The following is a 288,358-nucleotide window of genomic DNA, read 5'->3' as shown; positions in this document are numbered from 1 at the left end:
CTGTGGGAGGTCGAGGTCGGCATGGTCAGCCGAGTCTTGCCTGTATTATAATCTCATTAAATAAGGGCATGTGATACTTCGAAAAAAGACAGAGGTGTGTCCTAAGTGTGGCTACAAGATACGTTTTTCAATATCTCAGATCAGCTCACTTAAATTATTTTGTAATAAAAAATAAAGCGCGGGACCATTCGACATCTTTTCAATAATCGAACGAAATACTTTGAAACCACAGCGGCAACTGAGCTTGCCTAACTAGGATTTTGTTAAATTGGAGGTTAGGCTTCTAAGTTCTATCTCTATCAAACAAAGGAAGATAATAATTGACCATTTCATTATTCTGTTTTGCATAATTATACTGTGAGGATCGAAATATTATACTCTATACATCTATTAAGCCTGATATAAATTTTCTTCTTTTATATAGTCTGCATGACTCAATAGGGATCGAAATTAGCCTGAAGTTCTTGGGAATTTCAAGCTGAAAAAATATGCTGGAGGAGCAAGAAACCCTATTAACTGTGATTATGGATCGTGATATACCGCCCCCTACGGTGGCTGCAACATCGATACAGGATGGCGATAAAACGGGAGAAACAGATACGGAAACGAGGGATGAAAATATGCTCAATAAGAAATCCTCTGCAGCAGTTATAGAAGGTAAGAAAACAAGCATTCTCAATTTGTCCTGGGAGCGTTTCATCAACATTTTTTGTCTGACAAGTTGTCAGATCTGACATCTTTTCTTGCTTCTGATTGGCTGAGAGGCACTGTTACTATAGTAACTGTCGGATAAAACGTCCGACAAGTCCTTTCATGAAACACTCCCCAGTTTATGTTTGTGATGTGTGAAAAAAAAATAGAAAAGGAAAGAAAGGGAAATAGAGAAGGGTGAAATATATCATTCTCTGAATATGTCAAAATCTATCACAAAATTTAATTTTTGTAATAAAAAAATTGATTTTTTGCTCGCTCGCAACTTTTAATAAGTTTTGCCCGATACGCCCTATCTGGCTCCTCAACATTTTTGGCTCTGGATTCTATTCGTTCAAACTTTCTGCTTACGATAGCTGACCACTGCATTCAAATTATTTCTACTTGTCTATGAATTATGTCGTATCTATTTACATTATTATGTAAATATCATCATAGTCATATTTTTCATTTGATCAGTAATTGTGTATGTTAACTTTCCGATATTACTTATCAATTCAGAAACACCAGCTTAAAATCAGGTATTTACTCACAATTACGGGTGTTTTGTCAAACCCTTCCCCGAGGGTATGTGATATAAGACGTTAATATCTTCTGTAGATCGTAAAGGCCTAGATACAAATAGCACGATAAAATGAAGGGTGAGCAGTTGTTCCGATGGATTATATATTTATTCCTAATAGCCCATCTTAACTGCTTTCCATGTGTGGCAAGTTCCCCCAACTCTGCTCAGTCCCCCTTGTCTGCGCACACGCGGATCTGCGCGATTCTAGTACAAGAAGATACCCAACGAGCACAAATTTTACACATGCAATACATAGACAGGTATTCATAAAAAAAATCAGACTCAGAATGGTGGAAAAATAATGATTTTAGGGCATTTCATGTGACGGCCTCAAAATGCAGCATTTCTCATCAAAATCCCCGAATCGTGTGCAAAGTGAATGAGTGCGCAGACATGGGGTACCATTTTTTTTTTCAACCTGCAAATGACTGCCCGAGGTATTTTCAAGAAAATCCTATATTTTTTAATGAGAAATTTGGTACACTTACTCTTAATAATATAAGGAACATTATTAATTGAAAGATTTTGTGAAATAAAAAGAAATTCATGTAAAATCTGAACTCAAATTGTTAGGTGCGCAGACTTGGGGGCCCACAAAAATTGTAATGTTGAAACAAGGCAACCAAAACTGTAGCCTATGTAATTTACAAACATTAAAAAAGGGTAATTTTATGTGCATGAATATAATCTACGTTTCGATTATCGATGAGTTGGGTTGCCTACAGACCTATCCTTAATATCTGTAAAACTGTTTGAAGTGGACAATTAAGTTTAGTGAAACAAATCAGAACAAATTACATGTTACTATCTACTTTAGATCGTGTGATTATAATACGAGGAGTGAGTTCGTATTATGTATAAATGAAAATCATCGATTAATTTTTATCAATCTAAATTGAGATTCCTATCATAATACATGTACAATACATTTTCAGAAATAATATTCATGATTAACTATTTTTTAAACGAATCAAACCAAAGTCCATGTTCCCATCTACTGTAGATAGCACACTGAAAGTAGGGATGTGTATTTATCAACATTACTGTGAATTAAAATGATCTGAATCCTAATAACCTATTTGAACTGAGTTGCCTATCATAATAAAGAATGATTATCAGCAAATTTCGTGTTTGTATATTATAATAATAATATGTTTTTCATAAAACCAATCAAAACAAATTGTATGTTACCATCTACTCTAGATCGTAGGGGTGAGTTGCTATGGCAATATGGGTGATTGTCTTCATTCTTTATCATAATAATTCGCTTTTGTATAGCGCTATACATCGGAACGTGTCTAAGCGCTTTACGGATTATTATTACCCCGGTCATCAGATTCAATCAGTCATTCCCGCACACAATGTGTGCACATCTTCAACTCCCTGGGGAGTATTCCAAACTGTTGCAGGTGAGGCGAACACAGTACTGGTCAAGCTACAGTGACTCACATCCTACCGGGCACCCATGTAGCACCTGGGTCGATAGTGCATGGCAAAGTGTGGATTAATGCCTTGCTAAAAGACGCCAGACTGTGGTGGGATTTGAACACACGACTCTCTGTAAGGCGAGAGTCAGAACCACTACACCACGGCTCCTCCACTTTCTTTATCATCGATTTGAATTGATTTGCCTGTATTTCGATACCTGTAACACTTTACAAATAAATGATTAGATTTTTATTGAAACTAATCCAAACCAAATTGCAAACTATGTATGTTTACAAATGATATTAATAATAAAGTTGTGGACAATGGAAATAAAATTAATTTGATAGAATACAGAACAATAACCCTATATTTCTGGAAGAAGTCCGGTTGCTGTTTTATATACCAACAGGCAACAGAACATCAAGTTGTGGACAATGGAAATAATAATAATAATAATAATAATAAATAACAATAATAGGCATTTATATAGCGCCATCTATCTATTCCAAGGCGCAAAAGAATGAGAAAGTTTGGATGAGGTGTCAAAGTGCAAATAAATAATACTGTTAGAAAAGATAAGACTTCGGCTTAGATTTGAAGGTCTCCAGTGATGGCATAATTCTTAAATTTTTCGGCAAATTATTCCAGAGAGAAGGTGCTGAGGCAGAGAAAGCTCGCGCACCATAAACGTGTCTTGTGAGTCTTAAGAGGTTGCTGGTGTGATGATCTCAGGCTACGAGCTAGTGCATAAGGCGTGACAAAGTCATAGATATTTCGGTGCCAAACCATATAGCACTTTCCAAGTATTTTAAATTCTATACACTTCCTGATTGGCAACCAATATAACTTTTGGAGAATTGGTGAGATGTGTTGATATTTTGACGTACCAGTTAAAACCCTTGTAGCTGTATTCTGAGCATACTGAAATTTATTAACATTGCATGAGGTTATATTAAAAAGAAGAGTACAAATGAGTGTATGAGCATAGCAGCAGACATTTTGGTCAAGAACTTTCATAATGCTGTTAACATACTATGATCGGGGTGATCTACATTTGTTCAATAAGGGGAAAATTGAATTGCAGAATGCAGGTAATTGCAGATGAACAGATATAATGAGCGAAAATTCCGAGATAGAGGTGCTGCGATACCCATGCCCCCACATACACCACACCTCACACATGGTCCCATAGTGTAATCACAGTGTGGAACGCAATGTGAACACACTAACTATTCACACTGCACTGTAGAGATGTCCACAGTGTAACCATATCTTCACACGGTTAAATTTGAGCATCTTAACAGTGTGAATAACAAGTTCACATACCCATTTATGCGGATACACTGGGGATGTTCACACTATGGAGGTATCCACACTGCTAAATTTTAGCAGTTTAACACTGTGAATTGCATTTTTTTACATAGTCTGCTATCTCACTGTAAATACTGTCGAGGTGTTCACAGTGTGAACGTATCTTCTTACTTTTAAATTTGAGCATTTTACCAGCGTGAATCACATCTTACCATTATGCGAACACATCGTAATCACTGACAATGTGGAGGGGTCCACAGTGTGAAATCACTTTCACATTGTTAAATCTAAGCACGTTGACACCACATCTTTACACAGTGCACTATGGGAAAACTCTGTGCACACACTGAAACTGGATTTATTCACAGTGTTGAATTCTCTTCTATCAAATTTGACCATTTTTAAAACTTTTAATTATACATAGTGCATCATCTTACTGTAAATTACTTACAATGTCGAGGTGTTTACATTGTGAATGCATCTTCTATTGAATTTGAAAATTTGAACAGTGCAAAGCACATATTGACATAGACCAGTATGTGTAAACACTGACAATGTTGAGTTGTCAACAAAGTGAAATCACTTTCACACTGTTAAACTTGAGTAGTTTTACAGTGTGAATCACATCTTTACTCTGTGGACACTCACAATGGAAATGTGTCCACAGTGTGAAAGAGATTTCTAATGCACTGTTAAAGTTGAGCATTTGAACACTGTGGATCACACTGTCGAGGTGTTCACAGCGTGAAAATTTCTTTAAAGTGTTAAATGTCAGCGATTTGAACCACATCCTGACATATACCACTATTAATTGTGAACACACTGGGTGATTTCAAGTTCGGTGTTGGCTTTGGTGTTGGTGTTAGTGTTGAAATTTCGGTTGCTTCCCCTAGCTCCAAAACTTATTCAGAGCTTGTAAAACTGATCCTGATCACATTATTGACATCTCAACAACTAGTGAGTGACTTTTCGGGACCATCCTCATTTGATGTTTGGTGTTATAAAATCATGTAAAAATTGACCCAACACCAACACCAAAAGGTCAACACTGAACTTGAAATCACCCACCGTGTTAGACTATGTTCTTTCCAACAGTAGACACACCAGGGTCCCGTCTTACAAAGAGTTACGATTGATCCAATCAGTTGTAACTCTATGGACATCCTTCAGTGTCATATTTTTTTCTACAGGAATTTTGGCAAAATGTCCTCTGTAAACAAAGGAGAACACACCAAATTGTCAAGAAATCAATGAATTCAATCGCAACTATTTGTAAGACGAGCCCATGCAGGGGCTCGTCTTAAAAAGAGTTGCGATGCTGATCCGATCAATCACAACTATGGACAGCCAGCAACGCTAACATCTGCAAATTCGTTCAAAATATTCTCTAGATATGATGCATATTTATAAATTCATCGTTCTCTTGAAAATTCAGTGTAATTCTCTTTGCTAAGTAAATCAATCGTAACTCTTTGTAAGACGGGGCCCAGCCATTTCAACTAGCTCAGTCATATCCAGAGGGAAATATTAAGTGATTTTCTCTTCAAAAAGATTACTCTATTTTATCCTTTTTCTGAGGAAATGCTTGGAGGTATATCGTTATTTTATTTTCTTTCCGAAATTAATACAGTGTTGACGTTATAAAGAGTAACAGTGAATCATGATAATAGTGGGCATGGAAATCTAAACTAAATAATTAAAAAAAATGGCACCATGGATAAAAAGGAAATGTTGTGCAGTTAAAGACTTAAACTGCTACTGACTGTTGTGGAATATTGGCATTTAGATAGTAAGGTTACTACGTTTTAGCCATATGTATTTTTTCCTGTATTTTATCATACTTTAAAAATATTTTTCTGGCTCCATCTTTTTTAGTGATACCAATGCCAACTTTGCTAAAAGTAATCCTTGAACTTTACTTTTCTCCTCTATCTTCATACGCGTGCTACATTAAAATAATCATCTCTTGGGTTAACTGAGATATCAAAACAAGTGCCAAACTGCTAAAAGAAAAGCAGAATATAAAGTAAATGTCAATAAGATCAATCATTACCTCATATTAATTCAACGCACAGAAAAGAAGTTTGTAAACAAATTTCTTTTATACTCTGAGATTTTTATTTAACCATTTTCAGTGTACATTTACGACTTTAATATACAGAGATCAAAATCATTTTGAATTTTTTGAAGGGAGATATTAAACCGGATAAAACGTATGAACATAATTATGAGATGCGAGCCGTTTGATAAAGTGTCTGATTGTCAAAAACATGGAGTTTTATAAGAGGCAAAGAGGTAATGCATTGTTATAATTTCAACAGTTTATTTCCAAGTCCGAATTTTCGGTGCCGGGTAAAAATGGCAGAGGTAAAAATGGCAGGAGTAAAAACAGCAGAGATAATGGCAGAGGTAAAAATGGCAGGGGTAAAAATGGCAGACGTAAAGATCATGACATGCTACATCAACAAGGAAGACAGAGCCTTTTCGGTTAATTAAGTATAATACTTGGGATCCAAAGTGTGCTTCAAATTTGAATATTAGAAGTGCGATTTGACATGACTTGTGAAGGCCGTGCATGTAAGTCCAGGAAAAAAATTGAAATACCAGCTCAAGTGTTATCAATTTGGTGCAGAAGATCTACACTATTATTTTAAAATGTTACCCTTTCCATTAGTCAAACATTTTAATTCAAATTTTCTTCTCAGAACCTTTTTTATTCCATCTACTGTATGGATGGAGGGTATTTTGGATTTTTTTGGCATGGGGGTTTAAGACTGACTATTTATACCTCTGTCATTTTTACCTCTGACATTATTACCGCTGTCATTTATACCTCTGCCATAATTTACCTTTGCCATTATTACCTTTGCAATTTTCACCTCTGCCATTTTTACCTCTGCCATTTTTACCTTCGCAATTTAATTCTGCCATTTTTACCTTTGCCATTTTTTACCTCTGCCATTTTTACACTGAGCCGAATTTTCGACGTAAACCCGCGTCATCTTCAGGGATACAATAAAGCTCACAGCCATATATATATATATATATATATATATATTTATGGAGTGTATTTTGCACTTTGATGCATCAGCGCCAAGAGTAATTTTCGCAAATTGGAGAAATAAACCTTCTTGTAACATAATGCCTAACTCTAAAAAAGTGTACACCAGCGGGTTGTACACCAACGGGCAGTTAAAAACTTTAATTTGCTGCACCCATATAGCTGCATCATTAGTTGTCCAGGCTGGATGTAATGGTGACAATACGTCAATTGGAGGTCTTTCTCTGAATGGCAGTTCTTAAAGATTTGGACAGGATATCATTCGTACCAAATTATTCTTTTTCTTTTTTTATTTTCGACTAAATACCATCTTAGCAGCCTACATGTATATTCTACAAATGCAATCACACTCTTCTCAGAGATATGAGTGACCAGTCCTGATGGACTAAGATTTCAATCTTTCAAGAGTGATTTTTACCTTGTTTTGAATAAAAGAGTGCAAATTTTGTGTACTTTCACTCCAAAAAGTAAGAATTCACTCTTGAAAGATTGAAATCTCATTCCATCAGGACTGGTCCCTCTTATCACTCTGAGAGTAGTGTGATTAGGGAACAGATTAGACCCTTTGCATTAAGAGAGTATAGATATGAGATTTGCGTGTTTCTGAATAATGTACCTAGGAATGATGATTGTCTAGATGAAGAGCGCACAACACCCCACTCCGAATATCTCCCAACTAGCATGACCAGCCCAATATGTGATTTGAAAATTATAATCATTTATGATAGAATTATGACTCATTCTAATTTCATTTCATTATCATTATTGATAAAATTTATTCATCTATCTTGGGAGTGTGATTATTGCGATATTCTCTGATTAGATTTAAATCTACAAGAGTGGTTTTAATCGAGGTAGGCGAGTAGATTGGGAGATCCGTTGGGGTTCGCCACCACGCCAAAGGTTGCAGAACTGGTGACCTTATCGTAAACCTCTTGAGGAGAATATCCCTGACCTAGCAGCACTGCGGCAATACCTAGTGGTGTGGAAAATACAATCAATATTGAAAATTAAATGCATATATTCTTAAAATATTTGGCCAAAAATTTCAACCCAAGAACGTTGTGATTTACGGTACACCATGTATTCTTTCGTAGGCATAATGGCGGTCTTGAAAAGGACCACCCACTCTCGACGTTTCTTAAATATTTTACCTAACATTTGGCCAAACATTCAAACACAAGAACGCCGTGATTTCACGGTACACCATGTATTCTTTCGTGGGCATAATGGCGGTCTTGAAAAGGACCACCCACTCTCGACGTTTCTTAAATATTTTACCTAACATTTGGCCAAACATTCAAACACAAGAACGCCGTGATTTCACGGTACACCATGTACTCTTTCGTGGGCAATAATTTTGGTCTTCAAAAGGACCACCCAAACTCGACGCTTTGACAAGTGAGTTCTTGTCGTCTTCCATAAAATGTCGATTTCAAGACAAACACCATACAGGGGTCCCTCGCTTTTCTGTCCATTAAAGCTAATTGATAGTAGTTGCAGTAAAACACTACGTGAGAAAGTCTGTAAAACCAAGGTTAAGTATGAATATATCATCATGTATCTAGATCTGGTAAAGTTACATAAACTGGTGAGATTACAGGTGTTTTCGAGACTCTGCTGCAGGAACTTCTTTTATTTTAAGGATAAATTTTCTAATAGTGTATTGTCCTTAGGACCTTAACATGTAGGTCGATAACATGCAGAATAGCTCCATGACATGTCAACAGTGTGCAGTGCAAATACAAATTGATTATGATTCTATTGGTGGGTGTTTATAACCTGTGCCCCTTGATACAGGTTTACTGTAACAAACACTGTGATATCATTGCCTCGGTACTCAAGAATATCAATTTTGTTAAGCAAGAAATAAAGAGGGGGAATGCCCAGCTTACCGGCTACGTGTGGGCAAGCCATACTAGTTCCACTGTAAGTCGCAACACCGTCATTAGAGTCGTAGGTGAGGCTTGTGATGCTGGAGCCTGGAGCGAACAGATCGACGCATCGCCCGTAATTGGAGTAGCTTGAACGAGCATCGCTGCTTGTGGTTGCACCGACAGTGATCACCTGTAAGGGGAGTGTGTCATGAAGAAGCTCGACGGTAAATTTCACTGGCAAACGTGCTCTGAGCCAATCAGATGCAAGGATTTCAGTAGCTTGTCTAAATACTCAGAGACAATCACCGACTTTTGGTTTCATGGAATATACTTCCCTACTTAGGTAAATGATTGATCAATGCTTCTTATTAAGAGGTCCAAACCACACATCAAAAACTTTGGTGTTAACCGGCGTACACAGATGACCACACCAGTTACTTTACACCGTTGTTAAAGTGACAGTGTTTGTTTAACACCTATAGGTTTTGTATAACAATAATAGGCTATAGGTGTTATACAAAACCATTGGTTGTTACAATTACACTCTTTGGTGTTATGTTCAATCTCTACACTGCAAAACCCCGGTGAAGTTGATCTAACACCAGCCCGGAATCCATTTATGTCCACACCAGAGAAGTATTGAAACAACACCAGTTTGGAATCAAACCGATGCTGTTTTGATAATAGTTGGTATTGTATAAACACCTGTCTGGTGTCAGACCAGAACGAAACTGGTGTTGTTGAACACTTCTCTGGTGTGGACATATATAGATTCCGGGCTGGTGTTCATTCAACACCAGAGCTTTTGCAGTGTAGGGTGTAATTTCAACACCTCAGGTGTGGTCCTCCATTAACAGCAACTGGTGTCAGTTTTAACATCACATTTTTTACAGTGCATTACAATGGGGGAAGTGGACAGTAGCTGGAACAGACATCGTCAGGTTGCCTGCAGTTAGAGCAAAAGTGATCACCTAATGAGAATGCGATAAAGTAATTGTTCCATTGATTGATTGATATTTTCATTTGTATAACATGTATAAGGATTTAGAGGCACACTGATTTCCGGGGGGGGGGGGGGGGGACGTGAACACTGCCAAACACCAATAGCATGATGCATTGCACTGGGAACTTCGTCCTCTCTTCGGAAGTTCCCCCAAGGAAGTTTAATGTAAAGCCTCTAAAGGAACGATCTATCCATCCCAAACCACCTTACGGGGGAGCAGTCACACTCAACCCCCACATGAAAAAAAAACAACGAACAAACCATTGTCATATTAAAAAAAAAACTATGTGGTGGGTGTTTCATAAAGCTGTTCGTAAGATAAGAACGACTGGTGATCCTTTCTTTTGGTAAATGGTATACACCATAGGCGATGGTTTAGCGCGTGAGAAAGGATCACCAGTTGTTCTTAACTTACGAACAGCTTTATGAAACGGCCCCCCTGATTACTCGTGTATAGGACTATCCTAATTGGATAATACCTTGGTCACATTTGATCTACGGCGGCCGTACGGCTAGTCGAAAACAGTCGTCGTTTTATTCATTTTTATTAAAACCACCTATGTTTAGCTGGTACGAAAATGTTAAAACGGCTGTTTTCGACTCGCCGTACGGCCGCCGTAGAACAAAATAATGTGACCATGGTATAAGCAAAATAGTGGACGTGCTGTTTATAATAAACCCCCATTTCAGAAATGATTTGCTGTATAATGGTAATAGTCATTAACTACCATGCTAATAGGTCTCAGCAGCCAGTCAACTTCAAAGTTTTCAAACCGTCTTGGAAATAGTTCAAATAAAAAACGGAAATGGAATTCAAAGCCTTACATCAGGGCTTCCAGCTGGTGATGAAAGGCAGGCATCCATGTTGCTATTACCGGCGGCCGCCACCAAGACAATGCCCGCTTGCTTAGCCCTCTCGGCAGCCTGAAACTCGGTCGGAGAATAGAACCCTCCGTAAGACATCGACGCCACTGTCGGCCTTTCACCATCTGTGACTAACCAGTCCATAGCTTTTGGGGATTTCGCAAGAAAGGAAAAGAAACATTATCAGAATTAGAAACTCACATCGGGACTCCCGGCGGGAGATTGCAAACACGCATCTGCATTGCTGTTTCCGGCTGACGTCACAAGGACCACGCCCATTTCCTTGGCGCCCTTTGCCGCCCTCATCTCTGTAGGTGAATAGAACCCTCCGTATGACATGGACGCTACGGTCGGTCTTTTGCCTTCCGATGCCAGCCAGTCCATTGCTGGGTACGAGAAATAATAATGCATACTATTGACCGATACAGTTTGTAATATAACATTTTTTGACCACCCTTGTTATATTTTCCCGAGGGGAAACAGGAAAAATGCCGTTAAGTTTCCCTCAGAATGATGTGCCTATAGCAGTCAATATAATACAGATATTCAATGAGGGATATTTTTTGACGCGAAGCGCGAAACGTTAAATGAAAATATGTTAATGAGTGAAATTGATGTTAATTCCATTAGGTGGTCGACAAAATGTTGCACTTCTGAATCACAACCTCTAAGTCAGTATTAGGCAGCTTTCGTTGCATCTATTATGACGAGCGATTTGATATTTTAGATGAAAGCTAAAGACTGCCGTATATTCGTTAAGTAATCAGGTAAAATAATTAGTTACCCTCAACCATTAAAGCTTCTTTTCAACTTACTCCAGGCCTTTAGGTACACGTATTCCTATTTTGGCCTACCGTTAGGTCTACTTATTAAATATAATATTCTAAATCTATTATATGGAAAGCCTGTCACGCAATAATTCGTTATCATCTAGAAGATGTATCTACCATGCTCTATAGAGACGTACGGTCGTGTATATACGTCCACAGAGAACAAGACCTCTGAAAGACTGTTGTAAGACCATGAAACTTGCTTGACCTTTTAAAGGGTTTTACACGAAATTTAAAAGATCTCCGAAGTCTTTTACGATTTCTGATGGATCTTTCAGTGGTCTTCATGGTCTCCATGATCTCCAAAGCCTTTTGAAACGGTTCAAAACATTCCTAGCGGTCTTACAGGGAAAAAAAGACCATTGAAAGATCTCTATAAGACTAGTCTAAGCCCAGTAAGACAAGAAGCACCAATTACTTTTTTTAAATAGTTATTTGAGATGTCTTTGTGAGCCATTCCACAGAGATGAAAAATTTCAGTGATCTTGGAGACTGCTGTAAGACCTTCAAAGATCTCCCCTCTCTGTGCATTAACTCTTTATAAGGCCCACATTCCATAGAGGTGACACCTTTGAAGGACCTTTCAAAGACCAAAAATTGGCAAGGTCTTACAGCAGTCTCTAAGATAAGATCACTGAAATTTGTCATCTCTGTGGAATGGCTCAGAAAGACCCCTCGAAGAACTCTGAAAGACTGATGGATATTTCTTGTCTTACTGGTCTTAGACTTGTCCTATAGAGATCTTTTAATGGTCTTTCAGAGATCTTCTATGCAACAAGTGATCTTTCAGATTTCTTTCCATGGACTTTGCCTGGTCTTTCAATTATCTTTTAGTGATCTCTCTTGAGTCTTACAGTGATCTCCCCAAATATCTTAGACTGCCGAAAGATCATGAAAAGACAGTTTTTCTGTAACGGACCGCTGAAAGACAGTTTTGAACCATTTCAAAAAGTTCTGGGACTCACGAGGATCACGGAGACCATTGAAAGATCCATCAAGAATCGTGAAAGACCTCGGAGATCTTTGAAAGTTTGTTCAAAGACCCTTGAAAGATCAAGCAAGTTTTATGGTCTTACAGCAGTCTTTCAGAGGTCTTGCTCTATGTTGAATGGGTTTGTGTAATTCAACGTAAAGTCCCTGTATTATCCTTAGAGAGTGTTCGCATTACGACGCAGAATCAATCCTAGCACGCAGCAAATGAATTGACAAATGACCGTCAAATCACAATGATTTGGCTACTCTGGGCCAAAACTTTGGAACAGTTTACCAGCCCGCTTACAAAACTCTCGTTCTTTGCAATCTTTCTCTTATAAAATGAAACTTTATTTAAATGCAGATCATTGACATGTTGACATGCTTGAACTACCTTCCACTTCTATTGTTAATTAATGCACATGCCTTACCTGTTGCTATGCTAGACAAATGTCAGTCAAGCTCTTTATACATGTACCAATGTTACGTAATTGCGACCAGTTTACTCTTTTATTCAAATGAACTTATCTTCTAATGCCTACTTTTCTTCTCCCTCTTCTCCATCTACTGTATGTTTCTTTTTTACTCTTAACTTTCTTATTTATATGCAATTACATATTTATTTGTATCTGGCGACCCCAACTCAAGCTCTGCTTTTCGGGTTTTCGCCTCCTTCAAAATTGTGTCGAAATATATACTGTATTCGTTACTATGTCAAATATTATTTTGTATCTGTTTGAAGGAAATAAATGTGATTTTCAATTCAATTTCAATTAAAAAAACCTTGGAGGTCTTTGTTAAACATTGGTGAACCGGAACAGCAGTTTCGTAGAACGTTTCGGAGCTGACGTCAAATTGCAAATATGCCATTTGTCCAGAATCACTGCCGAAACTGCTGTTTCATCGATCCACGAACGCCGACAGAGGCTTCGTTGTCATGAAGAGCATTTGACAATAGAAGGATTCTCTACGTTCCGAAAAGCGTCTGCGTAGCGTTGTGAAAACTTCCTTTTACCTGCTACTGAAGAACTGATGAACCCAGAACCATCGCAATCAAGGATTCTGATACCGTAGAGACTGGCCTCGCGTGCAATGCCGTAAGTGTTGCTTCCCACCGTTCCTGCGCAATGGGTTCCATGTCCATTGCAGTCAATCGCATCCTGTAATACAATAAAGACATCCCTTTTAAATGCTATGGTCACATGGCAAAACCGATTCAAACCGACCGATGACATTACTTTATTACAAATGATAATAAAATTCTTATTTCACATAGCGATCTGGATGTAACTTAGGCATAAACTTTCTTACTTTGGTTTCAATTGTGACTAAAAATGAGCGAAAAATATCTCGAGTTTGATTGATTCAATTTGGGGAAACGCAAAGTCGGTTTTTATCATCGAAAAATTCTTCGGGAAAGCCTGCTTAGCTTCGGGCAACTGCCGGGCTAGGGAAACGTGAAGACAACATGACTGCCATAAGAGAATCTCCAGTTGCATTACAGAACGTCCACTGATCATTAAACTCTTTCTACTCTGGATGATTTATATCCAAATGGTGTCAAATCCACTATAAAAATACGCGATAGTTTGCCAACTCACCCCGTTCTCTACATCAACAAAGTCCTTGCTGGGTGTTGCCCGACCTCCAAAGTCCTCGTGGTTCGGGTTTATACCAGTATCAATGATGTACACATGGACTCCACTTCCATATCCTAATGATCACGAAACAAGAACGGAAAAGTTTTACAATAAGTTAGCTTTGCTATCGCTATTCCAAGAGGTATTCGGTGAAACGAAATATAGAATAATCATGGAATAGGCCTATGTTTTACTGCTTTGCTTTCGCTATTCTAAGTCGTGTTTGGTGAATTGGAATATAGAAAAATCCTGAAATCGGCTAAGAATTTACTGCGGCATCCTGAGCACTCCGCGGCGGTCGACGTCCTCATGGTTAGCCTAGATTTTGTAAGAAGCACTTGTACCAAGTCACACCAACGAAATGGACTCCAAACCGATCAAAGCTATTCCGATGGCACACCACCGGCCGGTTTGGAGTCCGTGTGACTGCGACCAAATGGTGCTAACAGCATCATAATTTTATAGCGCCCTCCGTCAGAGGATATAGGAGTACGCGTAAACGGAATTGTCCGAGATGCGCCATGCAATTAAGGCAATGGCTTCAGCCTTTGAGATGGCGTCGCGATGACGTCATTGCTTTAGGCTAATGTGTACAACTGAAATCTTCACACGTACCATTAACATCCATGTCGTTATTCAGCGGTAAGTTCCTTTGATCAATCCTGTCAATCCCCCACGATCCAGCGACAGCATTGGATCGAATAATCTTGTCTTGTTCAATGTAGTCAACACCGGGTAGGGCCATCAACTAAAGAGTCGGGGAAGAACATGAATATATATGTAAATTCAATTCACTTTCATTCCAATTATTTCAGCCATTGTAAAATACAAGATTACATAACAATGCATATTCAAGGACAAGCCCACCCCAATAAAACATTGATTTGCATAAAAAGAGAAAACTCAAACATACACAACACTAAAAATGAAATAAAAAATAAATGTAAAATAAGAAAGTTATGGGACTTTTAAGTTTCGCTTTATTTCACAAAACAGTTATGCACATCATGTTTGGTATACAAATGAGGAGAATGATGATTAATGACGGCATCCACTTCTTCTGTATTTTGTTATATGAATTATGAAATATTATAATTTCTCCTCATCGTCAAGTCAAAAAAACGATTAATTCCTCCCTTCACATGTGGAATTAGCATGGTTCAGTCAACTTGGTCCTGTAAGAACATCATCGACTGTCTTTTTGCCTGTCACTTAGTTGTGCATATCACTGTTTTGTGAAAAATAAGCGAACAATAAGTTTCTTATTTTACATCCGATTTTGATGAATTTTTCAGCGTTATGCAAGTTTGATTTCCTTTACTTATTCGAATCAACAGTTTTCTAGGGTGGACTTGACCCGCACAGCAAAACTTGTGTACAGTGGTGGACCGTGACACGGAGGAGACAAAGCATTGGAGGGGCACTGTGTTGTTTGTGAACGATGCTGTGCCCCTCCAATGCTTTGTCTCCTCCGGGTCACGGTCCGCCACTGCTTGTTTAGTTAGCCGTGTAGGACCACATCAGTCATTTTACATCGGTGCTAATCTTACATTTAGTTCAACACCTGACCATGTTATTAAGACAAAGAGGTATAATATAACAGCTGATTGACAAAGAGGAATGTGTCAGTATTCGTATACTATGAGTTAACGTATAAGAGGACATAGGTCCTGCATTTTCTTTGGTTAGCAATTTTGAGGAACTTAAGGAATTATGTAATTGAACAAAATTAATTTTTTAATTGATTTTCAAATGGATTCATGCATGAGCAGATTTGTGGGAAAAATACAAGTACTTGTATGCGGTAACTGCAAACCTATATAAATGTACATAAATTTGCGATTTCAAATACACGTTTATGCATACATTATTTTTTTTCACCTTTCGTAACACATTAAACATTCTGATATACGCATAGTGCATCTCACATTCATATTGAAACCGTACACACACACGCACATCCCATCCACACAAAATTTTGTATAGTGTCAATTGGGGACTTATCTTTTACCGCTTAAATGAGGGACGCGTTTTTGCGATGTTATACGCTCGATTAAGAAATAGTAAAAATACACAACTATGATAAACGCAAAGAGAGAGAGAGAGAGAAAGGGGGAAGGGGGGGGGCTGAGAGTTAACATGAAAAAATGTAATAAATTAAATGATGACAAATTTTCATCTTACCAGTTGTAATGCACGACTGCCATCCGTAACCTTGGCAACGAACCCAGTCAGGAGATTGCTGTAGCGGAGTCGAATGGATGCCCGGATACCTTCTGATTGACTGTCGGTTAGAAACCGGTTAATAACCGGTTCTATGTCGATCCCATCCTGGTTAGGTTTTTTCATGAAGAAAAAAAGTTTAGAATAGACATGTTTTTATACTTTCAACATAGTTCTATTGTGTATGCCTAGCTCATCTTTTGATTATGCATTAATAGTTTATGCTTAGTTTATGTATACTTAGAGTTGTTTATCAATTATTCTTTCTTATGTAACACTATATTGTTGCCAGTGTGAATATCATTTCACAGAGTGGAAACAAACAAACAACTGCAGCACTTTACAAGTATCTAAGATTCTTCGTTTTGTTTGAAAACACACATTGGCTTATCTCCATCATACTTATCCAACCATACTGAACGATTATCCATCCCGTAACCTTCGATCGAGCGAAAATAGCATTGCTTCCCAAAACTCACACATACTCTAATGGAGGCAGATCATTTGCTGCAGATAGATCGACCAACCGTCCGGAACAAACAACCTCTAAACATCAGAAAGGTATCCACTTACAAGTCTTTACTTGTAATCCATCTTTTTCGTAATTCTTACATAGTTGTAATCTAGTATTCGTAATTATTTCATTGGGAACCAACTTACAAGGTTCATTGCATAATCAAACAATACATAGGCTTATTATAGGGACATTCTTTCTTATAATGTATTTTTCCTATTTGTAGACAAACGAAACTATATGAATAATGTATTATTCTTTTAATTGTTTTTTTTTTCAGGGCAAAATATCTACATGTATGTTTACTAAGGTTTTGACAACTGTAATACTTTTCGACCTGTTAGGATGCAATACTCGGCAAATCACAAATGCACTATTAACATTGTGAGTTAATGATTGATGCCAATGTATGTATATTAACGTTGAATTGTGTGATAAAATGAGAGACAAAAATCACTGAAGTTGTGCGTAGATTTACGAACAGCTTTTATAAAGATCGACATGTATTTTATTGCGTTTTGGTGGCATTGGTTCATTTTTACTTTAATAGTGAATGAGTTCACAAATGGCACTTCATAAGAATATAGGTTGACTAAACCATGGCTAGGAGAACATCACACGTGGTGTTCCATTAATTATTAAAAACTACACATCATAAACTTTTGTGTAACATTTTATGTAATAGCGATTTTTTTTTTTGGGGGGGGGGGTGTATGGTCATTTGTGATGCAATTTGCACTCCATAACTATATGGCGCTCTACAATCATGAACGATTGTAATCATTACTAACTCTGCATCATGAACCTGTGTGTGTTATTTCATAAGCGATTTTCTTTTTGATCTTTTTGTTCAATAAATGATTTCATAATTGACAATTGTAACAGCGAACTCCGCCCTAGATAGGCTTTAGAAGGTCCATTTGTTTAAGGAATGGCTAATGATGATAACTTTGTTTTGCTAACAGCTGAGTTTAACTAAGGGTGATAATAATATAATTGATATAAGTGGTATATTAACTATTAAGAGACGAAAACCTACACGTTTCGCATTATTGCAGTCATATGGTAAGCGTTCTTTTCTCCCACCAACGATAAGGAATAACGACCCTGGGAACTTTTTTTAATATGAAGGGTACTGGCTTGAAAGAAGAAGAAGAAAAAAAAGTTTTTGAAATTGAATAAAGCAGATTTTTGTTAGTATTCCCACTTTTTAGCATACCTACCCGATTTCCACGGGGTGCAGCTGCTTAAGGTGAATTACACAAGCAGCACTCCCATGTAAAGGGGGTGAGGCCGGGGCGGTGCGTCAACGGTTCCGTGACAATTGCTCCGCCGACAACTGATTCGATTGTACGATAATTGCTGTGTGTCAATTTCACCGCCGACATTTATTCCACTGACCATTGCTCCGTTGACATTTATTCCGCAAAATGTGACACAATTGCTCCGCCGACGTTTGCTCCGCAAACATTTGCTCCGATGATATTTGCTCCGTATAAAATGCGACAAATGCTCCGCAGACTGATGCAATTTGGAGGTGGGAACATCTTTGTTATTTATTAAGGCCTGTTTTTATTCTTATTTATTCATTTGTAGTTTTATGGAAACTGTCAATAGGTATATCATTATTATTACAATACAGTAAACAATACACAGAAAAGACGAAGGGCTATAAAAAAAATTTTGTCAGTAACATAATATAACTGCACAGTAGATTTACATAATACTAGACGAATTCGAATGCAATAACCCATTGATTTTTTTTCTAACCCAACTAAACAAACAAAATTAATTTTTCCAATCTAAACAATGAAAAGTTACAATTTGGTTTGGATTCAATGTAATTTCAAAGACAAACACAGATAAATTAATATGTTGTTTAAAAATTTATACACCCCCGTTTATATGTATTTTACATGTTAAACAACCATGCTTGATTTATTGATTTATTAATTTATCACATGAAATTCATGTACACTGTAAAAAATGAAGTGCTAATTCAGCTCTTAAAGAGCGTGTATAGTGACTGTACTTCGGAGTGCTGATTTTTCTCGTTCAAATTTGAACTAGACAAATCAGCACTCCGAAGTGCTGTCACTATACACGCTCTTTAAGAGCTGAATTAGCACTTCATTTTTAAAGTGTATCCTCCTTTATCTCTGAATATGCTTGCTCATCTTTGTGTAATTTAAACATTATTATATATACGTTTCGAAACATTTTGTAACTGTTATATCCATCGATTTTCAAGGAAACAGCACATCGAAAATGTCCGCTTTGTCAAAGCCACTCACAATTATGTTTTAGACCCTATTACAACAAAAAGAAAGAACTAGAAGACTGCTATAAAAAACAATTATTCATCCTCATCTCGAATATTGCACAATCAATCGGATGAAACAATTGCCCACATAAAACAATATCCGATACATCCTCGAAAAAGCTTCAAATAAAAACAGAGTATTAATAACTATTCACTGTTTCGATCGATTCCCCCCCCCCGACTTTTTAAGATGTAAAGATGAATGAAAACCGGTTTATTAAGATATTTAGATCAATAAAATGACATCATATCCCCTGACGTTTTAAGCCAAAGAAAAGATAGAACAAATTCTGTAACAAATCATCCTTTCATCGGGGGAGGGGGTGATCCTGGGGACAGGGTTCAACGCTCCCACTTTCTGAAGCATTAAAATGCATCCCTAATTTCTACCCAAGAAAAATACCCTCCTTCAAACATGTTCAGTGCCCCTTTCCATCTTAGAAGGATCCGTTTTATGAGTTAACAAGTGCCCCCTTTCTTTTAATAAGTGCCCATTCTCGTATGAGATAAGCTGCCCTTCTTATCTCGCCCTTTTCATGTCCGATCGGCACCCGTCCCGGTTTCCTTTGTAGCGTTCTGTTTTTTTCTGAAAGGGCATCTATCCGTTGGAGCGATTGTGGCATTATGTTGAGCAAAATGTCGGCGGAGCACAGTTTGTCGCATTTTGCAGAGCAAATGTCCGCGGAGCAAAAGTCAGTGGAGTAAATATCGGCGGAGCCAAAAAAAAAAATGTTCCAGATCCAAAGCCCACTGGTCATGTCTGTTGATCCTTTATTGTATTTTACGGAGGAAATATCGTCGGAGCAAATGTCGGTGGAGCAAAAACCGCATTTTGAGCAGCAAATATAATGTCGGCGGAGCAATTATTGTCGTATTATGTGGAGCAAAATGCCGGCCGCGACAGTCCACGGAGAAAATGTCTGCGGAGTAATTTTTGTGGCATTATGTTGAGCAAAAATGTCGGCGGAGCACTTGTCGAATTTCCAAAGCAAATGTCCCTGGAGCAAATGTCCGCGCGGAGCAAAAGTCGGCGGAGTAAATGTCGGTGGAGCAAATATCAGCGGAGCAATTATCTGCGGAGCAGTTTTCGCATTTAGCATAACCAAGGAGGTTTCAAATGAGATGGAGTAACAGCAAATAAAATCTATTTGAACAAGATTAAAAGCCGCCAGCAGAAAGTATGTCAGGCATGCACTTTGCTCAACATCTCGTGCAATTGTGTAGACAAAATTAATGATTTCCGCATGATCCTGCAGCTACAGGTCATATATAAAGGGAAACATGCAATTGTGATGATAATTTCCTCGACTGGGCATGTGCGGGCACTCATCTGGCATATACAATAATGAATAGCAATATTCCATCGACCACATTTGAAATTTTCATTTGCCGCAAACGATCGGAAAAGTGTTAAAATCTGGTTTCAGCGAAGGTCAAATACTTACTTTTTCCACTAATTAAAGGTAAATTGATATAATCTGGGCAAATATCTTAGCGTAATAGTGCTTGGTTATTGATGTCTTGTCATGCGTACAAATTTCAGTTTGTTTATTAATATAAAAGATGGAAAATTGATCCAAATGGATATTCGTAAAATTTCACTCGTCGGATTTCTTCACTGAAACTGGCGGCTTCGAAGGCTAACATCAAAAAGGTCTTAACCTTCGTTCTTTCTTTGTGCTTCTTTAGAAATGAACAGCTGCTTGAATAAATTTGTTGCCTGTTGGAACTCCAGTCATAGAAACTTCTTGGCGTAACAATTATCTGGTCACCGTTTCAATGCCCCCTCTGCAACCCCGCCTCCCAGGGCCATGCAGAAATGGTACCCATTTTGATATATTTAGTCAACCAACCTAGGTGTAATATTATTACGCCAAGATTTGCTGATATTCATTGAAATGAAAAATTTTGCAAAAGAGAACATTACATTTATCTTAAATGCCAATTTAAAGTTTATTTGAAAAGTGCCTTATTGTTAAGTGCGACTATTTACAGAGTGTAATTGCTTCAAAAGTTTGCCTCTTATTATTCCGTTCCCTAAATCGGTTCTTAGTACTACTATGTGATATAAACACAAAGCCCGTATTCTGATAGCAGGTTTAACCTAAACTCAGGTTTAAAGTTGTGGTTAAAGTATGGATAGCAGATTGTTACATACATCACTAACAGTAGAGATATCATTCTTCAGCTCACTTGGCTCTCAAATCATTCATAATTGTCTAGGAAGTATAAATAAATGATAGTCTTCACCATCGATAAAACAGTAAAGAATACAGTAAACACAAGAAACATACAACTTTATAAAAAAAAAATGATACTTTTGGCTTCCCCTACTTAAACTACAACTGTAAACCTGAGTTTAAGTTAAAACTGACTTCAGGATACGGGCCAAAATATTTATGAGTGACTACTATAAACAGCTATTTCTTTCTTTGTTCATGTAACATTACAAAAAAAGCAACATTCAATGGTGCTCGTAAATAAATGCATCACAATTTAGTGTATGCATAATAATTCCATCCAGGAAATTCCGGACAATTGTTGCAAAATTCGCATTTATGTTTGCCGGACACTGATCTTTACGACCATTCATCTTTTAATTTCAACGTCCTTCATTCTTGCATTTTCTTCAAGTCACACTTTACTTGTTGTTATTTTGTTTGTATGTTTACGCTATGTTAGTGCAGTCGTTGATTGCATTAATGGTTCAATTCCTTCTTACAAGCTTTTCGTCTTTGCTTTTTTTCTATTTCCACCATTCATTCAATTAAGTCTTCTACCTTCGATTTACTATTTTAAATGGTAATTCTAATTGTTATGTTTTGAGTGATATTTGATTCTTCCAATGAATCTTTTGTTTACTTCTTAATAATCGATTTAATAAAAATAATAATGGTGGCTACCTATACATCGTAAAGGCCAACCGTTCAGTGCTCATGGCACCTTAAGAAAAAAAAGGAATATACAAAAAAGCGATAGGCATTATTTAAATGAAATAGAAAAAGAAAAATAATAGAAATTTGAATTCTGATGAATAAAACACACTGGTTTTGGATATTGGAAAATTGAACATAAAAAGGAATTGAATACATGAACTCCTGAAGACGGACAGTCAACCTGCCCGAAACGTCGAGTCTCTCTACTGCTTCTACTTATCATCTCTACTCGCCGACTCAGGCCAGCATCTCCTCATCAGCTGTACTACTCAAGCTGTTTTCAACTCATCAATCTCTTCTGGCTTACAGTCCTTTTCAGGACTACATTCAAGAAAGATTACTCTCAAATCTCAACTTTCTCGTCTATTCATTTCTTTTCTTCTATCCACTGTTTCTATAACCCTCCACATGGTGTACCGTAAACCACATCAGCGATTGTACATGCCACCATGCAAACCTTTAAACAAAATATGAATTCGAATATTTCAATTCTGACGTGCGATCTTCATTAAACATGCCCTTATGGATACCCTGCCACACCAACGAAAACGATCCCTGACCGATCAACACTCAATGGATACGCGCCAATAAACTATCTCTTAATTTAAACAAAACCAAATATATGATATTTAGTAATTCTATTGAATCTTTACCTTCTGACATTATCTTTGATGATACACCTTTACAATGTGTTTCCCAAATTAAATTTTTAGGAATTATAGTTGATAATAAACTTTCTTGGAAACCCCACGTTCTTCATGTGAGCAAAATATTATCTCGTAATATCGGTATAATTAATAAGTTAAAACACTATTTTCCTCCGGTCACATTACTCATGTTATATTCCTCCTTAATTTTACCGTACCTTAATTATGGAATATTAGCATGGGGAAATACCCATAATTCTTTATTGGACAAAATATTAATTTTACAAAAGAAAACACTCCGAATTATATGTAATGCACCAGTTCGTTCTCATACAGATCAATTGTTCCTGGAACATAAAATCATGAAAATAAAAAATTTATATTTATTTCAATTAGGTCAATTCATGTATAGATACAAAAATAATTCGTTGCCACGCATATTTGACTCTATGTTTCACCAAAACCAATCCCTCCATAACTATCCCACCAGGCAGTCAAATGAATATCACTTGCCCCTCCTCAGAACGCATCTAGCACAAAATACTTATTTATATACAGGTCCAAGATTTTGGAACTCCCTTGGCGATGAGATTAAAGATGCCCGTTCTTTACTGTCCTTTAAAAACAAATTAAAATTTATGCTCCTTATTTCCTAATGAATTAAATTCACTGTTTAAACTAAAATTTTGTATCATTTTTTGCTAATCTATGTTTATACAGAACATAAAGCCTTATTATTATTTTTTTTTTATTTTTTTTCCAGTTAGACATAAAATTTGAAATATAAAAGTTATAGCTTGTCTATACATTATATTGTACCTTTTATATTGTATGTGTGTGTGTATGTGTGCGTGTGTAATAGTGTATTTGTATATGTGTGTATGTATGTGTATATATGTATATATATATGTGTGTGTGTGTGCGTGTATTGATGTGTATGTATGTGTAGACATAATATAATTATATGCAGCAAATTAGCTTTGCATCCCTCTCCCTATGTCTATTTTCTTTCTATGTTCTAGGCAGTTGTTATCGTACTATTGTCCACCTCATGTTCATGTGTTGTGTTGTTTCGTGTTATTTACTATTATTACTTGCCTTTTCGTTATCTTCATGTATTACTTTACGTATATTTCTATATTCCTTTTATCTATTTTTTGAGGGGTCCACATTATACAAGCTTTGCTTTTCAGTGGACCCCTCCATTCTTCTTATGATATATTCTTCTTATGATATATAATTGCATTGATTCAATTATATCTAATATTGATTATATTGATTTAATTTGACATGTATGTTAATTTATATTTAGATTACTTTCAAATATGTATTTTTTCTTCCAATATTGAATTTTGTTCATGCTATTGTTTATTTAAATTGAATCAATCTATCTTGTACTTATTTGTATCATTTTGAAGAATGAAAATAAATTTGAATTGAATTATATTGTTTCGAATGACATATCACCGGCCGGTTATAGGGATCGGTTAGTGGGTGTGACCGTAACAGGCGACAATTACTCAACCTTTAAGACGACGATGAATTGGCCATCAACCCCGTCCTTTTCAGCTTTGTAATACTGCGTTGCCATGGTAACACCAATGGTCACAGCGAAGAATATCAACGTGATGGTCTTCATGACGATAGAACGCAGCAGGACCCTTAAGATATGATAATTTCTGTCAGGGAAAAGAGAAATGGTTTGAAATAAAAACTGAGAAATTCGATGGACACGATTTACAAGTTTAGTGATGGAAAGATTAATAAAATGACAATCTTTTCGCAGTCGTCTAAATTTATTAGTCCCCGTATTAAACTTTTTACACAATTTTTCATTGCGATGTAAAAAAAAGAAGATTGATATGATGAATATAAAAATATTAGTGATAGCATGGCGGATAAATGAAGAGATACACCATTTATTTTAACAGTTAGTGAACCAAGAAGAATATTAATAGAAATTCACATATGTATATAACTATTCTCAAATATATAGGTTTCCTTGAATTTGAAAATTATGAAACCATTAATCAAGCGTACTATTGTGGACAGTGTTTATTGATTGTACACGCGGAGGTAAACCCACTCACAAGCATTTTCTTTTTCAAATGTAGTTCTAAATGTCTTACAAAGTAATCTAATGACGCAGTTGTAGTTTTCTTACCTCCTTCTATACAACTGTGCACGGGAATACGTCCAGCTTGCCAAAGACAAAATACCTACGCAAGTATAATCATGAGAAGTGCTTGTCACGATTTTGCCCCGTAAATTGTGAAACAGGTGTAATTAGTTCACACCGAAATGATTACTAAGTTTACAATCTAAAGGTCAATTGCTGGCAAAGAGAAATAATGGTTTATCTAAAGATTACATCTGATTACGATTGTTTGGGTGTTTTTTTGCAATGTATCTGGTACGAAGGGTCAGTCAGCGATGGCAGTGAACAACAACGAGTGTTCCCCCTTCCCATTAATTATGCTACGAAAATGACCACAGGCCTATTCACTTCTGGTATTGCATGCCCTTTCCTATTTCATGTTCAGCCACGGGCTTATGGATGTAGCCTAATAGCGGGTGCGTTTAGATTTCATGTTTTTAAATCTGGATAAAACAAATAATGCACATGTTTAAATTCGTGATGCTAGGGGTGATACAGTCATCTCCGGTATTTGCAATACCATGTAAAGGCACTAGGCAAAAGCGCCCCGTTCTCGGTGCAACGTTGCGAATGAAGTTGAGCACGCGTATCACCATTTAACGCACTTATATATAATTTTGTATAAAGGTACCCATACGTAGCTATTTAATTCACTAATCAGATATTTTTCGATGTAAACTTTTTTAAACGTTGCCCTTTAGTCTTTGACATGAATATTAAACATAGCATAATCCATTTCATCCATCCTTATTCTTTCAAAAGATTCTCTTTCTGTACAAACTATAATTATGAGCCTGTTCTATATTGGTATCTAAAGCAGCCAAACATCCTGCCACTTTATTAGCAAAGTGTATTCGGCTTTTTTACTTCTTTTAATTTATAAAGTTGATCAGATAACCAGTCTTGATGCCGAAATCAGAAAAGCAGCCGACAGCGCCCTCTCCCCAAGTAGCCTTCAAACCAATCCGCAAGACGAAAAGCAATTGCAAACAGGAAGTATCGTTCCCGACGGTGGTCCACCGACATCAAAACCAGGCGAAAAGACGACGAATGAAGACAGTACTACCTCACGACATCTTGATCAGGGGTGGGCATGGGTTGTCATGGCGGCGGCCATGATGACTCATATCTTGACCTTCGGTTTGACCTACGCCATGGTCGGGATATTCCATGTTGAATTGCTCGAGGAGTTTGAGAGAGGTGATTCCGATACAGCATGGACAGGAAGCATCCTTCTTGGAACGATGTTATGCTCAGGTAAAACATTCAATATCGTCCAACTTTAACTACATGGTAACAGTTGTTTATCTTGGAAATTTGCGTCAATTCAAATAATACCTTGTTGATATTATAGGACAAAAAAAAAGTTCAATGACATTCGCTCCGCTGCAAAGTCGACACACTAACGGAATGACCAAATTAAACCCTGGAATTGTACCCTATCATAAACCTGACCCTAAAGCCCGGATCAATTGTCGCCGGAGCAAACTTCATGTCACCGAAAACAGACGTTGTACGACGAAGAAAGAAAAAATAGAATAAAATGAAAATTATGCACATAGTCTAGACGAATAGAAAACGTTGGCTATTCTATCTGCATGTTTAGATTTATCTGTTTGCCGAATAACAGTCACACCAATCAAATTGAAACCAGATCGATCAAATCTATTAGGTTATTTCGAATGGCATATCATCGATTGGTTAGGATCCATGTTGGTTGATGTTACTGTGGTATAATATACCTTTCTTGTCAGGTCCCATCACCAGTGTCTTGGTTGGTCGGTTTGGTGCCCAGGTTATTGCAATCGTCGGTGGTTTGCTGTCATCAGCTGGACTCTGCCTTAGTGCCGCAGCGCCCTCTCTGGACTATCTGTTCTTTACATATGGTGCTCTGACAGGTTCGTTTCGCCATGATATTACTTTAGGCTTCAGAGGAGTTTAAACATGAATAATTGAGAAATAAAGAAAGGGGAAACTAAAGAATATAATATCCGAGGAATAAACAAAGGAAATTAGAATAGATGGCCTGTTTTGATAGTAATGTTCCTGCTTTTTCGAAACTTCGGTAAATCTCTCCGCATTTTCACGTGAGTGAATCCTTTGTTATTGATGTATAGAAGTCTATATTACGTCAAGTATGTTTTTCATAATTTTTTTTTCTTCTCAGGTTTTGGATTCGGTCTCTGTTATCTACCCTGTATCGTCATGGTAGGTCGATTCTTCGAGAAGCGTCGATCTATTGCTACAGGGTTCGTGGTCGCTGGTTCAGGTATGGGCACATTCATGTTCGCTCCAATCGTTCAGATCATTGTTGAAGAGGTTGGCTGGAGACACGCCTTTCTCATCCTGGGTGCCCTAGAACTTATTCTATGTCTTTGTGGCGCTACATACATCCCCAAGCTTATCCCAGAACGTCCATCCCCTGAAGATTACCAGAAGCATCTCAGAGACCTTGAGAGACAGGAACTAGAGATGAGTTTGATGGAAGGGGACCACACTGAGCTGGACTCTATTTTCTCGTTGAGCAGCTACCTTCCTGTTGGGAGCGTGAGTCAAGGTGTGAGTCGAAATGTCAGCAAGAACGTATCTGTGACATCACTGTCGGGTCCATCGAAACCATCAGCCGATTCCTCAGGAGAAAACAAGGAATCTGATACACTGAATATTCTAAGAGCGGGAACAGTCACCCCGTTGGGTATCGCGGAGGACGCACGCACTTTGTCAAGCATAATACCTTACACGGCAGCAATGGATATCTACTCTAATAGAATACCGTCAGCATCTACCATTGTAGTAGTGCCAGAGACCATTCAGTCAGACAGACGTTGTGGGCGCTGTTTATCACCATTTTACAAAGTCTTGAGGCTACTCGATAACCGTTTCCTGGTGGTGTTCGCCATCTCCAACTTCATCCTCTGTATAGGTTACCAGTTACCATACGTCTACTTTAAAGCGTACGCAATCCGGATTGGTGTCGGCGAGGACGAGTGGTCCTTCATTCTGTCCGTCATGGGGATCATGGATACTCTCGGAAGGATCCTCGTTGGCTTCGTGTTTGATCGCATCATCGGAAAACATCGGAGGATGTTCGGTTACGTATCGAGCTGCACACTAGCAGGCACCCTCCTGCTCTTGGTGCCATTGGCTTCAGGATACCTTAGCCTTGCTGTTCTTGCTTCTCTATTTGCACTGATTGCCGGTTCCACTGATTCATTGACTCCTGCCCTGCTTGTAGCCTTTGTAGGTTTAGACACTCTTGGATATTCCTTCGGGTTCGTCATCGAGATGCAGGGGCTGGGATTCCTTCTAGGACCACCGATGGCAGGTAATGATAAATGAAAAAAAATCTAAATTGAAATTCACATCGCTCTTTAGACACGTCAAGTAGAAAATCTCGATGATGCTAAGCCAAATTATGTTTATCTGTCATATTTTTTAATCATAACGCAAATATCCGTCAACACAGTAATTAGCATACATTCAAGGCAAACTGTTACAAGGAGAGTTACTTTGGGAAAATAATCTTCTTTATCCAGGAATATTTCAAATAAAACTTCCTTACCATCTTTTGCCCTTGTGTCTATAAGACGTGGAGCTTTTGTGAAATTTGTAAATCAGTGCCCCAGTTTGTACAATTAAAACCATTTTTATTCACTCCATCACTGCTTACCCTTCGATACAAAAAATGGACATAGCACGTGCTCGTTTGAGTCCACCAGATTAACTCAAATCTACTCCAATAGGTCAAGTGCGCATGTGATGATATGACCCAATAAGCCGTTAATTTTATGACGGGGTACTTTTCCTGTACCTTCAACGTCTTGAGCTCTGCACATTAAACAAAAATATCGACGTTGTTACCAATTATACCAAAACTTAAAAATCCTAACAAGCGCCCTCTACGGCTTTGTCATGGACTATGCTGTCGTCTTCTATGCTGGGGGATCTGCTTTTGTACTTGCTGGAATCATCATGGTGCTCGAACCGGTGCTTGGTGGACAATTCCGATGCCGATCAAGACCTTAATTTGCTTTAATTTAAGTATTGCCATTCTTGGTTTTAAGTTAGATACCTATATATTAGAAAAATTAGCTGAGTTCGTGGAGTAATATTTTTGCAGAAATAGAAGTCGTAATTAGGGTATGGTATGATAAATATTACAGTTCGAAAAATATGAACCACTTGTCTGGAAATAAAGAAAGAAAATGAAGTAGAAATTACAGGCTCATAGGCCTCCGAGACAATTATTATTTTTTAAATATGCTGTATAAAAATAAAGAATAATACGGTGCCTAAATTTTGGGGAGGTAATTTCGGCCCCCAAATAAGACGAAATAAAAGATGATACGGATCAAAAGTTGAATTGCTCTGAATTCAAATTGAAAGTTGCGGTGTTTTATATATACATTGGTCTATAAGCTTGAGATTTGTCGGAGAATTTGATCTGACATTTTTGTAGATTATACGATTTTCGGAGCGATCTAGGAGCGGTCGATTGACTAAACCATACGGGGGTATGGAAGGTGAATCATCCCGAAGTCTTCCTAGGAGTCAAAATAGCCAAGGGCGCCGGAAGCGGGGGGGGGGGGGCACTTGCCCCCCCAAAGAAAATTTTTTTTTGGGGGGGGGCAAAACGAGATTTTGCCCCCCCAATGTGCCCACCTAAAAGTAGAAAAATTATATTATTTAAGGACAAAAGTAAACGATGAAGGCACTTTTCTGCCTAAGAATCGTTATTTCTTTTGTCAAAAATGAAAAAATTTCGCCCCTGACGGGGCAATTACACATCTTAGTAAGCCTTGCGTCTTTTGACGAACATGTCCCTCTGTGAAACATACCTTTGATAAGCCCCTTTTCCATCTTATTACAGTGTGATAACGTATAACCTTTTAAACCCCCAATCCACAGAGAACAAGACCGCTGGTAGACCTTTGAAAGACCATGAATTTTGGTTGATCTTTCAGAGGTCTCTCAATGGTCTTTGAGGTCTTACACGAGTCCTGACCAATCTTTCAGTGGTCTTCGTGGTCTCTAAAACTTGTTGAAACGGTTCAAAACAGTCTTACAACGGTCTTTCAGGAAAATTGTCTTTCAGTGGTCTTTCAGCAGTCTTTCAGCGGTCTTTCGATGAACTTTCAAAGGTCTTCATAGTCTTTCATTGGTCTTTCGGCAGTCTCTCTCAAGATTTTTGCGGAGATCACTGAAAAACTCATGAGAGATCATTGAAAGACCATTGAAGGACCAGGCAAAGTCCATGGAAAGAATTCTGAAAGACCACTTATTGCATAAAAGATCTCTGAAAGACCATTGAAAGATCTCGAGAGGACTAGTCTAAGACAGTACGACAAGAAATATCCATCAGTCTTTCAGAGTTCTTTGAGGGGTCTTTCTGAGCCATTCCAGAGAGATGACAAATTTCATTGATCTTGAAGACCGCTGTAAGACCTCACTAATTTTAAGTTATCAGTGGTCTTTCAATGGTCTCCGTTCTGTGGAATGGGGGCCTATTAAGAAATACATTTCAGACTAAAAACCGAATGGCAAATTTGCGTGCTGGCTGTGTCCGCTAACAAACGCGCGGTCGCCCAGAAACGCTCAGACCGGGGTGGTGTTTCATCAATATTTTCGTCCGACAAGTTGTAAGATCTGACAACTTTCCTGTATTCTGATTGGTTGAGAAGCATTGTTACCATAGTAACTGTCGGATAAAACAGGACTTGTCGGATAAAACGTCCTACAAGTCCTTTCATGAAACGCTCCCCAGACCCGATATCACCAACGCGCGTGAACGCTAGTTACTCGAGCAACATATGGAATCTGAAAATAGCTGTAAAACCGAAAAGTTTAAAGAGTTTTATTGAGTAGTTGCTTATTGGATAAATGAGAAGATGCTAGCTTGAGTCGGCGAATGGAGTGCAGAGCAGGAGTACTCATCTATCAAGTAATCAAGCCTCTTCTTCAACCTTTTCTGGTTTACTGTCTTTATCAGGACTACGCCCATTTGAACAAAAAATTACTCGACTATTACTTCCTCCTATCAATTTCACTTCATCCTCTATCCACTTTTTCGAAAACTCCACATGGTGTACCGTCAACCACATCCGCTGTTGGAATGTAATTGTTTTCTTCTAAATAATATATGTTACATAATGTACATTATGAACTGCCGTAGTTTGTTAGGTCATGATTATTTACAAATGAATATTTCCTGGAATTTGATATTCATCATTTCCTAGTTATGGTCACATTTTCCCCAGAAAATATGTAAAGAAAAAAGAAGATTTTGAAGGGGTCATCCAAAAGTGCTTCCCAGCCATACAAAACATGCCAAAGGAAACACATAAATCGAGTAATGTTTTAAATTTTCAGAAAAGTTTTAAATTGTTAGACAATAATTAAGCAGGTCATATTTCTTTTTTTTCCTCCAGTTACAAAATATGAAACGTTTTGCCTATGCATGGATAATCACGGACTCTCTCCAATGCTGAGATCAGAAATGATTTAAATAGAATGGGGATTTAAGCGCTTATCGCAAAATGTCATACTGTTCTGCAGTATGACATTTTGAATTTAAAAAGACATTCATTAGAATGTATTTTGTTTCTGTTGTTACGCTTCTTCTGCTTAATACAATCCTTGAAACTTATGATAATTGTAATCCAGCTCGCATCGTCCGTGTATGTAAATGTACATAAATAAATATTTCTGAAAGGATATTGCATGAAAAATGTAATTTCTGGTATTTTGAGTAAATATAAGCGTATTACGTAATTTAATTGATCAGACACGAAAACCACATTCCGAATTAAGCGATCGTTTTGCGCGTAGATTTCATAGGTTCTCATAAACTCTGAGTATAGTCTTTCGTAGTGAATTCTATGTTTAATTCTCAAGAAATTGATTTTTGAATTCTCTTAGAAACTTAATTTTAAACTCCATTTTTACACAAAGTCCTTAGGGTGGGGGGGGGGGGGTCCCACGCCTTCTCCCGCTCGATCGCTTCGGTATCTCACGCTGTCAAAAATATTGTGCCCCCTTCGGGATTTTGCCCCCCCCAAAACTGAAAGTGTTCCGGCGCGCCTGAAAATAGCCTAGTCTTCTTAGCAATGCTTAGTGGTGATAATTATATTCAGTTTAATTGTTTATATTTATCATTGTCAAAAGAACAGTTATATGTCACAACTTAACCATAATGACAAAGAGAAATTCAGAAGGATTGATGAATTAAATCGGCATAACATCCTAGATACGAAATCTATTGCTTCATTACCATGATGTAGGAAAAATGAGAAATGAGGCACTAAAAATAGAGCAGAGCTTGTAAAATACTTAGTACAGAGCAATATGGGCGTACACGTGGGGGCTTGGGGTGGGCTCTTGTCCCCCCCCCAAAAAAAAAAGAAAATCACGACGAAGAAATAAAAAGAAAAAAGGAAAGGAATATATGGGAGAAATTTGATATTATCTGCCAATATTTGTCAAAATCTATCACAAACTTGTATTTTTGTAATATTTATGTCGACAATTTGGCTCTCTCGCTTCGCTCGCAACGTCTTATCAATTTTACGCGACACGCCATATCAAGCCCCCTCAAAATTTTTGGCTAATTACACCACTGTTCGCCGGGACCCCGCTTTTGCAGGGAACCCTCCTGTATCAGAAGGGTAGGAGAAGGAATAGAACACATTAACTGTCCAATGACTATGTTTAATAATAGCTCCATGGTGTAATGATAGATAATGAGTTTACTTTGGCATCTTTCGCAGGAGGTAGGCCGAGTCGTCGATGTGAAACAAATGGGCAGAGCTGCATAAACGCGCTTTTTTGAGGCCACCAGAAACACTAACTTGAAAGTATTCCAAAACGCATTTTAAGCGCGCTCTAAGTTCCACACTTTTTATATCGATGGAGGTACTTATCATGCATTAATTGGTACCGCAAAAGCTTTAGTGTGTCCGTCTCAATGTCATTATATTGTCCGATGTAATGTACTTGTCTTTGATGACCTAATAGATGTGGAAAATAAATTATGCCTCGTTTGATTTTTTTGTTTCAATTTACACACTGTCCAATAAAAGGTAAAAGTTTTGCCATCACGAGGGTAATTATGTGTCCAACCAATTTTGGCCAGTATTATGCGGAAAGCATATTCCCCAGTAAAATTTAAAAACAAGCAATTACTTTAGAATGGGGACAATTTTCATCACACTGGCCACTGGATAAAAAGAAAAATGCCCAATGTTGGTTGAACACGTAATTACCCTAATGGAGCACTTTTACCCAATATTTTTGCTGAGAGTGCAGGGGCAGATGAAGGCCACCCTGTCATGCCTGTGACAAAGAAACCAAAAAATTGAAATAAAGAATTCAATCATGAGAGTTTATTCGTCTTCGCTGTAAGAGATTTAACATGTTTAACACTGCTTGACGTCCAATCCCGACTACCAAAAGCATAACAAAAAAGAGAAAAAATTGACATCCTCCCCGAACATTGAAATAGACATAATAGTTGTAGTAAGCATATTCTCAAAATAACTTTAAAGTCATCAGCAGATTAACCCTCGCTGTAGGATAGTTAACACCGCTTGAGGTCTCACTTCGCCAGCCAAAAAACCCACTGAGTTAAATGGGCGTTCCCCGGGGTCTTTCCCAATCATAGAAAATAGGCATGATCTACCTGTTGCATATTCTGAAAATGAATTTTAGGTCGTCAGCATTTTAGGATTAAGTTCATTTTGTTCTTTGTAGAGGTGGAGAGAAAAGCTACAGTTCTTGATCAGTAACGTGATATTCGGTATTGTCACACTTCTTATCCAGTCAGAGACATTTACAACGCTTTTTGAACTCAACTCCCCCCAAAACTTAATTATTGACAGCATAGTGTTTCATAGAGCCGTTCTCAGAGATTGAAGAGAGTTAACTGTCTTGTCCAAGTTTATGACAATCTTGTGTTTTAATTCAGTTCCACCAGAAGCGCCATTTGGCAAGTAGCACTCTTCAAATTCCCAGATTAGATCAGGTGAAATCGAAAATCCACTTATTAGAAAGTTGATATGGATGGAAACACGAATTCGACAAATTTGACATCAGGATATGTGGCATCGGTTCATCCGTCTTGGTATATCATCACAGCATCCTTCTTCATCTTGATAATACTTATCGGTCTGGTGGGTAACTGCTTGATCATTATGTCCGTATTCTTATCAACTAAACTACGAACAAAAACAAATGTCTTTGTGGTCAATCTAGCCGTCTGCGATTTGATCAATTGCCTATGTATTCCCAATAAGATCGTGACCCTTTTGTCATCGAACGTGCCCTTCATACCGGGTAGTTTTGCAGTTATATCCGGGATAGGCGTTAAAGTTTCTGTTCACACAACTATACAAAACTTGACCTTCCTTGCAATAATGAGGTTCATTAAGGTCACACGGCCAGCGAATGTTTTTAACAAAGTGTTCACGACGAAAAAACTCAAACTGATGGTCGTGGGTACGTGGTGTTTAGCCCTTACCCAGGAAGTATTTTTCTATCTGGTTGGATTACGACCTGTGTATGATTCAACGATGAAATTGTACAGAGTCCCCGAAGTGGAGATCCTTTCTAGTTTCTTAAAAGTATACGTCGCAATCTCTGTCAGTGTGTATTTTTCTCTCATATTCGTGAGTTATTTGAAAATCATTCTTTATGTTCGAGCTCACATGAGGAGAGTTGCGCCTGGTGCAGCTCGTGAGGAAGCAAATCGAAACGAACCCGCACCTCGACCTCAGCCACCAGTTCACCAAGCCCAGAATCAACAGAATCCGGCGAGAGCCATGAATGGACTTGCGGCTCGCGATATTGCAATTACCAAGAACCTGGCATTGGTTACCATAGTATTTCTATTTTGCTTTATAACACCACTCACCGTATTTAACAGTTCTAATCCAATCCTAAGTCATTCGGGACTTTGTGTCATCATCAGTAACTGTGCAATAAACCCATTTATTTACGCCTTCACACACTCTGATTTTCGGAAAGTAATTCGATGTATTTTGACGGGGTCTTTTCGTGATATCCCGTTTCCATCTCGGCAATTAAGATCCTTTTTGCAAAACGTTTAATGAACGAATTAGACTACGAAGGATTATTTTAAGCCACTTCGGTACACAAACCAATGAATTTCCTGTATAGCCGCAAGATATTTGTCGGATTGTCAAGAAATTTATGTCCCGGGTAGAAGAACTTGATCTCTGAAAACAAATCCAAATAAACGAAAACAGGCTGGAGATAACACTTTCACTGCTTTATCTTCAATGGAATTGAATAAACCCCTTTCACATCATTCAAAAGTCCTTCAGTGTAAATTTTTTGTTTTTTTTTAGGCAGCTCCTTCATTTCATACATTTGTTATTGTCTATTTATTGTTCTTGTATATTATATTGGGAAATCTAAAATTTCGAATTCTTTGACAACTTGACAACAGGGAAAAGCGGGTTATAAACATTGGGTATTATTATTATCATTACACTCATCATTATTATTACTATCATAATTATGATTTTGATGATTATTATTATTGATAACAGTCAAAATGTTTTTTTCCCTGAAAGGAAGCGTTTTGCATTATAGGAGTCGACCAATGAAACCGGCTAAAAAAACCGGACCCTGTGATTACAAAGAGTAATGATTGATCCGATCAGCCTCAAGTATTTATCCATCAATGGCATAATTTTTTCTTTAAGAACTTTGCACATTTTCCATTGAAAAAAAAGCATACTGAAAAAGAAAGAAAACAATGAATGTATAAATATATACATCATATTCAGAAAATATTTTGAACATGTATTTTAGATGTTGACGTTGTTGGCTTTCCATAGATGTGGTTGATTGGATCAATTGTAACTCTTTGTGAAACGGGTCCCTGATCTCATGTAAAAGGAAATACCGTTATATAAATATGATGTACGCTGTGTTTCATGGTTGTGGCGGTGCATCATAAACCTTTTAAATAGGAACCTCCTTTTCTCTTTCATATAAGGAAGGTAAGAGTAGTTCTTTTGACACATGGTAACAAGTAAACCTGTGAAGTCGTTTGTTAGTCCGAATATCAATACATTAACATGTATTGATTAAAAGTAAATGATAACCAATCATGTTAATAGCTATTCACTTACAACGATTGTCAATTAATGTATTGAATATAGAAATTATTAAAAGTAATCAAAAGATGAAATGAGATGAATTTTATCTATATCTTCAGTTGTAATGATGTTAATGAGCATTGTGTGATCTTGTATTTTATGGTAGTTTCATGAATCTTTAGTATATCTATACACATATGAACAAATATACATACGCTTTTTGTTTTACATTTTGTGCAATTTCACTATTTGTATTGCTGTTTGTGATAGATAAAGAAGTGAAATTTGAAGTTTTGCAAGCACATGTGATAAAAACGTCTACTTCAATGAATTCGTAAATATCGGAAGCCCTTGACAAGTACGTGAATTTACAAAAAAGGTAGAAAGTGTAAATTAAAGTCTTGTACAGAAAGTAGTAAAATATGATGTTTGTATATACATATTACATGGATAATCATATATATTATAATTTCACACAACGTGCATAATGCTTTTCTCATATCAGGTGTTTGGCAATCGTCAAATCTCTTACTGATTAAAATGGAAGTGTCTCAACAAAGTATATCTTCGTTCCTTTTTCCTTTAGAGTACTTCTTATATGATATAGTCGTACTTATGGATTGTAAACTTTTATCTTCATACTTCGGTGTCCAGCAGTATTATAGCGTGGATAGCACACGAAACAAATTTCCTCATATTTTATTTTGTGTTTTTTTTCTTCATATATTGATTTATTAAAGTCCATGAGAATACATTTAGCATAAAAAATATAAAAACACAATAAAGTAAAGAAAAAAAGAAAGAAAAGAGGACCCCATGGAAGAACAGTGGTATCTTATTGATACCAATGGGCCATCCTCCATCTGTATGTTATGTTAAATAGATCATGTATATATTTTATCCTTTTTCTATGGAAATAAATACAAACAATACAAACAAGCAAAAGAAACAAAGATACGTAGTTAGATGCAAGTAAGATAAGAGGGCTAAGATTGTACAAAGGCTATTTACATCACATGCATAAAAATGAACATAGTGTTTTCTTTTATCAAGATTTTTGTCTACTTCATTTGAAGATTTCAGGCTTAGCCTATTCTTTCAATGTGAAATATAACCTAGACCATCTAAACTAGTTGCGGTTAATAAATAATTATGAATACAAATGAATATGAGAGAAATCGGCCTATTAGGGCATCGACCTTGTGGGAAGATCCCTTGAGTTCTTTTCTTCTCTGGCACGAAGCCTTTTCCAATGGTGTGTGTGAGAGTGGTGGGAGTGTTTGCCAGGAATATGTGTATATAGGTGATTACCGTCAACCGTGGACATACGTATCACAGACACTATCAAACCATTTAGTCTAATTCACAGCTGGTCTAGCACCACTTGGTCTAATTTCCACTTCGGCTAATTTCCACTTGGTGTAATTTTCATTTCCTCTTATTGCCACATGGTCTAATGGCCGTTTGGTCTAATTTCCACCTGGTCCAATTTCCATTTAGTCTAATTTCCACTTGGTCTAATATCCAATTGGTCTAATGATCACCACTTGGTCTAATAGGCAAATGGTCTAATGACCACTTGGTCTAATCGCCAATTGGTCTAACTCCCAGTTGGGCTAATCATCACTTGGTCTATTTTTGTCTCACCTGCATAGCAGAGTGAGACTATATGCGCCGCTTTTCCGACGGCGGCGTCAACATCAAATCTTAACCTGAGGTTAAGTTTTTGAAATGACATCATAACTTAGGAAGTATATGAACCTAGTTCATGAAACTTGGCCATTAGGATAATCAAGTATTACTGAACATCCTATTAGAGTTTCATGTCACATGACCAAGGTCAAAGGTAATTTAGGGTCAATGAACTTAGACCATGTTGGAGGAATCAACATCCAAATCTTAACCTGAGGTTAAGTTTTTGAAATGTCATCATAACTTAGAAAATGTATGGACCTAGTTCATGAAACTTGAACATAAGGTTTATCAATTATCACTGAACATCCTGCGTGAGTTTTATATCACATGTGTAAGGTCAAAGGTCATTTAGGATCAATGAACTTTGGCCGAATCGGGGGTATCTGTTGAATTCCCATCATAACTTTGAAAGTTTATGGATCTGATTCATGAAACATGGACATAATAGTAATCAAGCATCACTGAACATTTTGTGCAAGTTTCAGGTCTCATGTTTAAGGTCAAAGGTAATTTAGGGTCAATGAACTTTGGCCGAATTGGGGGTATCTGTTGAATTACCATCATAACTTTGAAAGTTTATTGGTCTAGTTCGTTAAACTTGGACATTAGAGTAATCAAGTATCAGTGAACATCCTGTGCGCATTTCAGGTCACATGACCAAGATCAAAGTTCAATGAACTTAGGCCGAATTGGGTGTATCTGTTGAATTACCATCATAACTTTGAAAGTTTATTGGTCTAGTTCGTTAAACTTGGACATTAGAGTAATCAAGTATCACTGAACATCCTGTGTGCATTTCAGGTCACATGACCAAGGTCGAAGGTCAATGAACTTTGGCCGAATTGGGTGTATCTGTTGAATTACCATCATAACTTTGACAGTTTATGGATCTGATTCATGAATCTTGGACATAAGAGTAATCAAGTATCACTGAATATCCTGTGCGAGTTTCAAGTCACACGATCAAGGTCAAAGGTCCTGTAATGTCAATAAACTTTGGCCATGTTGGGTTTCTTTGTTGAATAACCATCATATCTCTGTAAGTTTATGGGTCTAGTTCATAAAAAGTGGACATAAGAGTAACCATGTATCACTGAACATCTTGTGCGAGTTAGAGTAGTTTTCAAAGTCAGCACTGCTGCTATATTGAACTGCGTGATGCAGGTGAGACGGCCAGAGGCATTCCACTTGTTATTTGGTACAATTCATACTTGGTCGAATGTCCATTTATTCTAATATTACATGATTCAATATTTTTTATTTTATGTAGAATTAACAAACATGGTACGTAAAGGATAAATACCATACATCAGTTAATACATGTCGCCAGAATCCGGAGGGATAGAGCCAGGTTAGGACTGGTGGGCGCAAAAACCTCACCGTGAAGGACTTTCGATGACGAGATAGTCAAATCACCAAATGAATTATTCTAATCAAATATAATTCTTATAATTAGGTCTTTATATCGATTATATGGATGATGATGAAAATTATTTCATACTCATAATCTACAATTCTACATTACCGCATGCACATTTAAAGAACAATAAGTTGGGGACCTTAGTAGTAGTAGTAGTAGTATTTATTTCCGTATTAAAAGCACAATTATATACAATAAAATACGGTGGATAGCCCACATTTAGCGTGACTGGCACGGTGACGCTGGTCTTCCGTGGGGTCCAAAACATTTAACATTAACATATAAGTTGTAGACACAGTATAACAAGATTAAAATAAGAGATGTACAGAAGATAAAAGAAAATAGTGACGAACATAAATGGTTAAAAATACAAATATTAACAGTAAACATATTTAGATAAAACACCGAAAAGAAGAAGAAAAAAAAGTATAGGGTGCAAACCTAATAGGATGATGGGGGGGGGGGTATATCGGAGTCCATGTGGCTATAGATCAACAATCTTAGATTTGAAGATATTAATACTAGGGGATGATTTAATGTGAGGAGGAAGGGAATTATAAGCCATGGCGCTTTTATACTTGAAGGATCTTTTGAGGTAATTTGTTCTTGGTTTGGGTAATTTAAATTTGGTTCCGAAACGTGAGTGATACGTATGTGATACTAACTCAAATTCATTTCTTAAATATTTTGGAGATAGATTATTCATGATCTTATACATGAGAATAAGGGAATGATCGCTTCTTCTTTTGTCCAACAATTGCCAATTTAGTGTATTGTGCATTTCCAAAGTAGATATATGAGATTCGGGTTTAATCTGAAGTATAATACGACCTGCTCTGTTTTGTAGTTTTTGGAGGCGGTCTGTGTATTTCTTAAAGGATGCATCGTAAACAACATCGCCATAATCAAAGTAGGGTAGGATCAGTGAACTATATATTAATTTCAGAATCGATTCATTTAGGGATCGCCGCAGTCTTCTCAGAAAGCCGACTGATTGACCTATTTTTTGCAACATGAAGTCTATATGCAGATTAAAATTCAAATAATCATCAACTATGATGCCTAGGTATTTGACATGATGAACTTGTTCTAATTTAAGGAAACATAAAGGGCGTTTTGTTTGGAAATCATATTCTTGCTTCCAATGAGCATACAGACCGTTTTTTGACAGTTAACACTTAACTTGTTCTGGCACATCCATTGGTACATATTTTCTAAATCTGAGTTGAGAGCCTCATTGATTCTATCAATGGAGGGGTGTGAAAAATACAAAACGGTGTCATCCGCATACAATTGGATATGACATGTATGAATACATTTCACTAAATCGTTGACATATAAAATAAAGAGCAGTGGCCCCAGGAGTGATCCCTGGGGCACACCGCAGTTAATAACTGATTCATAAGAGAGTTCCGAATAAATAAGAGTCCTACAAACCCGGTTTGACATGTAACTTCGAAACCATAAGGATGCACATTAGACCGACTGCAATATAGACCAAATGAATAATGGACCAAGTGATGAGTAGACCAACTGGTAATAGACTAACAAGTATTAGACCAACCGACTATTAGACGAACTGGTATTAGACCAAATATAATTAGACCAAGTGACAAAAAATACATAAGACGAAGTGGCAATTAGACCAAGTGACGATTAGCCCAACTGATCATTAGACCAAGTGGCTATTAGACCAAGTGGTTATTAGACCAATTGGCTGCAAGACCAAGTGGTCATTAGACTAATTGGCTATTAGACTAAATGGTCATTAGACCAAAAGTGAATTTGACTAAGTGGGTTTAGCCCGAATGCTGTTACCCCATCTGATGATTAGACCAAGTGATATTAGACCAACCGTCAGTCAACCCTGTCACTTGCGTAAAGATGGAGAGGGGGCTGGGGCCAATGACCCCCGAAATTTTCATTACGAAGAAAAAGGGAGAAGAAAAGGGACGGAAGAGGGTGGAAATATGATATCTTCTGAATATCATGCTAAAATCCATCAAAAATTCGATTTTTGTATTAAAAAGGTCCAAAATTTTGCACATTGCGCTACTGTAGCCTACAATCATGATTATGCACTAAGCAATGACGTCATATGAAATATGCATACACTCGCTATCAATTAACGTTTGAAAAATGTCTTCTTTTGGTATTGAGATTTTTGTTATTGTTCAACAACGTCAATTCTTGACATATACAAAATGAAATCCAGATAGGAAAAATAATATCTCTTTTCAAACTAATCGACGGCTCATGCAGTTAACACTACATTTTTTCTGTTCTTTCTCCTTTGTAGTAGAAACATATTTGTTTTTCTTTAACTTCCTCATATCTCTTTGTATGTATGTAAACTCCTCATATCTCTTTGTATGTATGTAAACTCCTCATATCTCTTTGTATGTATGTAAACTCCTCATAACTCTTTGTAAGTATGTAAACTATATATTAAAACATCATCATTATCATTAAGTGTCAAAATGAAACGTAATATCACACTTTCTTCCATACATAATTATAAATGATATTGACAGTAATATGCAAATATATTAAGACTTTTGAAGATTTGGTAAAAGCTATTCACATCGAAGGAACATTAAATGTACCCTTCTCTCTAGAGCCAACGAGCCTAGGGAGAATGGTACGACTGTATTGATGTTCCTGAGTGTGAATAGTTTTAGCCCGTTCCGAGAATGAGTCATATATTGTACATTTTTGTTTTCATATCCCTTATCATTTCTCATCACATCAAATAAGAAATAAAGAAATAAAGAAAACCTGTTAAATAACTTATGATAAATTCATCAAACCCTTCGGATATGTTGATTACTTATCAAGCATCCCCTGCCCCCGTGCTTTCCAGTATATTAAGGTCGTGTGTGATTCCTCATACAACTAACTCTTTAAATTTTTAATAGCGATGGAGGTACGTATAGTGTGCTGTGTGATATACCTTACTAAGATGATCTGAAGATTGTTGAAAATACGTTTTCTCTCATTTCCTTTTTCAATTTTTGAAGGACTTCTCGTGGCAGAGAAAACATTTGTTCGTCCTCGCTGTAGGATATTTAATACGACGTGAGGTCTAGTCTCGACGACCCCCAAAATAAAATAATAAATACATGAGCAAGTAAATAGGCATGAAAGTTATCTGTTGCGTATTCTGAAAATTACATTTAAGTCATCAGCGGATCAGTCCTTGCTGTATTATATTTCACACTGCTTGAGCTCTTACCTAACCAACCCCCAAAATGATAAATATATAAATGGATCGATGTCTTCCCGAATATAAAAACAAAGAGGCGTGAAATTTATCTGTTACATATTCAGAAATTTACTTCTTGGTCAGCATTTTAAGATTGAGTTCATTATTTGTGGAGGTGGAGGGAAAATCTACAGTTCTTAATCAGTAACGTGATATTCGGTATTGTCACACTTATCCAGTCAGAGACATTTACAACGCCTTTTGAACTAAAAAAACTACATTTTTGACAACATAGTGTTTCATAGAACCGTTTTTTTTAGATTGAAGCATAGAGCTATTATTACCTCTATGATTGAAGAGAGTTAACTGTCTTTCCAAGTTTATGACAATTTTTGGTTTTAATTCAGTTCCACCAGAAGCGCCATTTTGCAGCTAGAATATAGGCACTCTTCAAATTCCAAGATTAGATCAGTTAAAACCGCAATACACTTATTAAAAAATTGATATGGATGGAAACACGAATTCGACAAATTTGACATCAAGAGATGTGGCATCGGTTCATCCGTCTTGGTATATCATCACAGCATCCTTCTTCATCTTGATAATACTTATCGGTCTTGTGGGTAACTGCTTGATCATTATGTCCGTATTCTTATCAACTAAACTACGAACAAAAACAAATGTCTTTGTGGTCAATCTAGCCGTCTGCGATTTGATCAATTGCCTGTGTATTCCCAGTGAGGTCGTGACCCTTTTGTCATCGAACGTGCCCTTCATACCGGGTAGTTTTGCAGTTATATCCGGGATAGGCGTTAAAGTTTCTGTTCACACAACTATACAAAACTTGACCTTCCTTGCAATAATTAGGTTCATTAAGATCACACGGCCAACGAATGTTTTCAATCTCCTATATAGCCGCAAAAATATTTGTCGCATTGTTATGAAATTTATGTCCCAGGTAGAAGAACTAGATCTTCTGAAAACAAATCCAACTAAACGAAAACACTTTCACTGTTTTATCCTCAATGGAATTGAACGAACATCCTTTCACATCATTTAAAAGTCCTTCAGTATTAACTTTCGTTTTTTTTTAGACAACTACCTTCATCTTATACATTTGTTATTGTCTTTTTTGTATTCTATATTAGAAAAAAACTTACTGCAAAACGTTTGATCACATTCAAAGGGTTCCTTCAACCTGAAAAAGAAGTGTTTTGCATTATAGGAGTCGACCAATGAAACCGGCTCCATACAGCCGGGCCCCGTCTTACAAGGAGATACGACTGGTCCGATCGAGTATATGAAAATCCACCAGTGACATAAATTTTTCCTTTATATTTTCAAAATGTTCTTTGAAAACAAAGAAAAGAATAATGAAATATAAAGAAAACATTGAATGTATAAATATACAGTGCGTCCCAGAAAAAACGAAACCGAGATTTAGCGATGATTTATCATGACTTAATCATAAATAAAATAGACAAATGACCTATCAATGTAAAGCTTAGAATCTCCTCTTTCATCTGGTATTACTAACATTATTTCTCATTCACGCATGAGTGAGCAAAAACAATTTGAAAAGGGGGTACCAAAAAGTCACTTGGCGGGCCGTATCTGTGTTTTAAAAAGAAAATCTCATTCTGAAAAAGTTCAATATCTGCTCTTTAATTTGATACCTCAATTACTGAAAATGGTCAAGAAACGACAAAGTTCTGGTTATTTGAAATAAGGCTTGAATTTCAATAATTTCAGAAAATTAAGAGGTTTTACAGGCTAGCGTTCAAACTAACTCGACACTCCGTTTTGTTGACGATCAGCCATGCATGAAGTCTTTTGTTACCGTGCGATAGCTTCTGTGGGAAACCGGTGAAAACAAGTTTATTTAATGAAATTAGGGAAATACAACCATTATTTCGAGGGATCATAACTTTTTTAATTTTTGTCCATTTTCTGTGATTGAGGTATCAAAGAAAAGAGCAGATATTGAACTTTTTAGTCATGTGATTTTCTTTTTGAAATTCAGATGCCCCCCGCCAAGTGAGTTTTTGGCATCCTCTCTTCGAATTGTCTTTACTCACTCATGCGTGAATGAGGAATAATCTAAGTAATACCAGATGAAAGAGGAGACTCTAAGCTTTTCATTGATAGGTCATTTGTCTATATTATGATAAATCATCGCTAAATCTCGGTTTCGTTTTTTCTGGGACGCACTGTATACGTCATATCCAGAAATATTTTGAACTAACATGTATTTTAGATGTTGACGTTGTTGGCTTTCCATAGACGTGGTTGATTGGATCAATTGTAACTCTTTGTAAAACGGGTCCCTGGTAAAAGGAAATACCGTTATGTACTTTGGTTGGTCTGGTATAGGGTTCACGGTTGTGGCAGTGGCATTATAAACTCTGTTTATAGACACCTCCTCTTCTCTTTCATATAAGGAAGGTAAGAGTAGTTCTTTTGACACATGGTAACAAGTAAACCTGTGAAGTCGTTTGTTAGTCGGAATATCAATACATTAACATGTATTGATTAAAAGTAAATGAAAACCAATCATGTTAATAGCTGTTCACGGACAACGATTGTCAATTAATGTATTGAATATAGAAATTATTACAAGTAATCAAAAGATGAAATGAGATTAATTTCATCTATATCTTCAGTTGTAATGATGTTAATGAGCATTGTGTGATCTTGTATTTTATGGTAGTTTCATGAATCTTTAGTATATCTATATACATTTGAACAAATATACATACGCTTCTTGTTTTATATTTTGTGCAATTTCGCTATTTGTATTGCTGTTTGTGATAGATAAAGCTCGTGAAGTGAAATTGGAAGTCTTACAAGCACATGTGATATAAACATCTACTTCAGTGCATTAGTAAATATTGTACAACGCCTACTTAGCTAGTTGTACGCGATCAAATGGGAGGCTGAACGTCACACATTCGTACCGTTGCACACAAGACGTACCATCCAAAATGTACCATTGCACGGCTTTAGGAGGTGACGTCACAATGCGATTTAATTGAATAAGGTGACAATGCGCGTACAGCTCGCTGGCTAAATGCGCAACGCTGTCCAAGGTCATGTGCGCTTGTGGGCCCGGCTTGTGGGATTTTGCTTTTCGCTTTCAATATTTTTGCTCCTTTTTCATAGATTACTGGAGGGAAAAACTCTTGTTTTTTCATATTTTCGCTAGATTCCGAGGCGTTGTACAACACAAATAGCGAATATTCTTATTCGTGCAATGGTGCGAGATTTCGCATTCGGTGAAAGAAAGCTCTATTCAACTCGGCTAACGCCTCGTTGAATAGAGCATCTTTCTTTCACCTCATGCGAAATCTCGCACCATCGCACTCATGCCTATTCGCTATTTGTATATTCAAGCCCTTGACAAGAACGAGAAATTACAAAAAGGTAGTAACCTTTCATTACAGTCTTTAATGGAAAGAAGTAAAATATGTTGTTTGTATATATATTACATGGATAATCATATATATTATAATCTCACCCAACGGGCATAATGCTTTTCTCATATCAGGTGTTTGGCAATCGTCAAATCTCTTACTGATTAAAATGGAAATGTATCAACAAAGTATATCTTCGCTCTTTTTTTCCTTTAGAGTACGTCTTATATAATAAACTTTTATCTTCATACTTCGGTGTCCAGCAGCATTATAGCGTGGATAGCACACGAGACAAAGTCTCTCATATTTTATTTTCGTTTTTTTTTCATATATTGATTTATTAAAGTCCATGAGAATACATTAAGCATAACAAAAATATAAAAACACAAAAAAGTAAAGAAAAAAAGAAACAAAGATACGTAGTAAGATGGAAGTAAGATAAGAAGGCTGAGATTGTACAAAGGCTATTTACAACACATGCATAAAAATGAACATAGTGTTTCCTTTTATCAAGATTTTTGTCTACGTCATGTGAAGAGTTCAGGCTTAGCCTATTCTTTCAATGTGAAATATAACCTAGACCATCTAAACTAGTTGCGGTTAATAAATAATTATGAATACAAAAGAATATGAGAGAAATCGGCCTATTAGGGCATCGACCTTGTGGGAAGATCCCTTGAGTTCTTTTCTTCTCTGGCACGATGCCTTTTCCAATGGTGTGAGAGTGATATGTCCAGTGGGAGTGTTTGCCAGGAATATGTGTATATAGTAAATAGTGGTAGTAAAATACGAGCTGTGATTGGCTGGATTTGTACCACGTGACCTCCCTTCAAAAAGTTATATTGTACATATGTACAATATAACTTTCGATTTTTGGATGGCAAAATCCATGATGGGGGGCTTAGATTAAGTGATCTATTTACTATAATAAATAGTGAACGTTCTATCATACAATATTACTGGACTATATGAACTCCAAATATAAAATTATCCCTCGTGCAAGCCTATTTCACCTCGGCCTTCGGCCTCGGTGAAATAAACCTGCACTCGGGATAATTTTATATTTGTCGTACATATAATCCAGTATATTGTACAATAGATTGTACACTATTTATATAATAGGTGATTACCGTCAACCGCGGACGTAAGTATCACAGACACTATTAAACCGGGAACGTCTGGTAAATGTGTACAACCCTCATTCAGCATCTCAAAATGGCTGCAAAAACATAGAATGTACACTGCAAAAACTCCGGTGTTGATTTAACACCAGTCCGGAATCTATGTCCACACCAGAGAAGTGTTAAACAACACCAGTTTCGTTTTGTTCTAACACCAGAAAGGTGTTTATACAACACCAATTAGTATTAAAACAGCATCGGCCTGATTCAACACTGGTGTTTTTTCAATACTTCTCTGGTGTGGACATAGATTCCGGGCTGGTGTTAAATCAACACCAGAGTAAAATGCAGAGTAGATAGCTGTAAAATAACCCTATCTCATTTATGGACATAGTAGGTACGTGAGTGTAGATCACTAGTAACCGAGGACTTTTCCTCTAGCCCGATAGTCAGTTCCAGGTTTTTAAAAAATGTGCTCAGAAAAAGTGCTTTAGGCATTTTGTGTTAATGCTCATATTGTTTTACAGTAATTCAGGGGTGCTGAACCCAAAAATGCTGTTAGCCAAACTTGATTCTGACGTTTTCATTCTCAAATTGGCAAAAAACAAAATGGCGGCATTTTTAATGCAGTTTCCCATATCAAACGATTTTTATGGGTGATTATATTTAACAAATTGGGATCTATGCGTTATTTTTTATACCCAGGGTTGCAAACATAATAAGTCCGATTGATTCGTCAGCCATCTTAAATTCCAAGATGGCTGCCATGATTCACAGCTGCTTATTTGATAAATAATTTGGCAAAATGTTTGATAATTTGGGGGCGATGCTGGCATATTCACATTGGATATCTTTAACGTGTCTGCCATTTTTTTTACTCGCCTGCATAGCAGAAGCAAGACATGGACGTCGTTTTTCCGACGGCGGCGGCGAAGTCAACATCAAATCTTAACCGAGGTTAAGTTTTTGAAATTTCATAACTTTTAGGGTTTAGATGTCTATTTCATGAAACTTAGGCATGTTAGGATTAAACTATTGACACAGGTTATAGTCACAAAACGTTGTCAAGGTTACCTGGAAATCCAACATAGCGTCCACAACGGCAGTCGTTGTACTATCAACTCCAAAAATAAAGTAAATCCTCAAAATCAAAAATCTTTCAAGGCAAATAATGAATCAGGACATTTTTACAAGATAGTCAGTGTGTCAGAGAATCCAAGATTACCTTCCAAAATGGCGTCTATAATGGACGTTGTAACTTTGAAATGGTCCAAATTCATATGATATCCACCTGATAGAAATAAGTTTGGGGACTACCGAGAATAAAATAAAACATATAAAAATCATGATTCCAAAGGGAAAAATTACATTGGAAAAATTTCAAGGTTTATCAGTGGTGCAGTTTTGCCCCCCCCCAAAAAAAAAAATAATGACTTAAAAAATAGTTGCTATTTCTTAAAAATCTGGCTGCAAAGTTCATATACTATCTACCTACAATGTAAGAACATTTTTGTGCCTTTCTCATGATTTAAGGGTCATATGATATAGGTGAAGACAGATTACAGGGAACCACTGTTGTCCATTTTTTCCAAAAATTGAAGAACGCTCCAAAAATTACATTCAAATTGGCCACTATTGTTACAAAAATGACAATACTTCATATCCCATCTAGTGCCACTATTTTGGTGTCTCTGTTTCTAAGACTCATGAAAATATGCTTTACAAGAATTAGTGACATAATTAGGTGGTGGTGCACCAATAAGTAAACATCCAAAAACAAACTTTAAAAAATAAGGTACACTTTCACCTAAAAAAATCCATAATTCAGTGATAAGTATTTCAAGACACGTCATTTTTGTGCTCAGGACTGTCCTATGGTTTCATGATGAGGGGACAGCAGACATTTTCACGCAATTTTAGAAGTCGCTTTGGACTTTTTACGACGAAAAGGAAACTGACCATGTTTTTTTATTTGTCCCGATTTATTATTTCAGCCTTCAAACCACAATACATGTAGTGTAGATTTTGTTCACCTAATTATGAATATGTTTAGCTGATGGAAGTCTTTTAAGACTCACTTTGAAAGCCAACTTTAAATAATAGGCAAAATGGACCGCTTCATACCATTGTAACTAATCCAAAAGTATTATTCAACCCTTGAAACCATAGTGTAGACACCAACATCATATTTCCCAAATGGATTTTAAATAGATTATGTCAATTTTGGAGTATCAGCAACCATTTTAGACTCCTTAATTGGAAGCCATCTTGGATTTTTAGACATACAGGACCATTGATTGCCCTTGTAACTTATCCTAATGTATTACTTGACCATTTAAACCAAGGTTTCAATAGACAACATAATCATATACCCCAGGTGGATATTAAACAAACTACAATAGGTAACAATAGCCATTTTAGACCTATTTTTGAAGCCTTTTTGGATTCTTGGACATGCTGGACCTCTGACTGTCCTTGTAACTTGTCCTTATTTATTACTTGACCCTTTAAACCATGGGTTAAACACCAAAATCATATACCCCGTGCTGACACTAAACAAACTATGTCAGTTTTTCGGTGAGAACGGCCTATATAGACTCCATTTTTGGAAGCCATTATGGATTTTTGGACATAATGGAACCACTAACTGTCCTTGTAACTTGTCCCAATCTAATACTTGACCTTTTAAACCATGCGTTATACTAAAAAATCATATTCTCCAGGCGGTTATTAAACAAACTGTTTGTAATTAACGACAGACATTTTATACTCCATTTTTGCAAACCATCCTGGATTTTTGGACATGGAGGACCATAGACTGTCTTTTTACTTGTCCCAACGTATTTCCTGACCCATTAAACCATGGGTTAGACACCAACATCATATGCCCAAGGCAGGTATTAAACAAACTATGTCGGGTTTGGGTTTTTTTTTTAGATAACAACAGCTATTTTAGACTCCAATTTGAAAGCCATCTTGGATTTTTGGACATAGTGGACTGCTGACTGTCCTTGTAAGTTGTGCCGGTTTACTTCTTGACCCTTGAAATCACCAATGAATACAACCCAAATAAAAGACACTGAAATACGTAAAAGATGAATTATGAATTTTTTAGGCCATGGCAGCCATTTTTACGCAATCTTGGATTTTCAGGTACCCTGGAGTGCTTATGTTCACTCTTTCCTTTTTCGCCTTCCACCATTGAATACATGTATGCACCGGAAAATGTGTCTAGGGTAGATAAAGTGCCGGTCATTTTAATTTTCAGTTAATGGCGGCCATCTTAGACGCCATCTTGAAAATAACCACTTTCCCAGATACGGATTTTGGTGGATTTTTAGTATGTTATTTTTGAGATCAAATAGTACCAAAAACCGTTGACAAACATTTTTGTTACAAGTTTTGGGGGTCAGAATAGAGTAAAAATGGGTGTAGAATGGCGGCCATTTTGTTTTTGCCAATTTGAGGATTTTAACATCAAAATCAAGGTTGGCAAACCTCAAAATATTTTAAAGCACTTCTCAATTCAGCATTAATACGATTTGCCTATAAAAGGCAGTCTACTTTTCTCAAATCTGGACCTGACTACGAGATATAGTCTTAAAACTTGGGTTTATAATCATACACAATCGTATGTGTGTGAGAGAGATAGAAGAAGACATAGGGAGAGGGAGGACATACAGAGACTGTGGGTATGGGTGTGTGTTCGAGAGAGAGAGAGAGAGATTGATGGAGAGAGTGGAGAGAGAGATGGAGAGAGAGAAATTGTGTGTGTATGTGTGAATTTTTAAGTGGGAGAAAGATAGATGGAGAGAGAATGACGGAAAAATGGAGAGAGGGGACGAGGGAGAGAGAGATATATGGAGATAGAGGGGGAGCGATTGTGTAAAAGAGTGTGCGAGGGTCGATGTTCGTTGTAAATGCCATGATTGGAAAGCGTAATAAACATGAGAACACCGGAAAAGCCACATAACCATTTGTAGATGCACCTTGGGTCCATGGACCGAAATTTTCACTACCAAAAAAAAGGAGAACAAGAAAGAAATGGAATTGAATGAAAAGGGATGCAATATGATATCTTCTGAATATTATGTTAAAATCTATCATAAAATTCGTTTTTTTGCATGGAAAAGGATTCCCCCATTGAGCTACTGTAGCCTATAATCATGATCACGCACAAATCAAACAATGACGCCATATTGAATATGTAAACTATCTTTTAATTAACGTTTGAAAACGTTTACATTTCGTATTAAGGACAGTTGATATTTTCTCGAGTGTAAACGAGTAAGTTTACATTCAGCATGTCCAGTGAGAGCAAGGACTTCATTGGTGACAGTAGACGGTTACAGTGCGTCTATTGGTTTGGACCACCAATTTGAATTTCTGGAAGATCATTACTGTTATCATCACGATCACCATGATCGTCACCATTACTATCATGGTTGCTGTTGCTATTAATATCACTACTGTTACCATGATAGTGTTATCATTGTTTACATAATTACACCTTATTATTATCATGATCCTTCACCTCTTCTATTTCTTGTTCTTCGTCTTGTCTTTGCTCTTCTTCTTCTCCTACTTCTTCTTCTCGTTCTTCTTTTTCTATCTATATTTCTTTCTTTCTTCTTCTTCTTCTTCTTCTTCTCCTCCTTGCCCCATTCATCTTCCACCTCCATCTCCTCCTACTCTCCCTTCTTTTCTTTCTTCGTTTCTTTTTCTTTTACTTCTTCTCTTTCCTCTTCTTCTTCCGTTCCCTCTCATGCCTCTTTTTCTTTTCTTCTTTTTATTGTCTCCTTCTCTTTTATTTTGGATAAGACATGTAAGAAGGGGAGGAGCCCCTTATTCTTTCAAAAAAAATGACGAGCAGAAATTAATAGTAATTCCCATGACGCCATGGAGGTGAAGGTGTTTTACAAACTGTTTTACAAATTGTCTTTAAAAAACAGCATGGAATGGGTCCCTTGCTCCCAACTTAGATCCGCCCCTGCCTTCACATCAACATTGATTAAAATGAAAAAGAGCAGCTTTCGTCAATATAAGTCTATACCGTTGCCATGGTGACGTCGCATCATCGCTCAAGCTATGTCGTCTGTCGATACGGGACGATCGCTCAAGACGGACGCTCCGCTCCAGCGCCGTTATCTGCAGTAGATCAACGACAGCAACCCTCACTACGTCACAGTCACACCCAATGAAATCAACTCCGATTCGATCAAAACTAATACGTTATCCATCATGGCCCATCTTTAGTTGGTTGGAGTCGATCTAATCGGTCTGACTGGAATGATGTACTCAACTGACGATCGCTTCGATCGGTGTGTCGGCTGAGCAGAAAAAATATATTTGTTTCGGAGATCTAAGCAACAATGGATTCAACACATATTGTAGCATATTTCATCGTAAGTTGAAAATTTACATTTATCTTAATCTATTTTACCTGTTTTATTCTTGCAAATTGCATTTTGTGGCCCAGGTGATTAAACTCCGGACTTTGAAATAGTGGGTCGGAGGTTCGAATCCAAGCCATGGGCTATGGCGTAAATTCGTTCAGCAATAATTGATCCACAATGTGGTGCACTCAAGCCATGTGAGGTAAATGGGTACCGACAGGGAGTGATTACTAAAAAGATGTATATAATCTGAGAAAAATACAAAGGAAGCTTTATCTAATGGATTACAAAAAAAATCCACTTTCCTCCTTATTTTCTTTTTATAAAAAAAGCAACATTTTTTTCTCTATTGGTCGTGATGGTTGTATAAAATCAATTCCTATGTTCATGAAATATTGGGAACTTGTGTTTGACTACTTGTATCAAGATGCATAATCAAAATGGTAGCTTTTCCACTGAGTAAAAAGTACCAAAGTCATACGTTATACATGTACAATAATGCGGTATACAACACGTTAAAATTTGTATTGTGATAAGTAGTGTACATAATGATTTTAAGGCAAAATATTTGCTTATTGCAAAATAATTGCGTTTTGATTATGTCTTGTTTCTTGTCCCTTTTTTATCATATTTTATTACTTCAGTTCATCCTCGTTTCGCGACGTGTTTGCATAGTGTTTTCGGGTAAGTTATCCAATAACATTAGTCAAGATTTTCTGTATAAAAAGGGAAGATAAAACATAATATTGGGATGCTCAAAGAAATGTCTTTTTTATTAGGCCTATGTCTCTTTATCTAGCCCATAAACTGATGTGCTTGCTCTCTCACCAAGATTTGGACGGAGGTGCAGCAGCTAAAAGGGAATCTTATTTTTTCATAAGAGAAAATTCCTAGCAAAGCTGTGATATCATAGTTTTTTTTTTTGTTCACTTTAGGCCTATATTCATCCATTATTGATTCATGTCAAGAGATATCGGGTTGAAGCAAAATTATTTTCTTCTATCGCAACACAATTCGTAGACGGAATGTTTCCGGATAAAGAAATATTCTTAGTGATATAAAATTATAGAACGTCATCGTTACTTCTTATTGTCCCCTCCCCTACATACCGTTCCCATCAAAATACTTTAGGGTTGCTCCAAGCTGAACACACACAAACATCTCGAATTATACAGTGCGTCCCAGAAAAAACGAAACCGAGATTTAGCGATCATTTATCATAACTTAATCATAAATAAAATAGACAAATGACCTACCAATTTAAAGCTTAGAATCCCCTCTTTCATCTGATATTACTTAGATTATTTCTTATTCACGCATGAGTGAGCAAAAACAATTTAAAGAAAGGATACCAAAAACTCATTTGGCGGGGGGTATCTGGGTTTCAAAAAGAAAACCACATTTCTGAAAAGTTCAATATCTGCTCTTTAATTTGGTACCTAAATTACAGAAAATGGTCAAGAAATAACAAAGTTCTGGTCATTTGAAATAAGGCTTTAATTTCAATAATTTCATAAAATGAAGAGGTTCTCCAGGCTGGCTTTCTAACTCACTCGACACTCCGTTTTGTTGACGATCAGCCATGCATTAAATCTTTTGTTCACCATGCGAAAGCTTATGTGGGAAACCGGTGAAAACACGTTTATCTCATGAAATTATGGAAATACAAGCCTTATTTCAAATGACCAGAACTTTTTTATTTCTTGACCAAATTCAGTAATTGAGGTACCAAATTAAAGAGCAGATATTGAACTTTTGAGAAATGAGGTTTTCCTTTTGAAACCCAGATACCCCCCGCAAAATGAGTTTTTGGTATCCTTTCTTCAAATTGTTTTTGCTCACTCATGCGTGAATAAGAAATAACCTAAGTAATGTTAGATGAAAGAGGAGATTCTAAGTTTTAAATTGGTAGGTCATTTGTATATTCTATTTATGATTAAGTTATGATAAATGATCGCTAAATCTCGGTTTCGTTTATTCTGGGACGCACTGTATACAAATAGACGCTGTTGGCTAATTACTATTTAATAACAAAATCCCTGTTTGATTCTGCAGGGGCGTGCCCGACTCATTTTGTCTTTATTTCATCACGATGCTATTACGTAAGCAGCATGGCCGTCGAAGGGTTCGAGGCCTACACGTTATGTAATGGTCTTTATTCCGGGGCAACGCTGGCCGTTTTTCAGACGGATGCTGAGAAAAAGAACGTAGCAGCGGGTTTGAGGTGAGATGCTTTATTTCCCTCCTCCAGGGACGATACTTCACGGTAAAAAAAATTATACAAATTTATCTGTTCAAATAATATTATTTTCAGCCTGGAGTACCCCTTTAATAAGAGACGAATGATGATGACGAGATAGCGATAGACCGGGACCAAAATGCTAATAAGAAAATTGATAAAAATTATGTAATTAATGATTTCTGACCTAGCTTTTAACATTATGACGAACAAAAATTACGATGGATGATATTTGTCAAGCATGATAATGAAATTCGATCGCCCTTGCCCCGGGAACAGTATCTTGCAAGGACAAGAACGATATTATCGATCATAGTTCTATGTCGAACGATGTCAAACAAATATGCATTCATCGTTAATTAGCTGTTTCTATTAGCAGCACAGTGGCGACACTTTTCTTTTAATTTATGAGGACGTCCACATTCTTGCGCGTTAAATCGCTTTTGTTTTTAAGTTATCCCTATTGAAAAGTTATTTCAATCTCGGAAAGGCATGAAAAGAATTCATGGGCTTGCCAAAGGAGGTGGTGGATGGTTGCCCCCGTGAAATTTAAAACTTCAACGTTTTACTGACAATTTTCACAAAATTTACCAAACGTGTGTTCGAAATCCCTCCATATTTCTTAAGGCGACCGCACACCTTACGATTGGTCTGCGACCCGATTTCATATTAAATGTTGTAGAATTTGATGCTAATATTGAGACTTGGAATCTCTTACTGTGTAATGTTCGAAATCATCGTTCGAATACCTATGTTCAAATCTGTGACTATGCTCTCATCCTTCTTAGAATAAAAGCGAATTTAATATCTAGTCGTAATGACGTCATAGCAGTCGTACGATTGGCTACGATTTGAAACTAATTTGGCATTTAATCCAAAGTAAAGGTTCGCAATCTTTCAAAATGGTTGTATTAGTATTCTTTCAATTAATTTTAACCTCGAATAAAATGATATGTTCCATTCACATTTTCAGAAAATGAGCTCAGTGCGATTTGTTTAAAAATCGGATCATGAACAGTCGTAGTGTGTGCGGTGGCCTGTATAAAGATGCAAAAGAGCCCTGACGACAAGCTCGCCCGCTTCGCCCCTCCCTCTCGATCTTCATCATAAGTTTAAATGTCTTAATTATTATTTCATCGATATCTCATGGGCTTCATCCCCATTGATTCTTTTAATGTTATATAGTTTTATTCTTAGCTATGGATTCGTGGAGGGTTAACACCTTTTATTCGCTACCTTAATGAAATAATCTTTGAATAAATACGTGAGTGGACTCAAATAAAGAACAGCGTATTATTCAAAAATGTTTTTCTTATTCGTTGACAAATAGGAATTAATGAATCAGGCGTCAGAGTGCTAAACGGGTCCCTAATGTGCCAAATTGTAATAAGCACTTTATTTTGGAGGGCCTTCCTATAGCAATACATTCATAATGCACATTGAAATTATACACTGTAAAACCTGTGGTGTTAAAACTGACACCAGTTGATGTATAGAGGACCACACCTTGAGGTGTTAACATTACACTCTAGAGACTGAATACAACACCAAAGAGTGTAAATGTAACAACAAATGGGGCTGCAGTAACACCTATAGGTGTTAAACTAACACTGTCAATATAACACCGATGTAAAATAACCGGTGTGGTCCTCTATGTACACCGGTTAACACCACAGTTTTTGCTATGTATTAACACGTTGTTGGCAAGGCTGCATGACACCTGCTCGGGCGACAATTGCTCGACTGTAAATTTTATAAACTAATGGAATGGCCGACTTCAACATTTGATTTATCATTATATCCCTTTTCTAAACCTATAACCCTAAACGTAACATAAAACCCTATTGCAACCCCAACCTTAACTCGTTACATCTTAGACGAAATAAAGCCCGGAGCGATTGTTGAAGGAGCAGGTATCGTGTCACCGGCTGGCCAAGCATTATCGTACCAGGGGTCGTTTCATAAAGCTGTTCGTAAGATAAGAGCGACTTTAAGAACGACTGGTGAACCTTTCTTACGCGCTTAACCATCGCCAATGTATATACCATTTACCACAAGAAAGGATCACCAGTCGTTCTTAAAGTCGCTCTTAACTTACGAACAGCTTTATGAAACACCCACCAGGGGTCCGTTGCAGAAAGAGTTGCGTTTAAACGCAAGTAAAAAAAATCAATCACAAGTCCCAAATGCGCGCTGTTGATTGGTTGAAAAACAAGTTGCGCGTGATTTTTAGAGTTGCGATTGATTGCAACTCTTTCTGCAACGGGCCCCAGGACAAATTCTCAATCAATATGCGAACACTGTCATTGTCGCGTAAGAAAATTTTTTCAAGTTTTCAAATCATTTTTCCTGCTTCGCTAATTTCATCTTTGTGGGAACCTCTCCATATAATTATGTCGATATCGAGATTTTCCAGAGGAACTAAATTGGATGCCACAATGTCCATTATGAAATTACTCATGGAAGTACATAGAATGTTTTTCTTAATTGGGGAGGGGGGGAGGGCAAGACGCATAAAACTGTTAGAAGAAACTCTCCAATACAGTACTAGCTTGATATCAAGTAATACACTGAAATTCGATTACGATATCTAAGGAAACAGAGGAGAGCAAAAAGTGTGAAATCAAGAGCATCAATATTTTGGTTTAACGATCTCCCATTTTCAGCTTAACGAATGGAACACGTTATCTGATTGGCCCACATCCTGCATGTGAAAGCGGCTGCTATACGATTCGACCAATGGCAACCCTGGAAACACCACTCATCGGGCTAATCTCATGTGAAACCTTTCTTCAGTTTATCTGTGAAGCACCTATCATCTATGACGGTAAGAATGGCATCATGATACCTTATACATTATAAGAAAATAATGATGCGTGGATGCATGTTAGTGCTTAACGAAAGTAAATAACGTTCTTTGCGAATTCACAGCATTTTCAGTATTTTTATCATGATTTATTGCACTTACATCCAAACACTCAAGTCTCATATTAATAGTCTTGTTTTTCTCCATACTTCTGAATTATCTATTTTCCTCCTATAATTTTCTCCACATTCCATGTTAACCCCTATCATTTCCTTCCTTGAATACCTACTAGTAGTTGAATACTAGAATGGTAAATTTACCAAAATGGCTTTAATAATAATATTACGAATTCCACTCCCCATTGATATCGACATTAATAATATACATTACATTTGTAGAGATCTAGGAAGTAGATCCTAATTTAAATTCACGTTTTGGCTGGTTGTGTTTGACGTAAAAAACGTTATGTATGTAACGACATGATATCAAAGCGCCCTCCCTTTGTAGATATAGGAATACGCGAAAACGGAGTTGTCATAAATGTGCCAGATGACCAACGTGTGCAAGGCAATGACACTGACCTTAAGATAGGGGCGCGATGACGTCAATACATAATACATATTTCTGTTTTATATCACAACCATTCCAGTTCCTGATGACGTGACCATTTTCACAACAACCAGCGACTCCACATCCATCACTGCACAATGGTCCTACTCTTCTTCATCCACATCCTACACGGGTTTCAGAGTAACTGCGACGCCCTCTACGGGTGCCCAACAATCTACCGTGAATGTTAATTCTTCCGAGTTATCCGCAACGTTGAGCGACCTTTATTCCGGGACGGTGTACAATGTGACTGTTTATGTTCTTAATGAAGATCAGATTAGCACAGGAGTGTCAATGGATTCATTCACATGTAAGTATTCTCTCGATCATCTAAAAGTGTTGACCTGGGGCCCGTAACACAACACATAGCAATCATCTTAGAAGAATATATTTACGATAGATTGCATTAACCAAAATATACATGTACAAGCAATCCTGAAAATCAAGCGTACGATCTATAACTAACCTTTGTGTTATAGCAATCTAATAGGGCATTGCTACAATGTCAATGGTGTTTAAATTGCCTATCAAAACCATTATTGTCTCCTCGCCCAATTCCAGATGGCCAAGCAAAAGTGTAATCTATAGAAAATTTGAGAGCACAATAATAGGCCTACTCTCACACGAAAAAAGTCTGATGGACTGCAAATTCCGTCTTCTGAAAAGAAGATTAAAGTAAATAATTTGAACCCTTGCACGTGGTTTTGATAAGTTGATTGGATACTACATGGTTCTTGCTACTCTGGTAGACTGGAAGGTTTAATGAAATGACATCTTGGTCCAAATGCTTTTAATTTTCATGTCAATAAATTGATAGAAAACAGTAAAAAAATATAATTCCTAAAAATTACCTTTTTAAAAATCGAATCCAACAAGATCATAAGCTCACCATTCTGTTGGTGACGAACAAGTTACAGGGAAGTGAAAATTAACGCTCACAGCGCAGCAAGTAGATATTTTCATTATCATAAAAATTACCATGACTACTTCTATATATCAATCTCACGAATAGATCCCGGATATGTGCCCTGCCTCTTGGCGACCAATGTCGGAAAGGATATAACGATATCGTGGTCAAGTGCCGCTGGCGAGGTCCATGGTTACCGCGTCTGGGCTTACGTCACAGAGAAGACCCAGGAGGACCAAGAGACAGGTGACCCGACCACCCTATCGCATACCTTTACCGGAAAGGACAAGAAGACCTATGCCATTGACATCTACAGTTACGTCTGGGTCAACGGTGTACAGTACTGGAGCTTTCCCATAGAAGTAGATTTTTATCTAGGTACGATTCAGTATAGCTACACACTAAGAAATAAAGGTTCAAAAATTGAAAGGTTGATGCAAAATCAGCACCATATGGGTTCAAGAATTGAACCCCTGGTTTGGGGTTCAAAAACTGAACCCTGCGGTTGGGGTTCATTTTTGCACCCTGCGGGTTCAAAACTGCACCCCTAAATTTTAAATTGAACCCCTAGGGGTGCAGTTTTGAAACCGCAGGGTGCAAAAATAAAAAATGAACCCCCAACCGCAGGGTTCAGTTTTTGAACCCCAAATCAGGGGTTCAATTTTTGAACCCATAGGGTGCTGATTTTGCATCAACCTTTCGGGGTTCAATTTTGAACCTTTATTTCTTAGTGTGTATCGTCATAGTTCTATCTAGACATTAGGGAGTTTTTACTTCATGAAGCACCACGGATTTAGGAACATAGGACATAATATTGCCAAATGCCCTTCATGGCAATGAACAACCAAGACGTCTTTGTCGAAATTTGGTGAATCAAACTGCAGTTTCGTCCTGGACTCTGGACAATCAACGTATTTGCAATTTTTCGTTTGCTCCGTAACTGAGGACGAAACTGCCAATCCAGTTCACCAACTTTCGACAAAGACCTCCCGCGGCTCATTATCAATTGACATGTAATGTCAATACATTTACATTGTACTTGCATCCGTCGTGCGCCACGGAGCGAAAACTATTATTGGTATGTCTCTCCCCCTTCGGGAGAAAGATGAGTGGATGTATTTCATTGATACCGAGGTTATAGTTACGTCTGGTGGGTGTTTCATAGAGCTGTTCGTACGATAAGAGTGACTTTAAGAACGACTGGTGATCCTTTCTTGTGGTAAATGGTATACACCATTGGAGATGGTTAAGCGGGTAAGAAAGGATCACCAGTCGTTCTTAAAGTCGCTCTTAACTTACGAACAGCTTTATAAAACGGCTCCCTGGATCTATGCGATGTGCAGTCTTGAGTGATGCTTCCCCAGAGCAGTACTATCTTTACACATAACCTTACGACTAGTGACAGCTATACAGTCTTACAAAGAGTTGTAGTTGATCCAATCAACCCAAATATATGCAAATCCATCGATGCCATAATTTTTTTCCTACAGAATTTTTTTTTAAACAAAGAGAAGCACACCGAATTGTCAAGATAATGATAAATGCGTGAATATTCGTCATATCTAGATTTTTTTAAAAACAAACATGCATTTTAGATGTTGACGTTGCTTGCTTTTCCATAGATCTGGTTGATTGGATCGACCGCACCTCTTTGTAAGACGGGACCCTGTACTCGTGCTCAGTGAAATATACATGCATCTTTTTTCTTTTTGAATTATAAAATCAGAAGTGCATTTTCACCATCCCGAAAATAATAACAAATAAAGAGCTTTGCATTCAGAAGCTGATTACTACAAAAAATTACAGCAAAGATAACATTGAAATTTAGATGACTGGACTAAAAATTATCGGCATCCTATAACCGGCATTAATCACGGGTAAAGTGATGTCAAAGACCATGCGTAAGACAATGTCAATCTATGCCTTTGCCACTGTCTTAAACTTATATTTCTGTTTTATGATAGACGATTTAAGTTTCCTGAAGTATTGTGTTTCCTGTTGGTTAGTAGAATGTCAAGGGTCAAAATATGTTGATTTGGCATTTCATGGTCATCTGTTTTTTTTTAAGATAAGAATGAACAAAACGAAGTGAACGAAGGGTCGTATCCGTGTACGGCTGTAACTCCTGCACCGATCACAACGACTTCCTCGCCTGCCACAAACACGACGACATACTGCCCAGTTGTAGATATCTACACTACAACTTTGCCAACAACAACTGGTGCCCCGTCAACTCTGCAAACTACAAGAGAAGTAACAACAACGATGACTACCACTTATCCTACGACTACAGCCTTTCATACAACAGCAAACCCAACATCAACCGCAGTGATGACTACCTCCCCTACAACAGTTGCTCAAACAACTACAAAACCAGCAACGACCTTACTCGTTACCACAGACCTTACAACTCTACAGACGACCCATCCTCCCCTAACTACCCCTAAAACTACTAGTGTCTCTACAACAGATATGCAGACAACCACAAATCCTACGACAAGTACACCTCCTACAACGACTTTTCACAGTTCGACTGACCCTACAACATACCCTTCAACAACCCTTCAGACAACAACTAATCCTACGACGAGCATTCCGACAACGCTTGGATTTACCACAACGGTTGAGACATCACATGCCCTTACCTCAGCTCCACAGACTTCTTCTGACAGTTCTGATCCCCAAACAGCCACTCAATCAAGCGCAGCGCCCTCTACAGTAGAAACTATGACACCATTAGTGGAAACTGGCATCTTCACTGACATCTTGGAGTCTACGCAAGAAACATCATCCACCGAAACAAACGTCAATACATGCAACTCATCTGAAGGGGTTTTGAATTCGGAAGGTTAGATAATACAACCACCTATTATGCATATTCCTGTGACTCTAATCCGATATCGTAAATCAGTCTCTAAATTGTTCGGTTACCTGATAGATACATAAAACAGTCTTTGCTAATCCTTCGGAACATTCACGGCAATGGAACCGACTGATGTCATTGGAAATAACTTTTTATAAATAGTCGGCCGGAAGTCGGTTTCGTTGGTGTCAGCTTGATATTTGTCTTTTGTTTCCCAATGATCTGATAAAACATCACACATCCTTAGTTGATATGCCTCCGAAAATCTGAAAATATCTAGATCTTAATATGCAATTATGACACTCCTTTTCTCAACACTTGCCCGCCCCTTGAAATAAGGATGTGGGCCTGTGGAACATTTTTTTTTTTTGGGGGGGGGAGGTGACCATAACCCCCAGAAAATCACATTCAGTTTGTAATTTTTGCGTTTTTGCCCACGTTTATTAAAAAAAGGATGTGTGTGTTTTGGGGGGGGAGTGGGCTCAGCCGCCAGCCCCTGTGTAATATCAAGAGGGAATTAAGAAATAATATAGTAAAATAGATGAGACCACGAATAGGCCTGCATAATTCATAAGTAGTATTCGGTTTGGGATAGTTTCACTGTGAAATCTCAGCAATTGAAAATAATAATTTGTCCATGTGTGTGTACGTGTGTTTTAATCATTATTGCAGATTATATTGCTCTTATACCTAACGAAAAGGCAAACTTCACTCAGGGTGTGATCTCCGATTTGATTTACTTCATGAACGAGGTAACCCTACTACATAAATCTTTAATTGAAGTAAGGTATGACGCATTTAGCAGACGACATTTGTCTCGATTTAAATAGCTATGTTTAAATGATTTTTATTCAAAGTCTTTAAGGTTTGATCTAAGCCGTTAATATGTATTAGATTTAAATAATTATGATAACAATAATAATAATTGATATGATTTTATATGAAATCCGCTGAGATCCAGTACTGATATAGGGATCAGTCATATCCAGTGCACTCCATTTTTTATCAACAATTTCTATTAAATAAGACGTAGATGACGTCGTCCAGCATTAACGAAATCTCACACTACCTTTAAAAAATGATCTTCTTTGCAAAGACCCGGGACGAGGAGACAGTCTACTCTTACATGGAGACGGTCTGGCCTTCCCTGTTTGGTCCAAATTGCCAGCCCATCGCACCAATCAGGTCCAGGTCTACTCCTTTCATGATCGAAGTAATGGGCGCCACCTTAATGGAGCATCTTCTCAACGTTACGAACGAGACTCTAAATCTTGCGTTCTACGATGTCGGCATTGTCAAAGGTATGCAATTATTTTTTTAAGTCAAATAATTGACTCAATTCTTACTGCTTTCTAACATCCCAATATAATTGTCCGTTACCGCTTATCAATCCGTGGTGAATAACGTGGTTAAGGCCTATGTTGATTGAGATAAACATAATAATAATGATAAACATACTAATAATAATAATGATGTTGATGATAATAATAAACATGACAGTGATGATGATTACGAAGGTGATAAAGATGGTGATAGAGTAACAAATATAATGATAAAACAATGATGATCAATGTAAATGGTAAGAATATTAGGCCTACCAATAAGCCTAATATTAACAGTTCTTATAATTATCGTAATACAAATAGTCAAGGTGAGACTACACCTTTGGAGTTCAGTGTTAATATCAAAAGGATTTGTGGAGCTACATCCGAGTATTTTTACCGTATCAATTTAGAATAGAATAAAAAATAACAAATGCAATAAAATAGAATATAAATATATGAAATACGGATAGATTGCGGCTAGAAGGCAGAATTGCAAGTATCCTTCCGGGAAAAAAATCGCATCGAAATTACAAGCCAGTTCAAGCTAAAATATTGGTATTAACCACCTTTTGATGAACATGGTAAAGGAACATCTTAATCTCATGTCTCCTGTCAAATTGATGCGTGTGTTTTTTGCCAGAAGCGTGTTTATCATGTTGTTTGCCTAAACATTGTTGAACTATGTCCTCATGAAACTTTTTAACCAGAATTTCGAATGATTGTCAACCTTGCTGTTAATGACAGTGACGTCAACATGATGTTTGGCGAAATAAGTGATACCTTTGTGGAGATTCCTACGGCTGCCCTAAGAAATGGTGAGAATTGTCAATAAAACTGTGCAAAAATTGTTTACTACTTGTTTAAAAAAAGATGGTTTCAAATTACGCTTCGTAAATGACTAAATGACATGTTACTCTAGTAAAGTGTGATGGCGAAGAAGAATTCAATATAAGGACACAAAAGAGGAATGGGAGGAAGGGTAGGAAGAGCGCGAAGGAGGAGAGGAGAAGAAAAAGAAGAAGACGACGACGAGGAAGAAGAATTAAAGAAAAGAGAAAAAACACTATTGAGTGTTGAAATATGAAACTCCTCACAACATCTTCGTTAGATATGAACTTCTCCTCGGTCTTTTTTCAACGTATATATATATATATATATATATATATATATATATATATATATATATATATGAGAATGTGTAAAGTTATACATGTACAACAGCTTTTGACAACTCTTTTTTATTCAAATATTGTAAAGAAATGGATGAAGAGAACAATGGTAGGCGTAGCTTAAATCAAGGTTCCCCAGAGCTATCTACCCTTTGGAAAAATTGGTGATGCCGAAAAAATGTCTCCGCCGGGAATCGAACCCGGGCCCCCAGCTCTGAATATATACATGTATATATATATAATCACAAATGGTTTAGTAAATGCTGTATACAGTCTAAAAAATGAAGTGCTAATTTAGCTCTTAAAGAGCGTGTATAGTGACTGCACTTCGGAGTGCTGATTTGTCTAGTTCAAATTTTAACTAGACAAATCAGCACTCCGAAGTGCAGTCACTATACACGCTCTTTAAGAGCTAAATTAGCACTTCATTTTTTAGAGTGTAGATGTGACAAAAAAGAGAGAATTCTAAATCCGTTTCTGAAACAGCCGTGAAAATCACGTCTGTTTATATATATATATATATATCCTCGTGAATGTCACAGATATTTTATTCATATTAATCTATGAATGACTCTCGTCTCTATCCACTGCATGTGCGCGATCTTGTAATATTCACAATCACCCCGCAGTCACACAGACAAATCCGAAACCTGACCGATCAAATATATTACGTTATATTCAGTGGCATTAACTCGGCCGATTTGGTATCATATTTTCTAAATGCGAAAGAGCTCAGTAATCTAGTCCCCAATCAGATTCCTCTTCAAGGCTCTGGGAACGATCTTGTTTTATTTGGGGTGCTGATGTAAATTTGAAAAAAAAACAGATTTCATAGCATAATGGAGCTCAAATGGGTCCCGAGAAATAATTTGAAAAGAAAGGAAAACAAGGTTTGCATTAAGAGAGTAAGTGTGACTGTATTACTGTAGCAAAAAGGCTACCTTCACACCAACCACGCGAACGACACGGAATCTATATCGATCACACCCATTACGTCATTTCGAATGGCATAGAATCAATAGGTGTGTCGTTTCGGTTTCGTTGGTGTGGCTGTACAATAAGGCAGACACAGTTGAATTCCAAACTTAAATATCTTACAGGCGATTGCTGTAAAGCTTTGATGTTCATCCTATACAATGAACCACCGTTAGATGAGAGGAAAGATCAGTGTGCGGACCTGTAAGTCTTTTCTTTTATCTGTAGCTATATGATAAATCGATAAATTGAACTTCTTTTAACCGTTTAAAGTTACACTGCGAATTTCGGCATCTGTTCGTCTCCGAAGGCGATGGTGTAGCACTAGAGGTGTTACATGTAATAACACATATAGGTGTTGAACTAAAAACTGAACACCGTAGGGAAAAGACTTGTGTGGTCCTCTACACTGTAAAAAAAATATTGGGTGAAATTTTAATCAACACGAAGGTAATTATGTGTCAAACCAATCTGGGGCAGTATTTTTTCCCCAATGCGGGAAGCATATTGTCAAGAAAGGTTAAGAAAAAATAAGCAGCAATTACTTTAAAATTGGCAAAATTTTCATCACACTGGATTAATAAAAATGCCCAAAAGAAATGCCCAATGTTGTTTGGACACATAATTACCCTCATGGAGCATTTTTACCCTATAATTTCTAGAGTGTACACCATTCAAGACATTTTTTTGTGAAATTACCAAACGATTATTAATATAAAATTTAGATAGCAGAGTCTATAGCGTATACCATTTGATATTTCTTAGTAAACTAATCACATTCTTACTTCAGTATTGAATTCAATCACGATTCCATCACTTTTATAAATAAATATAACTTTCATTTTAGGTTTGTACATTGCTTTATATGCTCATTTTCATTGATATTATTGAATGAAATCAGACAAGAACATGATGACGTATTTTTTCTTCTGGAAATAAAATGAAATTGAATTTGAAATTAGGCATGTAATTATTGTTCGATTTATCCCTCCTCCACATTCCTTCTCCTCTACTCCCCTTTCTCCCTCTCTCCTTTTCTACCTCTCTTCCCCCTCTCCTATCTCTCTCTCTTTCTATCACGTGTTATCCCCAGTGATCAACAGGGTCAATGCGAGGGATATGATATTCTGATCGGCAATTTTATCACTCTGGAGATTTTCCCGCCCAATCCCGACCCATTTCCCGCTCCTGTCGTGTTTCATTTCACACCGGAACGAGTAGTTGTGAGTACACGTGGATTTTCTGCTCTTTATTAACATCGATAATTTTTGGTTTATTATTCTCGTTAGCACACTAAAATTCTTTTTCCGCGATATTCCTTTTTAAAATGATGAAAATAAAGCAATCACCAAACCTTTAGTACTGTTTTGTTATTTTAAATAATTATTACAATTTAAAGGTACATTCCCAGGTTTTGTTACGTGCTGTACTCGCCGCCATCTTCATTACGAAGATCATTTACAAAATTTGCATACGGCTGTCAATCATTAGCCAGTCGCACAGCACATACACGCACATGCACGGTAAGTTATAACGTCTTTGCACGGTACACACAGGTTGCTGTGCTTTTGCCTGCATCAGCGTTGCCCCAAACATTCGCTGACGTCACCATTACGTCAAACCCCCGTTTGGAGAAAGACCGCAGTTCAGACTGCAAACTGCGGTATTAGAACCCAAATTGTATTTGAGATCCCTGGGGGCCGTTTCATAAAGCTGTTCGTAAGTTAAGAGCGACTTTAAAAACGACTGGTGATCATTGCCAATGGTGTGTACCATCACCAGTCGCTCTTAAAGGACAAGTCCACCCGAACAAAAAGTTGATTTGAAAAAAAGGAGAACAATCCAAATCAAACGGAGGTTTTCGTCATGACTTCAACAAGCAGAAGTGGCAGAGTCAACCTGCGAACGGCAGCCGCGCCGAAGCATACGCGAACTGAGAGTTTTCAGAGTTCGGGCTGGTTCGGGCAATCAGTCTACAAAAGTAACATACAAAGTAACATACGTTCGTCTCAATTGGAAGTAGATGCCTTCTGCAGCTCTTACGTATTCCAACAGCGCCCTCCCGAATCACCGGAACGTCTACCTTTAAGTAGCCACGGCCACTTTGGATAGTGTTGGCTCAATTCATGGACTAAAGCAGTCAATGATTCATCATCTTGGGTTCATGATATGAACAACAGATTAATTGAATTTGAACTATTTAGATCACACGTTGAGCTTGCTATTGGTTAACACGAATAACTGATTCGTGATTTAATGTCTTTTCTGTTCTCTCCCTCTTCCAAAATCTTTTTTCAGACATTCCCAAACGAGACAGTGTGTGTATGGCTAGACGAGGAAGCGATGTAAGTTGTTTGACAATTACATTAAATTTAATTGACATTGCGTCCATTATAAGGGCTACACATATGTTCCAAGTAATTTTGAATCATTATTTTGCATATTGAAATATTTCACATAGTTTGTAACGCGTTACTTTATCTTGGAAGTTTAAGAAGAAGTGTTAGAAATGTATTCGCTGTAAAGTAAGATAATTGACATGGAAATTGTTTCGCGGTACAGGCCTACCATCATCGTGATCATGACCCTCATGGTCGTCATCGTAGTTGTCATCAGTCATCATTATCATTATCACTATCATGATCATCACCATCACAACGTCGTCATTATCATCAATATCAGCATCATCATCAACATTAATATCACTGTAATCATCATCGCCATCAACATCACTATCATTATGATGATCTTGATCATCATCAAATGTGGAGCGTTGTGGCCCAGTGGATTAGTCTTCGGACGTAGAAAAAGAGGGTCGTGGGTTCGAATCCCAGCCATGGCGTAATTTCCTTCGGCAAGAAATTCATCCACATTGTGTGCCGCACTCGACCCAGGTGAGGTAAATAGGTACCTGGCAGGAATTTATTGCTTGAAATGCCATCGCGCTGTATAAAGCTGCGATGCTAAAGCCAGGGTAATAATTAGTTAATCCAATTAAGCGCATAGGGACGCATTTGGCAGTGATATGCGCTACATAAACATGTTGGTATTATTATTATCATGATGATGATGATGATGATTCATCATCACTACCACTGCCATCATTGTCATCATCATCATCATCATAATCATCACCATAATCACCACTATCATCATTATCATCATCATCATCATCATTATCACCACCATTATCATCACCATTATCCTTCCTCTCATATTTTTTTCATACGTAATAGTAACCATGACAACAACATCTGGAGAACGAGTGGGTGTGTCACCATCAATGGAACGGAATCCGGAACCAGATGCGAATGTGACCATCTGACTAGCTTTAGTATTCTTATGAAAGTCACCGAATATGAGGTAGGAACTTCAAACAAATGGGTTCAATTAAATAAGAAACTGAAGACCTACGGTTATTAATGAACACGAATAAAGCCAACGATGAATAATAGAAACCTGTCTCAATTTAGAAAACGAATTAGCATACTTAATTATGATCAGGAAAGGTTTACTGTCCACTCCTGAAGACGGACAGTCAACCTGTCCGAAACGTCGAATCTCTCTACTAATCATCTCTACTCGCCGACTCAAGCCAGCATCTCCTCATCAGCTCTACTACTCAAGCTGTTCTCATTCAACATTCCTTCTGGTTTACAGTCGTTTTCAGGACTACTTTCAAGAAAGATTACTCTACTCTCAAATCTCCACTTTCTCGCCTATCCATTTCTTCTCTTCTATCCACCGTTTCCATAACACTCCACATGGTGTACCGTAAACCACATAAGCAATCATCTTTTCTAAGGATCCGTTTGTCAAGTTTATTTTATCTATCTCGTAACCTGTTTTTTATTAATTCGTGACATTATTCCGTGATGTATTGAATTATTCATAGGCCGATGCATTCGTTGATTTTATTTTCAGATACCAGAGATTCATGGAAAAGCCTTGTCTATCATCACCTTCATTGGCTGTGGTGTATCGATTGTGTGCGCAGTCCTCATTATTATTCTATTTCTTTGTTTTGGGTACGTAGACTAAATTTTATATTTCCAAACTTTTTTAGATTTTGTTTATATATCTAGTGAGATTTTAGTTTGTCACAATTCAAGCGAGCCGACACTGATTTTGGGGATGAAAATATTTTCATCGCGGTAAAACATCGCATGTGAAATTACTGAAATGTAGGCTATTTGTCATCATTTGATTGTTGGTAGGATTTAAAGGCGTCTTGTCTCCGGGAAAGATCGAGCCTTTACTGATGTTGATGTTCACATCAACGGGACAGACGTATCCCCATACTCCGGTACGGGTGTAGGATTGGAGCTGTGATTTTCCTTATTTCTTTCTCTGTCATCTCCACCCTGCTGGCATACTAGTAGCCCTATATAACATACTTTTAGTAATAGCCCTGGTTTTAATTTGTGAGACACACCTACTCGACTTTAAATCCTTGTAGATATCCTAATAATAAAAAAGAAGAAAAGATAGAAAAAACATGGAAAAGAAAAAGAAAAAAGGAAGGAACTAAAAATAAATATTTGAATTTTACTTTTTCAATTTCAAGAAAACAAATGTTAATAATATACTATATATTATGGCGAAAATAGTCAAATTGACTGGTTGCCAAATAAAAATAAGAACCCCCCCCCCCATTGATGAATTCATAGCAACCAAAACAATTTTATGTGTGGTCTGACTTTAGAGACGGCACTGCGTCGAAGGCTTGTCCACATGTCACACAATGAAGAAGTCTTTGTCAGAAATCGGTGAAACAAAACAGCAATTTCGCACAGGATTCTTGACAAACGACATATTTGCAGTTTTTCGTCAGACCCGAAACCTGGGACGAAATTGCTGTTCCGGTTGGCCCGTTTTCGACAAATACTTCCCAGCTGTCCATTGTAACATGACAGATATTTTCAATACATTTGCTGAGTTCTTAAATTCGTTCTGCGTAAAAAAGTCCTTATTCCCGACCTTTCGTTCGAGGACGCGCACGCTTATTTAGAACGGTAGTTTATTTTTGAAGAGACTTTTTGGGCCCGTCGTAAAACTCTGGCCTGCAATGCAAATTGTGTGACATGAGATTTTTTTTTCGTTTCGCATCTGCGACGGAAACATTCAATATGCGTTTCGTGTGCAAAATTCTAGTTGCTACTATGGTAACAGGGGGTAACAGCGATATATCCGATTGAGGACGACTTTCAAAAGCCACATTTGACTCCTAGAGCTCGAGAGGCCGCCCCGGGGGGGGGGGCACTTCCATTGATTAGTGGATACCAAGAGCGACCACGCGTAAAAGGGGACAGAGTGGGCAAGTACATTACGTATAGGCCTATGTAACGTTATAAGGGTGTCAAAACGATGTTTAAAATGCTGAAAAGGGGATACATATCCAATACTTGTAGGGTTTCACACTTGTTAAGAGATGCATTTTCATAATCTGGAAAATAATTAATTGCTTCCCTTGTTTAGCGGGGTACTGTTCGAAACCCCATGGTCGTGCCTGGTATCCACTCATCAATGGAAGTGGTCCCCCCGGAATTTGAATCTAATCCACATTTCTGCGGAAAGTAAAACATAATGCCCATAACATCGTGTGCTAGAGGCATATCGTTTTTGTAGAAGGAGTTAAACAAAAGAAACAAAAGAAACCCGCGAGGTCAACACGTCCCTGGTCAAACGTATTGCATGCTGTGTACATACGTGTATCAACGCATGCGAAATGAAATGTTCGGCTGGAGAGGTTGATCTAACCCATGAAATCAATTGCCAGTGATTCACCAATAATCCACATTAATGCAATATCGATTCGATGGAATGTAATGATCTATATCTAAGCCTTCATTCAGTAAGTTTTTCATCTTTCAATATGTAGTCGATTTTTTTGAACAACCACTTTCTTATCCATGTCATAATTTATTTTAGGTCCTGCATTTCGAATATCTCCAGCCATCAGTCGTAATATGCATGCATGTATTTGGCGGGTGTCGCGGGAAAGGATTTTGCACACGAAAGGCAGATCTGTAGGGCCGGTAATTCCCCGGTAACACAAAGTTTGATTCTATTGACTATAATGTACAATCAATCTTAAAAATCAAGTGTATGATTAAGCGTTAACTTTTGTGTAAGGAACCCTAATATTAGCGTCGGTGAGGATTGCGAAAGGTTGTCTCAAGGCTCAGGACGCACGTGCTAGATTTTTATATATTTGACGAAGTGACATCTTTGCATCTAGCGTTCTGATATGACGGATGCGCAGACTATTTCTGTCGCATTGTCTATTCAAAATGCAAACGTAATAACATGACTGCCTATCCAACATGAACTTTAACAATATGTTCTCCTTCTTTTCTTTGGATTTAACAGATTGATGAAAGAGGAGAGGATTCTCCATACCATGTTACTTGTTGCTATTGCAGCGGGCCAGCTCACGTTTCTTGTTGGAATAGATCGAACAGAAAATAAGGTAAAAAAGAACACAACAATAAAGATAAAGCTTATAATGATATATCTGACACTAAGAATAATGTTTTCTGATGATGAAGATAGTTGGCAATGACGTTCAGGTTTTCTGCAATTAAATACATTCTTTTAATGATTAGGGACTACTGCTCAGCTGTGAATACACTGCAAATACACAGTGGGACACATTGAACACACTGTGAATACACTGTGAAATACTTTGAATAAACGGTAAAAACACAATAAACACACTGTGACTACTCTGTGAATACACTGTGAACACACTGTAAACACTGTGAATACAGTGTGAACACTGTGTATGCACTGTGACCACTCTGTGAATACACTGTGAGCACATTGTGTATACACTGTGAACACTCTGTGAATGCACTGTGAACACTGTGTGAATGCACTATGAACACACGGTGAACACTGTGAACATACTGTGAACACACTGTAAATATATTGTGAACACACTGTGAACACTGTAAATACACTGTGAATACTCTGTGAACACTGTAAATACACTGTGAATACTCTGTGAACACTGTAAATGCACTGTGAATACTCTGTAAACACTGTAAATACACTGTGAATACTCTGTAAACACTGTAAATACACTGTGAATACTCTGTAAACACTGTAAATACACTGTGAATACTCTGTAAACACTGTAAATGCACTGTGAATACTCGTTAAACACTGTAAATGCACTGTGAATACTCTGTAAACACTGTAAATACACTGTGAATACTCTGTAAACACTGTAAATGCACTGTGAATACTCGTTAAACACTGTAAATGCACTGTGAATACTCTGTGAACACTGTAAATACACTGTGAATACTCTGTGAACACTGTAAATGCACTGTGAATACTCTGTAAACACTGTAAATACACCGTGAATACTCTGTGAACACTGTAAATTCACTGTGAATACTCTGTAAATACACTGTGAATACTCTTTAAACACTGTAAATACACTGTGAATACTCTTTAAACACTGTAAATACACTGTGAATACTCTGTAAACACTGTAAATACACTGTGAATACTCTGTAAACACTGTAAATACACTGTAAATACTCTGTAAACACTGTAAATTCACTGTGAATACTCTGTAAACACTGTAAATGCACTGTGAATACTCTTTAAACAGTGTAAATACACTGTGAATACTCTGTAAACACTGTAAATACACTGTGAATACTCTGTAAACACTGTAAATACACTGTGAATACTCTGTAAACACTGTAAATACACTGTGAATACTCTGTAAACACTGTAAATGCACTGTGAATACTCTGTAAACACTGTAAATACACTGTGAATACTCTGTAAACACTGTAAATGCACTGTGAATACTCTTTAAACACTGTAAATGCACTGTGAACACACTGTGAATACACTGTAAATATATTGTGAACACTCTGTAAACACTGTAAATACACTGTGAATACTCTGTAAACACTGTAAATACACTGTGAATACTCTGTAAACACTGTAAATGCACTGTGAATACTCTTTAAACACTGTAAATACACTGTGAATACTCTGTAAACACTGTAAATACACTGTGAATACTCTGTAAACACTGTAAATGCACTGTGAATACTCTGTAAACACTGTAAATACACTGTGAATACTCTGTGAACACTGTAAATGCACTGTGAATACTCTTTAAACACTGTAAATGCACTGTGAATACTCTTTAAACACTGTAAATACACTGTGAATACTCTGTAAACACTGTAAATACACTGTGAATACTCTGTAAACACTGTAAATACACTGTGAATACTCTGTAAACACTGTAAATACACTGTGAATACTCTGTAAACACTGTAAATGCACTGTGAATACTCTTTAAACACTGTAAATACACTGTGAATACTCTGTAAACACTGTAAATACACTGTGAATACTCTGTAAACACTGTAAATGCACTGTGAATACTCTGTAAACACTGTAAATACACTGTGAATACTCTGTAAACACTGTAAATGCACTGTGAATACTCTGTAAACACTGTAAATACACTGTGAATACTCTGTAAACACTGTAAATACACTGTGAATACTCTTTAAACACTGTAAATACACTGTGAATACTCTGTAAACACTGTAAATTCACTGTGAATACTCTGTAAACACTGTAAATGCACTGTGAATACTCTTTAAACACTGTAAATACACTGTGAATACTCTGTAAACACTGTAAATACACTGTGAATACTCTGTAAACACTGTAAATGCACTGTGAATACTCTGTAAACACTGTAAATACACTGTGAATACTCTGTAAACACTGTAAATACACTGTGAATACTCTGTAAACACTGTAAATACACTGTGAATACTCTGTAAACACTGTAAATACACTGTGAATACTCTGTAAACACTGTAAATACACTGTGAATACTCTGTGAACACTGTAAATACACTGTGAATACTCTTTAAACACTGTAAATACACTGTGAATACTCTGTAAACACTGTAAATACACTGTGAATACTCTGTAAACACTGTAAATGCACTGTGAATACTCTGTAAACACTGTAAATACACTGTGAATACTCTGTAAACACTGTAAATACACTGTGAATACTCTGTAAACACTGTAAATACACTGTGAATACTCTGTAAACACTGTAAATACACTGTGAATACTCTGTAAACACTGTGAATACTCTGTAAACACTGTAAATACACTGTGAATACTCTGTAAACACTGTAAATGCACTGTGAATACTCTGTAAACACTGTAAATACACTGTGAATACTCTGTAAACACTGTAAATACACTGTGAACACTCTGTGAACACTGTAAATGCACTGTGAATACTCTGTGAACACTGTAAATGCACTGTGAATACTCTTTAAACACTGTAAATACACTGTGAATACTCTGTAAACACTGTAAATACACTGTGAATACTCTGTAAACACTGTAAATGCACTGTGAATACTCTGTAAACACTGTAAATACACTGTAAATACTCTATAAACACTGTAAATACACTGTGGATACTCTTTAAACACTGTAAATACACTGTGAATACTCTGTAAACACTGTAAATGCACTGTGAATACTCTTTAAACACTGTAAATACACTGTGAATACTCTGTAAACACTGTAAATACACTGTGAATACTCTGTAAACACTGTAAATGCACTGTGAATACTCTATAAACACTGTAAATACACTGTGAATACTCTGTAAACACTGTAAATACACTGTGAATACTCTGTAAACACTGTAAATACACTGTGAATACTCTGTAAACACTGTAAATACACTGTGAATACTCTGTAAACACTGTAAATACACTGTGAATACTCTGTGAACACTGTAAATACACTGTGAATACTCTGTAAACACTGTAAATACACTGTGAATACTCTGTAAACACTGTAAATGCACTGTGAATACTCTGTAAACACTGTAAATACACTGTGAATACTCTGTAAACACTGTAAATACACTGTGAATACTCTGTAAACACTGTAAATGCACTGTGAACACTGTAAATGCACTGTGAACACTCTGTAAACACTGTAAATACGCTGTGAATACTCTGTAAACACTGTAAATGCACTGTGAATACTCTATAAACACTGTAAATACACTGTGAATACTCTGTAAACACTGTAAATGCACTGTGAATACTCTGTAAACACTGTAAATACACTGTGAATACTCTGTAAACACTGTAAATACACTGTGAATACTCTGTAAACACTGTAAATACACTGTGAATACTCTGTAAACACTGTAAATACACTGTGAATACTCTGTAAACACTGTAAATACACTGTGAATACTCTGTAAACACTGTAAATACACTGTGAATACTCTGTGAACACTGTAAATACACTGTGAATACTCTGTAAACACTGTAAATACACTGTGAATACTCTGTAAACACTGTAAATGCACTGTGAATACTCTGTAAACACTGTAAATACACTGTGAATACTCTGTAAACACTGTAAATACACTGTGAATACTCTGTAAACACTGTAAATACACTGTGAATACTCTGTAAACACTGTAAATACACTGTGAATACTCTGTAAACACTGTAAATACACTGTGAATACTCTGTAAACACTGTAAATACACTGTGAATACTCTGTAAACACTGTAAATGCACTGTGAACACTGTAAATGCACTGTGAATACTCTGTGAACACTGTAAATACACTGTGAATACTCTGTGAACACTGTAAATACACTGTGAATACTCTGTGAACACTGTAAATACACTGTGAATACTCTGTGAACACACTGTAAATATATTGTGAACACACTGTGAACACTGTAAATACACTGTGAATACTCTGTGAACACTGTAAATACACTGTGAATACTCTGTGAACACTGTAAATACACTGTGAATACTCTGTGAACACTGTAAATACACTGTGAATACTCTGTGAACACTGTAAATACACTGTGAATACTCTTTAAACACTGTAAATACACTGTGAATACTCTGTAAACACTGTAAATACACTGTAAATGCACTGTGAATACTCTGTAAACACTGTAAATACACTGTGAATACTCTGTACACACTGTAAATACACTGTGAATATTCTGTAAACACTGTGAATACTCTGAAACACTGTTAATACACTGTGAATACTCTATAAACACTGTAAATACACTGTGAATACTCTGTAAACACTGTAAATACACTGTGAATACTCTATAAACACTGTAAATACACTGTGAATACTCTGTAAACACTGTAAATACACTGTGAATACTCTGTAAACACTGTAAATGCACTGTGAATACTCTGTAAACACTGTAAATACACTGTGAATACACTGTAAATACACTGTAAATACACTGTGAATACTCTTTAAACACTGTAAATACACTGTGAATACTCTGTAAACACTGTAAATGCACTGTGAATACTCTGTAAACACTGTAAATACACTGTGAATACTCTGTAAACACTGTAAATACACTGTGAATACTCTATAAACACTGTAAATACACTGTGAATACTCTGTAAACACTGTAAATACACTTTGAATACTCTGTAAACACTGTAAATACACTGTGAATACTCTGTAAACACTGTGAATACACTGTAAATACACTGTAAATACACTGTGAATACTCTTTAAACACTGTAAATACACTGTGAACACACTGTGAACACTGTAAATGCACTGTGAATACTCTGTAAACACTGTAAATACACTGTGAATACTCTGTAAACACTGTAAATACACTGTGAATACTCTATAAACACTGTAAATACACTGTGAATACTCTATAAACACTGTAAATACACTGTGAATACTCTGTAAACACTGTAAATACACTGTGAATACTCTGTAAACACTGTAAATACACTGTGAATACTCTGTAAACACTGTAAATACACTGTGAATACTCTGTAAACACTGTGAATACACTGTAAATACACTGTAAATACACTGTGAATACTCTGTAAACACTGTAAATACACTGTGAATACTCTGTGAACACTGTAAATGCACTGTGAATACTCTGTAAACACTGTAAATACACTGTGAATACTCTGTAAACACTGTAAATACACTGTGAATACTCTATAAACACTGTAAATACACTGTGAATACTCTGTAAACACTGTAAATGCACTGTGAACACACTGTGAATACACTGTGAACACTGTGAACACTCTATGAACACACTATTCACTGAGGGACACTGACCTTTTTTTATGTAGGTTTCCTTCCTTTTTTTTAAATATTTCTCTAAGATATGCCGAATCTCTCGAGTCATATATTTCCTTTTATCTATCCAAATTATCCAAATCCTCACACCATTACATTTTCTCAATTTTCATTGATTTGCCCTCAGGTCGGATGCAAAGTGGTTGCCATAGTAATTCAATATTTCATGACAGCGAGCTTCTCATGGATGTTGATCGAATCAGTCTATCTTTACCGTCACGTGGTACTTGTCTTTTCATCACGTGTTAATATTAGCTATTACGTCATTGCTGGATGGGGTAAGTCAAAGCAAAAAAACAAACAAGGAAGAAATGTCCTTATCCATGTTCCACCTATTTATTTTTTGTTCAGTTTATTTGTTTATTCCTTTATTCGCTCATTTATCAATTCGTTCATTTATGAATTCACTTATTTATGAAATGATATATTAATGGTTTAAAATTTATCCATTTATTCATTAATATACTTATTCATTTATTGTTCATTCATTCATTCGATCATAAATACATTCTCACATTTTCATTGACGGAAGCAGTCATTTTTACTCATTGATGTTTGGCTATATGCGAGTGCTCTAAATTGATGTTCATTATACATACATGTGTAGGCCCTATATTGTGGGCAATGGGAATTGTGCGATAGTATATGAGGGTGTATGTGTGTGTGTGTGTGCGTGCGCACCAATTTATGATAGGTTCTTTTAATTTGCCTTTTAAAGATGAAAAGTAGTAAATCTTTACGAAATAATTTATTGTATAAACCTAAATTTATATTTTCAAATGATTAAATGCTAATCTTCTGTCGTTCCCTTTCTCACACATATCAACAGGTGTGCCGGTTGTTCTTGTAGTCATTTCGCTCGGCATTTCTTTTGACCACATACCGAGTGAAAACTTGTGAGTACAGTTACGTTTCCCAGCCTTTCGAGCTGACCAACATTCTAATTGCGTTATGAATTGCTGGTCTTAGAATATAAATTAGCCTATAATTTTCATTTTGGTATGATAATTAAGGCTGCTGATTCGTATGACCTTCAAAACGTATATATTAAAACTTTCGAAAAGACAACAGAAGTGCCAGAAATTCGATGAAAATGTGTGTTCTACTTCTCCTTTGTGTATCTTGTGGGATGATGTTGAATTCAAGTGCAATGAAAATTCACTTGAGCATGGCGGAATACCAACTCCTAACATTCACTAATAATTTCGACACGGGAAATGTTTCTGAAATAAGAGGTACATACCAAGGAACGTAGAGGGCATCAACAAAGTGTTAACGCCCCCGAGTTCGTTAGAATACACCTCGGCTGTCTGAATAATGTCAAGAAAAACAGGAGGGCAGAGTGCCGTAGCGTTCCCACATGCAAAATTTAATGTTCAGTTAGGTGTATATATTTCTCCTAAATACCTGCTACCTTGAAATCAGCTCTCGAATTGTGCATTTTACAAGGGTTGATTCACATACCACGATACGCATTGGTACGCACAAGTGGAGAGAAATTTAGTGTCGGGTTGGGATTTGATCCCCGAAACTGCAATTTTTAGACACTCTATCACACCACACGTCCTTTACACTTAAACACTACATCATGTCCCATTCTTATTTGCAGTTGTTGGCTATCGACGGCGGGAGGGGCCATCTATGCATTCGTTGGACCTGCATTGGCCGTTATTGTTGTAAGTACTGATCACAAGTCTGTTGAATGATTAGTAACATTGGCGGCGGAAGCCAAAAAAATTAGGGGGGTATACCTGAAATTTTGTGATGGACACATGTAAAAAAAATTGACAAGCAAAAAAAAAAAAGTTATCAACTAAATTTTTTTTTTGGGGGGGGGACCGTCCCCCACCTCAAATTCTGGGGCGACCTGTCCGCTTCCGCCGCCTATGATTATTAATGGTATGAAATAACCTTTTTTTTCTTCAAAATGTACTTATATTCATCTTTTGTAAGATACATGTATTCCATTGACCATCAATGTAAATTACTGCTGTGTTTCACTTTTCTGATATGAAACAGATCAACACCATTCTGTTGGGCATCGTTCTTCGAGAAATCAGAAGAATCATCGATCGAGATATAACAAAAATCGAGGTGTCTAAAGCAAAGTAAGTACAGATTTATGTCGGTTTATCAATAAAATTGTCGTCGTCGTCCTCGTTATCATCACCATCGAGACCCTTGATCAACTGAAGTAAATAATTGTTCTACACAATATTCGTTAATATAATCATCACCACAATCACCTTCACTATCGCCATCATTATTATCATCATTGTCACCATCTTCATCATCACCATCGACAACCTCGATCAACTGCAGTATAATAAACCTACTTATTATTTGTAAATAATCATCATCACCGTCATCATCATCATCATCATAATTATCGTCATCATCACAATCATCGTCATTATCACCACCATAACCACCACTACCATCATTATCATCATCATCATCCTCACATCATAATCACTCATCAACATTCATCATGTTCATCCTATTTTCATCCAACCGGAAGTAACATATCTTTTTGATTTCAACCATGCGTTCTAGAACTACTGCGAAAACCCTCCTTGTCTTCATTCCTATCATGGGGGCGCCCTGGGTGTTTGGAGTTCTGGCTATCAACGGAGACACCCTCGTATTCGACTATCTCTTCACAGCATTGACGAGTTTCCAGGTGAGCAATCAGAAAGAGCTGTAAGCAACTACAACTCTTAAAAAAATCATTCGTAATTTCATCTTGTTTCATTTTTTGTTTAATTTTGATTCTTTCTACGATGGGACTTATGCTCACAAGAATTCACCGTTGACCCAAATTGTACTTCTCGTTCCTTTAAAACTAAAAGGCCTTATAATTGTTGTTTAAATATTTCGTAACAACTTAGTGATGAAAATAAGAAAATTGAACCTCATTGTGTATCTAAGGTCTTATACCCTTAATCTTTCCATAGTCAGCCATGCACAAGTTTAAACCGAATATAAATGCCGTGGTTCGCAATACGGGGCCAACTTCTTTTTGCAACAAACACTACATAATATTCTGTTGTCGTTTTACTATTTTCGGTAGATTTTGAAACTTTCATATGAATTTATATATATCAAATATCTTTCCAGGGCCTGATGATATTCTTGATCCACACTGTTGGAAATAAAGAGGTAAGGATCAATATTTATTATTTTCAAATCAATTTTCATCTTTACCGGATTTGTTTTTTAATAGAAAGTAACTGCGGTAACATTTAACGATATTTTTTTTTATTCAAACCGCCTCTCATTTAATTACACCTATAACGAAACATTAAATTTTCTTCCATTTTCTTCTGAATTTAGTTTCGCTCCAAGGTTTCCAAGAGACGGAAAGTTGATCCATTCTCAAACAGCAGAGGGCGCACTAATCCTTCAAGCAGCGGTGCCACCTCAACAACCGTGATTCCCATGAAATAAGAGAGCTACAAATCCAGTTCAATGCTACAGTTACGCCCCCGGGGGGGGGGGCACTTACATTGACGAGTGGATACCATGCGCGACCAAAAAACACGTAAAAAGGATGTCTTTTTCACGATAGGGCACATTACGTACGTAACGTGATAAGGGTGTCAAAAACACAAAAATAATGAAAAAAGGGTATCTATTTCGCTAGGAAAATTACGTGTTTAGGGTAGAATTTGAGGGGATGATAAAACAAAATTAAAATGTTTTATAAAGGATGTCCTTTTTGCCCCAACACTTCGTGTTTAGAGTCCGATTTGAGCGGCGCGAGGTGTAGAAGGTGGGGTCGTACTAAACCAAATAAGGTAAAGCCGACGACCAGAGGACCCGTAACAATAATTGAATTGTTTAGGGGTTCATTTCATGGAATATTTGCCAAGAGTATCGTTTTGTTTCCAATACTTGTTAAGGGTAGGGTTTCACACGCCAATACTTGTTAAGGGGTGCATTTTCAGAATATGGAAATTACGTGTTTAGGGTGCTTTTTGAGACCCCATGGTCGCGCATGGTATCCACTCGTGAATGGAAGTGCCCCCCCCCCCCCCGGGGTTACGCCAACGATACCGACTCCAAACCGACCGATGGTATGTCATTGGTAATAACGTCATAGCTTTGATCGGTCTGGAGTCAGTTTCGTTGGTGTGACTGTAACCGAAACCGACTCCAAACCGACCGATGGTATGTCATTGGTAATAACGTAATAGCTTTGATCGGTCTGGAGTCAGTTTCGTTGGTGTGACTGTAACCGAAACCGACTCCAAACCGACCGATGGTATGTCATTGGTAATAACGTAATATAGCTTTGAACGGTCTGGAATCAGTTTCGTTGGTGTGACTGTAACCGAACCCGACTCCAAATCGACCGATGGTATGTCATTGGAAATAACGTAATAGATTTGAACGGTCTGGAGTCGGTTTCTTTGCTGTGACTGTAACCGAACCCGACTCCAAATCGACCGATGGTATGTCATTGGAAATAACGTAATAGCTTTGATCGGTCTGGAGTCGGTTTTGTTGGTGTGACTGTAACCGAAACCGACTCCAAACCGACCGATGGTAAGTCATTGGTATTAACGTAATAGCTTTGATCGGTCAGGAGTCTGTTCCGTTGGTGTGACTGTCACTGAAATCGACTCCAAACCTACCGATGGTATCTCATTCAAAGTATTATAATAGCTTTGATCGGTCTGGAGTCTGTTTCACCAACTTGACTGCAACATTGTATATACTTAAACCCCCGCCAAACGAAGTTCCAATTATGAATGAGCGTACGTTTTGGGCGGTCGGTCGACCCGTTGCAAATAGGCACCTTTCGCAAATCTCTACAACGCGAGATTAGAGTCGGGTAACTCAAAAGTTAACGATTAATCATAGACTCGAATTTCTAGATTGATTATACATTACTGTCAATACAATCAAACGTAGAAAACTGTTTTACAATCATTGCCAAGCTTTGTGTTACAGGCCCTATAGATCTTGCTTTTCGTGTGCAAAGCTCTTTCATACGATACCAGCATGCCATGCCATTTGCCTGCCTAAGCTCGCGGCGGGACTGTACCTGTATCATGGCTATGACTCCAGCTAGCTGGCTGGAGACATGCGAAATGTAGATTATGACATGGATAAGAAAGTGGTTTTTCAAACAAATCGAGTACATATTGAGTAAGGAAAAACTTACCGAATTAAGGCTTAGATATAGATCATTACAGTCCATCGAATCGATATTGCATTTAATGTGCATTATTTGTGGATCACTGGCAATTGATTCCATGGGTCAGATCACCTCTCAAGCCGAATCATTTCCCATGCGTTGACATGTACACAGCATGCAACAGGCCATAAACCGTCTAAATTTGCGGAGTTTTTTTCTTTTGCCAGCACCTTCTACATAAACGATATGCCTCTAGCACACAATGTAATGGGCAGTATGTTTTACTTTTCCGCAGAAATGGGGGGGTTTGCCAAGGGGTACACTTCCATTGATGAGTGGATACCAGGCGCGACCATGGGGGTTCGAAAAGCACCCTAAACAAGGGAAGGTCTTTTCCAGATTATGAAAATGCATCTCTCAACAGGTATTTGGGTTGTGACACCCTACAAGTAGTGGAAATATATCCCTTTTCAGTATTTTAATCATTGTTTCTCACACCCTCATAACGCTACATAGGCCTATACGTATACCCACTCTTTCCCTTTTTACGTGTGGTCGCGTCTGGTATCCACCATTCGATGGAAGTGGGTCCCCCGGGCGGCCTCTCGAGCTCTGGGAGGAAGCAAATTTGGATTTGGAAAGTCGTCCTAAATCAGATATATCGCTGTTACCATAGTAGCAACCAGAATTTTGCACACGAAACGCAAATTGAATGTTCCGTTCCAGATGCGAAACGAAAAAAAATCTCATGTCACACAATTTGCATTACAGGACGGAGTTTTACGACCATGACGACGGGCTCAAAAGTCTCTCTCAAAATGAACTACCGTTCTAAATAAGCGTACGCGTCCTCGAACGAAAGGTCGGGATTATTGCGCTTCGAACTACGATTTCCAATTTGTAAGCTATTATGAAATTTAGAACACACTTTGGTCTGGGGGGGGGGGAGGTGTGTGTTGAGATCTTTGTTGCCATGGTTACGGTATATTACGGCAAAACTTAGGAAAAATCTTGTGGTTCGAATCATTTCAGTTTTCAACTACTTCTCATGAAATTTGGCCACACATTGGTCATGAGGTAAAAGATGTATAATAACGCATTTTTTTTGCTTAAAGGTATTGTTTAACTTTGTAAGCAGCCGATTTAAAAAATTCTCAAACCAAGATGAAACATGTGTACAAGTGCATGTATTAGAACTAAACCCTGAAAACAACCATTATTGGGAATGAAAAGCTAAAACTTCAAGGCAAACCCCGATTTTGTAAATAGGCGTCTTATAGACGCCTAAATAGTACACATAAGTGTAAAGGCTGAAATTAAGATGGTGTTTCCGGTCACTTTATATTTCAATTTTTGAAGCACTAAATAATTATTTTCGAACGCAATTTTTTCTGCGCTTCATTTTTGTAACATATTATAGACACAGGTGACAAGTGTGACCTTCTAGCTCAGATTTTTTTTTAAAGTCAAACTAATGTTAACCAATCACTTTAACCCTATCTAGGCCGGGGGGGGGGGGGCCTCGGAGGCCCCCCCCCCTCAACGAGTCGCGAGGTATTTTCGCCGCGCAAAATTTTTTGACCGCGCCGCTCGCTGACATTTTACTTTCAAGTCTTGCGCAACTTTTTTAGACCAATTATACGTCACCCGGGTACGTGGTTCCCAAGTTACGCAACGTTATGTAACTGCATGTCAGAAAAAAATTGCTCAAAAACGTGATTTCGTGCATGTACAAAGTCAATGTAAATTGTATTTTCAACCAAAAATCATAAATGTATGATTATTTTTAGTTTGCTTGCCTAAATGGATGTAATTCATGCTGTTTATGATCTTAGAAGAGTCCCCAACGAATTTCATTGAAAAAAACAATGAAAAGCAAAAGGTCAAAAAACAAAGAAATACATAAGAAATTTATCTGATATCCAATTTTTTATGTACACTTGCTATGATCATAACGAAGAGTTTCTATGCCAAAAATAGAATATTTGGAGCTTTATTTATGGAGTTAGAGGAAAAAGCATGATTTCACATATTAACTATGCATTAATTCGCATAATTACGTAATAACGATTCGCATGAAATAAATTACTATACCATTTTGTAGATTATATACCAGACAACCTGTGTTGATCGCGCGATCAACGGCCGAGATCTCAAGGGGGGCCTGGGAGGCCCGCCCCCGGCCATATGAACTCCCAAAATACCCCGGCCTAGATAGGGATAAGTCGGAAATCGTGTTGCCGTGGTAACAACATACGTGGCGAATATCAAAAATTAGCTTGAAATATTGTTGGTCAAACTTAATTACTTTTTAGCCAATTTTCCTGAAATTGACCACACACATATAGGTCTTGAGCTAAAACTATACACACATTTTTTTCCGCATCTGTCAGAAATCGCGTTGCCATGTTATGACCAAAACCCAGGAAAACTTATTGAGGATCAAAACTACTTCCCCAGGTTTTGGCCAGTGCTCATGGTAACCGCACTAGGAGATATTTCTAGTTTGAATTTTTTTTTTATGCAGAACCCATTTTTTCATCAATTGGCAAGGTCTACAGGATTGTCAATGACGCAGGCCTATGTCATGTATGTAGTGAAAAATATCAAATTGTCATTTGGTCTCCACCCACTTTGTCTACTTTCCATGCAGTGAAATCCCATTTATCTACAACCATAGGGTTTGGTCTAATTTCCACCTAAACCATTTACCATTTCGCCCAATTCCAATTTAATCTAAGCCCATTTTCTTTGTAACCCACTTGGTCCATGCATAAACCTACTACAATTGCCCATTCGATAGATGCACTGTTAATGAAATAAAGTCTCTTTTTTATAAATTGTGAATTAAAATGGAAGAAGACCAAGCACAAATTAGACCATCTGGGAATGAGAAATAACCCAAGTGCATATCATTAGATCAAGTGTTGTTTGGCTAATACCTCGGTGACATTTGCTCTACGGCGGCCGTACGGCGACTCGAAAACAGCCGTTTTAACATTTTTGTACCAGCTACATATAGGTGGTTTGAATAATAATGAATAAAACGGCTGTTTTCGACTCGCCGTGGAGCAAATGTGACCGAGGTATAAGTGGTATTTCAACTAAGTTGATAGAATTCGGTTTACCTGTTCTAGATGATATAATGATAGTTATTTCCTTGACTCGAAGTTCAATATACAATGTATTTTTGAATGTTATTCAATCATTATAAATCAAACTATTATTCATTGTATTGGTATGCGCCTATGCGTAGGCTAGGTTAATACACTTCGTAATTCCGAAGATTCGTAATTTCGAAGCATGTAAATTGCTTATACCTCGATGTTCGTTAATCTGAAAACGTAAAAGGGTTCGTTAATCCGAACATTTGTGGCGTTATTCCGAAGGTTCGTTATTCCTAAGGTTCGATAATCCGAAAACAAAGAAGGTTCGATTATCCAATGGTTCGTTAGTCCGAAAACGAAATAAAGTTTGTTGTTCCGAAGGTTCGTTAGTCCGAAAACGAAATAAGGTTTGTTAATCATTGCAATTTCGGACTAACGAACCTTCGGAATTACGAACTTCATTTCGTTTTCGGATTAGCGAACCTTCGAAATAACGAACCTCACTTTGTTTTCGGACTAACGAGCCTTCGGATTTACGAACCTCATTTCGTTTTCGGATTTACGAGCCTTCGGAAATACGAAACTTCGGAATATCAAACCTACGGAATATCCGAACCTTTAACGAAGCTTCGGAATTACGAATGTATGTGCGTAGGCTTAGCCGTAATGTGAGTCGCAATATGATTTGAAGAGTTTGTTGGCAAAAGGGGTTAGATCCACTTTAGACCATTCCGAGAAAATCATTTTTTTTATTATTATCCCGTATTGCAATATTCTTAGGAGAAACTAAATTGTCATGATACCCCACCATGTGAACATAAAATTGGGTTTAAAAGAAAATTGCGTGTCTCCATATTTTTGTTGATGTTTCCCCCCCAAAAAATGTGCATCTAGCCCACTTTGCAAAAAAAAAATGTTTTTTTTTTTTTTTTTTTTTTTTTTTTTTTTTTGGGGGGGGGGGGGGGGTGAGGTGGGATGTAGATGTTGGGGAAACACATGTGTGTTTGGGTTGTAGGGGTGAGGGTGCTTATGTGGTAGGGTGTGTTTGGGTGTGTGTGTGAAGTGTATGTGTGGGGGATGCGTGTGCATGAGTATGTGATGGGTCTGTGTGCGGGGGCATGCAGGATCTATATCGAACTTTCATTTTCTTCGAGAAGTCATCTGTGTTAAAAAATCTTCCTAATTACATTCCATAATGTCTTGCTTGGTGTATTCGGTAAATCCTAACTGTATCTATTCAGTTGTAACACCCCATAACCAAATTTAATAGTGAAGCAATAAATTATATAGTTGAGTAAACAAATTCGCTAGACAGAAAAATTACTCTACTCTGAATTTCGAAAAGTGTAAATGTATTTCCTAGAAGTAAGCTACTACCGTTGTTTCCTACAAAATAGTAAAAATAACTTTTCATTCAGCATTTTTATTTATCATTGTTATCATATGTAGTAACCCGTCCACTACCACGTATATTTGTAAGAAGCAACAGTAAATGGAATTAAGACGTTAAACCATTACATAACCTAGAATGTACAGCCATCATTAAAATTCCAGGGGGGAAAATGTGCTTACGCGGGTATTTATAATTTTTCGAGGAAACTTTGCATATCTTGTTGTTCAAATGAACCGTTTTTCTCAACTCTCCCTCCGGGCGATTCCATACGACTGTCGTGTGGGACGTGTGACTTTTGTCCTTTGAGTAAAATTGAAGAATTTTGTGTTTTTTTGGTGCATTAAAAAAATCCAGTAAAAATGTACTTTCGAGGGGCGGAGCAACTGCCCCCCGCTCTTACGGACATTACCTTAACTTTTCTTCCACCTGCAATATGTTCCTATCTGGCGCCATCTACGATGAAGAAGATGGCCATCGTCATTATCGTGTTATTATGTAAGAAATTATAAAGGCGTGGCATGGTCCGCGGATGCGGGGGTTAATGTCCTGGGGATGCTAGGTGTGTTGTTCTCCATAGGCAGCACCCCTTGGTATTCTGGTAGGTGTGGCAAAATGTTTAAATGTAACCCTTATGACCTATATATTGTAGTCAACCCCCTTTTTTTGCTTGTCAAATTTACATCGGCACCCCTTGCCAAAATTCCGTTCCCATGGTCATGGCGTGGCTAGAGAACACAACTCAAATGATGAATTGCGTTATGATGACTGTAGACCGGTTAAGTTTGTATGCTGCTTTTTATGAAGATTTCTTAACTGGGAGGCGGGCTTCAGGTAGTCTTATCGTAAGAAAAAAATATGCGCAGACAAAGCAAAGCTTTGGTATAACCAATTGAATGTGCTTTTATTCTTGTTTGGAAGCCCCAAGTTATTCCCGTCAATGGGTTGCAGCGATCTGAAGTGGTCTATACGGCCTTTATACAGATAACAAAAAGAACATTCTTGGTTTGAGCCTTGGTGATACAACCGTTCCTTTCAGTGTTTTTGCCTTTACATGACAATTCTCGGCCTTCTGTACCAGCTAGGAGGCATGTTTTTTTTTGTACCTCCCAACTGGTAGAATTATTGCACATTGAATTAGCTAGACTGCATTTCCGCATCGTATATATTTAAAGAGAAGTTTCATAAATTATGCAATGAATTAATGTGTAACATCTGTGTTAAAACTTGCATTTTCTCTTCTTTGTCTAAATTGAAACAAACAACCAAGTAAAAAAAAGAACATTGGAGGATTTTAATGCAAACATAACGTGGGAATTCTGATAATCAATCCTAGGTTCAACGCTATAGTCAAAAGTAGAATTTGAATCTACATTTCTATGGACTTCATAATCTATCGTGGCAATTATGGTGTATCAATATTAATGCATAAAAAAATCATTATTATTATGTATTTGACTGTTCTTCCCAATTCGGAACTCAATGGCCCGAATTCACAAAGGTGGTTTTTAAAACCCACGGTTGAGTCCATGGTTTATGTAGATTTCCTGTATAAATTACGCTTAATTTAGCGCGTATCAGGCGCGTATGTAAGAAATGTCCAATGCTGATGCGCGCTTTTGTCACAGTGCGCCAAATTGACGCCTGTTACCATGGTTAAATACGCTATCTTATTCATGAGTCCACTGTTTTTATTCATGAGTCCACTCTTCAAACAGTGGATTCATGAATAAAATAGCGCATCTAACCATGGTTACAGGCGTCAATTTGGCGCACTGTGACAAAAGCGCGCATCAGCATTGGACATTTCTTACATACGCGCCCGATAAGCGCTAAATTAAGCGTAATTTCTACAAGAAATCTGCATAAACCATGGACTCAACCGTGGGTTTTCAAAACCACCTTTGTGAATTCGGGCCAATTAGTTCCTTGACAGCTTTTTGCCTCAGGATAATTAGTGACTGAATTGACAACTTGCACTCTATGGCCGTATTCTGAAGTCAGGTTTAACATAAACTCAGGTTTAAAGTTGTGGTTGAAGTATGGACAGCCAATATTGTTACATAATCACTAACAGTAGAAATATCATATTTCAGCCCATTTGGCTCTCAAATCATTCATTATTGTCTAGGAAGTATAAATAGAGGATTGTCTTCACCATCGATGAATCAGGAAAGAGCACAGTAAACATAGAAAACACACAACTTAATTTTGATTCATTTGGCTTCCCATACTTAAACCACAACTTTAAACCTGAGTTTAAGTTAAACCCGACATCAGAATACGGGCCTATAAAGTTAATCCAGGTTTGGCTATCAGAACATAAACCAATGGGGCCAATGGGTTGAAATTTCGTTCTAAAGGGCGGGGCTGTTCCAGGTACAACTTATATATATGTTTTTCGAATACCGATAAAATCATACGGCATCGGGTATTTACTGTTTCTACAGCTATCCTTGAGTGTCGGTTATATAAGCATGTATAAACATATATATGGTTATATAACCATATATAACCATCCACTTTCAATAATCATGCACAATATACGGCTTTCCGTAACATACACATCATTATTTTTAGGGCATATTGTTCCAGTCTTATTGTCGGCTTGCGTCGAACCTCAATAGCATCGGGTCGGCGATTGCGTAACCCTACCTCTCACAAAATGTGGGTGGGGTTTCACGAGGATTATGGTTACGCAATGGCCAGGTTATTCAAGTTGTATTTCTTGTCAAAAGACTGATGATTTTACATTCTACTACTTTCACGATCTGATACGATTTGCAATTAATTTAAGCAGCGCTGACCAATTCATGCATCATTATAATTTTATCGCCACAAATAAGAATAATTAATCAAAGGCATAAATTTTCACAGCTGGATGGTACGCACCTTATAAAACACAAGATAACGACGTTAATAACAGTTTGTAAAAGAGTTACCCTTTCATTTCACGAGTATTTGGTAACATCTATCGGGTAAATTGGACACGATCATTTGTATTAAATATGCATATATCTCGAATGGAAAGCCCATCCTTGCGGAAATTAGGATGGGCGGGTGCTCTTTTACGAAACATCGAGTTACGTAATTTCCCAAACCTATGCCATTACGAGATTGTTCGGAGTAAGCCTTAGTGTGACAATTACGAAATTACGAAATGATCGTTTCTGTCTTGCAAAACATGTGTGTGTGTGTGTGTGTGTAAGAGAGAGTGTGTGAGTGGGTGCGTGCATGTGTGTGAGGGTTATTTTAATGGTCCGGCCAATTTTAGAAACTGAGTGAGGGTGTGTATGTGTGTTTGGTGCCGTGGTGCCGTGGCCGAGTGGTCTAAGGCGCCTGGCTATACATGAAAAAGTCCGGGGTTCGATCCTCGGCCGCAGCAGCTATGCCCGTGGGCAAGGCATTTAATCGACAATGCTCTTTTATCCCGCTTAAAAATAAATGGAAGTGCATCATTGGTAACTAGGTGTAAACTTGTTTAAAAAAAGTTTGGGGAGGGGGTTAATATCCCTCTCCCGCAGTATTTACAGCAGTGGTCAAACGAAAGAGAACAATTTATTGAGGGGAAAGTCCTTCTCCCTCAAACCAAAGGTTGAGTTAGATACTCTGTAAAAACTTGCCTGTTATCAAACTGACAGTTAGTGGGGTCCCAGAGGACCACTCCCTGAGGTGTAAAACAATATTACACCCTAGAGATTGAATGTAACACCGAAGAGTGTACAAGTTACAACCAAACGTGTTGTAATAACTCACACTGTTGTTGAATTAACAGTGTAAAAGTAACACCGATGTAGAATAAAAGGGCGTGGTTCTCTTTGTACATTGGTCATCCCTATGGTTTTTATGTGTAAAAGGAGAAAATATCAAACAAGCAGTGCTGAAAATCTCATCAAAATATAAGTGGTAAAAGGCGTAAGTTTAACATTTCAAATATTTTCATTTTTTCACAGAACAGTTATAAAAGCCAATAAATGCCAGTTTCACTTCTTCTGTTTTATTTTCAGAATTAACGAATATTTCACCTTTTTGGCAATTTTGGCGAGAAATAATCAGGTGCGAGAGAGTAATTAGGCAAAATGGCCATATGTAACACTACTTTCAATTCGATTCAAACTGAAATTCAAATCCAAATTCCAAATACAATTTCAATTCAAATTCCATTTTCGAATGCGAATCCAAATTCAAATTAATTTTTTTTTATCAAAGTTATGTCTGACAGAAAAAAACTATTATAAATGAATGATAACAATAAACATAGGCCTACGTTAAAATAGCGCTTCATATACTTTGGTTTCTAAGCGCTTTACAATGTAATTAATATCACACCAGTCATAGGATACCTCACTCTTCTTCACATGAAGTGCACAATTTCCACTCCTTGGGGAGTATCCTGACCAAGCAACTGTTCATAGGTGCACACATGTCAATCTTATCACATCGACGTCCACACCCTACAGGATTTAACACCTGGGTGGAGAGTGACAAACGTGGATAAGTGCCTTACCAAAGGACATTAGTGCCGGGTGAGATTCGAACCCTCAACCCTTGGTTTAAGAGTCAAGTGACTGAATTACTACGCTACAAAACCTCTAACTCCCATAAAAAATGTATTGTAAATGGCTTTTAGGAAAAGTGATGGTCATAGCAAGTGGAGATATGACCAAGTTGAATGGGGATAGTCATGTGATAATAAAGAATCTAAAATGTACATATACATGAACTGCTTTTTATACCAAGTGGAATATAAACCACATAACTCTGTGTTAACTTGCGATTATCACTTATACTGAGTAAAATATTGTTTACTATGCGAAACATGCAGGAGTTGTTTAAAGTGTTTAAGCAAGTGTTTGAAAAATAAACACCAAAGTTTGATTTTAAATATTTAATTCTCAATAAAGTAGACATGGTTGTTCAAACTGTTAAACAACTAAAGTGAGGTTCATTTATAGCAAAGTGTTGAGTATAGTTTTAAATAGCTTTTTACTCTGAACTGTACTCACGAGTTACAATTAGTTCAAACATGGACCCATTACAATGATATTGGAATATGGTCACATATTCCAATATATGTGACCATACGCGGACATGGCAAATCGGCTGGTGACATACAGCGTGTCCCATAAAAAGATATTAATGGCACTTTAAATGAGTGTGACACTGGCAGATCCAAGGGGGGGGGGCATATCCGGCTCGCATACCATATAGGTATATATACATTTTCGTTATCATCTATTGTTGCTCTAGCTCTTGCACAAGAGTTATTTGCATGGATAGTACGATGATGGATTCGGCGCCTTGTCGGCACCCTTTTTACCACTCCCCCCCCCCACACACCCACGTAACCAACTTCCCCCACTTTCTCCAACTCCTTGATTTTGTTTTCCCTCTGGCTTATACATGTTATATCGAGGCCTCTCTATAATTATAATACTCTTACTGGTATCCTCCCACCGTAATCACCATTGGTATCGATATATTACGGCATTAGTCACTTTAACCGTTAGTTAAGCGGTAATTATCAGACACTTTAAAACTCTTCTGACTCTTCTTCAATCTCATTCTAATAATCATTAAAATAAGTTTGGTGTAGGCCGACTTGGGATATGCTTTCTCCGGATTAGCTCATTCAGTCATGGTTACTTAAAGGTCGCGGCCAAACCTGCAAAATGGACTCCAAAGCAATATATGGTAGGCCTATATGTTATTGGAAGTAGCGTAATGTGTTTCGTCGAATTTGGTTCTGATTCGCCGGTGTGGTTGTGGCCTCAAGCCCTCAAGTTACATAAAAAAGTAAGAACGGGAGGAATGGAAAGTCAGGATTAACTTTTCCGTTTAAGCCTTTACGCAAACAAAAATAGGGCTATTTTGCCCCAATAAGTCCAATTCTGTTGCTTGAATAGAAGATTGAATTTACCCCTAACTTTGGCAATCTTTGTTTTCATGAATGATATTTGTTCAGGGGCTCTGCTATCTTTTGAGTTATAGCCGAGTGACTGAGTAGGAAATAATAGATGTTGTTGGTATTTGAATAAAGCAAGGCAATTTTCAAATGTCTTTCAAGTTGCTCTGGGGTGTAAAAAGCAACGATGCTCAAAAGAACTTATTTGGAGATATTATGGAGACGCACAGGTGATTCACAAATTATTCAGGGGCAGCGAAAGAGTACTTGAATGTTGGAAAGGAGAAATAAAACTTTGTTTCACAGAGCAATGAGGAGAAAACTAAAATATTTCATTCTTGATATAATAAAATACAAAGGAAATAGTAAATAGGTGATGTCATCAGATCCCTCATTTGCATACCGACCAGGATGTGCATAAAACTGTTTTGTGAAATTAAGTGAAACTTTAAAATGTCATACATGTAACTGTCTACTTTACATCCGACTTTGATGAAATGTTCAGTGTTCTGCTTGTTGGAGTTTTCTCTTTTTATTCAAATCAACTTTACGTTGGGGATGTACTTGTCCTTTAATGATCAGTTGATGAATACTACCGAGGCACTCAGTCACTCAATTCTGTATGATACTGTATAGGTATTGCATTGAAATTCCACAAAGGCACTTTGACGAAGGAATGCAGGTGACATAAGAAAAAATACCACCAGTAAGGGATTATGGTTTTATTCTTTTTTAAATGTCCAATGACTACTTTAGAAACGAGGTTGAAAGGAAATGCCAAGTTATTATATTAAAGGATGCTGATGGTGCAATAAAGAAAAAGAGAAAAATAGGAAGCCTCCTTAAAAAGGGGAAAGAATTATATTACTTGAAAGCTTGAGTGAATAACCAGACTTACAGAGAATTTTCGAAAGTGGTGAGAAATTAAATATTGCGGATGTCTTTTGGAGGTTTATTCCTTGGGAATGGCCCAGCATGTTAAAATGTACGATCCACCGTGGGATTATGAGACTGTGGTACAGGAAGTATAGTAAAGATGAACTAGAAGGTTGCGAGAGGGATTGTAAGGAGTTATCAAGCTACGATTGTGGTCCAGTTCCGTGTAATGAATGGAAAACAAGCAAGAGCAATTTAAAAATTATCCAATGTTTCAATGGCATACATACCCGGGGGGCCCACTTCCATTCACGAGTGGATACCATGCGCGACCATGGGGTCTCGAAAAGCACCCTAAACACGTAATTTCCATATTCTGAAAATGCACCCCTTAACAAGTATTGGGTTGTCAAACCCTACCCATAACAAGTATTGGAAACAAAACGATAATCTTGGAAAATATTCCCTGAAATGAACCCCTTAACAAGTACAGGAATGTTTTATTGTTACGGGTCCTTCGGTCGTCGGCTTTACCTTGTTTGGTTTAGTACGACCCCACCTTCTACACCTCGCGCAAATCGGACTCTAAACACGAAGTGTTGGGGAAAAATGGACATCCTTTATAAAACATTTTAATTTTGTTTTATCATCCCCGCAAATTCGACCCTAAACACGTAATTGTCCTAGCGAAATAGATACCCTTTTTTCATTATTTTTGTGTTTTTGACATCCTTATCACGTTACGTACGTAACGTGCCCTATCGTGAAAAAGACATCCCTTTTACGTGTTTTTTGGTCGCGCATGGTATCCACTCGTCAATGTAAGTGGCCCCCGGGCATACATATGCAATTAGAGTGCTAATTCTGTCTTTTTATACATCAGCCAACGGATCAAGACATGAAGTATTAATGAAACAATATAAATGTCTAAAGAGTGTGAATGATGACTTTGTATGTTATTTTTTCACGTTTATGCCTCTTCCCACTCTCCTAAATATGTAGAAATTGCTGCACTCTTTCTAGACGTTGCCAATGAAGCTCTTCACCCATCAACGCCCACCCTTCCCCGGGAATGTCGACAATGGCCAACAAAATAGCACCAATCATGGGTATACATTAGTACCCCATTCCACTGCCTCGGGTATGTCGACAATTGCGTATTGACTAAAGAGTGCCAACAATATATATATATATATATATATATATATATATATATATATATATATATATATATATATATATATATATGTGTGTGTGTGTGTGTGTGTGTGTGTGTGAGGGTGTGTGTGTGTGTGTATTGGCGAAGAAGCTCAAAAAGCATTGAAGCTAGAGACGTAGCCTGGATTTCTTCAACTTTTATTGGTACAAGCTTTCGACCTTCTTCAGCTATCTGAAGATGTAATAAACATAATGGCTTTACATGTAGCATGCATATCTTTGGATTAATTGACTAAATATAGGTATATCTTAAAAGAAGATGTTTTATATCGGTAATGTTTAATTAGGATTATCCAATAGCTATCAAAATCAATTAAGTTTACGCAGATTTTCATTACAAACATTTGTTTTAAATATCTAGAAATATTGGGTTATGTGTGCTATACATATAAATATATATTCATTTATTTATTTATTTCACATCAGTGCCCCATTCCACTGTCCCGGGTAGGTAGACAATGATTGCGTAATATCACTGTCTAGACGTTACCAACAATATACTTTTTTTTACACCATTACCCCATTCCACTGCCCCTGGTTGGTTGAAAATATCATTGCGTAATAACTTTCTAAAGAAGAGTGGCAACATTATTTTTGCATCACTCCCCCATTCCACAGCCCCAGATTGCGTAATAACTGTCTGAACCAGGTCTAAACAGTGCCCACAATATATTTTCTTTAAAAATCAGCGCCTGACTATGAAAGCTCAAAAGTGCCACCGAGACGTTGAGATAATTATCATGGGATGTCGACATCTTGCGAGCGAAGAGACCAGATGACGAGTTCCACATCTTTCAGAAGAGGTGATCAGATGACAAGATCCCGGATCTCATCATGTCGACATCTTTTAGAAGAGATGATGAGATGACAAGATCTTCGATCCATGATCATGTCATCTGATCATCTCTTCTAAAAGATGTAGACATGACGAGTTACGAGATCATGACATCTGATCATCTCTTCCCCTGGATGTAGACATGACGAGATCCAAAATCTTGTCATTTGATCATAAAGGAAGTAGACATGATGAGATCCGGGATCTTGTCATCTGATCATCTCTTCTGAAAGATGTGGACACGATGAGATCCGGGATCTCGTCATCTGGTCTTTTCGCTTGCAAGATGTCGACTTCCCATGATAATTATCTCAACATCTCGGTGGCACTTTTAAGCTTCCATACCTGACCCACTTTCCCAGTTAAAAAACAATGCAAACAATAATATTTCTTTACATTAGCACCCCATCCAACTGTCCTAGGAATGTCGACAAATGCTTACAACTGTCAAGAGAGAGCCGGTTATGTTTTATTTTACACCAGTGCTCCACACCACTGTAACAAACATATGTCGGCCTATGTCGACAACGACAACAAAGGAGATAAAATATGTAAATGTTGGAAATGACGGCCTATGTCGACAGCAACAACATAAAATGACATACAATGAATTAAAATGAGTAAATGTTGGAAATAACGCGTTTTTCCACATCAGTCTTGTTCCACCCCAAAGTCTCAGCATTCCTTTTTTAACCAACCTACCATGTTCATTAACATATAAACCTATGTCAACTGTTGGTGAAGCAGAAAATTCCAATCGTTTGATAAGCAATTTTCTTTTAACCAGCAGTTAGAATGGTCATATATATATATATTTGATATATATTTGTTTTCTGAGAGTGAAGTGCGCAGTAAAAATTGTGTTCAAAATCTTATACAACGCTGTTTAATATATGAACCCTGCAGTAGTTGTTTAACAGCTTAAACAATCATGCTTAATTATTGAAAATTAAGTATTAAAAATGACTTTTAATTTTTTTAAACTATTTAAACAACTAAAGTTAAGTTCATATAGTAAAAAGCGTTGTCTAAAAATTCAAATAATGTTTTGCTGTGTAAATATTTTGAATAAAACAATCTTGGCCGATGCAATGCAAACACCGATCACCCCATGAAAATTCCTCGAATTAAGTCACATGTGTCAAAGCTGGGACTAAATCCATCATATAATTTGGCTACAAAGTGAATGAAAGTATAAGTACCTATTCATCAATTTCAAAGCCCAGAGCATTTGGGTCGATTCAAAACGTTAATCTGGCCTTAAAGGTGGGGTCATCACTCAAGCATACATAATTATACAGTAATTTAGACACAAAAGCCTCGCATTCTGAACTCAAGATAAACTTTAGACCATGGTCTAACTCTGTGCTAAAATTATGGGGAGCTGAAAATGTCACAATTTTATTTACATGGAATACTTCTTATTTAAACTGTGGTCTTTCCCATTCCCTTATACCTCAGTTACATTTGCTCTATGGCGGCCGTACGTTAATGAATCATTACAATGACATTTTCTTCTCAACTGGTAGTACTACCGAACTTTGTATAGCATTATACCGCTTGCCAATCCAGTACATGGCTAGGAAATGTGTGTCAGGGTGTGTGTGTGGGGGGGGGGGGTCCCAATAGCTTATTCTGCACTAGAACTTGCGTATAGGGGGTGGGGGCAGGACCCGGGGCAGGAGCAATACCCCAAAAGTCCCAACTCCCGAGACAAAAATGAAAATGAGTGGACAGGGGAAAAGGGTAAAATATGGTATGTAGTTTGCTTACTATATCGTTACATTCTATCATAGACTACCCTTTGCATTCAAAATGTAATTAATTCCCTCGTTTTCTTCGCTCCCTCCACTAAAAAAAATTGTCCCATACAACATATGTACCACCTCAATTTCTTTTGACTCATTACGCCACTGCGCATTAGACAGCACATAATACACAGGAAACCATAAGTAAAAAATAAGTAAATAGAATTAATAAAATAAAATAAAGATGATAATGATAGAATTATATTCAGACTTTGGGCAAATTTTGTACTCGGTTGATTTGCTACCTCGCAGCTCTTTAGGAAATGTCATATAAGACAGGTATGGTCACTTCAAAATTTGGCTAAATTTGCTTCTGCCTTTTTAGTAAAACTCCTTTCACTAGCATGACTTGTAAACCAATTGAGATTGTGTTAACACACATAATCGCAAGCCCGAGCCTCAAAGGGTGCCGATTGCATGTAAGGGATTTTGCAAGGATCGTTTTCGTGTCGCCCATCTATCATAATGCGCTTTACCAGGGTAACTTTTTAAAAATACATCATACACTATCAAAATTACTTAGCCCTCTTTTAAGTAGAGATTTATATAATCAAACAAAATATCACATATATCACAAACAGCAGTTTTTGTTTACTTTAACGGATGAATAAGACATGTTTGCGAGGTCATCAAAAATGCGTCTCACCCCCCCCCCCCCCCGGGCCCAAACTATTTGTCTTCTTTGCCGCTTGAATCAGTCCAGGCACAAACGACTCGCCCGTTCACATGAGCCCAGTCCTTCCGTTAGCATTAACTGTACATGTAACTTTGCTCATTTAGGGGTTTATCCGCCTTATTATCAGGGGATTATTCGAAAAGGCATAAAGATCAGTAGCGGACTTGGGTTTGTAATGGACTTCATGGTCCAGGTACTTCTCAAGTATTTGTTAGGAAAGTAAAAAAGATTATTTTAGGTTGTGTTGCTTCAGGAAACACACCCCTAGTTGGATAAATATCTCCACGGCCACCAAACTAATGTTGTGGCATGCGCCTGTAATCCAAGCTATGTATGTGGGGAAGTTACAAATTGATGTAGAGGTTCGATCCCTGGTCTCGTCGATCGGATGGGGACGGTAAAGGTCGGTCCAGACGTAAATAATCGTATCTGCTTGATACACGTCTGACAAAACTCAAATAGCAAATACTAACGGTCATTGGCTTTCAAATCGATGGGAACTTCCGTAGGCCCTTGGTCTTCCTTGCCACTTGAAGAGGTCCAGGCACAAACGACTCATTTGCATGAGCTCAGTCCTTCCGTTAGCATTCAGTGTACATGTAACTTTGCTCGTTTAGGGGTTTATCCGCCTTATTATCATGGGACTATTCGAAAAGGCATAAAGATCAATGGCGGATTTGGGTTTGTAATGGACTTCATGGTCCAGGTACTTCTCAGGTATTTGTTAGGAAAGTAAAAAAGATTATTTTAGGTTGTGTTGCATCAAGAAACACCTCCCTAGTTGCATAAATCTCTCCATGGACTGGCATACTGACGAACGGTCATTGGCTTTTAAATCGATGGCAACTTCCGTAGAAAAATCGGCTGGTGCTAAAAAGCTCCCAAAGCATCAGTCGAGATTGGCCTCACATTTATTCTCATGGACCCGTATTCTGAATTCTGGTTTGAATTAAACACTTGTTTAAAGTTGTGGTTTAACTATGTAAAGCTAATTGGAGCACCAATCCCTTACAGTACACATTCAAATTATTAACTCATATGACGGCACCCAAATATTTCACAATAGTCCGAAAATGATTAACTTAAGTATTTTACTCCGATGAGTGCATGTTGAAAAACTTCAGTATGTCCGTTTTTAAGGCTATTTTATGAAGTATTTTTCTTCATTATATATGAAAGTAAAAAGAAGCAAAAAACTCAATATAAAAAAGAATACACAGCAAAAACAGGATTTTTGAAAGTTGGGCTCCCCATATTTTTAGCTCAAGGGTTAAACCGTGGTCTTCAGAATACGGCCTGTTTGTTTTGCGCAATGTGATCTGCATTCAATTCATTTAATGGATCAGTTTTAGCCGCTTGTTGAATCGGGTTTCCATCAAGTACATCCCACTTACATAGTTGCAGTATCAATGATTATGGAAGAAATTCCAGTATTATGTAGCATTCAACTAGTCAACCCTTTATTCATTTAAATCCACTGGTCCTCGAATATGGAATTCCCTTCCAACATGTCCAATGTAATTTCTAGCACAAATGTTGCTGCATTTAAAACAAAGCTCAAAAGTTCACTTGTAAATTATGTATGCCGATCAATCACATATTTCATTTCCATACCCTTTCCTGCCCCCCCCCCCCCCTGAGTAGGTTTACCGTCTTATTTCTTATGTATTGTTCGTATTTATTATTGTTCCTTTTTCACTTTTATGTACGTTATATATTATGTTTTGTGTGCCCCACTCATCAAGTCTTTGCTTTTAGGGGCAGCCTAATCATTTCAACTATACTGTACATTCATGTATGATTTTGTATATAATTTGGTTTGTATATTGATTTTTAAATGATTGAATAAAATGAATTGAATTGAATTGAGAGTAATGAAATGAATATTTGTAGTTAATCCGAAGCGACATTATAATTATACAAATCCCAATGATACAATATTCTATTTCCAGAAAGTACTGGAATAAAATGATATTATGACCAATTATACATAGTATACTGCATTTTATGTACATTATAGAAAAAAATCTGAATCAGTAGTTAACACCTAATGTACATAAGTAGAATTTATAATATTTTTTTCGTTTTTTCAAAATAGTTTTAACTTGTCTTTTAATTTACTTGATTTACTTGGTTTACTTGATTTATTTGGGTTCAATATACATTCAAGAAAATTCACTTATTGCTAGCTTGCTTCGAGTGAGTAAATCTAATTCAATTATGCAAAGATGATCATCACTTTTAAATTAATATTGAATGTACTTATATTTGTCAATTAACGCCTTATTTAAATAATGCATGAATATTCATTAGAGCAAGTATTTTTTCTTTTTAAAATAACTGTCATTATCTATTTGTGTTTGAAATTGTTTTGGATAAGTGTGGGCTATTTTATTCTTTTGTTGAATCAAAGAAAGAGCAACATTAAATAGTCATTTAACAGAAAATTTCAGATTTATTTTAAGGTTACGGAAAATGCTTATTTTATTTGTACGAATGAAGCGATCGAGCATAAATATCAATGTCAGTACCTGTATACATGTACAGGTAAGTGACAATGCACAAAGTCTAATATTTTGATAAAAGATATCTAAGATGAAAATGATGCCACTAAAAGTGGGACGACGGGGTAGCGGAAGTCCACTCCCCCATTTGATTTTTCAAATATTTTAGTGATTGTTTTACTTAATTGAATTAAGTTATTGTAACTTAACTTTCTTGAGTAAAATGGATGCAAAGAAAATAAGTAAATTTAATTAATAACTTCCAAACTCATCATTTGACAAATTTAAGGCAATTTTTGCCACAATTTTATTGAGTAATTTCAACTTTTTTTTACATGATAACTTTAACCCTGTTTAATATAAGACATAGGAAACATTACTCATCATTTTACTTCGTCATAATTTTGTTGACATACTCTATTTATCATATAGAAATGAAATGAAATACTTATATAATAATGTAACCATGTAACCATTATGACTATGGTACTATTTTGTCTATAGATTGGAAAATGTTTACAGGTGTAGCTTATTATTGGATTAACATGATCAAAGCAAAGCAACACTAAACCATTTTTTTTCGGAATTCATTACAATGACAGAGAAGTTAATTACTTAAAAAATCAAACTATACAGAATTGCCGGTAATCATGGTTATATTCTTTATTTATCTTCAGTATCACGTAATCTGAGTGGCTTAATTACTTACATAATCCGCCTTTCTTGAGGGCACTGGTCAGGGACAAATATCATAAAAACATTTACAAACAATACACCAATAAAATGGTGTACAGGTATGTATTATAACTCTAAATCAATACAATGTGAGCATGCAATCAACTAAGATAAATAAAACATTATCAGATAGAAAAAAACCCTTTTTTTATTTATACCTTTCCTTAAAATTACTAAAAATAAATGAAGAAAGAACGAGAAAATAAAAAAAAGCTGAAGAAGAAAAACACAAATAAGATTAGGTATGCCTAAATGCTAATCCCCTGATTAAGTGGCTATTATACCATTTTATATGGGCGGTTTCAAAATTCCACTGTATCCGAATTAGTCACATAATCACTGCACAGGAGGAATGCATCATTATGGACAATATCAAGCTTCGAATCAAATACTCACATGTGATGAGCTAAATCCAATGATAGACGATGCTGCACTGAATGTGAACCCTGAAAGGCACGGGCTTCGGAAGCGGAGGGGGCTGCGGCCACCTTTTTTGTAAAGTATGTGCAATACCTGTTGATTGCGATTTTCTTTTGCACGGTCAGCTCCCTCACGATCCCCATTTTCAAAACCGTTACCATGGTTACGTGGTCCCTGAAAGGTACATATAGTTTAATGCATAGAGTAGAATTCACTGAGCAAAATGCCGAAAATTTCATCAAAATCGGTGACAAATAACAAAGTTATTGAATTTTAAAGTTAAGCAATATTTTGTGAAAACCCGGGTGAAAACAGTCGTCACGAATATTCTTTAGGTGGGCTGATGATGTCACATCCCCACTTTTTATTTTGTATTTTATTATATGAAATTAGGTTAATTCGAATTATTTCCTCCAAGAACCAGCAAAAAATTGAATTGACAACTGAATTAGTGCATTTTAGATACTTATTGCTGCAACTTATTTCATTATAAGGGAGACATATTATTCACACAAGTATGCAATAATGAAAAATATGATTTTATGTAATAACAGAAGAAAACGGAAAGTGGAGATGTGACATCATCAACCCACCTAATGAATATTCATGACATGTTTTCACAAAATATTGCTTAACTTTAAATTCAGTAACTTTGTTATTTGTCATCCGATTTTTATGAAATAATCTGCATTTTGCTAAATGAATTCTACTAAATGAATTTATTAAGATATAAAACTTTTACCCCGGACCATCCCTTTAATACCCCTCCCCCTATCCCGTTCCGTTCGCAATTTGGTAACTTTATGGTAAGAATATTTGGACACCAATACACTCTAAAAAAATAAAGTGCCAATTTAGCACTTAATGTCCTTCTATAGTGACTGCACATTGAGTGTTGATTATCTAGTTCAAATCTGAATGACTACATCAGCACTCAAAGTGCAGCCACTATACAAGGACATTAAGTGCTAAATTAGCACTTCCACTGTCTAGTGTGTACTATTAATAAGGAAATGATTTCTGTGTGAAATCGTATGTATTACTATTGAGAAAATGGTCACCGTTTCAAAAGGAACTTGGGATATGATATGAATTTCGTGTGAAAAACCGCAAGCATATTGCTTCAAATCAACTACAAGCATGTGACTCTGCATATGTACACTGCCAAAATACCGGTGTTCACTTAACGCCAGCTCGATATCTATATAAGAAAACACCAGAGAGGCGTTGAAACAGCACCACTTCGGCTTTTAGACTAACACCGGATATAGGCATTAAAACAACACTAATCAGTGTTAAACCACTATCGGTTTGATTCTTAACTGGTGTTGTTTTTCAACACTTCCCTGGTGTTTTCCGATATAAATTTAGATACCGGGCTGGTGTTAAATCAACACCGTTGTTTGTGCAATGTTAGTACCTATCCCATCAACTTTTGACTATCTTGCTTGGCTAAACATGGAGCTATAACACCCTCAACTTAACATTATCACATTATTCCAATTTATGACATGTATAGAAGTGAGTTTTTCTGTTTGATTTTTTTTCTCAATGAGTTTTAACTTTTTTTATTCCATTGATCCTTGTGTAGAATATAGCGTTCACAATAGCATTCCGTTATATAAAACCCGCTTTAAAAGAAGCAAGGTTGTAAGGGTTTTAATACCCACGATCACAAAACGAAGTATTAAAAGGCCACTACATTGAATCTCTACGCCAGGATGACATAATTCTTATAATGTGCTTATAATACCTTTCAGGATTATTAAAGATTGCCATATGTTAATCACTTACTTCTTTATATATATATTTTTTTGATTCAATAACCTTGATCGTTTCCGAGAACATCAGGAAGTACCCCCTCCTCCCTATACAGGTTTGCCCTTGACATATTTGATCGGTGTTTCATTTCGCTTGTTGGTGTTATTTTTTCCTTTTTCTCATTATTTAGTGATGATCAAAATTGTATAGCATTATCTTAAAACAAAAAAGACAATAATTAGGAAAAAGGTACAGCGAAAATGAAAAAAGTAACAAATTATCTAACCTAACACACAGTGGCCCGTATTCTGAAGTCGGGTATAACTTAGACCATGGTCTAACTCTGTGCTAAAATTATGGGAAGCCAGACGTCTCAAAATTTTGTTTACAGTGATTGCCTCTCATGTTTACTGTGCTCTGTACTAATTCTTTAATGGTGACGACAACTGTCATACTTATCCTTCCCAGGCAGTTGCTAATGTATTGGGAGTCAAATGAGCTGATACATTGCACCTCTATTGTTAGGGATTTATGTAACAACTGGCTTTCCATAGTTAAACCACAACGTAAAACCAGAGTTTAAATTAAATACGACTTCAGATCCAGCGACATTTGATCCGGTCTAGGATCGCCTTTTTTGGTTCATAATAATCTTAATAAGGATTAGAGTTTGAAGGTTAAGTCTCACGTTTGGCTTAACGTGCAGATTTTCCATAGGAGCAATTGCCGGCCGCGGGAGCAAGTGTCATCGCTCATGACTAGTGGCGAAATAAAAATAAGAAATGGATGGGTGGATAAGCCCAGTCATCGTGTGCATTAAGTTGTTCAGAACACCACACACATTTCTCTTTGAGTAAAAAGTAATTACTATTCTGTTTTTGTACAAGACCGGACTCCCAATTTATTGGCGGGAACAGTAAAGAACCAAACAAAACTAACGGCTATCTATTACTTTTCTTAGTCATCTCTATAAAACTAATTCGATGGAATGAAGGTCGTTAGTCTTCTTTATTGAAATCATCGAGGCATTATAAGGGTTAGACGTACATAGCACTTCCAAGAAAACAAAAACGAAAAAGAGACTGAGAATTATCGATGTTTTATCATTATTTTAACTAAATGATTATGAAATGACATATCATTGTAAAGCTTAGAACATCATCCATCTGGTATTATCCATGTCCATGTCTATTTTGCACATGGGCGAGTAAGAGAATTCGAAAAAGAAAAAAACTAAAAAAAAAACAAAACTTTTGGCGAACTATATTATCTGAATCTCAGAAGCAAATTATATGTTAAGAAATCTGCACATTGGTTCTTTAATAGGATATCTCAATCAAGAGTGATCAAGGAATAGGTAATACTGAGTTTCCATAATTTTATCTGATGAATATATTGTTACAGATGAGCTGTCTGACCATTTCAGCCAGCATTCTGGGGTTTTTTAAAACTTGTTTGGTTGGTTGGTTGAGTTTAGTGTAGAGGTGGCGCTATCCATCGATATCCGATGATTTCCGCCAGGCTAAACGAGAGGGATTTCACCCTCCCCTGTACAGCTCTCGACATTCGATTTTGTTATATTGCACTGTTTGTGAGATATAGATTCACCGAGGAAAGGCGTTGTGTAGTATTCAAATCTTATGAGTATTTTGTTTAAACATCGTTTGTTAGATTTAACAGTTAGTACTCGTGCTTATGTTTTCCTTTCATGGATGTGGGTGTTAGTTTATTGGTTTTAATAAAGTGTCTTTCGAAAGCATATAAGCGCTGTACTGCCGTACCTTTGTTTTATTAAAAATCCGAGAGAAACAGAAGAAACAAAATGGTATCTATATGGAATTCCCAATATAATATCCAGATATATTATGTTTTGTTGTCTTTTTTTAATTCTCTTTTTTTTTTTCACCTCCTCTCTATTTACATATATACATTTATACATTATTATGCGACATACTACTTTAAAGTCAGCCTAAAAAATAAGCCTGAATATATACACACAACAAAATAAAAAACAGCCTCATATATAGGTATTCACATGTATTAGGACATGTACATATATGTATGTTTATATATTCTCTAGAGTTGGTTGTATTTTCCGCTGCCTTTTATAAAGGCTAAAATGGCCGGGAAATTTTCTTCTTTGGCGAATAACGTCGTTAGGTTCGGGTTCGTAACTTTCAATTTGCGATAAAGTCGATCCCTTTGTCTGGCATATAAAGGACATAATAACATGAAATGCTCTATGGTTTCATGAGTTTGACAATTATTACAAAGTCCTGTATCGTGTTTTTTCATTATATAATTATAATAATTTAATCTGCATTTACCAAGACGGAATTGATGCAATATTCGTTCATCTTTCCTGCAAAAACCTTTTATAATACAACTATATTTCACCTCTGGTTGTATGTTAAAAAGGTGCCTTCCTTTCTCCGTGTTTTCCCATGAACTCTGCCATTCATTTTTTATAAAAATCTGACCTTTCACTCAAGTATTCTTGTTTGTTTTTGTTAATGTAAACATCAATGTTATTTTTTGAAGCCGCTTGTTTTGCTAAAGCGTCTGCTTCCTCATTGCCTGCTAGGCCACAGTGTGCTGGTACCCATTCGAAATTCACTTCTATTCCAAATCTGTTTATTATCATTAATTTTTCATATATTTCGACTATCATACTACTTTCCTGAAAATTTTTTATGGCTTCTAAAGCAGAACTTGAGTCAGATAAAATTACTACTGCTATTGGAAGATATTCCTCTATCCATTCTAAGGCCATAATAATCGCTGACAATTCAGCTCTCATAATGTTTACTTTACATAATCTAAACTTTTTTCTTACTTGTAACTTCGGTATGTAAAAGGCCGAACCCGTTCTTCCATCTTGTAACCTAGAAGCATCTGTATAGATTCTGAGGACATGAGACCATTTCTTAGTAATTATTTCATTAGCATATGTTTTAGACTCTATCGGTGATGTGAATTTCTTATTAATGTGTTCTTTGATAATCGTAGAAACATTTGGTGTTTTGTAGTGCCAAAAAGGTCTTCTTGGAGCACAGTCTACCTGTTTTTCAATATCATCATTTATTTGATTTCTTATCCTTTTGACAAACGGACCTTCTCCTGTTTTTCCTGTGATTATTTCGTACTGCCAACATGGCAACAATATTCTTTTTGTGGGATGCGTTTCTTTTGCCGCCTTTAGGTAGTAATTATATTTATCTACAAACATACTTCTTCGCGCTTGTAGTGAAATTTCATTGCATTCCACTTGTAGAGCATTTAACGATGTTTGGTGTGCTGCTCCCGTGATAATTTTTAAGGCTTGATATTGAATAGAGTCTAATTTCTTTTTCAGATTACCACAAGCTCCGTCATAGGCTTCACAACCATAGTCCATTACTGATCTAATTAAACCTTTATACACCAAAAATAAGATGTCAGATTTTTGGCCCCAATCGGTGCTATAGTCAGTTTCGTGTTTTGCGTGGTGTCGGGCAATCGCGTGTACCCGGCCATTCGAGAAAATGGCATCCCAGTAGATTCACGAAATGTCTGGTCAAGTTTACCCGATGCTTTGTGAAAATTACAGCAAAATCATCGAATGGCCGGGTAAACTGGATCCGGCGCTTCGGGAATTTAGGATGTCCTTTTCTTGAATGGTCGGGTAAACTGAACCCGACGCTTCGAGAATTTAGGGTGTTCTTTTCTTGAATGGTCGGGTGAACAAAACCCGACGCTTCGGGAATTTAGGGTATCCTTTTCTTGAATGGTGGGGTAAACTGGACCCGACGCTTCGGGAATTTCGGGTATCCTTTCCTTGAATGTTTGGGTAAACTGGACCAGACGTTTCGGGAATTAAGGATCTCCTTTTCTTGAATGGTTGGTTGAGCTGGACCAGATGTTTCGGGAATTTAGGATGTCCTTTTCTTGAATGGTGGGTTGAGATGGACCAGATGTTTCGGGAATTTAGGGTGTCCTTTTCTCGAATGGTCGGGTAAACTGGACCAGACGTTTGGTGAATTCATGGAGCATTTTACACAATATTTTTTAAAGTGTGTATACAGATTATTGCTGGTAAACCAAGGGATAAATGGTAAATAATAATAATAAAACATAATCAAGGTTTCAAGGTGCACTGGTGGGTGCATGTGCACCCTCCTGCTGAGGCAGAGGAGTTCCGACACTGGCAAGCATAACAAAATTTGTACCCCTTCTTCTGCTTTCAATAGCTGATTTTCCAAACTCCCCAAGATGTGTACCCCGATACCACTTTAGTTCCACCTCCCCATGCTCAAACCAGCCTACGCCCTTGGGTTTCATTTCAAATAACTGGGAAGCTGAAACGTTTTAATTTGTTTTCGAAGGTGGCCAAAAACTTTTTTTTTAAAAATATCTCGCTCTCACCAATAACCTCCATGGCTGATTTTTAAAAAGGCCTTTTCTGTTTGTTAGACGGTTTTATGATTTTATTTTCTTTCTCTCCGCATTTCACAGTAGGCCTACTTATCTTTTTATTTCTTTCGATATGCACAATTATTTCTCTCATGTGGGCGAGTATGAAATAAAAGACCTTACTACCGCCCCCGAAGGTTTCAGCATTTTGTTTCGTTTCTCTTAAAGATCAAATGAACGTGGTTTCAGTAAAACGCCGAATGTATGAGAAACGAAGTAAATTAATCAAGGGTTAGTTGTCATCGTATAGATGTATATCTGTTTCCGTTTGTGGTAACTCCTGTAGGAACTCGACAGGACATCAACAGGACAGCTGGTAAACGCCTAGCTGGCATATAAACAATTACCTTGGAAACATTTTACGTCTAGGTTAATCAGTCATAGTGGCTGACGAAATAGACGACAGATATCACTCTTGGGCCTTTTTATCAAGTGGAGACAATGGAATAGTTGGGATTCGAACTCACAACCTTGCGATTACGAGTCCAATGCTCTAACCACTGGACCACACGACCCGTGGGCCCCGCCTTGCAAAGAGTTACGATTGATTCGTAGTCGGAAAATCCATCAGTGTCATATTTTTTTCTTTGCACAATGTCCTTTGTGAACAAAGAGAGGCACAGTGAATTTTCAAGAAAAATATGAATGCATGAATATACATCAAAGAATTTATTTTTAACAAACATGAATAATAGCATGTTGACATTGCTGGCCGTCCATATTTACGATTGATCGGATCAATCGTAACTCTTTGTAAGACGGGGCCCTGGTAAATAAACTGTACTATGTAATATAATGAAATCTAAGTTTGAAAAAGGCAGTAAACACTTGAGGATCACCAACACAGATAGGCACATCATGTTGAGCAGTGTATTTTAATTATTGCTTGGAAAGACACCCGACATCTGTCTTCAATTCCATGATGCTTCATTTGCTAATTTCTCAGAAATTTCTCTTTTTCTTCCAGAATCCTTTGGCGCATATATACACTGTAAAAAAATGTGTTGTAAAAACTGACACCAGTTGGTGTTGATAGAGGGCCACACCCTGAGGTGTTAAAATTACACCCTAGAGACTGAACACAACACCAAAGAGTGTAAATGCACCAACCAAAGGTGTTGTGATAACACCTATAGGTGTTAAACTAGCACCATCAATTTAACACCGGAGTAAAATAACTGGTGTGATCCTCTATATACACCGGTTAACACCACAGTTTTTGCTGTGTATATTTTTCATTCATACACACAGACCACAAGGGTAGTCATCTGAATGGTAAGAGCTAATTTTGAAATCTCGTTACCACAACTGGCATTTATCTTTAAAATAAAATCCACTGATATCTAATAAAACAATGCATGAAATTTCAAAAGAATGTCACTTTTGGTTAAGTACATGTATATCTGTGAGGACCATTTCCAACAAGCCAGTTATGAGCCTTTTGATCCCCCACCGTACATATTTGTTACTTTTTTTGTCTAGGCCTATTTGTGTATGATATGCTTTTTTTATCTTGTACTTGAAAGAAATGAATTGAAGTGAATTGAATAACTATTTGGCTCAAATCTTGCCTTCTCGTCAATGACTAGTATTAAGTTACAGTCACACCAACGAAACCGACATCAGACCGATCAAAATTATTACGTTATTACCAGTGTCATACCATCGGTCGGTTTCGTTGGTGAGACCGGGCATTACTCATGGAACAAGAATAGAATTTTACATTATTTCAAAGATCAATTTCTCCAGCAAATGTGATCATCATAATATAATAATAACAATTGGCATTTATATAGCGCTTTATCAATCTACGACTGTTCAAAGCGCTTCACAATTATTATTTCACAATTATTATATTAGTCATCAATGACTTAATGGTTGCTTAAAGCTTGGGTGTGGGGATTCAATCCCCTCCCTCACTAACACATCAAAGATCCTCTTTCTGCTGGAAATAACAGTGTCCACACTATGTTCACAGTGTGTTCATATAGTATACAGTGGATCTACAGTCTACTCAAAGTATGTGCATATTGTGTTTATAGTGTGTTGAAAGTGTGTTTATGGTGTGTCCACAGTGTGCTTATAGTGTGTTCAAGTGTTCATAGTATGTTCAAAAGGTGTCTGTAGTGTGCTCATAGTGTCTACAATAGCATGTTCATATCTTGTTTTCAAAGTGTGTTCATAGTATGTCCACTCTGTCTCATAATACGTTAGCGTGCTCATATTGTTTTTATAAAGTGTTCATAATCATGTTTTATGATGCGGCCATAGTATGTTTATGATGTGTTCATGGTGAATGCATGGTGTTCATAGTATGTTTAACGTGTGTTTACAGTGTGTACATAGAGTTTTCTAAATGCGTTCATATTTGTTCATAATGTGTTAATACCGTGCTCATATTGTTTCCATATGTGTTCATAGTATGTTTATAATGTGTTCATAGTGTGTTCATAAAGTGTTAATAATCTCTTCGTGTTGAGTTCACGGTGTGTTTACTGACTCTGTGCTTCAGTAAGCTTGAAGATGAACAAATTGAACAAATTCAACTTACTGGTTAAGCCCAAGACTTCACAATAAGAATTAATCCCAGTAAGAAATCGAATTCCCCGAATTGTTTTTACATTAATTATTATGCAATATATCCATTTCACAGTGCAGATAATTGTAGATATATTATGTTAAATCATACTTATGAATATTTTTCAACACGATATTAATAACAATTGAATTCAACGTGATACTGAACTCTACGACACCGAGAAATATACTCTGACGGTTAAAACAGGTTAATGTTGTTGTTTTTGACGTTGTTTGGGGTTTTTTTTAACGGCGCTCTCATTAAAAAGAGAATATACGCCACTCAATATTTAAAGGGATACTCCGGGCTGAAAATATTTATATCTAAATAAATAGAGTAAAATTCACAGTGAATTTCAACACGATATTAATAACAATTGAATTCAACGTGAAACTGAACTCTACGACACCGAGAAATATACTCTGACGGTTAAAACAGGTTAATGTTGTTGTTTTTGACGTTGTTTGGGTTTTTTTAAACGGCGCTCTCATTAAAAAGAGAATATACGCCACTCAATATTTAAAGGGATACTCCGGGCTGAAAATATTTATATCTAAATAAATAGAGTAAAATTCCAATGCAAAATGCTGACAAAGTCATCAAAATCGGATAGCAAATGACGAAGTTACTGAATTAAACGTTTAATATTTTGTGAAAACAGTATTATGCACATCGTCATGAATATTCATTAGGTGGGATGATGATGTCATCTCCCCACTTTCCTTTTTCTTATGTTTTTACATGAAATGAAGATTGTTTCATTTTTTTATACATGTGTAAATGTATCTCTATTATGATAAAAAAAAGTTGGGGCAATAAATAACTAATGCACTTCAGTTGTCAATCCAATTGATTTAGTTATTGATAGAATTTTTTTTTAATAAACCTAATTTCATATATAAATACAAAAGTACAAGTGGGGATGTGACATCATCAGCCCAGCTAATGAATATTCATGAGGACATGCCTACAATTGTTTCACCGGAATAATGCAAATTGTTAAAATTCAATAACTTCATTATATGTCATCCGATTTCGATCAAATTTCCAGCATTTTGCTTTGAGAATTTTACTCTATTTATTGGGATATAGATATCTCCAAGCATGGACCATCCCTTTAATGATGATATCCATTCAAGTTTTCGTTTTTATGTCAGTAGATAATTCCTTACATGTCATGTGCATGGCCATTCATCGGCCCTTTTAGAATTTTGATATAAGTGCTTTAGGTTTCAAGGTGTACTTAAAGGTATTGTTTAACTTTGTGAGCAGCCGATTTAAAACAATTTCAAACCAAGATGAAACATGTGTACAAGTACATGTGTTAGAACTATAAAAAAAACCCTGAAAACAACCATTATTGAGAATGAAAAGCTAAAACTACAAGGCAAACCCCGATTTTGTAAATATAGGCGTCTTATAGACTCCTAAATAGTACACATAAGTGCATGGGATGAAATTAAGATGGTGTTTCCGGTCACTTTATATTTCAATTATTGAAGCACTAAATAATTATTTTCGAACGCAATTTTTTCTGGGCTTCATTTTTGTAACATACCACAGACACAGGTGACAAGTGTGACCTTCTAGCTCAGATTTTTAAAAAGTCAAACCAATGTTAACCAATCACTTTAAATTGAAATCAGATTTCTTTTTGGGGTTGTTTGCATTTTTCATATTAACAATTGCCAATGTATGTATATTGTATGTCTACTTACATTGTATATGCACACGTTATGTACATAATATGTATATATTGTTTGAATGTATAAATAAAAGCAGGTATACAAACACAACAGCGAAATTGTTTTCAATTCAATTAATGTATTCAATTCAATTATTTATTCATTCAAATTCAAATAGGGTAAAAAGCATATGTACAATGCAAAAAAAAAAGAACTGCATATAATAATACCGAGTAAATCCTTTCATACATAAACAAAACATTGCCTTGATTAAATATCATAATTGAATAAAAGAGAACTCGAGAAGAAAATCACAGAGGCCTTGTTAGAATAAGTTCTCAAAAGATATTATAATCTATTCATAATTCATTTTGTTCTTATGTGCGTTTCTCTGTATGTAGACAAAGCACCTGAAGCTGAAAGATAAAATAAATCATGAAGACTGCTCAACATAAAACTATTGATTAAACTCACAAAAGGTGAAATAAATATCGAAAATTGGGATACGCTTGGATTACATACTCCCTGAAATTACAACGATTAGTTTGCCATGTCCGTCTTTATGTTGTAATTTCTGAAGATTTCGAAGTGCAGGGTTTATCAAAACAAAGTAAGATAAGTCCCCGAAATGCTTGATTGTGAGTCGAAAGGAACTGATTACGTAACGCCAACGCCAAAAGCCAAGAAAACGCGATGACCCCCCATTTTCAGGCTAAATTCAATAATTTGCCCCCTCCCAGATAATGTCAATAGGCACCTTTCGCAAATCTCTACAACGCGAGATTAGAGTCGGGTAACTCAAAAGTTAACGATTAATCATAGACTCGAATTTCTGGATTGATTATACATTACAGTCAATACAATCAAACGTAGAAAATTGTTTACGATCATTGCCAAGCTTTGTGATACAGGCCCTATAGATCTTGCTTTTCGTGTGCAAATCTCTTTCATACGATACCAGCATGCCATGCCATGCCATTTGCCTGCCTAAGCTCGCGGCGGGACTGTACCTGTATCATGGCTATGACTCCAGCTGGCTGGAGACATGCGAAATGTAGATTATGGATAAGAAAGTGGTTTTTCAAACAAATCGAGTACATATTTAGTAAGGAAAAACTTACCGAATTAAGGCTTAGATATAGATCATTACAGTCCATCGAATCGATATTGCATTTAATGTGCATTATTTGTGGATCACTGGCAATTGATTCCATGGGTCAGTCACCTCTCAAGCCGAATCATTTCCCATGCGTTGACATGTACACAGCATGCAACAGGCCATAAACCGTCTAAATTTGCGGAGTTTTTTTCTTTTGCTAGCACCTTCTACATAAACAATATGCCTCTAGCACACAATGTAATGGGCAGTATGTTTTACTTTTCCGCAGAAATGGGGGGTTTGCCGGGGGGTACACTTCCATTGATGAGTGGATACCAGGCGCGACCATGGGGTTTCGTAAAGCACCCTAAACAAGGGAAGGTCTTCCAGATTATGAAAATGCATCTCTCAACAAGTATTTGGGTTGTGACACCCTACAAGTAGTGGAAATATATCCCTTTTCAGTATTTTAATCATTGTTTCTCACACCCTCATAACGCTACATAGGCCTATACGTATACCCACTCTTCCCTTTTTACATGTGGTCGCGCCTGGTATCCACCATTCAATGGAAGTGGGTCCCCCGGGCGGCCTCTCGAGTTCTGGGAGGAAGCAAATTTGGATTTGGAAAGTCGTCCTAAATAAGATATATCGCTGTTACCATAGTAGCAACCAGAATTTTGCACACGAAACGCAAATCGAATGTTTCCGTTCCAGATGCGAAACGAAAAAAAAATCCCATGTCACACAATTTGCATTACAGGACGGAGTTTTACGACCATGACGACGGGCCCAAAAGTCTCTCCCAAAATGAACTACCGTTCTAAATAAGCGTACGCGTCCTCAAACGAAAGGTCGGGAATATCACAAGTCAAGGACTTCCATGCGAAGCACATGGGCGCGACCAGTGGCAGTTGTCATGTGTTTGTTCTGAAACAATAAAAGGTATGAATGAGGGCTTCCATTATTGACACGCTGATGTCACAATGAGAATGAGGTCATGTAGTAACGATCGTAAAAGTTACTATATCAGCTCTGTTGATTGGTCAATGGAGGACACTGGCGTTACTCATCGGGACTGCCCCGCCTCACAGGGAGTGGCGAAGTAGTTGACGATAGTTTCATGGACTATTCAAACATCAAAACATCTTTTATGCTAAAACATATAATAAGTTCTGCGTCTTGGGCTAACCCTTGATCAATAAATCCGGTTTAATGATGACATGGAAAGGCGTGGTATAAAAACAATCAGCTGATTACAAATTAGAACGCTTCACACGAATGAATCATGCATGCATTAAAACAAAAATCTATACATGAGTGCCTGATGCTTAATTTAATAACAAAGACTAATGCATTATGGGTATTCAGTTTTGGACCATTCATCATTAGCACGTCAATGGAATAGAAAAGTATTGTATAATGTTTTTAAACCAAGAAATCTATGTAATATCAAAATCAATCATAATCAAGCGTGTCAATCATCATCTACACCATCTTGGAACCGTTAAATAAAAACGATTATTATTTCGTTTATACTTATAATGATGTCTTACAATATAAAGCGCATTGCGAGAACTTTCTATTATGCGCTTATATCAATCTTTATTATTACTAATATTATCATTATTATTGTTGTTATCATTACTATGAGATATTGTACAATAAATAATTTGGACAATATACATACTTATCAATATATTTATGAAAATATATATATTTTTTTTTTCTCTCTCTCACTCTCAATCACCCGTAAATGCTGATGTCTAATCACAATTAGACATCAGCATTTATTTGTAATGTTTTATGTGAAAATATGAAATTCCTTGACATTTCAAATCTTTGTTATTGATTTTGAATCGTGAACCTCTATCAAAATGTATCAACGATTTATCGATAACCTTTTTATATATTTTGATTAAGTTTCAGATAATAAACAAAACCAAAAATATATTCATACATTTTAAATCTAAAACCGTATATTTATTATTAAATGCTCCGGCGGTGATTGAAGCTTAAATCGGACTAAGTGATCAATGTTCCATTCCACCGTTTATATTCCGCTTGTAAAGAGTTCAGAGTTGCATTTTTCAGACCTTAATGAGATCAACGAATTTGTGATAGCTATAAGCGCAAAGTGCATTTCTTATTCAGCAAAAACCTTCATTCGGTGATCCTTTTGTCAATTGGAATCTCCAACCTTTACGTTTTTGGACCGTTTCATAAATAGCACGAATTAAGAAACCTTATGATGATCGTTGAACGGGAGACGTGCTGAATGAGATGCGACCAATAATACCATAACCACGCCCGGTTCTCCTTAAGCCCAAACATACCGCCACTGTATATGCCAATGCACGTAATATACGCTGTTAGAAAATTTATCCTTAAAACAAAAGAAGTTCCTGCAGCAGAGTCTCGAGATCATCTGTAATCTTAATGAATTGCGTAATCTTACAGGAATTTGGTATTTGGTGTATGGAATCTTACAAATTTCCTTGAATAAAACACCCTTTTCCCCCTTTTTTAACAGACCTGTTATGTTAAATTGCAGAAAAATTCCTGTTTTATGAATTTACAGAATGATTCTGTTATTGCTTTCTGCAAAATCTTCTGTTTATTTTCTGTAAAATCACGGGTTTTTTAACAGTGTAGGTTTGCCTGGTGAGAAATGAAGAACATTGAACACTGTAGCTTTGCACTATTTCGGTGAAAGATCCGTGTATATATTGCCAATTTGCATTGACGGGTCCGATTCTGACTTGTCATACCTTATCGGTTTGTTTTGTATTTGAGTATAAAATACGAATGGAATTATCGTGATTATCCACATTTTACTACAATGAATCGTGACTGCGTAATAATAAATGAAATCCGATCGTCATAAGTGCAACTTGTTACATCTTTTCACTAAAATAATGCACAGCATCAATAATTCAATAATTTTCATCTATTTTATCCGATTTTATTCATTATGTATTTATTTATTTAATTAATTAATTATTTTTTTCATTTATTTCTTCATTTATTTATTTACTTATTTATTCATTTATTTATTTATTTATTCATTTATGTGTGTATGTATTTATCTGGTTTTTTTTATTGATTAGAAATCTTTAAACTGGATAAACATGTTCAGATAACAAATACACTGTTTTTTAACATGGTCCTGTTGAAATTGTTAAGGAAATTATCGGGAATTTTTACTTGTCCATTCTTACTTTATATACCTAGGCTACTGAAATCACTTATTTAATAGCCTGAACTGTCAAAAGGGAGGAATCACGTTAAAATATGTTCACGATTTTAGTCACAAGCATTTTCGAAATACCTGTTTATGTCTTCCAAACTTTCGCCTTGCTTCTATGACATGATTCATGGTTGTATTGGTTATAGTCACTCCAAAGATACGTTAACCAACCGACCAATGAGACGACGATCACAATTTTTCTTTCTTTCTTTTTCTTTTTTTTATTCCATATTTTTCTTTTGTCCCCCCTTTTTTCCCTCTCTCTTTCTTTCTTTCCTTCCTCCTGCTTTTATTTTTTTGTATTGCTTTTGCTTTTTTGTACTAATTGTTTAGTTTTGTGTCTTTTCTGTGTGTGTGTGTGTGTTTGTGGGAGGAGTATGCACTGGAACCCTTTTCCGTTTTTTATTGTAAATTTCAGTCAGTTTAATCAATGTTGAGCAATCAATTTTATGCATAACTATTGTATGATTTTGTGAATTTATTTTGGTTATAAATGGTTAATTTTTGTGACTGAATTTATCCACTGTATATGAATATGTTAATACCGTGTCATTTTGTACGATTATTTGTATTATAGATCATTATTTGTCTTTTGTGAAAAGTTTTTTGTTAATATAGAATTGTAATATTTCACAATGTACCAGCACTTTGATTATGATCTGAATGATTGATAAATATTATTACAAAACAAAAAGTAATAACTCCGATTGGTATGGAATCGGTACGTTAATGTGACTGTGTAATGGGCTCTATGGTAGCATCAAAGCGAAAGTGGAAGAGTCTTATTAGGTAGCCCACAAAGAGCAAATTAATCAGCAATCCTCGAAAATCAACAAAAGGCTTAATCAGATGTTTGAAAGGACTAGAATTCTTGAATAAGTTATCAAACAGACACACCTGTATAGCCGTGTAAATATTTCAGAATTAGGTCACCCGTAAAATGTAAACAGTCGGATTCGACATAAAACATGTAATAAGAACACAATGGACATAATAAGGTTGGTTGATGGTCTTAATTTTCACGAAAACGTTACAACTTAATTGAATAGTTGCTTATAATCATTTGCATCATGTCAGCTTTCTTCGCATATCGGGTGCCCGTTTCATAGAACACGATGAAATAACTTTGTCATGTGATTGTCGTGGAGTCGTCATAATTTTGAGGGATAAGCAGCCAATCAAATTGAATGTTTCCACAAAGTTATCATAATTGCAAATTAGTATTTGTGAAACAAGCCCCTTAAAATTATTTACAACTTCACCCCCAAAACAACAACGTTGACACAAAAGTTAACAATGTACTTTTGTAATATTTGAAAGAGGTTCGTCTGGAAGACACCCTTGAAACTTGAAACCCATCCATCCTTTATACCTCGATATCTGCATCATCTCGCCCTTAAAATCAACCTTTCCTTCCCATCTCTCACTGACCATAATTGTACCTATCGCACATGATGATTCTAACATCAAGGTGACGATGTAAAATAATTCTCTGTACAGGTAATTAAAGCTTTTCCAAAGATGTCTTCATCAGTCATAGGATCGACCCGAGATTTTAGACGCAAGGTGATAATATGTACACTCTTTCAGTTTAGAGGTTGCGGGTCACTTTCGCAGAAGTGCGACATCTCCTTGACCAAAACAGGGACCCTTTACGAGCATGCTAAAATTCCAAGATACATTTTGGAATAAAAGCTGTTCTTGACCGTATGAAAATTGCCTTGCCTGACATAGCAGCTTTCATAATGTAAACCACCTTTTGAGTGTTGCAATTTCGTCAAACTGAAAAGTAATTCTTTTCATAAAAAATGAAACTTCGTTCATTGTTGCTTTCGAATTTTTATCAAGTTCATTCCACAAGTTTCGCTTTTTTTTTTCTTTTCAATCTTATTCTTGAAAGGGTTTTCACGAAGAAAATTTTCGATTTTTTTTCTTTGTTTTATTCATTATTTCTTATGTATTTCTTCGTTTATTATCTTTTGTTTTTCATCGATTTTTTTTCAATGGAAATTATCACACACCCCTTAAGAAGTAAATTAAACCATTTGATAATGAAGCAGACCAATTAGAATAAAAAATACACACACTTTTATGAATTTTAATTCCCATACACAAAATATGAAAATTAGCCATTTTCGCCATGACATTGTCATGATTGTGTCGTAAAAAGTCACTAGGCGTCGCGATGCCAACGCCGAACGTCGAAAATTGGGTCTCAAAAGTTGCGCGATACTTAAAGGGGAAGTTCACCCTGAAGAAAACTTTCTTGTAAAATAGCAGAAAAAATAGTAAAACATATTGGTGAAGGTTTGAGGAAAATCCGTCAAAAAGTAAGAAAGTTATTAGAGTTCAAAGTTTTGGATTTGTGACGTCATAAACGAGCAGCTGTCCCATGTGTTATGTAATATAAAATGCATAAATTTCAAATTTTGTATGGTTCTAAATGACTTAATTTTGTTTTTTCTTGATCGGGTGTGAAACGATTTGTCTATTGATATACAAAAGTTACAGTGAAAACTATTTTCAATTTTCTGAGAAAAAGACATTTTATTGATTTTTTACCATTCGCTATGTAAGAATGCTGCTCGCATATGACGTCACAAATCAAATAATTGAAATTCTAATAACTTTTTAATTATTTGATGAATTTTTCTCAAACCTTCGGCAATATTTTTCATTAATTTTTCTGCTATTTTTACAATAAACTTTTTGTCAGGGTGAACTTCCCCTTTAAAAAAATGTCCTTAAAATGTTTGAGATTTTTTTTTGGCTTTCCGGAAAATCGTTTGAAGCTTTGAGGCATGATGCCCCCGCTCCTATTCGGGTTTATTCGTGTCCCACTTTCCCATTATCTCTCTGTGAGCAGTCGTTCAATATGTCCCTATAACAATTCAAATCATTTCTTTGCATCATTGCAAATCGCTAAACCAACTGTCTTTAGTCATTCGGTTACGCAACACTCGACAAACTGTTTTTATTCGAATCCGCACGGTATATTTGCCTCGCCGTGGAACGATCTTTTAATAATGGATCCCAGCTCTACATACTGTTTGCAGCTTGCTAAAAACCGACTGACTCTGAAAAGTTCTTAATATAAGTAAGACATACCGATGTAAAAGTAGTTTTGAATAACAATGGCGGTTGTTAGCTTATGTTTGAATACCAGATCATTGAGGTTTAAGCCGAGATGAGTTGAATAAGAAGAGACTCGGAAGAACCCCTAAAGAGGGAAAGGGGTCGGGGAATGAAACCCGGCTTCCTATTGGTCCCGCATCTACCCATAGAAGATGCATCAGTCGGGGCGTGGTACCCAAATTCTATAGATAAGGGGTAAAGGGACAATGCTTACCCTATTTTGTGTTGAACGCGGTGAGTCTTACCATTGTCCCGAGCCCTTGAGTCCCCGGCAGGCATTATTCCCCCAACGAGGGTAATGAGAGTTTTCTTTTTTGTGGAACAGTTTCCATTGTATCGAAGAATTCCATCTTTCAAACTAGTGCTGTCGCCTCGCTACGGACGAACGCACTCACCGCTGTCGGTTCCAGCTCGATCATCATCCATCCTCTCCGCCAGGACCACCTTCAAGACTCATCAACAGTGGTTCCAAGACGCCTTTCTTGATACAGACGCGACTTCGGCGACCTGACTGAAGCCGTTGGGACTGCATCGCCACTTCTTTTTTCTCTCATCCCTCGATGGATATGCAATAATTTTCTGAAATATTATATATTAAGTTATCCTCTAAGGAGTATTTCACCCTCTGAGAGGGGAATTTATTGACATTTATTATGTCCATTGACTTGCTAAAAATGGATTTCAAGATGTTACTGAGCCTCCTGGGCTGTTTGATTTTGGTGCATTTAACGTCAGCACAAGGTAAGCCGATTTACACGTGGTGGTCGCTGGAGGCCTACTACACATGCATGGGCGTGTAGTATGTGAGGGTGTGTGTGCGTGTGTGGGCGAGGGTCGGTGGTGTGTATTTGAGTGCTTGTCTCTATATGAAGAAAAATATGATGTTGAAAAACAAATGATGGGTTCTGAATGTGTACATGGGGGATGGTGTGTGCGTATCATTTTGTGGGTGTGTGAGTGTGTATATGTGTGAGAGTGTTAACAAAAAGCAATCGTAGGGCGTGTGGCTTCTTAACTACATGTCCACTTCTTGCTTGGCGTTTTTTTATGTTAGAAAAATTGTTTGGCTTTTTCATGGTTGAAAGAACGTTCTTTTCTAGTTTATTATGCATTTCCATTATATTTTGATTATTGACAGAAGGTAAACGTAGATAAATATCGTTTTATGTCATGGAGCCAAAGTTTTGACATCGATTAAAAAAGTTTAAAGATTATTTACCTTACCGAATATACTTGAAATGCAAGAAACGTCTACCCTTTATGTCTATCTTGTTCAGTAATGTGTTTTTAAGTAGAATGTCATCTCTCAAACTAGTCCGTATGATTTTCCCAATTGATTTTTATTCAAGTATGATTATTTTGTTTAGGTCTACGGTTGCCAGTATTATATTCGTTATATATAACTGACACTTTGCTCATATATAGCAATTCAACTGTTCTGTCTTTTACATATGTTAGAAAAGTGAAACAAATCATCATAACGGCATGAATTCTGGACATTGTAATCATTGATTTGATTTGATTTTGTTTTATTTATTGATTTTCATTTCACAATTGTACATAATTATGATAAATATAACATAAGGTCGAAATACTGCAAGATATAATAATAACATATATATAACATAGGCCTAATTTTAGATTAAGGAACACAATTCAATAAATAAAGCTACCTAAGAAGACATTTGTATTTTAAAGTAAAACGGAGGGCCTTGCCGAAAAAAGCAAAGCTTGTACAAAAGGCAAGCCCCTAAATTAGTTTCATTACAAAATTACAACAAAAAATAATGATTGGGTCGTAATGATATATCATATTCTTGTCTTGTCCAATTTCGGTATTACTCGTGATAGATCCCTGATCGTTAACATCAGTTACCAAAAGCTATTATGATATACATGACACATTGAGGTCAGATGCAAGTAACTTGCTAATCGCGGATATTGTGTTAGGTTAAAGAATCCGTGAAATAGTGTCCGGTAAATGACATCGATCATCTACCCTACATTCCATAACTTCCTTCATTGATTACAAGAATCGTCATTGTATAACACACTAGCACCCATTGCGATCAATTTTGCTCATAGTACTCGGGATATATACAGGTCCACCCATCGGTTAATAGCATCGACTATTTCTCAAAACTTAATTGGTAAAAAGAAGACAGTACTACTTATTTGTAACATAGCATTCGCAAAGACTTTCACCAAGTTGGCTATAAGCAGAAACACGGTCATGTTCAATTGGTTTTAATGATCTACCGGTTAGAAAATATTGATTATTCTTCCACTTCCTGACGTTAGAAGGGACACTATTCTCTTAAGAAGCAAAAGTTCATTCCAGTTAAATTAATTCTATCACCACCTGTTCAATAGGACGGTAACGATCTATTGTAAAATTAGCTGTCCAAGAAAAAAGATGGCTTTAAGCGCAAGAGGATCGAAGTAATCCTCAGCTTATCTGAGCAAAGTTTCAAATACTATGAATACTAAAAAATAACACTATTTATTTTCACCGACATGAAAATGAAGTCTTCATAACTTCTCTGTTCTGCGTATTTTACCACTGCTTAATTCGCACTTTAAAAAGTTGTTTAAACTCACAAATCTAACAACAAGTTTGTTACACTTTTGATAAATTGTTTAATCTTTATGATTTTTTTTTACTTCTTAAAAGCGTAAAACAACTTGAATGTTTAACATTTTAAACAATGTATATTAGAGTGACGAGCTAAAATTTAATGTGCTCAAAATTTTTTTAAGAACGTGTAATCACATGTAAAATGCGGCTATGGATTGGATCAATGGATCAAGAGATCATATGCAACTAGAAGTAGTTCGAATTTTTAGATAAAAACTAAATTGGACAAGGAACAAAATTCAACAGAAATGAACTTAGATTCTTTATGTTAGCATTTTGATTCACCCAGGCATGTTGCTTGAATTAAGTAATACGGAGTAGTTGTAAAATCACTTAATTTTATTAGCCGGTACACGAATGCCATAGATTTGATCGTATTTGCACGAGTTTGGCTATTATAGTAATTATTTTATAATCATTTTATACCAATATGATTTAGAAATGCAACATATATGTATTTCAACTATTTACAAACATTTATATTTTTAATGTAAAAAATGCTAACATTCGTAAAAGTAGAAGTCGAAGTGTGTCTGCATGGAAATGATGTGGGTGTGTATATCTGTGTATGTAGGAGGGGAACGAAGGTATTGTGCTATTCAGGTACCGTTATTAAGTTTTATGGCAAATTTATTTTATCAATCGGTGGTTCACAATACAAAATCTTCAATAGGCCTGCTCATGCGCAGTAAGTGCCATAAGAAGATTTCATCTAGAAAAGACACCCAAACTCGTACAAAAAATGAAAGCCTACCAAATCAGATTTTACAGTTCGCGCACTTCAAACTATTTGTTTTTTCTTCACTGAATGGAATATGGGTTACACAGAGGTCGCCACATTCTAAAGAAACCACTCCCTTAATCCTCGAATATGGCAGACATCAGGGCAAGCTTTCGGCTCGCGCGGGATGAGGCACAATTTTTTTGGTCATAAATGGACCCATAAAGTACATTTTGCCCGTAAATTACGAGTGAACAAAGCGGTAACAAATTCTCTTTAAATGATCTTTTGTATCTTTGTGAATGTTAGACAATCCATGAAAGTATAAAACACAGTGTCACGCATTGCGATCACAGCGTTTTCACACAGTGAAATGCTCAAATTCGACAGTGTGGAGATATGTCCACACTGTGGACACCGCGACACCTATATAGACAATACATGAAAGTATCAAACATTCTGTTCACACTGTGAACATATTATTCACATTGTTAAAATGCTCTAATTCAACAGTGTGAAGATATTTTCACACTGTGGACACCCCGACGTTGTGACTGTCCACATCTTGTTCACAAAAGTCATTGTCGACTATGCGAATATGTGAGACAAACAGATGAAGTGCTCAAATTTGACAGTTTGAATGTGATTTCAAAACCACTTTCCCACTGAGAACACACCTTGGCACTCACTGTGGGACACTGTTGGGGATATTTTTACTACTTTCATCGATAATCGTGACCCCGTTGCACAAAGACTAGCGTTTGAACGCAACTCAAGCGTAAGACGAAAATACGCGTTTAAGATTCGTTAACAATCAAGTTGTGATTGATCTTTATGGAGTTGCGTTTGATGTGTAACTCTCTCTGGTGTCTCTGCAATGATCCCAAGGATACGTCTCGCTTTCAGTTACCTAACACAGCGAGGCTGAACTTAAAAATACTTTTGGGACACCATACAAAAACGCTGTTTAAAACTTTAAGCATGTTGTTCAAGTCCGTTACTCACAAAAGCAAAATATTTTAAGTTTTGGATAAGTTGCTTAAAAAGTTTAAACAATTATTTCGAATTTAAACAACTTATTAGAGCGACGGGCTTAAAAAATAGCGTATTTACAGGGAGGGCCTCAAGGGATTCAGTTAAGGAGCGATCGCACCCCTGGTATTTTTCATGCAACGGTGGTACCTGAAGGCCGGGTATTATGTGTGTGTGTGGGGGGGGGGGGGCTAAAGAAAGTGCACTTATGTAACCATACAATACCCCTTTATTCTATTGTATAAAGATGAAACATTCCTTAAAGTTAGTCATCACGCCCCACCCTATGTATTGGCACCCTAACAATTCTTTTGAAGGAGAAAAAGTCGAAGAGGAGAAGATGTGATTTTCTTGAGCATTATGCATCTTATGTGGGTTTACCATCTCGCCGAAAACGCGCATAAAACTTAATGAATAAATCAGACCAATTTCAAACAAACATCTGCTTGTCCAATCTATCTTAATATCATATTCAGAATCGATTCATGGAGCCTGAAATCAGTTTGAATCGTGCCATTTTATTGAGCAGAAGACGTGTTTACGTACATTAATTACAAGTTAGACATGCATCCATGCATTGATGTGTGTCTTCGCTTTGATAAACATGATAAACTTTAATGATGATTCTTTGCTCTTGGGAATGAAATGTAACGTGATTGTTCCTTACTGAAGCGGAAAACCATTGTCTTCGTTAAAATATCGATCGCAAACAAGCGGACCAAACGGTTGAACTCTTCCATTCAAGAATATAATTGATTAGTTATTTAAAAGGGAATAATGGATTCAGACGCCAGCTTAATGTGACGATAGCTTAACGTGGCGTTGTAAGCCTATATTTAGGCCTATACAATGGCCATATAGGTTATCGGTCATGTCTTTAGGCTTTAACGGTCACTTTTACAGTAGGGCATGATAGTTGACACCTGTATTAATTCAAGCTTTGTCAAAGCTATTATGGCTCCAATGAAAAGTAAATATGTTTAATTGTGACAGTTACTTTCCATTTCTAGATCCCTGTACGAGATATGTTTAATAATGCATGTGATTGGGCTAAGGGCGTTGTGGCGTGCGCCTGTAATCCAAGCTGTGGGGAAGTTACAAATTGATGCAGAGGTTCGAGGTTCGAGCCCTGGTCACGTCTTTCGGATGGTGACGTTAAAGGTCGGTCCCAGACGTAAATAATCATATCTGATTGATACACGTCTGACAAAACTCAAATACACACACACACACTTAGGGATGCGTGAAAGTATAGGGCCGATAGCTAGGAACATGAAGGGGTGTGGCACTTCTAAATTCTTTATTTTCAGACTCCCGGTTCAGACTACACAAGACCCTCCCAAAACTGTCAATTAAGGCCTATACTCTTAGATCATCCCGGTGGGAAGGGGTCATAATCAAGCCTATATCTACAAGTATTTCGTTGATCTATTTCGTTTCAATACCCAGGACCAAAATCCAGTTAAAACCAATTAGAGCAAAACCAATTGAAACCAGTTGGCCAACTGGTTTCAATAGGGAAATTGGAACAACTGGTTCCAATTGAAAACCAGTTGCCAATTGGTTCCAGTTAAAACCAATTGGGCAACTGGAACCAGTTGGCAATTGGTTTCAATTGGTTTTCAATTGGTTCCAGTTGTTCCAATTTCCCTATTGAAACCAGTTGAATCCAATTGGAGGTAACTGGTTTCAATTGGTTCCAGTTGAAACCAATTGGAGGCAACTGGTTTCAACTGGAACCAGTTGAAACCAATTGATTTCCAACTGGATCCAATTGGAACTTCCAGTTGGAATGAACTTAATTAGTTACAAATTAATTAACACTTGCACTAACTATTGCTCATGTCAACACAGAAGCAGTGTTATGCCTGTATATACCAATGTAAAGGGCATTGATAAAATGCAGACTTTCATATGTACATATTTATATGGAAGATCTTCAAATATATGTATTTTTATTTGATGCAATTTGGTAACAGTTAGTGGTGTACTAATTATCTTTTAATCTATTCTAATTATAATCTATAACATTTATGAACATGGTTTTCACTGCTAAGTATTCCAAACACTTATCTTAAAAAAGTGTGGTACTTCAAATTAACAAAAATCAACAGATATATTGTAAATTATGATGAATCTCATAAAAACATTAATTTGTGCACACTGGCAGAAAATATGCAAATTAACTGGTTTCAATTGGATCCAGTTGGGTAACTGGAAAATTTCCAATTGGAAACCAATTGGAAATCATTTCCAGTTACCCAACTGGATCCAGTTAGGATTTCCAGTTACCAAACTGGTTCCAGTTTTATTTACAGTTACCCAACTGGTTCCAATTAGAATTCATTTCCAGTTACCCATCTTTCCAGTTAGAAGTCATCTCCAGTTACCCGATTGGTTCCATTTAGGATTTCCAGTTACCCAACTGGTTGCAGTTAGAAATCATTTCCAGTTGGAAGTCATTTCCAGTTACCCAACTGGTTCCAGTTAGGAGAAGTTCCAGTTGCCCAACTGGTTCCAGTTAGGATTTCCAGTTACCCAACTGGTTCCAGTTAGAAATTCCAGTTGCCCAACTGGTTCCAGTTAGGATTTCCAGTTGCCCAACTGGTTCCAGTTAGGATTTCCAGTTACCCAACTGGTTCCAATTAGGATTTCCAGTTGCCCAACTGGTTCCAGTTAGGATTTCCAGTTACCCAACTGGTTCCAGTTAGGATTTCCAGTTGCCCAACTGGTTCCAGTTAGGATTTCCAGTTGCCCAACTGGTTCCAGTTAGGATTTCCAGTTGCCCAACTGGTTCCAGTTAGGATTTCCAGTTACCCAACTGGTTCCAGTAAGGATTTCCAGTTGCCCAACTGGTTTCAACTGGAAATTGTTAAATTCCAGTTAAAACCAATTGAAACCAGTTGAAACCAATTGAAACCAATTGAAACCAGTTGGAAATCCAACTGGTTTCAATTGGATTTTGGTCCTGGGTATAGTCACCTTCAATTCAATTCAATTTTTTTTTCAATTCAATTCAATTTATTGACCATTAAAAAGACATCAAAAATATTTACAAAAATAACATGATACAACAAATTCAAAATATAACAGGTTACAAGTTTCTTAATGGTCAGGGCCCCTAAGAAGCAAGACTGCTTATAGCCGGGGCCCTACAAATATACAAATAATATAACTGATAAAAAGGGTTATGAACAAATACACACACACATACACACACATTCACACATCATCACACAATGCAAAAACACAGTTACCTCATACTGGGTAACTGTTTGAAAGTGTATATATAACCTATGTCGAGTCTCTAGTATTACTCCATGCCCCTCTACTCCTTAATTTTCTCAACAGAAACCACCGCGATTCGATTTTTTTATTCGTGAAAGTTTGCGAAAGTTATCACATTGTTGACACGAGTTGGAAAGTGTTGCCTCGTGTTCAATAGGTTTGTTTAGATTCTATGTGAACCCCAAGAAAGTCTTGGCTTACCGTTCTTGTATGCTCTGCTACTTATTTTATTGACTTAAGAACTTTCACCGCTAGAGTTGAATTTGAGTATTATGATAATTTTAATTGTCAGGTTCCCCTATATAGGCTTATTAGCTATGCTCTCTTTATACTTGCCTTTCACTGCTCGAAGAAGAAGGAGAATTAAGAAGAAGGAGAAGAAGGAGGAGGAGGAGAAGGAGGAGGAGGAGGAGGAGAACAAAATATTCTCGATATTTTCAAGCAGTACCAATACCAATATTTGATAGGAGTATTTATGCACGATTTATAATAATCGGTTAATTGCTGCATAGTTTTATTGATTACTTTTCATTTATAGACCATCCTTACAATACAAGAAATATATAGAGAAATGTTAATCTTGACAAAAACAATACCAATTTGGGAAAACAATCAATTTCATTTTCTGATCCTACTTTATCATCTGCCAAGTAATAATAGAAACACCCCAAGTCGCAAGATATTTAGCAAACCGTTAAAATTAAATGCTACTGGAAGATTATGATTAATTTGGTATGGTAAAATACTGCCTGAAAACAAATAATTCTATATAGAGTCTTCGTGAGTAATTTAGATATTTTTCCTGTAAATATTGTAAATAGGTTCACTAAAAATGGTCGAAATTTGCTGCAATAGTAGTAAGTATAATAGTACTGAATCAGTTGATGTACAATATTATTGTTTAATTTATGATGACATTATTTGGGGCTCACCTCGATTAGCATCTTGCTATTATGTTAGCTCCAATTACCAAATGTTTTGTTTATATGTGATGTACTATTCCTTGTAAGTTAAGATTTGAAAGGCTGAGGAGGTTAAGCGGAACATCAATATGAAGTTATAACGAATAACCATTGAATAAAAGGAAAGTCAACCCGTCTATTTGAAATTTGGCAATAAGGGGTAAAAGACAAAAAGATTACGTTGGATAATATAACATTTTGATCATGTCAACAATATAATATAGATCTGCAACGTTTATTGTGATAGAATAAAAAATGTGGAATATCATACTTTTTTTCGATGCCACATATGCTATTTGAGCGGCATAAAAAGGAAAATAAACATATTTTATAAAAAAGTTATCAATTGATGTCAATAAGATTTCAGAATTTTAGAGCTTATTTTAATCTTCATTTCTTATTAATACTACGTTCGTTAAAAAAAAATGTTACTGTAAGGAACATTTCCCTATCGTGCAGAAATATGATTTTTTTTAAAGATTTCTTCAATTCGATCGAATTTGATATCGATACTATTCGATAGTGCACAAAGTACTGCGATCGACTGAAAGTGGCTGGCGGTTCATTCAAAAATCATTTGGTATTGTATGGGTTTTCCGTTTAATTCCACCCAAATTCAATATTTTAAGTATAATGTGATGCTCAGGATTGTATTCATATGCGACAAGTTTCAGAATAATGCATTGTTCAGATCTTACATGATCGAAGAGCAAGTGTTGCTTTTACTTAGTAATAAAGTAATAACTGTGTCTGTGGTCCCATTAATTGATTGTTATGTGTGTTCAAATAAGGTGTCAAAATCATAATATGTCTTGTCTTGTGAATACTGCACTTGAACGCCTCAAGGAGGCTATAGACGTGCATGACTGCTGTAGATCTAGGCCTACTGCTATTTTTAGTGTGGTCTTAGTAATATCCTTCTGTTCTGACTTCCGAGGAATAATTTCATTGATCCTGGGGCGGTATTCTGAACATTGTCTTTTCTCCATATTTTATCTTATCTCAGAGATGTGACAAAATCGGTATTCTGGTGGATGTCATAACTTTTGTCACAAAAATTGTCATAAATTTTGTCTCTTCTCTTTAGCGCGCAGCAAAAATAAGCGGTTTTAAATGCGCGTAATCCTTTTATACAAGCAAAAGGTATGACAAAAGTTATGACAGGGGGGTAGGCCCTAGCAGTCATAAATTTTGTCATCTTTTAGTACCAAATATCCCGATACCCTGCCGACTGAATGTCAAGCAAACAATTATACTATTTAGATTAGATTGTGGTATTAGTTTCACTCATCTTCCATGACAATTTTCAAAATTATTTTTTCATGCTACAATTAGTTAGGCCCTACATTTTTATTCCTCCTTTTTTTCTCTGTTTTCCTTACTTTTATACTTCTCCTCTAAAATTGTTCACATGCAGCTCCCTGTCTCTCTTTTTAATTAAGCGCATCAATATTCGCGTAGTTGCGCGATGCCAGCAACTGTTTGGGGGATACGCCCTACCTGCCACGGGGCTTTCCTATTGGCTAGAAGGGCTCCAACTGAGAACTAACGATGATTTTGATTGGCTCGCTTCCGAAAAGATGGGTGGGAACTTTGAGAGATATGACAGGGAAAAGACAATGTTCAGAATACCGATTTGTGACAATCATAGCGGTGTCATATCTCGGAGAGAAATGACAAAATTTTTGACAAAAGTTATGACAGAGTTACAGAATACCACCCCTGGGGCCCGTTGCATAAAACTTTTTACCTGAGAAAACTCGGGTTGTTTTTACCGGAGTTTTTGTCCTGTGTTAAAGTCAATGGCAGAAATCAGATTTACCTTAGTTTTCAGTTTTTACCAGAGTTTTCTCAGGTAGAAATTTTTATGCAACAGGCCCCTGGTTATTATATTAATGAAAAAGAAAGAAATAATCTTAATCTTGATTGGCTAAACCATCTTGGACTTGGTCATTGGTAGGGTCTGACTGAGACTGAGTCTGACTGTGGCTGTGCAATGCATTGCATGTGTGTCACTGTGTGTGACTGAGCTCCGCATCCGGTCGGGCCAGATGCAGAGCTCAGGGCCAAGACTCGTCCGTGTAATACTAGTCAAACATATAGTCTCCAAAATGGGTAATGTGGGCACAATAGCATTCCAAATAAAAGGGGAAAAAATAATTATGCACTTACCTTGATAATAATGAATGAAGGTCTTTCGTGACACACTTAAGTAATCCTGACACACTTAAATAATCCTGACATTAAGGCACAAACTGGACCCTCAAAGGAAAAGTTCTGTCTCGTTTGTTCTGTCAAAGTTGAGAACAAAATGGCCGATCGATACCAAACGAACGCGACATAGACGTCTAACTTTTCCTTTTTTTGATGGTCCAGTTTGTGCCTCAATGTCAGGATTAGTGTGTCACGATAGACCTTCATCAGTAGTAATTGAGCTAAGTGCATCATTTGTTTTTATCCTTTTATTTGGAGTGCTATTGCGACCACATTCTACCGCATTTTGGAGAGTATATGTTTAAGTGACTAGTATTACACGGACGAGTCCTGGGCTAGCTCCGGCCCACGAAAATGCGGGCCGGAGCTCCCTGGGTTACATGTATGTATGAGTGTGACTGTGCTGCATGTGCATGGCTGTGACTTGTGATGAATGAGTCTGGTAATGGGTGCATGCAGAGAGCCAGAGATGGTGATGCATCTATCTGGACTTTTGTCTGTGTGAATGTTCGATTTATGGTGCTACCAGACGTTGGAAGTAGAAAAGTCAGAATGACTGAACTTATTAAAAATCGGTTGTATACTTGTAAGTTGTAGCTTTGAGTTTGATCGAGTTTGACTTTGTCTTGATAATCACCTCGACAATATGGGAAATGCCAAATTATCTAGACCATTTTCAGAAATATCAACATTTTTCTATTAAACCTAGTGCTCAAGCAAATCAGCAGAGCCCCAGTTCAGCAACTGACCAGCTCAAATCTATTTTGATTTTTAAGGGGAATAGAAAAGACAAACTAGAGCTAGGCCTAGGCTAGATCTATATCAATAATTCAATGGAAGTACAGCAGGTCTAGGGCCTAACTTACACATAATAAGGGGAAGGGGAGGGGACAAGATCTAAGACTTTTTTGATAGGGATGAATCTATTTCCTCAATAGAGAATTGGAAATATTTGGAGTAGAATGGACTTTCATAGTGTATGATGGGGGGGGGGGGGCTAAAGCTATGCAATTTGTTCACAAACAATATAAAACTGCCAATTTTAATATTTGAACTAATTATCTTTCATTAATTTTTGGCAAACATTCTAAAAATCATAAACCAAGAAGAAAATATCACAAAACTCACTGATATAAAATTTCCGAACACCTCTTGATTTTGCCGCCCGATGTAGAAGGGATCCTAACGATACGCACTTGATTTATCATGCAGAAAAATAGTATTTCCTGTGCCTCAATTTCTTAAATATGTTCATATTATTATAGGATAATATGAAAATAAAGCGAACTCCAAAATTCTAAATGATTGAATAGGAATCGTTTTTCACTCCGCAGTCACACTTCCACACACAGAGTGCGCATTGGCTGCATGCGCGATGAGTAGTGCGTAGCTTTAGGACCCCCTACCATACAGATGAACAGGACAGCACTAATTTGAACAGTTTTCCAAAGTTGAAAGCCCTATTAATAACCTACATAAATGTATTATTAACAATCATTTATCTTTCGCCCCGTTTCCCTTGCAGAATGTGCCTCGAATCAATGTTCAGCCGGTCTCAACTGCTACGACAGAAATGTGGCTGGGGAGTTACCGTATGTCTGTGAATGTAACGTGCCTTTTACGCAAGGCGTTGAATGTGATCAGTTTGCGGGTAAGTACATAATACAGTGAAACCTGGGTCCCGTAACAGAAAGGGTAGCGACTTATCGTACGCTTGATTTCCACGATTGGTTGCACATTGTAGTCAATGGAATCAATCGTAGAAAAATGTTCTACGATCATGGCTAAGCTCTGTGTTATCAGCCCATGGGCCCCGTAGCAACAAATGTTTATGATCAATTGCAAATTTTAAAACGGCAAATTTGATTGGTTCAAAAGTGGATATATGAGCTTGCGACGGACATCGCAACTGACCAATGCCATCAATCGCTAGTGATCACAAACCTGTGCATTTTGGTTCTTTCGAGTGTTTTGTTGGTCATCTTATCAATAGATTTAAAAAGAATTAATTTCAACCAAACATAGCCCTGTTGCATAAAAGTTATAGGCCCGAATTCACAAAGGTGGTTTTGAAAACCCACGGTTGAGTCCACGGTTTATGCAGATTTCCTGTATAAATTATGCTTAATTTAGCGGGTATCGGGCGCGTGTATGAAAAATGTCCAATCTTGATGCGCGCTCTTATCACAGTGCGCCAAATTGACGCCTGTTGCCGTGGTTATCAACGCTATTTTATTCATGAGTCCACTGTTTTTATTCATTAGTCCACTCTTCAAACAGTGGACTCATGAAAAAAATATCTATCGAACCATGGTAACAGGCGTCAATCTGGCGCACTGACAAAAGCGCGTTTCAGCATTGGACTTGTTTTATACACGCGCCCAATACGTGCTAAATTAAGTGTAATTTATACATGAAATCTGCATAAACCATGGACTCAACCGTGGGTTTTCAAAACCACCTTTGTGAATTAGGGCCAAATTGATTATGGTAAATTTGCCATTCAATGGTAACTACCATGGTAATGACGATCAACAGCCAAGCAGAATCAAGGATTCCATGCAAGTTAATACCATTGGATGGAAAAGTTAATAAAATGTGGCCTGCCACCCCAAAACCAACAATACGTCGACCAAAATGATTATTTAGATTTTCATTTAGCTTGAAATTCATTTCCTGAGCTTTAAAACGATGTGTTAAAATTGACCAAAGATAACCATTACAAGTACTTGATTGAATGCAGAGGAAATTCAGCAAGAGCTTAAAAAATAAGGAGAAAACAAGGTTTGAAGTTTGGGGTTCACTCAAGCATGAGATGTGCATAATGTGTAATCTCAATGAAACTTTCAAGCAGTCTGAAATAGTGGTGTCCAAGACACTCTTCTATCTTTTCTTTTATTCAATTTCACGACTTCAAATTTACAGTATGAAGTTAAGAAGAATTGCTCTTATAGATAAAGCTATTATTTTTTATTTTTGGATTTTGGAGACTTATACTACTATTTTGACTATTGAATAGAGAACCTTACCTTGCAACTTATTGGTAGTTTTGGAGTGGTACATGGAAGGTCACAAATATTAACTTTTATGTAACAGGCCCCAAATGTGAGGATTTTAAAATGCTGTGAAAATGCTAAAAATAAAGCAGAAGAGCATTATGAAATTGAATGCATTGTTATAGCTTATCACAGCTGTCCATGGAAAAGTCATCAGAATTTGCGTCATGAAATCCTCCTTTCCCCATACTGAGTTTTAACATGTTGAATGAATTTCCTAGTCTTTAAGGTTTGCTAGAGAAATCATTGAATTTTCTAAACCAGCATCTAAAACATCAAAGATTTGCTCTTGTGGATCCTGTGAGTGTTCTGTGAGTCATCTTATCAGTTAATTTAAAAAGTCTTTAAATGCTTGCTTTTGTGTTTTTTATTGTGAGAAATTTCAATGAGAAACCTTTTAGGAAAGCACGGTGTGTATAGACTGAAAGAGGCCTATTATATTTGGTTTTTCAGACAGCAGTGACCTGCCCCAAAGCATTTTGTGCCTTGTCACAGCTCTAGGGCCTGCTGACATAATCCCTTTTGAATGACCATGGGGCACATTTTTTATACTGCTCTCACATCAAGGTACGCTTGCTTGGTACAGTCGGTGCGACCACCGTACCTTGATGTGAAAGCAACATCAGACTGATTGATTGCATTGATTTTGACAGTAAAAATTAGCCCCTCAATTGATCACTGAAAAATGACCCTTGAGCTTTGTGTTTTGGTGTTCTGGAGTGTCGGCAAATTGACAAGTCGAGGATCAGTATAAAATTGACATGTTGGAAAGCTTGAAGTGGAAAGAAAAAAATATTGGGAAATGATTGCCCTAATTGGTAAGAAAGTCATAGAATATGTTTACTCCTGAATTAGATTAATTTCCCAAAGCATGTCATCAATACAGCTTCTTACTGGACAGTTTTCAGAATACCCTGCAAAATCATTTGGATAATAGGCTACTCCTTTCTACATGGACTCATAAGTCATAAAGTGTGCAGTCATTTTTTAATATCTTCTTCAAGAAAGGCTGCAGAACCCTGTGAAGATCCTGTAACACAAAAACATAGCAATGATCGCAGAACATTTTTCTATGATTGATTCCATTGACTACGATGTACATGTACAACCGATTGTGAAAATCAAGTGTACGAGTAATTGTTAGCCTTAGCGTTACGGGACACAGAAGAATTAACCTAGAAGTAAAGCTTGATTTCTTGTAGACCAACACAAAGTTCATGTTTGTATCAGTGTTCAAACAGTTCTTTTATAAGTTATTTATGGAATAATTTCTATCCATGTCTTAAGACTGGATAATAGTTTCCAGCTATTGAGAAACATTGTATTAAGGGCTGTAAAGTTACATTCGTTATATTAAGGAGTTGTTTAGATGGAGGAGCAAATATAGTGTATATTAGATTATTGGTCAGTTTTATTATGTATATGTAAATAATATTGTGATAATTTCTTTTTTTTAAGCTGGAATTTTTGTTTAACAGTATAGATGTCACAAAGAGCCATTCAGGATGATGTAATAATAGGAAACCTGTGCATGATAAGACCATAGAAAAACTACAATTTATCAGGGACTCGATGCATGTTTTGATTGTATGTCATTCAATATGGCTGCTTGTGAATTGTTGGAACCCTCTACAGCGTACATGTATATGTACATCTGACTATTTGACACTTGTATGCCATACATGCATTGTAGTATTGTTAAAAACCTAGCAATCGGTCGTATTATTTTTTGATGAACAGACAACCAGGAAGTGTTTACGTGTTATGGAGATTCCTGTAGAACTGGGAGCTTCAGCTCCATCAATTACCCTGGCCTCTACAACAACAGGTACAGGGCCCTATACCTTCTGTACATCCCTGGCGCCACCAGCGTTACATTCTCCTTCAGTGACCTATTCGACATTGAGGAATTCAAGGATGAACTCTACGTCGGTGCCGGTAAGTAGCCTTTGTGAAAGCGTACATAGGACCGTGAACTGTCCCAATAAGGGCTGAGTCATTATGGTAATTTTTTGACGGGTGACAGGTGCATGGGCCCTTGATTCTTTGGGTGCAGACTGATGGGACTATTAACAAACATAAGAAATTCAATATCCTCAAAGACTGTGAATATTGCCCACAATTACACATTTTCTGCCATAATAATTTTGCTTTACAAATTTGAATCGCATTTTTGGTCATAAGAGAAAAGCTCGCAACTAAGTAGTGTACAGTCATATGTAAAAATATGCTATACAAAAGACTTTATGCATAGCAGTCTTTACAAAATGTGGAGCAATTGCGATGCGATACCAGGAAAATTATTCCGTTTGCACACATTTTTAAAATTTATACGTAGACCTACACACGCTTGGATGCTCATTACCTTTGATTCTGTTTGAAATCATTTCAAAAGTTGTTGCCGCAACTAATTCCTCCTATCTCCTATTCTTGTATGGGGCGTTGTGGCCCATTGGATTAGTCAGCGGACTTTGAAACAGAGGGTTGTGGGTTCGAATCCCAGCCACGGCGTAATTTCCTTTGGCAAGAAATTTATCCCCATTGTGCTGCACTCAACCCAGGTGAGGTGAATGGGTACCTGGCTGGAATTTATTCCTTGAAATGCGTGTGCGCTGTAATCTTAGTAATTACGGCTGCCAACCTACAGCTGGGGTAATAATATCCAAGTCGTTTGAAAGCGCATAGAGACATTATTCATAACTGTGATATGTGTATACAAGAACTGTTTATTATTATATTTTATCACAAATCCCGTTTTCATATGGCACCCATATTTTCTTTCATGCAGGATTGATGTACGAGGACACCCAGATCAACGCTGAAACAGTTCTTCCCGATCTCTACTTCTTCGAGGGTTCAACCAAGCCCGATGATTTCACCATCGCTGGCGATGTGTTCTGGATGTACTTTGGAACTGATAAAAACATTCAGAGGAATGGCTTTGAGATCTCCTGGTCTGCTGTTGGTAAGATGTCCATCCTAATCACCGGGGTCCTGTGTCACGGAGACTTGTGATAATAATAACAAATGCTACATTTCTATTACAAATTTACTATCAGCCAATCAGATTGAAGGATTTCAGTAGCTTGTAACCTTTATTGCAAAATTTGTTATTATAACAAGTCTTTATGAAAACAGGGCCCCCAGGGGAAACGGTACATGGAGCTTGGGGGAAGTTGCCCCAAATGCTCTTAAGCCCCCCAAAACCTGGAAAAATTGATAAACAAAGGCCCCCTGAAATTACCATAGGGTTCAATGTGAAATGTAAAGAGCCCCATGGATGTACTTATAGTTAGGGAACAGAAATTCCCAGTCCAATTACTTTCTGGCAAATTTTGTCTCTTGAGCCCCCCAAATACCCCAGAAATAGTTTTGCCCCTCCCCCTGAGACTATTTATATTACAAGTAGTATTCTTTTCCTGGGGTCCATTTCATATTGCATTACAACCATTGTAACTTTGCGATGATGGCAACTACCATGGTAACAGGGATCAGCAGCCAATCATAGTCAAGATATCCATGGTTTACAGTGGTGCCAAATGTAGATCAGTTGTAATTCTTTATGAGATGGGCCCTTGCTTCTTGTTGTCACTTTGGTTTTCCCTTTAGATGAGGTGCTACTTTTGAGGTTTATTCAAGGTCTTTTCCGTAGTAGAAACCTTGATAACATGTAGAAACATTGACGCTAATACTTTTCTGAAGTTTCCAACTATTTTGAATGATTAATGCTCTCTTTGTGGTGAGTTCACTTGCTCTTTCCGATTCTGGTCTCAATTGGCCTACATGCACCTATTTCCTAGTCCTATCCCTGCTAATTGCTTTGTGGAAACAATTTTTCTTCTAATGGTGTCCTTAAACACTCCCACATGCTTGGGAAATCTTGGGTTACTTCTCATTTGTTCACTTCAGGGGCCCCGTTTCATCAATACTTGCTATCATAACTAGAGCACAATTTCTGTAACAAGTTTAATATCAGCCAATCACATTGAATGATTTTTATAGCTTTTAACTATTCTTGCAATTTTTTATCAAAACAAGTTTTATGAAATGGGGCCCCAGATCAGTCATTGAAGGAATTGCTCTCAGTTCGATGACAGAGCAACAACCAACACTTGCACATTGCTCAAACAGAGCTGCCAAGCATTACATTTTTGCAACCACATATTTCTGCATTAGGTTTTGTCTTCATATCTTACAATATGAAGAACCCTGTGTTTTATTGAGAAAAATCGTCTCGATATGTCTCTTTCATACAACTTACAATGTATTGGCAATTAGATGAATGTCATTTCAGGTAACTCGACCCAGGGCATTTGTGGGTGAATATTTCAAAATAAAATGAAGTTTTGAGAATCACTGAATACATTGTACAGTTTCTCATTCACAGTGTGGAGCGTTTCACAGAGATTTAAGCCTGACTTGAGTCGCACTTAAATGCCAACGCGTACATGATATGTAACGCGCAATCTCATTGATAGATACGCAATAGTGCCCGTCCTCATGACACGATCTTACCAATGCGGTCAAGGCTTTCATACCATACGCATATCTGTATTTAAGTGCAGATCTAAGTCATACTTAAATCTTTGTGAAACACCCCCAGGTTTTAAGGTTTGTGTTGGCAAATTCCTTTATTTTTTCAGATTCTTGTTGGTTGCACTAAATTGGCAGCTCTGATTGTGCTGCTGTGGTAGGAATTGCACCCACAGATGAGCTCTAAGCTGTAATATTCAATTTTTGATACTAACGAAGAACTTTCAAAGATCAGTGATTTGAGCTCTTTTCCGCTGTATCGATAAAGGGGGTGTTCACCCAGACGATAAGTTTGTTTTCGTGAAAGCAGAAAAATAAGAGAAAATATCGGTGAAAGTTCCCTTAAAATCTGTCAAAAAAGAAAGAGTTATGAAACCTTTAAGTTGTTACTGTATGATGTCATATGAGAGCAACTTTCCCAATATATCATGAAATATACATTCCATAGACTACAATGTATATTTTTTATATACTGTAAAAGGCTGCGGGGCTAAAGCCAGGGTAATAATATCCAATTAAGTACATAGGGACGGATTTGGCAGTGATATGCGCTATATAAGCATTTTGGAATTATTTCAATTTTTTGACATGACATTTTGGAAATTTACGTCAAGTCACAAAAGAGCTACATGTACCCCTCTGTGATGTCATAAATTAACAAAACTTTCAAAATACATAGTTTATCATTCCCTTTATAGTCTTTGGATTCTCATTGAACCTTCACCAATATTTTTCTCTAATTTTTATGCTTTTATTATAATCAACTTTATCGGGTTGAGGTTTCCTATAAGAACATATACATGTACTCAACCTCTTTAGATAGTAGTATGTTTATGGTTCTTTGGCTGTTACTATGGTCAGGTGAAAAAAAAATGCACAAAAAAGAGGTTCCCAAGCTATAGAATTAAAAAAATGACAAAAGTTCTGACTGATTTGACTTTAAGTAAAAGTTTTCCAGCAGAAAAAATAAAATCAATTTGTCAACTAGATACACAATCACAGACCAGGAGTCATTTTTTGTGTTTTATCAAGACCACGTTTTAGCATTTGTGCTCACTCAATCATTATATTCATACTATGATTTATTTAAATAACAATTTAGAGCATTAGTGTTTGCAAATTTTTTTGGTTTTTTTCATTGATTTGGACAAAACTGAAAATTTCTCCTTAAAACCCCTGAAAACTACGTGTGTGACTAGGCCTAATGGATAGATGATAAAAAACGGCACTTCAGCATTCATCAGAGAATTTGACTCAGTGAATTTTTAAATGATTGTTTTCATCTTGAAGTGTATCAATATGCCTTTGAAATATGCTCACTCACGCTTGACGGACAGATCAGTTTCATTTTATCCAAAGGTTAGTCAAAAGGGGAATAAACTAAAAAAAGAATACAGATATTTTTTTGCTCAAGACCATTTTTAGAGGGTTCTCGGGTGACGTCACGGTGGAGGATATAGCAATGGGAAACCTATGCATTGACCATAAAAATGATCTATCCCAGTTTGAGGGACAGGTTTTTGTTTGTCCTCCATCATGTCTGCCTATGAGAACGTTATGAATAGTTACGCAACTTTGATTTAAAGGAAACCTCTTTTTTGTGTAGAATTTTCAGTTTCATTGTTGACATAGTCAGCATACTGTGGTAAAGGGTTCGTAAAACTATCCATACTATGCAGTCGATACCACCCCACCCGTTTTCGCCAACTGCCCCGAGAACATTAATGTGAATGTCGAGATCGGAACCCCGAGCACCACTGTGACCTGGACCGTTCCCACGGCCATAGATGCAAGCGCTGTCACCACGGTCTCCAGCCACAACCCCGGACAGAGCTTCATCACAGGGACTACCACAACGGTCGTCTACACTGCCACTGACGAGTTTGGAAACATCGGGCAGTGTGCATTTACCATTACTGTCACAGCAAGTAAGAAGTGTGGAGTAAATTGTACCGTGTGTCAACGACGTCCTTTTTTGTCAATTGTCCAACAATTTCTACAATTATATGTAATTGTATGTACAAAATTGTGCTTTCTTACTCTTTTCTTGGATTATCCTATCTCTTGATACTAACATTATATTAGACTCTTGCCTTTGATATGGCTTTAGGCCTTTAGTTCATATTTTCCTGCAATGAAACAAATATAGTATGTTATTGGTAACCTGATGTTTCCTCTAACCTATCTTTTCTTGCTGTGTTGTACATCGCCCAGGCCTATCCGATCATGCGTGCAAGTAGTTGCATCTATTCCTAACAATAATTATCCTTTCTGCTCTGTTGCAGTGGCAGGCAAAGCGTGCTATATTTTGTAACAAAAATACTCTAAACTCAATATTTTGCAGTGTTTTACAGCCTTGCTATTTGGTATTTCTCTACCTTGTGTCCAGGTGAACATCAACATTTCTATAATTCTCCAAGTACATTTTATAATTACTGTACAATCTTTTATTGTCAACATCAAAATGCTTTGAATTGGATAATTTTGGTGAAAGCTCCTCCCTGCATGAACATTTATACTGTTCCTCTGTTTAGCCATATGATTTACCTCTTGGTAGTATATATTCTTTGTCCATTTGAGTGTTCTATATAGATGATTTTTTTTTAGCATTGTCCTTAATCTATATATTTGCATTTTTCATTCCTTTTTTTGTCTTTCCTACATTTCTTCTATCTCCTGTATCCTTTTCCCCTTCCCCTGTTTACCTTACTTACCCACTATCCACATACAAACAATCACAATCTCCTTTTTCTTACCCACAATCTGTTATGCCCTACCCACTATCTGTTTTTTGGTACCCACAATGCACCTTGTTTCACTACCCTCAATCCTTTATTTGCCATACCCACAATCGACTACTTTCCCTACACACAATTCACTTCATTCCCTGCCCATGTTCACCTTTGTCTGTACCCACAATGCACTTGTCTTACCCTACCAACAATCCTCTGTCCTTTCCATACACCGGTGTTGCCCTACCAATTGACACTTCACCTTACCCACAATCCCTTGTATAGCTGATAGCATTGACCCCGTTGTCACCGTATCCAGTGGTATCATCACCCAGCAAGTTGAGATTGGGCTCGGAGGCGTGAACGTATTTTACACCGAGCCGACGGCCACCGATAACTCCGGCACCGCCGTACTGTTCAGCCGGTCTGCCCAACCAGGGGATTTCTTTCCTGTTGGTCAAACGGTTGTAACGTACATTTTCCAGGATCCGTCCGGGAATTTCGGCACTGGCACTTTTACAGTCAATGTGGTGGAAGGTAAAACTTTTTTCCTGCTTCTACAAAAAAAAAAGAGTCAAAGTTATGTCCCAAAAGCACTCTTCTATCTAATTGGTTGGAAATAAAACTTGCATTTGATGTGTTTGAGTTATGTTGATTCCATCTCTTAAAGAGAGAGGGAACGATCAGGGGGAGGTGGACCTAATGGCCCGGATTTCGCCAAGGTGGCCTTTACAACCATCGGTTCAACTAGATCTCCTGTATAAATTACGCTTATGATGTACATGTAGACACTTCTATTCTGTACACTTCATGATCTCATCTTTGCATGTGTAAAGTGTTCCATTCCATTCCGTTTTACATGTTGCGTCCCTGTTTGTATTCATTCACTTGCGTACCCATTTTTTGTTCTCACCATAAAGCTTGCATGTTTTTCCCCCATGTCATGATCTCTCCCAACCTCTTGCTTCATCCTTAAATCTTCAGTCGACACTACTCCACCCGTTGTTACCGTGCCCAATGGTATAATCACCCGGCAAGTTGAGATCGGTACCTCTGGAATCATTGTATTCTTCTCTGAGCCAACCGCTACTGATAACTCTGGTACCGCCATTCTTGATAGCCGCACCCACCAACCCGGCGACGTCTTCCCTGTTGGTCAGACCATTGTGACCTACACTTTTAGGGATCCCGCTGGAAACCCAGCAACTGGAACTTTCACTATCAATGTCGTAGAAGGTATTCTTCTTCCTACCATTGTGCCTTTTACATGTTTCTGAAAAGTTCAAACATAAAACAACATGTATACATTCTACGCAATACCTGATCTTTATTATTGTGTACATAATTTCATACGTTCTCATTTCGTTTCCTACAAGTGCCATCTGATTTGCAGAATTCTTTTTGAATTAACCTTTCTTTGATTCCAGTCTCTATAATATCATCATATCCAAGTCCTTATACATGCACCAGATAAGACATAGCCACATATGTGTAATATTGCAAATTTCACCCAATCTTCAATTCTGCTACACATGCTCAACTTTTAGTTTGAAATAGGGCATGCTACCTTCAGCATTTTTTCCTTAATACTCATATCATGATCCCTCGACTTCTTTCATTTGTTTAAAGTCCTTTAAAACTACTTTTACAATTTTCTTTTTATAGTTTCAAGCTGTACTTAGTGACTTAAGCATTTTTCCTTCGATTGTTATTTTCATAGCCCTCAACAACTATCTTTTGAAGTGTTCAAGTCCTTCCACACCACTTACGATTCTGAATACTCTTCAAACTGAGTTGTATAGCCTTTTTATTTCATTCTCATCCTATCATTCTCTTGACATGCCTCTGTTCATATCACTTCAGTTGACACAACTCCACCAGTCATCACTGTGCCAACTCCTTCCATTATCACACGACAAGTGGAAGTTGGCACTCCAGGTGTCAGCGTATTTTACCAAGAACCTACCGCTACCGACAACTCTGGCACGGCAATTCTCGTTTCCCGTACCAACCAACCTGGTGACGTTTTCCCTGTTGGTCAGACCGTTGTGACCTACACTTTCCAGGATCCATCCGGAAACCCTGCCTCTGCCACTGTCACTATCAATGTTGTAGAAGGTAATCTTTTAGTAAAGTGCAGTTGATCGTTGTGGCTGCAAATGAATCGTACGCTAACCAAATTTTAAACCCTAATCAAAATCAGAAGTATCGAATTCTCATTAATATAGACAAAAGAAGTCTCACCAGTTGGAACATGCCTTTATGATTCGTAAAATCAAGCTTTCACTTTTTATTTATACCTCTGCTTGGAGACTGATGGAGGTGTAATTTTCAAAGGTTGCCTGACCTATCAGTACTTACAAATTTGCAATCACAAGTTAACAAAGACAAAAAAAAAAGATTTTCATTTAACACCGTTACCTCGTTCGAGAGTGAAAACGGCATGTTCCTGCGATAACTTAAAAATAACATTAATTGAATTAACTTCAAGTTGCCCATTCATAAATAAAATGTGTAGGTTATGTTTTGACACAACGTAATAGGGAGTATTTGATTTCTCATTCATGGCGTGAAACCTCGTTTTTGAAACAGCCTTACTGTGCATGAATAAGGTGGAAAATGCTGCATTATTGAGAGAAAAGATTGAAGTTCATTGCTCAGAAGTTGTGAAATCTGAAGCTCTCTATTACATCATCTCCAAGTTTGCAGTGTATGCTTGCATAATTAATCAGCCTTTCTTTGTGCAGTGACTATCCAATGCTATACTTAGCCTTATTTTCTAATCACTAACTTTGGAATTTCTTCTCCTCACCTTATCTGTATGTGTTGCATGAATTTTCTAATACCACTCTCTAGTCGACACCACGCCACCTGTCATTTCCGTACCGAGTACCGTCATCACCCGCACGGTCGAACTTGGCACCCCTGGGGTGAATGTCTTTTACCCCGAGCCCACCGCCAGCGACAACTCCGGCACCGCCATTCTTGTGACCCGTACCAACCAACCTGGAGACTTTTTCTCGGTTGGACAAACGGTTGTGACCTATACTTTCCAGGATCCCACCGGAAACCCAGCCACTGCGACCGTTACGATTAACATTGTTGAAGGTACCCCCCTCGTCACTCAAAGGCTTGTTCTTTATTGTAATTGGGTGTAGACTGTAGAATCTATTTTCTGTGTTCGATTACTGAATTCTCTCGATGGCTTTGAACGGTGATGCCTCCTACCTTAATTGCCATAGAATGGCGTCTGCAATTGTTTTGAATATTGCAACGTTTTTTTTTTCATTAAAAAAAATTGCCAACAGATTCACCTGCCCTGCTTAATATTGCTCTTATGCTAATCTTTATTATTTCTTCGAGTTAATAATACAATATTTCAATTCAAGATATACATGTACATGTATAGCAATAATAAAGCACTTTATATATACCTTTTCAAATGTACACCATGACATTACCATATAACCCTGTCATTAGCTCCATCTACCGTTTCCAGCTTCACTGTATTCATCTGTGGGACAGGCACAACTAGATTCATATGTCACATTTTCATCTCTATCATGTTAGTATTCTTTTCTTTGACTCTTTGGGCCTGTAACACAAAGAGTTAAGTGTAACTTAAGAGTCCTGCTTAAGTGTCAAGGTGCACATGTTATGTAATCCCCAATCTGATTGGTGGATACGTGGTAGTGCGTGTCCTATGCAAATAATCTGACCAATGCAGTGATGCGTTATATACTGCATGCAAATGAAATTTAAATACAACTCTAAGTCACACACAACTCTTTGTGAAACAACACCTGGGCCCCCGTCTTAGAAAGAGTTGCGATTGATCCGATCAATCGCAAATATGGAAAGCCAGCAAAGTCAACATATAAAATGCATGTTTGTCCCAAATTTTCTCTAGATATGAATGTGTATCCATGAATTCATTGATTTCTTAAAACTCTGGTGTGTTCTCCTTTGTGTACAAAGGACATTTTGCAAATTTCCTGTAGAAAATGTTATGACACTGATGGATTTCCATAGAGTTACAATTGATTGGATCATCGTAACTCTTTGTAAGACGGGGCCCTGGATATGGATTAAGCTTGATTCATTGTGAGACCCCTCTTTGTGTACTCCACATAAGTTATCAGTCTCTAGCATACTAACATTCTTTAGGTCGATTCCCAGATTGTTCAAAACTTCATTCATTGCAAAGTCCCCTGATCTGTATTCTGCTATTTCTTTCCATTTTCTTCCCATTTTCTGTAAGACTTCACAGACTGGAACATGTTCTTGTGTTAATTCAGATTTTCATTTATTTCGATCTGCAAAGTTGAATCATGATCTTTGTAGAGTGATTGAAACATATTTCATCTTCATTTTTCAAAATTTGCTTTCAGCCCAACTACGTTTAACAGAAAACTAAGGATTTGTCATTTATGCACCTTGTCAAAATTCAGAGCCGCATCTGTACCGCTGGAATCGTGCAAGCACCTTTTTATTCTCACATTTAATCACAGACAAAACAATGGGAACTGCAGGAAAAGCCGTTATGAAAAAAAAAACATTGCATAATTACAGGTGGGATATTCTCACTGAGAGACATGATAGGGACTTTTGACCAGCTGCCTAGTGCAAGAACATATACCAGTTGTGAGGCCTTGGATATCCTACAAACAACAAGGAACCACCCCCTGTTTTCTCTTTATGCCCTGTTGGATCGTTCCACGCAAGCCTTGCAGGTGAGTTGCGGGCAATCACCCACAACCCACCCGCAACATGTTCAAAACCTTCTCTGCGTGCAAATCAGACTTGTGTGCGCTTCTCCAGGCAACTGCTCGCGAGATCCGTGTCGGATACTGTCAATGCAGGCGTCCCTTGCGTAGGAAAAATAGTCACATGTAAAACGATCTGACTGGGCCTTCTCCTTGCGCTTCACACCTATTCTTCCCTATCAATCCCTTCTCAGAGGACACCCAACCCCCTCAAATCTTTGTGACCACCAACGAAGTCATTCGCATGGCTCCATTCGGTTCTACCGGCATCAACGTCTTCTATACCGAACCTGTGGCTGTCGATTCCTCCGGCACCGCCGAGCTCGTGAGCCGATCGGCTCAGCCGCGCGATTTCTTTCCAATCGGAAGCACGGTTGTAACCTATGTGTATCAAGACGCCTCTGGCAACCAAGCTACAGGCACTTTCACTGTTACTGTTCGAGAACAAGGTACTTTGACTCCAAGATAAGATGGGAAAGAGACCACGTTTGGGGACGTTACAATAAGCCTCACACGAATTCCATTCTAACTCATAATCTCAGCCCAATCAAAGTTACCTCTCTCTTAACAGGACCTCTGTCGCTGTCTTTTTGTAATTTCCTTCAATCTTTCAACTCTCCCTTTTCATGATATTGATTCAACTCTCCTATACCCATACCTAGTGGCCATAACTCATTATAAAAACTTGTATAATCATTCTTGGGTTCTCGATGTTCTTCTAATTATTGATAAACTTACCAAAAAAAGCATATGCTGTGCAGGTTTTATACTTGGACCAGTAACTTGTTATATTCTATTTATTCAACTAATTGTTACTTAAAGTAATTCTTTGCTAAAGGTATGAATTACAGTGTGGTTGATTATATCTGATCTGTACGTTTACTCTAATTGAAATACTAGTAGTTTTAACAATAATGCTGTGCTTATTTTTTTTTGACCTTGCTCTTTAATTCTTGCCTTATTACAGTTTTTCATTTGCATATTTTGCATATTACCTATTTGTTTGCTTTACTTATTTCATGTTTGCTTTACATATTTTATGTTTGCTTTGCTTACTGTATATTTGTTTTTTCAATGTTTTTCTTTATGATTTGTTCATTTCTTTTCCTCCCTGATTAAACTTCCTTTTGCAGTTGACACGGAACCGCCTTTTGTAGACACTTACGACATTATTGTTCTAATCGAGCTCGGCCAGATGGGCATTGATGTGAATTTCACTGAGCCCAATGCCACAGACAATTCTGGTCTTGTGTTTCTTGTAAATCGCACCGCCCAACCTGGCGATTTCTTTCCGGTCGGACGGACCGTCGTGGAATACATTTTTACAGACCCCTCAGGCAATCTTGCCATCGCTAATTTCTCCGTAACCGTGTCAACTAAAGGTGCTATTAAAATAGTAGACAGATGTTAGCTGAATAGACAGCCGTCATTTATACATTCTTCCACTAGATCACTCCAATTACAGCCATTTCCATTCTTAGAGTATTACACGTGAATCGTCAATCACATGCATTTTTCTGGAAAAACAAAAAAAGTCAAATGAAAATCGGAGCTCTTTCCACTTTTATAGACATTGTTTCCAAAAGTTTTAGCCTAATTATAATTAGGCTGTTTAGGCAATATATGAGGATGTCAGTCATAAACAAAACCTTCATTCAAAAAGTTACTGAAAAATAATTGGGTCTTTAATATCATTGTCTATTTTCTTACACCTTGGGCATCGGCATTGATGCCATTCATACGATGCAGCTCATACCTCATTACAAGTACCAATTGTGTTAAGTTCTGTTGAGCAATAAGCACTAAGTATGCTATAAATAAAAGAACCCAACACATGTGCATTTGTTCATCCCAAAGCCATTTCATATCTCGGTCACATTTGCTCTACAGCTGCAGTACGGCCAGTGAAACAGCTGTTTTAACATTTTTTGTACCAGCTACAGTACCAGGTGGTTTGAGTAAAAATGAATAAAACGGCTGTTTTCGACTCGCCGTAAGGCGGCCGTAGAACAAATGTGACCGAGGTGTAGATTTGACATGCATATGTACCCTATCCAAGTTGCTCCCTATACATTCATTTAGAAGGCCACATTAAACATATAATATATGTACAACCACTTTAGATGTATTTGTAACTTAGGCATTTCACAAACTCAAATATTACCCAATACCAGTACCAAGAATTAGTTTACCTTGTAGTTTTTTAGAACACACACATAAAATAATCTACGTGTAATAAATGAACAACCATATGTAGATGTTTTTAAAGGTATGTCACTAACTAATTGATTATAGATACCACCCCAATATAAGCACTAAGATTTAGTTTATGTTGTAGCTTAGTAGTACACATGAAAAAGAAATGACATATTTACTGAAATAACTGTGCATGATATTAGACCATTTCATAGATTTCACTTATAGAGATCACCCCTTACAAATGCTCATTGTATTTACGTGAAAATTATGTTTATGATATTTAATATTCCAGGAATTCCATATTGAAATAATAATACACCTGTTATTTAAAATGTAGAGGTAGTTGATTACTGCTACCTGTTTAATATAGAATGAAAGTCTACCATTTGAGCATGAATCAGAAAAAGAAACTATTGTAAATGTAGCTTACTATACAGTCACCTTTTTACGGCCTTGAAACCAGTACAAGTAAAAATACTGATGAATAGCTACATGTAATTATCATACTTAATTTATTACATCTAGCTTATAGTTACACATAGAAACACATTGTTACTGGAATATCGTTGATACAGAATAATAGGTTGTTTTGTCATGATCTATATGAAATTTGGTAGGCCAATTCCAAAATCAGTTCAATATAATTCAATACTGTAAGTTAGCTGAGAATCAAGTATCTTTAACTTGATGCAGTTAATTACAGCAATGATTTAAAACTAGTAGATTTGCAAGTATTTCATGATGGGTTCATATTTTTTTTTTTGAAGTACCGTTCTCTTTTAAAAAATCTTTTGCATTGAGGTATTTGACGATTACGAATAGAGTCAACCTGAGGTCTTAAATTTCAATATTGGTAACGGCAATAAAAAGGGACATAATGTATCTCCATGGCTGATGATAGAGGCATCATGGCTAGTCAAAAGGACACCCATGACCAATGCCTTAAGATCAATTTAATCCCTTCCAACCTGAGAGCAGCTGTATCATTATTTTTATCCCTATTTGCTTTGATTTCATTTACTTTCATCTGTTTTGATAGAGCATTTCATGTAGTGGTGTACAATGAATCCATTTCATGTTTTGAAAAAAAAAATTCAGCGTTCAATCAACAAATGGTGATAAATTTGTTTCAGTCGACACCATCGCACCTACCATCACAGTCCCCGGAGGGAACATTGTACGGACTGTAGAGCTGGGGATCAGCCGTCTCTCTGTGGACTACCCTGAGCCTACCGCCACTGATAACTCCGGGACGGCCTTCTTGGTGAGCCGCACTGCCCAGCCTGGTGATCTCTTCCCCGTCGGGACCACCGACGTGGAGTATGTCTTTGTTGATGCTGCTGGCAACGATGCAAGGGCCACATTCACCGTGACCGTCATTGCCAGTAAGTATCTTCAGTTTGTTCTGTCCATGATTGCTTTATTGACTGAGTTGAATGTGAACGAGGTGCCCCACTACTCTAAACTCTCAGGCAACTTATAATAATGATAATGATAATAGTCATATTATGACATTTTTAGCCACATCAATTTCAGAAACTGTTCTCCGAGCAGGCCCATTTAGCCCACAGACCAAAATTGTCATAGGATAGTCCTGAAAATGTGATTTCATGAAACATGATGTCACCCTTACTAAAACCCAAAACTGGATGTTGAGGCATGGGCCTGTAATCCAATCGATATTGGGCAAGTCACGAATCGATGGAGAGATTTGAGTTTCAAACCCTGGTCTCGTCTTTTGGATGGTGACGTTAAAGGTTGGTCCCAGACGTAAATAATCATATCTGATTGATAGATGTCTGTTTAAACCCAAACACACCCTTACCAACCCAAACACCTGAATGCCCACGTTGTGGGGGATGTCTTTAAGTTGAATTTACCATGATATTTAATCTAATATTTTCAATCTTCATTTTTATCCTCTCCAGTTGACACTACCCCACCTATTGTCAACTGTGTCAACAACGTTGTCCAGGAAGTGGAACTTGGTACCACCAGCGCCGTTGTCCAGTTCACCGAGCCAACTGCCTTTGACATTTCTGGACAGGTTAATGTGGTGAGCCAGACGGCCTCTCCAGGGGATGCTTTCCCTCTAGGAACAACCACTGTGACTTATATCTTCAGTGATAACTCTAACAACGAAGCTGATCCCTGTTCATTCACTGTGACCGTTACAGCAAGTAGGTGTCGTTTAAAGTCAGCTCTCATGAGAAATTGATTATTATTTGCTAACCCCTGGGCCGCATTGCATAAAACTCACCATTATGGTAACTCTGCCATGCAAGGGTAACTTGCATGGCATCCTTGATTTTGATTGGCTGTTGATCAGCCTGACCATGGTGGTTATCATTGGATGGCAAAGTAATAATAGTAACTTTTATGCAACGGGCACCGACCTTGTGAAAAGCATTGGAAATAATATGTCATAGTGACTTCTTTTGGAGGGAAACTAATTCGAAGTACCAGCAAGAAATCCTTCCTGTAAGGTTGCTTTGCCTGGGGTAACAGTCAGGCCGTGAGAAAATGAGATGTGTTTATAAGAAAATTTCCTGGTGGGAGTTTCATAAAGCTGTTCGTAAGTTTAGAGCGACTTGTGATCCTTTCTTGTGGTAAATGATACACTCATTGGTGATGGTCATGTGCGTAAGATAGGTTCACCAGTTCTTAAAGTCATTCATAACTTACAAACAGCTTTATGAAACGGCCCCCATAGATCCTATGTCATGCTGCTGGTCATAAATGTTGTTACACCCTGGGTGATTGGCATTCGGATGGTGTCATATTCCACTCGAGAACTGACAGGAGTATGCTCTTAAGTTATTTATTTGCTATGATAATTGGCTGGCTTGGTAGCAGCTATGTAAGCTGTGCCAATCAGCACAAACAGTAAAACATGTTTGACAAGAGATTTTTAAGGTATTTGGTATAGAAGTACTGTTCAATGCTACCTTTAATCTCAGATGAGACAGTTCTCTGGAAATTAGGTCAGTTACCACTTCTCCAAAGTCATTAATCTGAGTGTTTATATGATTGAACTATCCACTACTGAATTGGGTAAGGTATGTAGAAGGATACCAAGTTCCTTAGTCTAAACAATTTCCCACCTTTCTCCTCTTCAGCCGATAACACACCTCCCACCGTTAACTGCGTCAATGACGTCACCCAGACGGTTGAGCTTGGTTCGACCAGCACCCAGGTATTCTTCGCAGAACCTACAGCCTTTGATATCTCTGGATCGGCCAACCTGGTAACACGCACAGCAGCCCCAGGAGACACCTTCCCTGTCGGCACCACGACAGTAACCTACATCTTCAGTGACGCAGCAGGCAACCAAGCACCGGCTTGCACCTTCAATGTGATCATCAGTACAGGTTAGTCCTTGTCAGCAAATTTTATTGAATAGTTATTTAGTCTTGTGCCTATGTTGCAGGGTTTACCTTGCCCTAGTCCTGAAGGATTGGTCTTGCCAATGTCCATTGTGACAAGTGTCAAGGTCTCTTGGGTAATGTTCCTGGGGTCTCATGCAGGGAAATTATATTAGTCTTGCCCATGTCCTAAAGGGTTAGTCTTTTAATGTCAGTGGAGGCAAATACGAAGGTACCTTCAGCATCGTTGTGGGAACATGTTGCATAAAAATTGCTATTGCGTTCACTTTTGTCATCATATGGTTAACACTATGGTTGCAAAAGCTCAACATCCAGTCCAAGTTGAGGACTCCATGTCAACATAAAGGTAATTTTTTAACACACTGGGCTCATTTAGTATTCAAATTTTGACCTGTTGATTAATGAAATAGTGTTCCTATCTGCTATAATGCATTGGATCACCTGTTTTAGTAGGCACTTGGCTAGCAGCTATATCCCAGATACCACTATGATTAATTGATAAACCTGCCCATAAATTCTACCCCAAATTCATAAGGAGACAAGGAAATGATCTTTATAAGCAGCTGGTCTTCATGGCCAAGTTCCTGTAGTATGTGTATAAAATTGGGAATAATATTCAAGGAAAACCAAACTTTTTTTTGTTTTCTTTATAGAGGGGTGGTCATTCTATGCATGTGGTGTCTAAACCAGACATTACTCAATATGCTATCCTTTTGAAATTCCTACAGTTGACACCACTCCACCAACGGTCAACTGCGTCAACAACATCGTGCAGACTGTTGAGCTTGGAGCGACCAGTGTTGTCCTCAACTACGCAGAGCCAACCGCTACAGACATCTCTGGAACTGCCTTTCTGGTGTCCCGGTCAAGTGCTCCAGGAGATTCCTTCCCTCTAGGATCAACCACCGTGACCTATGTCTTCAGTGACCAGAGTGGCAACAACGCACAACCTTGTGTTTTCACCATCACTGTCGGAACTGGTAAGGGACGTTTATTACCCTTTTATGCCACAATTGTCCCAGCAAATCTGACTCCATACAGACCAAATGTTTTAAGACAATTTGTTGGTGTGACTGTAACATTGAATCAAATTTTCGATTTATTTCGCAATGTTAAAAATAACATCTAACTCATTTATAATTAGGATTACAATTGTCTTTTATCACTAATTCTCATATTTCATCATTGATAAAATAAACAGACTGGGAAGGTTGTGCAGAGATTTTTTTTTGCAGGAATCCCACTTGCTATTGACTTTTCTTAGATGAAATGCGAGGATAAATGATGTGAAGCACTTGCTTGATTCCTGCCGGAAAAACTTGGCTCTAACATTTGTAAAGGTCCTTTACTGCCCTCAGTTTGAGGGCGGTCTAAACAACATGAAATACTTTGTAAAGTAGCTTACTGGTACATTTTCATTGCATAATCCTACCTTAGACAGTTGGGTCCAGAATATTAAGTTGCATATGTCACCACACTTTCAAATAAAGGGATGCTTAATTTTAAGTGTAAAAATGTGTAACTGTCACATCTTTATTTGACTTTTAGTTCAAGAAGCTAGAAGAAAAAAAAATTATATTGAAGAAGACAGAAGAAATTAATTCTTTTTCTTCCATTTTCAGTTGACACCATGACACCGATGTTCACAAGTTGCCCAACCAACATCGTGCAGTCAGTGGAACTTGGTATACCAGGAACGGTCATCAGCTGGACCGTGCCCACAGCCAGCGATGCTGCAGGTATCGCTTCGATTGAAAGCAACATCCAACCTGGCTCCTTCTTCAATGTCGGAGAGACGGCAACCATTCTGTACGTTGCGACTGATAACAGCGGCCTCACTGACAACTCTTGTACATTCACCGTCACTGTCTTTTCAGGTAATGCACAGTTATGTTTTCAAACATTCCGACCAGGGAAGTGGTTCATGAATGGTTTTGTCAGTGATTTTCACCGGCAGATGCTACAAGCAACTGCCAATCCTTGCATCTGATTGGCCGAGAGCAAGTTAATCAGTGGAAGTCGCTGAAATTTTTTTTGTGAAATGCTCCCCTGAAAATTCTGAAGAGATGCCTAACTTACACGATGGTCCATTTCTTTGGTTTAATTATGGATATCCAAATGTGACAGTTTAAGCTCAGTTCATCAACACATCTGATACCACATAAATAAGTAAATTGTGTCGGAAGAGTATCTATGAACTTAGTTTTCTTCCTCACTGAAGCTTGAAAAGGGAATGCAATGAACATATGGCATATAGAGTGTAAACAAAGTTTTGACATGTAAGAACTTTGTTTAGTCTTTGTTTAGGCTTTTGTTTAGTCTTTTGGAGGAGACTTGAAGCCATTGGTCCCATGTATGGGAAAGCCTCATTAGCATGTTTAAGAACCTACCTCCCTTTTTTAATAAAGTAGGAAATTTTTACCCAATGGAGTAGTAAACTTTTTTTATTTCCTCCATTTACTTTGTAACTCAAACCATTTATCATATAAATAACATTAAGAAAAAAATCATACAATGATTTAACATAACTTAACAGTTTAGTTGTGCTCATAAGCTAGTAAATCCTACCCCAAAATCCTCCACTCCATGCTTAGTGTTGACTGTAGACAACACTACAATACTCTGTGAGCCCAGAGAACTTTCATGAATGTTATATTTTATCACCTGACTCAAACATTAAAGATCTAAAGCATGGCAGAATTTGAACACTTGAAATATGTTCATGTTCTGTTGGGGTTCACTACTGGGCACCACTGTATGTGGCATATTGTGTTGGTAGTGTTGTTAAACCTCAAACAAGTAATCGATAAACCAATCTGGTTATTCTCAATTTTTTATTTGCATTCTGCTTTTCCCCCGACTATTTCAGTTGACACCACCCCGCCCACTGTGGTTTGTACCAACAATATCTTCCAGACTGTAGAGCTTGGTGCAAACTCTGCAGAGGTTGTGTTCACGGAACCAACAGCCAGTGATATCTCCGGCCAGGCCATCCTCGTGAGCAGGACAGCTGCCTCAGGAGATTCCTTCCCGATCGGAACCACAACGGTGACCTACGTCTTTGCGGACAACTCCGGGAACGTCGCAGAAGACTGTTCCTTCACAATCACTATCACAGCCCGTTAGTCTTCTTCCTAATTCAATGACCTTGATAAGGTCATACCTGTTTGAATTGATTTGTTTTTTTACACAGATATGATAAATATAATCTTCTGTAGCTATTGCATCCCGTGATGTATACATCTCAGGGGTCTTGTGAGAGCAAGTATGAACTTATTTTGTTCTTATTTTTTTAGTAGCGACCACAGAGTTGGAATCAGCAGTCGTAAGTGTGGTAAATCGGGTGTTACTAAATCTAGATATATCACTGGGAACGAATGGTATATACGGTGTATGGTATTTGTAGAAATAATCTAACATCGGTTGAACACAGGTTTCTTAAACTATCGCTAAATCCAAAATATGCAAGGACAGGTGTTGCTGTTGAACTAGAAGAGCAGAGAGAATTCAGTAGTCAACTGGTTTAAAATGAAAACTATATAATTATAATAAATCCATGATTGTTGCATTCTTTGTAACAATAAGGAGCTTTCATTTTGCATGACAGGTACTTCTACGAAGTTGAAACTTTGATGATTGAATCATCTGCGCATGCGTTAATTCTGAGGTTTCAACTCTCTTTGAGTTCTTACAACTGTGTTATAAAAATCATAACCATTAATTGCAGGACAGAAACAATGTCATCCACAACTGTATATATATATATATCGCTGTCAACCATTGTAGAAGCACCCATCGTCCAAAGCGAAAGTCCCTTAATATTTGCTTTGGTATACTTGTTGAATTTAAAATTTGAATTTTAAGAACTTCTGCTCTTGACTTGTTCACTATGACTTGTAAATGTGGATAGACTCTCACTTCCCGTTCTAACCATTTTTAACTTCCTTGAAACAGAGGATACCACCCCGCCAACAGTGAACTGCATCAATGATGTCATCCGCACCGTCGAGTTGGGCACCACCAGTGCTCAGGTCTTCTACAGTGAACCTACAGCATCTGATGTTGGCCAGGCTACCCTGATCTCCAGGACTGCCCAGCCAGGTGATAGCTTCCCGGTTGGCGCGACCGTGGTTACCTACATCTTTGGGGACAACGCTGGTAATATTGCTGATCCTTGTGTTTTCACCATTACTGTGAATACAGGTAAGTAATATCATGATTTTCACTGGTACTTTTGTTCTCGAGAGGACACCATCTTGGAAAAATGCAATGATACTACAAGGGGAAGATCGGACACTTCAGTGATTTTTTGATAGGCTCGAATAATGCTCATGGGGAAGGACGCCCAATAGCGTTGAGTAAGTAAACCTTCCCACATCGGCACGCTACTGTGTATTAAACATTTGGGGAAAATGAGAGAAGGGATTTGGATGAAGGCACAAGAGCGGCGTATGGGAACAATTTCACCTTTTATTGCCCAGAAAACTCTGAAATATTCATCTCAAAGTTAAGGGGAAAAAAAATCTAAAAATGTAAAAATCATCTATTCCTTCACCCCTTCACCATTTCTATGTTTTGCACACAACGATACGCGAAGCTAAAAAATGGCTGTTAAAGCTGTAGGGCGCGCTCCCCCGAGCGTTTCATTGCGCGGTGTATGTACTGTCCGATCTTTCCCTTGTAGTAGTCTTTGATAAATGGCATGTGAGGGTATATAAAGAAAATGATTGCAAATACAACGTATATTTCTTTGTTCCTCCACCATGAGTGTACTGCTTGAGCAATGCCATTCAATTAAATGATGCATGAATATTCTTTAGTATCCCTTGCGGCCTTTCACTCATACCTGATACCAGCAGTGAACTGCTACAGCAATTCTGCCAAACATCCCATTGGTGTATCCCTCGATATCTATTTCTTTTTTATTTTCTACATGCCCCAATACAGGAAAGATATCACTCAATAACATATCCCTTTCATCCACAGTTGATACAACGCCGCCAACAGTAAACTGCGTGAGCGATGTTGTCCGTGTTGTGGAACTTGGAACCACCAGCCTCGCCGTGGTGTACACCGAGCCCACTGCCACCGATATCTCCGGCACGGCTTCCCTCGTTTCACGATCCCACACCCCTGGACAGAACTTTCCGCTTGGCTCTACCGTGGTGTCTTATTTTTTCACTGATGCCAGTGGTAACAATGCTGAAGTGTGTACTTTCACAGTCACCGTCACTACCCGTGAGTGCTACTCTCTCATCTTGCTTCTCTAAAAAAGACGCATTGACCACTTCGGTGATACCATGTTTCATAATTGTTCTCAAGTTCTTGAGGTCTCAGGATCTCAAGTTTTTGAGTTCTTGTGTTCTTGAGTTCTCTTATTCTTAAGATCTTGAGGTTTTCAGGTCTTTGAGGTCATACATGCAAGTTCTTGAGATCGTGAGGGTCTGATGTTTGAGGTCTCAGTGTCTTGAGATTGAAGTTTGTAGTTGTAAATTCATTTCAGCTAGGTAGACAGTGTTATATTAAATCTAAATATTATCATTGTAATTTTCAAGCAGCATATATGTGCAGAAGTACTGCCATTTTGTAAACAACTATCACTCTCAAAATTAATTTGTCTTCTTGCACGTGTGCCAAAGGTCATTATTTTTTTCTGGTGTCAGCTGAGAGCTATTGTCCAACTTGTACTAATATAAATTTTTGGTGAATGTTACGGTGGCTTTTCTTTTTATATTATCTATCCCTTATTTCTTTTTACCTTTCAATTTTAATCTAGAAGTGTTAGAAAATATCCTTCATCTTTCTGGAACTTGAAGCTACTACATATAGAATGGCTATTGGAAAATTTAAATTATATAATGGGATCTCTGGGAGTGCTTGTTCCAATGAACTCAGGTTGATAAGCGGGATTCTAATTCAATGCAAACTAAGTGTTATTAATTTTCTAGCCCCATTGCTGTATAAATTGGCTGTTAAATTATTTTTTTCCCAATGGAGTGTTAGTTGGTCTTTAGTAACGTGACCTGGGCTCCGTAAACACAAAGATTAGCGATCAATTGCTAAATGAACTGACAAATAAAGATTGATGTTACACGCTATTTGGTACAAAATACTGACAAGGAACCAATCAGAAGTGTTCTTTCATATTTGCTATTCATCGCAAACCTTTGTGTTACGGAGCCCAGAACCACTATTCCATTAAAAAAAGTCAGACATATGTATCCGCCCCAGATGAAATATATTGCTTACTCTCTAAAGTATTTTCCCCTGATGAAATACGTTTCCCTTCTTCACCACTGGGTAAATTACTAAAGAAAACATCCCCTTCTTCAACAAACATTGTTTTATCTATTGCTGCTCTTTAGAGGATACTATTCCACCCACTGTAACCGACTGCCCATCTAACATTTTCGAAACTGTCGAACTTGGTACCCCGGGAACTATCGTGACCTTTAACCCACCTCAAGCGACAGATGTATCTGGCATTGCGTCCATCGTCTCCAACGTCCAGTCCGGGTCGTTCATCAGTGCCGGTGAGACCAGGCAGGTCACGTACACCGTCACCGACAACAGCGGACTCACCGACACTTCCTGCACTTTCTCCATCACCGTCATCGCTGGTAAGATACGAGGCTGTTTTCACAAACTCAACGTGGCCGTAGAATATGCGGTTTGTGCCCCATACGTACCATTGTAACGACACCATTGCTGATTCTTGCATTGGTACAATGTCACGGGTGCGGCTGCGTTTGAGTTGCAAAAACGGTCTCTAGCAAGGCTTGTTCCTTGCCGCATGCCGGACGTAGTTCCCTATCACTGCCATGTTGGTTGATGCTAGTGGCTTCATGTCATGGACTGTACGGTGCAGCCTAACTTCATCAATTTGATTCTGTAAAGAATACTGGATTGTGGATGTCTTGAGGTTTTTCCGGACATTATGCATGTGCAGAGGTGACAAATGAAATTTGGCAGTGTCACTTAACATCTTCATGACCATCTACATGCACAAAGATTTTAATCGGTCTCATTCCCATTATCACAAATGATATATAATTGAATTCATGCCATTAGAGAGATGACTGGATCTTATGTTCTTTGGCAACTCAATCAACATCGCGTCACACTCCAGTACTCTGTACATTCTTCGAAGGTGAACTTAACAAAGTCTCCTAATCATTAAAGTATGTATACATCGAGAGTATCCTGCCATTCAATACCTTTTAATGCATATTCGATACTTGTACCATGTGGTAAAACGAAAGGGGAATCTATCTATCTTATTATTTATATCTCCTATATTACATCGGCCTGTATTCTGGCTTCTAGTTTAATGTAAGCTCTGGTGTAATTATTTAAAGCCAACAGTGGAACCAATGACCACCTGTAAATGCTGCTTAGATTATTAGTGTAGTTGACGCTCTAAACTTTTCAAAGTGCCTGATGAAAATGTTAACTGCAATTGAATAGATTCTTTGCTGTTAAAGCTTTAGAAGGGAGTCTTGTAACATCTAAGCATGAAAAATTCTGGCGTGATGAAAGTTTTGACCTCTTTGGTTTATAGGTTTAACCTTTTGCCCGCTTTGTTCAAGAAGAGTCCTTCCAGCGGACTGCGAAGTGTGACTGAAGTCACATTCTATTCACAATACACACAGAGTTCATTAAGTATATTTTGCATACACACATACATACATACATACATACATGCACGCATACATACACAAATACACAATAGTCATGTGTGCATTGCTTTGTACTGTGTACACACAGAATGTTTCTTCACTGTAAACCAATCAAAACATGTGAGTTGAATTGGCATAGTCCATGCACAACCTCTCTAAAGGTCACGCTTTGAAATTTAATTGGCACAGGAAAGATTATGTCCGTGGCAGGCAAAGAGTATAATAATCTGATAGCGCAGGTGAGAATGATTAAACCAGATTTCAGAATACAGGCCAATGAATCCACAGTTATATCAATCAATTACTGGTGTTTCCATGGTCCCTATAACATTAATATTTGCGATCAAGCGATTTTGATTTATGAAAGTTTTGCATGTTAGTTACCCATGTTCAACAAGAAACTTCAACTCCAGAAATTGAAGGGGGGGAAAAAAAAATTGTTTACAGTTCCCATCTTCCCTGCTAATAAAAGCTTTTGCTATTATGTACATTTCAACTCATGAATATATTGATCTGATATGTTATGTGAGTTGGTTTCTTTAACCTGTGATTTTATGCCATTGTGTTGAACAAGACATACAACTTTTCTCCATGGTTGAGCGTTTTGAGCGGATTTCACAATTAGACGTGCGACCATTTTTGACGATTTGGTAATGATATCATCAGTTGTAAATAGTTGCACGACCAATCGGGAAAACCACTTTACTACGTAACCTATTGTAATATCAACCATTTGTTTTTATTTTAAATATATATTTGTAAAAATTGATTTTTGGATACATGTACGTAAAACCGGAAAAAATTGCGACCAGAAAAATTGCAAGAATCGGTAAGTGAATGCTACCTTCATCTTAAAGCTCTTGCGCAATGCAATACACTGCGTCGGCACATTTTCCAAGATCGGTTTGGAAGCTTACCCACTACCAACTACTTTATCCTTGCATGTTTATCATTATCTGTTGTGTTTTTATAATATAATCCACAAAACACGCCTGCATTTCCAATTATTTATCCATAAATTCTTTTGTTTTGTTTCTATTCATTTTATGTGTGTGCAATTGCATGAAAATAACTCTTTGATAGTTTGCACTGTTTTTGTTTGCAGTTAGTTTATATTTCTGATTTATGTTTGCCAATTTATGATTTTATTCATGTATTTGATTGACATACAATATCAATTATACTTGTATATTACTCCTACTTATGAATAGAATAACATTATCTGATTTACAGTCACTTATACTCGGCATTCGCATTGACCATAGATCGTGAATCCAACCTGCCTCATGTATTATTTTGTTATATTGTCGTGTAATTGTTTCATTTTGTTATGTAATTACTGCAATATACAATGACTGCAGTATACAATATCTCATACTATTTCCCAGAAAAAAGGGTAATATTCATATGATATTGGCTGGTCTATGGGTAGATACCACACATATTTCCTAGTAGTCTTATATTGCTCAGAGTTTTGAGCAGGGCAATATGAGTCTCATGATGGAACTATGTTGAGAAACTTATCAGTCAGTAATTATTCATGATAACACATTTTCATCTCGTTAGCTTGTCACCATCTCACTTTTTGTTTTCTCATCACTCTCATACTTACTTGACAATAACTGTACCAACTGGTACAATCACCCGCCAAGTTGGACTTAATAGAACGGGACTCTCATTCTCTTAACTTCAACCGACCGCAACGGATAACCCCGGCACTGCTAATTTTCTATCACGTACCGACCAACGTGGTGACTTTTCTTCTGTTGTTCAGACCATTGTGACCTACACTTTTGGAAATATAGCCAACGGCAATGGTACTATTGATATCATGGAAGGTAAAATCAGACAGCCTGTTGTACAATGTACTATTGATATCATTTCTTGCAGTTACTATCTAGAATAGTGTGCTCTTCTCTAAGTTAAACCATTGCATGCCTAACATCTTCTTTAATAGTGGACACAGCCCCACCAGTCATTACGGTACCAATGCCCGAAGTCACCCAGACAGTTGAAATTGGCAGCTCGGGAACCGTGGTATTTTTCCCCGAACCCACGGCGACCGATCTCTCCGGCACCGCAACTCTTGTATCCCGCTCCCATCAACCGGGAGATGTATTCCCTGTTGGTCGAACCGTTGTGACATACACATTCCAAGATGCCTCTGGGAATCCCGCTACTGCTACTTTCGTTGTCATTGTTGAGCAAGGTATACATACCCCATTAGTGGCCATGATTGTTAGTGACATTATTTTTACACCTGTATGTAATAATTGTAGACTTGTTTTCACGCATCTCATCATTCACCAAATTTTCATTCTCTTTTACTCAAAAGTGTCTTAATCTCACATTTTGTAGTGTCCAAATCTAATGAAAAGTTTGTGTAATGTCATAGTATAATGTACCTGCCTAATTTTCATTCATTCTAACTTAATGATTGTATTCATTCAGTTGTTTTCGTTTGGACTCTTATCTATAAACGAGATGGAAATGTGACATTCCAAATAGTAACCCTATCACCTTTTCTATGCATGCTCTTATCTTTAGTTGATACTACTCCACCGAATATTACTGTACCTAGCGATGTAGTGACCCAGACTGTTGAACTTGGTCAACAGGGTACCATAGTCAATTACCCTGAACCTACGGCAACTGATCTCTCTGGCACTGCAATTCTTGTATCGCGGACGAACCAACCTGGAGACTTTTTCCCTGTTGGACAGACCGTTGTGACCTACACTTTCCAGGATCCTTCCGGAAACCCTGCCTCTGGCACTGTCACTATTAATGTTGTAGAAGGTATACTGTCTTTCATCATTCTGTCCCTTTCTTCCACTTGCCATTGTTTTTTTCTAAAAACCCCATGACCTGTCTGAACCTGGGTTTCATTCAAGCTATGTTCTACTTGTGATTCACAGAACCAATTTCAGATGGCGGATCATATGCCAACATTTACAAATTTAGGTGTGTGCAACCTATAGCTACATAGTGTTACAGGTCTTCATGTATGTTCAATTTGTTTCAAGCTGCACTGGCCACATCCTAAATGTAGATCTTTCAATCTGTGTAATATTAATCTTCCCTTAGATATCTGTCTTCATGTAAACTTCAAACCTTTTCTTCACACATTACTCATTCTTTAGTCGACACTACTCCACCGACTATTTCTATACCAAGTAGTACTGTCACTCGTGAAGTTGAGCTTGGTCAAACGGGCATCAACGTCTTCTACCCTGAACCTACTGCTACTGATATCTCTGGCACTGCAAATCTTGTATCCCGTACCAACCAACCTGGTGACTTTTTCCCTGTTGGTCAGACCGTTGTGACCTACACTTTCCAGGATCCTTCTGGAAACCCTGCCTCTGGCACGGTCACTATCATTGTTACTGAAGGTAAAAGTCCTGCACTATACTTCTCATGTCTTTCGAAACTAATATGTAACTATGCACTTCCCATTTTTCTCTATCTTTTCTTTATTACCGTCCATTTCTGAGCAATTATCCAGGCAAGTAAAGTCTGAAGAAATAAAAATTTATCCTCTCAGATACATTTCTGTTAAATAAAGAGACTCACAGGTTTTCTATTTAAGGAAAATGACCGTGCAAACTTATTTTGTCCTGGTGGATGCCAAGGGGTTACTAGCTTTAAATAACCATGGGCTAATTTCTTAAATGGGTGAGAAATTCATCTTTATCAGACAACCGATTTTCACAACACAGAATTAATGTTTTATTGCTCAGAAACAGTTATCCATATTTCATGCTTTGCATCTCAATTGTTCATTTGATCATTCATTCTTTTGTCATATGCAAAAATCCTTTTGTTCACTTTAACTTGACCAGTTTTCTTTTTCATAATCTTTACATCTTTTATGTTTTGCATGCACTCTTTTCATCTTTAGTTGACACTACTCCACCTACTGTAAACATACCAACTAGGTCAGTCACTCGTGAGGTTGAACTTGGTCAAAATGGCATCAATGTGTTTTACCCAGAGCCAACAGCAACTGATATCTCTGGTGTTGCTAATCTTGTATCCCGCACCAACCAACCTGGTGACTTTTTCCCTGTTGGTCAGACCGTTGTGACCTACACTTTCCAGGATCCTTCTGGAAACCCTGCCATCGGCTTTCTCACTATCAATATTGTCGAAGGTAAATGCTTGGCACATCAATGGTTGAATGTTTATCTCCAAAATGTCGTCTTTTTTTGGCAGTTGCCTATCTTTTGTTATTGATTTTCTTTGCCAAATAGGACATCGTTATAATAATCTCTTCTGAGCCACTTCTGGCTTAACTTGCATGTGATATCCATGTAAGTCATTGAATTCATGTACTTATCTGACACATCATTTTCTAATTGATCATCATAAAGTTAATTCTAAATATCTTTGACCTAATCTTTTTCATTTGCATGATCTGTCACTTATACATCATTTACATGCACTCTTCACACCTTTAGTTGACACAACTCCACCGACTATTTCCGTCCCAAGTAGTACCGTAACCCGCGAAGTTGAACTTGGTCAAACGGGTCTCAACGTCTTTTACCCCGAACCGACTGCTACTGATATCTCTGGCACTGCTAATCTTGTATCCCGTACCAACCGACCCGGTGACTTTTTCCCTGTTGGTCAGACCGTTGTGACCTACACTTTCCAGGATCCTTCTGGAAACCCTGCCTCTGGCACTGTCACTATCATTGTTACTGAAGGTAATTGTCATGTTTCACATCATTCCATGTAATTATTTTCTCTTGTTTGAATTTTTTTTGTAATCTTGATTCATTTCTATTGCATTAGTTGTTGCCTCTCATTTTCATCTTGTAATCTACCTTCATTTGTATATTTCAGTGGACACTACTCCACCTGTTATCACTGTGCCAAATAGTGTAATCACCCAGACCGTGGAACTTGGTCAATCGGGTACCAATGTCGATTACCCTGAACCGACTGCTACTGATATCTCTGGCACTGCTAATCTTGTATCCCGAACCAACCAACCTGGTGACTTTTTCCCTGTTGGTCAGACCGTTGTGACCTACACTTTCCAGGATCCTTCTGGAAACCCTGCCTCTGGCACTGTCACTATCAATGTTGTTGAAGGTAAAAAAGATCTCGTATTGTTTTGTAGCATACTTCTCTTCCCTTCTTTGTTTTAAATCTGTAATCTTTATATTTTTTGCACTGTCTGTCATTTGTCATGTCTTCAGATTTCTAATACAACAATTTCCCTCAATCAAAGTTTATGATTTCCTTTTTGTTATTTACTTTTCGTCATCCACAATTCCACATGTTCCATTTCATTTTTAGTTGACACTACTCCACCAAGTATTACTGTACCTAGCGATGTAATCACCCAGACCGTTGAGCTTGGTCAACCTGGTACTAATGTCAATTACCCTGAACCTACTGCAACTGATATCTCTGGCACTGCAAATCTTGTATCCCAGACAAACCAACCTGGTGACTTTTTCCCTGTTGGTCAGACCGTTGTGACCTACACTTTCCAGGATCCTTCTGGAAACCCTGCCTCTGGCACTGTCACTATCAATGTTGTAGAAGGTAAATGTCTTGGAGCATTCTCTTCAACACCTATTATAAGTCCTCACACTTTTTTGATATTGTTATGTACATTTCATGGTTATTTTCCCTTCCTTTGGTGGCCTACTGTAATCTGCGATTTTTATAGACTTTCCTCAATCTTCAGTGGCCCAACATATTCCCTTTTTTCATTTGAACTAAAAAAGCCATAGAGTCAACAAGAATGCATGGAAATGTTATGTTTAGATCAGAAATTAAGTATCCCTAGTGGGTTTGAAGTGTACAATGTACATGTACCAACATGACCTTCAAACAGCCTACATGCTGGAGGCTTCAATATAAAAATAGGTAGCATAGTTAGCATCGTTAAAATTCCTGATGTCAGGACCCAATCATATGTTGGTTTGTAATGTATTTCAAATATGAAAGGAGAACCCTGACTGGTTCCGTTGCACATGCAACAAATTTTAAGCTTTGGTTGCAAACATTAGTTTGATGAAGCCCGGATGTCCTTGTAAATCTTACTCTGATCATCTGTATTTGAATATGTCGTTTGGAAATTTTCTTCAAATCTTGTCAAATTGGTGCTAAAAGGGGGGTATGATAGATTATTATTGTTCTTTTCTTCCTTTCCTTTCACTTTTGCCAATTACTTGCCACTTTCCATTTTCTAGTTGATACTACTCCACCTGCTATAAATGTACCAAGTAGTACTGTCACTCGTGAAGTTGAGCTTGGTCAAACGGGTGTCAACGTCTTCTACCCTGAACCTACTGCAACTGATATCTCTGGCACTGCTAATCTTGTATCCCGTACCAACCAACCTGGAGACTTTTTCCCTGTTGGTCAGACCGTTGTGACCTACACTTTCCAGGATCCTTCTGGAAACCCTGCCTCTGGCACGGTTACTATCATTGTTACTGAAGGTATTGATCTTTCACATTTAGTACCATGTCTCGTAAACATCACCAAAAACAATTTTGTATATTGCATTAGCTTTTAAGACCTTTTACAGAAGGAATAAAAGTTTTGCCAGTGTATCCCTTTATTTCTCAGAGAATAGCTAAGGATCTCATAATTTATAAGTCACTTACGACTGTTTTCTCACATTAAATAGCAAATGATTCTAATAAAGCTGAAGTTAACTATCCATTATTCTTGTTTTAGCATCAAAATTTAAGTGTACGTTATAAAAGAAAAGACTAAGTCACATTCTACATTTTCTTTCATTCATTGTCACCATGTTTCTCTTTACCTTTCTTGTGCACCCTCCCCCTCTAGTCGACACCACTCCACCGACTATTTCTGTTCCAAGTAGTACTGTCACTCGTGAAGTTGAGCTTGGTCAAACTGGTGTCAATGTCTTCTATCCTGAACCGACTGCATCTGATATCTCTGGTGTTGCTAATCTTGTATCCCGTACCAATCAACCTGGTGACTTTTTCCCTGTTGGTCAGACCGTTGTGACCTACACTTTCCAGGATCCATCCGGAAACCCTGCCTCTGGCACTGTTACTATCATTGTTACTGAAGGTAATTGTCATGTTTCACATCATTTCATGTAATTATTTTCTCTTGTTTGAAATTTATTTTATAATCTTAATTCATTTCTATTGCACTTGTTAGAGCCTCTGATTTTCATCTTGTCATGTATCTTCATTTGCATATCTCTTTATATTTTAGTTGACACTACTCCACCTGTTGTCACTGTACCAAATAGTGTAATCACACAGACAGTTGAACTTGGTCAAACGGGTACCACTGTCAATTACCCTGAACCTACGGCTACTGATATCTCTGGCACTGCAATTCTTGTATCCCGTACCAACCAACCTGGTGACTCTTTCCCTGTTGGTCAGACCGTTGTTACCTACACTTTCCAGGATCCTTCTGGAAACCCTGCCTCTGGCACTGTCACTATCAATGTTGTAGAAGGTAAAAGATTTCAAGCTTTTCTATCAATATTGTCATTTAGTATTGTTTGCTTGAATTGCTAAATATGGTTGTTTTTCCACACATCATTTAGCAATTTAGCAATCTTTGATCACATTTTTTTTAAACTAGTCAGAATCCTGTTTGTGAAATTCATTGTACAGTCTCATCAACAGTCTTATAAATCATCCACCCAACTAACAATCACCAAGCTGGTAACATTGCAACCCTTGGTTCAAAGAATATTGTTCCATGTTCATTTCATCAACCTTCCACCACATGCCCTTTCTCACTTTCAGTTGACACTACTCCACCAACTATTACTGTACCTAGCGATGTAATCACCCAGACTGTTGAGCTTGGTCAACCGGGTACCAATGTAAATTACCCTGAACCTACGGCAACTGATATCTCTGGTGTTGCTAATCTTGTTTCTCGGACGAACCAACCTGGTGACTTTTTCCCTGTTGGTCAGACTGTTGTGACCTACACTTTCCAAGATCCTTCAGGAAACCCTGCCTCTGGCACAGTTACTATCAATGTTGTTGAAGGTAAAAAGATCTTGTTTTGTTTTGTAGCACACTTCTCTTTCCTTTTTTGTTTTAAATCTTTGATCTTTGTTTTCTCCATTGTCATTTGTCATATCTTCAGATTTCTAATACACAATTTCCCTTAATCATAGTTTATGATTTCCTTTTTGTTATTTACTTTTTGCCATCCACATGTTCCATTTCATTTTTAGTTGACACTACTCCACCAAGTATTACTGTACCTAGCGATGTAATCACCCAGACTGTTGAGCTTGGTCAACCTGGTACCAATGTCAATTACCCTGAACCTACTGCTACTGATATCTCTGGTGTTGCTAATCTTGTATCCCGTACCAACCAACCTGGTGACTTTTTCCCTGTTGGTCAGACCGTTGTGACCTACACTTTCCAGGATCCTTCTGGAAACCCTGCCTCTGGCACTGTCACTATCAATGTTGTAGAAGGTAAATGTCTTGGAGCATTCTCTTCAACACCTATTATAAGTCCTCACAATTTGTTGATATTGTTATGTACATTTCATGGTTATTTTTCCTTACTCTAGTGGCCTACTGTATTGTGTCGTTTCTATAGACTTTCCTCAATCTTTAGTGGCCCAACAAATTCCCTTTTTCATTTGAACTTGAAACATTTGTAGCTTGTATTCAAAGTCACAGTCAAAAGGAATTCATGGAAATGTTATGTTTAGATAAAAAATTTCTGAGTTTCCTTAGTTGGTGTGAAATCTACAATATACATGTACCAACATGACCTTAAAACGGCCTACATGTACATGTAGTTGGAGGCCTCAATACAAAGATGCGTAGCATAGTAAGCATCATTAAAACACCATTTGTCGGGACCCAATCACACATTGGTTTGTAATTTATATCAAATATCGAAGGACAACCCTAATGGGATTCATAATGCACATGCAACGATGTTACTGATTGGGCGTTGTCATCAAACTTTGGTGGCAAACCTTTGATTGATGAAGCCTCGATGTCCTTGTAAATCTTACTCTAATCATTTCTATTTGAATGTGTATTATGGAATTTCCTTCAAATCTTGTCCAATTGGTGCTGAAAGGGGGTACGGTATGATAGATGATTGTTGTGGTTTTCTTCTTTCCTTTCATTTTTGCCAATCACTTGCCCCTTTTCATTTTCTAGTTGATACTACTCCACCTACTATAAATGTACCAAGTAGTACTGTCACTCGCGAAGTTGAGCTTGGTCAAACGGGTGTCAACGTCTTCTACCCCGAACCTACTGCAACTGATATCTCTGGCACTGCTAATCTTGTATCACGCACCAACCAACCTGGTGACTTTTTCCCTGTTGGTCAGACCGTTGTGACCTACACTTTCCAGGATCCTTCCGGAAACCCTGCCTCTGGCACTGTCACGGTCATTGTTACTGAAGGTAATTGTCTTGTTTTCACTTTGTGTCACACTTGTAATTTTAATGTTCTTGATTCTTTTAACAGATTCATTATTCGTTCCTCTCCTTCGGTTGGTCTTTTGTTTTGAAATTTTTGCTGGGACATTGTGCTTCTGTAATGAAGCCTTCATTTCATCAATATTCCAAGACACAAATGTCATTAATTATAGTCTTTCATTTTATATAGCTTATAGTTTCCATCTGGCCATTTACATATCTTCTATTTCACTCCTATTTTCAATTTAGTTGACACTACTCCACCGACTATTTCTGTACCAAGTAGTACTGTCACTCGTGAAGTTGAGCTTGGTCAAACGGGTGTAAACGTCTTTTTCCCTGAACCTACTGCTACTGATATCTCTGGCACTGCTAATCTTGTATCCCGTACCAACCAACCTGGTGACTTTTTCCCTGTTGGTCAGACCGTTGTGACCTACACTTTCCAGGATCCTTCTGGAAACCCTGCCTCTGGCACGGTCACTATCATTGTTACTGAAGGTATTGATCTTGCACATTTAGTACCATATCTCGTAAACTTCACCAAATTTTTTATTGTATTTTGCTTTGCCTTTATTTAGACCTTTTACAAAAGGAATAAAAGTTTTGCCAGTGTATATCTTTATTTCTCAGAGAATAGCTAAGGATCTTCTTTTCATCTTTCGAATGTTATAAGTCTCTTATGACTGTTTTCTCACAAAAAATAGCAAACCATTCTTAAAAAGCTCAAGTAAAATATACATTGTTCTTATTTCAGCCAAAAAAATGAAAGTATACGCTATAATAGTAAACACTAAGTCACATCCCACATTTTTTTTTTTCAACGTCACCCTGTTTCTTTTACTTTTCTTGTGCATCCTCCCCCTCTAGTCGACACTACTCCACCCACTATTTCTGTACCAAGTAGTACCGTCACTCGTGAAGTTGAACTTGGTCAAACTGGTGTCAATGTCTTTTTCCCTGAACCTACTGCTACTGATATCTCTGGCACTGCTAATCTTGTATCCCGTACCAACCAACCTGGTGACTTTTTCCCTGTTGGTCAGACCGTTGTGACCTACACTTTCCAGGATCCATCCGGAAACCCTGCCTCTGGCACTGTCACTATCATTGTTACTGAAGGTAATTGTCATGTTTCACTTCATTTCTATTATTTTTTCCCTTTTTTCCACAAAATTATTTCTGTAATCATAATATCTTTTGTCTTTTTCTGTAGCCTCATAATTTTTTCTTATGTACATTTCTTCGTTTGCATATCTCTTCCTAAATAGTTGACACCACTCCACCTGTTGTCACTGTACCAAATAATGTAATCAGCCAGACCGTTGAACTTGGTCAATCGGGTACCAATGTCAATTTCCCTGAACCCACTGCAACTGATATCTCTGGCACTGCAAATCTTGTATCCCGTACCAACCAACCTGGTGACTTTTTCCCTGTTGGTCAGACCGTTGTGACCTACACTTTCCAGGATCCATCCGGAAACCCTGCCTCTGGCTCTGTCACTATCATTATTGTAGAAGGTAAATGTCTTGCACTTTTTATTAATATTCCTATCATTATTTTCATATGATTTTTTTATGTCTGCTTCAATTGTTGAAGGCCATTTGGTCTTCATTTTCCACACACAATTTTAGCACATTTAAAAAAAAAAATCATTTCTGTTCACTGTTCAACCTGTTCGTGAAATTTGTCAGAATTCTTTACTTGAAATTCATTGTAACTCTTAAGAACTTGTATCAAGAGTATCATCAACCACCACTCCAAACCAGTCTGTTTTTTTGTCTAATCTACCTTTCTTCATTTGCATACATGTATCTCTTCATGTATTAGTTGACACTACTCCACCTGTTGTCACGGTACCAAATAGTGTAATCATCTTAAACCAATGATCACCTTGAACGTAACATTGCAAAGAATATTGTTGTTCCATGTTCATTTCATCAACCTTCCACCACATGCCCTTTCTCACCTTCAGTTGACACCACTCCACCAACTGTTACTGTACCCAGCGATGTTATCACAGAGACGGTTGAACTTGGTCAACCGGGTACCAATGTTAATTTCCCTGAACCCACTGCAACTGATATCTCTGGCACTGCAAATCTTGTATCCCGTACCAACCAACCTGGTGACTTTTTCCCTGTTGGACAGACCGTTGTGACCTACACTTTCCAGGATCCCTCTGGAAACCCTGCCTCTGGCACTGTCACTATCATTATTGTAGAAGGTAAATGTCTTGCACTTTTTATTAAGATTCCTATCATTATTTTCATATGATCTTTTATGTCTGCTTAAGTTGTTGAAGGCCATTTGGTCATTATTTTCCACATACCATTTTGGCATAATTTTTTTTACCCATCATTTGTGTTCTTTGCTCAACCTGTTTGTGAAATCTGTCAGAACTCTGTACTTGAAATTTATTTTAGCTCTTAACCAGTTGTATCAAGAGTCTCATCAACCATCAACCCCAAACCAATGATCATTATGAAGTAACATTAAAACTCTTGGCTCAAAGAATATTGTTGTTCCATGTTCATTTCATTAACCTTCCACCACATGTTCTTTCTCACCTTCAGTTGACACCACTCCACCAACTATTACTGTACCCAGCGATGTTATTACAGAAACGGTTGAACTTGGTCAACCAGGTACCAATGTTAATTACCCTGAACCCACTGCAACTGATATCTCTGGCACTGCAAATCTTGTATCCCGTACCAACCAACCTGGTGACTTTTTCCCTGTTGGTCAGACCGTTGTGACCTACACTTTCCAGGATCCTTCTGGAAACCCTGCCTCTGGCACTGTCACTGTCATCGTTGTTGAAGGTAAAAGTCTAAAAATTGAATCCACATTCTTTAATATTCAATTTGTCTTTAATGATTTCTTTTAAATTTTCATCATACATGTATGTTTTTCCCTTATGTTACTTTTCCCCATACATGCGTCAGAACACAAGTGAGCTTTGAGGTCAGTTCCTTCTGGTTTGTGTAAGTGGTGGCTGTTCTGTCGTGCCTTGGTACAGGGTCATTGACATTGAGCCAACTTTTCACGTAGCTTTTGTGTGAGTTTCGTAGGCCTTAGAAACCTGTCTTCTCTTCCTAATCAGCACTTTATTCCAACACACTATTGCTCTTGCTGTGAGTTGCTTTCACATTTAAGTCACCATTAGATAGTCGTCATCTGTACAATATGTACATGTTTCTCTCTGCTTCTATATTCTACTTGTTGAAGCATGACTGCAGTTTCTTAGAGCCTCTGTAATGTCTGTATGTAGCTAGATTGTTTGTGTTTTCACGTCATTTGTAATGAGCTGAATTGCATGCTTTGTAGCTCTTGTGTTTGTCCTTTCTTTCTTCATCGATCATTCGCTCCTCTGCAGTCTCTCAAAGTTGCATTTCCCCCTTCTCATGTATTGAGAAAGGAGATGCTTGCGTGCGACGGTTGCTTCCAAATAAGCTAGCTGCTGATTCTTGGAACGCTTTTCTGGTTTTACGGCATGTATCCTGAAGCAATGTAATGGATGCTTAAGGGTACTTCTTTCTTTGTAATTCAGTCGATACCATACCGCCCACAGTGGTATGTACCAGTAACATCGTCCAGACCGTAGAGCTTGGCACAGCAGTTGCTCAGGTGTTCTACACTGAGCCAACCGCTTCAGATGTCTCTGGCGTAGCGGACCTCGTTAGCAGGACCAACATGCCGGGGGATTCCTTCCCGGTTGGAACCACCACGGTGACCTACGTCTTTCAGGATGACTCTGGCAACGTTGCAGATGATTGTTCCTTTACGATCACGGTAACAGCTCGTAAGTGACTGACTCTTGCAGATCAAGAGCAAATGCCTTTGATTTTGAACATGTACTCATTAATGTTTTGCACGCTGCATGACCCATGAGGTTTCTTTTTTGCCTTGTCTAGAGAAAGTTTGAAAACCTGAAGATATAACTTGGTTCTATATCTTTAAGAGGATCAAAGGATTGTATTAGCTTTATTGGAGATGATAAAGGGAGTATTTCATAAAATGAACAGCCTTTATTTTTACTGATAAATCTGCTCCTGGCCAATGATATGCAAGGATTTGCTAGCTCATTCATTACAATAGTCACTGAGGACCGCCATTCATGATATGCTCCCAAAATGTTCACACATTTCCAATCAATTCCTCATAATGAAACAGCTCAAATAAAAAGCAGAGCGATCATTGAAACGCTAAAGTACTCACCCTAATTTCTTCTATCCAGCAATTGAAATAAAATTCCAATCAAAGTGCAGGTAAGTTAATCATATATTATAATTTTGTAGGATAATTTGTAAAATACATTGATTTACTGTTTTCTTCCACAAGGGAAAGGCACAAAAAAGACTTGTCTGAACTAAATCACCCCCCAAAAAATGCTCAAAACTTGATTCCTTCACACTTTTTTCTTTTGTCTTTCGTGTGTAATCTGCCTACATGGATTTCAGTAAATATATTTCACTAACCCACCTTCACACCTTATTTTCATGACATTTTGGTGCTTTCCTTTCAACAGAGGATACCACACCACCCTCTGTTGTCTGCACCAGCAGTATCACCCGCACCGTCGAGCTCGGAACCACTAGCACCCCGGTGTTCTTCGTCGAACCCACTGCTACGGACATCTCTGGAACGGCCAACCTGGTGACCAGGACTGCTGCTCCCGGAGACTCCTTCCCCGTCGGCGTCACTTCCGTCACCTACATCTTTGCGGATGGCGAAGGCAACCAGGCCGATCCCTGTGTCTTCACCATTACCGTTGAAACAGGTACGTTTCTTTAATACCTCCCAGTAGCCGGATTGGTGTTTCATAGAGCTGTTCATAAGTTAAGAGCGACTCTAAGAATGACTGGTGAACCTTTCATACACGCTAAATAATCACCAATGAACATTTACTGGTCGTTCGTACAGTCGCTTGTAACTCTTGAACATCTTTGTGAAACACCCACCAGGTTCCACTACCATTGAAGCATATCAGTCATAGCTGTCTTGGAGAAATCATCGGGATGATCTTGCCGTGAATTGAAATATTCTGCAATAATAACATCTTCTGTAACCTTTTTTCTTTTGTTGCAGAGGACACAACCCCACCCACCGTCCAGTGCATTGATAACATCTTCCGTAATGTGGAGCTTGGAACCACCAGTCTGGTGGTCTTCTACTCGGAACCCTCTGCAACGGACATCTCTGGACAGCCACTCCTGGACTCCCGTACCAACGCCCCAGGAGACTCCTTTCCACTTGGAACCACCACCATCTCTTACATCTTCACCGATCCTAGTGGTAACGATGCTGCTCCTTGCATCTTCACCATCACAATCACTGCAAGTAAGAAGCTTTCTCGCTAGACTCTTTGATAAGTACATCTTCAGTGGACTGTATACTGTCTTATAACTTTATTGCAATCTTGTAAATTTGTTGTCCATCACTTTTGAAGCTATGTACGCTAGTAGTTTGTTTGAAAATATGAATTAATGAAGTGTCCGTCTGTCTAAGTAAGTGTACCACTCTTGAACTAAGTTGTGGAAGTTGGAAGAGACATTTTTTTTCTTTACCTTTCTATTCTGGAGTCAGTTGAATGAGGCCATTCACTGTATTATGCAGGATTGTCTTTTGCCTAACAGCAGTGTTGGTTGTCTTTCAGTTTATCCTCGATATCCAATGCATAATGAAACATCTCCCCCCTTTTTGTACCCCAGCCGATACCACTCCACCCACAGTCACCAACTGCCCCGAGAGCATCTCTCAGTCGGTGGAGCTGGGTAGCACCGGTACAGTCATTACCTACACCGCACCTACCGCCATGGATCTCTCAGGGATCGCATCCATAATCCCCAGCATCCAGTCTGGGACATTCTTTGCTGTAGGAGAGACCCAACAGGTCACCTACACTGTGACAGATAACAACGGACTGATGGATTCCTCGTGTACTTTCACTGTCACTGTCTTTTCTAGTAAGTTGATTTTATGTATTTTTTTGATATTGTATCTTGTGTTTTTTATTGAATGGAATTTGAATAAATTGAATTGAATTTTAAAGTTTTAAGTTTTTTGTTGGTGGGTTATAGATTAATAGTTTTATATAATTAGTTTTAAGTTAACTTTAAACATTTTTATAAGTTGATATCAAGTTGGTTTTGACCGGTTTTAAGTTGATTTCAAGTTGATTACAAGTTTATTCTTAAGTTGATTGTAATTTGGTTTTAAGTTGTTTGAAGTTGGTTTTGACAGGAGTTATATCAGTGATGCATGGTTTACCTGATCTTAGACATTCTGTGACTCCTGCTTTGTGCATTGTTAGGTCGGGAAAATGAGATAAGGACATTCTATTTGAGGTTATTTGTGGAGAAAACATCTATAGTACTTTATAACATATAGTACTTTGTAAGGTTTGTCACCTATGAAATTAAAATTCACTTTTACTCTAACTAGATTATGAAGTATATTGTTTTTCAAAAGCTTTTTAGAATGTCAATCTGTTATCTGAATTCTCGACACAAAAGCCCAAGCTCAAAGATATGAAACTTGTTATGAAATCAGCTCTTCAGGTCATTCCAAAATACTTTTGATTCAACTTGCATTCTAGTTGACACCACTCCACCTGACGTAACCTGTGCCATGAACATCATCCAAAGCGTGGAGCTTGGAACGCAGTCCGTCCCGATCACCTACGAGGAACCAACTGCAACGGACATCTCTGGTGTGGTCATCTTGACCAGTCAGTCCCACTCTCCTGGAGACCTCTTCCCCGCTGACCAGACCACCACAGTGACCTACATCTTCACTGATGGTGCCGGAAACCAGGCCGATCCCTGTACCTTCACCATCCAGATCGTATCTGGTGAGTTGAAATTTCAGTTGATTTCAAGTTTATTTTAAGTTGATTTCAAGTTTATTTCAAGTTGATTTCAAGTTTATTTTAAGTTGATTTCAAGTTTATTTTAAGTTGATTTCAAGTTTATTTTAAGTTGATTTCAAGTTTATCTTAAGTTGATTTCAAGTTTATTTTAAGTTGATTGTAAGTTGATTGAAATTGATAGTAAGTTGATTTTAACAGACCTTTCGACCATTCTGAATTTAATGTTGATTTTAAGGTGATTTTAAGTGTATTTTAAGTCGATTTTAAGTTGATTATAAGTTGATTTCAGTTGATAATCAGTTGATTTTAACAGACATTTCGACCATTCTGAAGTTTGAGTTGATTTCATATTGATTATAAGTTGATTATAGTAGACCTCTCAACCATCCTGAGTTTGGGTGAAGAATGCTTTAAATACAGTCAGACCTGTTGATTAGTGCCACCCAAGGGAAACAGAAAAAGTGGCCACTGGAGACAAGTGACCTGTATTAGATGGGTTCTAGAACACATCTCCTTATCGGAGAACGTTTTGGTAGACATGTGGCCACTAAGACAGGTTTTACGGTTTATAATCATTAAGCTTGAAAAGTCGTTAAAAATGAATATTTTTAGTTCGTTGTATAAAATATAGCAGAATCACCCAAGTAATGTTATTTTGTCACCAATAGTTTTTACAATTGACAAATCTTTCCAATTCCTCTCATATCTTAGATGACTCTACGCACCCAACTGTCATCTGTACCAATGATGTTGTGCGTGTCGTCGAGCTCGGAACCGCAGGCGTAGAGGTCTTCTACCAGGTTCCCTCGGCCACGGATATTTCCGGTACTGAAGAGATTATTAGCAACAGCAACAATCCTGGGGATTTCTTCCCGGTTGGGGTGACCACGGTGAGCTACCTCTTTGCAGATGCCTCAGGCAATGTAGCTCCTGTGTGTACCTTCACCGTTACCGTCAATACAGGTAAGTGATGTGATGGTGGTGTTGATGATGATGGTGTTTATGCTGCTGCTGATGATGATGATAGTGGGGATGGTGATGGTGATGATGTTAATGGTGGTGATGATGGGTGGTGATGATGATGATGATGATGATGATGATGATGATGGGGGTTATGGTGGTGGTGGTGGTTGTGATGATGATGGTGGTGATGCTGATGCTGATGCTGATGATGATGATGGGGGTGATGGTGGTAGTTGTAATTATGGTGGTCATGATGATGTTGATGACATTGATGGTAGTAATGATGATGCTGGTGGAGATGGTGATGATGATTATGATGATGGTGATGGAAAGTATGATGATCGGTGATGACGAAGGTGAATGATGAGGAACTGGACGATTATTTTGGATGAAGAACATAGTGGTTATGATGAGAAAGATGAGGAAGTTTGCATAACAAACTTATTTTTGATCCCACTCTTTCTCAGTCGATACCACTCCACCAACCGTCCAGAACTGCCCCGAGGACATCGTAGTCACCGTTGAGCTCGGAACAGCCTCCACCCCTGTTGTCTGGGCCCTGCCCACCGCTACCGACGTCTCCGGAACTGCTGTCATCCAGTCCCAGACCAGGGAGCCTGGTGATGAGTTCAGTGCAAGCACCACCACCACCATCAACATTGTCTTTGTTGATGACTCCAACAATGTGGCTGATCCCTGCACTTTCACTGTGACTGTCACCACTGGTGAGAAAACAATATATGTTACGAGAATGATGATGATGTTGATGATGATGATAATGATGGGGGAAATGATGATTGATGGATTATGTTGATGTTGAAGGTGATTACGATGATGATGAATTAGATGATAATTATTTTTATTTTTTTTAAATATTCTTATTTACCAAACACTTTTACCGATGCTTGTCAAGGATACCAATCACCAACTTAAATACAATCTTTCATCTGCAGAGGATACAACTCCACCAACCGTCCAGAACTGCCCAGCGGACATCATCCGCACCATTGAGATCAACTCTGCTTCTGAGATCCCCATCACGTGGATGCCACCAACGGCCACTGATATCTCCGGAACACAGTTCATCAGCTCTCAGACTGCTAATGTCGGCCAGAACTTCCCCGTCGGTTCCACCGTTGTCACCTACATCTTCTCCGATGCCTCCGGAAATGACGCTGACCCTTGCAGCTTCAACGTCATCATCCTAACTGGTATGACATTCTGTTCACCTCGTTATACCAATATTATGAATTCATGCTTAACATGAACTTTTGCTCAATATATGTGGTTTCACGATTGTCGTTGTCCCGTGACAAATGGAACCAACTCTTGATTTTTTACAAAATGGAAGTTTTCGTGTCTGGGAAACATCCAGTATGCTCTAAATGATTCTTAAGGAATTGGAATCATAGCCCTCTGTTAATGAAATATAGATGTTCAAAAAAGCAAGTAAATCATATATTTCCACACAAAAAAGAGACAATTTCCCCATTAACCTAGAAAGTCATTCCATAGAGTTTCTTCCTTTTCAAAGGATGACAGAAATGGAATATCAAGTACAGGAAGCAGAGTTGCTAATTTTCCGGATTTTTCCGGAATTCCGGATTTTTTCCTTTGCTGAAAAATATTCCGGAAAAAAAATCGATTGTCAAAGTGAAATCCGTAAAAATTTCCCCTCCAAATCTTGTCACGGAGTTCGCTACGGAGAGCGCATTTTCAATTTTGGATGGCCAATTTGCGCAGACGGAAAATTATTAGCGTTGTGCGCAGCATGAAGTTTAGCTGGTACTGTACGTACTTGCACGGTACGCGCGAGCAATAACATTGTAGCAGTTGCAAACGCCGCCCTATACCCTGCAGGGATACGGGTGTCAGCGCTATCCCAGTGCAGTCGGGCGATCGCCCGGTAGAACCGCTCGAAGCACGGCGCGGCTAGCTCGGTGTGGCTGCAATTGCCTGCTGCTGCGTGAGTGATTGGTTGTCTGCCGCGGGATTTCAGCTGAAAACCTATTTGCTACCATGAAATATGTGTTCTCTGGTGCGTATTCATCAATTCATATGTGTGAACTATCCATCATTTTGATAGAAATTGTGATTTATGGATTTTCAATAGTATAGGATTGTCTTGTTGATGAGTACAGTGAGTGAAAAAGGGCACCCCAGCTGCTACATACACCCGTCCCGAGTCGCACCCATTGGCCGCAGCATATTAACCCGCAGCAGGTTAACCCGTACCGTAATGAGTACGGGTTACATGATTTTTTTTTTGAGCACCTTTCTTGCCTATGATATGAAGTTTATTATGTCATTAATTATTTGTTATGTACTACTGTAGATTAATGATTTCAGCCCTCTAAAGAATAAGAAAACGTTCCAGCTTCAGGGGGCTTCGCCCTTGACCCTGCCAGGGGCCCTGGCCTGGGCGGGCCCCTGGACCCCCGGCCTGGGTTTTCAGGATTTTTTTGAGCTATCAGTTAGCATCTCTGAGGAAGATAAACTAATTCAGTGAGACAGTCTGATCTTAGCATTGGCTTCCCATTAGGGAAATACATGAAAAATTTGAGACTTCAATCAAAACTAACAAGATATTTTGATGCTCTTACTTTTCCAGAGGATACTACCCCACCGACCATCCTCAACTGCCCCAGCGACATCACCGAGACCACGCCCCTCAACTCTGGCGGCAAGGTCATTGTGTTTGTCGCCCCTACGGCCGTGGACAACTCCAACCAGGAGCCGACCGTCACCGTATCAAACCAACCAAACACTTTCTTCTTCACCGGAGAGACTGTGGTGACCTACACCTTCACCGATCAGGCCCTGAATCCATCCACCTGCTCTTTCACTGTGACCGTCATCGAGGGTAAGTTTGGACAGAGGGATGGTTTTCATAATTTGTGATTTCAATTTTGTAGGTTTGGGTGTTGAGAGCAAGAATTAGGCTGCCATATCTAGGAGCTTATAGCACAAAGCTTGATGAATATTCATAAAGTTGACTTATACACTCGATTGTGCATAATAATCAATGTGCTGGTAATCGATCATAAATATCAGCCCCAGAACTAAATAGTACTCCTTGTGATACAGAGCTGAGGAACCCTTTGCATAAGCTACTTATAAGGCTACTTTTACTTTGCCATTTAATTGTTGCTTACATGAATTTTTTCTTTTGATTGCCATATACATATACATGTATTCACCACATAAACTTTTTATTATTCGTTACCATTGCAGTTGACACAGAGAAACCAGTCATTCAGAACTGCCCATCGGACATCAATGTCAACACTCCTCTTGGAACCGCCTTGACCGTAGTCACCTGGCCTGCCTTGACCGTTACTGACAACTCTGGACAGACCTCCGTCCAGTCTCAGACCGCTGCCTCTGGGGATTCTTTCCCACCAGGAAGGACGGTGGTTACCATCGTTTACCAGGATCCATCATCAAACACCGAACAGTGTCAATTCACCGTCATCGTTACTGAAGGTAAGTCTTTGCTCATAAAGTCAACTTAAAGGCAGCAATACCTGCCATTTAAAACAGTTCTGGGGGCAGTTTCATAAAGCTGGTCATAAGTTAAGAGCGATTTTAAGAACGACTGGTGATCCTTTCTTACGCTCTTAACCATCGCCAATGAATATACCATTTAACACAGGAAAGAATTACCAGTCATTCTTAAAGTCTCTCTTAACTTACGAACAGCTTTATGAAACACCCACCTCTTGTGACTAACTCCTACCATATATGTGGGTGATTTCATCAAGTAATCAATCTTTTTCTGCCTTATCTTACTATTACTTCAGAAGCTGCCCAATAGTTTGAGCTATTTACAATGTTTCATACGAACAAGAAAGTGGAGCAAATCCTTTCAGGAGGTCTCACATATAGAGGGCTGTAGGTCCAACTACAAATCTAATTTGCGTCCCCAAACCAATCTTATGTTTTACAATTAATTACATTTTTGTAATAGATTGCCAATCTGCTCGTCCAGTAAGAGATGTTTATAAATTTGTACAGTTTAAGTAAAACCTTTTGAATTGTGACATTGCAAGAGGACTTTGCAATAGATTGCAAAAATTTTCTTGCAACTCCCCCTTGCTTACCCTAGCAGAGTATATATCTTAAATTGAGATCTCAAATAATTGACGTATCCCAATTAATCCTTTCCTCCACCCAGTCGACAACACCGATCCAGAGATCCTGTCTTGTCCCGAGGACATCACTTCTGAAGTTCCTGTGGAAGCCTCCGGCGCTACCGTCACCTGGAATGCCCCAGTGGTCACTGACAACTCCGGTATCCCGCCAACGGTCACCAGCACCCGTCTACCAGGCACATTCTTCCTCCGTGGATCCACCCAGGTCACCTATACCTTCACCGACAACTCTGGAAACCAGGTGTCCTGTTCCTTTGTTGTGTCTGTCATTGCTGGTAAGTGACCTGAGGATATCCTCTCATGTGTTTTAAGCAAGGTACCTTATCAAAAGTCAGAGCAATGTTTGTCCCGCTTGAAACTCTTATGTAGTTATTTATTCAGTCTCGCATATCATCAAAGACAAAAAACAGGAAATCTAACATGTTCTGGAGACTGCTTTTGTCTTGTTGACTCCATCCTACATCTGACCTAAAGTATGAACTTTTAATTTTGTACTGAATACATGAGTGATCCTGAAAAAAATTCCTGCTTTACGTCCTATTTTTTTATGAATTGAAACCAATAAACAGACAATTTATTTTACTGTTCACTGTGACACTATGTATATATGGAATAATTTATGCATCAGACATGCATCATGTAAATGCAAATCGATTGGTCTTAAAAAGAATTTAAAATCACTGATCATCTAAGAAATCTGTGTTTGATGGTCCAAGTCCAAGTTGCAGTTCGCAAAACTATAATCCATCTGTGACAGTTCCACCTAACCAGTGAATCCATTTGTTTCTTTCAGTTGACGATGTTCCTCCAGTTGTAGTCTGTCCCGAAAACGTTGTTGAGACTATCCTCGAGGGAGTTGACAGTGCCTACGTGACCTTCGACCTTCCAACAGTCACCGATAACAATGGCGCTACCAACTTTGTGTCATCGACAGCCAGCAGCGGAGATCCATTCCCAGTTGGTACCACCGTTGTGACTTTCACCTACGTTGATAACAATAACAACGAAGCTTCGTGCAGTTTCAGCGTCACTGTCTTGACAGGTGAGCTTTGTTTACAGAAGTGGTTACTAACTCTTAATGTGCTGATGTCAGCTGTTATTGAAGGGACTTTATTGCTAGAATTTCGGAACCAGCAAGAACTCATTGCACTGAAAGAATCATGAAATTATTATTTAAATGCTATTTTCAAATGGCAGATGTAAACTGTCTACAGTACTTTAATCACTGCTACTTTTACTCGTGTTGATTACATTGACAAGTCTTTACTTTTAAAGCATCACAAGTCTTAAAATTCATCACTGTTATTGGTTTTTATGAGTATATAATCCACCAAGGGATGTCTTGTACATACTCCTGGGAAGCGTTTCATGAAAGAACTTGTCGGACGTTTTATCTGACAAGTCTCATTTTATCCGACAGTTACCTTAGGAGCAGTGCTTCTCAGCCAATCAAAATCAAGGGAAGTTGTTAGATCTGACAACTTGTCGGACAAAAATGTTGACGAAACGCTCCCCAGATCTTCAAACGCAACTCCAAAATTCAAACACAAGTCCCAAAGGCATGCATGTGATTGGTTGAAACTATTCAAGGATAGACTCTGTCGGATGCAAATTTCCATGTCAGTCACTTTTTTGATGTACCTGGCATATATCACATTTAATTCCAATGAAATCATCTTTATATTTCAGACACTCCTTGCTCACCCAACCCCTGTTTCAACGCCGGCGCCTGCATCGTCAACAGCCTCACGGAGTACCAGTGCGTCTGTACCGAGTGCTTCACCGGCACCAACTGCGAGACCCAGCTGAATGCCTGCGACAACAACCTCTGCCAGAACGGCGCCGGCTGTGTGGCCTATGAAGGCTCCTGTGACAGTTACTATTGTGAGTGTCCGTCCTGCTTCGTGGGTATCTACTGTGATGTCCCTGTGGATGCCTGTGATAACCATCAATGTCAGAACGGAGGTGCTTGCGTCCTGGATGATGACACTTGCCTGTCCTACACCTGCTCTTGCCCACTCTGCTACACTGGGGAGTTCTGTCAGACCAGTAAGTGGTTGTTTCGCTCGGTTACAGTAGAATGACAGGTTATTTAATCTTGATACACTGTGGAAGCCTTTGTCATTATCAATACTCATTTTTGCCCACTCTGCTTCACTGGGGAGTTCTGTCTGGCCAGTAATTCCACAAGATCTTTCCATTAAAATTTTCATTTAAACAATATGACAAACAAGTTATCCAATCCAATATCTGATGTTGCATGATCCTGATCATTCATACTTGACACCACCACCCTTAAGCATCTCATGTAAGTACTTTACTCTTTACACAGAGGTTGACGCTTGTGACAGTCAAGTGTCAAATGGCATAAGTTAACAATTAGAAAATCTGTGTGCTTTAACTAAAAACCCTGTTTCTTACAGAATTTGGTGCTTTTAGTAATCAATTTGAAATGTGCTTGTTAAGGAGCAAAACATATTTCTTAAATTGTGGAAAGTGTTAATTTGTTACACATGACCTTAACACCATTCTGCTTTCAACACCCTGCCTGAACACCATTCATCCATGCTATAACACTGTATTTTATCACCTTGTTCTTAACACAGAGGTCGATGCTTGTGACAATCACCAGTGTCAGAACGGTGCTGCCTGTGAACCTAAAGGAGAGCTGTGTACTGAATACACCTGTCAGTGCTCTGGGTGCTTCACCGGAGATCTCTGTGATGAAGGTAAGTCCCAAGAATATCCCAATGTCCACTAAATGTACCCTTTTCGAGAATGTGTTTCATCTTGGGTGCTTTTTCACATGTCAAGTCTGACTACTATGAATGATATGTGCACGTTTTATTTAACTGAAAATCGTGTTAATGCGAGACAAGGTGCATCGTATTATAATTTTTATATGACCAATGCATTGATGCATATATGTATATGCATATATAAACATAGGTGTTCACTACTTTTGGTAGTATCAGTGCAACCTGAGCCCATGTCTGAACAATGCCCAGTGTAATTTTCTGGGTGATGAATTTACAAATTAACTCTTCCGTTCACATTTGTCTCCTTTTCTTCTTCATCTTCAGTACGTGATCCATGCAACCCAAGCCCATGTCTGAACAACGCACAATGTAATGTCCTTGGCGACAACTGTTACTCGTACACCTGTGAGTGCGTCGGATGTTTCACTGGCTTCAACTGCGAAGATCGTGAGTATCCCTCAATCCTCGACCCTGGTTTATCTGCTTGCTGAGTATTGCTCCGACACATTTTTATTCTAAACCAGAACTAACAAAGTTGTAGCAAGCAATGATTTTATGAGTAATTATGTAAGATGAAGGTTGTCACCATATTGTGGTAAATTTAGAACTGGTACATTTACATAAACCTGAGCTTCTGAAATCTTCAAATCCCAGCTTAAAAGCATTCACACTGAAGATCACCAACACATATAAGCACACGTGGGACAGTGTATCATTACTGTTTGGAAAAAGACCCAAATATCTGGCAGTAATACCTTGCTTAAATGCTTATGCATGCTTGTAGGAATTACTAAAGAAACTAGAAAAAATCTTTGGGAGAACTGAGCATGCTTTCATAGGTTAGAACAGCATGGAGAAAGTTTGTTCTTATGGTCACCCGGAGTCGAGAACAACTTGATAGCACTCAACATTATCATATGCTCATTTTCCAGCAATTACATTTTTTCATCTAGACTTATTTGTCACCCATTTTCTATTTATATTACACTCAGGTATTAATTTTATTGGATTACATGTATGTCCAAATTGTTTTAATGTACGCTTATGTATGCTGTGGCTCAGTGGATAAGTCTCCGGACTGTGAACCACAAGGTCCAGGGTTCCAGTCCCATCACAGCAGTAGCGTCCTTTGGCAAGGCGTTTATCTACATTTGCCACTCTCGACCCAGTTGTAGTAAATGGGTACCAGGTAGGAAAGAATTCTTTGAATGCTTGATGCGCCTGATCAGGGTAGCCGTGCTAAAGCCGGGGTAATAGTATGCAGTGCTTAGAAACATTTGTATTAAGCACTATATAAAAAATGGCATATTATTATTTTCCATTTCAACAGCCATCCCATCACCATGCGACAACAACCCATGCCAGAATAATGGAGTTTGCTCGGTCATTGCAGGAGTGTGCTCAGGCTACCAGTGCTCTTGCCCTGAAGGATTCACTGGAGTTAACTGCGAAGATTGTAAGTCTCTCTCTCTCTCTATCTCTCTCTATATATATATATATTTTTTTTTTTAATATGTATTTAAGCCTGGTGTACACTACATGATTCGACTACGACACAAATTTTGAACAAATCACATTTTTCATTCAATTTGATAAATACAAAATTCCAAGAGGTAAAATTATTACTATGTAATTCCAGTACTGGTGCTTTCTGAAGAGCAATGAAATAGCCACAATGATAACAAATTTACATTACACTCCGATGAGTGCATGTCAAAAAGCTTCAGTATGTCCGTTTTTAAGGCTATTTTATGATAAAATTTACATTAGGTTTGTGTGATGTGGCAGTTATCTCAGATCTGATCTGGATTTTTTTTCCCTTTGCAGCCACCGTCGTGAACACCAATCCCTGCAACAACTTCCCTTGCAGCAATGGAGGTACTTGCACCACCATCGATTCCGACAACTACAACTGTCTCTGTGTCCCAGGCTACACTGGAATCAACTGCCAGACCCCATCCGGTAATTTTTTACTGACTATCGTTATTAGCTACTGAAATCGTATCAGTGGATTGGCTCTGAGCAAAGTTGCTTGTGATAATCACAAGTTGCTTTGTGAAATATTCCCCTGTATTCATCTTCCATGCTGAAGGAATATATCATGAAACAAATAATGATTTTTACTTACTATTGTTATAAGCTACTGAAATCGTATCAGCTGATTGGCTCTGAACAAAGTTGCTTGTGATAATCACAAGTTGCTTTGTGAAATATTCCCCTGTATTCATCTTCCATGCTGAAGGAATATATCATCAAACAAAAAGTCAGGGATTTTTACTGAAAAGTGTTATAAGCTACTGAGATCCTTGCATCTGATTGGCTCAGAGCAAATTGCAAGTGAAAATTACTAAGAGGATGCTTTATGAAACACTCCCCTGCAGTCATCTTCCATCCCTAAGGAATGAATAATGAAACAATGGAATGATTTTTGATCGTGTATTCTTCAAATTGACAAAATTGCGATTTGAGGCCTCAAACCCAAATTGGTAGAGATGTGACTTGATGTAGAATGTTTGCTTTTTTTCCAACACCTGTTCTGATGTTTTTATATTTTCTTTGTCTTAATCCAGCCAACTCTCCGGGCCAGGACAGCTGCAACTCCTCACCTTGCCAGAATGGAGCCACCTGTGTGAACAGCTATGATAGCAGCACTGGAACTGTCTTTTATCTACCTCAGTACACATGTATCTGTGAGACCGGTTTCACTGGACCCAACTGTGGATCTAGCACTGGTAAGGACTTTAACCCATTATCCACTGGAACTGGTTTGTTCCTGTACAAGGCCTTTGGGAATTACAGAATTCAGTAGTCAACAGGTTAACTCAATGCTTACTGGAACATAATGGTCCCTATACAGAGCGTATGGGAATTTGCAGAATTCAGCAGTCAGCATCTTAACCCATCACCTACTGGAACCTGATGGTTCCCGTACAAGGCCTCTGGGATTTAAAGAATTCCATAGTCAACAGGTTGAATGATTTTTTTTTTGGGGGGGGGGGCATGCTTGTAAGATCTGTTCCAAAGTTAATGAACATTGGGGGATAATACTTACTATTGGCCCGGGCATGTATGAATTGTTCTAATTATAATGTAGCAAGTGTGGATCTAACACTGGTATTTTTCTTTGCAGCTACCAGCCCATCATTGGATGTCTGTTCCACTGGGGTGGAGCCACCCTGTCAGAACGGAGGTACATGTACCAACATGTACCAGAGTTTCTCTCAAGGAATGGATTTCTATTGCGGCTGCCCGATTGGCTGGACTGGACACACCTGTGAAACACCATGTAAGTTTAGCTTTACCATCATTATTTCCTCCACCATTCTTAATGTTTCTGTCATTCTCTATCTCTTCTCCTTTCCTTTTGTTCTCCTTCCCTTTTTCTTCTCATGCTCCTTCTCTTTTTCCCCTCCTCCTCCTCTATCTTCTCCCTTGTGTTCTCCCCCCTCTTTCCTCCTCTTTCGTTTTCTTCTTCTTCTTCTCCTTCTCGTCCTCCTTTTCCCCTTTCTCTTCCTTCCTCTTCATTCTCCGTTCTAATCCTCTTCCCCTTCCTTCTTTGTCATCATCTTCTTCTTTCTCTTTTTCTTCTTTCCCCTCAATCTTATTATTCTTCTCCTTCTCTTCCCTCTCCTTTAGCTTCTTCTTTTTCATATCCTTTATCCTTTCCCTCCCTCTCCTGCTCTTGCATTTCATTCTTTCCTCTCCAAATAAAATTCTTCTGTTTTGCCATTACTTCTTAACTTCCTTTACACAATGTCCCATTTGCTTAAGTTACCAGATGTTACCAGGTGTCTGGGGTTAGTATTATGATCCTGTCTTGATTCTATGTTTATGCATGCAATAACATATTGTTTTTTTTCCTCATTTTCATAGCCATCAACCCCTGTGCCAGTGGTCCTTGTGAGAATGGTGGTGTCTGCATGCCCTTCAACACATACTTCCAGTGCGATTGCCCAGAAGGTTTCTTTGGTACTACCTGCGAGGTTGCTCAGGGTAAGCACTGTCCACCATGCATAATTCCCCCAAATCATCTAATTTCAAAGTTTTTTATTAATAGTATTTGATGCAAAACTTGTATTAGTTCACCTGTTGTAAGGCAGAGTTTATTTAGGGAAGTGAAAAGAAGCTTGGCTCAGATTGAGTCATGATTGTCTGTCTTTGATAATTAAAGCAAATATCCTGAAAATGATGAAGACATTATGCACCACATATTTGGTAATTATTACAGATGCTTCTTAGCACTGGCAATTTATATTGACCATTTTGGGATTTTTTAGTGAAATATTTCAGATAGGATTGTCTCTGCTTAGTAGATAATGGCCAATATACATAAATATTTACCATAATCTTTAAGGGAAGCCCTGCCATATCTGTAAAAGTGCAAAAAACATAATGGTGCATAAAAGGAGCCTTGAGGCACACCACATTTTGACAATCTCTTATACGTACCTGTACAGGTGACACTGAACCACCAACCATCTCGGACTGTCCTGAGAGCATCACTCGTACCATCTCATCCTCAAGTGGTATCTCAGTTACATGGGTAGAGCCAACAGCTACAGATGCTGGCACCACCCAACGTCTCCTTCGCTCTCACACACCCGGATCTTTCTTCCCTCTCGGAGACACTGCCGTCAGTTACGTCTTCACTGATAACAGTGCCAACCTAGCAACCTGTACTTTCTACATCACTGTCACACGTAAGTTAAAAATGAGTCGGAATGTTCCATTGTTCCCTGAATGTCCAATTCTTAATGTCAACCTTCTAGGCATGTTGTATAAGAAGAATCTGTGAGGATAATTTAGCCAATCGTCCTTAAGTAGCTATGCAAATGTTTATCAGAGAATAAAGGAAAATAAAGGACCATTAAAGAGCCTTGTAGGACACTTTTTTTAAGAAAAAAATTATCATGTATGCACTTGTATTTCATATTCCCAGTATCAAAACATAAGATTATGAGACCTCTCACCTTCAGAGTTTCCGCACTATATCTCATTTGGAATTCTTCCAAATATTTATACCCCCAATCTTCATCCCCCTAAATTGTCTTAACATTTCTATCCACAGTGGCTGAGACGGACAACGTCCCTCCCGTTATCCAGAACTGTCCATCTCCCTCCGTCGCCCAGGCCCCTGCAGGTAGCACATCCGCGGAGGTCTCCTGGATTGTACCTTCAGCTACTGATAACAGTGGAATCGCTGTTACCGTCTCCAACAACTACAACCCAGGCGACACCTTCCCGGTGGGCGAAACTGTTGTTGCCTACACCTTCACTGATGATGCAGGAAACCAGAACACTTGTACCTTCTCCGTCAGAGTTGTTGGTACGTCTTCTTTCTTTGGTCAGATGTTGTTACTATGATATATCAATATAATCATAAAACCATTATCGAATATTCAGTATGGCGTAAATTTGATAATATCAAAATATCATTGTAAGATTCATGTTATGCCCCATTGCCGTTCTTTACAGTCGAAGTGGTCAACCAATCACCAACCATCACCTTCTGTCCCTCTGGTACCCTCACCTACTCAACCCTCGGTGCCGACAGCGTCGTCGTCAACTTCCCTGCACCAACGGCCATAGACGATTCTGGTTTCACACCATCAGTCAACTCCAACTTTGTCCCTGGACAGTCCTTTGATGTAGGCTCTTACACTGTGACTTATACATTCACCGATAACATTGGCTTGACCAGCGATTGCACCTTCAACATCTTAGTTGTTTGTGAGTATCTAGTCTTTGAACAGTCATCGGGGACAGATTGCTCCTTATTCTGAACTTGGGGTTAATATAAACTCGGGAGCCAAGCTGGTTAAAGTTAATGTAGCATTTATGAGGCACCAACTATCCAGTTGCCTATTCAATGGCACACTGAATATCGAGGTATGACTATGGAACGCCAATGGTGACACAGTTTTTAACAGTACAGGCTCAATTTTCAGCTCTTAGCACTCAAAACATTCATATCTCTGAATAACTCGGCACTGTGGCGTCTGCCTGTAATCCAAGCTGTGTGGGGAAGTTACAAATTGGTGCAGAGGTTTGAGGTTTGAACCCTGGTCACGTGTTTTGTATGGTGATGTTATAGGTCGGTCCCAGACGTAAATAATCATATCTGATTGATACACGTCTGACAAAGCTCAAATACACACACACCCACACACACAATGACTAAAATGATTTTTGTCACCATTAAAGCATAAGAAAGATACAGTGTAGGCTTCCCATAGTTGTAGCACAGAGTTAGACCAGGGTCAAGTTAAAATGGACTTTGTAATCAATATGACAAGACATTTTGTGAACTCCTTTTATAAATATTGGCCCTGATATTTTATTTTTTTTATCAGCTGGAGGCGATGTAAGGCCACCAACCATCTCAGACTGCCCTGATGGTGCCATCACCGTCCTCGCCGGAACTGGAGCCTCTGGCGCTTCGGTCAGCTGGACTGCCCCTACTGCTACCGACGTTTCTGGCCCAGTAACCTCCACCAGCAACTACAGCCCAGGTGCTTTCTTCCCAGTCGGTACCACGACGGTCACCTATACCTTCACTGATCAAGTTGGCAACGAGGCTCGATGCGTCTTCAATGTCATTGTGACAGGTATGCCTGACATATCACATTACTGAGGCTCAAGTTTTGCTATATGTGCTAGAGGAATAACAGCTTTATTGGATTCGGTGTAATAACTGTGGTTGGTGCTTATTGGTAACTCTGTTCCGAAGATTTTTCATCTCAATACATTATTGTGGAAGTTCAAAGTCTCAGTGATTTTGAAATGTTCCCTGTCATGCACTTGGTAAGCGTCGAAATCACCCATGGTTGCTTTTGTTGGTCAGTTTGCTGTTAGCTGAATTATTACCAATATTAGGACTTTTAAACAAAGCAACCCTTTTCAAGTGATAATCCTTTCCAAGAAATTCTTCCGAAGTATGTAGAAAGAGATGGACTGCCTGCAAAATTATTTCCATCTTAACCAGATCTGCGTATTGTCCTTCAAAGATTGGATACCTCTTAAGTTCCCTTAGCGATAGGTTTGTTCTGTTCTGTTTACTCAGATATGTCGCGTGCATTCTTTTTCTTTGTATACATTCATTCCTTTATTTGCAACAATGTAAGTAATAAATAAAGTGATGAATAACTACTAAATCAGGTTAAAATTGATATCATCTGTCTTTTTTGCCTAGGAACCAACGTCAACGAGACCCCGGCCCCAACCAACCTGGTCCTTGCCCCCACCACCAACACCATCACTGCCACCTGGACACCGCCCAACGGTGCCTTCAACAGCTACCAGCTCACCATCAGCGGCGGTTCCATTGTCAACACCCAGACCCTACCGCAAGCATCCAGCTCTTATACAGCCACCGGCCTGGAGCCTGCCACCACGTACGTCGTGACCCTGGTGGCCAATGGTAACGCAGGTCCCAGCAACAGCATCTCTGAAACTGCCATCACCAACCCAGGTATGTGTTAACCCGTTCACCACGGGATTAAGAAATCCCCATAGACTTTGTACAAGGCCCACCCAGTTCACGTAGGCAACGGGTTAATGGATGTTATTGAAATCATGTCTCGCAGTTGCACTCTGTAATGAGTATGACTTAAAGAACAAAAAGAGTTGCAAGGCATTTGTCAGTTTGGATATCAGGGGCCTGTTGCATAAAAGGATAAACCCTGGCAATTCATCATGGTATTACATCAATGGCATAATTTTGTTTGCCAGACTTTTTTTACGGCAAAAGTTTTATGAAACAGGCCCCAGGAGATCAATTTTAAAGTGTGCTAGAATTCACTCTTAAAGATTCCTCATGAGCTGTACTGCATATGGATTTGGCAAGTAAAAGAGTTGACCTTTAAAGGTAGTTTGATGTCGCTTGTGAGCTGTAGCTCCATATTTCTATTTACAATAGATTTTCAGTTTCCTGTAGGCTTATAGGGATTATAAGAATTGTTCAAAATGATTTTGGAAGTGGATTGCACAGCATGCCAAAGAGATTTTGTACGTATTCGCATGAGAAAGCGATAAAGACGATTTGTGAAGCATTATAAATGTTTGGCAATGTTACTCAGTACTGTGTGCTTTCTAGAGACTTTATTTGCACTGTCTCTTTGGTCCTGTATCACAAAGGTTAGCGATTGATCGTACGCGTGATTTTAACGATTGATGGTACATTGCGGTCAGTGCAATCAATCGTAAAGATATTCTTCTAAGATGATCGCACAATCCATTGACACCCTTTGACCTCGATCTCACTCCACCAACAGAGCAAGGTCAACCACCCTCGTCACCCTCCAACGTCAACCTTGCCCCCAGCCAGACTTCCATCACTGTTTCCTTCGATGCTGCCTCTGGTGACGTCACTGGCTACAACGTCGGCCTTGGTACCACGTCCAACGCAGATGATGTGACAACAACCCTGGCCCCCGGCTCTACATCTTACACCTTTGGAAGCCTTTCCCCTTCGACGCAATACTTCGTCTCGGTCCAGGCTTTCAATGGATTTGGCTCAAGTCCATCTGTTGTGCAGTCTGCAACAACATGTAAGATATTTTCCTTGATTGTTAAAAGTAAAAGAATGTAGTCGCAGCAAACCATTATTTCATGAGAAGTGCTAATTCTGATGTCTTTATTATTCATATACTATTTTAAATTGTGCTTTTCATTGGATCCATTAGAAAGCAACAGTGCATCCATTAGCAACTATCATTTATAAGTTGGCCAAGTACATGTCAATGGCAAGAGAATGCATTCAAATGTTGAAATGCAATGAATACCTTCACAAAGCGTTAATTGATGTGCTATTCTAGTCACCTGGTCTATGCAATTTCTGCGTCCTGCTATGTCGGGCATTCCTATGTAATCTTTCTTTGAAAATTGCTTGTCCTAATGAAAGGTCATCATTTGAGAAAAAATTTTCCCATCGGGAAACTCTGAACTATTCCATTGCCCCCCGGTTCTTCCCCTTGGTTTCCTCGCTTAGAACCTATCATGGATCAACCATCACACTCTCTATATCCATTTATTTAATCTTAATCTCATCCTACAACATTTACTTTTTTCAGCTGATGTTGTCATACCAGACACCGACATTGTCATCACCAACTGCCCTGTAAGCATTGCTGCATCCCTGCCCTTTGGAACCTATGCTTTTGTGGACTGGGAAGATCCAGTGGCCACCTCACCCCTTGGTGCCGTGGACCAGACTGGCGGACCCTTCAGCTCCTCTGGTTATTTCCAGACCGGCACCTTTCCTATCGTTTACGAGTTCCAGGATGTCAATGGCAACACCGCCACCTGCTCATTCAATGTTTATGTTACTGGTGAGTTATTCTTTCTTCTTTGGTAGAGGTTTACTGATTTGTGGTGCTCCCTGCCTCCCCCCATCTTTCCCTCCTTGCATCCTGCTTTCCAACTCTTTTTCCCTCCCTCTCTTCCTACCTCCCCTCCACTTTCTCCCTGACTCCCTCACTCTTTTGCTCCCTCTTTCCATCTCACCTCTCTCCCTCCAACTCCTTCTTTTCTCCCTCCTTCCTCCCAATCTCACTTTCTCCTTTTTTGACATCATTCTTTATCCTCAATCTTCGTAACCAGGTCTTCTTTGTATTGGTCATCAAGAGTGCAGTTGGCTCAGTCGGTAAAGGGTCTGTCTACTGAACCAAATGTCATGGGTTCGAGTCTACCCAGGGCGGATGATTAAAGCCCGCATTGTGTGTAAACGTCTCTGCCCTGTTCCTTAGATGCAGGCTATCTTACAGTGGAAAACACTCCATTCCTTGGATAGGGGTAAAATGGAGGCCCCGTGTAGAGGAGAGTCACTGCCTTAGCACATTAAGAACCCACTGCACTGTTCGTATAAGAGTAGGGGGGAAACCCTGGTGTGGTGGTCCACCTACACGCCCCCCAATCAGTTTTATCAGGAGATCCCTGCGGGTCGTTGTGATTCAGTTCGCTTTTTGCCTCCCAGGCACAGGTGACACCTAACAAATAATAATAATAGTAAACTATGTACTGCTTATGACCTTCATCCGCAGATGGCAGTGACACCACTCCCCCAGAGGTGACCTTCTGTCCCAGCAACGTTGTGGTCCAGGCTGCCTCAGGCGAGAGCAGTGCTGTAGTCACCTGGAATGTTCCCACCGCGACCGATGCCTCTGAACCCATAACTTCAGTCAGCAACTACTCCCCTGGTGACTCTTTTGATGTAGGCACCTACCTAGTTGTCTATAACCTCATCGATAACGCTGGTTTATACTCGACTTGCAGCTTTGAGGTTACTGTGACGGCAAGTGGAGGTATGTACTAGATTTTCTGTCATTGAAAGACAGTGAAAGAAAATGGCCCTTATTCTGAAGTCGGGTTTAACTTAGTCCATGGTCTAACTCTGTGCTAAAATTATGGGAAGCCAAAATTGTCAACAGTTATTTTAAGTTGTATGTTTCTTATGTTTACTGTGCTCTTTCCTGATTCATTGATGGTGCAGAAAATAATCTATTTATACTTCCAACACAATTATGAATGATTTTGAGAGTCAAATGAGGTGAAATCTTATGTCTCTATTGCTAGTGATTTATGTAACACTTAGCTATCCATACTTAATACACAACTTTAAACCCGAGTCTAAGATAAACCCGACTTCAGAATACGGGCCAATGAACGTAACAAGGACATACAGTGGCAATGACAATTATCTATTTCTTGAAAAGTCACCTTCCCCTTGTGGTGCATTCAAGAAATACAATCAACATCAAACAAGGTGTAATATTCTAAAGAAACATTAAATAAATGAAAAGGGAAAAGTTATGAAGAAATAAAAGGAAAAGAGGAAAGTAAGGAGAAAAAGAAAAAAAAAAGCTGACATATGCATGGGATGACAAGTGAAACTAGTTGCAGTAAACACTGAATCCGCAAGAAAATCTGTAAAATCAAGAATCATTGTCACTTTATCATCGTGGATCTTTATAATGTACAGTGAAATAAACTGCACTTAAAAAATTCATGAAATCTAATGTCAGATTACATCTCCCCTTAATTCTAATACCATGATCATGACCCTCTCCAAGTTTTCATGTCTAAAATCTGTTGGGCCCCTTTTTCATTCTTACAGTTATCACTGATACCGAAGACCCCGTACTGACCAACTGCCCAACTGATATCGTGAACAATGCCAACCCTGGTAGCTCCTCCCTGGTGGTGTCCTGGATAGCTCCCGAGGCCACGGACAACTCTGGCTCTGTTACCGTGACGGTCAGTACCCCGTCAGGTAGCACTTTCCCCGTCGGAACCACACAGGTCACGTACACCGCAACTGACGCCGCTGGAAACACCGATTCCTGCAGCTTCGACATCACTATCCTGTCTGCTGAAGGTAAGTCCCTGGTGGGAAATATAAAGCTTTGTGATTGATTATGCCATGATTTTTATGATCATCATCATACGCAGTAACCCAATCAATCACAGAAATCAGCCCCACTATTGCATCCTATAGGTCCTGTGCAAGTTCCGTTCCGTGCAGGTAACTATTTATGCTGCCCGCAAGTCACCCGCAGGTTGCCTGCATTGACAGAATCTCGCACTTATCTCACACGCACTTGCCCGCAGAAGCGCACGCAAGTCTGATTTCCACGCAGAATAGTTTTGAACACGCTCAAAACTTTGTTGCAGGTGAGTTACAGGCAATCATTCGCAAGGCTTGCATGGAACGATGTGACGGGGCCTTAATTAAGTTTTATGTTACATGGCCCTAGGTGGGTAATTTTCACAAGCCTTGTGTCACTGTCAACTGCTGACATTGCTGCAGCTGATGGGATGAGAGCTAATATCTAAGTGTTGGTTACTGACAAGTTGTTCAAGAGACTGGTACCCTGTAAGGACTCGGGAGAAGGGGGTCATCAATCTTTCAAGAAAGTACACCCTAGTACTGTATTATCGCAATAATGCTGTGGAAATATGTTCTGCACATGTCTGAAAGCCTGGTGGGTGTTTTATAAAGCTGTTTGTAACTTGTTGTAACTTGAGAGCAACTTTACAAATGACTGGTGATCCTTTCTTGGGAATTAAATCAACCCTACTAAAAATCTGGTCTGACTTATTTACCACAAGAAAGGGTCACCGGTCGTTTGTAAATTGTGAACAAATATGGAACAAACACCTGGGGAGCGTTTCATGAAAGGACTTGTCAGACGTTTTATCCGACAAGTCCTATGTCATCCGACAGTTACTATAGTAACAGTGCTTCTCAACCAATCAGAATCCAAGAAAGTTGTCAGATCTGACAACTTGTCGGACGAAAATATTGATGAAGCGCCCCCCTGGTACCCAATTCCTCCTAATGTGTTGCCTGCGGGATCTAATACCAGATTTAGAAAAAAACTCAATGACTCACATGGGTCTTGTTGCATGAAAGTTACTAAGAGTGAAGGAAGTGCTGAGCCCAGGACCCCGTAACACAAAGGTTAGCATTTTGCTCAGTAGATTGACTAGGAACCAATAATAATTGCTCCTTCAAATTAGTGATTAATCCCTTGTCTTTGTATTATGGGGCCTACTTGAGGTATAATCTAGTGCTCTAGCACTTTATGAGAACTCACTTTTGGAAGTTTGTATTGTTAAAATGTAACCTCTTATCTAACTAAATTTCTTTATTTCCCTTTAGACAACACACCGCCAGTCCTGTCCAACTGCCCTTCAGACATGACCGTCTTTGCGGCACAGAACGCCCAAGGTGCAGTAGCGGGATGGTCATCGCCATCTGCCACTGACAACTCTGGGGAGAACGTGGCCATCACCAGTGACTTTACCTCTGGAACCCTGTTCCCCATCGGAGCCACCCTCGTGACCATCACAGCCACAGACAGCTCTGGCAATATCGACACCTGTTCATTCACAGTCACAGTCATAGGTCAGTAAATGCTGTTGATGTGTTATTAGCTCTTGGGCTAGTGTAAATAGAGAGTTTTGGCAGCCACTTTCGCACATGCTTTCTCGAACGTTCAGAATCTATCGTTGAAAGCCCTTCATCACAAAGTAGCTGAGTAGGTGAATCAAAACAGCAGTCTCTCCATTGACTCCAGACGAACAACATATTTGCAGTTTCTTGTTAGCTCAGAATCTTAGGATGACCTGTCCCTGTCTACCAATTTTTGTCAATGACCTCTAATCTGTTTTTATTATGATTTGACGGGCAATTACACTAGATTCTAAGTGTTCCAGAAAGCATCTGCATAGTGTTCCAAAAACTCACCATTATATGCCAGTGCTATAACAACGTTCAATAGCCAAATGTTGAAATCGAATTGCAATTCCATTAAAAACGAAAATTGCCCTTTTAGTACGTCTGACCTTCACTTTTTTTCAACTTCATGAACTGCTCAAGCCGTGATAACTTTAGAGCTTGACTATATATTATATGAACTAGACAGCGGAGACAAATCATTTCAAGAAGGTACTGTCTATCATGGATCAGGTTTACACCAGGGAAATAATTATACAAGGGTCGGTATGATTTTGCCCCCGAGATGTTCAAAAGAGCCCAAGAAAATCCCGATTCACTGCAGAGTTAAAGCTCATCCACTATAGTAGATTTAGGCAGAAGGTTTTGTAAAGTAGCCCCCCCCCCCTCACAAAAAAACACGATAATTTTGCCTTGCGTACATAATATTTATATTGCCCAGTAGTGATGATATATTATTCTTAATTTACCCCTAACTCATTCCTGTTTCCTACTTGCTCTGTAGGTGCTACTGACAATATTGGCCCAGTCACCTCTAACTGCCCCGCATCCCAGACGATCACGGCCGCAGTTGGATCCACCTCTGCTGTCGCAACCTGGACCGACCCTACCTTTACAGACAGCTCCGGCGTTGCCTCCGTCACCAGCGACTTCAACTCTGGCTCTTCCTTCCCCATCGGTACTACCATCGTCACTTACACCGCCACTGATACCTTGGGTAACACCGGAGAGTGTTCTTTCAGCATCAACGTCATTGCTGGTAAGTTTGCTCTCTCTCGATAGAAGACTCTTCGGTGAAAGAAAGAAAGAAACACTCTAATCAACTCAGCTCACGCCTCGTTGAATAGAGCATCTTTCTTTCACCTCATGCGCGAAATCTCGCACCATCGCTCTCATGCCTATTCACTATTTGTATACTGTCTGGGAAAGATTAATAAGATAATGGTCTTCTCCATTAAAGACTGAGGAAGAGCACAAGAAGCATAAGAAACATGCAATGTAAACAACATCTTTACATTTTTGTCTTCCCATAATTTTAGCACAAAGTTAGGCCATGATCTAAGTTAAAGCCGACTTGATATACGCCTGAGAGTTTATAAGTTCTTGCTGGTGTCTCATTCATATCAGCTTGAAGCTAAACTAGGGACATCTCAGTCCGCAATGATTTTCATAAAAAGGCTCTAAAACCACTGTCGATTGTTGCCATACCATTAAAGATGTAGAGCTAGTAAGTTCTAAAATGTAATACGCAGTGAAAGCATGCATTTTATTCTGAATCTGAAACCTAATAAAGAATACTGAAACGACCTTCTCAGCAATTACTCACTCTTTACCTGAATCGTATGGTGTATATTTTGTTTCATACATGTTAACACTTTAGTCATAGTCATGTTCGATTCTTGGTAAGGAAAAAGTTCCTTGAATGTTTGTGCACTTAATGACGGAAGCTGTGCTACATTCGGGATCTCAAGCTTCCATTGCTAAGATTTTTTATTTGAAATAAGTTGTTGCAAAGAAATTTTTTATTAAACCCTTTACTACATGCTGTAATTATCCAGGAACTGATGGCACTCGACCAACCTTCATCAACTGCCCGAGCAACATGGAAGTATCTGTCCCCTTCGGCAGCAGCGGAACAACCGTCACCTGGACCGAACCCACTGCTTTAGACAACAGCGGTTCAGCCACTGTGGTTGCTTCACAGACCTCTGGTACTTTCTTCAGTGTAGGGGCCACCAACGTGGTCTACACAGCCACCGATCCTAGTGGAAATTTCGAAACTTGCTCTTTCGTTGTAACTGTCACAGGTAAGTGAAGCCATAGAAGACTGACTGATTATTATATAACACATTTTTGTAGACACGATCTAGCATAAATGCAGGTTTGGTGCTCAACAGCTTAGAGCCATTGGTTAGCCTGGATTTGACTTAAAGTTCTAAACTGTAGGTTCCCAGTTGTTAACTGTGTCTGTGTGAAAAGGAAGCCCTGAAAAAAATCAGTTACTGTCTTCGAAGAAATGAAAATGACAGAAAGCACTAACTATCCAGATTCCATACAATTATTATCTCAGGCAGACAAATGACTGATCAGTCATAGATATCTTGAAAGTGTCTGCACAACTTTTGATGGTTTGTTTGGTTGGTTTCTTCCAGAATTAGCACCCGTGGACGTGACCCCGCCAGAACTCCAGAACTGCCCCACCGGAATCAGCGCCACCGTCAACCCTGGTTCATCGTTCGCCGTCGTCACCTGGACGCCTCCCACTGCGACCGACAACCTCGGAACCCCGGTGGTCACGAGCAACTTCCCATCAGGCTCCTCCTTCCCAATAGGCACCACAACAGTCACCTACACCGCGGTTGACGGAAATGGTAACGACGCCTCCTGCAGCTTCGACGTGGTTGTCACAAATGGTGCCACGAACGCAGCACCTGTTGTCACCTTCTGCCCCAACAATGGAGCTGTTTACTTCACCGCACCAGAAGGCAGCAGTGTCAACGTTAACTTTCCTCCGCCCACAGCCACCGATGATTCTGGATCCGTCACGACAACCTCCACCAATGAACCGGGAGATGAGTTTGCCCTAGGAGAGCACACCATCACTTACACCTTCAGCGATGCCCAAGGACTCACTGCAAGCTGTACCTTCTCTTTTGAAGTACAAGGTAAGCATCGATTATCAGCAGCATAGTATGGCTGTTCTCCCAAAGATGCCAGAATTAATGAAAATCATTACAACTATTAAATCTTTCGACCCTCATTGACGCACCCTTGCACCAGAGAACACAGGTTGACACTGTACTCGTTGCATCTGCTTTCATTGGGTAGCAACTCCCTGTTTATATAAAAGGAGATCACAAAGTGTATAAATGATGGCACACTGGTTTGCATATTTAACTTACAAGCAATGTGATGGACTCCCATCCATGTTATTGTCCTAAAAAAGCATTCAAGATTCTGAGACTCTAGGGTGAAAAATGATCGGGACAGGTACATTGTAACTTTATCCAAGAACCAATTCTCTTTGTCTTCATATAACCATTCAGCTCTAAACCAAGGTTCTTATGTATAAGTGAAATTAGACGCATGGACTTCAAAAATTAAATCTGGAAACTGACTTGGAGCGGAGAATCAGGGCACATTCTGGATGATTTTACAGAAATAATTAAAAAAAAGCTCCCCTAGGGGTGGAGAATCCTGCAAAATACTGATTATCAATGTCTCGTTATATTTCAGTTGGTGCTAACCCATGTTCCAGTAACCCCTGTTCTCCCAGTGAGCAGTGTTTCTACATCCCAAGTCAATACCTCTGTATCAACAACGGAAGGAGAAGGAGAGAAGCTGAGATGCTTGACCTTAGCGGTAAGAATGCCTTCATCTTATTTGAAGAAAAAAATTATTCATCTCCTTTAGGCTTGGGATAATAAGTTCAAAATGAGATAATGACATTTTTGAATACTTAAAAGTTGTCCTATTGTAGCTAAGGCGACCAGATTTTAGTTTCTTTTTTGCATCACCTTATTATTATTTTTAGGCATTCTATTTTAAAAAGATGAAGAATTGAAGCTACTAATGCCATCTCAAAGGCAGGACTATCTCCTGGGATATATTAGTTTGGACTATCCCATACAATGCATTTTTTAGTTTGGACTTTCCCATGGGATGAAGTAGTTTTGATTATCCCATAGAGTGTATGGTTTTAACTATCCCATGGGATAAATTAATTTTGACTATCACACTGGGTGCAATAGTTTGGATTATACAACTCCCAAGAATCTTCTGTCATCTGATCGGTCCAAATCGGATGACAAGTTATTCAGCGAATTGCACTATTGCATCCAAAATGCACTATCCTGCACTCTGATCTCATACCAAAAGTACTATCCTGCACTCTGGCGTCAGAGCGCAGGTTAGTGCGAGGTGTGGAATTATCTAGAATTATCTAGAATTTAGATAAAATAGCGTTTGGGGCAACTCAGTAACATGGGGGTTGTATAAAACAAACAATGCACGCATTCTTGTGCATAGAGGACCTGAATAATGAACTCTGTGCTCGACTCGCCAAATGGATACACCGCACTTGGTCCTGCGGTATTAGGCTCTTCTTGCACATTGTTCATTATTTGGCCCTGCATGCACGCGCTTATGTGCATTATTTGTATACTATCCCATAGGATGAAATAATTTGGAATATCCCATGAGTGGCAATTGTTAGGACTAACCCATAGGATACAATGGTTTTGGACTATACCATGGGGTGCAATGGTCTTGACTATCCCATGGAATACAAGTTCTTATCGTAAACAGTCCTGATGCACTATGGTTCTCTCTTATTTACAGATGTGTGCCCATGTAAGAATGGTGGAATCTGTCTCCTAGACGACGCTACATCCTCTGCCACTTGCGAGTGTCCCGTTGGCTACACTGGTGTACTTTGTGAGATTGGTAAGTTACCCCTCCCTTCTGTGCTATATTTTATATTATACAACTCACAAAATGTACTGTAATCTGATTGGTCCAAATCGGTTCACATGATACTCAGCGAATTGCACTATTGCATGAAAAATGCACTATCCTGCACTCTGACGTCAGAGTGCAGGATAGTGCGAGGTTTAGAATTATCTAGAACTTCATGGGGGGGGTTGTATAAAACAAACAGTGCATGCATTCTTGTGCATAGAGGACTTAAATAATGAACTGTGCTCCACTCGCTAAATGGATATACCGCACTTGGTCCTGCGGACTTCGGTGCGGTATATTCACAGGCTCTTCTCGCACATCGTTCATTGATTGGCCCTGCATGCATGCACTTAGGTGCTTTAATTGTATGAAAAAATACTTAAAGTTGTACTTGAAATTTCATAGAATTTCCTATTTGCTTTGGACATCTCACACATCACAGCATGGCCACATTTACCTGTGATTCATTCAGATTTAACATAAGCTCCAGTGTGAAGTTGTGACTTTTTTTTTAATTCAATTTTCAATTCAATTCAATTCAATTATTCACTCTTTTAAAAAAAATCAATATACAAACCAAAATATATACAAAATCATATATTAAATGTTCAGTGTAGTTTAAATGATTAGGGTGCCCCTAAAAGCAAAAGCTTGATGAGGGGAACACCCAAAACATATATACATATATAATCGTACATAAAAGTGAAAAGGTAACAATGATAAACACAAACAATACATAAGAGAATAAGACGGTAAACCTACAGGGGAGGGGGGGTCAGGAAAAAAGGTGTGGAAATGAATTATATGATTAATTGGCATACATAATTACAAGTGAACATTTGAGTTTTGTTTTAAATGCAGTAACATTTGTGCTATAAATTACATTGGAAGGGAGGGAATTCCATATTCAAGGACCAGTGGATTTAACATTGTGATTGTGACACAAGGCCATAACAGAACAGGTTCAATTTGTCCGCATATTTGGTGCTCAGTTCTTTCATTTTCTGTCTAGAGAATAACATTTGATGTAGATCTCTTAACTATTTTAAAGCATGGGGATAGGTCACTATAAACATCAAGAAACATACAATGTAAACAATGTTTAATTTGTAATTATTAAACCATAGCCCAAGTATTATGCAGCACTTCATATACTTGACTCTTTTAAGAATCAGCTCTGCTCTAACTAAAATATTTTTTTCTTATTGTTGGTCTTAAAGATAAATACCAGTTGTAACGATCTCAAAATGGGTTTGAACAGAATCCAATAAAATAACCACCAAAGTGTTTGTTTTTTAAAAAAGAAATAACTGCTGAATAGCTCTTGAAGAAAATGCCTAATTACTGAGAAATGAGCGAAGTAAGCACAAACTTCCATCAGATGTCAGGTATTTTTCGAAGCAATATTAATTCATTGTCCCATATGCTTTTCTGTGTTAGTGATCATCAGAAACGATGATATATTGTAAGAGCGCTGTATAAATGAACATATTATTATTAATTATCGATTTTGAGCTAAGATTTCATGATTTTTCAAAGGTACATTGACATTAATCTACCAAATCTTGATGTATGATAATATTTTGACAATTAAACTTAAATTAAAAGACTTTCTGATGACATTTGTTTGTTGCAACTACTGTCTTCTTATAACTTTAATAGATTTATTGTTGATAGTGAGAATATGCAAGCTTCTTTGAGTATTTTCTTTACTTCAAAAAAATTGAACGAAATTTTTTTTTCAATTTCATCTATTTTTGTTTCCTTCAGACACACTACCTGCTGCCAACGTCAACGTCCACAACACCAACAGGTACCACGACGGCGAGATCCAGGAATGGACTAGTGGAAATAGCGCCCTCTTGTGGACCGTAATCATCTGCATGGCGATTATGCTCGTCGTCATCATTTCCTTGTCTGTGTTGCTTTGTTACGTTGTGCCTCGCCTCGTCACGATCCGCCAACATCGAAGCAAGATAGACGAAATCCCAATTATGCAATGAATGGAATACTGCAAGCAAGACTTTAATTTGCATGTACTATAACCTGAATGTATTCATGTATATCGTAGATTCTATCCCCTATTTTTTTGTGTCAAATTATTAGAATCTGAATTTTGCGATGCACATATTCTTGTAAAATCCTATGCAGATTGTATATGTTCATTGTGTCAATGTACTAGATCTGACTATTGCGATGCACATGTGTTTGTGAAATTCTTTGCAAACCATGAATGGGCTATTCCACGGTTACTCACGTTACATTTGGAAACACCTTGACTCATACTTGGAGCTGTAACTCCATTATTTTTGATAGGAACTTAACATCTCCTTATCACAACAAAGTACACAGTCTGACTATCCTTTGTATAAAAACAAAACTTGGGAAATTCTATTATGCTCCTGGCAAATCTTTTGAATGTGTCGGTTACTCACGTTACATGATTTGGCCCAACCTGTGGAATTGCCCGAATGCATTTCACTTGTTGTTTTATGATTTCTTCAAAATAGAAGTCTTGCGGCAGTATTGTAATGTTTATTTGTAATTCAAGTCTTTCTAACCATGCTGTATTGTGCTATTCTCGTTTGTAAATATATTATTTCTGTGTATAGACAACCCCAATCCAAACCTATTATGCAAACCTAGCAGTAGATTTTAACAAGATGTCTTTAGGTAATCTTTTCATTGTGCAAAAAATGTGCTTTATTTAATCTCTTTAATCCATTGTTGATAAGCCAATGATATTATACCCCCCATGTTTAATTGAAGAATTTATTCTCTCCCACCGCGGTGAATGCTTGCGTTTTCTTCCCGAAATTTGGTGCGATGTATTACCTTGACTTTTGCTGAAAACTTGTGTGCACTTCCAGGCGCAGATCTAGCTGAATTAGAAACAGAACCATTTCAGGGGTCATATTTTTTGGAACAATATACTCGGCCTCAAATTTTTTTAGTCCAATCCAGCCGGATCCGTGCCTGCATTGTTAGATCTACTTTGACGGCTTCAATGATTGCCAACTGCCAAGTAAGGGTATGATTTGGTTGTTTTGGGGAGAGCTCTATGTTTAGAAGTGTTTTGGATATGATTTTGCTTCAGGTATTCTAAAAGCAATGTCGTAGGGTGTGCTTCCCTGACTGCTGTATTGAGTTTAGTCTTCATTTACAAGTATTTCAATATCAAAGCATTTCAGAAATGCCAAATATATCATGTTTTATTGCATTCATTTCTTTATATATATAAATATATATTGCAGAATTTTATCTTGAATTACAGTAACTTTTTCATAAATTCTGTTGTTTTTATATATGTTATTTTATCTTAATTACAAAATAACGGTTGCATAGAAAATGAATTTAGCGACTTGTGTCTGTTTTCGTGATGTTATAGATTTGAGTTTTGAAAATATCTCAATTTTTGTAATTGAATTAAAAGTGGCCTGATTGCATTTGTAATTATTGTGATTGTCTCTTATCGTTTCCTTGAGAATTTACTGATGATATAAATATGATTGTGATAATGACAATGACATGTTCATGATAATGATGATGGTGTTGATGCTGATACTGATGATGATAGTGATGATATATTTATAATTGTGATGATAATGATGATGAAGATAATGATGGTGATGAATGTTGATGGTGGTGGTGATGATGATGATGATGATGATAGTGATGATTATGAGGATGATGATGATAATGAAAGTGAGATGATGATGATGATGATGATGAAGAGGAGGATGATGATAATGAGATGATATTAATGATGAAGGTGATGATGATTGGATGATGGTGATGACGATGGTATCATGGTAATGATAATGAGGTGATGGTGATGGTAGTGATGATCTAATTTTTCTCTCTGTACTAAAACCAACTAAACGGAGTGAACTTCCCCTTAAAGTGAGAAAAGATTCTGTACTTTTACATCGGCAAGGTTGTGGAAAATAATGATTTGTAATAATGATGGAGATGATGGCGATAATGGTGATTGTGTTGTCATGATCACGAGGCTGTGCTATTGGCTGTTTTGACGAAACTGATTTTAAAGACACTGATATATTATGTCACACATGGGTCTACCACTGAACGGTAATAGTTGGATCTCTTTATCATAACTGATAAATGATAATCTAGAGGGTTTGAATCGCCTTTATTGCAAAAAAGTTGGGAATTACAGAAAGCCTTATGTAAAAAAAAAAAACGGCCCGCGAAACTATTTTGAAAGTAGGGGCTTAATACTCAAATTATAATTTGATGATCATTTCACATTTTGAGTACACGCTTTATACTGAAGTAAGAGTGAGGCACAGTATCAAGACGGTCCATACGCCGCGCCGCGGCCAGTGCAAATAAGAAGATGCATTTTATGTTTGACAAAGAACACGGACCTTTATCAGGTAGTGGTAATATACATGTATATATTTTTTTTTAATGCAACTAAACAAGTCATTGGTAATTATAGTTCTTAAAGGGATGGTCCGGTCTGAAAATATTTTTATATAAGTAAATAGAGTAAAATTCACAGAGCAAAATTGTGAAAATTTCATCAAAATCGGATAACAAATGTTATTGAATTTTAAAGTTCATTTTTGAAAACATATGCATATTGTCATGAATATTAATTAGGTGGGCTCGTGATGTGACTGATGTCACATCTCCACCTTCTTTTTTTCATACGTATGATTACATGAAATATACATGTGTCTCTCCGTTATAAGTTGCAGCAATAAATAACTAATGCACTTAATCATTTGTCAATCCAATTGTTTTAGTTCTTGGTAAAAAAATTGTGAATAAACCCAATTTCATATAATAAATACAAAAGAACAAGTGGGGATATGACATCATCAGCCCACCTGATGAATATTTACGAAGACATGCCTAGAACTAGTTCACCGGAATAATGCAAATCTTTAAATTTCAATAACTTCGTTATTTTATTTGTAATCCGATTTTGATGAAATTTTGTGAGGATTTTGCTCAGTGAATTTTTCTCTTTTTATTTAGACTGAAATATTTTGGCAGCCCGGAGCATCCCTGTAATATGGCGTACTCGAGATTCACAATCCCAAAAAGAAAAAAAAATGAGCAAATATAGCATGCATCCTCGCTATTTACACAGTAGATCGACAATGTTCGAAATATATACATAAATAAGAAAAAAGTAAATGAATGAATTTAATAGTTGATTCATTCATTGAAATAGAAATAGGTTATCTTATGATAATAATTAAGATATTGCTTTTAATTCATTTCATTAACACATACTTTTAATTTATTTCATTCATTCAATCATCCAATTAGTTTCCGGAAAAAAATGAATGCATATCTGATAAATGAATATAATTTTTGGTAAATATGATGATCTAATACATTCATATAATATGTAAATCAACAAATGAATAGATAGATAAGTAATCATATTCAATATTTGAGTGGTATTCCTTTTGATGCTCCATGTGAACTTGCCAACGCCACCGTCCACCCGCACGTGAAATTCGCAAGAACACACAGAAATTCATAGCCAGCTATACATACACAAAATCCACACACACAAAACACACAAATTTCTGATATAACGCTTCTTACGTGCATGTAATATTCCAACCTCTCCATCTCATTTTACGTGGATGAGAAACGTACACCCATCCGCGGAGACGGCGAATGAATGTATGATATCGCAAACAATACAGTACCGTCCGTACAAAAGCGAGGTCTTCCGCATTTCAGGATCAAATAAGTCGTGGAGGATTAGATCAAAATGGGAGTCGAACAAGGATTGTTGTGGTATTTGATACATTTAGCCAAATCATGTGGACCACATTGATGATATCGCATTTTAAACCTTCATTCGGAACATGCATTATGAGCTCTTGCCGGTAATCTTTAAAAATCGTACGTTGTTTAATATATTCAATTATGCATAACCATACATACATCGCTGGAGTTGATCATGTTTTTTTCATTTGGAATATTTACAGTCCTGAGCAAGCAACCATTCCCAACCATATCAAATTAATCATCAACTATGATGTGGATCCGTTAATAATCTAGCTATATTGTTGATGATTAAATACGACGTTAAAATAGTAGCCTGCAGTGCCTGACTACTACTTATATGAAAACGTGACTCCGATAAAAGCAGCGCTAATGGTGCCCAACTGCATCATCCGTTGCTGTGTTTGTGGTGGTAACGTGACGCTCTGCAATTCATGGCAGATTTTGGTGTAATCAATGATAAGTAAGTGTTTGAATTTTGCCTTAAGTCTTATCTTTTGTGACTATCTCTGGCTATGTTCGAGCATATCCTATCAACAACTATTCCGTCAATACGACGAATCCAATGATATCGCCTAATTATATCACCATCATGCACACGGTGTGATTGTTTTGATTCTAATGTTAATAATAAAAGGCGGGACGTGATACGGGAGCATCCAATATCCAGGCCGGTGACATGCACTGCATTTACTCCAGTAGATGACAATTAATTGATTTTAGTCCAACACGGGGTTCTTTGCAATAGCCTGGTTCTACACTGTAAAAACTGTGGTGTTAAATTGACACCAGTTGGTGTTAATAGAGGACCACCGACCCTGAGGTACGTGTTAAAGTTACACACTAGAGATTCAACATAACACCAAATATGGTAAATGTAACAACCAAAGGTGTTGTGATATCACCTATAGGTGTTAAACTAACACTGTCAATTTAACACCGGTGTAAAATAACTGGTGTGGTCCTCTATGTACACCGGTTATATTAACACCACAGTTTTTGCTGTGTAATGTATGTTTTATGTTAAAGTAAGGTTTAGGATAGGATATAGTGTTTAATCCAGGATTGAAGTTGGTCATTGTGTTAGTGTGCAGAATTTACATCAGCGGCGGCAATTCATCGCAGTCAGATTGTCGGCGGATCAAATGTCATGGAACAATAACCCCCTTCCTCCCCAATACGTATAGGCCTATGTTTCCTAATTTCAGTTCAATATTGTATTGACACAGTCAGCATAAAATCAACAATTGGGCCTTTTTTAGATTAAATTAAGGCTACTTCTGTTATAGGAACATAGTTATATATCTGGAATAGCCTATTTGCATTTCAACTGCAAAGCATGTATACTCTAAAACAGCATGGTCATAATTGAGCCATGTTTTTTACCACTGTAGTACACAGTAAAAACGCTGCTAAATTTGTTTTTATACAACGCTGTTTACTATATGAACCTTGTTTAAACTGTTAAACAACTACTGTAAGGTTCATATAGTAAACAGCGTTGTATAAAATCTTAAACAGCGTTTTTACTGTGTAGTGAATAGGTTCATGATTATATCCAGCTTACACCTGACTTTCAGGGTTATTTTCTGACCCCGAAAATCAGGTGGAAGCCGAATATGAAGTGAACTCCATTAAAGGGGAAGTTCACCCTGACAAAAAGTTTATTGTAAAAATAGCAGAAAAAATAATAAAAAATATTGCCGAAGGTTTGAGAAAAATTCATCCAATAATTAAAAAGCTATTAGAATTTCAATTATTTGATTTGTGACGTCATATGCGAGCAGCATTCCTACATAGCGAATGGTAAAAAATCAATGAAATGTCATTTTCTCAGAAAATTGAAGATGGTTTTCACTGTAACTTTTGTATATCAATAGACAAATCATTTCATACCCGATCATGAAAAGAAAACAAAATTAAGGCATCAGGAACCATACAAAATTTGAAATTCATACATTTTATATTAAATAACACATGGGGCAGCTGCTCGTTTATGACGTCAGAAATCCAAAATTTTGAACTCTAATAACTTTCTTACTCTTTAACGGATTTTCCTCAAACCTTCATTAATATTTTTTACTATTTTTTCTGCTATTTTCACGACAAAGTTTTCTTCAGGGTGAACTTCCCTTTAATTCATTTTTATTCAATTTCAAATTCAATTTATTTCGACCATGACATATACAATAACGTACGTGTATATCACCTTTGTTGCTGTTTTTTTTAAATAATTCATTATGATTCAAGATTGATTTTCTATTCATCTAAACATTTTCATTCTTGTCAAATCTGTCTGCATTATTTGTCAAAGAAGCATGTTTAAAGCAAAATTGTAAAATAAATCTTTATTTTAGATTAAATGGGAAAAAGTTGCAAGACAGTTTTCACGCTAATTGTCATAATTAAATTGATATAGATATGTAACTTTCGAGAGACATGTATAGGCTATATACGTGCAAAAATTTATTTTCAATATTGGCATAAGACATTAATTTATTGACTAAACAAAGATAAATCACTAATACCATGGTCACATTTGCTCTACGGCGACCGTAAGGCGAGTCGAAAACAGCCGTTTTATTAATTTTCATCCAAATCGCTGTGTGTAGTTGGTGCAAAAAATGTTCAAACGGCTGTTTTCGACTCGCCGTATGGACCATGGTGTAAGACGGAAACCTTATAATGATCAATTCAGTGAAAGCGAAAATGCCCCCAAAAGGTCCCCAAAATGCAAATTTTAGAAAATAAAATACTAAATGAGAAAAACATCATTGCAATTAGGTGACCTTCCATTTTGGTTCACTGGTTCATCAATTAATCAAAATGTAAACTACGTTAAATAAAACGATTCATTTCGCCCACGGTTTGAGTGTGCAGAAAGCGAATCACACCTAAATTTAGGCCATATTCGATATCTTTATTTTAATTCACTAAAACAACAACAACCAATATATGAGCGAATAATATTCTATATGCAATTCAATTTTTTTAATTTAATTTCATTTGAAACATAATAGAAAGTAATAAAAATCAGATGGAAATTTACATTGCCTACTGGAAAGCACTGTCCTACAGTGTGTGCCACAGTGTGGTATACAATGTGAAATTGACCTTCACACTGATAAATTTGAGCATTTCAAAAGTGTGAAAATCACATAGTCACATAAAGTCGACCATGTGAAAACGCTGTGCACAGTCACACTGTCGAGGTGTCCACAGTGTCAAAATATCTCCACACTGTTGAATTTGAGCATTTAAATACTAATGAATAATACTTTCACATAGTCCAATCTGGGAATACACTGTGGTCACACGATGTCACTGTGTTATTATCAGTAATATGCAGTTATATCGATATCAGGGCCCCGTCTTACAAAGAGTTACGATTGATCCAATCAATCGCAATGGAAAGTCAGCAAAGTCAACACATAAAATGCATGTTTTTTTAATTCTAGATATATGAATGTATATCCATAAATTCATTGATTTCTTGACAATTTGGTGTGATCTCCTTTGTTTATACAATGGACATTTTGCAAATATGTAGAAAAACAATTATGACACTGATGGATTTCCATAAAGTTACGGGGCCCAGATTGACATTTCAAAGAAAAGTGGTATTAATGGAAATGAGGGGTTCCACTATAAGCAATGGATGTTAAGTGTAGACCCCCCCCCACTCTTCAATACTTTTTTAATGATAATTGTACTTAATATCATACACGCAAATTGCATTACAACAAAATGCTCTTTAATTGATGGATATTATGAATTTTGTAAAGAATATCGGGCGAAGATTGGAATATTTATCTTGGTTGTGTCAGATCATCTAAAAGGAAAGAAAAGAAGGGACAAATAATGAACCGAATAAATAAAAACAAAGAATATAAATTTACTAAAAAGAAAGATATAAAAATCAAATCGACAAAAATGTGAATAGTGATATATTTGTTCAATTGAAAAAAAGTCATCCCGAGAAAGCTAATTCTCATACTTGAATGTTATCAGTACGAAATATAAATTCGTTGTAAAATATTCTGCATTGTATTTTATACAACATCGACAAGTAAATGTCAAAGGTGAGTTTCATTAATGTTGATTAGTAAAGATCAACGGTTGGTCTCACACAATGCCATAAGTATCTGGCTCGCATACTACGTCATCTGATGTGACTACCAATTAAATATTCATGCAATTTGACTAAAACCACTCTATTTTCGCAAGTTATTCCGGATGTGTTTCCCTATGTGAAGTAGGCAATAATTCACCGTTCGACATTTGAAGAGGGTTCTCCCTTTCTTGCCTACATTTATTTAAAACCCATCAAATTCAATCGTTTCAGAGTTGTTTTACAGTCTAAGCAACCATGTTAAATTTATTGAGAATTAAGTATCAAATATCAAACTTTGTTTAATATTTCATACACTTGTTTAGACAGCTACTGTAATATTGATATGGTAAAGGTAGTTGTATGTAGATTTTAAACAGTGTTTTTACTGTGATGGATACAAACTAAACATTGAAAACTGGTGTAGATATATGACAATAGGAGAAAAAAAAAGCAGGGCTTAAAAGGGGAAACGAAACCCTTGGAATATATACGGAAGTTTGAGTGAATTTAAGCAAACAATAAAAAAAAAATGTGTAAATTTGAATTTATCGAGAATGATAATGCTATATGTGAAATAAATAAATTTGAATTTATATGGAGATCCATGTTGGCATTGCGAACACGATGTGTGATGTCACCAACACAGCAAAAACTGTGATGTTAACCGGTGTACATAGAGGACCACACCAGTTACTACACCGGTGTTAAATTGGTGGTGTTAGTTTTACCTCTATAGGTGTTATTACAACACCTTTGTTTGTTACATTTACACTCTTTGGTGTTATATTCAATCTTTAGGGTGTAATTTTAACACCTCAGGGTATGGTCCTCTATTAACACCAATTGGTGTCAGTTTTAACACCACACTTTTTACAGTGAATGTACAACTCTCCCTTTTGATCACTGGAAATGTACACCCCAGACTGTTTTTCTTTTTGTTTAATCTAATGGCATGATAACAATTCACCCATAATGTTGTAAAGAATGTATTGCTTGCATCCTTCTCACAATAAGTAAATAAATAAATAAATAAATAAATAATAAATGAATAAATAAATAGATAAATAATTGAATAAATGAATAAATAAATAAATAGATGATTAATTAATAAATAAATAAATAAATAAATAAATGAAGGAATGAATAAATAAATAAATAAATAAATAATAAATAAATGAATAAATACATAAATGAATAAATAAATAAATGAATGAATAAATGAATAAATAAATAAATAAAAAGATGAATAAATAATAAATAAATAAATAAATAAATGAATGAATAAAAAATGAATAAATAAATAAATAAATAAATAAAGTAAAAAAAAATAACGTCAAATCCTATATTCCATATACTGATGATTTAGCGCAGTTCTGCACTGGGCACGTCGTCGTATCATTATTATCATGATTATTACCCCGGCTGTTAGTAGCTGAGCCGCCATATGGGCGCTATATAAAGCTTTTAAGGAGTAACAGGTTACCTATTTACCTCACCTGGGTCGAGTGCGGCACAATGTGGGTAAATCTCATGCTGAAGGAAACAACACCATGACTGGGATTCGAACCCACGTCCCTCTGGTTGAAAGACGAGAGTCGTAACCACTATCGCGCGATATATAGAAAATTTAAGTGAAATGTGTACGAAAGTAACTGGGCGTTGTGGAGTGCGCCTGTAATCCAAGCTGTAGGGAAGTTACAAATTGATGCAGAGGGTCGAGGTTCGAGCCCTGGTCACATCTTTCGGATGGTGACGTTAAAGGTCGGTCCCAGACGTAAATAATCATATCTGATTGATACACGTCTGACAAAACTCAAATACACACACACACACACAGTAATGAGGAAGTTATTTTAACGTAAAAAATATAATTTTTTTAAATTTCTTTTCTTGTTATTTGTGAAGGGAAATGGCCCTGACATTATTCATTGCTCAAAAGGATGGAAACTTTATACTGTATACCATGATACTATTGTCGAAGGCCTACTTGCTCCAAAATAATGTACGTCTCTGTAATTATCACAGTCGTGTATATTCAAAGTAGCTCTGTCATGATTGTCTTTGTATTTGATATCTTTGTTGTCAAGAAGCCGTTACGCTTATGTCAACATCATTAACGTTTTTTTAAGTTGCTATGCTTAATTGCCAAATAAGAAGACAAGGCAAATTGTGTGAACGTGTATTACGGGTGGATCGTGTTAACGCGACATTGAAAATACGAATACGCTATGCATACGAGGAACAGGTCAGGGTCGGATTCCTATTCAGACTCATAGGCCCGTATTCTGATAGCAAGTTTAACTGAAACTCAGCTTTAAAGTTGTGGTTTAAGTATGGGAAGCCAATTGTTACATAAATCACAAACAGTAGAGATATCATACTTCAGCTAATTTGGCTCTCAAATCATTCATAATTGTCTAGGAAGTATAAATAGATGATTGTCTTCACTATCGATGAATCAGGAAAGAGCACAGAACATAAGAAACATACAACTTAATAAAAAAAATGATAATTTTGGCTTCCCATACTTAAACCACAACTTTAAACCTGAGTTTAAGTTAAACCTGCTATCAGAATACGGGCCATATAGTTTTACGTACTCTCTTCGTTCCACATCTGCTCATTCCTTTGTCATTCGTAAGGCCAGATTCTCAGGCTGGCATCAATTCTTTTCACCTCCCCCGCCCCCCCCCCCCCGCCGTCTTTGGAAAAATAAACTCCCGTCATCTCTCCGAAACACCTTTCTCTTATTGCCCTCTTCAATTAAAGCATCCAAAAACACATCTAAAACTTATACAGTGCGTATCAAAAAAAGTTTACACTTAAGAAAAATTCTGTAAAATTATACATTTGTAATATCCTGAAGAGTTTTCCACATTTTAACATTGGTACACACTGTTAGAAAAAATAAAAGAAGTTCCTGCAGCAGAGTCTCGAGAACACCTGTAATCTTACCGAATTGCGTAATCTTACAGGAAATTGGTATTTGATGTATGGAATCTTACTAATTTCCTTGAATAAAACACCCTTTTCCCCTTTTTAAACAGACCTGTTCTGTTAAATTGCAGAAAAATTCTTGTTTTATGAATTTACAGAATGATTCTGTTATTGCTTTCTACAAAATCTTCTGTTTATTTTCTGTAAAATCACGGGTTTTTTACCAATTTCCTGTAAGATTACGCAATTCGGTAAGATTACAGGTGTTCTCGAAACTCTGCTGCAGGAACTTCTTTTATTTTTTCTAACAGTGCAGATCCATTTAATCAAATGACGATATAACTCTAGAAACATTATTTTATGCCGTTATACAGTGCGTATCAAAAAAAGTTTACGCTTAAGAAAAATCCCGTAAAATTATACATTTGTAATATCCTGAAGAGTTTTCCACATTTTAACATTGGTACAGATCCATTTAATCAAATGACGATATAACTGTCGAAACATATTTCCGCTTGAGTGAGCACCACTTACTTTTGAAAAGTCAGTGAAAAATGATTTGCGCAGAACTTTGAAATAGTTATGCAAATAAAAGTAGACCTAAATCATGAAGGACACGTGGAATTAGCTAGTAAAATTGATTTGAAGATCTCTTTGCCCTTTTTAACTTGTTACCTTTCCCAGAACTCTTGGAGGAGTGCATTGCGCCCCACCCCACCCCCCACACCGAGGCCATCGTGACGATGTTTGCTTTACACTGAGTTGTGAATTACATGAAATAACTTGGGCTTGATTTTCATTGTGTTAATAATTTTCAAGCTTGGGAAAAGTGTGGATAAACAAGTATTAAATGAAAAATGAAATTTAAACCCACTTTAAATGATAAAAACTTATTGAAAAAAATGCTGGAGATGTCTAATATAAACATTTGTTCAGATTCAGTTGTGTCCTCAGATCCAGCTGGCACAAAAGTGGTAAAGGTTGTGCTTACTAAGTGTTGAAATTTCAATTTGGTGGCAAAATTGATACAGTATACTTGAATGTATCCGTTTTATTTCAATTGACTGAAAGTGCAAGGGAAATGTATGAGAAATGTTTAGCAAGGCAAGTTTGATTTTGCCCTTTCCCCTTGACACAGCGTGAAAATGAGCATTTCTGCGCTAACAGATTTCTGCGAGCTTTACAAAAATGGACAGTGCTCACTCAAGTGTAACATTCTGTCAAAACGTTTACTTTCATATGATAGATGAGACCCAAACCCAAGATTATATGTCAAAAAATTACCCACATGTTGCATATTTTTTGATTCCCAGAGCTTTTTCAAAGTGTAAACTTTTTTTGATACGCACTGTATAACAGCGCTTTATCCTCTGGAAAAGGCGCTTTCAGATCATGATTATTATCATCACTATTATTTATCATGCAATTGGTATAGTATTTTATTATTGACTTATATGAAAATATAAAAAAATCGACATGTTTATTAGAAAAGTCAATTTTTTTGGTAAATTTTGACAAAAATTCACAAAATAATATCATATTTGACCATGCTCTCTTTCTTTTTTCCCTTTTCTCTCTCTCTCTCTCTCTCTCTCTTTCGTAGTCATGATTTTTTTTTATTGGAGGGGGGTAAGAGCCTCCCATCCGTACGCCACTGTTTCTCACCGACAATACAAATTGGTAATGCACAATACATATAATATAGTATAATACACATAAAAACCCCTACTGTACGTCGATTGACGAAGCTCGGAAAGTTCATCAGCGATTACCATGGTAATAGATACCCATATAGATATTATAAATTATTAGTCAGTATTCGATAAAATTGCACAATCATTGTGGATTGATATAATATCTATGAAGGACTTCTCATGAAAAATCCCACATGATCTTCCCATCAAAACAGCGTATTACATCGTATACCATTATATATATTGTTTTGTAGTTGTGTTGATTCCCTTGTGACGCAATCAAATCACGTATGAAAACCGTCTCTCAAACTCATCCCGTCGCCATGGCAACCGACGTGGAGATGGAGAAAAATTACCCCTGCAAAATGACTTGCGCGATCGAGGCAAGTATCGCATGGTGTCGTCTGCATAAACAATGTGGATGCACGTACTGTTATTTTCACTTCACTTGTAATGGCTATGGTATCAATAAAGTACGGTACTTTGAATTCAAGTAATGATATTCTCTATCATGGCATCACTCTAGATACATGTAGGTCTATACAGTGTGGTAAATGTTCCTATCGTTTACACACATACACACACACACACTCACAGACACCCTCGTACATACTGTCAAGGTACAGTGCAGAATAATGCATTTAATCGTAATGTTCTTGTATGATTGTATTTTTCGTGCTTCAGAAGTAACGGTTGTACCGAGCTAAGAGTAAATAGTTACTAGAAATTGTAATGGGATAGCTGTCTTTGTACTCATCCATTTGAATTAAAATTCGAGTATTTTCTATCTGTTTGAAATACCCAGATACATTATTTGAAACAATGGTGGTAATAAAATCTATTATTGTGATAAATCGTATCATAGGGCTAAATCACAATAATGATGACATTAATGACAAGAATGATGGTGATGATACTGATAATAATAACAATAGTGATTATGATAACGGTGATGATGATATGAACAGTAGTAATAGTAGCAGTAGTAGTTGTAGCAGTAGTAGCTGTAGTAGTAGTAGTAGAAGAAGTAGTAGTAGTAGTAGTAGTAGTAGGAGAAGAAGAAGTAGTAGTAGTAGTAGTAGTAGTAGTAATTAAAATAAAACTGCTACTAATGCTATACTACTCCTCCTCCTCCTACTACTACTACTACTACTACTTCCACTACTACTACTACTACTTCCACTACTACTGCTACTACTACTACTACTACTACTACTACTACTACTACTACTACTACTACTACTACTACTTCCACTACTACTACTACTACTTCCACTACTACTGCTACTACTACTACTACTACTACTACTACTACTACTACTACTACTACTACTTCTACTACTACTACTACTACTACCACCACCACCACTACCACTACTACTACTACTTGTACTACTACTTTTATTTTTTGGCTGACTGAAGCCAACCTCCCCTCCCGATCTTTACATTCTGAAAAAAAAACAACAACCAACCCACTCATCTGGCCACTGGTTATTTTCTGATTCGATCTGATTGTAACTGAAAACAACCTCACGAACACGTTGACAAAAGTTCATGATAAATCGGGGGTTACACGTTGTCTTCAACGTGTAGGCCTACAGCAAGATAATCATCTCTATACGTACATCGAATAAATGCATATCAATAATTATGTTGTGGTGTAGTTTATTGCGTGTTTTGCCTTGGGGCTTTCATCAGTTCCCATGATATATTTCGTTTCTTTCAATTTCTTACATTTTTTCATACGTTGGGCTTTTTACCCCATCATCTTCTATTCTGGCGTTTTGCCTTCACCTTCCTATTTTCATTTCGGCATTTTTAACCTTATGGTTTTATGGTTTATTTTTTTATTCTTTTTTTGCTGAGATCTTTTCTTGCTGTGGCTTTTTTACCTGTATCGTTTGACCACCTGTTTTGGAAGTTTTATTTTTTGAATTGTTTCTGTTGAATTTTGATTTTTTAATGTAACCTTTATTGTGAACTTTGTAAAGGATTTATATGTTGGTGATTTATGAATGAAAACATAAATAAAAAAAAAAGGATATAATCATTGATATACATGTACGTTACTGGCTTAATTAGATCTTCTTCGAAGACAGAAAACACATATCGCTCATACTCGTGGCCGATAATCAGACATCATTTTCATCTTTATTTGAATAATTACTCTGTATAGATCTGTTTCTAATTACGCCCGTTTCCTGCCGAATCAAGATGGGTAGATGAAAATTTGGGCAAACTAAATCTTGGGGATGAACATAGGGTGCACGTTGCTTAAATGAGTTCAATGGCGAATCGATCTTCAGTTCAAAATGAGTTTTGCTTTCCAAGAAAAGTGTGTTGTAACTGAACGCAAATCAAATACACAATTAAGTTTAATCGAAGGACATGCGGTCTTGTGCTTGATTCGGAATTGACCATATTTTGGGCGTCCCTCGAACCAGACGCTGCATCACTTTACATTTAGCGAAAAGGGTCTGCGCATGTAGACCAATTCTAAATGTGAATGATCTGTGAGTGAATGATCATACCTGTTACCATGGTGACTGGTAAAGAGTTTTCTATCCATTTTTATCATTATTAATGATTGATGTGACATCATTAAAGCAAACACTAGGCCTACCGCAGGAATATATTGCATTTAAAGACGAGCTAAATAAGCTCTATAGAGTGTGTTTCAAAAATGAAAAGGTGATGTAAGTAAAAGGAGGAGAAGGAGAGTAATAACAATAATGATAATAATAAGAAGAAGAAGGGGAAGGAGAGGAAGAAGAAGGAGGAGGAGGAGGAGAAGGAGGAGAAGAAGAAGAAGAAGAGAAGGAGAAGAAGGTGAATGAGGAGAAAGAGAAGAAGGAGATAAAGAAGAAGAAGAAAAAAGAAGTAGATGATGATGAAGAAGACAAGGAAGAAGAAGAACATATAGGAAGAGGAGAAAGAAGAAGAAAATATAGGACGAGGAGAAAGAAGATGGGAAGAAGAAAAAGAAAAAATCTTCGCATATCTAGTATTTATTCTTTGGAAATAATTCTACCATTCTATCCCTATGGTGAAATTACATGCACACCACCTATATATAAAACGGACTCCAAAGTCCAAACTAATCAATAACATGCCATTCGAAACAACGTATTATAGCTTTGATAGGTCTTGGGTAGGTTTCATTGTGGTGACTGTTCTTAAAGGGGAATGAAACCTTTTGAACAAATAGGTTTGTGTAGAAACAGAAAAATCAAAGAATAAGAATAAAGTTTGAGAAAAATCAGACAAATAGTGAGAAAGTTATGAGCATTTGAATATTGCAATCACTAATGCTATGGAGATCCTCACATTGGCAATGCGACAAGGATGTGTGATGTCACTGATGAACAACTTTCCCTTTGGTGGACTATAAAATACCCTCAAAATGTATCTTCTTGCTTTTTCTTATGATGATAAAAACTCTTTATCCATGATGTATTCTTAAAAAATATGTATTACATGCCCTCATGTAGAAAGAACAGTATGATCTATGGATAGATGTGATAAAAGAGGCAATTCAAGTGAAATATATACTAAAGTAATGGGAGAGTTGTTCACAAGTGACATCACACATCTTTGTCGCATTGCCAATTTGCTATCTCCATAGCATTAGTGATCGCAATATTCAAATGCTCATAACTTTCTCATTATTTGTCTGATTTTTCTCAAACTTTCGTTGATCTGTTTCTTTGATTTTTCTGTTTTCACACAAGATATCTTGTTCCAATGGTTTCATTCTCCTTTAACCATCACATCTCTAGGCGCTCATCCTTAGGGGCGTATGCATCCATCTTCTGCATGATTGAGTGAAGAAGTTAAGTTTATTTGGAATTATTGTCTGTCAGTTTAGATAAAAGTGACACGATGTTTATTCTTACTGACACGACTGGTGAGACGAAACAAGAAGTCTGAACATTCCTCAATCAATCCCTGTCTCTCTGTTTGTTTGGATTTTTTTTTACTTCTCATTCATCATATTTCATTCTATCTAGTAGTCATATCTCGCTATGTTAACGTATATACATGTAGTATATATATATATAGTGTGATGATAAGTTTACTATTACCAATCGCTGTTGAGTTGAATAAATGGTGTCCTGCGTCATCTGTTGAGTTGGCCATCTCATTATATATATATATAAATTGATTGTCAGTCAGTAAGTTTTACCGAAATGGCATCCTTCACCCCAACTTTCTACGGCCGTTTTTTTTTTTGATGCCATGTAGGATTGGATCACCGTTCAAATAATTTCTCCATTTTGTTCAGCAGTGTCTCGATCTTGCATAAGTAATACACGCGTAAAGCAATGCAACCATACAAGATTATGGTGACATTTAAAGCATTCCCACGCGTGTGATAACTAAGGATTGTTTCATTGTTTTTAAATCACATTTCGTACTTCTTGTGATCATTATACGTCACTATACAGAAGAGATTCCTCCCTTCTTTTTACCATCTGCTTTTGGGACGAAGCGTTGTGTTATTGATTCGTGTGCGTTGCAGTTTGTCTTTTCCATCTTCTTCCGATTCCCCATCCTGTTGCCTGACCCTAATATGGTTCCTCCTACTTTTATCAGTTGACGTGCCAATTTTAAGGAAAATGTGTCTTTTAGGGTCTAAAGTACGTGTTCTTCTTTTAATTGGTAACAATTGCTGTTGTAAAGACGTTTTTTTTCGACTGTGTCTAGCCACTACATTTTGTGCTAAAATATAGGCCTACAACGAACAGACCTAGTATACGGACACAGACTCTGATTGTAACTTTGATCGACAAGCGGATCTTCACGCAAGACTAACGCATAGAAAACGTACTGTTTGGCCTTCAGTACACAAGCCGTCGTGGCCTGCGCATTTACATCCTTTGACTCGAGTGAAGGTTTGCATAGCAGACTACAGACGACCAGTGGTAGAAGATAAATTAACTTTATTTTTTTTCATTTGATCTTGCAGAATGCTGTGAAGTTAAAAGATGAACACGACGTCAGTGACATCAGTTGTCTTCGCAGATGGTACGGATGTAGTCACGACAGAGACGGCGATGACCATTGAGAGTACATCAGTTCCCAACGGTTTGAGCACATCCCCGTGGGAACAACCGACTACATCCGGACCAGATCTAGGAACTACTCCGCAGGACCTGGACCGAGATAGCATCGTCATGACATTCGGCACCGTAATGGGTACCATCGCCGCTTCGCTGATGTGCATGACGTGCATATTCGGCAACATCCTTGTGGTCACCGTAGTGCAGCGAAGTCGTCGACTGCAGAGCACGACGAACTATTTTGTGATATCGCTAGCCATTGTGGACCTTGTCATGTCGATTCTCTGTATGCCTTTCATGATTGGTCTAATCATTGCAGATGAGTGGGTGTTTGGTTTGTTTATATGTAAGCTAGTGAGGTTCTTGCAATATATGAAACCAGGTGCAACCGTCTATGTGTTAATAGCCATCGGTGTCGACCGTTTCTACACTATTCTTTATCCACTGAGCTTTAAAATCACTCGCGGAAAAGCGAAGAAAATGATCATCATTAGTTGGTCCATCGCTACGCTCATATCGTGTCCTGCCTTTTATTTCTTCGTACTAACAGAACTAGGAGGAAACACAACAGTATGTATGCCTTTCACTTCCTTGGAAGCAGCTGGGATCATGTACATCACTGCTTTACTCCTGGTCGAATTCATCTTGCCCATGATCTTGCTTCTGATAACCTACGCGAGAATTTTCCGCCATATTTGGACGGTCGGTATACGCGGACGCGCCCTGCAGCGGACAATGAACAGCGTGCCGCGCGCAAAGGTCAAAACTGTTAAAATGCTCATGATCGTAAGCAGTGTTTTCTTCGTCTCATGGACACCGTTCTTTGTCGTTCAGGAGTGGTTCACGTGTGCTCAAGACTTGACGCAGATTAGCCAATCAGAGGTGAACATTTACTGGGTCACAGTCTGGATTTCGCTGACGTCATGCGCGTGGAATCCGGTCATATACTCGTGCTACAACCCGAACTTTCGACGAGGTTGCAAAGAGGTATTCTGTGTCTCCACGATGAAGTGCTACCGGAAGGACACATACGCCATCACGAATTCGTCCAAGTTCTCGCGCAAAAATCACGTTGGGGTGCTAACTGAGGAAGTTGAGGGCGGGCGCTCGTTCACCTCCTACCGTGCGTTCGATCGCGACGCCAACGGTGACAAAAAGATGGCATGGCCTCTGCCCACCACTACGTCCACAACCTATTTATGATACTGATGAGGTAATTAAAGTCATTCTGCTCTGTTGAATGCATAAAAGACGGGACACACAACAGAAAACTTAGTGAGAAAAGTTTTCCTAATTTATATGTATTGCCCAACGCCCACCGCACCGGCTCGTCTACATCCGATTTTAGAACAAATTGCATTTTGCTCATTTTCTTAAAATGTGAATGAAAAGTAAGCCTATTAACTGAAAGCATACTAATTTTACAATGTTTGATGACTGCAAACCTTTATTTTGTAGTAAGGTACAAATTAGTTCCAAATCGTACGATTGCTATGACGTCATTACGACTAGATATTACATTTGCTTTTATTCTAATAGACGTAAGTATTAGCATAATTATAGTCACTGGTTTGAACATCGGTATTCGTAGTACGATGATTTAGAAGGCCACTCAGTAAGATATTACATGTCTCAATATTAGTATAAAAATCTACTTCTTTTTTATGCCCAAAGCGGGTTGCTGACCGATCTTCTAACTGCAATTTACGCGTTGGGAGTATCATTATTATTTTTATGGTCAATTAAAGTGATTGGTTAACATTGGTTTGACTTTTAAAAAATCTGAGCTAGAAGGTCACACTTGTCACCTGTGTCTGTGATATGTTCCAAAAATGAAGCCCAGAAAAAATGGCGTTCGAAAATGATTATTTAGTGCTTCAAATATTGAAATATATAGTGACCGGAAACACCATCTTAATTTCATCCCATACACTTATGTGTACTATTTAGGTGTCTATAAGACGCCTATTTACAAAATCGGGGTTTGCCTTGTAGTTTCAGATTTTTATTCTCAATAATGGTTGTTTGTTTTCAGGGTATTAGTTCTAATACATGCACTTGTATACATGTTTCATCTTGGTTGGAGAATTTTTTAAATAGGCTGCTCACAAAGTTAAACAATACCTTTAATCCCTTCCCTCTGCCCTGCTGGAGAGAACAGTCTGATCACAGTGAGTTTACACAGTGGTCTATGTGAAAAATATTATTCAAACTGTTTAAATGCTCAGATTCAACAATGTGAAGATATTTCACACTGTGGACACTTCGACAGTGTGTCTGTTCACAGCGTGTTCACACGGTCGACTATGTGAATATGCGATTCACACTGTTGAAATGCTCAAATTCAACAATGTGAAGACATTTCACACTGTGGACACTTCGACAGTGTGACTGTTCACAGCGTGTTCACACGGTCGACTATGTGAATATGCGATTCACACTGTTGAAATGCTCAAATTCAACAATGTGAAGATATTTCACACTGTGGACACTTCGACAGTGTTACTGAGCACAGCGTGTTCACACGGTCGACTCTGTGAATATGCGATTCACACTGTTGAAATGCTCAAATTTAACAGTGTGAAGGTGACTTCACATTGTGTTCCACAATGTGAACACACTGTGGGACACTGCATCCTTTCCAGTCGGGAAGATGGAAAGGATAACAGTTTACGTCATTTAATACCTTCCACAAAATAGTTAAGGCCTACTCTGAAACTATCTAGCTATCTAACAGTCCTTTTGATGACTGTTGCCTATGATGCGTTATAAGTATAGGTACTTACGTTCAATATTGTAGACAAAGATACGTCCCAACATCTAGTAGAATGTGATTGTGGCCTTGCCAAGAAGTTCCGTTGCAACTGAAACCTAATCAACTACAAATCTGCAAGGGATACAGATGCAGATATTTTGACGTACGCTTGATTATTTAGAATTAAACGTAAGCTTATTGCAACGTCCTTTATCGCTGTTTTATCCGGCAAGTCCTGTTTTATAAGACAGTGACCATAGTAACAGTCCATCTCGGCCAATTAGAATCAAAGAGTTGGCAGATCTGACAACTTGTCGGACAGAAAATGTTGGTGAAACATTCCCAGATTCTTCACGACATTGGTTGTCTGTCGATCGTAACAAGAAAAGACGTGTCGTATGATCAAAGTGCAATCCCCCCCCTTAAATTTGATTTTGAACAAAGTGTGCAAATAAATTAGTCCATTTTCAACAGGGCCTATCCGTTTACATTACACGCACTCATTATTAGTGTTTTAATATGGGTATTTGTATTTCAGAGATAATCAAATTTCGATTATCTCTATTGAAAACTTGAACGGTTTCTATGCTTGTGCCTTTCATGTTACATATCTTGACAATAATGTGAATATGGTATCCATTTAAGTATTTACGAAGTGCTGATCATTATTGTATTCTAATCTTCGCCTGTTATTTCAATGTTGTATGCAGGCTCCTAATAATTACATAACCACATTAGGTTTCATCCCTTTTGGAAAGAGCACAGTGTCCCGTACTGTGTTCAGAGTGTGGAATATAACATTAAATCATCTCCACACTATCGAAATTCGGAATTTTGAAACAAATTGTATTATGTGAACACACTGTAAATACGCATTCTGTGTACTGTCCACAAAGTGGAATCATGTTCACACTGTTGAAATGCTCATCAGATTTGAAATTGCGAAACACAGAGTCTCCACCATATGGGTACACTTTGGGTGTTCATACTGTGTATGCATGCATCCGCAATGTGAAATCATCATGTTCAGATTTTACACAAATCTGTGATTCCATTATGTGAACACACTCTGAAAATTTACACTGTGTGTGTACTGTACACAGTGTGAAACATCATGTTCACACTGTTCAAATGGTCAGATTTAACATTGTGAATCTCAATTGTCAATTCAAAGAGTCCATCATGTGAACACATTGTGAATACTAATCACACTGTGTATAATGTGTCCATAGTGCGGAATCGGCATTTTTTTTACCATTTGGAATCATATCAAAACTATCACCGTTTGCCACTCTGTATAAATTTTCGTTTCAAATGCGCACATTTTAGCTTAAAATATAATTAGGCCAATAGAAATTGTGACTGTCTGGCCAAGTTATAATAGTCCCGTCACTGTACAATGCAAAAACTCCGGTGTCGATTTACTAAACACCAGAGCGGAATCTGATATGTCAACATCAAACCGATAATGTTTTAATGCTAACTGGTGTTGTATAAACACCTATCTAGTGTTAGACCAAAAGAAACTGGTGTTGTTTAACACTTCTCTGGTGTGGACATATATAGATTCCGGGCTGGTGTTAAATCAACACCAGAGTTTTTGCAGTGTAACAGTCCCGTCGCTGTAATGTGTGCTTTGTAGATATGTAAACTATTTTTAATACCATCGTGTATGTGCAATAGACGCTTAGTAGTGAAACTTATACCGAAGGAGAGAAAACAACGTTATTGCAAAGAAGCAATTCCATCAATTTTTTTTTTAAATCGGTCATAAAATAAGAGAATTATAGAGGTTTGAAAATTCTTGATGCTTTCTATAGGGATCCTGAAATTAGCAAACATGCTTCAAAATGACTGATTTTGTGGATAACTCTCTGTGTGATTTGTGCACAAATTTTCCCATTTCCCCATTATCTTTAAAATCGAAAATCGCATCTTGCCTTCCGCAGAGCCCAACCCATGTGGTTGGAAAGATATAATCACACAAATGCCTTAATAAGTTCAGGAAGAGATAATTAAAAAAAAAACGTGTAAAGTAGATTGGAAAATCTGAAATTTTGTGAAGAAAACAAAGGGAGAGTTGTCCAAAATATCAGCCGTGGCATTCTGAAGCATGATTGCCAATTTGAGGATCCCTAAAGAAAGTGTTGCAAGACTGTTAAACACTTAAATACCACACTCAATAACCGATTTTTAATGAAACTTGTTTCAAGTTGCTCCTCTCATTGTTCTCTTTCAGATAAGATTTATATTTTCCGTGGAGTTTGGTCTCCTTTTGATACTTTATATGAAAAAAAATATATATTTCAGAAGTTTGTAGAATCATTCATTTCATCCTGAAATAAATCAAGAAGATTGTGTATTTCACTAGTTTGAAGTTTAGAATTAGTAAGGCAACAGTTACTCCAACGAATAGCCTCCTAATCGTCATTGGAAATATAGCGTAAGTTAGTCGGTCAAGAGTCGCTTTCGCCGATGCAACTACATGTCATTACCTTTCGTAATTTCCTTTCTTCAAATTCCTATTTTTGTCATAATTATTAATAGTTGTGAATCATCTCTTCGCAATTTACGTGTTTTTGCATCTATATTGATTTGAAGCTTGGTTTGTGACAATATCAAACTGTACTAACGATTTTTGTATTAGTATTCAACCTAAGCGCTGTTTACCAAAAGAAGTATCTACCTTGCCATATACAACTATGGGATACGATCCAGTACTGTTAATACTTTGCATTTTCCTTGTCGTTAGAATCTTGTATAATCAAAATGAAGATGTATAAGAATTAGTACAAGCATGATTTTTTTTTATTTGCAAGGTCACCAAGAATGCTTCTACATTTCGAATTATTTGAATGCAGAATAAAAGGGCACTGCAGAGTAATGCCTTGCTCACTGGCGTAGGTCCCCGGCCCCGGGCATGAAATTCCGTGGCGTGGGATCGAACCCCGGATTTTCATGTGTACCACCCGGTCCCGATACCTTCAAGTAATGATGAGGATGATGATACGACCGAGTTAAAAGTTGTAATATTTACAATGCCGGACGTTATCATTGTCATGTATGAGACAAACAGTATTAGGTCAAAATGTTGGCAATATCGATAAGAAAAGGAGCGTGGACATGACCATGGATGATCATCTCTTGCACTGCAAAAACTCCGGTGTTGATTTAACACCAGCCCGGAATCTATACATTTCCACACCAGATGAGTTTTGAAACAACTCTTGTTTGGAATGAAACCGATGCTGTTTTAATACAAATTGATGTTGTATAAACACCTATCTGGTGTTAGACCAAAAGGAACAACTGGTGTTGTTTAACACTTCTCTGGTGTGGACATATATAGATTCCGGGCTGGTGTTAAATCAACACCAGAGTTTTTGCAATGCTCAACACCCCATATCCATTTACAGTACAATATTCCTCTGTGGCCAGGCCCCTGAAATAGAATACATGTACATGCTTGTTATAATGAGCTTTAAAAAATACTCAGAACCTTTCATACGGACACAGCACTGATTAAAATTGATGCGGGGGGGGGGGTATTCTGCAATATGTATAGAGTCAGTGGCGGACCGTGACCCGGAGGAGACAACGCATGGGGGGGGGGGGGGTCAGCATTGTTCACAAACAATGCAGTGCCCCCCCCCCCAATGCTTTGTCTCCTCCGGGTCACGGCCCGCTACTGTATAGAGTGAATCTTAGCTCTTTTCCGAGTTGTCTCACCTTTTTAGATCCTACAACTTAGCTCAATTCGAAGCTCGTATCGCTATTACTGTCACACATTTGATTCAATGTGAAAATTTTCTTCGAATTCTTTCATTTTGTATACCGTCCTTATGAACTTGGCATATTATCTATAAATATGAAGATCAAATTCAAGAGTATTTTTTGGTACTAAATTAATGACTGGATGTTTGAAATGTATCTTAATATCATTGCTCCATTTTTCGGTCATTTGTTTTCGCGTGTTTTGGCGTATACACGATCCATATTCGCACTCTCAATTTCTTTCTCTCTCTCTGTCTGTCTATCTCTCTCCCTACTCCCACTCTTTGTCGTTTTTTTGTCTCTCCTCATTCTCTCTCTAGTTCGTCCATCTCTCTGTTTATTATTCAAAGAGGGAAGTTCACCTTGACAAAAAAAAAGTTTATTGTGAAAATAGCAATTAAATTTATTTCAAAAACATTGGCGAAGGTTTGAGGAAAAGCTATCAAATAATGAAAAGTTATTAGATTTCGAATTAATTTGATTTGTGACGTCATATGCGAGCAACTTTTCTATATATCGTATGGTAAAAAAAAATCAATGAAATTTCATTTTCTCAGAAAATTTGAAAATGATTTACTGTACCTTCAGTATATTAAAAGACAAATTATTTCACACCAGTTGCTAAAAAGAAAACAAATATAAGTCATCACTAACCATTAAAAAAATTATGCATTTTATATTACATAAGATATGGGCAACTGCTCGTTTATGACGTCACAAATCCAAAACTTAAGATCCTTATATTTTTTTAATCTTTATTTTATTTTCCTCTAACCTTCACCAATATTTTTTTTTAATTTTCAGCTATTTTCTCAAAGTTTTCTTCGGGGTGATGTTCCCCATTTTTAAATTTCTCTTTTGGTCTCCAATATCCTCTTTCTTTCTCGAGCACACAATCATATCCACATTCCTCGCGCTTACCTTGCAATGTGTACTTCACTGAGTAATTACTATGTTTATTGTGTGTTTATTTTGTATGAAATTTAGATTGATACAGCCAATTTGAACATTGTAATTTCCTTAATTGGACACCAGAACAAAGATTCATAATAAATGATGAACTCGTGAAAAATGACCGTGTTATATTTTGTGTCGTCATTTCATTAGGGGAAAGGAGCTGTCATGGATAATGCACTATTTCCCCCTCCCTTTTGGACGGAATATAGTATCACACACAGTGCGATCAAAGGGCCCTGGAAACGAATCTTTTACTTGGGGTGCTGAGATAAATTTGACAAGTCCCACGCCCCCCCCCCAAAAAAAAAAGGTTTTCACTGAAAAAAAACTGGTTATTTCAGTCCCGAACAATTTGACACGCTAAAGAAAAAAAGAAGAAAGTTTCACAACAAAGTGAAGGTTATTCTGGATTACATTTCTCCATTTTTAACACCTGCACTGTAAAAACTGTGGTGTTAAAACTGACACCAATTGGTGTTAACAGAGGACCGCACCCTGAGGTGTTAAAATTACACCCTAGATATTAAACATAACTGAGTGTAAATGTAACAACAGAAGGTGTTGTAATAACACCTATGGGTGTAAAACTAACACCACCAATTTAACACCAGTGTAAAATAACTGGTGTGGTCCTCTATGTACACCGGTTAACACCACAGTTTTTGCTGTGTACCTGAATTCCTGAAGGTGCTGCTTATGGACATGATGGATAATGATACACGCAGCACTCCCGCTCCCCCTGGCCATGTGTGATCACATCATGGACTATGAGAAGATGTGATACACACTGTAAAAAAACTTTAAAAAGGACTCAAAGTTCAACAGTGTGAAAACGAGGCCACACTCAACTGTGTCAGTGTTGCCAAAGTGTGTGTTTTACAGTGGACGATGTGAAGAAATGTGATTCACTCTAAAATTTTCTAATTTAACTATGTACAGTGTGAATATGATTTTATACTGTGTGTCACAGTGTGAATCCATCGTGTGAAACACTGTGGAGATAACATACTTCCCAACAGGACTGCACACTCTTACAGCGTACCATGCCTCGTTGACTATCTCTGAAAATGAATATATTAACACGTGGGCGGAAATCCCAGGGGGGGGACACAATATCAAATGCTCCCCTACTACTTTTTGTCTTTTGTGATGGAAAGAAATACATTATTCGAAATCGAAATAAAACATGTATTTTGGACGAGATGACCTTACGTTTTTTATGCTTACCATTTTTTGATTTGCTTGTCAAATCTTTTTGGTCGAAATGAGCTTACATTTGGGGTGATAACCTTTTTTTTGCTTGTCAAATTTTTTAGCCCCTGGTTCCCTTACCGTTGGCATGGTTGGGGAGAGATTTCCGCCTTTGTATTAACATGTAATAGTTCGATAGTTACGGAATTGATTTATGCCTTATACAAATTATCATTTAAATCAATCTTAACTCATGGTGGTGTTACTCTCCAGCAAGCGTTTGTAGTCCCTTTATTTGTAAAAAAAAAAAAAATGCGGCACCAAAAAGATCTGTTATTTCAGAACCATAATGCGACAGTCTCACCGGGGAAATCGACTCCAGTCCGACCAAATCTACAACGTTGTCTCCAGTGACATACCATCTGTGGTCTTGGAGCCGGGTTCATCGGTGTGATTGTCCCCTAAGTATCATTCGAAATGCTATCAATTTTATTATTTTTATAGTGCATATTGCGCCTATCAATAGCTTGCTTTAATCTCAAGCTAAACCATGTTCACTAGAATTTGTGCTTTTCAATCATCAGTGAATAGACGATTCTTAAAACGGGTATTACATTGAGAATAAATAAAGCCAACTTCGTAAACGTTTTATAAACTCAAACTTTATTTAAGTACACGATTTCCACTCATTTCGGCAAGTCTATAATAGATTTCATTATGAGTTTATACAATGGTAATAAATATAAAATAATCGACAAAAAGCACACTTACAAACGATTCCTACAATAAAACACAATTCATCCAAATGACATAATAATCAATGTTAACCAATTTTTTTATCCAGAATAGGCTACGTTTAAAGGGTAATCCAAACCAAAGGGAGAGATGGTGTTAATTGAAGAAAAATAGATAAGCGGATAGCTGAAATTGTGAACAAAATTGGATAAACCATAAGAAATATTTTACACTATACATTTCCTTTCTTGTTTGTTAAAATGTTCAATTATATTAATGTATGCTACTTAATCGTTTTGTAAAGCGCTTAGAAACACCATGTATTAAGCGCTATATAAAAACAATGTATTATTTATTTATTAAAAAAATGAATATTGAATAATTGTAACAAAAATAATAATCACTATACTATGCAGTCTTAGGAAGGGATTTCTCATTGACAACATGACGTGATGTCATTGTGATGTCATGTATGTAGAATAGGGACAACGTGCTTCAATTGCTTTAAAACACACGATAACTACATAATTTCCCTTACTTTTTACATTCAGAATAAGTCTTTCCTTTCATCAAATTCATGGGATCATGCAACATTGTGTTTGATGTGTGTTGTATTTGAATTATGAGAGGGAAAGGAGTAATCACAAATTGTTTATTACTATGTTACTTAAGTATTTATTTCATACATTGGCCTCCATGGAAATTCAATTTTGGTCATTATCTGCACACTAGAAAATATTGCAAAATGCACTTTTACTGCCAATCACATGCAACCAAAACAATAATATCCCCACATATAAATAAAACAAAAATATTGAATAAAAAGTTGAATACGAAATATAATGACACATAATGCACTGCAAACAAAACCAAATTCTTCAACCTGTTCAGGATCAAAATATATGTTTTTTTTGCTCTCACTACCGGACAATTCTTTTGGCTGCAAAAATGATATAGAAGAGATGAAAACGCCCTTCAAATGACACTTTAAACTGCTTAATTAGTCAGTTGAAGTCAGAGTATAGTTCCTAAATCAATGTCCATGTTCAATTTGGTTATTTCTCTCTAGATGTTTTCGTTTTCATTTGTTTTTTTTTAGGAATAGGTACCGGAAAGGCTAGGGGAAAGATGCATGCATTGCATGGATATCTTGGAGCAGCGAAAAGAAATCGAAATCAACAGTGGGGTTGCCAATTTCTCTGTTCTCAGTCAATAACGAATTACTTTTGTTTTTCTTCATTATACTTGTCCTCTAATAAGACAAGACAACCATACTTACCATTTAGCATGTTCAGAGATTTAGCTATCTAATTTGAAATTCAAAATCATTCGTAATGTTGGCCTCAGTTTGAGCGCGGAGCGAAAAGAAAAAGATGGACTCTTCGGCATGCTTGTTGAGAGTCCACTTAGCATCCGTAAATATTGAGTTACTTCCGTCGCTTATAAGAATGCCCTAGGGCGCACTTATATCGGCGAACTATCTTGCTAATACTACTGCCTGTTAAGGAAATTATATATTTTATCATTCCAGATGAAATATCGAGATCAAGAGAAAAGCATTTACGTCCGCTCCTACAAGGGGGATAAAATCAAAGGAAGGGGTTATTTTAAAGGAAAATATCTTGCACAATTTGTTTTGAAAATAATGAAAATATATTTTATAACGCGAATATTTTAGAATGTCTTGCAAAGTTTTAAGGATATTTTGCATGTGTCATACCTTACAATTGCCTTGTTCAGGACGTTATACTCCGTATAAATAAATCAAATCTACATTCAGATATCTCGGATAATATTATGTGAAGCCAATAAAGCTGAAATGTATGACAAGCGGAAATCTTGACAAAGTAAGAGAAGGCCCTCTATAGCTAAAATAAAAAAATGTCATATCATGATGTAAAGAATATGGAATGTTACTATTTTCAAAGTGTCCAAGGTGGAATATTAATGACAATATACAGTATTAAAACATCTGAAACATTTGAATAATATTTCTGAAATGTAAAATGTTTATGATATGATTTCAGAAAATATGGAGAATCATATTTGCACCGCATAAAATCATGTGCTCAAAAAGATTTCTGTTTTCTTCTTAAATACACAGAATCCTGCATGATTAGAAATGAACAGCACTTTTGCATCACATAATAATGTTACTATGATAAAGTTATACTCTGATATATATATCGTTAATCTTTGAAAATTAAGTGGAAGATTTTTAGCGTCGATTAGCACACTGTCTTATCATTGAAATGTTACAAATTTAAATTGCACTTCATATATTTGTTCAACACAATATCATCCCAAGTAAAATAGATCATTTGGCAAAATTCTAGCTAAATAATTCAAATGGTAGCACCTAAGATATATTTATTTGAAGCACAGTCGACTTTCTATCAGCACAACATTGTAATTTTCAATTATCATTCTGATTCAAAATCTGCACCGGGATACTTTTATTCTTTAAAACAACAAGTCGTATTATATGAATCTATTGGATCAAGAGGATTCTAAACCATACTTCTACTGTTCTGCTCTTTCCACAGCTGTGAACATTGCTGATTCAGCATCTACTGGATAAAGACAAACGGTACAGGAACCCATTTAGAATCATTCTATTTTTTCTACTTATTTTTTTTACTGTAGTTTGAAGCATTTTCGAGCCATAAGCTGACATGACAATTTTCTTTCGAATGTCAAAAATACTAATTTCCATCATCAGCATGCAGTAGAAAATAGACAATTTTTCGGACTATCAAGTTCACATGTACATTTTGACATAACTACGAGTTATTCATTTCACGAAATGTATTTTTTTTCTCAAATAAGAAAGGCCCATTTTGCATTGTCGTTTCGTGGCGGGGTTTGGGTTGGGGTGTAGTGTTATCCCCCAGCCCCCCCCCTCAAAAAAATATTTAAAAAAATATTAAAAAATCACTTTTTTTGCTTGTTTTTAAAACAAAAGTAAATGCACGGAAAGTTATCCCAAGGTTCCTTTTTCAAATATTTGTTTAATTTTGTAAAATATTCCCCAGCTTTTGTTGGGTTTCAAGCATTGTATGCATTCTTATCTCTCCCTTCGAACCCCCCCCCCCCTCCTGCATAATGCAATGAGCCGGCAATAAAGCAACACTGAGTCATGTTTGGTTTCAATTAAGAAGGATAATAACTCTCTACGTATTTGTACAAACTAAAAATAGCCTCTTCTACATTAGAACCATATTATTTCAGTCGTACTTTGTAGGTTTTCTTATATTTTGTATAATGCCCTGACATTTCTGCTTGATTGTGCATCGATCAGCTGCTTACTGAGTTGCTGATTAGATTTTACCACTTCCCGAGTCTTTACCTACAAAGGAAGAAGAGGAAAATATATCATTAGTTTGGTGGAAAATTTTGACATTTTCAGAAAGAGTTTTCTTTTACTCGTTAACTTATCATTATTACTTATTCATGAAGAATTTCTATTATCTCGTTTCAATTCATTTAACTTCCTTTTCAATCCTTTCATATTTACAATGATATTTCAATTTACATGTAAACACAGTGTAACATTCAAATCAGCATTTCTATTGCTGCTGTTCGATGTAGGAACAAGATGGTCGTAATATACTGGGGAATGAAGAGTTAAATAATTTCAATTGCTTTGAATGGTTTTAGATACTTCGATTGATAATGATGCGCATGCGCGCAATCACACATTCGAAAAGAATGTACATGAACAAGGGTGTGCACCACACGCCGAATCCCACACACGCGCTAACATACACGGGAACGCACATATACACGCACACAATCGGGCGATGGCTTCAATAATCCATGTTCAAGAATGATATTTCACCTGGCTTTTCTATATGGTGTTCCAAGACTACACTCCCCTCCTTCTGTGAAGGCTTTGGTTTAACCTTAATTAGGTTGTCTTTGTTGGGGGTTGAGGTCAGTGGATGGGATTTCTTCTCTACGGCCTTGTGGTCATCCTACCGGAAAGATGGAAGAATAAACAATCGGTTAAAAGTTCGAACTTCGAAAGCTACTGTATCAAATAGTTAATAATATCATTGTTACAGAAATTTAAAAACAAAGTTTAGTTCTTACCGTCCAAGCTGATACTGAACTTGGGCCGTTGAGAGGTTTTGATGAGTTAACTGGAACGATCTTACGCTGTTTTCGACCATTAGATCCAACCTTCTCCTCCTTACTGCTACTCTTCTGTGGTTGGTCAATTCTGGAATTCGGCTGTCCAATCAGAGCTAGAGCATGATCTAACTCCCGCTGTTGCTTAGCTACAAGTCTTTGAAGTGACAGATTCTCTTCTTGAACACGGATAATGTCTTGCCCTCGATCGTCATTCTGATAATGATGGTCGTTTTCTATAGTTCTATCCATTTGTTGATTCCGGGGTGTTATCTGCATGGGCTGTAGGCTACTATTTAAAGAAGAGTTCAAGCTCCTGTGTGGGTCAACACCAAGAAAATCCCGCACAGGATACGGCGAGACACGCGCCCTCTGCGCCCGAACCGGAGAAACGCTAACCCCATACGCAGGTACGGTGCCATCAGATCGCATCTGCGACGGCAGAAACTCGTACTCTATGGGCGGTCTCCGGATCGAGTCATAGAGGTGCTCACCACTATCAAGTCCAAAGCTTGTCTCATAAAGAGGGATGCTCCGAGCTGACATGGACAGCCTTCCAGGAATCATGCCAGGTATGATGCTATCATCCAGTCTATTATAACCATAGTAATCATGACGTCGAAGATAACCCGAGTCTTCTAAGTCTTTACCAAACTCTCTGGCTCCTATACTGTCATTCCCGTTGCTTCCAGATGCCGTGTCCCCTTTTGCTTGATCTCCTGAATTACCTAGACTAGTGGAACTCAGAGCAAAGGCTTCATCTAAAATGCGGTTTAGTCTCTTTCTCTCCTCGGCCCATTTTCTCCGAAGTCTGACCTCCCTCTCCTTCTTCTCAACAGCCTCTTTAGCTTCCTCCTACGAAAAATAAAACGATAATATTTAACTTTCAATATTTAATTCAAGACTTCATTCAACACATTTCCGCATGTGCTGAGGTCCATGATCATCATAACAAGCTCACAAGACAAGTGTACAGACATAATACTGGAATGAATAAAAGAATATAAAACAATCTTCATCGAAGTAAAATGCAAATGTAACACAAAAAGTAAAAAAAATGAATAGAAAATACAAAAATGATACTTATAATTCCTGATACTATTTACATGTGACAAGACAAATAACGAAGTAACGGGGGAAACATCAACTTCTGAACTGGGGATCCCTTGATAACTTTGAAAAATTATGTGATGAACAAGGGATAGTAATTTCAACAATACTTACATGTATTTCAGATTTAAAAAGGCACTTACACAATAAATTTCTATGGATTGCCAACGTTAAGTTCGACCGAGGTAAACTGATCCATCATGGCGTCCGTGAAGGATAAATGTGCAATTATTATAATTACCTGAGACACTGATGCTGTGTTAGAGAAAGGTCCTCGGACAGCTTTAGGAGGACCTCTTTTCAGAAGCTCCACGATTTCCCGTTTGATATCTTCATGATTTGGCACCGGTGGAGCCTGTGAGTGAAAGAGAGAGAGTGAGAGAATACTACTACTAAATTATAGAATAATTGTCCTTCTTCTGAAAAGCAGAGCACGAACAATGTTGAAGCATGCCTACATGCAACTTCAACCAATTTTCTGGCGAATATGGCATTATTGACTAGAATAATAATGTAATATGTCGATTTCTGCAGTTACCATCATCATCAACAACAACAACATCATCATCACCATCCTGATCACCACCGCTATCATCATCATCATCATCGTCGTCATCATCATCATCATCATCACCGTTATCATCACCATTCATATCTTGCTATTTTATTTATGTACATGTCTGTATGTGACTTCTGTACATAACGATTGTAAATATCATATGAACAAATAAATTCCCTCTTATGAGGATTGAAAAGAGAGATAAAAAAAAACTCGTTATCACCATCATCATCACCACCACCATCATCATCATCATCATACCATCATCATTATCATCAAGTCCATAAATAGCGCATACATGACTGACCTCAGACTCCAGAGGGCGTGTTCTGATCAGTCTCACTGCAGACTCGTCGATGTCTCCTGCTGATTCAGGAATTTCACTTTTCCTCTTCTACAGAGAGAGAGAGGGAGAAAGAGAGAGAGAGAATGGGGTAGGGATGTGACAAAGAGAGGGGCAGGCAGACAGGGGTAAACATAAGGCGGGGGGGGGGGGTTAAACATGTTAACAAGGAGAGTGGTAGAAGAACACAGAGGCAGAAACATTGATCGCTGGTTTCATATCTACCGAAGATAAGGCTTTAGTGCATTCAATGGTTACATGGCATTTGCTACGCCGGCAATTCGGTTATTATAATTTGATAATTGTCTAATGTAATGTTATAATAATGATATCAATTTCGCATATACTTAAAATGTGATTATGTTACTATGTCAATTCTATCATAATTGTAAATATGATATTGAAAGAGAAAAACAAACCAGTTGGATTAAACCTTTGCTCCATGAGGTATCTTTTAGAAAATTTTACTTCGCTGAAAGATAAAGTGAAGACAGAACTGCAAAACTTACCACAACCTTAGGTTTCCAACGATCCGTCCTTGTATATTGCAGCTGTCTGGATTGCCCAACCAAAAGAGAGAGAAAATATATAGATGTCGTGTGAAATTGTTGAAAACTGAAATATTTTGAGATTTAGACAATATATCGGAATTCATATAGTTCTAAAATCAATTTCAATCGATTTATCATCTTGGTACACATTTAACAACTAATACATCGGGACAAAAGACAAAATGAATTAATAATAATAATAATTATAGGCATTTATATAGCGCCATCTATCTAGAAATATTCTATTCCGAGGCGCGTTGTTATTATTATTATTACCCCGGCTTTAGCTCGAGCTGCCTTTCAGCACTCATGCATTCAAGGAATTAATCCTGCCAGGTACCCATTCACCTCACCTGGGTCGAGTGCAGCACAATGTGCATACATTTCTTGCTAAAGGACATTACGCCATGGCTGGGAATTTATTGTACGACTGACTTATGAAATTGTTCCAATTGATGATAGAGCGTATTCGATGGATCATACTGACTACGATTGATTGCAAACTTCGTGTAACTAGGCTATGATGGTCTTCTTATGAAGATTATGAAAAAATTCTTTGTAAAGATTGTTCTTCATTCGCCTGATGAAGCTAACGGTGGTTGGTGAAACGTCGCGACTACAGAGAATTCAAATTTAAAATTTCACACATTCCCAGCAAAAGATTTCTAAGTGATTAATATTGTTTTTAAATTTTTCATCACCTTGCAGTTGGATTCTTAATTCCTTGTTCATCCATTCCATCAAGAACTGCATCAAACTAGAAATAAGAACATAATAAGAACGAAAATGTGACAACAATATTATAGTTGGATACTCAACATTGTGAAATGACCTCAGTAATACTTTGGCTACTCAATAACTAGACCAAATTCTGCATAAAGGGATATTCATACGACCTTAATTTAAACATTCTTTCTTAATTTTTATTATTATTTTTTTTTTTTTGGGGGGGGAGAAGGTAGCCAAATGCTACGAACACAGTTTGCCATATTTGAGAATTATACATTGAACAAATTGTGATTCATGAGCACCATCACCACTGTATTATCATCATCATCATAATTACCCTCTCCATCATCGCCATCATGATCATAATCATCATCAGCAGCAGCAACAGCAACAGCATCGTCACTACCACCATCTTTATCATCATCATCACCATCATCATCATCATGACCATCATCTTCATCATCGCCACCACCACCACCACCACCATCATATCATGGTCAGATTTCGAAAGAAAACAATAATAAAATCGAATGGGCACTTGCCTCTTTTTGCATTTGCTCTGCTGTCAGTTGGTCTTGGATTTTCTTTTCCTTCTTCTTTCTTTGTCTCTTCTTCTCTCTAGCGATGTCCTTCTTCAGTTCCTCCGGATCTTTGTCAATATGTGTAGTATACCAGGACTGGATTTAATTTAAGAGCAATATTGATTTTCCAATAAATAACTTTTCCAAAAAAAAATGAAGTAGCATCATAAACATGATAAACCCTGGCGTTCCTGTCTTACAAGTCAAGTGCAGCATTGGAAAAGAGGGAATAGGATATGACTTCATCAAGATAGAGATGGAGGGATTGAAAGAAACAACAGATGGGAGTGAGTTTATTAATGTAATCATGTAAATTAACTATAAAGTAATTTACGTAGACGGAAGTTTTTGAAAAAAAAATCAAGGGAAGTAAGAAAGAAAGATTACATTAACACACTGACAGGCTGAAGAGATGGGTAGATAAATAGGAGAAGTAAAAGAATACAACAGGATGAAAACGAATAACGATGATGATGATGATGAAGTAGAATAAGAAGTAGTATTAGAAGAAGAAAAAAAATGAAGAACAAGAAGAACAAGAACAGGAATATTAAGAAGAAGAATAGGAAGAATAGGAAGAAGAAGAAGATGAAGAAGAAGATGATGATGAAGAAGAACAAGGACAAGAAGACGAATAGGAAGAAGAAGAAGGAGAATAAAATAAAAATGAAAACATCACAATACATCATACCTTCGGCATCCCCGCCCTTCTCATCATCCGAAGTTGCTCGTTACTAAGTTCACTCTCGGTCTCCGAGTAGGCTACCAGTGATCGGTGTTTGAGTGGCGGGAGTCTCTCGGCTTCAGGGTAAACCATGTTGTTCTGTACTCTCGAGGCACCTAGCGGTTTCTTGGTCTTTGGCTTGGTCGCATGGACGTCGACATGACTGAACAGCTGGTCATCCTGTAGTTGATTAAAGGTGAATTAAGTTTCATCATCATTATCATCATCATCATTATCATCATCATCATCATCACCACCACCATCATTAGCCATGTTAACCCAACTGGAATGCGAAGGCCTCCTCAAGTTTGTGTCAAAGGCGGCTGTCTTGTACTGTTGCAATCCGATTTGTGCCAATGAACTTTGTGCGCTCTTCGCCCCATCTCATGGAAATGGAGTGACGAATTGAGTTTATTTCAATTTATTTACAAAACTTTCGCATGAAAGTAATATCCTTATTTTCATGTAGCGTTCATTACATAGTAAATCTATAGTTATGAAGTAAATCGAGCACTGGCGGGTCAAAATCATTAAACTGTAAATGAAGATGCTCGAACCATGCGAACGTTTAATTTGGACATGTTAGATATATCATTAGGGCACATACGGTGGGAAAAATTCAGGCTTCACTTGGGTTAGTTGGAACTCAGTTCGATTTTATCAAATACAAATTTTATTTCACTCAGGTACAGTAAATATTAATTCGAATGTTCACATCAAATATACAATGTAAATATAGTCCGTGCATAGTAAAACCCTGTTTAAAATTGTATATAACGTTATTCACTCTATGAACCAGTACAGTAGTTGTTTAACAACCATTTATTGAGAATTAGATATAAAATCAAAGTTTGTTGTTTTTAATTTTGTTTGATCAACCACTGTAAGATTCATATAGTAAACAGTACTGCAAAGATAAATTCAAATGGGCGTTTTTCTGTGTAAATTAATACAAGGATGAGGATCAGCTGATGGGGAGACCTAAATGAACGAGTTTGCATAGGGCAAAATTAAGAATACTGAGCGAATGTCAGTCGTATGTTATGTTTTCTGCTTTGGGGTGGGAGGGGGGACATTTTGCCATCTTACCTCATCACTCAAATAGCCTCTTTTAGCATACTCCCTCGTTGATTCCTTTGCTCGTTTGCTTTTCTTTTTCCTTTTATATTTTTGAGTCCCATCTTCTGTAAGCCTGAAGTAATTAAAAATGAATGTAAGATCCGATATGGAAATGGGGACTTCAGTTTGACGTAGGACAGGGAATTAAGAAAATAAAATATGATATTAAAATGAAAATGTTAGATGGGGCGAAATAGGACAGAAGTTAGAAAAAAGAAAGAGACAGAGATTAGGAGGAGACAAAGAGGAAATAGAATATTATATCAAAAAGTGAAATGTGGGACGGAGGTGACATAGGGGAAGGACGATAAAAGAAAGAGTAAAGAAAGAGAAGGAGAGAGAGAGAATTAGAGCGGAAGTGGGAGAGGGAATGGAGGGGGAGAGACAGAGATGGAGAGAGAGGAAAGGAAATTGGATAGGGATGGGGAGAATGAGAGAGGGGAAATTTAAGTCAGCCAATAGGCTTCAAAGAAAAAATACCACCAACAAATAAAGAAAACAGTATAAAACTTCCATGGCCTCAGTAAGCCACAATTAAATATACCCATGATACCCGGGCCCCGAAACACAGAAGTTAGCGATTAATCGCTAATTTGAAAGAGCAAACCTGATTGGCTATTAGATAATCTACTGAGTAAAATGATCCTGCACGGATGATCTTGCTAGGGCATTTCATTCATCGATCACGGCGTCCGAGGTAATGAAAAACTGAGGAATCAATTACCTTTCCTTGTCCGCCTCTCGAGATGCGCTTCCGTTAACTTGGCCTCTCTTGGAAGTTTTCTCCTCAAGAACTGTCTCCATGACAACGAGTTTTGGCTTTGTTTCCTTCTCGAGTCGAAGGAATCCAAGCTCAACTGATGTGGAACGGTCCACTTTATCCTGAGGGGTGTAATTTACACACGAAATGTCTTAATTAAAATTTCAAGGAAATTATACTGATTCGTAAATATCAAGTCATGCTTGGTTGTATTAAATACAGAAAAATAAATTAAATTTCAAGGAACCGCTACTGACTTGGAACGATCGACTTTATTATAATGAATGTAATATATACTGATAAAGAGTTCAAGGAATCTGTACTGACATGGAAGGTTCCATTTTATCCTAAGGGGTAAACCATATACCGAAGCATGCACGGCAAATCAACTATGTTTTAATCACGTGGAACGAGCAAATTTCATCCTGAGGGGGAATAGACACAGAAAAATGTTTTTTCAATGAATCTATGGGCGATCTAATTCATCCTAAGGGGTTTTATAATGAATTAAGAGACATATATGAAATATATCGGAATATTTGATAACATGGAACGATCTACTTTATCTTAAGGCTGTAACAGATTTCTTAAAAATGTAATCCTAAGTAATCTCTACTGACATGGAACGATCCACTTTATACTAAGGGGTGTAATAAAAGAAAAGACATAAATGAAGTATCGTGGAATTTTTTGTTAATGACCTGGAACAATGAACTTTATACTAAGCGGTGTAATGAATACAGATAATGAATGGAATTTCAAGAATTCTCTCCTAAACTGGAACGATCCATTTTATGACGGGGATGTAATAGACACCAGAAATACGAAACACGAATGAACTCGGAATCTGTACTGACAAATATTCTATGTCGATCCTGGGGGGGGGGGGGCAGGGGGCGATCGCCCCACCAATGAAAATATTGGGGGGCAAACATATCGTTTTGCCCCCCAATAATTCCACTGATGTGTAAAAATAAAATAAGATTGTAATGTTACACAGAAATCAGCAAGCGAGATTGAGATACCAACTCGTTCTTTATTTAAAATTGTGCTCAAAATGTCCGCTTTTTAGATTGGAATATCAAAATTTTCAGCACGCGCTTCGCGCTCGCATCATTTATGTAGCAAAAACCCATACTTTCCATGATTAAATAGGTGAATAGAATGTCCCGTTTTCAGTTCTAAACCTCAACAGAACTCCCGCTTCGATTTGCAATAATTTTTTGTTGGATATATATCTTGTTCGTTATCAAAACGTCCATTAAACTGTCTTTTTTCAGATCGAAATATCAAAATTTTCAGCTCGCGCTTAACGCTCGCATCTATTGTTCTTTTAGATACCCGTCTTAATCATTGGTACCAAAAATGCTTCGAATATCAAGCTTTCAGGCCAGAATATAAAGAAATTTCAGCTCGCTCTCGGCACTCGCATTATCTGTGTAGAGAGATATACATGTATCTATCATCATGAGTTACTACAAACAGTCCTAAACAAGTACCTTTTTCCTGTTTTCATGTCAGTATACTAAAAAATTTCAGCTCGCGCTTCGCGCTCGCATTAATTTGTTGGTGAGATATGTGTCTCTATCTCATGAGTCACACATATATATATATGCATATATATGTGTGTGAGTTTGTTTGTTTTGCCTTTGGAAAGTTGATTCAGGATTTTGCCCCCCCCCCCCCCCATCTGAAAAATGGATCGACGCCCCTGCTTAAGATAAATGGAAACGAAATCATGAAAAAATATACATGTCGACTTCGCAAAGAAAGGAGTTTCTTTTATTAAAAGGAACAATGGGAGGGGAAAAAATCACGTGTGCAATTTCAGGATGGATTTACCAAGGGTTTCATAACCATTTTGAAAGAAATTCAGCTGATGACCTTTTGGAATGTGACGATTCGTTTTAGGGGGCATATGGGACACACTAACATGACTGCAATTTGGTAGATTTGCACTTCTAGTCATAATGATAAAAGAAAGCCAGCACTTTCTGCCCAGATGGTTAAATTCACAGTAGGCACTAGGGATGTGCAATATGCCAAAATCACACTAACAAACCAACTGATGAAATGCCCTACAGAAACTAACGTGTATGTCTATAATTGGTTTCGCCAGTGTGACCGAGCATGTGCCTCATGTCAAGGGCCCCTTACAAAGCGGTGTCATTGATCCGATCAACCTTAACTATGGAAATCCACCATCGTCATAGCTTTCTTACATGGAATTTACCACCTCTAGTAAACATTTTGTCCAAACATTCATTATAGACGTTGCCGTAGCTGGCTTTCCGTAGTTGTGATTAATCGGTTCAATGTCAACTCTTTGTATGACGGTGCCCAGGAATTGGTACATGATGGAAAGGTGAATTAACTATTCAGGGAGATTCGCAAACATTCTTCGTTCTGTAAATCGATTTTGGCTGCACTGCCATTAACAAGAGCAATCTATATTTCTTATAGTACACCTCGTATGTGCGTTTCAAAATCTAGGTGATTTTCCGATCCCTTAAGGTTCCTGGTGATTTTGTATTCATAAAATGATGAATCGTAGATCCATCCAATTTCAGCACATCCAATTAACCGAAGGACCCTAGCGGGATTCATTTATTTATTCTGTATAGACGAGCAACATCAGATATGCAGCATGGGAGCCTTTATTTACAACGTAGGTCCCACAATAATTCCACTTTCACTTTTGCTTCTTTAATTCAATAGCAAAAGTCTTTCTTTTGTTTATTAGGCAAAAGTTATTTCTTTCAGTCTAAACGTTTTGACACCCCAAGTGGATATTTTCAAAGTGTCCCCTGTCCCTGAATGCATCAGACTCAAAACTTGAACCTTCTTGGCGTGAAATATCTGAACACAAGGTTTTCAATTAAGAGGTTGCACCCATATTCACTAGCTTATATCCCATATCTCTAAAAATGAAATCAAATCATGTATCGCAAGTTGGTATGTAAGAAACTTCTCATGGAGAATGAGGAACACAAACTTAATACCTGGGAAAAAAATAACCACAGAGCAAGTACAATTTCACACACTCTTGGAGAAGTAAAGTCAAATAGCCAGAAATTCAACCGTATTTTTTTCTCTTCTAGATAACTGATATTTTCCATCATTACGTGGTTATGGATTGAAAACAAAATCTTAAAGAAGTATGCCACAATTTTGCTAGGAAGGTTGATGAAACATATGCCGCTGAGTGATGACATACGATATGATTTAGCATAATATTTTGTTCACATCTGGGAGGGGAAGTGACCCCCTCATTGCTCACCCCAAACAAGTTCGCCACAGAAAAGTTTAAGTTAAATTTCCACAAATAAAATATACAATGTCCAGTATTCAGAACTCCGGTTTCACGTAGCACATAACTTAACTTTTGTGCTTAAGTTTATAGGGAACCGAAAGTATTAAAATTTACATTGTATGTATCTTCCCGTGTTCCTTATCTTTACTCTGTTCATTGCTCGTGATCTAAAAAAAAATGGTGAAGTATTTCCCAGACATTTGTGAATGATTCAGATGTGCTGAAAGACTGAACCTGAACTATAGGAGATCTGAGTCACAGTCGGCTCTCCGAAGTTAAACACAAATTTTAAACCAGTGTTTAAGTTGAGCCGGAGTGCAGAATACGGGCCTTGACGTTTCCGAAAATATGAGTCGCGAATCATATTAAAAGCAAAGGATCGTAATATTTACCAATGACTTAATTGCTGTTTTCTTAGACCAGCAGTAGTAGTAGATGATGAGGAAGATGACTATAAGAAGAAAGAGAGCTGCAAGGGCTATCAGGAGATACCACCACCAATCAAGACCAGTGGGCGTGGCAGTCAAGAAGAGGGTCACCCCTGGAGATACCACCTACATTAATAACATAAAAACAGATTGTTTTGAGTATAAACATATTGGTTAAAAGGAAGAGACCTGAAATTATGTGTGCCAGTTTGAACATCTGAGGTGTTTAAGGCCAAGGCCTTGGTCTGACTGACTGAAGCTAAGACCAAGAACAAATACAATCCTGTCAAATCTTTACTTCCGTCTAGCTCTGCTTTTCCTGTTATTCCCAGATTTCTTTGATTCTTTGAGCCCTAGCAGAGTGGACTTGTTGAAAATATGCCATATATGTTACTATATTAATCGATATGGTTATAATTATTATGTGTCTTAAAAAAATCCCAATGCATGTCAATGTTCTTTGTCATTGTAAATATTGGCTACCTGATATCCTAGAACGCCCTCTAGCTCCAGAAGACTGAACTGCTGGTATGGAATCAAGGCTGTAGCCCCAGGAACCACACTTCCTTGATCAACGACATAGAACACCACATCAACGTCCTCTCCATCAGCTTGTGACCGATCGACTGATTCCAGCTATCGTTTGAAAAATATTCAGAAAGACATGGGATTATCATCATCGTACAAGTTTTTTTCAGTGGTGAGGTATATTAAAAGATGCAGGTCTTAGTTCCGTTTTCAAACGACCAACTTTGCGATAAAGGTAACAGTCAATATCACACAGCAGTCGCGAGTGTTATGAAATTGTAGACAAATGACTAATATACACTTCCGTCGTCTAACGTACCAAACGAATTAGAAGAGAATCAACATTCACTTTGTTGTTAAAAAGGTCTCTTTTTTAGGTTATAGCCTACAGTATGATCCTGACAACTTTATTTCAAAATTAATGACAAATGCCTTGATTACGCAACAGTCATCGCATAATTTAAGAAAGGGTGACTTCTTTTCCTCACTAAAACTAAAAGTACAGGACTCCTTTAAGCATCATCATCTTGAGTTCTGTCGTTGAGAAAAAAAACGGTGACCTATCGAATCCCCTTTCAAGAGCTGCCATCCACGCTGCAAAATATATCAAGCAACTTACAGCCACTTCCGTCAAGGGGCTTGGGTCTGCAGCTCTCCTTTCCCGAACCGGATTGTCTCCTTGAAAGACCATATCTTCTAGATACTCCATCTTAACATCCCGTCTTGTCCTTGCTGAATTGGTCTCTAATATAGCACTGCCATTGACGTAGAGGAACTCCAGGTCGTTCCGCAGTTGCTTCTGAAATGTTGCATTGGTTTCGTCAAAGGCAGTATCGATGATCAGGGCTACCTTTAGCCAGTCGGCCTGGTTGGCGGGTGGTATGGTGTAGGGGTAGTCTAGGGTAGTAGTTGGGGCCGGTACTACTGGGTGTGGCATGCTTCTTACCTACACAGAAAGACAATCCAGGCGGAATCAGAATCATCTTGGGAGATATTACAAGACGTGTTGATTCTTAGTGCATGGGTCAACTGGAAACAATATTCTAGAATCAGCACTGGTAAAAAATTGCCTGTTTGCTTTGCAAGAAACAAGAAATATGTTATTTACATGATTCGTCCATTCGCTCGATGGTTCTTCGGATTTAAAAATGGAGAGAATGTGAGAGGTGGCCTAGATGGTTCAATGCCACCCACTGAATGTTATCTTAAAAATTGAGCATTGTTCCAGTTTTAAGCATAAATAAACCGTGCATATAAGGAAATTTGCAGACCTTGTTTCAAGGCAAAGTGATATCCCAAAATCTACGCAATATTAATGAAGTCTAAGGTTTTGTATCGTCTCAAACAATACTATATCCAAAAAAAAATATGTCCCAAATTGTAGGAAGGTCATTGGCCGTACCGTGTATCAATTGTATATATAATACAGCTGAGATACATAATGCCACGTAAGCGCAGTAATGTGGACTATACGCATAAAGTCGCTGCGCTATAAAAATGGACCTGCTATTATAATCCCATAATAGTTGAAATCAAACTCACAGCGTAACCTAACTGGGCACTCATCTCCGCTTCAGTCAGACTGCCGTACGTGGATGCTGCCTCAGAAGCTAAAACCATTGTATCATTTTCCGTTACGTAAAAGGTCAAAGTAACGGTCTCCGGGTCAACATCATTAGAACGTGACAACGTCAATATCTGACAAAGAAGAAAAAACGTGGTCAGAAATGTAAATACTTCTAATATGAAATACCACGATAAATATGGTAAAATACTTAAAACTAATGATTTTCAAAATCTTAGAAATGCCTAAACTTGATTATATCAAGAATTCGTTTCTACCAACATGAAAATAACGTAACTGATGCATGAAAGGGATATATGTACATAAGTTAGCATCCAACGAAGCAAATACAGTGTATACAAGAATTTCAATGGTTATCATATTGCTATAAACTGTTTTGCACTAAAGCAGATCCTTTTAAGGGAGTGTGTATTAACAAATGGTTATATTCCTTTGTCTTTGAGACATTAGAATCTATTACCAGGCTGTATATCAGATAATTAACATGCTCCCTATAAACCAAAACAACTCACCGGCACGTCTACTTCATCCGAAAGATCAGTCTGCCTTTTCCTCCGAGTATTAGTTTCCCCTGTGACGTCTAGCCCTGCACCTGTTTTGCCAATCTGCTTTGAGACGAACATCCATTCTATTTCAGCAGAAGAATCGCCTTTTGACGGCTGAAATACGGGCTGCACCTTGGCTTCGTGCATCCCTTGGAATGCTACAAGCTGCCTTCTATTACGTTCTCCATAGGTTTGTTGCTTTCTGGTGAATATCCATTCCTCGTCTGAAGGTACTTCAAAAGGCAAGTCTACTTCCGGGTTACTTCTACGTCGCCTTTCAAGAACACTGCTTCCAGCTTCTATGTACAGGATTTCAAGGTTGTTGGAGAGATTATCAGAAAATTCTTCAGCCATGATGTCCTCAGAGGTAGAAACCTTCATATCCATCGTTAGTTGAAACTCAGAGGGTACCTCGATGGGAGATTCAGTTGTCGTGGCAGCAGGAAGAGTTGTAGGTGGGATACTCGATGTGAGCAACTGAGATCTTGTCGACATGATCACTGAAGCGGTTGCTTGATATTCCGCACTAGTTGACAGGACTGATTCGCTTGGTGTAAAAAATGTAGATGGATATTTTTCTGACTGTGATAGACTGGGGATTGTAAATGGGAAAGAAGTCAAAAGTGACCTTTCTGGCAACGTTGTTGACTCTAACACTCTGCTTGATTCGCTCAGGATAGGATCAGTGGAACTTGGGACTAGGATTGTTGACGTAGGAGCAACCGATGATATCATCGAGTACCCACGACTGAATGTATCTCTTATTACTTCACTTTTTAGAGCTGACGTCTCTATCTCCGCGTAACTACTCGATGGTAAAGATGCCATCTCTGTCGAAAAAAATATTTGTGTTAAAGGTGTGATTGTGTCAGCTGTGGTGGGTATCACATAATCAGTTGTTTCTAAAGGAGTCACTGTCGTAAATGGCGGTGTGGAAAAAGAGCTGTAGTCCAGCGTGAGAATGGAATTAAGAGGATTGCTCTCGCTACTTGATATTGAAGGACTATCTGTAGCCATTGGACTGGATACCGTTTGGTACAATTCACTTGTTGGTGTGATAATGGACAAGGTTTCTAGGAAACTAGAACTGTCAGTTGAAGCTTCAGCAGTTGTTCTAATTGACGTAGCACCTACATGTGTTGAAGGACTTGGTAAGATACCAATAGATGATGTACTAATATCGAATGTATTAAAGGGTGGTGGCATGTAATCTGTTGTTGCGGATGAAACGGTTTCATAGATGTCTGATGTTGACACTCCGGGCATTAGACTGGAAGAAGGTGGGATGATTGGAGTCATTTGGCCACTGGATGAATATTCCAGTACAGTCGTTGACGGTATAACTAATGTGTCACTGACTAACGTATCCTGCAAAGTTGTATACAGGGAAGTGTCCAAGCTTGTTATCTGAAGAGACTCCGATGGCGTCGGTTCTGAAGAAGCAGCGGGGTCTACAACTTCGGTTGTTATTATTTCAAATGATGCACTAGGTGAGGATTGAACAATGGAATCACTGCTTATGGTTAGGAGAGTGGAGTATTCTGACCTTGTTATTATCCCTGGTAATGTATCAGTAGTGTTTACAGAAACAATGTTGGATGTGACTAGTGTTTCTGTGAGATAATCGGATGGCACAAAAGTAGACGACACACGAGTCACAGATATTTCAGGAAAGTCCGTAGGGAATGAAGACAACCCATCGGAGCTACTCGTTGAAAACAGGGTTTCTATATCTACCATGGTGGTTATTAGAATGGATGATGTATCAAGGTAGGGTGTCTGCAAGGACGAAGGCACCATTGGTGTAAATGTCGGCATACTCGGCATAAGGCTTGATGAGAATGACATGGTTGATGGCGGAGGGTGAAACTCCACCGTAGAGGGCGACATTGATGACTCCTCAAAGATTGTACCGGTTATAAGAATAGAACTCGAATCCGTAACTGTGCTATATACCAAGGATTGTAGAATCGATTCCAAAGAAGTGGTTTCAGTCTCTTTACTGGTTATCATTGATTCAGAAAATGAATCCGCAATTGTCTCTGTAACCATAATGGTGCTAAAATCCCCAAGGGTACTGTCATGGAACGAAGGTGTGACTGGTACAAACGAAGGGGTCCTACTCTCACTACTTACTACCGACGTCGAGAATGCAATGGAGGGTGAATAAGATACGGAATCGGTTAGAAGAATGGTGCTCATTTTTACAAGAGAGCTGTATGGGAACGACGGTGTGGTAGGTACCGGAGGAGTGGTCCTAAACTCAGTACTTAACACCATCGTGGCGTCAAGAACGGATTCATCCTTGACTGTATCTGTAACGAGGATGGTGCTCGTATCTGTAACAGTGGAGTACATAAAAGATGACGGAATCTGTACCAAAGACGTTGTCAGACTGTCACTAATGAACATCAGGGTCGTGTCGCCCATGGTGGGAGCATCACTTGCTGAACCAGTAGGTCGACTGGTACTCAAATCTACTCCAGAGCTGTATAAGAACGATGGTGAAATTGGTAGCAAAGAAGCGGTTCCAACCTCACTGCTAAACAACATCGTCGAGTCCGGAAATGAATCAGTCACTATGATAGTGCTAAATTCTTCAACCGTACTGTACAGGAACGATAGTGTACTTGGTTCCAAAGAAGGTGTCTCCATACTACTAATTGACATCACCGTAGAATCGGCCATGGACGGTATGCCAGTCAATGAATCGCTGACAAGAACTGTACTAAAATCCACATCTGTGCTGTATAGGAGCGAAGATGTAATCGTTTCCAAAGAAGTTACTCTGTCCTCACTGCTAAATATCAGTGTCGAATCGGCAAAGGATGATACACCAGTAGTTATATCAGTTTCTGAAATAGTGGTCGAATCCACAATGGTACTTAACAAAAATGACGCGGTATCTATATCTCGAGATGATGTTCCACTCTCAATATCCGTAGTTGTCAGATATACACTTGAAGTAATGGGTATTACTGGGGACTCCTCAAGTGATGTGTATATTATTGATGAGATATAGCTAACGCTGGTATCTATTGGAAGAATAGTTGTTTCCATGACTGCTGATGACAATGAAGTTTGATCTTGACTTGTAAGCTGCAGGGTTGATTGTGTCTGAAAACTAGGTTGACTTGTTCTAGAGAATATAGTACTGGGTGGATGTACTTCGGCTTCTGTACTAACTGTCAGACTATCGTATACATCTGTAGTTATATATTCAAACACTTCTGTCGTGATTGTTTCATAGATGTCAGTCCAATATACATCAGTGAATATTGAATCCATTTCACTAATGTCTGGAATTAAGGTTGATCTAGAAAATTCTGGGTAAGGAAAGGAGTATGATGTCTCAATAGATGGTGCCAAGCTGGTGAAAATGTCTAAAGTCTGTGATTCGAATACACTGGTAAATGGAGGCTCTGAAACAATAGATCGATCCAATAATGTGCTCAACGGGGTTAATTCCGATGATGGTGAAGTGTAGGTGTATGAAGGCTCGAGGTTTGAAGATACGATTTCAGAACTAGGGAATGCTATATCCGATGTTTCCACCATATAGGTTGTTTCAAATTGAGTTTCAAGGGACTCCATTTGACTGGAGGTATAAGTACGAAACCCGCTGTCAAACGAGTTAGATTGTGATAGACCAATGGTTGTTTCTGGCAGTGAAATCTCGCTGGAGATTGAAAAATCTGTGAAGAATCTTGTGCTTTGACTGATTATGGAGGAGACGTCATAGGATGGCAAAAGTTGAGTTGTGTCAGGAGTGGGATAAATCAAGACTTCCGTTGTTATTACGACTGTTTCGTAGATGAACGACTCGTCTATAGAATAATCGGATGGCAGCATAGTTGTAGGGGCTATCCTCGATGAACCACAGTTGATCGTAGAACAGAAATTTGGAGGCAGGGAAGGCGGAGGATTCGTACAGGTGCAGGATATACCAGAAGAAGCGAAAGAGAAACATATCTTCGAATGAGCTGGTGACGCACAGCTTGGTGAAATAGACGTGGGAACAATTGTGGAGTAAACCAATTCAGTCGACATAAGAATAGTTTCATCAGTTGAAGATCGTAGAATGTGATCCTCAGAAGGAAATATTGACAGGATGCTGGAGGGCGAGGAGGATGAAAGTGAATCAAAAGGTTTAGAACTTCTCACTAAGTTATCTGAAACGCTGACATAGCTTGTTATTAAATCTAAGACAGTACTATACCCGATGGTGTTAGTTGGATGGGGGGTAACCAAACTGTCCCAAAACGTTGATTGGAAGTTTGATGATGGTTCTGGCGTTAATGTTTTGAATGATAGAGTACTTTCTACTGTCAGTGTCTCATAGAGAGACAATGTCTCGAATATGGTTTGTCTACTCCCATCAAAGAATGACGTGGAAAAGCTGAGATCCGTTGATCCTTTGGTGAAAGGTAATGTATCCGATGCCACTACATTCTCACTTGATATAGCTGTTTCAACAACTTCAGAAGTGAGCCATGAAGTCATCAAGTCTGACTCTAATCCTCCTGAAGACATTACTTGGGAAACGCTTCTTTTCACTCTGTTACCAGTTGATTCTAATGGCGTTGGTATGATGTCATCAAAGATCGTTGATCTCTCAGACCCAACCAAATCCGATGAGGGCGTCATTGAAGGTGTCAGTTCCGAATATACTGTGGAAAATATTTCAGTAGTGACGTCATCCGTCCGTGGGAACGCAGTCGAAAATGTGCCATGTGAAACAGAGGGGAACAGAACAGTAGACCTAGAAACAGGACTTGACACAGACTGGCTTGATGGTACAAAGTAGGAAGGAGATATCGATGGAGTGTAGACCATGTCACTCATAATTGTTGTTGTTAGTGTTTCAAATACATTTGTAGTCATATCTTCAACAGTCATTGATATCCAAATAGACGACGGTAGTTTAGTATCGACATCGGTTGGTAACAAATCACTTGTTTCAGAAATATCCATTGTTGTTGAGAACGTTCCCGGGACTGAAGGTATAATTTCGCTTGTGATTAATTCTAATACGGAACTATAAACCATGGACTCAGATGCCATACCCTCAATCGTTGATTGGAAGTTTGATGCTGGATGTGGTGTTACTGTTTGGAAGGATGGAGTACTTTCCAGTGTCAGTGTCTCATAGAGATACAAGGTTTCCAATTCAGACATCATTTGGGAGACACTTCTTTTCACTCTGTTACCAGTAGATTCTAATGGCGTTGGTATGATGTCATCAAAGATTGTTGATCTCTCAGACCCAACCAAATCCGATGAGGGCGTCATTGAAGGTGTCAGTTCCGAATATACTGTGGAAAATATTTCAGTAGTGACGTCATCCGTCCGTGGGAACGCAGTCGAAAATGTGCCATGTGAAACAGAGGGGAACAGAACAGTAGACCTAGAAACAGGACTTGACACAGGCTGGTTTGATGGTACAAGATAGGAAGGAGATATCGATGGAGTATAGACCATGTCACTCATAATTGTTGTTGTCAGTGTTTCAAACATATTTGTAGTCATATCTTCAACAGTCCTTGATATCCAAATAGACGACGGTAGTTTAGTATCGACATCGGAAGGTAACAAATCACTTGCTTCAGAAATATCCATCGCTGTTGAGAACATTCCCGGTACTGAAGGTGTAATTTCGCTTGTGATTAATTCTAATACGGAACTATAAATCATGGAGTCAGATGCCGGTGATACTCCAAAACTGCCCTCAAACGTAGATATGAATTCTGAAGCTGATTGTGGTGTTATTGTTTGGAAGGAAGGAGTACTTTCCAAGGTCTGTGTTCCATAGAGAGACAAGGTTTCGAATTCGCTTTGTATGCTCCCATCCGAGAATAATGTGGAAATTCTGAAATCCGATGATCCACTTGAAAAACCTAAAATATCTGATGTCATTAGTTTTTCACTTGAAATCACTGTTTCAACAACTTCGGAAGTGAGCCATGAAACCACCACGTCTGACTCCATTCCTCCTGAAGACATCACTTGGGAGATACTTCTTTTCACTCTGTTACCAGTTGATTCTGATGGTGTTGGTATAATATCATCAATGATTGTTGATCTCTCAGACCCAACTAATTCCGATGAGGGCTTCAATAGAGGTGTCAGTTCAGAATATACTGTGGAAAATATTTCAGTAGTGACGTCATCTGTCCTTGGGAAGGCGTTCGACATTGTGCCATATGCAACAGATGGAAACATAACTGTTGACCTTGAAACAGGACTTGAAAGAGGCTGGCTTGATGGTTCAGGGTAGGAAGAAGATATCCATGGAGTATAGACCATGTCACTCAAAATTGTTGTTGTTTCAAAAATATTTGTAGAAATATCTTCAACAGTCTTGGAATTGTTTATTGACGTCAGTAATGTAGTATCGACATGAGAAACTAAAAGATCACTTGTTTCAGAGATATACATTGTTGATGAGAGCATCTCTGTATCTAAAGGTGTGATTTCGCTCTGAATGGCAAGACTTGACTGCAGTGACACATCTTCCACAGTAGACATTGTCTGTAGAACTGTTGGGTTTCTTGATAGGTCTCTTTCTGAATATTCTGGCCATTCTGAAGACACAAGGAATTCACTTGTGACAATCACTGTCTCGCCAAGGAGTGATGGTGTTGCAGAATGGTCTTCGGAAAGTGCTTCTGTGGCCGGTATGTCTATAGACGTAGGATTTAAACTATCTGGAAGACTAAGATATAAAGTAGATGGCACCACTGTCTTTGTTCTACTCGGCAAGATTTGTATAGTACTTTCTGGAAGATCTGTCTGGGAGCTGGCATCTGAAACATCAATGATTGTACTAAGTAGAGTACTCCATATTTGATCGCTTCTGGATATCAATGAACTTGGCTCAAGCTTAGGTGATGTATTTGCATCTATAGTCCTTTGAGGATCTTCAGAAGCAAAGGAGGTGTAAGCCTCCGTGAAAACGTCCGTAGCAGTTACGACTTCAGATTTCAATATTTCAGAAACAGGGGAGATCGGTTGGCTCGTGAGCTGGGGAACCTGATCAAGGGGTGTGGTAGGTAACAAGACGCCCTCTTGCGATGAGATCGCTGCCACCATCGTAGTTGGTATCTGTAATGAAATAGAAAACCAAGGTTTATTCCTGTCCGAGTTCCGATCGTATGAAATAAAGATAATAATAATAAACAGCTATAATGCATAATATTCAGTAGAGCGACTAATAACTAGATATTTTCTCTATTTCAACAAAAGTATTTTTTATTTTTCACGGCTTCATTGGAAAGAACGGCTCGGTTTGCATAACAACGGAAGGTATCTCATCGAACAAACAGCTATGAATTATTTATTTTTAAAAATCCTCTGTAGTAACCATATTAAGAAAATGTTCGACATAAGCATAAGTATTTTTTTCGTGAATAAGGTATTTTTTCTTCAATAAACTTTTCTCTGTCTCCTATTATTGCTGTATTTTCTGTTTCAAATCTTGAATGCCATTGGCGTTCATGGTATTACATGGCTGCAGCCTGTACGCATACATGACTGTGCATATGTGAAGTTCATGGAACCCCACAATTCTTCAGGCTATCCTATAAAAAAAATGGCTCTGAAAATGCCTAATTCTTCAGTGATAACTTTCTTTTTCTTATCTTTTTACCATTTTCATGAGATTTGAAACAGTAGCGAATTTAAGCTGACAACGTTAACAATATCCTTCGTTTTTGCCTTTGCTACATGTAACTAAAGTATGCCCTCAATGGAATTTGTGCCATTAGCCCTGCATTGTCATTTTACGTTTTCTTACGAGTTGATGCTTTTCTTTATGACCAAAGCAAAAATAACAAATAAACAGTTGTTATTAGATATCGATCTATGCGATATGTGAAAAGTACCAATATACATGGACTCAATGCGTTCCTTTTCTGAACATGAATACTCTCTTAAAAATACAATTCTAATTATCCTAAAATGATAAGCACTAACGCGTACTTTTGAGGTAATCCATTCCTCTGTCATTGCTACTGTGACGTCACTGGTGACGACAATGGTAGACTCTATGCTTACATCACCTGAGTAGACGAAAAAAAAATTGAGAATGATAGGAAATTCAACTGTTCAATACATGGAAAATGTTCCAATATCAACGTATTCAGCAGAGGGTTTGATAAGTACTAAATGAAATTGTAGCAAACGAGCCCCCTCTTATACGCCCACTCTTTCTTCTGTCTCTCTTCCTCTCTCTCTCTCTCGCCCTTGATCATTTATCAGGACCTCAAGGCAACCAGAGTACTCCCCCCTACCCCGTCCCCTCCTTCTATTCCCCCCTCTAATCTCTTCATATCTCAATTTCTTCCCCTCTTTTGCAAATTTCCCTACTTCACTTTCTCTCATTCTTTCGCTCTCGCTCAATCGCTTCATTACACATGGAACTACAACAATCATCAAACCATAAATTATTCAAGGGCCAAATTTACGAAGCAAGATCTGAACCGACATGCCTTGAAATCGTGGTAATTAAAGATTGGGCTTTAAGCATTTTGGTCACTATGCATATTCCTTCCCTCTATCTCCCCTTTTATCACTCGATCTGTCTTTAGCCCTCCATCCTCTTTCCCTCCCTCTCGTTCTGTCCATCTTTCCCTCTCACAGACACACATGGACACACCTACATATCAACACACACGCACACCCACACACATAACGTTAAGCACATAGGCAAAACACACTGTGGAATTCTATTACTAATCTATTTTGATCATGCTAATGACTTTTATGTTTTAGCACTTTGGAAGGCAATTTATTGTTGCTATTGAAATAGTTATTTGCATAATCGCAACAAAGAGAAATAAGCTTAATAATTTTTGGCGTATTGAGAGGGGATTTTACATTTCTCGTGCGAATCAACTTCTTTTACTTAAAATATCAAGGGGCGGTCGACTTAGTGCATGGCGTATTTTAGAGACGGTCTCCATGGTAACACTCCACGTATCGCTTTTTACTCTCTGTCTGAAAGCCCGTCATTAACTATCTGGAAACAATTTAAGCTGAAATATAATTCTGATCATGTTCTGAATTACTTACAAGCGGCTTCTTACAACATTATCCTTGAATATCATTATTGCTTTCTATTGTTATTTTTTATGGGTTTTTTTTACTTTTCGATTTCATATTATTTTATTCAATTATTTATTTATTTAATTTTAATTTTATTTCAATTTATCTATGATTTCTTTATTACTCTTTTTGGGGGTGTCCTGTTTGTGATATCCCTGGCAGTACGTATCAATTTCTGACACTCCTGTTTAAATGTAGACTATGTGAGACAAAGTGTGTGGCGTATGTAGGTGTGTGTAAGTGTGTGTGGGTTTGTGAAGGTGTGTTAGGGTGTGTTTGATTGAGTTTTTACACACGTTTATCAATCAGATTTGAGTACTTAAATCTTGGACCGGTTTAATGTCACCACACGCAAGACCATGACCAGGGCTCGAACCTTTGCATAAGTTCGTAATTTCTCCCAAATATATACAACTTGGATTGCAGGTGCACTCCACAACGCCCAGATGCGAGTGACGCAAAAAGCGATTATGTTTATGCCGAATTTAAACAACCATACTATTCCCCTACTATTTTCATGAACTACAATCGTCAAAGAAATTTGCTAAGCGAGATTTAAGCGAGTGAGAAAAAACAAACAAGCGGCACTCTCTGGGCCGACCTTTTATTGCAGACTATGGGCCTTTTCACACGTGAATCTTGAATCATCATTGTAATGATGATTGCTATTGTAATCGTGTTTGTGATTAGCATTCGTGATTCTAATCATGTTCTAGTTTGGTTTCACACGTGCTAAATATTCGTCATTAGCCTTATTTTTCACTGGAATCATCACTCCAATTACGATTTTTTCGTACCGTGTGAAAGGGCGGTTTATAGTCTCCCTGTTCAACCAAAAATCAATCAATGGAAGGACATGTATCAGGTGTATTTGTATTTATACAGCATTTTGTGATGTATAATGAGAGGAATGAGTAATAAATTAAAGAATATATAATCATTGCAGTCAGTTCGCGAATAATAATAAGCGGGGAAGGGAGATTTTTTGTCTTCATATTGTTTATCTGACCATTTAAAACTAACTAAGAAACTAACATTTGTGTGTGTATCGTAAAACATTGTTAAGACATTTTGACACAACTATCAAAGTGGTGAATATGAGAATTTTACGTTTTTGCTTGTAATTCGGTATTCCGTGTCAGTCTATCAAATGCCAACGTTTCTCTCTTGTCTTCGATGCACATAACACTTACTTTATTGTGAGGATAATGTAAATCGATTTCTACATGTTGGGTTACTATAAAGCAGTAATCAATTGGAGTTAATAGGTAATCAGTAAACATTTACTAAAGTAATTAAAATATTGACAAAGACTTTGATTGTACTTATTTTGGATACCTTACATGTGTTTCATTACCAGCTGTATGTAGTCAATTGAATTTGAGAGAAAAGAGTTTCAAATTTCAAACACCTGTGTATAATATTGTATATTTGACGTTTTTAATTTAATCCCCTATGTGATCATTTACATGAAACTGTTTGATATGTGATGAGAAATAAAGTAGCATAGATATATGTCCAGGGGGCGCCCTAGTTATGGGTAATTCATACACCCCTCTCCTTCTACACACACACTGACATAGTTCCTGTCCATCTCCTTCTCTCGTTCACTCTAATCGTTGACTCTCTTCCTTTATACTCCCTTTTTTATTTTTCTCTCCTTCTCTCTTTATCTCTCATCCTCTATACTGTTTCTCTCTCACTTATCCCATCTCGCTGCCTATTTCTCTCACACACACCCAAGAGAGTTATTTCTGACATTTCAGTCCCGGTGATTGAATTACGTTCCTTGTAGCAGCCACTCTAATTTATTTCAGACTTTCTTCACAATGACCCAATTAGTGTACTTGAACATGGTAGTGTAATGGCTACCGTAAGTGGTGAAGTGTGCCATATACAGGAGATGAATTTCTTATTCCGTAGGGTATGGTATTTGTCAAGAATTTTGGAATTCTTAAAAAGAACTTGCTTAATTCACAATTTGTAACTGTGATTTGTTATATTGGATTCATCATTAACATCACCACCATCATCAGGATAAAATCATCATCATCATCATTAGTCATCATGATGATTGTCATCATCATGATGACAATCATCATTATCATCATCATCGCCATCATCATCACCATCATCACCATCACCATCATCGACATCATTATCATCACATCATCATAATCATCAGCAACATCGCCATCATCATCATCACATCATCATCATCATCATCAGCAACATCATCATCATCACCATTATCATCATCACCATCATCATCATCACCATCACCAACAACTATAATCATCATCATCATCGTCGTCATCATCATCATCATAACGGGGTATAAGCCTATGGTAATAATATTCCTAGTTTGTTCCTCTACTCATTACTTACCTTATTCCTCCATCTCCTAATCGTCCTTCTCATCATCATAACCATCCCCACCACAATTATCATCATCATACGAGCACAACCATCTTCCAAGTTCATCTACTTATCCTCATCAACCTCCATCGTCATCCACCTCCTCCTCATTATGACCATCATATTCATCATAATCATCATAATCATCATCATTATCATCATTATCATCATCATTATCATCATCATTATCATCATTATCTTCATCATTATCATCATCATCATTATCATCATCATCATTATCGTCATCATCATTATCATCATCATCATTATCACCACCATCACCACGATCATCATGATTACCACCAACATCATCCTTGCTAGTTATCTTATGCTACCCATTATCAGCCGCTTTCTCCTCCCCCTCCTCCTCCTCCTCATCATCATCGACATCATTATCATTTTACAATCATCGATAAGCACCACCATCATCGCCATCATCATCAACATCATCATCACCACCATCATCATCATCACCACCACCATCATCATCATCATCATCACCACCATCATCATCATCATCATGTAGGGTACCATGGTAACCATTTTCCTTGTTCCTTTTCTCTAACTCACCAACCTCCTTCCTCATTCCTCCCGTTCCCCCTCCTCCTCCTCATCATCCATCGTCAGCATTGACATCATGTAGGCTACCATGGTAACCATCTTCCTAGTTCCTCCACTCATCCTCATTAACCACCATAGCTCCATCCTCTTCCTCCCCTCTTCATTTTTCTCCTGACCTAGCTATTCCTCCTCTTCCTCCATCATCAGCATCATCATCATCTCCACTTAGTGGTCGTAATTTTCTGCTTATAGTTCATTATTATTAATATTGTACTTTGCCTTTGTTTATAGTGTGCACTGGATTCGTCAGTCTTTGGACTGTGTTGCTAGTTTTCTTGATTGAATAAATACCATACTACTACTACTACTACTACTACTACTACTACTACTACTACTACTACTACTACTACTACTACTACTACTACTACTACTACTACTACTACTACTACTACTACTACTACTACTACTACTACTACTACTACTGCTACTACTAGTACTACTACTACTACTACTACTACTACTACTACTACTACTACTACTACTACTACTACTACTACTACTACTACTACTACCATTACTACTACTACTACTACTACCATTACTACTACTACTACTACTACCATTACTACTACTACTACTTCTACTACTACTACTACTACTACTACTACTACTACTACTACTACTACTACTACTACCACTACCATTACTACTACTACCATTACTACTACTACTACTACTACTACTACTACCATTACTACTACTACTACTACTACTACTACTACTACTACTACTACTACTACTACTACTACTACTACCATTACTACTATTACTACTACTATAACTACTACTACTACTATAACTACTACTACTACTACTACTACTACTACTACTGCTACTACTACTACTACCATTTCTACTACCATTATTACTATTACTACTACTATAACTACTACTACTACTACTATAACTACTACTACTACTACTATAACTACTACTACTACCATTACTACTACCCGGGACTACTACTACTACTACTACTACTACTATACTACTACATGTAGGATTCCATTGTAAAAATCTTCTTACTTCCTTTACTCATCCCCATTGACATCCACCCCTCCTCCTTTCCCTTCTCCTCCTCTTCCCTCTCCCAACCCCCGTCATCATCCGATCATCATTATCATCATCATCACCATAATTAAACACCACAACAACCATTACTCTAAGCAAAATCCCATCCAGGTAATCACCATCACTACCCTTTCATCGTCGACGTCGTCGTCGTCATCATCATCATCATAATTATCCTCACAACCGCCACCATCCTCCCTGTCCAACATCAGCATCTCGCTTACCTCCTGTCTTGCTACAGAAGCCGCACAAAAAGAGCAGCACGATGACCAAGCTCCTCACATCACCGGACCTTTTGCCTCCTCTCCAGCCAGCGCTCCTCCTGAGCCGAATCATGACTATCCGTTAAAAGCACAGAGGAACCGCGGCTTGGCGATCCTCAGGTGTCTATAAGGGCGCTCCCCGCTCTCCTTTTCCAAACCTCACTGATATTTCCCTTTAAATGAGCCATCAGTCAATGTATTGGTTCGAATATATCCATTTCCATTTTTCATTTCACCATCACTTCTTCCTTGTTAAAACTGCGGCGTCAACATCAATATTCTGAAAACGAATATGAAAGAGAGGAGGCATCCTTTTATATTAGGCATTGCATGCGTGCATTATACATGTATATATATATAAACACTCTCCTTAGTAAGGCGCGCGGCGGATCTCGTAGATGTAATGTATGTATACACACAATTCTTTGATCCTAAATGATTTCTCAAGCCCCGAATGTCATTCGCATTCTTTAGTTTCATATGTAAGAACAAAGCTTTCTCTTTATTTTATTCCTGTCATCTGACATCTTTCTGAGCCTATCTTGCTTTATTTCTTTTAGAAGAAACTGATGAAAGTGGTGATGATATAGTGGTGATGATGATGAGGAAGAGGAGGAGGAGCAGTGGTGGTGGTGGTAATGTTGATGATGATTATGATAATGAATTGTTCTTTATCATGATGATTATCACCGTGATTGTGATTATGGTAATTCTTTAAAGATTAAAATGAGCTAGCACGGCAACACTCATTGCCAATAAAGGAAGACTTGTGTGCAGTAGCTGATGCAGTAACCTTTGAATGTCAACTTTCAAACCTTGCAGTACTCGGAAATCACTGCCCTAATTACCGCCAAAACTCGTCACTTTGCATCCAATCCAGGAATCCTATTTCAATCTTTGTTGTATATTCATACATGACTACAGAATTTTGCTTAAATATCTTTGCTATCAATGTTGGAAAAACTATACTTCGTTTGTGCCTTTTTCATATGTTGTTTTGTTGATATGTATTTAATAGGATTCTTGCTTAACTATCTTTACTACATCATGAAATATTATCTTAGGAACAAAAAATCGTACCGGTAAATTTACATTACCTTTAATTTCGCACTTTTCATGTCATTAATGATTTCTAATTAGTCACCACAAAATCCATGTACTTTCAGCCAGACAGGGTGTGTCGCAGAATGGCATAAACAAACCCTGCCTGCTGTTCTTAAAATCAACACTGCCTCATCGATCAAAGCGCGGGAAAGCACTTGTACCGATTTTATCCCATTTCTAATAACTCGATCTATTGTCTGGAAATGTGTTATTGACTTTATAATCATTTGTGTGTTGACTTTCTTCAACAGCTTGCGCACGATCCAATCGACTCTGGCTGGGATCGACAGCATTAACCCACAGCACATGTACAGATACTGGCGTAGGCCTACAGTAGGGGGGCGCTTGGGGGCCATGGCCACCATAAGTTTCACCACGAATAAAAAAGGGAAAGAGATGAAAGAAAATGAAAAGGGAAATTTGACATCTCATTTTGGACATATAAATGTCAAAAGCTACTACAAAATTTGATTTTTGGACTTAAAAGGTCGTAATTAATGCTCACTCAATCGCAGATTTGGACAGATATTGCCCCACAGGCCATGTACGGCCTCCTCATCTTTTTTTTTATTATCATAACACTACTGTGTACTTACCTACAGAGGCAGTGTCGTATAGCCTTACACAAGGGGAAATAGATGGGCAATATTATGGTCTTGATATAGGGCCCCAAGCGAAACTCAGTTTACATGGTAATCTTACATATTAATGAAACGCAAGATGAAATGAAACGTTTTATCATGTGGGTCATAACCCCCCCCCCCTTCTATCTTGTCTGCATCTCATCCCATGCACCGCGTCTGTGATATAGGGAGTTTTTCCAATCGCAACGGGGACAGAATCTGCAACATAAAGAAATCTATTGTCAAAAGCCTTTCATGACAATGCAGTCTTTGTCGAAAATCGGTAAATCAAAATAGCAGTGTCGTCCTGGAATCATGACAAACATTTTTTTTCCTGCTCAGAATCTCACGCTGATCGGCTCTCCCGGTGCACCAATTTTCGACAAAGACCTCCAAATTATCTATTGTCATTTGACGGAAATTACCATAAGTTGTAGAATCTGTCCCCGTTGCAAATTTGAAAACTCGCTATTATAACAGTAATTGTTAACGGATTTTTTTCTTTTTTTTCCTTAAGAAACATTGTTTTACTTCAGTTTCGTTAAGAATTGTCAAAATTACGAATGTGTTGATCACAACAATTGTACGTTCAAACCAAGCTTTGTAATTATGGTGTAATTTGATTTAATACCGTTTTGAATTTATGATCATGGATGTAATAATTTGCTATGCTCGAATTTGTCTGATGAGAGAAGAGAATAAAAGCTTATTTAAAAAAAAGATAGCAAAGTTCCCATTTCTCATGATTCAATATACAGTATTAGGCTTTCATGTCTAAATGCATTTTAGGTGGATATATTTTATTTCAATTTGATGCAAATTTGAATCCAATTCTTTATTGAATAGGGATCCTCTACAAACCAGACATATTATAATTTGGGAGCATAGTTTACGGTCAATATCATGCAGAATAATACGAGATGAAAGAAAAAATGACTCAACTATTAAAGCTGGTCAAGTGGTGGTAATGATAGTGATAAGGATCATAAGTAAATGTAATTATGGTAGAAATAAATATCATGATCACGCTATAATATTATGCTGCGAACATTTTGACGAGTATACAATAGAAGATAACGTAAAAATATGGCGTCAAGCTACTTTTCCAAAATTGATACTGATAGCAGAAAATATTTAATCCAAAATCTGCAGACAGAACAAAGAGTAGTATGGAATCATGGATTTGAATGTCTATATTTTTATACAGGAATGTACTTACAGCACTGTTGGATGCCGTTGGATTAATTTTCGGTCGCCTTCAAAACTTTTCGAACAATAGCAGATGATTGCAAATTCAGGAACTAAAAACCACTCGAGAAAAATTATCCTCAGTCCTCCCTGTAACGGGCTAAAAAAGCACTCCGTCCGAAGTGTACGAGAAAGGCAGTTATGTTACCGGTAGAAATGCAACAGCTGCTTAATCAGAATTCAACGAACGAAATGTTTATTGATAATTGAGGAGTTTACTCAATCAGTTCTGGTAGTATGATTACATTAGTGCAGGAAATATTATCGTTTTTCCGTTTGGGGGTCTATGTTTGCGTTGGGACGCGGCATTGGTAACGTTCTTGTTTGAGGACCGAGTCTATTGGCTTGCAATCCATCCCTATGGAAACGACAAACATTCTGGGATCAAAGGTCGTGAGGTGCTTACTTCCTTGCTTGGTATCAAGATTTGAAACGTGTTGGAGGTAGAGACTAAAGAGGGAGAGAGAGAAGGAAAAGAGGGGGGGGGGGGGGGGGGTAGCAGGGCTTCAGAACCGGGGCGAGAGTACATGGGGGCATCAGTCCCGCCCCCAATTTACAACCAATATTGTATCGCCTATAGAAAACAAAACGTAAAAATAGCCATCAAATTGTGAATTTGTTCATATTCAGCGAGCCTTCAAGTTCCTCTTTAGGCTTACCCCACTACCCCCCCCCCCCACTCCTCCACTTTCAAATTCTTTTTGTGGCCCCTGGAGTGAGAGAGAGAGAGAGAGAGACGGGGGAGAGGGGGAGGGGAGGGGTATAGACTGAGAGGACATGAGCTAGGCCAGAAACGTGAAGAAGGAACGGGAACGTTATACCCCCCCAAAAAAATAATAATAATAATAACCTATTCATAAAAATAAGTGATAATAATAATGATGATGAAGTTGATGATGATCGATGATAATAACAAAAATAATAATGATTATTATTATCATCATGATATCATTAATCATGATGATCATTATCATATCATCATTATATTTGTTTATATCGCCCAATTGCAATTGACATACTCAAATGCGCATTACAATAAATAGATTTATAGGTCTTTATGATTATCATAAGCATGAAATTTTGCATAAAATTAATATTCAAATAATTTTACAATAAAAGGAAAGAGTAACAACAAAGATGACATGAGACAATACTTTAGTTGTAAAGAATTTTCTTCAGCAAATTTGACGACATTCGAACTGTCGTGTAGGTGATGTTAAAAATGTATGCAGAAGGTGTAAATGAGTGCATGTTGATTGCACATGCAATTCCAAATTTAGCAAAATGAACATGACAAAAAAGAGAGTGAATATTGATAAGTTTTTTACTAAAATTACACATAAAAGATAGACTGTCTCTGTTATCAATTTGGCTATTTTGTTGTAAGTCAGTGTTTTAGAATATGGTATATCATGATAATTATACCAAGTATTCCACGTTTTGTACACTACACTGCTTCAACTGTAGATGGAGCTCTTCATCATTTGCCAAGTGAGTGGAGAGCTTCTCAACCTCTCTGTGGTGTGAAGTCGATATTGAGTTGAATTACGAGGCAAGAGGAGGAGGAGGAGACAAGTGGTCAGGGGCGGACCAAGGATTTTTCGAAAGGGGGCCCAGGTCACATTTTCCCGATAAAAATTTTGACAAGCAAAAGAAATCCAGGCTCTTACTACCAAATCGAGATCACTTTGTTTCAGGAAAAGTTTGACACCCCCCACAAAAAAAACACCAAACAAACAAAAGTCAATAAATAAATAAAATTGGTTTAGTACCAAATCGAAGTCATTTTTCCTCAATTGCTTATGCAATGTTGTGCCCCTCAAGGGGGGGGGGGGTCGGATATGCCCCCAGTATATACCTAGATCCGCCACTGATGATGATGATGATGGTGGTGATGATGGTGTTGATGATGGTGGTGGTGTTGGTGGTGATGATGATGGTGGTGGTGGTGATGATAATGATGATGACGGTGGTGATGATGATGGTTGTGGTGTTGGTGGTGGTGATGATGATGATGATATGATCATGATGATGATGGTGGCGGAGTGATGATGATGGTGATGATGATGATGATGATGACGGTGTTGATGATGGGTGTGGTGTTGGTGGTGGTGATGATGATGGTGGTGATAATGATTATGATGGTGATGAATGGTGGTGGCGGTGCCGATGATGATGATGATGACGGTGGTGATGATGATGGTTGTTTTGTTGGTGGTGGTGATGATGATATATATGATATGATCATGATGATGATGGTGGCGGAGTGATGATGATGGTGATAATGATGATGATGATAATGATGATGATGATGTTGATGTTGATGATGGTGTTGATGATGGTTGTTTTGTTGGTGGTGGTGATGATGATATATATGATATGATCATGATGATGATGGTGCCGGAGTGATGATGATGGTGATAATGATGATGATGATGATGATGATATTGATGATGATGTTGATGTTGATGATGGGTGTGGTGTTGGTGGTGGTGATGATGATATATGCTGCTGCTGATTTTTTTTAAATAGTGATGATGATGCCATGATGATGTTGTTTTTTGTTGATGATGGTGATGATGCCTATCGCTGCTGCTGCTGACCTCAATTGGAATTTCGTCATGGGGATGACAGTGGTGATACCGATGCAGATCAATAATGAGAAAAATGTCGATCAATGGGATAGGCTTAGAGATTTTCACCTTTTGCTGTGGCCGGGGGGGGGGGGGGGGTCCTCGATCGATAGACGATATATATATATATATAGACATAAATTCCAATGATGACAAGATCGTGCTTCTCTCTTAGTTTTATTGAATTGTCTTTCCCCGTTTTCCGTCGAAATCATGAACTCATTTGATAATACTAGGGCCTACAGCTCATTCTATTATGCAGATGCCAACAGAGGCGGCGACAACCCCCGCCCCCTTTGGCTAAGGCCTGTCCTCTTAGTGCACCCACTGGGCCACTTAATTGGTCCCCGAATTAGTTCAGTTGGGACCAATAGCCAATGGTTTCACTTGGAACAAATAGCCAAGTGGTTTCAATTGGGACAAAATAACCATCTGGTTTGATTTAGGACAAATTTTAAGGTCGATCTATATACATGTATGTATGTATATATAAGCTTAAGATGGAGGTCTCGCACATTCCAAAATGTATTATGTCAATATATGTTTTAATAATTTAGAAAAAAAGAAGAAATTTATCAGGTACAAATGTATTTCAAGTAGATTGTTAGAAAGCATGTACATGCATGCATATAATGTCATTTGCTTATTATTATGTTATGCTGAGAAAAAATGATTACACTTGTATATACTTTTATTATTGGAATGTGGAAATAAATAAATCAAATTAAATCGAATTGGGACACGTGAACAATTGGTTTCAATTGCTTTCAATTGATTTTCACTGAATTGGGATATTGTGATTAGTTTATTTCCATTATAAGCATTGATACAATACATATGTCATCGTTTTTGCAAAGCATTTTTCATCATTTTCCATTTTCCAGTGATACATTAGTTTAAGAAACAAGTAAAGGATGAGTAACAAACAATGGAATACCCATAGATGACAATAGCTCAATTGCAATGGATTAAAAGTTTATTAGTAGAACACACACTCGCTCTCTTCCTTCCTCTTTGTTCTTCCCTTTTATCTGCCATCACTCTTATCACCCTTAATCCACACTCAACAAGCCCTGCTTTTCTAACAACCTTAAGGAAGTGCCTGCATTTGTCTCTACGGATAGCGATCTCCGACCTTAACGGAGGAAGGATACAAGAGAGAGAGAGTGGATCCCTCAATTTCCGCAACTTTTATTTGAATAGTATCAATGAATAAAACTAGTTATATGCGAAATGCTTTTATTATCATATCTAGATCGTTGGTCATTATTAATATGATTAATATTGTATAATGTCTATTATAAATATTTATTTATATATGTCATATTGCGTCACTGTCCATGTTCTCCAATTTGAAACCTCAAAGTCAAAGGATATTTTACTGTATATCAATAATAAGGCAGGGATGAGGGGATATATTTTAGGAATATATATAATTGACGTAGAAAAAGGGAGAAAGGATACAAAATTAAGGCATGACAAACAGGTTTTGGCCATGTAGGGGTGTAACTGCACTTAAGGAAAACAAAATATGCTGCCCCCTCAAAATATAGCCTGGCACCCACAATAAAGTAGCCTTGGAGCCCCTTCCCGTAAATTTGTTCCGTGCGCAAACTGCAGAAAATTGGGCGTGCGACCGTGCGTTGATCGTGCGTCGCTCCGAATATATCCAGAAGCAAAGCCGAAGCCACTGATCGAATCGTACACAAATAAATTACCCTAATTCACTCCAAACGTGAGTATAATTTAGTATTTTTCAACCTGAACAATTATTGCACATATCTTTGACACAATCAAGCCAAGTTGTTTTACCCAATCGGTGTTAATTTTATTACTTCTTCCCTCTGTGTTTTTATATTCTTCGGCGATCACATCGCTAACATAAATATAATATATGTGGGACCGAAGTGAAATATTGGTGTACATGATGTATGTGAGTGGGTGGGTGAGCTGAGAAGTGAATGAGCGGTGCTAGAATAAAAAATGTGTGCATTTGCCGATAATATTGACTATCATGAATCTCACCTCGATGCTACATGTTAATCCCGCTTCAACTGGTCTAGCGTGCGAGATATTTTAGCATCGAGGCGATATACATTACCGTCTTGCTAATTTGCCATCATCAACAATCAATCAACATGATCAATTCAATGACAATTGCCTCTGACCGTCTTGCCTAGCCATGCGGCTTCTAACGTTAGAGAGTGAAAATCATTCACTGACGTATGCTTACTCTCAATGAAGCCAGGTATTCCTATCCATTCATGTGCGTGTAGGCCGCCAAAACCTGAAACTTTCGCCCCATGCAGAGATTTCTACTTCTAAAAGATCTAGCCCTAAATCATGTACTTGGGCAGTAGAGGCGCACTGCCATATTGGAGACTGTCTCCCATGAGACTGAGAGAGATTATCTCCAATATCAGAGACTTTTCTGAAGAATTTGGGTATCCAATTTCAAAGACAGTCTCCAGTTTGGGAGACCAATTTTCTTTGTTTACATTTGCTTCAAAAGGATTATCTTGGCGGCAAATAAAAATGTGATAAGCAGATTCCTCATGAAAAATTACCCCTTTTCACCATCTACTTAAAAAATTCACCGTCTACTTTTATTTTTATAAGGACTTTTGTTGTCATCCTCACACAAAACAAATGGGCCTCTTACCTCAGTGGGACAAAAGTTTGGGTGGAAAAAATCATGCTTTTGTAATTTTGCAAAGCAAGTCTCCAATATGGGAGATTGTCTCCCTTATTGGAGAGAGTCTCCCATATTGGCCGTGCGCCTCTACTGATGGGTAGACAGCTGGCAGCCGTCTGTTTCGAGGAGTTTTTTAACATCTTTTTTTTAATTTCTCCTTGTACACAGACGGCTCGCTACCGTGCAGCCACCATTAGGGAACTTGCAATTCAAAATCCCCCCATCGGGGCTCTTCAATTTTTGTCTTTAATGGAAAATTTTGAAAATTAACATGACCAAAATGCAAATTAATATTCCCTCATGACAATGACATTAATTGCCAAAAAATGGAGAAAAATCTAGTTAAAAGCAACAAAAATAGTGACTTAGATAGGCTGTCGCCGAGGTAAGTCTTTGCAGGGAAGATGATGATGATGATTATCCACAGCATTTGTAATGTGCCATATTTCTTTTAAAAACATTCATAGGTGCAGGCTCATCCAACATCTGCTGAAATAAGTGGGATTTGAGAGATGATTTGAAGAGTTTAATGTTGTCAGGTTCACAGAGCGTGGAGCAATGCATTGTAGATGGAAAGACATGGTCTCCATATCCAGGGGAGACACCGGACGCCAATGATCTCTATTTTTTTTTTCAGGGAAGAGAAACCTGGATTGATTGATTGCAGATTGTGGTAATTGCAATCAGTCATTCACATTTGTTCTACGATCATTGCTAAGCATGGTGTTACCGTTAATTTTCCTCTTGATCTTTACAGCAGGGTTCCGAGGCAAGATGATGGAGGAGGTGAAGCCGTACCCAGTCCAGCCGACTGGGGAGACTCTGGGCTACTATGAACCTCACTCGGCCGACAGCACCTCTGAACCAAAATCAGGGTCTAAAAATGACCCGGATCAGATGGACATTGTAAAAGCTACACAGTATGGTGAGTAGTGCTCTTTAAGTTGTATTTTATTTTAGCCAAGTAATAAAGATGCATCGCTTTGAACGGTACCAAGATTCCCTCTCACCCATCAGCCACGCCACGCCCCCTTCCTTTCTCTAACCTGTTTCCCAGTCTGAATTTTTGCAGCAGTTTGCAAGTTCTCTTTATAAATGCTTGAGGGAATATTTTGTAAGATTTTGTTAGTCTGCCATAGCAAATCTGTCTCAGATGGTTTTTAAGGAATGGATAAAAAGGGATAAACACAGTGGCGCAGATGAATGAACAAGAAGAAGAAATGGGGAAAGGCAGAGAAGAGGGGGAGGGGGAGAAGAAGAGTTAAAAAGAAGAAGAAGAGGAATTTGATTGGTGTGTGAAAACAGAAAAAAATCAAAGAAACAGATCAAGGAAAAGTTTGAGAAAAATCTGACAAATAATGAGAAAGTTATGAGCATTTGAATATTGCGATCACTAATGCTATGGAGATCCTCAAATTGGCAATGCGACAAAGATGTGTGATGTCACTTGTGAACAACTCTCCCTATTACTTTAGTATATATATTTCACTTAAACTGCCTCTTTTATCACATCTATCAGTATATAATGTGTTTTTTTTATAGGAGAGCATATAATACAGATTTTTCAAGAATACATCATGGATAAAGATTTTGTATCACCATAAGAAAAAGCAAAAGGGTACATTTTGAGGGTATTTTATAGTCCATCAAAGGGAAAGTTGTACACATGTGACATCACACATCCTTGTCGCATTGCCAATGGGAGGATCTCCAGAGCATTAGTGATTGCAATATTCAAATGCTCATATCTTTCTCATTATTTGTCAGATTTTTAGTCAAACTTTCTTTCTTTGATTTTTCTGTTTCAACACAAGCCTACTTCTTCCACATGTTTCATTACCCTTTATAAAAGAAGAAGAGGAAGAGGAGGATTTTGATTGGTGTGTGAGGATAATGAAAAACCGTAATGCTTATGATAATAGAAGAAGAAAATTGAACAAAGTGTGTGTATATGGAGAAGAAGAAAGAGTAAGTTATGGAGACAAAGGAGAGAGAAGGAAAACATGCGCAAGGAGATTTTTTTGGTAATTGTCAAATTGATTAAATCGCTAATATTCATGTATTTTCAGGTGTGATTGATCGAGTCCGTAAGTTCGTTGAAGAAGGTTACGATGTGAATCAACCAGACCATGAGAATGTTACACTATTACATTGGGCGGCAATCAACAATAGGGCTGATATCGTGAGGTGAGTCAGTATTCTGAACATTTTTAGTGACATTCCCAGTTTTCTGCGATACAGCGGGCGCAAAAGTCACAAAATTCAGGAAGAATATGGAATTCACATAATTTCTCAGAAAAACCTAAACCTAAGTTAAATGTAAAACCTAAAACCTAAGTTAAATGTAAAAAATTGTTTGAATTATGAAAGTACAAAGAAAATCTTCAAAAATAAAAGTCAAACCCAATGAAACAAAACTGTGCATGTAAAAAATCATACTCCACAGTGTTTAGCATGTGTTTGCCATTCTTCACTATTTACAACATTACTTCTTTGTCATATGTTTTGCATAATATGTCACCAAAGATCAGTGCAAATTAAGAACATTAAAGAGGACAGAATTCGCAATTTAGAAAATGGGAAACTGGGGTCTCTATGATAAAAATGTGAAACGCAAAACCATCAACAGAATTCTTTATTAGACAAGGCACCAATTTTCACTTTGCCACTCTCCACTCAGGTATTAAATGGGTAACCTGTAGGATGCATAAGTTTATGTAGTTTGCTGAGCAGTTGAGTCCTAAAACTCTTGTTGGAATGTTCCCCTGGGAGTGGAGAAAGTGGAGCAAGGATCTGATGACCGGGGTGATAATTACAATGTAAAGCACTTTAATAGTAACGCAATTATTAAGCACTACATAAATGTAAGTGTTATTATTGTTATTATTACTGCTACTATCATTATTATCTGTTCTTAATCTCCTGTTAATGCCATACAGGTACCTCGTATCCAAGGAAGCCATCATTGATAAACTGGGCGGGGACCTCAACTCCACCCCCCTCCACTGGGCAGTGCGCCAGGGTCACCTCCCCATGGTGGTGCTGCTGATGCAGTATGGGGCGGACCCCTCCCTGAGGGATGGGGAGGGGTGCAGCGGCATACACCTGGCTTGCCAGTTTGCTCACACTCCCATCGTAGCTTACCTCATCGCCAAAGGCCAGGTGAGTAAATTATAAATCGTTTTAAATAATATAGGATTTGTATAGCACACGTATCCACCTTGTTAGGTGCTCAAAGTGCTCCTATATTACCCCGGCTAAGCTAGTCTACTGATTCTGGTGCGCACAGCTTTTTGAGGAATTAGTTCCTGCTGGTACCTATGTACCTCACCTGGATCGAGTGCAGCACGGTGTGGATAAATTTCTTGCTGAAGGAAAACACACCATGGCTAGGATTCAAACCGACAACCCTCTGTTTCAAAGGTGAGAGTCAGAACCACTAGACCACGAGGCACCCACAAAATCGTTACCAAGAATGCGTATAGCATTTCCATTTAATGTGAATGTAGGATGAAAGAGCACAAAACAGGATTTGTGGCTGGGATTGAAACCCGGACTTTCATGGGTCTCGTCAGGTGCCTTGGACTACTGGACCACATGAGCAAACTTCTGACGTTTAGTGCAAGAGTATCATGATTGCAGCTAAAAACAAATTTAAATCCATCATTGCATCTGTGTGGTATGTGACCTGCCACCGCAAAACAAGCAATAAGTTGCCCTAAAGGAATTTCTGTACCGCCTTTGTCTTCCTGCGCTGGATGTTCTCAGTTCCGGTGTTTGGCGAACCTCAAATATTTGTTTCCTTATAGATAGGTGATGGCTTCATCTAAAATATTAAATAATATTTTTTCATACAGGAAAAATATATGCCGCATTCTATAAAAGTAAATTTTCTACTTTTGACCAATCATAATCATGCCTTAAAATTTAGATGGAAGCGACTGTTATAGAAATTTCATATATTGGATAATGGGGGACTCTAATGGAAGCTTACCTGTCTGACACATTTAAAAAAAATAAAAGAGATGCCATTCTTCAGGCATTTGCCTAAATTCAGGCCCTGACAACTTCCATTTTTAGGGTTTTTGGAAGACTCTATGTATGGGGCATCAACATTTCCTGGGTTCATTTCACGTTCACAGTGTATTACTGACTGGCGTCCCTGACCATCCAAATCTCGTTCCTACAAGTCAGTACGATGCAAACTTTCGACAACGGAGCAATTTTTGCCCTTTTTTTTCTTTATCTGTAGGATGCTAACATGATTGATGGAAATGGGATGACACCGCTTATGTGGGCTGCATATAAAGCTTTCTCGTAAGTATACACCGCCTTTATTGTAAATTGCAACCAGTAGAATACTTGCAATGCATTCTTGTAAAAATATCAACATAGAGATATTAAGTAATGGTTATTCTTTTTTTTTCCATTAGTCTACACTATACATTGTGGCAATTTACCACTTTGGCTCGGAAGAAATTTTAGAAGATGACATAAACGTTTTTTTAATATGAATATTTGTCACATATCCTTTTGTTTAGTTCAGGTGGATTTTTTTTCTTTGACCTGCAGTTCTGTTTATCTTTGCTTTAAAATTATCTTACATTATGCTTCTTAATGCTTTGATATTATAACTGTGGGGTCCTGTTTCATAAAAAAAAGCTTTTATTATAACAAATGCGCAATTTCTGTTACAAGTTTACTATCAGCCATTCAAATTAAAGGATTTCAGTAGCTTTAAACTGCTGTTGCAGATGTTTTTCTACACCAAGTTTTATGAAACGGCCCTAAGTGTTCCATCGTTTTTTCCATTGGCTTCAAGTACTAGATTTCATATTAATTAATCTTTGTAATATTCAAATCTTTTACTGAATTTTCCAACGCAGGATGGACCCAACTCGCCTCCTTCTCACCATGGGAGCGAACCCTAACATTCAGGACAAGAAATTTGAAAATGGCGCCCTCCACTGGGCCGCAGTGCAAGGCAACATGGCTGCCGTCAACTGCCTGGTGAAGTTCGGGGCAGATACCTACATGGAAAACAAAAGTGTAAGTGCCCTCTAAAAATATTCCTACAGAATATAGATGTATAAACTTTTATAGTACAGCTGAAGTGGAAAATATTAAACAGGGTGTAAAGAATATTAAAAGGCTAGTGAAAAAGGACATTTAGGTCGATATTAGGACATTCAGTTGGCTTGTGGGGAAACAAGAGCTTCATTTTAAAATCGTGATGTTGTCAAGTTGCCCCTTTACGATGAGCTCAACCTAAATCTGGGGAGCGTTTCATCAATATTTTCATCCGACAAGTTGTCAGATCTGACATCTTTCCATGATTTTGATTGGCTGAGAGGCACTGTTCCTAGGGTAACTGTCGGATAAAATGGGACTTGTTGGATAAAACGTCCGACAAGTCCTTTCATGAAGCGCCCCCCCCTCGATTTGCCTGTCTGTTTACCTTGGTGACACTCACTGTAGTCATTGATAACCATAAACTAAGCACCTGCTTGCATGTTTCATTGATTTATTCTATAATTGCCAGTGATACAAAACTCGGTGTGTCACAGTCAGGGAAAAGACAAAGGGAAAAAGGGTGGGCTGGACTAGAATTTGAATCTTCACATACTGTATGGTCTGGGGTTTTATCTCCCACCTTTCAAACATAGGGTTCTTGGTTCAAATCCCAGCCCTCACGTGCTTACTATCAGTATGAAATGTATCCCCATTGTTTGAAGGGGGATAGGTACCTGGCAGGATTAGTTCCTTAAATGCACCAAGTGTTGGAGGGATAACTTGAGCTTAAGCCCATGTAATAATGGTTGCACCAAGGGGGCCTTTTCATAAAGCTGTTTGTAAGTTCAGAGCAACTTTAAGAACGACTGTTGATCCTTTTTGCGTACTAAATCTTCACCAATGGTGTGTACCATTTACCACAAGAAAGGATCACTAGTCATTCTTAAAGTCGCTCTTAACTTACAAACAGCTTTATGAAACACCCGCCTAGCATCCTTTTGGAGAAAGCACTAAATATGTAAATCCAGCTATCTTTATTATCTTCATTTTTTAAATTTGTGCAGCATCAAACGTGTATGGATCTAGCTAAATTAAGACGGAACGGCTACCTTGTGATGAGGATAAAAGAATTCAGAGGAGAGGCTGAAGTCGACAATTCAACGTTGCTAAAGAGGCTGAAATCAAATAAGGTATGTGCATCAAGTACATTCAGAGGAGCATTTCATGAAACAAATTAGTCACTGATTTTAACCTTACAACTGTTATAAGCTACTGAAATCCTTGCACCTGAATGGCTGAGAGTGAAATAGTCAGCGAAAATCACTAAAAAGATGCTCTGTGAATGACTCCCCTTCAGTCATATTCCATCCCTCCTTTAGGTATATTTTACGAAACAAGTAGTCACCGATTTTCTTTTACTATATTTGTAAGCTACCAAAATCCATATCTGATTTGCTCAGAGCAATTATGTCAGTGAAAGTCACTGAGAAGATGCTTCATGAAACACCCGCTTGCAGTCATCTGTCATCCATGAGCAACTTTTCATGAAAGAAGTAGCCATTGATTTTCATGGACTATTGTTATAAGCTACTGAAATCCCTACATCCGATTGGCTCATCACTGAGAGGATGCTTTGTGAAACTCTCCCCTTGAGTCATCTTCCATCGCTGAGCAATATTTCATCAGCAAATCTCATTTTCACCAGACAACTGTTATAAGCTACTGAAATCCTTGCATCTGATTGGCTAAGAGCTTTTATGTCAGTGAAAATCACTGAGAGTATGCTTTGTGAAACAACCCCCTGCAGCAATCTTTCATTCTGGAATGTTTCATGAAACAAGTAGTCACCGATTTCTTGTACTATTGTTATAAGCTACTGAAACCTTGAATCTGATTGGTTAAGAGCAAAATTGTCAGTAAAATTTACTGAGAGGATGCTACATGATTCCTCTCTAGGTGGAGGTGGCAGGAAGACACATTTATATTTGGAATTAGAATGAGAGAAAAATGTAAAAAAATAAAAATAGTTATTTAATTTTGAGAATTCTTTGAGTCGGTTCTTTTTAATAATTTTTATCATTCTTACTCTACACATTTATCTTCAAGATAAAAAAACATACTGATAGGTTATTAGAAACAGCTTTGTTAGGAAATTCACACAATTCATTTTGTTTTTCTTAATTGAAAGGTTTGTTTTTTTTAACTATATTTTCATGTTTTCTGTTGATTTTAGTTTTTCAGTGTAAAGCCTTGAATTGAAATCACTTGTATTCACTTTAGCTCAGTTCAGATCAACTTATTCCAATCCAATATAGTAAGTTCAGTTCAATTCTAATAATATTGATAATGTTGGCAATTTTAATGATAGGTTGTAATTGGTTTGTCAACTCAAATCAAGTAGGTTTATTGACAATAAAAAAGGACATGCAGTTTGAATGCTAAATTTATTTATTTTTACCCGTCCCCATAATAAATAAATGAAATTAAAACACTAGTACTTAAAAATACAGTAATTTATGCAATTGATCTAAGATAAAATATACATAAACATGGGTTGGTAATGAAATGTAAATAATAATCTGAACATATTAGTATTGGAATGCCTACAATACTAATCAACCAAGGAATAACTAGTTCTAACAGTGGTGGCTATTAAATTTCTTTACTGATCTGAGATGAAATTTACATGAACACATCCCAGTAATGAAATGCATATGATAATCTGAACACAAAATAGAAACACCTGCAATACATACAAAAAATATACAATACAACCATGACATAATAGTTCTGAAAGTGGTAGCTCTGAATTTTTTTTGTGTTTTTTTCTGTTTTCTTTTGGTAGGCGGTAAGGAAATGGGTGATGCAAATTGTTCCATTCCTGGTTATCTTCCTCATGGGCTTCATTCCTCAACTCAGTCAGCCATGGTGGGTCAAAATCATTGCAGCGCTCTGCACGTACGGGGCAGTCTATACATTATTCAGGTTAGTTTCATGTATTATTTGTGTATTTATTCATTTGATGCACCACGCCATACACCGGGGTACCGTAGTACCCCGGGGTACGGCGTTGTGCAGCGCCATCTCGTGTTGTAATAGTGTACAGTTACATTGTTTTCATGGTGATCACGGTCGTACGATCGGTGCGACAATCATGACAATGAATGGGGACAATGATCACAACGCCTATTTCCTTTCTTTGATACAATCTAATGCCAATAATAGTAAACAAATTATACTTAAGAATTTAAATATACTTTTCGACAGCTAACTTACACAAAAGATTAGCTTATAGTCCCAAAACTCGCCCTGGTACACGCGGTGGGGGTGGTGTAGGCCCGGTGTAGGCTTATTACTCGTCCATCACAGGCCGGATCACAGGCACAGCGCAGTGCATGTGCAGCGCATTTGCAATGGTATTGCATGAATTTCCAAAAGTGTATTCAACTAAATAATTGAATTGAATTGCATTCAAAGACATAAGATCAATAATGACAACTACAGGTATCATTATTGAACAGTGAAGATATCATTTGCATGCATTAATTGTTACATAAGATCACTAAAAAGAAAAAAAAATCTGTACAAAACATTAAAATATACTTGTACACATTTTTTGGTAACTCAGGGTACAGCGCAAAAAATAAAATAAATAATTCAACAAAATGGTGGATTATTATTTGGTACCCCAGGGTACCAAATACTGCATCATTTGTCTGTTTACTTATTCATCATTTATTTATATTTATTTGTTTATTTTTTAGTTAATGAATTAATTTGTTGGTTGTTTGGTTATTTGTGTCTTATTTCGGCAGGGTAGCCTCATTAGTAACTGTTCAGACCCCTCTTGTGTGAAGTCGTGGTAATGATGCTGTGTTGGTGTGTTGATGGTGGAGGGGGGGATCGTGATGATTATATACTGTATGCATGCATGTCACAGTTTGATGATGGTGGTGATAATGGTGATGATGATGACCATGATGATGATGACGACGACGGTGATGGTGAAAACAATAATGATATGTAATGAGCATGATGTTTGTAATTAATGTCAAACTATGATAATGAGGAGGGGGATAATGATGATCATGATGACGAGGAGGCGGATGATGGTGATGATGATGATGGTGAAAAATATAATGATATTTAATGAGCATGATGTTTGTAAATAATGTCAAATTATGATGATGAAGATGATGATAATGAAGAGGGGGATAATGATGATCATGAAGAGGTGGATGGTGATGATGATGATGATTTTTTTTTGGGGGGTGGGGGGTTGGGAGTGGTCATGAACTGACAATGAATGATACATTATACTGACTATACCTACACATGTAAACCATTATTTAAAGATTGCATTCAAATCCACAATGACAAATATTTATAACAAAATGCAAGTATTACCTTGGAAGTTTGCTTTCTTTTTTTCTTTCCCTAGAACATTTTTTGATCACCGGTTTGGCGAGCTTGTGTCACTCTGTATCTCCATAGCAACCAAAACTTTTCTCTACGGAACCTATGCTATCTTCCTGTGGCCTCATATCCTTTTCAAACAATACCGGGGAAATGTTTCATAAAGCTTGTTCATTATTTTATGAATGACATTAATTACAACTTAATTTTCACAAACCAATAGGGTCTTGAACAGTTTACTTGCATTTGTGAAGTTGATATTGGCAATCAATCAATATTCAGTATTCAGTTTGATCTCTTATTTTGCAAATTTGGTTCAGTTTGATTATGATTATTGTTGTTGTGATGATGATGATTATAATTAAACACACTAACGGTGAGGATGGTGATAACAAAAAGTGTATTAATTATTACAAACAGCCTTTCTTGTACAGTGCCTATGATTGCTTAACATCTCTCAATATTTCAAATCATGTTGTGTATTATAACTTGGGCTCTTTCCTTAGTTTGTATAAAATGTCTCTCATGGTAGGAGCAGAAAATATATTTGAAAACATCTTCCATCACAAAAATAAGATCTAATAAGTTAGATGCTTTCCAATTATAAATGCACCTTTTTGCATAGCATATCATAGTGTGGAGCGTTGTGGCCCAGTGGATTAGTCTTTGGACTTTGAAACAGAGGGTCGTGGGTTCGAATCCCAGCCATGGCGTAATTTCCTTCAGCAAGAAACTGATCCACAATATGCTGCACTCAACCAAGGTGAGGTAAATGGGTACCGGTAGGAAGTAATTCCTCAAGAAGCTGTGTGCGCTGTGAACGCCTAGCTTAGCTGGGTAATATAGGAGTGCCTTGAGCACCTAACAAGGTGGATATGTGCGCAATATAATTACCCTATATTAAGATGAAAACTACATAGTTATTTTTCTAAGCAGTGTATTCGTAAGTGATTTGATTCCTTGACGGTTCCGTTCACATCAGTCACTTCTTCGCAACGTGATCTTCTGTGCGTCATCAGTTTACATGTATTATCAATTCTGGGCAACAATGAAGAGAGACCCTGGGGTTATCCAATGCACACAAGAAGACAGAAAGAGAGTAAGTTTAATATGAAATAGAAAATGAGATATGAAAATGAGTTCAAACTTAATCCAGTAAATGACACCCAGCAGTGTTACTTTGTATAAATGAAAATGAATATATTTATTTGTTTCGTTTTGTTTACCAAGGGTAACCCCATCAGTGGACGAAGCACTGATCTTCTTGGGGGCCCTGCATACAAGTAACAAATACATATGTGGGTCAATCCACGTCAAATCAACCAATTTTCAGACAATTTGTCACCCGACCCCCTTCGATTTTCTTTAAACTCGCACCAAATGTTCCCCCAAATGTCTGACGGAAAAATCTGAAATATTTTGCCCCAAGGTCAAACGGTTGCTAAGATACGGCCTCCCTTAGCAACCAATGCGTGGCCAAACAACCAAGTTTTAACAAAATTTGCTATTTTTGATCGACTGCTGCAACCAAGTTTGATGTCTGTGAGAAAATCAATTCTGAAATGTGTTGTAAAACTCACGGTTGTTGTAAATATGCTAATTTTAAGGCATATACAGCTATTTTTAGATCAATGTCAAGGTCAAAAGATAAAGATGTGACTTTATGTATCATTTGGATATTAAAATACAACCTAAAAGGAACAAGATTTGCAATTATCAGCCTAAAATCATCATTTGTGTTGAAATGACACATAAGTGAAAGTCGGTGTAAACAACCTTTAATGGTGGGATATTGGCGGATTAAAGATTTTGGGTGAATTTCAGCCATTTTTTCAAGGTCATTGTGGTGTGAAAAAGAATGTATTAATAAAAGATCATCCAAGTACTCATTATGGACTATCAGTACTGCAAATATCAACATGATCAGGTATTTAGTCTGTGAGAAAATCAATTCTGAAATGTGTTGTAAAACTCACGGGTGTTGTGAATATGCTAATTTTAAGGCATTTTCAGCTATTTTTAGATCAATGTCAAGGTCAAAAGATAAAGATGTGACTTTATGTATTATTTGGATATTAAAATACAACCTGAAAGGAACAGGATTAGCAATTATCAGCTTAAAATCATCATTTGTTTTGAAATGACACACAAGTGAAAGTACGTGTAAATACAGTTTAGTGCCCTATAATCACGGAAAATTGACCTGATTTATTGTTTATAATGATTTTCAGCTGTATTTTTCAAGATCATTGCCAATAAGTCAAACTATTTGTGATGCATATCCTTTTAGTACTAATTACAGACTACCATTACAGACAATACCAGTGTTTGTTGGCTTTTCATTTCTGATTTATTGCAATGTGAAGTGTGCTGATAAACCTGTATGTATCGTTTTGCATTGGTTTTGGGGTGTTTACGACCATTTTCGAATGCGTAAACGAGCTATTAAACATTTCGGTCACAAAAAATTTTAAGTATCCCATGAAAATATAGGTAATTGTCTATCAGTATACAGAAATTGGTGTTGTTCCTCGATGGGACGAGGGGTGATCCGTGACCTTGAACTTGGCAACTTTTAGAAAAAATCCAACTTTGAGGGCGCCCTACAAGAAATCGACGCGCACGTTTGGGCCAATTTTTTGTAGGTCTGTTGAGCAAGTGATAGTCTTCAAATATGCATGATATTGGGCTAGAAGCTAATTGAATTTGGAAGTTATGAGCTTCCAAACATGCACCCGAAATCACTGACTTGGATGCTTAACACCATTTTCGGCGACCTCGTGCGCAATAACGGCTGGTCAGATCCGTGCCGTAATATACTGTGCATGTTAAGACTAAAAAGTTCTTCCAATTTCCAGAAAATAAGCACTCTACCTCATCAAACTTGGCTGCAGCAGTCGATCAAAAATAGCAAATTTTTTTAAAACTTGGTTGTTTGGCCACGCATTGGTTGCTAAGGGAGGCCGTATCTTAGCAACCGTTTGACCTTGGGGCAAAATATTTCAGATTTTTCCGTCAGACACTTGGGGGAACATTTGGTGCGAGTTTAAAGAAAATCGAAGGGGGTCGGGTGACAAGCATTTGTTGATTTGACATGGATTGACCCATGTATGATAAATACAAACAATGAAAAAGTATTTAACAAGGAAGAAAATATGTTAATAGAGACATACAACCTGCGGGACATGCACACAGACATACTGAAATACATGTGTGTATGTAGAATAAAAGTCAATATATACATGCATATTGTGCATATACAAATCCATATAAGTATATACTTCCTATGATCATTATGTTTATTGATCAATTTTGTGTTTTCTTGATTGCTTGTCCCTGGAACCAGTCAGATTCATATAATATATGTGCCCTATAATCTGGTAGAAATCTATTCATTCAAAAATATTTATTCAGGATTACAGGATCAGTCAGAAACCTGTGTTATATCATGGTCCTTTGCTGAGATATTGACAAAAAAAGCATGGCGTTCTTGCCAGATGTTTGGTCTTTTTTCCAAGCAATAATTATACAAGGTCTCACATGTGCTTACCCGTGTTGTTCATCTTCAGTGTGGTAATTTTCAGCTTCATTGATTTGATGATTTCACAGAGTAGATTTATGTTAATATTGGATCTAGATCTACTACGATATTGTGACAATTGATCTTGATTGCAAAGACTTATTTGCTGCCACTACTTTCCTTGGCTTGAATTTATCTTTCAATGAAGAATAAGATAATACTGTCGATATTGTAGACAAATTTGTATGCATCAAATGTAAAATCCCTGATCATTTCTTTTGCACAGTCTGTATAAGTGCGCAACAAGCTCTCATGTTGCCGTAGTGCACTGGAATTCTTTATGTTGGCAATGTTGATCCAAGTTCTAGCTTTAGTTGATTTTCACAAATTTCAATTAAATATGATCAGTCATTGTATTCTGTTCTTGTTTTTGTCATGTGACTTTTTTGCAGACCATCATAGAATTAGCGGAAACCGGTCAGCTGGAATTGAGCAAATTCTGTACGACCTGCCTGATCAAACGACCAATCAGAAGCAAGCATTGTTCTCATTGTGACCACTGTGTGGCCAGATTTGACCATCACTGCCCATGGGTGGACAACTGTGTCGGTCAGTCCATTTACATTTCTTATAGATAAACTTGATATTGGTTTAATATGAAACAAGCTAATTATTTTTTTTCTGTTGCTTCGATTAAACAATTTCCGTGCACAAAATATGATTTGATATGATAAGTTTTGAAAAGTGTTTGGAATTCTATTAGTGTGATGTTCATTACTTTAAAAAAATATATAATATCTCACTGCCCGTGGGTGGACAACTGTGTCGGTCAGTCGATTTACATTTCTTATAGATAAAATTGATATTGGCCTAATACAGTATGAAACAAATTAATTTTTCTGTTGCTTTGATTAAATGCAAAAGTGTTTGGAATTTTATTAGTGTCATGTTCACTACTTAAAAAAAAATAATATCTCCTTCAAATATCTGTGAAATACTCTCATCCCTCTCAGTGAATGTATATAGTTGTAAATAAAAGATTTGCTTTTATAAAATTTTTGATTTTATGCATCTGTAGAATATTGCACCCTTTATTGGCGGAAAGCAACACCATTTTTGCTTTGCTATTGACAAATGAACAGAAAAGCGTTATTACGACAATTTCATGTATGTTTGTTTTTAGACTTTTTGTATAAAAAAATGAAGTCCCTGAAAGTAGGGTTAAGAAAATCTATTGACATAGCTGTCAGTTTTAATATTATCCAAATATGTAAAACAAAAATACAAAAGTGCTGATCAAAAAATGCTTGTAAATCTGCATCTATTTTAGGTACCATTCCATTTATATATAAGTATGCATGCCATCTGTTGAACCTTCTTGAAATGATCTGCTTGGTCATTGTTATGTTTTTCTAATCATGCATGAAAAAGTTATAAAATCATCATGGCATATGCAGTTCATGAAGTAAAGTTGAAATTAGGAAAGAAAATGGAGGTGGGATGTGCAAAAAGGTTAATTGATTTTGGAGGTAATTGCCCAAATCATCATTTCAGTTTCTCTTCATCTATGCGATTTTGTTCTTTTTTTTCAAAGGAGCGGGCAACCATCATCATTTTGTGCTATATTTGATGGCTTTACTACCTTGTCTAGGGTTATACTTCTATGCATGCACAAATTGTGAGTATACAAGCTAATTTGACCTTTTTTGAAGGAGGGGGGCATTTTATCAAATACATGTAATTGGGCCCTGTCAACGAATGTAGTCAGCAATGGAGGTAGAATCAGTCATCAGAGACAAGCGAAAAACCGTGGGTTGTGTCTAAAACTGGTTTACATTGTGCTAATTTTAGGGTATCTTAATGTTGTTGTTATTTACATGGGTATTATATCGTCCTAATCATTCTCATGACCCACCATTATCGTCAACATCATCATCGCTACCATCACTATCACCATCATCATCATCATCATCACCACCACCACCACCATCATTATCATCATCACCAGTATTATCCTCACCAACATCATCATCACCATCGTCACCATTGTCATCATCATCACCATCTCTATCATCAATATCATCATCACCACCGTCATCATCACCACCACCATCATCATCGTCATCATCAACATCATCACCACCATCATCATCATCACCATCATTGTAATCATCCTCAACATCATCATCACTACCATCACTATCACCATCATCATCATCGCCATCAACATCATCATCACCTCCATCATCAACATCCTCATCACCATCACCATATTTTCATCACCATCATCATCACCATCATCGCCATCAACATCACCACCATCATCTACATCCTCATCACCATCACCATTATTTTCATCATCATCACCATCATCATCACCATCATCATCATCGCCATCAACATCATCACCTCCATCATCAACATCCTCATCACCATCACCATTATTTTCATCATCAACATCATCTTCACCATCATCATCATCATCTTCACCATAATTATCATCACCATCATCATCATCACAATCATTGTATTGTATCAGCATCATCACCCTCATCATCAACATTACCATCTTTATTATGTTCTTTAACATTAGATTGGTCAAAACAATGTACCACATTTCAAGAGGGTGGTTTGGGGGTCTACCTTATAATTACTATTATTACCATTGTCTTTATTGTATCATCATCATCACCCCCATCATCAACATTACCATTTATATTATGTTCTTTACCATCAGATTGGTCTAAACAATGTACCACAACGTTTCAAGAAGATGGTTTCTGGGTCTACCTTGGCCAGATCATGTCCTGTTCTCCGTGGATTTTCTGGACCAGCTTCAACTCCTTACTGCACATGACCTGGGTCTTTGTGTTATTATTCAGTCAACTCTATCAGGTGCGTAGCCAATAGACGACCAAACTGTGACGTCACGATATCATGACCACAAACCGGCTGGTTCTAAACTGAGTCACAGCTGCACGATCCTCTCTACACATTTGTGTTTACAAATATGGTGATGTGATTTGTCCCTGGTTATTACCATCATTCTAAGAGTCGTAACAGGGCACCGTTTCATAAAGCTGTTTGTAAGTTAAGAGCGACTGGTGACTCTGTCTTGAGGTGAACAGTGTAATGAATCGGCAATGGTTTAGTGCATAAGAAAGGATCACCAGTCGTTCTGAAAGTCACTTGTAACTTACGAACAGCTTTATAAAACGGCCTGCCGGGTTAATTTGTTTAGAACCAGGCTGCCATGACACCATGGCAACTGACATCATCGCTTTGGTACTCTATTGCATTCAGTCGGTGTTGAGGATTAAAGCCTTATCATAGGGCACTAGTGCACCAAGTGGAAATCAGACATGGGTCACCGGAATCCGAAACCCATGCTCTCACGACTGAGCTATTGCGCCTCCATTAGTTATTCAATGATTATATGACCAGAATTGTAACCCCCTCCCCCTCAAAAAAATCCCATTATAGTATGTATATATTAAACACTGACTGCATTTTTCTTATGAATTTATTTAGCTATAAGTACGGTTAAATGACGAGAAACATATAACCCTGTACCTGTTACAGAAAAACAGTCATCTAACTTGTACTTAATTTTTGGCTTGAATGGTGCATTTATTCTTTCCTCTTTGTTGGTACATGTATATGGTCTCTTTCAATTTCCAAAAATGAAAAATCATAATTTTGTTACCCAAGGCACACATGTGATAATGAATGTCTTACATTACAGTATTGTAGCAGCCAAAGTTTATTGATGTCATTACATGTACATAATGTCAAGAATTTTCTTATTGTTTTTCTTTTGTTTTATTAGATGATTTGGCTTGGTGTAACTACAAATGAAAGGCTGAACATGTCACGATACACATACTTTGATACGGTTCCTGATAAACCGGGAAAATTCACCAATCCATTCGAGTGAGTATCTGGGGCTTGCTTTATAATAATAATAATGGTGCTACTTACAACGTGCGCAGGTCCAACTTTCAGTGCTCATGGCACTTTAAAAAAGGCCCTGCTCTTATTATCACACTGGCTAAGCTAGGCAACCGATTAAGGCGCACACAGCTTTGTTAGGAATTATTTCCTGCCGGTACCCATTTGCATTGCCTGGGTCGAGTGCAGCACACTGTGGATGAATTCCTTGCTGAAGGAAATTACGCCATGGCTGGGATTCAAACCCACTGCCCTCTGTTTCAAAGTACGGAGACTAATCTACTGGGCCACAACGCTCCACTTGCGTGGCTTTTGAGATCCAATCAACTATGGAAAGCCAGCAACACCACCGTATAGATTGCATATTTCCATTCTAAATGTTTTCAAACCTGACTAAGATGTATACTCATGCCTACATCATTAACGTAATGAACAGTGTGTTTCTTATTAAGGAGTGTTGTGTACACTTCTTGCATGAAGAATTATGGCAAGGATTGATTTTCATAACTCTCATGCATACATCATTGATATGACCAAAGAATATGTTTCCAAAGGAGTCTTGTGTACATTCCCTGTATAATAATGAATTATGATAAAGCCGGGGTAATAACAGCAGGGCCCACTGGGAGAATAGTTTTCGGAACTGAAGTGGCTACCCTGGGTAAATATACCTATATTATTATTATTATTATGATATTAATGGATTTCCATAGATGAGATGAATCAGACAAATACATTTCTTCATAGCTCATGAACAATCCATTTCCAAAGGAATGTTGTGTACATTCCCTGTGAAATAAAGAATTATGATATTAATGGATTTCCATAGATTAGATGAAGCGGATCAATCGCAACTCTGTGTAACAACGGACATACTTTATTTTTGTTTGTTAAAATCTGCTTTGAAGGCAATAGACCACAGACACAATCAAGTCTCCAGTTTTCCACTTTCCCACTTTCTGAATGCAGCTTTCCTGTTCTTTTTTGTTCTAAGCATGAAATTTAGTGTTGTTCGGTGACATGCAGTAAATGCAAATGATAAAATAATTGTAATTGTCTCTTTCGAAACTATTATATGATATATATATATATATATTATATATATAAATTGTTTTGCTCTCGCATTCATGTGATTTTACTCCGGTAAGTGCATGTCGAAAAGCATCAGTTTGTCTGTTTTAAGGCTGTTTTACGATTTTGTGGTACCAAACATTTATTTCATTGTAAATAATGGTAATGAAAATCTTAGTGTTTTCGTTATTACATGTACACACACTGCTGATATGCAGCTTGACAAATAAGTGCACAACAGTCAATAGGTTTGATCTGCAGATATTCCTCTAATGCAGGGTTTTTCTATTGGATTCTGTTTTTTTATTCATGATGATCACTTTATTTTTCGTAATTCAATTTGCTCTGCATCAAATTCCGTGAAATTACCAGCAAATTTTGAAAGAAGTCTGTGATATTTCTATTTTCTTCAAACGATTTCCCTTTCTTTTTAATTGTAAAAGAATATTCCTGAATTTGTTCTCTGTATTTATTTTTCATGTTACAGCCGGGGCTTGGTCAAGAACTGTGTAGACTTCTTCGGCCTTCGCTGCGTAGGGTTATGTCGCCCTCTGAAGGTCAACTGGGCCAGGCAGTTCACAACCGATCTCACCCAATCATCTTCAACGACGTACGTCAGTGTTAGCAGCCATGAGAACTACCAGTTTGTGTAGGATCGACCTGGGGCCTGTAACACAACGCTTAGCAGTGACCGTAGATCATATTGTATGATTGATTGCATTAACTAGAATGTATAATCAGTCATAAATATCCAACATGTGATCAATCACTAAGCTTTGCTTTTGAGTACCTTCATGGCATACCTGCAGATGATGCTTATCCAAGACATTCTTTGTGTTATTTATTTTCATGAAACAATTTCTTCCTACCTTTTCACCCAGGTGTAGAAATGGCTTTTTCTGTTTATGGCAACTCCCGTAGGAACTCGGCAGGACAGCATTTTTTGCTGGTAAACGCCAAGCTGGTATATAACCAATTACCTAGGAAACATTTTACGTCTTGGTTAATCAGTCATAGTGGCTGACTTTATAGACGACAGATATCACTCTCGGGCTTTTTATCAAAGTGGAGACAATGGCAGAGTCGGGATTCAAACTCACAACCTTGTGATTATGAGTCCAATGCTCTAACCACTGGACCACACGACCCCGTGCTCAGGTTAGATTATGCTGATACCAGAAAATACCAATATTGAGCAATCATGTTAATTGAATACATATCATGTACTCAAATTGAAGGAAGTGAAAAGTGTTTATCATGTGTCTATTTAAAGGGGAAAAAAATCAACTTTTAATCAGATTTTTTTTTGGGGGGTTCAATTTTTCTAACGGGGGGAGGGGATTTCTAATTGACATGACATAACAAATTTCTC

At 37.7% G+C, this 288,358-nt stretch overlaps 9 protein-coding genes and 1 long non-coding RNA gene across 61 annotated transcripts; 7 read left to right on the top strand and 3 right to left on the bottom strand.

Moving 5' to 3' along the window:
• Positions 1 to 7,208: 7,208 nt before the first annotated feature.
• LOC121422137 (aqualysin-1-like) lies at positions 7,209 to 25,149 on the bottom strand. Of its 2 annotated transcripts, none has more exons than XM_041617027.1 (9): positions 25,070 to 25,149; positions 24,431 to 24,584; positions 16,447 to 16,593; positions 14,878 to 15,010; positions 14,224 to 14,336; positions 13,638 to 13,782; positions 11,022 to 11,206; positions 8,972 to 9,143; positions 7,209 to 8,052 (listed from the first exon to the last, which is right to left on the bottom strand). In XM_041617027.1, exons 2-9 carry the CDS (start codon positions 24,542 to 24,544, stop codon positions 7,922 to 7,924), a joined length of 1,140 nt encoding a protein of 379 aa, XP_041472961.1. In that variant the 5' UTR covers positions 24,545 to 24,584; positions 25,070 to 25,149; the 3' UTR covers positions 7,209 to 7,921. The 2 variants fall into 2 exon arrangements, with proteins under 2 accessions (XP_041472961.1, XP_041472962.1); XM_041617028.1 differs by lacking the exon at positions 11,022 to 11,206 and adding an exon at positions 10,782 to 10,966 and having other exon boundaries at positions 25,035 to 25,119.
• On the top strand, positions 25,141 to 28,402 carry LOC121422015 (monocarboxylate transporter 12-like). The gene is made up of 4 exons (XM_041616818.1): positions 25,141 to 25,169; positions 25,884 to 26,320; positions 26,818 to 26,961; positions 27,231 to 28,402. Exons 1-4 carry the CDS (start codon positions 25,141 to 25,143, stop codon positions 28,400 to 28,402), a joined length of 1,782 nt encoding a protein of 593 aa, XP_041472752.1.
• A 23,965-nt stretch (positions 28,403 to 52,367) lies between these two features.
• Positions 52,368 to 65,537, top strand: LOC121422014 (mucin-5AC-like). Its single transcript, XM_041616817.1, has 11 exons — positions 52,368 to 52,445; positions 53,081 to 53,120; positions 54,492 to 54,660; positions 57,342 to 57,502; positions 58,131 to 58,400; positions 59,103 to 59,375; positions 61,066 to 61,845; positions 62,533 to 62,612; positions 62,957 to 63,161; positions 63,893 to 64,000; positions 65,455 to 65,537. The coding sequence occupies exons 1-11, from the start codon at positions 52,413 to 52,415 to the stop codon at positions 65,535 to 65,537; spliced, it is 2,202 nt and encodes a 733-aa protein (XP_041472751.1). The 5' UTR covers positions 52,368 to 52,412.
• Positions 65,538 to 68,622: 3,085 nt separating this feature from the next.
• Positions 68,623 to 71,776, top strand: LOC121421005. Its single transcript, XR_005970920.1, has 3 exons — positions 68,623 to 68,692; positions 69,254 to 69,357; positions 71,702 to 71,776. It is a non-coding gene; the product is annotated as an uncharacterized LOC121421005 (long non-coding RNA).
• Positions 71,777 to 78,710: 6,934 nt separating this feature from the next.
• LOC121422013 (adhesion G-protein coupled receptor D1-like) lies at positions 78,711 to 80,978 on the top strand. Its single transcript, XM_041616816.1, has 5 exons — positions 78,711 to 78,793; positions 79,152 to 79,218; positions 79,562 to 79,650; positions 80,099 to 80,245; positions 80,879 to 80,978. Exons 1-5 carry the CDS (start codon positions 78,711 to 78,713, stop codon positions 80,976 to 80,978), a joined length of 486 nt encoding a protein of 161 aa, XP_041472750.1.
• A 39,439-nt stretch (positions 80,979 to 120,417) lies between these two features.
• LOC446193 (hyalin) lies at positions 120,418 to 204,670 on the top strand. 50 transcript variants are annotated; one of them, XM_041616975.1, is made up of 73 exons: positions 120,420 to 120,863; positions 132,503 to 132,628; positions 135,774 to 135,971; positions 136,822 to 136,998; positions 140,246 to 140,494; positions 141,584 to 141,835; positions 142,283 to 142,534; positions 143,162 to 143,416; positions 144,155 to 144,406; positions 146,259 to 146,513; positions 149,397 to 149,648; positions 150,192 to 150,443; positions 151,383 to 151,634; positions 152,378 to 152,629; positions 153,272 to 153,526; positions 154,519 to 154,770; positions 155,604 to 155,852; positions 156,636 to 156,887; positions 158,015 to 158,269; positions 161,286 to 161,537; positions 161,876 to 162,127; positions 162,472 to 162,723; positions 163,233 to 163,484; positions 163,792 to 164,043; positions 164,183 to 164,434; positions 164,642 to 164,893; positions 165,547 to 165,798; positions 166,154 to 166,405; positions 166,556 to 166,807; positions 167,104 to 167,355; positions 167,547 to 167,798; positions 168,504 to 168,755; positions 169,020 to 169,271; positions 169,641 to 169,892; positions 170,042 to 170,293; positions 170,749 to 171,000; positions 171,350 to 171,601; positions 172,330 to 172,581; positions 173,308 to 173,559; positions 173,868 to 174,119; positions 174,491 to 174,745; positions 175,378 to 175,632; positions 176,362 to 176,613; positions 177,081 to 177,338; positions 177,567 to 177,824; positions 179,225 to 179,476; positions 179,848 to 180,099; positions 180,791 to 181,042; positions 181,561 to 181,809; positions 182,457 to 182,816; positions 183,374 to 183,496; positions 183,851 to 183,973; positions 184,857 to 184,982; positions 185,354 to 185,488; positions 186,097 to 186,258; positions 186,657 to 186,812; positions 187,400 to 187,519; positions 187,984 to 188,226; positions 188,595 to 188,852; positions 189,002 to 189,256; positions 189,880 to 190,134; positions 190,719 to 190,997; positions 191,800 to 192,075; positions 192,598 to 192,855; positions 193,567 to 193,827; positions 194,640 to 194,900; positions 196,188 to 196,433; positions 197,269 to 197,523; positions 198,323 to 198,571; positions 198,917 to 199,429; positions 200,001 to 200,126; positions 201,105 to 201,209; positions 202,995 to 204,670. In XM_041616975.1, exons 1-73 carry the CDS (start codon positions 120,776 to 120,778, stop codon positions 203,225 to 203,227), a joined length of 17,328 nt encoding a protein of 5,775 aa, XP_041472909.1. In that variant the 5' UTR covers positions 120,420 to 120,775; the 3' UTR covers positions 203,228 to 204,670. The 50 variants fall into 50 exon arrangements, with proteins under 50 accessions (XP_041472924.1, XP_041472947.1, XP_041472909.1 ...); XM_041616990.1 differs by lacking the exon at positions 141,584 to 141,835 and having other exon boundaries at positions 120,418 to 120,863; XM_041616976.1 differs by lacking the exon at positions 140,246 to 140,494.
• A 2,238-nt stretch (positions 204,671 to 206,908) lies between these two features.
• On the top strand, positions 206,909 to 222,553 carry LOC121420969 (probable G-protein coupled receptor 19). Its single transcript, XM_041615525.1, has 2 exons — positions 206,909 to 207,468; positions 220,720 to 222,553. The coding sequence occupies exon 2, from the start codon at positions 220,739 to 220,741 to the stop codon at positions 222,014 to 222,016; it is 1,278 nt and encodes a 425-aa protein (XP_041471459.1). The 5' UTR covers positions 206,909 to 207,468; positions 220,720 to 220,738; the 3' UTR covers positions 222,017 to 222,553.
• Positions 222,554 to 233,231: 10,678 nt separating this feature from the next.
• Positions 233,232 to 253,752, bottom strand: LOC121422131 (mucin-3A-like). Its single transcript, XM_041616974.1, has 18 exons — positions 250,191 to 253,752; positions 249,530 to 250,097; positions 247,202 to 249,274; positions 246,647 to 246,802; positions 245,724 to 246,050; positions 245,060 to 245,212; positions 244,541 to 244,702; positions 240,800 to 240,957; positions 240,046 to 240,148; positions 238,924 to 239,136; positions 238,194 to 238,328; positions 237,624 to 237,679; positions 236,881 to 236,926; positions 236,336 to 236,422; positions 235,711 to 235,824; positions 234,321 to 235,214; positions 234,067 to 234,202; positions 233,232 to 233,574 (listed from the first exon to the last, which is right to left on the bottom strand). The coding sequence occupies exons 1-18, from the start codon at positions 253,685 to 253,687 to the stop codon at positions 233,546 to 233,548; spliced, it is 8,907 nt and encodes a 2,968-aa protein (XP_041472908.1). The 5' UTR covers positions 253,688 to 253,752; the 3' UTR covers positions 233,232 to 233,545.
• Positions 253,696 to 260,987, bottom strand: LOC121422012. Its single transcript, XM_041616815.1, has 4 exons — positions 260,674 to 260,987; positions 255,215 to 255,294; positions 253,815 to 254,338; positions 253,696 to 253,732 (listed from the first exon to the last, which is right to left on the bottom strand). Exons 1-4 carry the CDS (start codon positions 260,783 to 260,785, stop codon positions 253,696 to 253,698), a joined length of 753 nt encoding a protein of 250 aa, XP_041472749.1. The 5' UTR covers positions 260,786 to 260,987.
• Positions 260,988 to 267,966: 6,979 nt separating this feature from the next.
• Positions 267,967 to 288,231, top strand: LOC121422130 (palmitoyltransferase ZDHHC17-like). Of its 2 annotated transcripts, none has more exons than XM_041616972.1 (15): positions 267,967 to 268,055; positions 269,773 to 269,940; positions 271,085 to 271,202; positions 271,955 to 272,177; positions 273,268 to 273,332; positions 273,902 to 274,064; positions 275,093 to 275,218; positions 276,874 to 277,013; positions 278,470 to 278,570; positions 279,422 to 279,543; positions 282,417 to 282,573; positions 283,559 to 283,642; positions 284,702 to 284,859; positions 285,794 to 285,897; positions 287,474 to 288,231. In XM_041616972.1, the coding sequence occupies exons 2-15, from the start codon at positions 269,790 to 269,792 to the stop codon at positions 287,637 to 287,639; spliced, it is 1,878 nt and encodes a 625-aa protein (XP_041472906.1). In that variant the 5' UTR covers positions 267,967 to 268,055; positions 269,773 to 269,789; the 3' UTR covers positions 287,640 to 288,231. The 2 variants fall into 2 exon arrangements, with proteins under 2 accessions (XP_041472906.1, XP_041472907.1); XM_041616973.1 differs by having other exon boundaries at positions 267,976 to 268,055; positions 269,776 to 269,940.
• Positions 288,232 to 288,358: the final 127 nt, after the last annotated feature.

The sequence above is a fragment of the Lytechinus variegatus genome, chromosome 9, assembly GCF_018143015.1.
Source record: "Lytechinus variegatus isolate NC3 chromosome 9, Lvar_3.0, whole genome shotgun sequence".
In the NCBI taxonomy this organism is placed as follows: domain Eukaryota; kingdom Metazoa; phylum Echinodermata; class Echinoidea; order Temnopleuroida; family Toxopneustidae; genus Lytechinus; species Lytechinus variegatus.
Note: the sequence above shows the minus strand (reverse complement) of the source record. Positions and strands in the feature narration are given on the sequence as shown.

Coding starts and splice junctions, on each gene's coding strand:
- LOC121422137 (XM_041617027.1), bottom strand. CDS start 24,544: ATGAAGACCATCACGTTGATATTCTTCGCTGTGACCATTGGTGTTACC. Junction 13,783..14,223: donor TTGTTGATGTAGAGAACGGG/GTGAGTTGGCAA, acceptor ATTGTATTACAG/GATGCGATTGACTGCAATGG. Junction 9,144..11,021: donor CTCCCGCCGGGAGTCCCGAT/GTGAGTTTCTAA, acceptor CTCCCCTTACAG/GTGATCACTGTCGGTGCAAC.
- LOC121422015 (XM_041616818.1), top strand. CDS start 25,141: ATGAGAAGTGCTTGTCACGATTTTGCCCC. Junction 26,321..26,817: donor TGGAACGATGTTATGCTCAG/GTAAAACATTCA, acceptor CTTTCTTGTCAG/GTCCCATCACCAGTGTCTTG. Junction 26,962..27,230: donor TACATATGGTGCTCTGACAG/GTTCGTTTCGCC, acceptor TTTTCTTCTCAG/GTTTTGGATTCGGTCTCTGT.
- LOC121422014 (XM_041616817.1), top strand. CDS start 52,413: ATGGATTCAACACATATTGTAGCATATTTCATC. Junction 59,376..61,065: donor AGAAGTAGATTTTTATCTAG/GTACGATTCAGT, acceptor TTTTTTTTTAAG/ATAAGAATGAACAAAACGAA. Junction 64,001..65,454: donor TACGGCTGCCCTAAGAAATG/GTGAGAATTGTC, acceptor AATATCTTACAG/GCGATTGCTGTAAAGCTTTG.
- LOC121422013 (XM_041616816.1), top strand. CDS start 78,711: ATGGCGGAATACCAACTCCTAACATTCACTAATAATTTCGACACGGGA. Junction 78,794..79,151: donor AGAGGTACATACCAAGGAAC/GTAGAGGGCATC, acceptor TCTTATTTGCAG/TTGTTGGCTATCGACGGCGG. Junction 79,651..80,098: donor ATCGAGGTGTCTAAAGCAAA/GTAAGTACAGAT, acceptor CATGCGTTCTAG/AACTACTGCGAAAACCCTCC.
- LOC446193 (XM_041616975.1), top strand. CDS start 120,776: ATGTCCATTGACTTGCTAAAAATGGATTTCAAGATGTTACTGAGCCTC. Junction 170,294..170,748: donor CACTATCATTATTGTAGAAG/GTAAATGTCTTG, acceptor TCTCACCTTCAG/TTGACACCACTCCACCAACT. Junction 174,746..175,377: donor CACTGTCACTGTCTTTTCTA/GTAAGTTGATTT, acceptor CTTGCATTCTAG/TTGACACCACTCCACCTGAC.
- LOC121420969 (XM_041615525.1), top strand. CDS start 220,739: ATGAACACGACGTCAGTGACATCAGTTGTCTTCGCAGATGGTACGGAT.
- LOC121422131 (XM_041616974.1), bottom strand. CDS start 253,687: ATGCTCTCATCAACAATGTATATCTCTGAAACAAGTGATCTTTTAGTT. Junction 240,958..244,540: donor AAACAGCAATTAAGTCATTG/GTAAATATTACG, acceptor TACACCCCTCAG/GATAAAGTGGACCGTTCCAC. Junction 236,927..237,623: donor ATTAAGAATCCAACTGCAAG/GTGATGAAAAAT, acceptor TGGGCAATCCAG/ACAGCTGCAATATACAAGGA.
- LOC121422012 (XM_041616815.1), bottom strand. CDS start 260,785: ATGATTCGGCTCAGGAGGAGCGCTGGCTGGAGAGGAGGCAAAAGGTCC. Junction 255,295..260,673: donor CTTCTGTAGCAAGACAGGAG/GTAAGCGAGATG, acceptor TCGTCTACTCAG/GTGATGTAAGCATAGAGTCT. Junction 254,339..255,214: donor AGGAATGGATTACCTCAAAA/GTACGCGTTAGT, acceptor ATTTCATTACAG/ATACCAACTACGATGGTGGC.
- LOC121422130 (XM_041616972.1), top strand. CDS start 269,790: ATGATGGAGGAGGTGAAGCCGTACCCAGTCCAGCCGACTGGGGAGACT. Junction 277,014..278,469: donor GCAGTCTATACATTATTCAG/GTTAGTTTCATG, acceptor TTCTTTCCCTAG/AACATTTTTTGATCACCGGT. Junction 283,643..284,701: donor CTTCTATGCATGCACAAATT/GTGAGTATACAA, acceptor CTTTACCATCAG/ATTGGTCTAAACAATGTACC.